This window comes from Bombina bombina, chromosome 5 (assembly GCF_027579735.1).
Source record: "Bombina bombina isolate aBomBom1 chromosome 5, aBomBom1.pri, whole genome shotgun sequence".
Lineage (NCBI taxonomy): Eukaryota > Metazoa > Chordata > Amphibia > Anura > Bombinatoridae > Bombina > Bombina bombina.
The window spans coordinates 318,589,252-318,877,609 of record NC_069503.1 but is presented as its reverse complement, the minus strand read 5'-3'; the positions used below and the strand labels follow the sequence as shown (position 1 = coordinate 318,877,609).

The 288,358-nt window shown below is 39.4% G+C and overlaps 1 protein-coding gene across 2 annotated transcripts; it reads right to left on the bottom strand.

Annotated features, from left to right (window-relative positions):
• Positions 1 to 127,161: 127,161 nt before the first annotated feature.
• Positions 127,162 to 254,929, bottom strand: TMEM106B (transmembrane protein 106B). Of its 2 annotated transcripts, XM_053714102.1 has the most exons (9): positions 254,856 to 254,929; positions 226,820 to 227,041; positions 189,418 to 189,481; positions 187,585 to 187,744; positions 170,810 to 170,950; positions 170,674 to 170,723; positions 165,983 to 166,036; positions 136,787 to 136,846; positions 127,162 to 131,487 (listed from the first exon to the last, which is right to left on the bottom strand). In XM_053714102.1, the coding sequence occupies exons 2-9, from the start codon at positions 227,031 to 227,033 to the stop codon at positions 131,277 to 131,279; spliced, it is 954 nt and encodes a 317-aa protein (XP_053570077.1). In that variant the 5' UTR covers positions 227,034 to 227,041; positions 254,856 to 254,929; the 3' UTR covers positions 127,162 to 131,276. The 2 variants fall into 2 exon arrangements, with proteins under 2 accessions (XP_053570077.1, XP_053570078.1); XM_053714103.1 differs by lacking the exon at positions 127,162 to 131,487 and having other exon boundaries at positions 136,380 to 136,846.
• Positions 254,930 to 288,358: the final 33,429 nt, after the last annotated feature.

The following is a 288,358-nucleotide window of genomic DNA, read 5'->3' as shown; positions in this document are numbered from 1 at the left end:
AGTGTGTAAGGAGGACCATGTAGCCGCCTTACAAATCTAATCCATAGAGGCTTCATTCTTAAAAGCCCAGGAGAAAGCCACTGCTCTAGTGGAATGAATGGAAGATAAACAAGGGGCGCCAACATAGTGTGAATCGTTCAAACAACAAGTATAAAAGTGATGTGCAAAAAACTACTCACAAGGAAAGTGGCACCTTAAATGAATAAGGTGCGATAAAGCAGACTGACATTCAAATTCCAGCAGTCAGTACGCTGGAGGTCTCACCCAGAGGACCTGTGGAATCCAGATAGGCGTCTAGAAAGTAGCACCCACGTTTTTTAGGGCCAATGGCCGGACCAGGTGAGCTGCAAGCTGATAGGTGTTCTCCTGCTGCACTCACGCCACCGAGACTTTTCTCCAAAAACGACAGTGTCAGTGTATGAAAGGTTCCGTGGTAAAAGTCCTGTTTCAAAAACAAGTGGATCGTGGAAAGAAGCAAAAATACCGGGTCGTGGTATAAAACAAACAGTATTTATTTTGCAACGCGTTTCTCAGTCTATTCCAGACCGTTTCATCAGGCATAATCATAGTTAACAATAGAGATCTATTTAAACCCACAGTGACCCGGAATTGAAACAAAAGGTCAACTCTATTAACAATGTTGCAATTGCAAAAACATTTAACTTTTGATACATTGTATAAATTGGTTTGAACAATTTTGACCACACAGATAACACTTAAATAAAAAGTATATAAAAAACCCTATTCGCAATTACCAAATATATCTGGAAAAAAATAAAATATCTCATAGTAAACTGGACATATATTAACATGTGTGTATATGTATATCTCATCTCCTGGTTGGATTCGAACCCAGGACCTAATGTGTGCTAGGCAATGGAAAAATCAAAAGGCTACCTTTATGTCTTGTTTGAATTTCTTGCAAAAAGGATTAGTATTGATACAAAATATATAAATTGATCTACATGTCTCACAATGTCTAGAAGATAATCTTATTTGGTCTTTTTAATAAATGACTCTAATTTTTAAAACCAAACTAAAAGGAATTTTCTTATAAATATAAAACTAAAAAAGAAATGTTCGTGACAAATGCTTACTATAAATAAGTGACATATAAAAATTGTAAAAAATATATATGTATATATATATTTTATTTTATGGCTCCACTGGACTTGAACTTGGGACCTTCTGTATGTTAAGCGAGCATGAAATTGATAAGGCTATCTTGAAGGGCTATTTTTATGTTATATATTGGAGCAGAAATATGTTAGGAATTATGTGATTAATAATATGTATATATATATTTGGGACTCCACTGGACTCGAACTTGGGACCTTTTGTATGTTAGGCGAACAAGAAATTGGTAAAGCTATCTTGAAAGTTTATGTTATATATTGGGGCGGAAATATATTTGGGAATTATGTTATTAATTGTTTCCAATCATATACAACAACCAAATAGACTAAAAAGTGTATCCAGAATGTATATAAACAATTGTAGGTGTATGTATTGATGAATAATCAAACATTCAAAAAGATGAAATGTGCAAAATAGTGTATCGTAGAAAATAATATAAATCAGGTATGTAAAATATAATATAATATGAAACTATATAGGTGCTTGGACTATTAGGTTTAGAACCGGATAGACAAGTGCATACATATACACAACTATGTGGACATGCTCATCATGGGCATATACACATAAATATAAGTGTATGGAAACATAACATATTCTATATGTGTCTAAATTGCATTAATGCAATATATTATTGAAGACTGACAAAGAAGAGAAAAAGAAATAAGAGAGATATAATGTAGTGGTATCAACATATTGTAGTGTTTGTTAATGTATATCAAAAAATATAAGAAAATATGATGTACTAGACCCTAAAAGCTAAATCTCATATTAGATATAAATGTAACCTGTATAAAAGTGATAATTTATGTGAAGGCTGCCAAATCTACATTGGCGTTTAAGCCTAATGGATACAAGGTTTTGAGTTTGTGTATCCAATATGTTTCTAATTGCCTGAGTTTAATCAGACGATCATAATCTGTGGAAGGTGGTACATGATCAATAGGGATAATTTTATAGATATCTGAACTCCCGTCATGTATCGTTTCACAATGGTTGGGGACACTATGGTTGGTTTTAGTTTTTTTACAATTTTTACAATTTCGATGATGTTCACCCCAACGGGTACGGAGATTTCTAATAGTGCGCCCTACATACTGGACGCCACAAATACAATTAAGGAGATACACTATATATTTAGATTCGCAATTGAGACGATGTGTGATTTGATAAGTTAAACCAGTAATATTGGATTTAAAAGATTTTTGTGAAATTGTAAATTTGCACATGTTGCAACCTCTTTTGCCACATTTAAATGATCCATGGGAAGCTAAAAAGTTTAAAGTTTTGGTTTGTTTATTGGACCGAAATTGGCAATGTTTTACTCTTTTACTGGGGGCTAATTGATTCCTTAAAGTGGGAGCTCGTCTATATACAATTTTGGGTTTTTCACCGACTATATCTTTAAGGAAAGGATCCTTTTGGATAATGTTCCAATGTTTATGTAGTATGTTTCGAATTTTGTAGTGGTTGTTATTGTATTGTGTAATGAAAAGTGGTTCACAAACAACGTTGTTTGTGGATTTCTTTTTGGTTTGATTGTTGGTGCTATTTTGGACTTTTTCAAAGATTAATTCTCTATCTAGATTGCGTGCTTTTTTAAGACATTGATTTAGTAGATCTATAGGATAACCTTTGTCTACAAAGCGTTGGTAAAGAACCTTGCTTTGAATGTCAAAAGATTCTAAATTGGAGCAATTCCTGCGTATTCTCTTAAATTGGCTGTATGGGATGTTTCTTTTCCACCCTATATGGTGGTTACTAGAGAAGTCTAGATAGCTGTTGCTATCGACTTTTTTGAAAAAAGTTTGAGAAATGATGTTACCTTGATTATCCCAACTTAGTAATAGATCCAAGAATTCTATTGAAGATTTTTGTATATTAGCTGTGAAGGTTAAACCCATCTGATTCTGATTTAAATGTTCTATTAGTGTGTTAGCTAGCTCGTGGCTCCCTCTTAAAATAAAAATCAGGTCATCTATATAGCGGCCATAGTATACCAGGTTCGCCCAAAAGCTTGAGGAATAAATATATCGGTCTTCAAAGATTCCCATAAACAAATTTGCAAAGCTCGGGGCGAACCTGGTACCCATGGCCGTCCCCTTGACCTGTAGAAAAAATCTATCTTGAAAAATAAAATAATTGTGCTTGAGGATGTATTCTATTCCTTCCAATATAAATTCTTTTTGGATGTCTGGCATATATAGGTCCTTTTCCAAAAAGATGGAAACTGCATTAATACCCATGTTATGGCAAATGTTAGAATAAAGGGAGCCAACATCACAAGTGATCCAAATTAGATCATCGTTAGTAGAAATGTTTTTAAGTTGATATAGTAAATGTGTGCTATCTCTGATATAGGAGGGTAAAGTAACAACATATTTTTGTAAAAATTGATCTAAATAAAAAGATAAATTGTATGTGAGGTTACCAATGCCTGCTATAATGGGGCGTCCAGGTGGATTAACTTGATCTTTGTGGATTTTGGGCAGGTGGTAATAGTGTGCCACACTAGGATTTGTGACTTTGAGAAATTCTTTCTCTTCTTTATTTAGAATACCTGTGGATATGCCCTTTTGTATTAGTGTACTGTACCCTTTTAGGAAAATACTTGTTGGATTGAAAGAAATTTCCCTATAATATTCAGTGTCTGTTAAAATTCTATTGGCCTCTTTGAGATAATCTCCTAGATCTTGTAGGACAATACCACCGCCCTTATCTGCATCCTTGATTATCAGATTTTTATTGTTGGCTAGCATACGTAAAGCTGTTTGTTCGCTTTTGTGTAAATGGTACTGTTTTTTGTGATCTTTTGAAAGTTTTTCAAGATCCTCAATGACTGATCTTTGATATAATTCTATATAGTGGTTTGTTGAAAAAGATGGTGTAAATTGGGATTTTACCTTAATATCTGTATGAATATAATCATCAAATAAATGGGTAGTTAAGCTTTCTGTTTCTGCAAATATGACCTTCATATTCTTATTAGGGGTCATATTATTGACTAGTATAGTCTGTGTATTTTCAGGTTGTATATATTTTTGTTGTTTTAGTTTCTTTTGTGCAAAGAATTTCTGCAAGGATAGTTTCCTTGTAAATTTATTAACATCCACAAATAGATGATATAAGTTGTGAGGATTGGGTGGGCAGTATGAAAGGCCTTTGTGGAGTACTCTTTTCTCATTAGTTGTTAGAATGTGCGATGATAAATTGAATATACCTTGTTCTAATTTGGATAATTTTTCTTTTTTGGCTGATAAACCCCTTCCTCTAGACCCTCTTGGTCTGAAGTGTACGGTCTTTTTCGTTGTTTTTCTACACTTAGGTTGCTGTTTGGAAAGGGATGTCTGTTGTGATTTTGGCCATTCTCTAAAAAAGAAGAGGAATGTTCATATGAGGTGCCTGGTGTGTTTTCTTCATCTGGCAAAGATGCTAAAATATTGAATCTATTTGTGTGTTCTAATGGATTGTTTGGTTTGAGTATATGCCCATGGGGTCTCTCCAAAAGTGTTCTATTAGGTTGTTGTGTATGATAATTTGTTGTAACCTGATTGTGAGAAGTAGGATGATTGGAATGAGGCCTGAAGCTATGCTGGGGTGAAAAATGTTGTTGATATGTGTTAGAATGGTTATCATGAAATTGACTCTGATATGTCCCTTGTGGATATTGTTGGGAATGTCTATTTGTGTTGGAGTAATAAGTTCTAGGTCCATAGTTATTACGGGGGTTTGGGGAATTGAATCTGTAATTCTCATTGTAGTGCGGTCTATAATTAGTATTGTAATTGTTATGTGTATTCCTGTAGGTTCTGTTTTGTTCTCTTCTATAGTTTCTATTGTGAACAGTCGTCCAATTTTCACCCTCTGTTTTGTGTGATGTATAAGAGTTTTTTTGTCCCTTGTTTTCTTCATTTGGATTATTAGAAAGTGTGAGTTTTTCTTTTTCAACTCTATTGAAAGTGTAAACTTGGTTATTATTATAATCTATTTGGTCCCTCTGTAATTTTTTGCTTTTACTCTGGACGATGTCATCTTGATATTTATCAGTGCGGTCAGTAATTTCTTTAAGAATTTTTTGATATTCAGGGTTATTAACATGTGATAATAGATCTTTTTGTATCTTTTCAATATTCTGACTGCATTCGTCAGTTAATTTTTGTCTATGTTCGATCAAAATTTTGATTAAACTAAAAGAACAATCATCCAAGGCTTTATACCAACTGTCTAATAAATCTTTGTCTTCCTTAAAAGAACAATGTTTCAAAATTCGTAAACCCCTAGGGATTTGTTTGATTTCTATATATTTTTCTAGAGTTTTTAAATCCCACCAATGGCGGTGTTCTTTCATAAGTTCCTCTTCTAACAGATGGAACAAATCTTTCATAGATTTCAAAATACTGGGGTCAGAGTAAGTTTCTAGAGTGACAGTGTTACCTTGCAAAATATAATTAGACCGTTTTTTGTTTCTGTCATCCCTAGATTGCATATTGGGATTGAAAGGTAATTGCTAGGTGTGTTAAATCAATGGGTTAATAAAAAATTATGAGTGGATGAAGAAAATTAAATTGCTAAATCCTAAAAATAGATGCTATATAGGTACTCACAATATATAGAAACTGAAATGGATATCAATAAAATATATGCACCTAGTAAAAAAGTTATTAAAATATTAAAATAAGCAAGCAATCCTCTGATATCACCAAAATCTAAATAATATAAAAAGAAATTCCTGAGGAGGAAAAAACTTAAGAGGATGCGCTTGGAACACAGGTTATCAAAGTGGGACCTACCACTTTATGATTGGGTTTGTACCCGTATGCATAAATAAAAAAAAATATTTTTATAAACAGCACAGTGTTTGGTATGTGTAAAAAATTTATAATAATGACGAAAATAAATTGTGTGTAAAACAAGTGCTCAGGACAATTTGTGTATAATATTAGTGATACATTGAAATAATCAGATATCACAGATAAACAATGATATTTGTGGCGATTAGTAAAATATAAAAAAAAAAAAAAAAAAAAAAAAAAAAGTACTTATCAATGTCCCAAAAATTGCTGTGATGTAAAAAATAAGTGTCCAATCCTAATATGTGAACGGTGATGTGTTCAGGTGTTTGGCGTGCTCCTCTTGTGTCCCGCGGTGCGATGGGTCAGGGTGTCTAGAATGGAAGATAAACAAGGGGCGCCAACATAGTGTGAATCGTTCAAACAACAAGTATAAAAGTGATGTGCAAAAAACTACTCACAAGGAAAGTGGCACCTTAAATGAATAAGGTGCGATAAAGCAGACTGACATTCAAATTCCAGCAGTCAGTACGCTGGAGGTCTCACCCAGAGGACCTGTGGAATCCAGATAGGCATCTAGAAAGTAGCACCCACGTTTTTTAGGGCCAATGGCCGGACCAGGTGAGCTGCAAGCTGATAGGTGTTCTCCTGCTGCACTCACGCCACCGAGACTTTTCTCCAAAAACGACAGTGTCAGTGTATGAAAGGTTCCGTGGTAAAAGTCCTGTTTCAAAAACAAGTGGATCGTGGAAAGAAGCAAAAATACCGGGTCGTGGTATAAAACAAACAGTATTTATTTTGCAACGCGTTTCTCAGTCTATTCCAGACCGTTTCATCAGGCATAATCATAGTTAACAATAGAGATCTATTTAAACCCACAGTGACCCGGAATTGAAACAAAAGGTCAACTCTACTACACTATTTTGCACATTTCATCTTTTTGAATGTTTGATTATTCATCAATACATACACCTACAATTGTTTATATACATTCTGGATACACTTTTTAGTCTATTTGGTTGTTGTATATGATTGGAAACAATTAATAACATAATTCCCAAATATATTTCCGCCCCAATATATAACATAAACTTTCAAGATAGCTTTACCAATTTCTTGTTCGCCTAACATACAAAAGGTCCCAAGTTCGAGTCCAGTGGAGTCCCAAATATATATATACATATTATTAATCACATAATTCCTAACATATTTCTGCTCCAATATATAACATAAAAATAGCCCTTCAAGATAGCCTTATCAATTTCATGCTCGCTTAACATACAGAAGGTCCCAAGTTCAAGTCCAGTGGAGCCATAAAATAAAATATATATATACATATATATTTTTTACAATTTTTATATGTCACTTATTTATAGTAAGCATTTGTCACGAACATTTCTTTTTTAGTTTTATATTTATAAGAAAATTCCTTTTAGTTTGGTTTTAAAAATTAGAGTCATTTATTAAAAAGACCAAATAAGATTATCTTCTAGACATTGTGAGACATGTAGATCAATTTATATATTTTGTATCAATACTAATCCTTTTTGCAAGAAATTCAAACAAGACATAAAGGTAGCCTTTTGATTTTTCCATTGCCTAGCACACATTAGGTCCTGGGTTCGAATCCAACCAGGAGATGAGATATACATATACACACATGTTAATATATGTCCAGTTTACTATGAGATATTTTATTTTTTTCCAGATATATTTGGTAATTGCGAATAGGGTTTTTTATATACTTTTTATTTAAGTGTTATCTGTGTGGTCAAAATTGTTCAAACCAATTTATACAATGTATCAAAAGTTAAATGTTTTTGCAATTGCAACATTGTTAATAGAGTTGACCTTTTGTTTCAATTCCGGGTCACTGTGGGTTTAAATAGATCTCTATTGTTAACTATGATTATGCCTGATGAAACGGTCTGGAATAGACTGAGAAACGCGTTGCAAAATAAATACTGTTTGTTTTATACCACGACCCGGTATTTTTGCTTCTTTCCACGATCCACTTGTTTTTGAAACAGGACTTTTACCACGGAACCTTTCATACACTGACACTGTCGTTTTTGGAGAAAAGTCTCGGTGGCGTGAGTGCAGCAGGAGAACACCTATCAGCTTGCAGCTCACCTGGTCCGGCCATTGGCCCTAAAAAACGTGGGTGCTACTTTCTAGACGCCTATCTGGATTCCACAGGTCCTCTGGGTGAGACCTCCAGCGTACTGACTGCTGGAATTTGAATGTCAGTCTGCTTTATCGCACCTTATTCATTTAAGGTGCCACTTTCCTTGTGAGTAGTTTTTTGCACATCACTTTTATACTTGTTGTTTGAACGATTCACACTATGTTGGCGCCCCTTGTTTATCTTCCATTCTAGACACCCTGACCCATCGCACCGCGGGACACAAGAGGAGCACGCCAAACACCTGAACACATCACCGTTCACATATTAGGATTGGACACTTATTTTTTACATCACAGCAATTTTTGGGACATTGATAAGTACTTTTTTTTTATTTTTTTTTTTTTTTTTTTTTTTATATTTTTTTATATTTTACTAATCGCCACAAATATCATTGTTTATCTGTGATATCTGATTATTTCAATGTATCACTAATATTATACACAAATTGTCCTGAGCACTTGTTTTACACACAATTTATTTTCGTCATTATTATAAATTTTTTACACATACCAAACACTGTGCTGTTTATAAAAATATTTTTTTTTATTTATGCATACGGGTACAAACCCAATCATAAAGTGGTAGGTCCCACTTTGATAACCTGTGTTCCAAGCGCATCCTCTTAAGTTTTTTCCTCCTCAGGAATTTCTTTTTATATTATCTAGTGGAATGAGCAGTTATCCTCTCAGAAGGCTGTCGCCCTGCTGTCTCATAAGCTAAGCGGATGACACTCCTCAACCAGAAATATAGGGAAGTCATAGTAGTCTTCTGCCCCTTATGCTTCCCCATATAGATGACAAATAAAGAGAAAGATTGTCTGAATTCCTTAGTAACCTAAAGATAGAGCTTCAAGGCACGAACTACATGTAGATTGAGAAGTAAGCGTTCCTTCGCTGAAGAAGGATTAGGACACAAGGAAGGAACAACAATTTCTTGATTAATGTTAAGATCCAAAACCACCTTAGGGAGGAACCCTAATTTAGTACGTAAAACCACCTTATCAGCAGGGAAAACAAAATAAGGGGAGTCATATTGCAAAGCAGAAATCTCAGAAACTCTGCGTGCAGAGGCAATAGCCAGCAAAAAAAGAACCTTCCAAGATAACAATTTAATGTCAACAGTATGCATAGGCTCAAACGGAGCCTACTGCCAAACATTAAGAACAAGATTTAGGCTCCAAGGCTAAGCCCCAGATCTGTAAAAACAGGTCTGATCCTAGTCAGAGCCTTAACAAAGAACTGCACATGCGAAAGCTCAACCAATCTCTTGTGCAGTAACACTGACAGGGCCGATATCTGTCCCTTTATGGAACTAGCAGATAGATGCTTCTCCAGTCCAACCAGGAAAAAAGATACAATTCTGGCAACCTTAAACTTATGCCAGGAAAATCAATGCTCTTCACACCAGTACAAGTAGGTCCTCCACACTTTATGGTAGATACAGCGAGTAACTGGATTGCGAGCTTGAACCAGAGAGTGTTGATAACACTCTCAGAGAACCCTCTCTTGGCTAAGACTAAGTATTCAATCTCCATGCAGTCAGCCTCACAGAATCTAGATTTTGATGAATGAAGCAGATCTCTGTGACAACGTAACCTCCACTGAGGATATGAGGACATCCCCACCAGATCCGCAAACCACGTCCTTTGCGGCCATGATAGAGCAATCAGAATCACTGATGCTTGCTCCTGATTGATGCGAGCCACCACATGAGGGAGAAGCGGTAATGGAGGAAAAAGATATAAGAGTCTGAACCTCCATGGTACTAATAGGGCATCTATCAATTCCGCCTGGGATCCCTCAACCTCGACCCGTAGCTGGGTAGCTTGGTATTGAGGCAGGATGCCATTAGATATATCTCTGTTGTCCCCCACTCGCTGCATATCTCTGCAAACATGCAAAGGTTTGGAGGCACTGGTTCACAGAGAAGGGCTCATACTCAGGCTCAACTGATTGTTATACGTTGAAAGATTCACTGTCATGCAGTATCCACCCACATGTGTGGAATAAGTGATATATACTCACAAGACTGAGTTGGGTGTTCAGCTCCTGATTAAAAACCAAGCATTTCACTTGTAAGATAAAAAAGGTTTCTTTATTGCTGAATGTGTTTCAACGGCAACAGTCCGTCTTTTTCAAGAGCGATTAAAATCAATAAAAAGTATGCTAACAAAGTGCATATACATTTCCGCTAACACGGGCGGTTTAAATAACATTAATTTTCGTGCTATCCATGACGTCACAAGAAAGGCGTCCCTGTATTTACACCCGTATCTCTATTGCTAAACTTTCTAGTAGAAAACACGGTAAAGGTATTTACAATATAAGCAATATGTGACATATAAGAAAAGCATATAACAATTGTGTTCATACAAAAGATCAGTTGATAAACCGCATTCAATATAGATAAAGTAGCAAATCATATAATAACATTTGGACCAATCAGATCAAGGAGACGTGTTAATCTTACGTCGACCATGCTTTCAATCGAGTAGTTAAACTGAATTGAGTTCCCAAACAGGTCTGTTATGTTGAAGTTATGTCACATGTTTGTAATTGTCCAATAAGAAATGTTATCAAATTATTAATGTATTCAATCGCTAAGTATATAAGAGAAAAATGTGGATAACATAATCAACCGTTACAAAGTTTACAAAATATGTACAATTCAAAGTGATCATATGTTAACTATATAAACGCGGCAATTCTAATGTCCTTATTTAACCCAGTGGGCATATGTTTTTAAGGTATGTATCCACCAAAATTCTCTCTGATCTAGCCTTTTATTAATCCCCCCCCCTCAAGTGAATAGACACACTTTCTATTCCTAAACCAAAGGAATGTTTCTGTCCTATATTTTTTTATAGCTTCTGCAATGCAAGGGTACGCCATGGTCATTGTGTTCTTTTTTAATTTTATTTACATATTCCAACATTCTCGTCTTCAGAAATCTGCTAGCTTGTCCTAAATATTGGCTTTTACAGCCTTATTGTAATAGATAGATTACATTTTGTGTTTTGCATGTTATGAAACTTTTCATTTCAAATTCTTTCCCTGTAACTGAAGCGGAAAAGGTTTTATGTACTCTTTTAGTATAATTACAACCCTAACATCTTCCACGAGTAAAAAAGCCATTTAGGGTGGGAGTGTCCGGGCTGGATCCCAAGATGGCCAATAAACTGAAAGCTCTGTAAAGCAGATTCACAATCCGCCTGTAATTTGGATATTGTGCAGTCATCCAGGCTAATATTGTGTCTTCCATTGTAGCAGTGGATGTGCTGATTTAGAACGAATAATTATTTTTTGAAGATCCCAGGAGTTCCTAGTCCGGACCGCTGGTACCTTTTGGCGGCCTCCCGGGAGTGTGATCTCTGCACCCCCCCCCCCCATTACATTGGAGGAGAATCTAAAAGTGCTAGCCCTATTTGATTAATTTGAGCAACAGATATACATAAGATTTGATCGGCTCATGGTAATTGCAGGAGCTCAGAGTACAGAGGAAGAGACTACTATGTCCACTATGGTCACTCAGCTAAAAGAGCGTTGTGTTATCACTGAGGATAATCATTCACTGAGTCCGCGACAATGGAGACAAGTACGGAGAAACAAAAGAGCATTGCGCATAACCTGGAGTATGTGGCTCTCTGCACTAAGGATGGCACGCTACTATCAACAGAAGGTACCTCACTAATATCCAGGAGAGGAGTAAAAGTGTCAATGCCTGCTTGTGTGAGGATAACCAGGAGACCGCTGAAATCTTGTTTATTGGGATCGCATCAGGGAGAGCAACCGGCTCCCTTGTGTACAGCCCTACATTATTTCGGATTCCGGGGAAGAATTATCAGATCCAGTTTATCTACCACCACTGTCTGTAAAAACCTGGTGAGCAGGAGTGGGTTAGTCTGAGAACTTTACACTGGGACCTAAGATACTTATTAACCCGGTCCTTTTAGCCATACATATTTTGGCTTAATTATGGACACCTTTGTGAAAAATGCTTATTGACTTATGCAGAACTATTTTACATTTCTTATGATGTGTGTCCAAACTAATAGTCAATGAAATCTGCTATTCTTCACTGCGCACAATAGCGACTTATCTACTGTTATATATATTATGTTTGTTCCCTTTATTTATACCGTGTTTAAGGACTATGCAACCATACATACAGTGGGGCAAAAAAGTATTTAGTCATCCACCAATTGTGCAAGTTCTCCCACTTAAGAAGATGAGAGAGGCCTGTAATTTTCATCATAGGTATACCTCAACTATGAGAGACAAAATGTGGAAACAAATCCAGACAATCACATTGTCTGATTTGGAAATAACTTATTTGCATATTATGGTGGAAAATAAGTATTTGGTCACCTACAAACAAGCAAGATTTCTGGCCCTCACAGACCTGTATCTTCTTCTTTAAGAGGCTCCTCTGTCCTCTACTCATTACCTGTATTAATGGCACCTGTTTGAACTTGTTATCAGTATAAAAGACACCTGTCCACAACCTCAAACAGTCACACTCCAAACTCCACTATGGTGAAGAACAAAGAGCTGTTGAAGGACACCAGAAACAAAATTGTAGACCTGCGCCAGGCTGGGAAGAAGGAATCTGAAATAGGCAAGCAGCTTGGTGTGAAGAAAGCAACTGTGGGAGCAATAATTAGAAAATGGAAGACATACAAGACCACTAATAATCTCCCTCGATCTGGGGCTCCACGCAAGATTTCACCCCGTGGGGCCAAAATGATCACAAGAATGGTGAGCAAACATCCCAGAACCACATGGGGGGACCTAGTGAATGACCTGCAGAGATCTGGAACCAACATAACAAAGGCTACCATCAGTAACACACTATGCTGCCAGGGACTCAGATCCTGCAGTGCCAGACGTGTCCCCCTGCTTAAGCCAGTACATGTCCAGGCCCGTCGGAAGTATGCTAGAGAGCATTTGGATGATCCAGAAGCAGATTTGGAGAATGTCATATGGTTAGATGAAACCAAAGTAGAACTGTTTGGAAGAAACACAACTCGTTGTGTTTGGAGGAGAGAGAATGCTGAGTTGCAACCAAAGAACACCATACCTACTGTGAAGCATGGGGGTGGCAACATCATGCTTTGGGGCTGTTTCTCTGCAAAGGGAACAGGATGACTGATCTGTGTAAATGAAATAATGAATGGGGCCATGTATCTTGAGATTTTGAGTGCAAACCTCCTTCCATCAGCAAGGGCATTGAAGGTGAAACGTGGTTGGGTCTTTCAGCATGACAATGATCCCAAACACACCACCCGAGAAACGAAGGAGTGGCTTCATAAGAAGCATTTCAAGGTCCTGGAGTGGCCTAGCCAGTCTCCAGATCTCAAACCCATAGAAAACCTTTGGAGGGAGTTAAAAGTCCATGTTGCCCAGCGACAGCCCCAAAACATCACTGCTTTAGAGGAGATCTGCATGCAGGAATGGGTCAACATACCAGCAACTGTGTGTGACAACCTTGTGAAGACTTACAGAAAACGTTTGACCTCTGTCATTGCCAACAAAGGATATATAACAAAGTATTGAGATGAACTTTTGATATTGACCAAATACTTATTTTCCACCATAATTTGCAAATAAATTCTTTCCAAATAAAACAATGTGATTGTCTGGATTTGTTTCCACATTTTGTCTCTCATAGCTGAGGTATACCTATGATGAAAATTACAGGCCTCTCTCATCTTCTTAAGTGGGAGAACTTGCATAATTGGTGGCTGACTAAATACTTTTTTGCCCCACTGTATATTATAGCCATGCCTCTTTGAGAGTTAATGTGTGCTACAGCCCACCCATTTTATTCTGAAGTTAATGCTGTTGGTTCCCATAAGAATGATTTTGGCTTTTCATAGGCCTAGATTTGGAGTTTGGCGTTAGCCGTTTTAGGCTACCTCCGGTATTTGGAGTCACTCAAAAAAGGGTCTAACGCTCACTTTTCAGCCGTGACGTTTCCATACCGCAGATCCCCTTACGTCAATTGCGTATCCTATCTTTTCAATGGGATTTTTCTAACTCCGGTATTTAGAGTCGTGTCTGAAGTGAGCGTTAGAACTCTAACGACAAAACTCCAGCCGCAGGAAAAAAGTCAGTAGTTAAGAGCTTTCTGGGCTAACGCCGGTTTATAAAGCTCTTAACTACTGTACTCTAAAGTACACTAACACCCATAAACTACTTATGTACCCCTAAACCGAGGTCCCCCCACATCGCCGCAACTCGATTAAATTTTTTTAACCCCTAATCTGCCGACCGCCAACTACGTTATCCTTATGTACCCCTAATCTGCTGCCCCTAACACCGCCGACCCCTATATTATATTTATTAACCCCTAATCTGCCCCCACAACATCGCCGCCAGCTACCTACACTTATTAACCCCTAATCTGCCGACCGCAAAGCGCCGCCACCTACGTTATCCTTATGTACCCCTAATCTGCTGCCCCTAACACCGCCGACCTCTATATTATATTTATTAACCCCTAATCTGCCCCCCACAACGTCGCCTCCACCTGCCTACACTTATTAACCCCTAATCTGCCGAGCGGACCGCACCGCTACTATAATAAAGTTATTAACCCCTAATCCGCCTCACTAACCCTATAATAAATAGTATTAACCCCTAATCTGCCCTCCCTAACATCGCCGACACCTAACTTCAATTATTAACCCCTAATCTGCCGACCGGAGCTCACCGCTATTCTAATAAATGTATTAACCCCTAAAGCTAAGTCTAACCCTAACACTAACACCCCCCTAAATTAAGTATAATTTTAATCTAACAAAAATTAATTAACTCTTATTAAATAAATTTAAAGCTAAATACTTACCTGTAAAATAAATCCTAATATAGCTACAATATAAATTATAATTACATTGTAGCTATTTTAGGATTAATATTTATTTTACAGGCAACTTTGTAATTATTTTAACCATGTACAATAGCTATTAAATAGTTAAGAACTATTTAATAGTTACCTAGTTAAAATAATTACAAAATTACCTGTAAAATAAATCCTAACCTAAGTTACAATTAAACCTAACACTATACTATCATTAAATTAATTAAATAAAATACCTACAATTACCTACAATTAAACCTAACACTACACTATCAATACATTAATTAAATACAATATCTACAAATAACTACAATGAAATAAACTAACTAAAGTACAAAAAATAAAAAAGAACTAAGTTACAAAAAATAAAAAAATATCTACAAACATAAGAAAAATATTACAACAATTTTAAACTAATTACACCTACTCTAAGCCCCCTAATAAAACAACAAAGCCCCCCAAAATAAAAAATGCCCTACCCTATTCTAAATAACTAAAGTTCAAAGCTCTTTTACCTTACCAGCCCTGAACAGGGCCCTTTGCGGGGCATGCCCCAAGAAGTTCAGCTCTTTTGCCTGTAAAAAAAACATACAATACCCCCCCCCAACATTACAACCCACCACCCACATACCCCTAATCAAACCCAAACCCCCCTTAAATAAACCTAACACTAAGCCCCTGAAGATCTTCCTACCTTATCTTCACCATACCAGGTTCACCGATCCGTCCTGAAGAGCTCCTCCGATGTCCTGATCCAAGCCCAAGCGGGGGGCTGAAGATGTCCATGATCCGGTAGAAGTCTTCATCCAAGCGGGGCAGAAGAGGTCTTCCATCCGATTGAAGTCTTCATCCAAGCGGGGCAGAAGAGGTCTTCCATCTGATTGAAGTCTTCATCCAGGCGGCATCTTCTATCGACATCCATCTGGAGCGGAGCGGCAGCATCCTGAAGACCTCCGACGCGGAACATCCATCCTGGCCGACGACTGAACGACGAATGACGGTTCCTTTAAATGACGTCATCCAAGATGGCGTCCCTCGAATTCCGATTGGCTGATAGGATTCTATCAGCCAATCGGAATTAAGGTAGGAAAAATCTGATTGGCTGATTGAATCAGCCAATCAGATTTAGCTTGCATTCTATTGGCTGATCGGAACAGCCAATAGAATGCGAGCTCAATCTGATTGGCTGATTGGATCAGCCAATCGGATTGAACTTGATTCTGATTAGCTGATTCCAATCAGAATATTCCTACCTTAATTCCGATTGGCTGATAGAATCCTATCAGCCAATCGGAATTCGAGGGACGCCATCTTGGATGACGTCATTTAAAGGAACCGTCATTCGTCGTTCAGTCGTCGGCCAGGATGGATGTTCCGCGTCGGAGGTCTTCAGGATGCTGCCGCTCCGCTCCAGATGGATGTCGATAGAAGATGCCGCCTGGATGAAGACTTCAATCGGATGGAAGACCTCTTCTGCCCCGCTTGGATGAAGACTTCTACCGGATCATGGACATCTTCAGCCCCCCGCTTGGGCTTGGATCAGGACATCGGAGGAGCTCTTCAGGACGGATCAGTGAACCTGGTATGGTGAAGATAAGGTAGGAAGATCTTCAGGGGCTTAGTGTTAGGTTTATTTAAGGGGGGTTTGGGTTAGATTAGGGGTATGTGGGTGGTGGGTTGTAATGTTGGGGGGGGGGTATTGTATGTTTTTTTTACAGGCAAAAGAGCTGAACTTCTTGGGGCATGCCCCGCAAAGGGCCCTGTTCAGGGCTGGTAAGGTAAAAGAGCTTTTAACTTTAGTAATTTAGAATAGGGTAGGGCATTTTTTATTTTGGGGGGCTTTGTTGTTTTATTAGGGGGCTTAGAGTAGGTGTAATTAGTTTAAAATTGTTGTAATATTTTTCTTATGTTTGTAGATATTTTTTTATTTTTTGTAACTTAGTTCTTTTTTATTTTTTGTACTTTAGTTAGTTTATTTCATTGTAGTTATTTGTAGATATTGTATTTAATTAATGTATTAATAGTGTAGTGTTAGGTTTAATTGTAGGTAATTGTAGGTATTTTATTTAATTAATTTAATGATAGTATAGTGTTAGGTTTAATTGTAACTTAGGTTAGGATTTATTTTACAGGTAATTTTGTAATTATTTTAACTAGGTAACTATTAAATAGTTCTTAACTATTTAATAGCTATTGTACATGGTTAAAATAATTACAAAGTTGCCTGTAAAATAAATATTAATCCTAAAATAGCTACAATGTAATTATAATTTATATTGTAGCTATATTAGGATTTATTTTACAGGTAAGTATTTAGCTTTAAATAGGAATAATTTATTTAATAAGAGTTAATTAATTTCGTTAGATTAAAATTATATTTAATTTAGGGGGGTGTTAGGGTTAGACTTAGCTTTAGGGGTTAATACATTTATTAGAATAGCGGTGAGCTCCGGTCGGCAGATTAGGGGTTAATAATTGAAGTTAGGTGTCGGCGATGTTAGGGAGGGCAGATTAGGGGTTAATACTATTTATTGTAGGGTTAGTGAGGCGGATTAGGGGTTAATAACTTTATTATAGTAGCGGTGCGGTCCGCTCGGCAGATTAGGGGTTAATAAGTGTAGGCAGGTGGAGGCGACGTTGTGGGGGGCAGATTAGGGGTTAATAAATATAATATAGGGGTCGGCGATGTTAGGGCAGCAGATTAGGGGTACATAGGGATAATGTAAGTAGCGGCGATTTACGGAGCGGCAGATTAGGGGTTAATAATAATATGCAGGGGTCAGCGATAGCGGGGGCAGCAGATTAGGGGTTAATAAGTGTAAGGTTAGGGGTGTTTAGACTCGGGGTACATATTAGAGTGTTAGGTGCAGACGTAGGAAGTGTTTCCACATAGCAAACAATGGGGCTGCGTTAGGAGCTGAACGCTGCTTTTTTGCAGGTGTTAGGGGTTTTTTCAGCTCAAACAGCCCCATTGTTTTCTATGGGGGAATCGTGCACGCACACGTTTTTGAGGCTAGCCGCTTGCGTAAGCAACTCTGGTATCGAGAGTTGAAGCTGCGTTAAAAATGCTCTACGCTCCTTTTTTGGAGCCTAATGCAGCCTTTATGTGGACTCTCAATACCAGAGTTATTTTTATGGTGCGGCCAGAAAAAAGCCGGTGTTAGTTACGCCGGTCCTTACCGACAAAACTCTAAATCTAGCCAATAGTGTTCACAAGACAGCCGTTTCTTAACATACCTGTATTCATAAATTACAACAATTTTGGGGGAGAGAGAGAGGAAGAGAGAGGAAGAGAGAGGAAGAGAGAGGAAGAGAGAGGAAGAGAGAGAGAGAGAGAGAGAGAGAGAGAGAGAGAGAGAGAGAGAGTGTGTTATGTGCTGCAGGGGCAAAAGAGGCTAATTTGGATGGCTCAAAACTGACATGCCCAGAAGTTCTGGAAATATATAATTATTTCCTTACTTTGTGACTACTGAGGTATATCTTTAAGAGACTATAGTTTGTGACATAGGTTCTCACTAATTTACTCCTATAAAGAAAGAGTCACCCCCTTTGTCCTTACTGAGCCTGTATAATAGATTAGCACGCCATATTTGAAGAAGGTCCCAGCATTATTGCTTTATCTCCCTCACTCAAAATCTTTCAGAGATAGGGAATATAAGCATCCATAGTCATCTTAAGGTAAGGGTTAAGTAAATTACCCCCTCCGTTATCTCTCCATCTTTATTTTTTCTTTTTGCAGGGTTACGTAACCTCTGCCCAGCCCAAAGTCCACTCTCTGGGTCCTAGCACGGAAAATATTGCTGTGTTCACATATATATTGCTACATACAGTTTGTTAGTGATCATATTCTTAATTTGTCTAATTCATGATCTGAAGATTGTTTACAATGTGAATGTTTACCAGTTTTCTTCATGTGACTTTAAATGAAACTAATTGATATTGTCTCATGTGCCCTCATTTGCCAATGAAGTGTATGGACCCACCAGCAGTCCGAAAAGGCATCGATGGCACAATAAATATTTTTGTATTAAAAACAAAACAAGGTACTGAAAAATTGCTGCTCTTTAAGAATGTCTTGTTTCTCGCCATTCCAATCTGGTACTAACTTGTGTTAACATTCTTCGAGAAACCCTCTATACTCTTGTTTATAATGTATGTATTGAACTGTTACGGATACCTCAATAAAAATAAAAAGCGATTTAGGTTGCTAATCTGTATTGGTTTGGGGGGGGGGCATTCCCTTAATCGTGGATGGTGCTATTTTTGGTTTAAAATGTTAGCCTTTTCTGAAAACAATCAATGGATTATCTTGGGGATTATGGGGTTAAGGAATTCGTCCTCTTTCAATATATGCCTGTGATTTTGTATAATTTTTTTTATTATTTTATGTTCACTATTGAAGGTGGTAACACATTTGGGGAATTGAGACTGGTCTTTTTGTTGTATTGTTGTTATCAGAAGATCTTCCCTGTTTTTAGTTGGAAGTAAGGGAATCAATGCCACTTATAAATGCTACTTATAATAGGCCTATTATAAGTGGCATTAATTTCCTTACCTTCAACTTGTCCACTTTCATTGACTACTTACTTCAATCGTATGCGCAAACATCTAGATCATATTTGAGGGATACTAAACATGTTCTTTAAACTCTGAAAGAGTTTAAATGGCAAAATCAATATATGTGGGTAACCATGGATGTTACCTTCTTTATATTCCATCATAGATCACAAAAAGGCATTAGAAGGCATTAATTGGAGGTTGTCGAAAGATCCAAATCTGGAACCAAAGTTTATGGATTTTATTTTGAGATTTATTTTAAATCACAATTTCTTCTGGTATAATGACACTTATTATTTACAGGTATGTGGTACTGCCATGGGCACCAGGTTTGCACCGAGTTACGCCAACATTTATATGGATTATTTTAAAAACTGTTATGTGTGGAATTGCGATGCATATGGTGCAGGCCTGGTGTCCTGGCGTAGATACATTGACTATGTACTCTGTATATGAAGTGGAGACATTGTCTCATTCAAATCTTTTTTGCGGCATATTAATTGAAATATCATGTCAGTTCTCCTTACCCCCAGTGTCATATTACAACTATTGATTTTTTGGATTTTACCTCATTTGTAGAAAACAATGAGATACATAGTAAAACCTATTTTAAATCCTGTGATACAAATACATATATTAGGAATGACAGCTGTCACCATCCAAGTTGGTTGAAAGCAGTCCCTAAGGGACAATTCACCAGAATGAGAAGAAATTGCGATCAATTGATAGACTATGATAAACAGTCTTTATTATTACAAGACAGATTTATCCAAAAGGGATATAATCGTGAATCCTTAGAACAAGTAAGGGATGAAGTAAAAAATAAAAACTGGGAAGATCTTCTGATAACAACAATACAACAAAAAGACCAGCCTCAATTTCCCAAATTCATCACCACCTTCTATAGTGAACATAAAATAATCAAAAAAATTATACAAAAGCACTGGCATATATTGAAAGAGGACGAATTTCTTAACCCCATAATCCCCAAGAATCCATCGATTGTTTTCAGAAATGGCCAAAATATTAAACAGAAACTAGCACCATCTATGATTAAGGGAATGCCCACCCCAGAACCAATACAGATTAGCAACCTAAATGGCAAATTGTACTTGTAGAAGATGTAAGGGTTGTTATTATACCAAAAGAGTACATAAAACGTTTTCCTCTTCAGTTAAAGGGAAATAATTTGAAATTAAAAGTTTCATAACTTGCAAAACACAAAATGTAATCTATCTATCTATTACAATGTGGCTGTAAAAGCCAATATTTAGGACAAACTAGCGGATTTCTGAAGACGAGAATCTTGGAACATTTAAATAAAATTTAAAAAGAACACGATGACCATGGGATACCCTTGCATTGCAGCAGCTGCAAAAAATATAGGACAGAAATGTTCCTTTGGTTAGGTAAAGAAAGAGTGTCTACTCACTGGAGGGGGTGGGGGGAGATTAATAAAAGTCAAGATCAGAGAGAACTTTGATGGATACATACCTTAAAAACATATGCCCAATGGGGTTTAAATAAGGACATTAGAATTGCTGCATTTATATAGTTAACATATGGTCACTGTGAATTGTACATATTTTGTAAACTTTGTAATGGTTGATTATGTTATCCACATTTTTCTCTTTTTATATACTTAGTGATTGAATACATTAACAATTTGATAAAAGTTCTTATTGGACAACTAAAAACATGTGACATAACTTCAACATAACAGACCTGTTTGGGAACTCAATTCAGTTTAACTACTCGATTGAAAGCATGGTCGACGTAAGATTAACACATCTCCTTGATCTGATTGATCCAAATGTTATTATATGATTTGCTACTTTATCTATATTGAATGCGGTTTATCAACTGATCTTTTGTATGAACACAATTGTTATATGCTTTTCTTATATGTCATATATTGCTTATATTGTAAATACATTTACAGTGTTTTCTACTAGAAAGTTTAGCAATAGAGATACGGGGGTAAATACAGGGGCGCCTTTCTTGTGATGTCATGGATAGCACGAAAATTAATGTTATTTAAACTGCCCGTGTTAGCGAAAATGTATATGCACTTTGTTAGCATACTTTTTATTGATTTTAATCGCTCTTGAAAAAGACGGACTGTTGCAGTTGAAACACGTTGAGCAATAAAGAAACCTTTTTTATCTTACAAGTAAAAAGCTTGGTTTTTAATCAGGAGCTGAACACTCAACTCTATCTTGTGAGTATATATCACTCATTCCACACATGTGGGTGGATACTGCATGACAGTGAATCTTTCCACGCATAACAACCAGTTGAGCCTGAGTATGAGCCCTTCTCTGTGAACCAGTGCCTCCAAACCTTTGCATGTTTGCAGAGATATGCAGCGAATGCGGGGCAACAGAGATAGATCTAATGGCATCCTGCCTCAATACCAAGCTACCCAGGTATGGGTCGAGGTCGAGGGATCCTCAGGCGGAATTGATAGATGCCCTATCAGTACCATGGAGGTTCTGCATGACAGTGAATCTTTCCACGCAGAACAACCGGTTGAGTCTGAATATGAGCCCTTCTCTGTGAACCAGCTCCTCCAAACCTTTGCACATTTCAAATCATTCCAGGAGAAAACTGAGGGACGGCTGCGGACACAACTTTGGAGGAGAGTATTCATTTATTTATTTATTATTTTTTTCCATTTGTGTTACTACTGTATTTTCTTATATCTCTGCAAACACCTCGGGGGGGAGAGACCATTCTCCTGGGGGAAAGGATTGCCTGCTGAAGAAGTCCACTTCCTGTCATGCTGCGCCGCTCTAGCCATTGCTAGGGGCGCGGCGTATACTTACCTGCTCATTGCCAGGGGTTGTGTCAGGTCCGGATGCGTGCGGTGCTGATGTAATCGCCGCACAATTCTCTCTCCCTGATGCCGGTCTGGACTCCTGTGGTGCAAATCCTGCGCCTATGTAAGTCCTGTTCCAATGATCTATCACTGCCCAAGTATAGGTGTTACTTTGTGTGCTCCTGGGTGTGATAGATTGTTGCTTCAATTAGCCTATTTGTGTATGATCCCTGCCTGTCTGACTACTCTGCCTGTTTAACCCCTAAATTGCTGGATTGATATACTGCTGCTGAACTCTGCTTGTCTGACTAATCTGCCTGTTTAACCCCTAAACTGCTGGATTGATATACTGCTGCTGAACTCTGCTTGTCTGACTACTCTGCCTGCTTTACCCCTTAACTGCTGGATTGGTTTACTGTTGCTGAACTCTTCTTGTCTGACTACTCTGCTTATTAACCCCATTGTTCTGGATTGCCACTTTGTTGCCGAATCCTGTCTGCTTGACCATTCTAGTGGTGTGCCCTTGGACTGCTTTACCTTTGCCAAACTCTGCCTGCCTGACCATTCTAGTCGTTTGCCATTGGACTGCTTTACTGTTGCCAAACCCTGCCTGATCATTCTAGTGATTTGCCTTGGACTGCTTTGCCGTTGCTGCTGGGGATTGTCCTGCCTGTGGTGAGTGCCACCTTCCTCATCTTACTAACTTTCTCTGCTCTAGGATATTCCCTATCATTCCGGCTTGACGCCGGGATAAAAAGACTACTGGACGAATTTGGTCTGATAGAGGAGTATCCCACGAGCATTACACTTCCCATCTGTCCCCATCCCGGAATGTGGATCTGTGAGTCTCCGCCCACTCTAGTATCTGAGATACTTCTCTCATCACCAAGAAACTTCTCGTTCCCCCCGATGGTTGATGTAGGCAACTGAGGTTATATTGTCTGATTGGAATCTGATAAACTGGGATGAATCCAGAAGGCGCCAAGACTTCAAGGCATTGAAGATTGCCTGGAGTTCCAATATATTGATTGGAAGGGAGGAGGACTCCTGAGTCCACGGTCTTTGTGCATTCTTGGCACCCCAAACGGCTACCCAGCCAGAAAGGCTTGGTACCGTAGTCACAATCTCCCAGGACGGTCTCAAGAAACACGTGCCTTGGGACACAATCTGTTGAGACAGAGCTGAATGCTCACCATTTACTTTTCTCAGTATACACAGTTGTAAGGGTCTGAGATGGAATCTGGCATAAGGAATGATGTCAATACAGGATACCATGAGTCCGATTAACTCCATACACTGAGCCACAGAGGTTCTCAAGGAGGCCTGGAGGGCAAGACATGCAGTAGTTAGCTTGCAACATCTCGTCTCATATGTGAGGAATATTCTCATGGATATGGAGTCTATTATTGTCCCCAGGGATTTCACCCTTGTACTTGGAGTAAGAGAACTCTTTTCCAAGTTTATCTTCCATTCATGTGATCGAAGAAGACTGAGAAGGGACTCCGAATGTTCTTCCGCTAGACGAAAAGATGGTGCCTGCACCAAGATATCGTCCAGGTAAGGCGCTACTGCAATACCTTGTGTTCTGGCAATAGCTAGAAGAGCCCCCCAGAACCTTTGAAAATATCCTTGGAGCAGTAGCTAGGCCAAACGGAAGAGCTATGAACTGGAAGTGCTGGTCCAGAAAGGCATTCCTCAGGAACTGAAAATGTTCCCTGTGTATCGGAACATGAAGGTATGCATCCTTCAGGTCTATGGTGGTCATAAACTTTCCTTCCTGAACCAGAGGAAGGATTGACCTTATTGTCTCCATCTTGAAAGAGGGAACACTCAGAAACTTGTTTAGGAACTTTAAGTCCAGAATTGGACAAAAAGTTCCCTCCTTCTTTGGAACCACGAAAAGATTTGAATTAATAAAACCCCAAACCTCTTTCTGCTGTAGGTACTGGGACAATTACTTCTAGAGAGGAGAGATCCCATATGCAACCTAAGAGGGCAGCCCTCTTTTCTGGTCTTGTAGACAGACTGGAGAGTAGGAATCTGCCCCTGAGCGGATGACACTTGAATCCTATTCTGTATCCTTGAGATACAGCCTCCAGGATCCAAGGATCCTGTACATCCTGGAACCAAGCGTCTGAAAAAAGAGACAGTCTTGCCCCCTACTTGATCCAATCCCAGATGGGGGGCCGCTCCTTCATGCCAATTTGTTATCGGCGGGCTTCTTAGTCTGTTTGAACTTATTCCAGGACTGAGCCAAGTACTCTTGGGCTGCTTGGACTTGGATGAGGATTGCTGTCGTTGTGATTTGTCAGAATGAAAAGGAACGAAAATTAGACAATTACCGTCCCTTAGGGCTATTTTAATTATCCTGCGGTAGGAAGGCACTTTTCCTTCTGGTAACCATAGAAATAATGGAGTCTAGCCCTGGACCGAATAAAATCTTCCCCTTTAATAGAAGAGAAAGGAGTCTGGATTTAGAAGTCATATCTGCGGACCAATACTTCAACCAGAGAGTTTTTGAGATGTGGGGGCTGTCGGTTTAAGGGTTAATAGGTTTATTTAGTGGCGGTGATGTGGGAGGCTAGAGGTTTAGGAGTCAATAACTTTATTTAGTGGCAGCGATGTTGGGGAGTGGTGGAATAGGGGTTAATATCTTTATTTTACTGTGGGCGATGTTGGGGTGCGGCGGAATAGGGATAATAACTTAATTATAGTGGCAGCAATGTCAGGGAGTGGAAGATTAGGGGTTAATAACTTTATGTAGGTGTCAGCGATGTTGGGGGCAGCAGATTAGGGGTGTTTAGATATGAGATTTATGTTAGGGTGTTAGATGTAACTTTTTATCCCCATAGACATCAATGGGGTTGCGTTACGGCGATCGCCATTCCGCTCTTCAGGTGTTAGTTTTTTTCTAACACGCTCTCCCCATTGATGTCTATGGGGAAAGCGTGCACGAGCACGTATTCTCAGCCCTTGGATTTTGTGCAGTATGGAGCTCATCGCAACCATATCGCATGCACAAGGGGGCTTTTTAAAGATTTGTAATGGCAGCTCTATGGAGGGTGAAATAACCCTCTATAGCGCAAAACTTGTAATCTAGGTGACAGTTAGCTAAGGAATCTTGGGACGATTTCTAATATATTCTGGCACCAGAGTAAAAAATAAATGAGAACTTTAAAGAGCCTCTAGATTGTTTCAAGAGTTTATACAGATGATTACATAAGTAAAAACAAAATGTAAAGCATACAGTTTAGGCACACATCATGGTCTACAAAGCAACCAACAGAATCATCTTAAAAAACAATTATCTAAAGCACAAGTGTTGCAAAGTTTCAAAAGGATAATACCTTTCCTGAACCTGAAAATGTAAAAACAATCACATTTGAAAGCAGTCTATAATTGAAAAATAAAATTCAGTAATCTGAATTTGACTTCACTTGGCCAGAACTCACTAAGTTCTCAAAGAGTAGGCACAGAACCTGTGCATTCAAAACACATTCCACAAGTGTACAGCTGGCCAGATAAAACACTGAGACTTGCAGGTGTAAAATGCTTAGAAAATATGTGAGGGCTATATGAGAACTTCAGCTACACCCAAGGAATGCCCTTGTCCAGTCCAAGGATTTTGCTATATTGCAAAGTGCCTGTATCTCTTTCACATCCAGAAATGCATGAAATGCTCTGTAGATAGTGATAATAAACTTTACATTTATTTGTTTCTTGACATATGCACAGTTATTGTTCTTATACTACATTTCATTTCCTGTATCTATGTCTCAAGTTTGCAACAGGATATTTGCCTCTAATCAGCCTCAACAATCAGTTTTTAAAATATCATACAAAATTATCATTTGTATGCATTGGGAATGAAATACAGCCAAAGTTTACTTCATCAAGGTAGTCTGTTTTATTTTGCATTAATTTCACATTTATTTCCCTATTTAACCTTATAAATTATCCTTTAACAAATAAATTACAATGTATTTGAAAAAATATATATATTATACCTTTGGATACTAAACCAGGAAAAACGCTGATATTTATTATTGTTTGTGTGATGATTTCCATGGAAGCCATTTTAATGATTGTGGAACATCCTGGAGTTATTCCCCCGGTACATGCCTTGATGGCCTAATAATGCAATGTCACACTTCAGATACAAAAAACCTGTAGATTATTTTAGTTTTAAGTAATTTTTCATTTGATTTGATTAACTATCTATGAATATCAATCATGTTACAGATTTTATGTCATCTGCTAAAGGCGTATAGATTTACACTATTCTTAAATCAATTTCTTAAAGTCCTGGGAACCATTGCATAATCTGTTATTCTCTGGTAAAAAGCTTAATTCCTACTTGCAGGATGTATGAGCAGAGACTCACATAATTGGAAAAAGAAGGATTTCTCCAATTGCTATTGCTCATTCTCTTTATTATTCAACTTTAAACCATGACACATGCTTATCTCTTACATTTGATTTGTTTAAATTGAATAATAAAGGTATTTAGCAAATAAGTCATTCATTTTCAACAGAGTGAGTCTCCCCACATACATTCTGTACAGAGGTATTTGGGGGTGGGGGGATAGGACTTCTGTCTGGATAAACACCTGAAACCAGAAGAGTTAGCACCTGATCAATGGAGGATAATGTGAGAGCTGAGTTGAAGTGTTCCAAAACTGGAAAAGAGATTAGTGTCTGCTCCACTATACATACAAGTAAGGTATGAAATATGTTTAATTATGCTCCATGTGTTTATTCCTACTTGCAAAAGGTCTTCAAGCTTATCACCTTCTATACAATGCCCTAATCTTCCCCCATACCATATAACAATGTTGTATATATTGGGGAACAGTGAAAATTAAATGGACCAGAGCAAAAGTACCATAAATGGCCTACATGCTATATCTGCAAATTCAGTAACTGAATTAACAAAAGTTTAAATTATGCTTTGTCTTAAATTCTAACAAGATAGTGTGTAATTTATTACTCATGAATATCTGGGGTACAACAGTGCTAGTTTCTAATTAAGGCTTTTCTTCCAAATTCTGCTTCAATGGGAAAAAATACATTAAACTAGTATCATTTTCTATTTTAATGCAAACAAAATGTGATTGACTTGTCTAATTGTTCTGTAGTATTGTGTCTTTTCAAATTCCTGGGTAAATATCATAATTTACTTGAATGAGTAACAACCATAAAATATGAAGGCCCATGTTTTAGCTTGTATGCCCTAAGAATGTCAGAATGAAAAGTAACAGGAGAACATCTGGAAACCTCCAGGCCTCTTCAAACCCTAGCAACCCTAATTTCCTTACGCCTAGATTTAGAGTTCTGCGGCCAAAGGGGTGCGTTAGCTACGCTGGCTTTTTTCTGGCCACACCTTTTAAATACCGCTGGTATTTAGAGTTCACAGAATGGCTGCGTTAGGCTCCAAAAAAGGAGCATATAGCATATTTACCGCAACTTCAACTCTTGATACCAGCGGTGCTTACGGACGCGGCCAGCTTAAAAAATGTGCTCGTGCACGATTCCCCCATAGAAAACAATGGGGCTGTTTGAGCTGAAAAAAACCTAACACCTACAAAAAAGCTATGGGGAAACACTTCCTACGTCTGCACCTAACACTCTAACATGAACCCTGAGTCTAAACACCCCTAACCTTACACTTATTAACCCCTATTCTGCCGCTCCCGCTATCGCTGACCCCTGCATATTATTATTAACCCCTAATCTGCCGCTCCGTACACCACGGCAAGCTACATTATAGCTATGTACCCCTAATCTGCTGCCCCTAACACCGCCGACCCCTATATTATATTTATTAACCCCTAATCTGCCCCCCACAACGTCGCCTCCACCTGCCTACACTTATTAACCCCTAATCTGCCGAGCGGACCACACCGCTATTATAATAAAGTTATTAACCCCTAATCCGCCTCACTCCCTCCTCAATAACCCTATAATAAATAGTATTAACCCCTAATCTGCCCTCCCTAACATCGCCGACACCTAACTTCAAACATTAACCCCTAATCTGCCGACTGGAGCTCACCGCTATTCTAATAAATGTATTAACCCCTAAAGCTAAGTCTAACCCTAACACTAACACCCCCCTAAGTTAAATATAATTTAAATCTAACGAAATAAATTAACTCTTATTAAATAAATTATTCCTATTTAAAGCTAAATACTTACTTGTAAAATAAATCCTAATATAGCTACAATATAAATTATAATTATATTATAGCTATTTTAGGATTTATATTTATTTTACAGGTAACTTTGTATTTATTTTAACCAGGTACAATAGTTATTAAATAGTTAAGAACTATTTAATAGCTAAAATAGTTAAAATAATTACAAATTTACCTGTAAAATAAATCCTAACCTAAGTTACAATTAAACACTACACTATCAATAAATAAATTAAATAAAATACCTACAATTACCTACAATTAAACCTAGCACTACAATATCAATAAATGAATTAAATACAATACCTACTAATAACTACAATTAAATAAACTAACTAAAGTACAAAAAATAAAAAAGAACTAAGTTACAAAAAATAAAAAAATATTTACAAACATTAGAAAAATATTACAACAATTTTAAACTAATTACACCTACTCTAAGCCCCCTAATAAAATAACAAAAGCCCCCCAAAATAAAAAAATGCCCTACCCTATTCTAAATTACAAAAGTTCAAAGCTCTTTTACCTTACCAGCCCTGAACAGGGCCCTTTGCGGGGCATGCCCCAAAGAATTCAGCTCTTTTGCCTGTAAAAAAACACATACAATACCCCCCCAACATTACAACCCACCACCCACATACCCCTAATCTAACCCAAACCCCCCTTAAATAAACCTGGTGTAATTAGTTTAAAATTGTTGTAATATTTTTCTAATGTTTGTAAATATTTTTTTATTTTTTGTAACTTAGTTCTTTTTTATTTTTCGTACTTTAGTTAGTATATTTCATTGTATTTTTTTGTAGATATTTTATTTAAATAATTTTTCTTTCATGTAATTAGCAAGAGTCCATGAGCTAGTGACGTATGGGATATACATTCCTACCAGGAGGGGCAAAGTTTCCCAAACCTTAAAATGCCTATAAATACACCCCTCACCACACCCACAATTCAGTTTTACAAACTTTGCCTCCGATGGAGGTGGTGAAGTAAGTTTGTGCTAGATTCTACGTTGATATGCGCTCCGCAGCAAGTTGGAGCCCGGTTTTCCTCTCAGCGTGCAGTGAATGTCAGAGGGATGTGAGGAGAGTATTGCCTATTTGAATGCAGTGATCTCCTTCTAAGGGGTCTATTTCATAGGTTCTCTGTTATCGGTCGTAGAGATTCATCTCTTACCTCCCTTTTCAGATCGACGATATACTCTTATATATACCATTACCTCTGCTGATTCTCGTTTCAGTACTGGTTTGGCTATCTGCTATATGTAGATGAGTGTCCTGGGGTAAGTAAGTCTTATTTTCTGTGACACTCCTAGCTATGGTTGGGCACTTTGTTTATAAAGTTCTAAATATATGTATTCAAACATTTATTTGCCTTGACTCAGAATGTTCAACTTTCCTTATTTTTCAGACAGTCAGTTTCATATTTGGGATAATGCATTTTAATTTAACATTTTTTACCTTAAAATTTGACTTTTTCCCTGTGGGCTGTTAGGCTCGCGGGGGCTGAAAATGCTTCATTTTATTGCGTCATTCTTGGCGCGGACTTTTTTGGCGCAAAAATTCTATTTCCGTTTCCGGCGTCATACGTGTCGCCGGAAGTTGCGTCATTCTTTGACGTTATTTTGCGCCAAAAATGTCGGCGTTCCGGATGTGGCGTCATTTTTGGCGCCAAAAAGCATTTAGGCGCCAAATAATGTGGGCGTCTTATTTGGCGCGAAAAAATATGGGCGTCACTTTTGTCTCCACATTATTTAAGTCTCATTTTTTATTGCTTCTGGTTGCTAGAAGCTTGTTCTTTGGCATTTTTTCCCATTCCTGAAACTGTCATTTAAGGAATTTGATCAATTTTGCTTTATATGTTGTTTATTTCTTTTACATATTGCAAGATGTTCCACGTTGCAACTGAGTCAGAAGATACTTCAGGAAAATCACTGCACAATGCTGGAGCTACCAAGCTAAGTGTATCTGCTATAAACTTTTGGTATCTGTTTCTCCAGCTGTTATTTGTATTGCATGTCATGTCAAACTTATTAATGCAGATAAAATTTCCTTTAGTACTGTTACATTACCTGTTGCTGTTCCGTCAACATCTAATTTTCAGAGTGTTCCTGATAACATAAGAGATTTTATTTTTTAAATCCATTAAGAAGGCTATGTCTGTTATTTTTCCTTCTAGTATACATAAAAGTCTTTTAAAACTTCTCTTTTTTTCAGATGAATTTTTAAATGAACATCATCATTCTGATACTGATAATGGTTCTTCTGGTTCTGAGGTTTCTGTCTCAGAGGTTGATGCTGATAAATCTTTGTATTTGTTCAAGATGGAATTTATTCGTTCTTTACTTAAAGAAGTGTTATTTGCATTAGAAATAGAGGATTCTGGTCCTCTTGATACTAAATGTAAACGTTTAAATAAGGTTTTTAAATCTCCTGTAGTTATTCCAGAAGTGTTTTATCTCCCTGATGCTATTTCTGAAGTAATTTCCAGGGAATGGAATAATTTGGGTAATTTATTTACTCCTTCTAGACGTTTAAGCAAATTATATCCTGTGCCATCTGACAGATTAGAGTTTTTGGGGACAAAAATCCCTAAGGTTATGGGGCTGTCTCTACTCCTGCTAATGTACTACTATTCCTACGGCAGATAGTACTTCATTTAAGGATCCTTTAGATAGGAAAATTGATTCCTTTCTAAGAAAAGCTTACTTATGTTCAGGTAATCTTCTTAGACCTGCTATATTTTTAGCGGATGTTGCTGCAGCTTCAACTTTTTGGTTAGAAGCTTTAGCGCAACAAGTAACAGATCATAATTTTATAGCATTATTTTTATTCTATAACATGCTAATAATTTTATTGGTGATACCATCTTTTGATATCATTAGAGTTGATGTCAGGTATATGTCTCTAGCTATTTTAGCTAGAATAGCTTTATGGATTAAACTTGGAATGCTGACATGTCTTCTAAGTCAACTTTGCTTTCCCTTTCTTTCCAGGGTAAATAATCATTTTCGTTCCTTTCCTCACAAGGAACAAAAGCCTGATCCTTCATCCTCAGGAGCGGTATCAGTTTGGAAACTATTTCCAGTTTGGAATATATCCAAGCCTTATAGAAACCTATAGCCAGCTCCTAAGTACCTATGAAGGTGCGGCCCTTATTCCAGCTCAGCTGGTATGGGGCAGATTACGTTTTCTTCAAAGAAATTTGGATCAATTCCGTTCTTAATCTCTGGTTTCAGAAACATTGTTTCAGAAAGGTACAGAATTGGCTTCAAGTTAAGGCCTCCTGCTAAGAGATTCTTTTCTTTCCCGTGTCCCAGTTAACACAGCAAAGGCTCAGCATTTCTGAAATGTGTTTCAGATCTAGAGTTGGCTGGAGTATTTATGCCAGTTCCAGTTCTGGAACAGGGGCTGGGGTCTTATTTTATCTCTTCATTGTACCAAAGAAGGTCAATTCCTTCAGACCAGTTCCGGATCTATCATTATTGAATCATTATGTTAGGATACCAACATTCAAGATGGTTACTGTAGGACTATCCTGCCTTTTGTTTAGCAAGGGCATTATATGTCTACAATAGATTTACAGGATGTGTATCTGCATATTCCGATTCATCCAGATCACTTTTAGTGTCTGAGATTCTCTTTTTAGACAAGCATTACCAGTTTTGTGGCTCTACCGTTTGGCTTAGCCTCAGTTCCAAGAATTTTTTTCAAAGGTTCTCGGTGCCCTTCTTTCTGTAATCAGAGAATAGGGTTTTGGTATTTCCTTATTTGGACGATATCTTGGTATTTGCTCAGTCTTCTCATTTTCGAAGAATCTCATACGAATCGACTTGTGTTGTTTCTTCAAGTTCATGGTTGGAGGATCAATTTACCAATCAGTTCATTGATTCCTCAGACAAGGGTAACCTTTTTAGGTTTCTAGATAAATTCAGTGTCTATGACTCTGTCCTTGTCAGACAAGAGAAGTTTAACATTGATATCAGCTTGTCAAAACCTTCAGTCACAATCATTCCCTTTGGTAGCCTTATGCATGGAAATGTTGGGTCTTAGGACTGCCGCATCAGATGCGATCTCCTTTGCTCGTTTTCACATGCGACCTCTTCAGCTCTGTATGCTGAACCAATGGTGCAGGGATTACTCAAAGATATCTCAATTAATATCTTTAAACCGATTTTACAACACTCTCTGACATGGTGGACAGATCACCATCGTTTAGTTCAGGGGGCTTCTTTGTTCTTCCGACCTGGACTATAATCTCAACAGATGCAAGTCTTACAGGTTGGGGAGCTGTGTGGGGGTATCTGACGGCACAAGGGGTTTGGGAATCTCAGGAGGTGAGATTTCCGATCAATATTTTGGAACTCCGTGCAATTTTCAGAGCTCTTCAGTCTTGGCCTCTTCTGAAGAGAGAGTTGTTCATTTGTTTTCAGATAGACAATGTCACAACTGTGGCATACATCAATCATCAAGGAGGGACTCACAGTCCTCTGGCTATGAAAGAAGTATCTCGAATTTTGGTTTGGGCGGAATCCAGCTCCTGTCTAATCTCTGCGGTTCATATCCCAGGTATGGACAATTGGAAAGCGGATTATCTCAGTCGTCAAACGTTGCATCCGGGCGAATGGTCTCTTCACCCAGAGGTATTTCTTCAGATTGTTCAAATGTAGGAACTTCCAGAAATAGATCTGATGGCTTCTCATCTAAACAAGAAACTTCCCAGGTATCTGTCCAGATCCCGGGATCCTCAGGCGGAGGCAGTGGATGCATTATCACTTCCTTGGAAGTATCATCCTCCCTATATCTTTCCGCCTCTAGTTCTTCTTCCAAGAGTAACCTCCAAGATTCTGAAGGAATGCTCGTTTGTTCTGCTGGTAGCTCCGGCATGGCCTTACAGGTTTTGGTATGCGGATCTTGTCCGGATGGCCTCTTGCCAACCGTGGACTCTTCCGTTAAGACCAGACCTTTTGTCTCAAGGTCCTTTTTTTCCATCAGGATCTGAAATCCTTAAATTTAAAGGTATGGCGATTGAACGCTTGATTCTTGGTCAAAGAGGTTTCTCTGACTCTGTGATTAATACTATGTTACAGGCTCGTACATCTGTATCCAGAGAGATATATTATAGAGTCTGGAAGACTTATATTTCTTGGTGTCTTTCTCATCATTTTTCTTGGCATTCTTTTAGAATACCGAGACTATTACAGTATTCTTCAGGATGGTTTAGATAAGGGTTTGTCCGCAAGTTCCTTGAAAGGTCAAATCTCTGCTCTTTCTGTTCTTTTTCACAGAAAGATTGCTATTCTTCCTGATGTTCATTGTTTTGTACAAGCTTTGGTTCGTATAAAGCCTGTCATTAAGTCAATTTCTCCTCCTTGGAGTTTGAATTTGGTTCTGGGGGCTCTTCAAGCTCCTCCATTTGAACCTATGCATTCATTGGATATTAAATTACTTTCTTGGAAAGTTTTTTGTTCCTTTTGGCCATCTCTTCTGCCAGAAGAGTTTCTGAATTATCTGCTCTTTCTTGTGAGTCTCCTTTTCTGATTTTTCATCAGGATAAGGCGGTGTTGCGAACTTCTTTTGAATTTTTACCTAAAGTTGTGAATTCCAACAACATTAGTAGAGAAATTGTGGTTCCTTCATTATGTCCTAATCCTAAGAATTCTAAGGAGAAATCGTTTCATTCTTTGGATGTTGTTAGAGCTTTGAAATATTATGTTGAAGCTACGAAATCTTTTCGTAAGACTTCTAGTCTATTTGTTATTTTTTCCGGTTCTAGAAAAGGCCAGAAAGCTTCTGCCATTTCTTTGGCATCTTGGTTGAAATCTTTAATTCATCTTGCCTATGTTGAGTCGGGTAAAACTCCGCCTCAGAGAATTACAGCTCATTCTACTAGGTCAGTTTCTACTTCCTGGGCGTTTAGGAATGAAGCTTCGGTTGACCAGATCTGCAAAGCAGCGACTTGGTCCTCTTTGCATACTTTTACTAAATTCTACCATTTTGATGTATTTTCTTCTTCTGAAGCAGTTTTTGGTAGAAAAGTACTTCAGGCAGCGGTTTCAGTTTGAATCTTCTGCTTATGTTTTTCATTAAACTTTATTTTGGGTGTGGATTATTTTCAGCAGGAATTGGCTGTCTTTATTTTATCCCTCCCTCTCTAGTGACTCTTGTGTGGAAAGATCCACTTCTTGGGTAGTCATTATCCCATACGTCACTAGCTCATGGACTCTTGCTAATTACATGAAAGAAAACATAATTTATGTAAGAACTTACCTGATAAATTCATTTCTTTCATATTAGCAAGAGTCCATGAGGCCCGCCCTTTTTTTGTGGTGGTTATGATTTTGTATAAAGCACAATTATTCCAATTCCTTATTTTATATGCTTTCGCACTTTTTTCTTATCACCCCACTTCTTGGCTATTCGTTAAACTGAATTGTGGGTGTGGTGAGGGGTGTATTTATAGGCATTTTAAGGTTTGGGAAACTTTGCCCCTCCTGGTAGGAATGTATATCCCATACGTCACTAGCTCATGGACTCTTGCTAATATGAAAGAAATGAATTTATCAGGTAAGTTCTTACATAAATTATGTTTTTGATAGTGTAGTGTTAGGTTTAATTGTAGATAATTGTAGATATTGTATTTAATTAATTGATTGATAGTGTAGTGTTAGGTTTAATTGTAGATAATTGTAGGTATTGTATTTAATTAATTTATTGATAGTGTAGTGTTAGGTTTAATTGTAACTTAGGTTAGGATTTATTTTACAGGTAATTTTGAAATTATTTTAACTATTTTAGCTATTAAATAGTTCTTAACTATTTAATAGCTATTGTACCTGGTTAAAATAAATACAAAGTTGCCTGTAAAATAAATATTAATCCTAAAATAGCTATAATATAATTATAATTTATATTGTAGCTATATTAGGATTTATTTTACAGATAAGTATTTAGATTTAAATAGGAATAATTTATTTAATAAGAGTTAATTTATTTCGTTAGAATAAAATTATATTTAACTTAGGGGGGTGTTAGGGTTAGGGTTAAAATTAGCTTTAGGGGTTAAAAAATTTATTAGAGTAGCGGTGATCTCCGATCGGCAGATTAGGGGTTAATACTTGAAGTTAGGTGTCGGCGATGTTAGGGAGGGCAGATTAGGGGTTAATACTATTTATTATAGGGTTATTGAGGCGGGAGTGAGGCGGATTAGGGGTTAATAACTTTATTATAATAGCGGTGTGGTCCGCTCGGCAGATTAGGGGTTAATAAGTGTAGGCAGGTGGAGGCGACGTTGTGGGGGGCAGATTAGGGGTTAATAAATATAATATAGGGGTCGGCGGTGTTAGGGGCAGCAGATTAGGGGTACATAGCTATAATGTAGCTGGCGGCGGCGGCGTGCGGACGGCAGATTAGGGGTTAATAAGTGTAGGCAGGTGGAGGCGACGTTGTGGGGGGCAGATTAGGGGTTAATAAATATAATATAGGGGTCGGCGGTGTTAGGGGCAGCAGATTAGGGGTACATAGGGATAACGTAGTTGGCGGCAGTGTACGGAGTTGAAGATTAGGGGTTAAAAAATTTTTATAGAGGGGCGGCGATGTGGGGGGGCCTCGGTTTAGGGGTACATAGGTAGTTTATGGGTGTTAGTGTACTTTAGAGCACAGTAGTTAAGAGCTTTATAAACCGGCGTTAGCCCAGAAAGCTCTTAACTACTGACTTTTTTCTGCGGCTGGAGTTTTGTCGTTAGATTTCTAAAGCTCACTTCAGCCACGACTCTAAATACTGGCGTTAGAAAGATCCCATTGAAAAGATAGGATACGCAATTGACGTAAGGGGATCTGCGGTATGGAAAAGTCGCGGCTGCAAAGTGAGCGATAGACCCTTTCCTGACTGACTCCAAATACCGGCGGTAGCCCAAAACCAGCGTTAGGAGCCTCTAACTCTGGTTTTCACGGCTACCGCCCAACTCTAAATCTAGGCCTTAGTGACTTACAAAAACACTTGAATGCCTTTATTTTCTCCAGTGTGTGTAGAAGAAACTTTCATGAATAAATGTGACCAGCAATAGTCTTGAGAGTTAATAACTACAGATAAATGAAATGCCAAGATAAGTTCAAATGGATGATGCTACAAAATATGCAAAGCAAAAATAATGGATAAATAAGATACAAAACATCTTGGCAATAAGCCACCTTCCAGTGGAAAAACACTAAAAAAAAAAGAAAGCAGAAACTTGAACCTTCATGCCATTCTGGAGGAAAAGAAGTATCTTTTAGACAGAAAAGTAAGCAAAAACATCATTTATGTAAGAACTTACCTGATAAATCCATTTCTTTCATATTGGCAAGAGTCCATGAGCTAGTGACGTATGGGATATACAATCCTACCAGGAGGGGCAAAGTTTCCCAAACCTCAAAATGCCTATAAATACACCCCTCACCACACCCACAACTCAGTTTAACTAATAGCAAAGTAGTGGGGTGATAAAGAAAGGAGTAAAAAAAACATACAAAAAAGGAATTTGGAAATAATTGTGCTTTATACAAAAAATCATAACCACCATAAAAAGGGTGGGTCTCATGGACTCTTGCCAATATGAAAGAAATTACTTTATCAGGTAAGTTCTTACATAAATAATGTTTTCTTTCATGTAATTGGCAAGAGTCCATGAGCTAGTGACGTATGGAATAATAATACCCAAGATGTGGAACTCCACATAACAGTCACTAGAGAGGGAGGGATAAAAATAATAACAGCCATTTTCCGCTGAAAAAAATGAATCCACAACCCATAAATGAAAAGAAAAAACTTAAACATAAGCAGAGGAATCAAACTGAAACAGCTGCCTGAAGAACTTTTCTACCAAAAACTGCTTCTGAGGGAAGCAAATACATCAAAATGGTAGAATTTAGTAAATGTATGCAAAGAAGACCAAGTTGCTGCTTTGTAAATCTTTGCAAAGCTCTTACAACATCCAAAGAATGTAAGGATCTCTCTAAAGAATTCTTAGGATTAGGACACAAAGAAGGAACAACAATTTCTCTATTAATATTGTTAGAACTCACAACCTTAGGTAGAAATTTAAATGAAGTCCGCAAAACTGCCTTATCCTGATGGTAAATCCAAAAAGGAGATTCACAAGAAAGAGCAGATAATTCGGAAACTCTTCTAGCAGAAGAGATTGCCAAAAGGAACAACACTTTTCAAGAAAGTAGTTTAATGTCCAAAGAATACATAGGCTCAAAAGGAGGCGCCTGTAAAGCCTTTAAAACCAAATTAAGACTCCAAGGAGGAGAGATTGATTTAATGAAAGTCTTGATACGGACCAAAGTCTATACAAAACAGTGAATATCAGGAAGCTTAGCAATCTTTCTGTGAAATAAAACAGAAAGAGCAGAGATTTGTCCCTTCAGGGGACTTGCAGACAAACCTTAATCCAAACCATCCAGAAGAAACTGTAAAATTATAGGAATTCTAAAAGAATGCCAGGAGAATTTATGAGAACACCATGAAATATAAGACTTCTAAACTCAATAATAAATCTTCCTAGAAAGAGATTTACGAGCCTGCAACATAGTATTAATCACTGAGTCAGAGAAACCTCTACGACTAAGCACTAGGCGTTCAATTTCCATACCTTCAAATTTAATGATTTCAGATTCTGATGGAAAAACTGACCTTGAGACAGAAGGTCTGGTCTTAAAGGAAGTGGCCAAGGTTGGCAACTGGACATCCGAACAAGATCCGCATACCAAAACCTGTGAGGCCATGCTGGAGCTACCAGCTACACAAACGATTGTTCCATTATGATCTTGGAAATCACTCTTGGAAGAAGAACTAGAGGCGGGAAGATATAAGCAGGTTGGTAACACCAAGGAAATGCTAACACATCCACCGTTTCCGCCTGAGGATCCCTGGACCTGTGTATATACAGAAAAAGATGAAGCAGCACCAGTTTCATGCACTTAAATCTGCTTTATTGACAGCTTTTACAAACTTCCAACTGTAAGCAGGCAGTAATGTTGTGACAAACTGTGCCTAGACAAACACACGTAGATGAGAAACTGCTAACATGTTTCGGCCCTTCTGGCCGTAATCTTAGCTACATTGTTTCTCCCCAATTCACCTTTTATACTTCTGTGCTCATTGAGATTGGTTAAAATTTGATCCAGTGTGTCAGCCTAATTGTGCACAAATGATTACCATTCTAGTTTAAACAAACATGTCAGCTATTACGTTAACACCACCAATGAATGAACTTAGATAAAACATTGTTAAATCTCTATCATTGCTAACATTTTCCATATCCTCCCTGTGAAATTACATGGAATAACTGAAAGGAATTGAAATACAAAATATTATGAAATGTTACAATATACTGATAGAACAATTATTACCATAACTTTAAATTAAAAGTGCCTCCAATATTCATAGTTTGTTGTTACAATCATCAACACATAATAATCAATTTTGGTGAATGATGTTGTGAGAACTTAATCATAAAATAACTTATTTTTAATTTATTTTTAACAAATCTATACAAACATAGGAAGCTAAAGATGTGACACTGAAAGATTGAGGAAGGTTAAAGAGGGAGGCGCACTGGACCCACAGGAACCAATACTTTTGTTTCATTCCCAAAAATTGATTAAATCAAATTCTGAATTTAATCCTGTGGGAATTCTTGTTTTTAACCTGTGTATCCAGTACACCTCCCTCTTTGCTAGTAAAGTCTCTCTGTCCCCCCCTCTCTTTTTACATTTCACTTGCTCAATAATAGTCCAACTAAGTGAACTTATGTTTTTATTGTGTTTAATTTTGAAATGTTGTACGAGAGGGGTCGTGAGCTTACCAGCTTTTATGTTAGTGATGTGTTCACGGATCCTTTCCCTTGCCTCCCTAGTAGAGACCTGTATATTGTACTCCACAAGTTTCACAGGTTAACAAGTAGACCACATAAGTGGATCTGCAATTCAAACATGAAAAATGTCTGAAATGTTCTCCCGTGGCTGTACTGACAAAACACTCACTCAACTGTAAACAACCACATGCTATACATGGACCATAATTACATTTATAGACTCCATTGAATCTGAGCCATGATGAGTTAAAAATGTGTGTTGCTCTCAATTGTGTGGGGGCTACTATGTTGCCAATTGTCATTCCTTTTTGTATGCAAATCTACACCCTTTAGACACTATATTGGTAAGGCCCTCATCCGCTGTTAACATACGAAAATGTTTTCCTATGATATTGCATACTTGATGGTATTGTGCACTGTACTTTGTCACAAAGGTTGTTTTTCCAAAACTTCTGTTCTTATTTTGTGAATTTTTAAGAGTGAGAAATTCATTTCTCTCTCTTTTTGAAATGGCTTCTCTGACCCTGGTAACCTCCTTTCTGTCATAGCCCCTATTACAGAGACGATTCTCTAAATCTAGTGATTGCTGTTCAAATTCTGACTGTGTTGAACAGTTTCTTTTTAGACGTATAAACTGCCCTTTCATTACAGAAAAGAATACCCTTTTGGGATGGCTACTCTTCGCGTGCAGGAGAGTATTCCCAGATATTGGTTTTCTGTACACTTTGGTTTGCATCCTTCCATGTTCACCCATTAATGTTACATCTAAAAAATTTATTTGGGTTTTACCAAAATCATGGGTTAGTTTTATGCCTGCTGTGTTTCTATTTAATTCCTCGAGAAACTCCACCAACTCAGCTTCTTCCCCCTCCCAGATGATCAGAAGATCATCTATATATCTTCTGTAATATTTTATTCTGGTTTTCCAGGGGCCATCGCCTCCATAGATGTGGGACAGCTCCCACCAACCCATAAATAGGTTGGCGTATGAGGGCGCATATTTGGCCCCCATGGCTGTCCCACACCTCTGGAGGTAATGGACCCCTTCAAACTCAAAAAAATTATGAGTTAGAAGAAACTTTGTAACTCTAAGAATAAATTTACAGAATGAGGGATCATAGTTGGTGGATCTTTTCAAGAAAAATGAAATTGCTTCCAAGCCTGCACTGTGTGGAATGCTAGAGTACAAAGAGGTAACATCTAGAGATGCCCAACTATAGCTATCATTCCAACTGAGAGAATCCAATTCAATCAAAAGTTGTTTCGTGTCTCTCAGGTAGCTTGACAGGTTCTGTACCAGAGGCTGCAATATAGCATCCAGCCATTGTGACAATGGTTCCAAAATTGAACCAATGCCACTAATGATCGGGCGACCTTTTACCTCTGAGATGGATTTATGCACCTTGGGTAGGAAGTTAAAAATAGGCTTAATCGGACACTCCACTTTTAGGAAGTCACCGGTCTTTTCATCTAAAAAGCCTTCCTCTTTTCCGTCATCTATGAGATGTTATAATTCAAGTTTGAATCTGTCTGTTGAATCTTTTGTTAAACTCAAATATTGGGAACAGTCTGTTAGTTGTCGTGTGGCTTCTTTTAAAAAGAAGGCTCTATCCATGACAACCACGGACCCTCCCTTGTCAGAAGCTCTTATGACCAAATTAGGGTTCTCTTTAAGACCCCTGAGTGCCAACATTTCTTCCCTGTTTAAATTTTTCTGTTTATCAAGATTTACCGTGTATGCTAGTTGTGTGAGATCTTTCTCAACTCTATATTGGAATTTTTCCAAAATGTCCCCTCTTGTGTGTATAGGATAAAATCTTGAAGCTCCAGAAAGAGAGGGGCCTCTACTGATATACTGATCAGTCATTACATCTTGTGAGAATTCATTCTCACAGGCCAGTCTCTCCAGAGCTTCAAGATCACACACTTCTTGAAAGGTCAGAGATGTTGTTTTTCCTGGTTCAATTCTACTGGGGGGTAAACATTCTTCGTTAGTCACATTCTCATTGCTTTGTGAAAAATATTTCTTAATTGTTAAATTTCTGATCAGCCTGTTTACATCCACTAGTGTCTGGAATAAATTAAAACTGTCCGTTGGTACAAAACTGAGACCATAGTTTAGGACCTTAACTTCTAATTCACTTAGTTGGTATGCTGACAGGTTGATCACAGAATTTAAATGTATTTTGTCCCTGATCTCCCCCATCTGGGCGGCCGGGGGGGTTGTGGGGGCACTGCGGGCGGACCCTTCAAAATGCCCTTTCCTTTTGTATCTCCTCCCCCCCCTACCTGGACAGGTACCTGGGAAGTTTCTTGTTTATTTCTGGAAGACCCCACATCTGAACAATCTGAAAAAACACATCTGAATGAAGCGACCACTCTCCCGTATGATAAGTCTGACGGCTGAGATAATACACTTCCCAATTGTCTACACCTGGGATATAAACCACAGAAATTAGACAGGAGCTGGATTCCGCCCAAGAAAGTATCCGAGATACTTCTTTCATAGCTTGGAGACTGTGAGTCCCATCCTGATGACTGACATATGCCACAGTTGTTATATTATCTGTCTGAAAACAAATGAATGGTTCTCTCTTCAACAGAGGCCAAACCTGAAGAGCCCTGAAAATAGCACGAAGTTCTAAAATATTGATTGGTAACCTCGCCTCTTGAGATTTCCAAACCCATTGTGCTGGCAGAGATCCCCAGACAGCTCCCCAAACTGAAAGACTTGCATCTGTTGTGATCACAGTCCAGCTTGAATAAACAAAAGATGCCCCTTGAACTATACAATGGTGATCTAACCACCAAGTCAGAGAGAGTCGAACATTAAGATTTAAGGATATTAATTGTGATATCTTTGTATAATCCCTGCACCATTGATTCAGCATACAAAGCTGGAGAGGTCTCATATGAAAATAAGCAAAGGTGATCGCATTCGATGCTGCAGTCATGAGACCTAAAACTTCCATGCACATAGCTACTGAAGGGAATGATTCAGACTGAAGGTTCCGACAAGTTGAAACCAATTTTTATCGTCTCTTTTCTGTTAGAGACAGAGTCATGGACACTGAATCTACCTGGAAACCTAAAAAGGTGACCCTTGTCTGAGGAATCAATTAACTTTTTGGTAAATTGATCCTCCAACCATGTCTTTGAAGAAACAACACTAATTGATTCATGTGAGATTCTGCAGAATGTAAAGACTGAGCTAGTACCAAGGTATCGTCCAAATAAGGAAACACCACAATACCCCGTTCCCTGATTACAGAGAGTAGGGCACCAAGAACCTTTGAAAAGATTCTTGGAGTTGTCGCTAGGCCAAATGGAAGAGCGAAAAATTGGTAATGCTTGTCTAGAAAAAAGAAACTCAGAAACTGATAGTAGTTTGGATTAATTGGAATATGAAGGCAGAATAGTCCTTATAGTCACCATTTTGAAAGTTGGCACTCTTACAAAACTATTCAAAATTTTTAGATCCAGAACTGGCCTGAATGAATTTTCTTTCTTTGGGACAATGAATAGATTTGAATAAAACCCCAGACCCTGTTCCTGAAACGGAACTGGTATGATTACCCCTGAAAGCTCCAGGTCTGAAACACATGTAAGAAAAGCCTGAGCCTTTACTGGATTTGCTGGGATCTGTGAGATAAAAAATCTTCTCACAGGAGGTCTTACTCTGAATCCTATTCGGTACCCTTGAGAGACAATACTCTGAATCAATTGATTTTGGACACAATCTGCTCAAATACTTTTAAATGGCTTGAATTTATTCGAACTTGAAGAAGGTTTCCAATTGGAACCAGATTCTTTGGGGGAAGGATTGGGTTTCTGTAACTTATTTTGTCGAAAGGAACAAAAACGGTTAGAAATTTTAGATTTACCCTTAGGTCTTTTATCCTGAGGCAAAAAAACTCCCTTCCCCCCAGTGACAGTTGAAATAATGGAATCCAACTGAGAACCAAATAAATTATTACCTTGGAAAGAAAGAGATAGTAATCTAGATTTAGATACCATGTCAGCATTTCAATATCTGAGCCACAAAGCTCTTCTAGCTAACATAGCTAAAGACATAGATTTAACATCAATTTTGATTATATCAAAAATGGCATCACAGATAAAATGATTAGCATGTGGAAGCAAGCGAACAATGCTAGACAAATCAGGATCTGTTTCCTGTTGCTCTAAACTTTCCAACCAAAACGTTGATGCAGCTGCAACATCAGCCAAAGAAATGGCAGGCCTAAGAAGATAGCCAGAATATAAATAAGCTTTTCTTAGATAAGATTCAAGTTTCCTATAAAGGAAGTACTAAAGGAAGTACTAACTTCCATAGGAATAGTAGTATGTTTGGCAAGAGTAGAAATAGCCCCATCCACTCTGGGGATCTTTTCCCAAAACTCCAAACTAACTGCTGGCAAAGGATACAATTTTTTTTTAAACTTTGAAGAAGGGATAAAAGAAGTACCAGGCCTTTTCCATCCCTTAGAAATCATATCAGAAATAGCATCAGGAACTGGAAAAACCTCTGGAGTAACCACAGGAGGTTTATAAACAGAGTTTAAACGTTTACTAGTTTTAATATCAAGATGACTAGTTTCCTCAATATCCAACGTAATCAACACCTCTTTTAGGTGAATATACTCCATTTTAAATATATAAGTAGATTTGCCAGTGTCAATATCTGAGGAAGTATCTTCTGAATCAGATAGATCCTCACCAGAGGAGGATAATTCAGTATGTTGTTGGTCATTTGAAATTTCATCAACTTTATGAGAAGTTTTAAAAGACCTTTTACGTTTATTAGAAGGCGGGATAGCAGACAAAGCCTTCTGAATCGCATCAGCAATAAAATCTTTTATATTCATAGGGCTATCATGTACATTAGATGTTGAAAGAACAACAGGCATTGTACTATTACTGATGGATACATTCTCTGCATGTAAAAGCTTATCATGACAACTATTACATACCACAGATATAATCTCCACAAATTTACAACAGATACACTTAGCTTTGGTAGAACTGTTGTCAGGCAGCAGGGTTCCAACAGTGGTTTTTGAGACAGGATCAGATTGAGACATCTTGCAAATGTAAGAGAAAAAAAACAACATATAAAGCAAAATTATCATTCTCCTTATATGGCAGTTTCAGGAATAGGAAAAAAATGCAAACAGCATAGCCCTCTGAGAGAAAAAGGCAAGAGGCACATAGGAATGGGGTTTTAAATAACAAAATTATTTGGCACCAAGTATGACGCACAACGCAAAATGAATTTTTTTGGCTCTAACAACATCCGGAAATGACACACTCGCGTCATTGCAGATGCAACCTTGTGCAAGGAACTCAGCGTCAACTAAGACGCCGGAAATGACAAACTTGAGTCACCAGACGTACCTTCACGCCAAACAATTCTCGCGGCAAGAATGACGCAATAAACATCAGCCTCACGAGCCTAATTTTGCCCGTGAAAATTTAATGAAAAAGCAGTCAATTTGAAAAAAAAAAAAAGACTAAACCCCAGATAAGAAAAATATTTTCCTAAATATGTTTTTTCCCAAATATGAAACTGAATAGTCTGCAAAATGAAATATACATAAACCTTACACATGGCAAATATAAGTACAATACATATATTTAAAACTTTATATTAATACATAAAGTGCCAAACCATAGCTGAGAGTGTCTTAAGTAATGAAAACATACTTACCGAAAGACACCCATTCTCATATAGCAGATAGCCAAACCAGTACTGAAACAGTTATCAGTAGAGGTAATGGAATATGAGAGTACATCGTCGATCTGAAAAAGGGAGGTAAGGAGATGAATCTCTATGACCGGTAACAGAGAACCTATGAAATAGATTTCCCGCTAGGAAAACCATTGCATTCAATAGGTGATACTCCCTTTACATCCCTCTGACATTCACTGTACTCTGAGAGGAATCGGGCTTCAAAAAGCTGAGAAGCGCATATCAATGTAGAAATCTTAGCACAAACTTACTTCACCACCTCCATAGGAGGCAAAGTTTGTAAAACTGAATTGTGGGTGTGGTGAGGGGTGTATTTATAGGCATTTTAAGCTTCGGGAAACTTTGCCCCTCCTGGTAGGATTGTATATCCCATATGTCACTAGCTCATGGACTCTTGCCAATTACATGAAAGAAACAAAGGTTTCTTTTTCAGGGCACATAGAAATGGAAAAATGTACTAGGCTATCAGGTCTATAGCAATATGCAGACATGTTTTTCAGAATTGAAGATACAGTAACCAAGACATCAGTGCATACACTTTTTAATGCTTAATACTAAGATTAGTTTTGAAACTGTAAAAATTAACAGTAGTTATAGAAACCCTAATGTTGAATACCAGGCTAAATTCTAGGCTCTAACCAAACTATTGTTGTGCTTTCACAGTTTCATTTTTCAATCACATGACAAAACATGTCATCTGGAGGTTGTAAATGTTAGACTAAATTACAAAATTATCTCAATTGCACATATTGAAAATGCTCAAGGATCCTTATTTCTGAATAATCTTTTTTTTTTTTCTTCAGGATACCTGACATCTAAATTTACTATCAAGTTTGTTTGTTGGTTACTGCCCTATGAGGAGGATTTGACAGCTCTGGATATCAGTCAAATCAACAGACCTAGAATGTGAAAGACATAAATCTCCCTTAGGCTTTTCTTTATGTATTTCCTTATTCATTGGTGTAATATAGAGAGCATCTAATAAATTGTTGCTATACAGACTGAAGCACATTGATTGATGTTGTAAGTGTTAATATAGTAAATAGCTGTGGGAAAATAATCTTTATCAAATACATCTAATTTATTGGACTATTCTGTATTGACAGAAATATATCATGGTTGAGTCCACGATTATAGCTTACAATTGGCCTGGTTTCGACTGTCTTTATCTGCTATCAATAGTAACATCTGACTATCTGAACATCAAGCAAAAAGTGGTATACTTCCCATCCTTATCTTTATAATACTATAGTCAACATCTTTTTATATATATTTTTATTTAATTTTCCGTGTATATGATGTACAGTAATCAAGATAAGCAAAAAGGAGGACAATGTCCTCTAGAATAATCAGTACAAAATGCAAAAACTAAACGGAAGGAAAAAACATTATAAAATACAAGACATCTAACATTCATTATGGAGAGTCAGTAAAAGGCTGCATACAATACGTCATATCATCTTATTCCATATATGTACATATATCCTATCACAGGGTTTCCAGTCTGCTTAACATTATAAGATAACATTCAAAGAGTAGTTTAAACATATTATCTTATCCATAATATGTCTATATATTAATACATTATAATCTCCAAACATTTCTAAATACATCTTTAATTAATGCATTATATTCATAAAAAAAGAGAAAAGAGAAAAAAAAAAGAAAAAAGAAAAATAACTGTAGGTAAATAACCTGTTAGATAGGAAAACACATATGTAGCTTCTCATGGTGCATACATAGTAGGTAGAATTATCAATTTCTTATGCTGTAATCAGTTATAAAAACAGACGAGATCGGGGATCAAGGGGAGAAAACGGAGGACCAGAAAAACATAATTTATGTAAGAACTTACCTGATAAATTAATTTCTTTCATATTGGCAAGAGTCCATGAGCTAGTGACGTATGGGATATACATTCCTACCAGGAGGGGCAAAGTTTCCCAAACCTCAAAATGCCTATAAATACACCCCTCACCACACCCACAATTCAGTTTAACGAATAGCCAAGAAGTGGGGTGATAAGAAAGGAGCGAAAGCATCAAACAAGGAATTGGAATAATTGTGCTTTATACAAAAAAATCATAACCACCACAAAAAAGGGTGGGTCTCGTGGACTCTTGCCAATATGAAAGAAATTAATTTATCAGGTAAGTTCTTACATAAATTATGTTTTCTTTCATGTAATTGGCAAGAGTCCATGAGCTAGTGATGTATGGGATAGCAGATACCCAAGATGTGGAACTTCCACGCAAGAGTCACTAGAGGGGGAGGGATAAAAACATAATTTATGTAAGAACTTACCTGATAAATTCATTTCTTTCATATTAGCAAGAGTCCATGAGCTAGTGACGTATGTAATATACATTCCTACCAGGATGGGCAAAGTTTCCCAAACCTCAAAATGCCTATAAATACACCCCTAACCACACCCACAATTCAGTTTAACGAATAGCCAAGAAGTGGGGTGATAAGAAAAAAGTGCGAAAGCATCAAACAAGGAATTGAAATAATTGTGCTTTATACAAAAAAATCATAACCACCACAAAAAAAGCGTGGGCCTCATGGACTATTGCTAATATGAAAGAAATGAATTTATCAGGTAAGTTCTTACATAAATTATGTTTTCTTTCATGTAATTAGCAAGAGTCCATGAGCTAGTGACGTATGGGATAGCAGATACCCAAGATGTGGAACTTCCACGCAAGAGTCACTAGAGAGGGAGGGATAAAATAAAGACAGCCAATTCCGCTGAAAAAATAATCCACAACCCAAATCAAAAAAATGAAATAATAATAAGCAGCAGAATCAAACTGAAACAGCTGCCTGAAGTACTTTTCTACCAAAAACTGCTTCTGAAGAAGAGAAAACATCAAAATGGTAGAATTTAGTAATTTATCAGGTAAGTTCTTACATAAATTATGTTTTCTTTCATGTAATTAGCAAGAGTCCATGAGCTAGTTACGTATGGGATAGCAGATACCCAAGATGTGGAACTTCCACGCAAGAGTCACTAGAGAGGGAGGGATAAAATAAAGACAGCCAATTCCGCTGAAAAAATAATCCACAACCCAAATCAAAAAAATGAAATAATAATAAGCAGCAGAATCAAACTGAAACAGCTGCCTGAAGTACTTTTCTACCAAAAACTGCTTCTGAAGAAGAGAAAACATCAAAATGGTAGAATTTAGTAAAAGTATGCAAAGAAGACCAAGTTGCTGTTTTGCAAATTTGATCAACAGAAGCTTCATTCCTAAAAGCCCAGGAAGTAGAAACTGACCTAGTAGAATGAGCTGTAATCCTTTGAGACGGGGACTTACCCGACTCTACATAAGCATGATGAATCAAAGACTTTAACCAAGATGCCAAAGAAATGGCAGAAGCCTTCTGACCTTTTCTGGAACCAGAAAAGATGACAGACTAGAAGTCTTTCTAAAACCTTTAGTAGCTTCAACATAATATTTCAAAGCTCTAACTACATCCAAAGAATGTAAAGAATTCTTAGGATTAGGACACAATGAAGGGACAACAATCTCTCTACTAATGTTGTTAGAATTCACAACCTTAGCTAAAAATTTAAATGAAGTCCGCAACACTGCCTTATCCTGATGAAATATCAGGAAAGGAGATTCACAAGAAAGAGCAGATAACTCAGAAACTCTTCTAGCAGAAGAGATGGCTAAAAGGAACAACACTTTCCAAGAAAGTAATTTAATATCCAGAGAATACATAGGTTCAAAGGGAGGAGCCTGTAAAGCCCTCAGAACCAAATTAAGACTCCAAGGAGGAGAGATTGACTTAAAGACAGGCTCGATACGAACCAAAGCCTGTACAAAACAATGAATATCAGGATGATTAGCAATCTTTCTGTGAAAAAGAACAGAAAGAGCAGAGATTTGACCTTTAAAAGAGCTTGCAGACAAACCCTTATCCAATCCATCCTGAAACTGTAAAATTCTTGGAATTCTGAAAGAATGCCAAGAGAATTTATGAGAAGAACACCAAGAAATGTAAGTCTTCCAGACTCGATAATAAATCTTTCTAGACACAGATTTACGAGCCTGTATCATAGTATTAATCACTGAGTCAGAGAAACCTCTATGACTAAGAATCAAGTGTTCAATCTCCATACCTTCAAATTTAATGATTTGAGATCCTGATGGAAAAAAGGGCCTTGAGATAGAAGGTCTGGCCTTAACGGAAGTGTCCAAGGTTGGCAACTTGCCATCCGAACAAGATCCGCATACCAAAACCTGTGAGGCCATGCTGGAGCCACCAGCAATACAAACGAAGGTTCCATTAGAATTTTGGAAATCACTTTTGGAAGAAGAACTAGAGGCGGAAAGATATAAGCAGGTTGATAATTCCAAGGAAGCGACAGCGCGTCCACTGCTTCCACCTGAGGATCCCTGGATCTGGACAGATACCTGGGAAGTTTCTTGTTTAGATGAGAGGCCATCAGATCTATTTCTGGAAGTCCCCAGATTTGAACAATCTGAAGAAATATCTCTGGGTGAAGAGACAATTCGCCCGGATGTAACGTCTGGCGACTGAGATAATCTGCTTCCCAATTGTCTACACCTGGGATATGAACCGCAGAGATTAGACAGGAGCTGGATTCCGCCCATACAAGTATTCGAGATACTTCTTTCATAGCCTGAGGACTATGAGTCCCACCTTGATGATTGACATACGCCATGGTTGTGACATTGTCTGTCTGAAAACAAATAAACGATTCTCTCTTCAGAAGAGGCCAGAACTGAAGAGCTCTGAAAATCGCACGGAGTTCCAAAATGTTGATTGGTAATTTCACCTCCTGAAATTCCCAAACCCCCTGCGCTGTCAGAGATCCCCATACAGCTCTCCAACCTGAAAGACTTGCATCTGTTGATATTAGAGTCCAGGTTGGACGAACAAAAGAGGCTCCTTGAATTAGACTATGGTGATTCAACCACCAAGTCAGAGAAGATAGAACATTGGGATTTAAGGATATTAATTGTGATATCTTTGTATAATCCCTGCACCACTGGTTCAGCATACAAAGCTGAAGAGGTCTCATGTGAAAGCGAGCAAAGGGGATCGCGTCCGATGCAGCAGTCATGAGACCTAGAATTTCCATGCACAAAGCTACCGAAGGGAATGATTGAGACTGAAGGTTTCGACAAGCTGAAACCAACTTCAGACGTCTCTTTTCTGTTAGAGACAGAGTCATGGACACTGAATCTATTTGAAAACCCAAAAAGGTTACCTTTGTCTGAGGAATCAATGAACTCTTTGGTAAATTGATCCTCCAACGATGTCTTTGAAGAAACAACACAAGTTGATTCGTATGAGATTCTGCAGAATGTAAAGACTGAGCAAGTACCAAGATATCGTCCAAATAAGGAAATACCGCAATACCCTGTTCTCTGATCACAGAGAGAAGGGCACCGAGAACTCATTGGAGCTGTTGCTAGGCCAAACGGAAGGGCAACAAACTGATAATGCTTGTCTAGAAAAGAGAATCTCAGGAACTGAAAGTGATCTGGATGAATTGGAATATGAAGATATGCATCCTGTAAGTCTATTGTAGACATATAATGCCCTTGCTGAACAAAAGGCAGAATAGTCCTTATAGTCACCATTTTGAATGTTGGTATCCTTACATAACGATTCAATATTTTTAGATCCAGAACTGGTCTGAAGGAATTCTCCTTCTTTGGTACAATGAATAGATTTGAATAAAACCCCAGACCCTGTTCCAGAACTGGAACTGGCACAATTACCCTAGCCAACTCTAGGTCTGAAACACATTTCAGAAATGCCTGAGCCTTCACTGGATTTACTGGAATGTGAGAGAGAAAAAATCTTCTCACAGGTGGTCTTACCTTGAAACCTATTCTGTACCCTTGTGAAACAATGTTCTGAATCCAAAGACTGTGAATCGAATTGATCCAAATATCTTTGAAAAATCGTAACCTGCCCCCTACCAGCTGTGCTGGAATGAGGGCTGCACATTCACGTGGACTTGGGAGCTGGTTTTGACTTTCTAAAAGGCTTGGATTTATTCCAGACTGGAGATGGTTTCCAAATGGAAACCGTTCCTTTAGGGGAAGGGTCAGGCTTCTGTTCCTTATTCTGACGAAAGGAACAAAAACGATTATCAGCCCTGTATTTACCTTTAGATTTTTTGTCCTGAGGCAAAAAGGTTTCTTCCCCCCAGTAACAGTTGAAATAATTGAATCCAACTGTGAACCAAATAATTTATTACCTTGGAAAGAAAGAGAAAGTAAAGTTGACTTAGAAGTCATATCTGCATTCCAAGGTTTAAGCCATAAAGCTCTTCTAGCTAAAGACATATACCTGACATCAATTCTAATGATATCAAAAATGGCATCACAAATAAAGTTATTAGCATGTTGAAGAAGTTTAACAATGCTATAAGCATTATGGTCTGACACTTGTTGCGCTAAAGCCTCCAACCAAAAAGTGGAGGCTGCAGCAACATCAGCCAAAGAAATAGCAGGTCTAAGAAGATTACCTGAACATAAATAAGCTCTCCTTAGAAAGGATTCAAGCTTCCTATCTAAAGGATCATTAAAGGAAGTACTATCCGCCGTAGGAATAGTAGTACGTTTAGCAAGAGTAGAGATAGCCCCATCAACTTTAGGGATTTTGTCCCAAAACTCTAATCTATCAGATGGCACAGGGTACAATTTCTTAAACCCTGGAGAGGGAGTAAATGAGGTACCCAGACTATTCCATTCCCTAGAAATTACTTCTGAAATAGCATCAGGAACTGGAAAAACTTCTGGAATAACTACATGAGTTTTAAAAAATGAATTTAAACGCTTAGTAGATTTAGTATCAAAAGGACTAGACTCCTCCATATCTAATGCAATCAATACTTCTTTAAAGGGACACTGTACCCAAAAAAAATCTTTTGTAATTCAGAAAGAGCATGCAATTTTAAGCAACTTTCTAATTTACTCCTATTGTCAATTTTTCTTCATTCTCTTGCTATCATTATATGAAAAAGAAGGCATCTAAGCTTTTTTTTGGTTTCAGAACTCTGGACAGCACTTTATATTGGTGGATGAATTTATCCACCAATCAGCAAGGACAATCCAGGATGTTCACCAAAAATGGGCCCGCATCTAAACTTACATTCTTGCATTTCAAATAAAGATACCAAGAGAATGAAGAAAATTTGATAATAGGAGTACATTAGAAAGTTGCTTAAAATTTCATGCTCAATCTGAATCACGAAAGAAATATTTTGGGTACAGTGTCCCTTTAAGTAAAGAACGAATAAATTCCATTTTAAATAAATATGAAGATTTATCAGTGTCAATATCTGAGGTAGAATCTTCTGAACCAGATAGATCCTCATCAGAAACAGATAAGTCAGAATGATGGCGGTCACTTAAAAATTCATCTGAAATATGAGAAGTTTTAAAAGACCTTTTTTGTTTGCTGGAAGGAGGAATAACAGACAGAGCCTTCCTAATAGAATTAGAAACAAATTCTTTCACATTAACAGGGACATCCTGAGCATTAGATGTTGAAGGAAAAACAACGGGTAAAGGATTATTACTAATGGAAACACTATCTGCATTAGAAAGTTTATCATGACAGCTAACACAAACTACATCCGGAGGAACAGATACCAAAAGTTTACAACAAATGCACTTAACTTTGGTAGAACCAGCATCAGGCAGCGTCTTTCCAGAAGTAGATTCTGATCCAGGGTCAGGTTGAGACATCTTGCAATATGTAATAGAAAAAAACAACATATAAAGCAAAATTATCAAATTCCTTAAATGACAGTTTCAGGAATGGGAAAAAATGCCAAATGAACAAGCCTCTAGCAACCAGAAGCAATGAAAAAGTGAACAACTAAGTCAGAGAAGATCGAACATTGGGATTTAAGGATATCAATTGTGATATCTTTGTATAATCCCTGCACCATTGGTTCATCATACAAAGCTGGAGAGGTCTCATGTGAAAACGAGCAAAAGGGATCGCGTCCGATGCAGCAGTCATGAGACCTAGAATTTCCATGCACAATGCTACCGAAGGGAATGATTGAATCTGAAGGTTTCGACGAGCTGAAACCAATTTCAGATGTCTCTTTTCTGTTAGAGACAAAGTCATGGACACTGAATCTATTTGGAAACCCAAAAAGGTTACCCTTGTCTGAGGAATCAAGGAACTTTTTGGTAAATTGATCCTCCAACCATGTCTTTGAAGAAACAACACAAGTTGATTCATGTGAGATTCTGCAGAATGTAAAAACTGAGCAAGTACCAAGATATAGTCCAAATAAGGAAATACTGCAATAACCTGCTCCCTGATTACAGAGAGAAGGGCACCAAGAACCTTTGAAAAGATCCTTGGAGCTGTTGCTAGACCAAAAGGAAGAGCAACAAACTGGTAATGCTTGTCTAGAAAAGAGAATCTCAGGAACTGATAGTGGTCCGGATGAATTGGAATATGAAGATATGCATCCTAAAAGGCTTGGATTTATTCCAGACTCGAGAAGGTTTCCAAACGGAAGCTGTTCCTTTAGGGGAAGGGTCAGGCTTTTGTTCCTTATTCTGACGAAAGGAACGAAAACGATTAGCAGCCCTATATTTACCTTTAGATTTTTTGTCCTGAGGCAAAAAGGCTCCCTTCCCCCCAGTAACAGTTTAAATTATTGAATCTAACTGAGAACCAAATAATTTATTACCTTGGAAAGAAAGAGAAAGCAACGTTGACTTAGAAGTCATATCTGCATTCCAAGACATAAGCCATAAAGCTCTTCTGGCTAAAATAGCTAAAGACATATACCTGACATCAATTCTAATGATTTCAAAAATGGCATCACAAACAAAGTTATTAGCATGTTGAAGAAGTTTAACAATGCTATAAGCATTATGGTCTGACACTTGTTGCGCTAAAGCCTCCAACCAGAAAGTGGAAGCTGCAGCAACATCAGCCAAAGAAATAGCAGGTCTAAGAAGATTACCTGAACATAAATAAGCCTTCCTTAGAAAGGATTCAAGCTTCCTATCTAAAGGATCTTTAAAATAAGTACTATCTGCCGTAGGAATAGTAGTACGTTTAGCAGGAGTAGAGATAGCCCCATCAACTTTGGGGATTTTTTCCCAAAACTCTAATCTATCAGATGGCAAAGGGTACAATTTCTTAAACCTTGGAGAAGAAGTAAATGAAGTACCCAAACTATTCCATTCCCTAGAAGTTACTTCTGAAATAGCGTCAGGAACTGGAAAAACTTCTCGAATAACTACATGAGGTTTAAAAACTGAATTTAAATGCTTATTAGTTTTAATATCAAGAGGACTAGACTCCTCCATATCTAATGCAATCAACACTTCTTTAAGTAAAGAACGAATAAACTCTATTTTCAATAAATATGAAGATTTATCAGTGTCAATATCTGAGGCAGAATCTTCTGAACCAGATAGATCCTCATCAGAAATAGATAAGTCAGAATGATGGCGGTCATTTAAAAATTCATCTGAAATATGAGAAGTTTTAAAAGACCTCTTACGTTTACTAGAAGGAGGAATAACAGACAGAGCCTTCCGAATAGAATTAGAAACAAATTCTTTTACATTAACAGGAACATCCTGAACATTATATGTTGAAGGAATAACAACAGGTAATGGATTATTACTAATGGAAATATTATCAGCGTTTGATAGTTTATCATGACAACTAACACAAACTACAGCCGGAGGCACAGTTACCAAAAGTTTACAACAAATGCACTTAGCTTTGGTAGAACCAAAATCAGGCTGCGTCTTTCCAGAAGTAGATTCTGATCCAGGGTCAGGTAGTGACATCTTGCAATATGTAATAGAAAAAACAACATATAAAGCAAAATTATCAAATTCCTTAAATGGCAGTTTCAGGAATGGGAAAAAATGCAGAACAAAACAAGCCTCTAGAAACCATAAACAACTAAAAAGTGAGACTGAAATAATGTGAAAAAAACTGGCGCCAAGTATAACGCCCACATATTTTGGCGCCAAGAATGACGCCCATATTTTTGGCGCCAAAAAAACGTCCGCAACACACATACGTCAAAAATGACGCAATCACATGAAAACTTCCGGCGCCAACTATGACGCCGGAAATGACGAAATTTTTGCAACAAAAAAGTCTTGCGCCAAAAATGACGCAATAAATTGAAGCATTTTCTGCACCCACGAGCCTAACAGCCCGCAATTTTGAAAAAAAGTCAATTGAAAATTGAAATTTTAAAAGGTAAGAAAAAATATAATTCATATGCATTTTCCCAAAAAAATGACACTGACAGTCTGAAAGAAGGAATACTGATTATCCTGAATCATGGCAAATATAAGTTTTAACACATATATTTAGAACTTTACATATAAAGTGCCCAACCATAGCTTTGAGTGTCATAAACAGAAATAAGACTTACTTACCCTAAGACACTCATCTACATATAGTAGATAGCCAAACCAGTACTGAAACGAGAATCAGTAGAGGTAATGGTATATAAGAGTATATCGTCGATCTGAAAAGTGAGGTAGGAGAAGAAATCTCTACGACCGATAACAGAGAACCTATGAAATAGATCCCCTAGAGGAAGACCATGGTATTCAAATAGGCAATACTCTCTTCACATCCCTCTGACATTCACTGCACTCTGAGAGGAAAACCGGGCTTCAGCCTGCTGTGAAGCGCATATCAACATAGAAATCTAGCACAAACTTACTTCACCACCTCCATGGGAGGCAAAGTTTGTAAAACTGAATTGTGGGTGTGGTGAAGGGTGTATTTATAGGCATTTTGAGGTTTGGGAACTTTGCCCCTCCTGGTAGGAATGTATATCCCATACGTCACTAGCTCATGGACTCTTGCCAATTACATGAAAGAAATATATAAATACACTGCTCAAAAAATACTGGGATGAATATAAAATAGCCAGACAGGATAGGGATCTCTTTTTGAATTCCAAAATGACCAGTGAAGAGATTAGGATGAATGCTCTATATGCTGGTCGTTATGGTAAATCCACCAAATATTTAGCCAGGCTTGACAAGGTTAGGAAAAAAAATAACACGATTGAACACATTGTTACAGACGGTAAGAATTATACAGAACTTACTGATATAAAAAATAATTTTCCTTAATTACTATCAAAACATATATGCACCCAAAATAATTGATCCAGAGAGCAATACGGTGTTCTGGAATAAGGTCAGCTGCCCCATAATTGCACCGGAGCAGGTCACGCTAATAAACATACCTATAAAATCAGATAAAGTTGTGAAGGCCATAGAGGAAGTTAAACTTGGTAAGGCCCCAGGTCCGGACCAACTCCCTACTGAGTTCTATAGACTACTTAAGTCAGAAATTGTTAATACGCTTACTAATCTATTCAACAAGTATTATATTAAAAAAAACTCCAATGCTCTGCGTCAATTATTACCCTTATTCTTAAAAAAGACAAAAATCCACTGGACCCTGGGTCATACAGACCAATCTCCCTATTAAATACCGATTATAAATTACTCACGTCCATCATAGCCAACAGATTAAGAAATCCACTACAGGAAGTTATACACCCAGAGCAGTCAGGCTTCATGACGGGAAGATCTCCTACAAAGAATATACGTGACATATATGATTCTTGAGAATCTTTGGAATAAGCTGCACAAGAATAAAGTACCATTTAAACAGGATTTCGCTATGGTATTAATTGATGCCGAGAAAGTTTTCGATTCTATAAGTTGGGAACATCTTTACAATGCCCTGTCTAATTTCGGCTTCTCTAGAAATCTGATAAATTTTATTAAAACCATATATAATTTTCCTATCTCTACCATTCTAATCAATGGCAGCCAAACATCTTCTTTTAAGCTAAACAAAGGAACTCGACAAGGCTGCCCCCTCTCTCCCCTTCTCTTTAACATTGTCATTGAGCCTTTAGCAGTATATCTTTGGCAAGAACTGCAGGGAATAAGTCTGGGGTCCCAAGTATGTGTCCTGTCCTGTCACTATATGCAGATGATCTATTACTTTATTTAAAAAAAAAACAAAAAAAAAATATTCCAGTAGCTCTAAAGATCTTCGGTCTTTTTAGTGCAATATCTGGATACAATGTGAATGCACAACACATTTACACAACAGAACTTTAGAGAAGTAGATAGCTTTAGATATCTTGGAATTCATTTACATAAAGATCCTAATATGTGGTAGAAATTAATTATACACCTTTCTTCTCATATATAATACCGAAATTGAATCGCTGGAGTCTTTTCCCCCTATCATTGACTGCTAAGATAATGTTGATTAAATCTATGCTCTTTCCTCAATTACTATATATATAATGAATAATCTTCCATTGTTTATTCAGGATAAAGATATTAAGCTTTTCAATCGGGTGTGTGCCGATCTTTTTTGGAAAACGAATAGACATATGCTTTCTATAGCAAAGCTTACTAAGCTTAAAGGGACACTGAACCGACATTTTGCTGTCTTATTTTTGGACAGTACCAGAAGCAATGGAGTAGATCCGCTGCAGGGGAATGACATTTATAGCAAAGTCTTGTTGTTTTTGTGACCATCGAGCTAATCTTTTCGGGTGAGATATACGTATTGGTAAGAATATATATAAAATGTCGGAGTTGGAGGTAAGCATAAAAACATTTACTGGACAAATTATACTCCGTGGCAATGCTCTCAAAAGTTTGCATGTTAAGCCCTTCATCAAGGAATTGCACTACCAGAGTTAAGCCTTTATTGGCCCACATATTAAATATCTCATAATGGAGTCCAGGTTGGATTTCCGGGTAGCCTCTAACTGGTAAAAAAGCAGATATATACGGAAATTAATCTTTAATCGGGAGCAAAGTTGTTGCCATGCTTTAACCACATTGTAAATACTAATCATTGCTTTAATGCTTCCAGGTAGCTGTGTAAACGGGCAGTGTAGGATCGCTTTAAGAGAGAAAGGTTGTATAAGATTTCCTCCATTTTTATACTGGTTAAGTGATTGGATGGAGAAGCCAGTCCACTCCATGTCGTGCAAGTATGGCAATATTATAGGCTCTAATATCTGGAAATGCTAGGCCTCCAAATTCCTTAAAGGGACACTGAACCCAAATTTTTTCTTTTGTGATTCAGATAGAGCATGCCATTTTAAGCAACTTTCTAATTTACTCCTATTAGAAATTTTTCTTCGTTCTCTTGCTATCTATATTTGAAAAAGAAGGCATCTAAGCTTTTTTTGTGTTCAGAACCTGGATAGCACTTTTTTATTGGTGGATGAATTTATCCACTAATCAGCAAGGACAACCCAGGTTGTTCATCAAAAATGGGCCGGCATCTAAACTTACATTCTTGCATTCTTGCATTTCAAATAAAGATACCAAGAGAATGAAGAAAATTTGATAATAGGAGTAAATTAGAAAGTTGCTTAAAATTTCATGCTCTATCTGAATCACACAAAAAAAATTTGGGTTCAGTGTCCCTTTAAGCTTAGTAAGCTTTGCTATAGAAAGCATATGTCTATTCGTTTTCCAAAAAAGATCGGCACACACCCGATTGAAAAGCTTAATATCTTTATCCTGAATAAACAATGGAAGATTATTCATTATATATAGTAATTGAGGAAAGAGCATAGATTTAATCAACATTATCTTAGCAGTCAATGATAGGGGGAAAAGACTCCAGCGATTCAATTTCGGTATTATATATGAGAAGAAAGGTGTATAATTAATTTCTACCACATATTAGGATCTTTATGTAAATGAATTCCAAGATATCTAAAGCTATCTACTTCTCTAAAGTTCTGTTGTGTAAATGTGTTGTGCATTCACATTGTATCCAGATATTGCACTAAAAAGACCGAAGATCTTTAGAGCTACTGGAATATTTTTTTTTTGTTTTTTTTTAAATAAAGTAATAGATCATCTGCATATAGTGACAGGACAGGACACATACTTGGGACCCCAGACTTATTCCCTGCAGTTCTTGCCAAAGATATACTGCTAAAGGCTCAATGGCAATGTTAAAGAGAAGGGGAGAGAGGGGGCAGCCTTGTCGAGTTCCTTTGTTTAGCTTAAAAGAAGATGTTTGGCTGCCATTGATTAGAATGGTAGAGATAGGAAAATTATATATGGTTTTAATAAAATTTATCAGATTTCTAGAGAAGCCGAAATTAGACAGGGCATTGTAAAGATGTTCCCAACTTATAGAATCGAAAACTTTCTCGGCATCAATTAATACCATAGCGAAATCCTGTTTAAATGGTACTTTATTCTTGTGCAGCTTATTCCAAAGATTCTCAAGAATCATATATGTCACGTATATTCTTTGTAGGAGATCTTCCCGTCATGAAGCCTGACTGCTCTGGGTGTATAACTTCCTGTAGTGGATTTCTTAATCTGTTGGCTATGATGGACGTGAGTAATTTATAATCGGTATTTAATAGGGAGATTGGTCTGTATGACCCAGGGTCCAGTGGATTTTTGTCTTTTTTAAGAATAAGGGTAATAATTGACGCAGAGCATTGGAGTTTTTTTTTAATATAATACTTGTTGAATAGATTAGTAAGCGTATTAACAATTTCTGACTTAAGTAGTCTATAGAACTCAGTAGGGAGTTGGTCCGGACCTGGGGCCTTACCAAGTTTAGCTTCCTCTATGGCCTTCACAACTTTATCTGATTTTATAGGTATGTTTATTAGCGTGACCTGCTCCGGTGCAATTATGGGGCAGCTGACCTTATTCCAGAACGCCGTATTGCTCTCTGGATCAATTATTTTGGGTGCATATATGTTTTGATAGTAATTAAGGAAAATTATTTTTTATATCAGTAAGTTCTGTATAATTCTTACCGTCTGTAACAATGTGTTCAATCGTGTTATTTTTTTTCCTAACCTTGTCAAGCCTGGCTAAATATTTGGTGGATTTACCATAACGACCAGCATATAGAGCATTCATCCTAATCTCTTCACTGGTCATTTTGGAATTCAAAAAGAGATCCCTATCCTGTCTGGCTATTTTATATTCATCCCAGTATTTTTTGAGCAGTGTATTTATATATTTCTTTCATGTAATTGGCAAGAGTCCATGAGCTAGTGACGTATGGGATATACATTCCTACCAGGAGGGGCAAAGTTCCCAAACCTCAAAATGCCTATAAATACACCCTTCACCACACCCACAATTCAGTTTTACAAACATTGCCTCCCATGGAGGTGGTGAAGTAAGTTTGTGCTAGATTTCTATGTTGATATGCGCTTCACAGCAGGCTGAAGCCCGGTTTTCCTCTCAGAGTGCAGTGAATGTCAGAGGGATGTGAAGAGAGTATTGCCTATTTGAATACCATGGTCTTCCTCTAGGGGATCTATTTCATAGGTTCTCTGTTATCGGTCGTAGAGATTTCTTCTCCTACCTCACTTTTCAGATCGACGATATACTCTTATATACCATTACCTCTACTGATTCTCGTTTCAGTACTGGTTTGGCTATCTACTATATGTAGATGAGTGTCTTAGGGTAAGTAAGTCTTATTTCTGTTTATGACACTCAAAGCTATGGTTGGGCACTTTATATGTAAAGTTCTAAATATATGTGTTAAAACTTATATTTGCCATGATTCAGGATAATCAGTTTTCCTTCTTTCAGACTGTCAGTGTCATTTTTTTGAGAAAATGCATATGAATTATATTTTTTCTTACCTTTTAAAATTTCAATTTTCAATTGACTTTTTTTCAAAATTGCGGGCTGTTAGGCTCGTGGGTGCAGAAAATGCTTCAATTTATTGCGTCATTTTTGGCGCAAGACTTTTTTGTTGCAAAAATTTCGTCATTTCCGGCGTCATAGTTGGCGCCGGAAGTTTTCATGTGATTGCGTCATTTTTGACGTATGTGTGTTGCGGACGTTTTTTTGGCGCCAAAAATATGGGCGTCATTCTTGGCGCCAAAATATGTGGGCGTTATACTTGGCGCCAGTTTTTTTCACATTATTTCAGTCTCACTTTTTAGTTGTTTATGGTTTCTAGAGGCTTGTTTTGTTCTGCATTTTTTCCCATTCCTGAAACTGCCATTTAAGGAATTTGATAATTTTGCTTTATATGTTGTTTTTTCTATTACATATTGCAAGATGTCACTACCTGACCCTGGATCAGAATCTACTTCTGGAAAGACGCTGCCTGATGTTGGTTCTACCAAAGCTAAGTGCATTTGTTGTAAACTTTTGGTAACTGTGCCTCCGGCTGTAGTTTGTGTTAGTTGTCATGATAAACTATCAAACGCTGATAATATTTCCATTAGTAATAATCCATTACCTGTTGTTATTCCTTCAACATATAATGTTCAGGATGTTCCTGTTAATGTAAAAGAATTTGTTTCTAATTCTATTCGGAAGGCTCTGTCTGTTATTCCTCCTTCTAGTAAACGTAAGAGGTCTTTTAAAACTTCTCATATTTCAGATGAATTTTTAAATGACCGCCATCATTCTGACTTATCTATTTCTGATGAGGATCTATCTGGTTCAGAAGATTCTGCCTCAGATATTGACACTGATAAATCTTCATATTTATTGAAAAACATAATTTATGTAAGAACTTACCTGATAAATTCATTTCTTTCATATTAACAAGAGTCCATGAGCTAGTGACGTATGGGATATACATTCCTACCAGGAGGGGCAAAGTTTCCCAAACCTTAAAATGCCTATAAATACACCCCTCACCACACCCACAAATCAGTTTAACGAATAGCCAAGAAGTGGGGTGATAAGAAAAAAAGTGCGAAGCATATAAAATAAGGAATTGGAATAATTGTGCTTTATACAAAAAAATCATAACCACCACAAAAAAGGGTGGGCCTCATGGACTCTTGTTAATATGAAAGAAATGAATTTATCAGGTAAGTTCTTACATAAATTATGTTTTCTTTCATGTAATTAACAAGAGTCCATGAGCTAGTGACGTATGGGATAATGACTACCCAAGATGTGGATCTTTCCACACAAGAGTCACTAGAGAGGGAGGGATAAAATAAAGACAGCCAATTCCTGCTGAAAATAATCCACACCCAAAATAAAGTTTAACAAAAAACATAAGCAGAAGATTCAAACTGAAACTGCTGCCTGAAGAACTTTTCTACCAAAAACTGCTTCAGAAGAAGAAAATACATCAAAATGGTAGAATTTAGTAAAAGTATGCAAAGAGGACCAAGTTGCTGCTTTGCAGATCTGGTCAACCGAAGCTTCATTCCTAAACGCCCAGGAAGTAGAAACTGACCTAGTAGAATGAGCTGTAATTCTTTGAGGCGGAATTTTACCCGACTCAACATAGGCAAGATGAATTAAAGATTTCAACCAAGATGCCAAAGAAATGGCAGAAGCTTTCTGGCCTTTCCTAGAACCGGAAAAGATAACAAATAGACTAGAAGTCTTACGGAAAGATTTCGTAGCTTCAACATAATATTTCAAAGCTCTAACAACATCCAAAGAATGCAATGATTTCTCCTTAGAATTCTTAGGATTAGGACATAATGAAGGAACCACAATTTCTCTACTAATGTTGTTGGAATTCACAACTTTAGGTAAAAATTCAAAAGAAGTTCGCAACACCGCCTTATCCTGATGAAAAATCAGAAAAGGAGACTCACACGAAAGAGCAGATAATTCAGAAACTCTTCTAGCAGAAGAGATGGCCAAAAGGAACAAAACTTTCCAAGAAAGTAATTTAATGTCCAATGAATGCATAGGTTCAAACGGAGGAGCTTGAAGAGCTCCCAAAACCAAATTCAAACTCCATGGAGGAGAAATTGACTTAATGACAGGTTTTATACGAACCAAAGCTTGTACAAAACAATGAATATCAGGAAGAATAGCAATCTTTCTGTGAAAAAGAACAGAAAGAGCGGAGATTTGTCCTTTCAAAGAACTCGCGGACAAACCCTTATCTAAACCATCCTGAAGAAACTGTAAAATTCTCGGTATTCTAAAAGAATGCCAAGAAAAATGATGAGAAAGACACCAAGAAATATAAGTCTTCCAGACTCTATAATATATCTCTCGAGATACAGATTTACGAGCCTGTAACATAGTATTAATCACGGAGTCAGAGAAACCTCTATGACCAAGAATCAAGCGTTCAATCTCCATACCTTTAAATTTAAGGATTTCAGATCCGGATGGAAAAAAGGACCTTGAGACAGAAGGTCTGGTCTTAACGGAAGAGTCCATGGTTGGCAAGATGCCATCCGGACAAGATCCGCATACCAAAACCTGTGAGGCCATGCCGGAGCTATTAGCAGAACAAACGAGCATTCCCTCAGAATCTTGGAGATTACTCTTGGAAGAAGAACTAGAGGCGGAAAGATATAGGCAGGATGATACTTCCAAGGAAGTGATAATGCATCCACTGCCTCCGCCTGAGGATCCCGGGATCTGGACAGATACCTGGGAAGTTTCTTGTTTAGATGAGAGGCCATCAGATCTATCTCTGGGAGCCCCCACATTTGAACAATCTGAAGAAATACCTCTGGGTGAAGAGACCATTCGCCCGGATGCAACGTTTGGCGACTGAGATAATCCGCTTCCCAATTGTCTACACCTGGGATATGAACCGCAGAGATTAGACAGGAGCTGGATTCCGCCCAAACCAAAATTCGAGATACTTCTTTCATAGCCAGAGGACTGTGAGTCCCTCCTTGATGATTGATGTATGCCACAGTTGTGACATTGTCTGTCTGAAAACAAATGAACGATTCTCTCTTCAGAAGAGGCCAAAACTGAAGAGCTCTGAAAACTGCACGGAGTTCCAAGATATTGATCGGTAATCTCACCTCCTGAGATTCCCAAACTCCTTGTGCCGTCAGAGATCCCCACACAGCTCCCCAACCTGTGAGACTTGCATCTGTTGAAATTACAGTCCAGGTCGGAAGAACAAAAGAAGCCCCCTGAATTAAACGATGGTGATCTGTCCACCACGTCAGAGAGTGCCGAACAATCGGTTTTAAAGATATTAATTGATATATCTTCGTGTAATCCCTGCACCATTGGTTCAGCATACAGAGCTGAAGAGGTCGCATGTGAAAACGAGCAAAGGGGATCGCGTCCGATGCAGCAGTCATAAGACCTAGAATTTCCATGCATAAGGCTACCGAAGGGAATGATTGAGACTGAAGGTTTCGACAGGCTGTAATCAATTTTAGACGTCTCTTGTCTGTTAAAGACAAAGTCATGGACACTGAATCTATCTGGAAACCCAGAAAGGTTACCCTTGTTTGAGGAATCAAAGAACTTTTTGGTAAATTGATCCTCCAACCATGATCTTGAAGAAACAACACAAGTCGATTCGTATGAGACTCTGCTAAATGTAAAGACGGAGCAAGTACCAAGATAACGTCCAAATAAGGAAATACCACAATACCCTGTTCTCTGATTACAGACAGAAGGGCACCGAGAATCTTTGTGAAAATTCTTGGAGCTGTAGCAAGGCCAAACGGTAGAGCCACAAATTGGTAATGCTTGTCTAGAAAAGAGAATCTCAGGAACTGATAATGATCTGGATGAATCGGAATATGCAGATATGCATCCTGTAAATCTATTGTGGACATATAATTCCCTTGCTGAACAAAAGGCAATATAGTCCTTACAGTTACCATCTTGAACGTTGGTATCCTTACATAACGATTCAATAATTTTAGATCCAGAACTGGTCTGAAGGAATTCTCCTTCTTTGGTACAATGAAGAGATTTGAATAAAACCCCATCCCCTGTTCCGGAACTGGAACTGGCATAATTACTCCAGCCAACTCTAGATCTGAAACACAATTCAGAAATGCTTGAGCTTTCACTGGATTTACTGGGACATGGGAAAGAAAAAATCTCTTTGCAGGAGGTCTCATCTTGAAACCAATTCTGTACCCTTCTGAAACAATGTTCTGAATCCAAAGATTGTGAACAGAACTGATCCAAATTTCTTTGAAAAAACGTAACCTGCCCCCTACCAGCTGAACTGGAATGAGGGCCGTACCTTCATGTGAACTTAGAAGCAGGCTTTGCCTTTCTAGCAGGCTTGGATTTATTCCAGACTGGGGATGGTTTCCAAACTGAAACTGCTCCTGAGGACGAAGGATCAGGCTTTTGTTCTTTGTTGAAACGAAAGGAACGAAAACGATTGTTAGCCCTGTTTTTACCTTTAGACTTTTTATCCTGTGGTAAAAAAGTTCCTTTCCCACCAGTAACAGTTGAAATAATAGAATCCAACTGAGAACCAAATAATTTGTTTCCCTGGAAAGAAATGGAAAGTAGAGTTGATTTAGAAGCCATATCAGCATTCCAAGTCTTAAGCCATAAAGCTCTTCTGGCTAAGATAGCCAGAGACATAAATCTAACATCAACTCTAATAATATCAAAAATGGCATCACAGATGAAATTATTAGCATGCTGGAGAAGAATAATAATATCATGAGAATCACGATTTGTTACTTGTTGCGCTAGAGTTTCCAACCAAAAAGTTGAAGCTGCAGCAACATCAGCCAATGATATAGCAGGTCTAAGAAGATTACCTGAACATAGATAAGCTTTTCTTAGAAAAGATTCAATTTTTCTATCTAAAGGATCCTTAAACGAGGTACCATCTGATGTAGGAATGGTAGTACGTTTAGCAAGGGTAGAAATAGCCCCATCAACTTTAGGGATTTTGTCCCAAAATTCTAATCTGTCAGGCGGAACAGGATATAATTGCTTAAAACGTTTAGAAGGAGTAAATGAATTACCCAATCTATCCCATTCCTTAGCAATTACTGCAGAAATAGCATTAGGAACAGGAAAGACTTCTGGAATAACCGCAGGAGCTTTAAAAACCTTATCCAAACGTATAGAATTAGTATCAAGAGGACTAGAATCCTCTATTTCTAAAGCAATTAGTACTTCTTTAAGTAAAGAGCGAATAAATTCCATCTTAAATAAATATGAAGATTTATCAGCATCAATCTCTGAGACAGAATCCTCTGAACCAGAAGAGTCCAAAGAATCAGAATGATGGTGTTCATTTAAAAATTCATCTGTAGAGAGAGAAGATTTAAAAGACTTTTTACGTTTACTAGAAGGAGAAATAACAGACAAAGCCTTCTTTATGGATTCAGAAACAAAATCTCTTATGTTATCAGGAACATTCTGCACCTTAGATGTTGAGGGAACTGCAACAGGCAATGGTACATCACTAAAGGAAATATTATCTGCATTAACAAGTTTGTCATGACATTTAATACAAACAACAGCTGGAGGAATAGCTACCAAAAGTTTACAGCAGATACACTTAGCTTTGGTAGATCCAGCAGGCAGAGGTTTTCCTGTAGTATCTTCTGGCTCAGATGCAACGTGAGACATCTTGCAATATGTAAGAGAAAAAACAACATATAAAGCAAAATAGATCAAATTCCTTATAAGACAGTTTCAGGAATGGGAAAAAAATGCCAAACATCAAGCTTCTAGCAACCAGAAGCAAATGAAAAATGAGACTGAAATAATGTGGAGACAAAAGCGACGCCACATCCGGAACGCCGACATTTTTGGCGCAAAATAACGTCAAAAAAATGACGCAACTTCCGGCGACACGTATGACGCCGGAAACGGAAATGAATTTTTGCGCCAAAAAAGTCCGCGCCAAGAATGACGCAATAAAATGAAGCATTTTCAGCCCCCGCGAGCCTAACAGCCCACAGGGAAAAAAGTCAAATTTTTGAGGTAAGAAAAATATGATAATTAAAGCATAATCCCAAATATGAAACTGACTGTCTGGAAATAAGGAAAGTTGAACATTCTGAGTCAAGGCAAATAAATGTTTGAATACATATATTTAGAACTTTATAAATAAAGTGCCCAACCATAGCTTAGAGTGTCACAGAAAATAAGACTTACTTACCCCAGGACACTCATCTACATGTTTGTAGAAAGCCAAACCAGTACTGAAACGAGAATCAGTAGAGGAAATGGTAAATATAAGAGTATATCGTCGATCTGAAAAGGGAGGTAAGAGATGAATCTCTACGACCGATAACAGAGAACCTTATGAAATAGACCCCGTAGAAGGAGATCACTGCATTCAATAGGCAATACTCTCCTCACATCCCTCTGACATTCACTGCACGCTGAGAGGAAAACCGGGCTCCAACTTGCTGCGGAGCGCATATCAACGTAGAATCTAGCACAAACTTACTTCACCACCTCCCTTGGAGGCAAAGTTTGTAAAACTGATTTGTGGGTGTGGTGAGGGGTGTATTTATAGGCATTTTAAGGTTTGGGAAACTTTGCCCCTCCTGGTAGGAATGTATATCCCATACGTCACTAGCTCATGGACTCTTGTTAATTACATGAAAGAAATAGAGTTTATTCGTTCTTTACTTAAAGAAGTGTTGATTGCATTAGATATGGAGGAGTCTAGTCCTCTTGATATTAAAACTAATAAGCGTTTAAATTCAGTTTTTAAACCTCATGTAGTTATTCGAGAAGTTTTTCCAGTTCCTGACGCTATTTCAGAAGTAACTTCTAGGGAATGGAATAGTTTGGGTACTTCATTTACTTCTTCTCCAAGGTTTAAGAAATTGTACCCTTTGCCATCTGATAGATTAGAGTTTTGGGAAAAAATCCCCAAAGTTGATGGGGCTATCTCTACTCCTGCTAAACGTACTACTATTCCTACGGCAGATAGTACTTATTTTAAAGATCCTTTAGATAGGAAGCTTGAATCCTTTCTAAGGAAGGCTTATTTATGTTCAGGTAATCTTCTTAGACCTGCTATTTCTTTGGCTGATGTTGCTGCAGCTTCCACTTTCTGGTTGGAGGCTTTAGCGCAACAAGTGTCAGACCATAATGCTTATAGCATTGTTAAACTTCTTCAACATGCTAATAACTTTGTTTGTGATGCCATTTTTGAAATCATTAGAATTGATGTCAGGTATATGTCTTTAGCTATTTTAGCCAGAAGAGCTTTATGGCTTATGTCTTGGAATGCAGATATGACTTCTAAGTCAACGTTGCTTTCTCTTTCTTTCCAAGGTAATAAATTATTTGGTTCTCAGTTAGATTCAATAATTTAAACTGTTACTGGGGGGAAGGGAGCCTTTTTGCCTCAGGACAAAAAATCTAAAGGTAAATATAGGGCTGCTAATCGTTTTCGTTCCTTTCGTCAGAATAAGGAACAAAAGCCTGACCCTTCCCCTAAAGGAACAGCTTCCGTTTGGAAACCTTCTCGAGTCTGGAATAAATCCAAGCCTTTTAGAAAGTCAAAACCAGCTCCCAAATCCGCATGATGGTGCGGCCCTCATTCCAGCACAGCGGGTAGGGGGCAGGTTACAATTTTTCAAAGATGTTTGGATCAATTCGATTCAAAGTCTTTGGATTCAGAACATTGTTTCACAAGGGTACAGAATAGGGTTCAAGGTAAGACCGCCTGTGAGAAGATTCTTTCTCTCACGCATTCCAGTAAACCCAGTAAAGGCTCAAGCGTTTCTGAAATGTGTTTCACACCTGGAGTCAGCTGGGGTAATTGTGCCAGTTCCAGTTCTGGAACGGGGCCTGGGGTTTTATTCAAATCTGTTCATTGTACCAAAGAGAATTCTTTCAGACCAGTTCTGGATCTAAAAATATTGAATCGTTATGTAAGGATACCAACATTCAAAATGGTGACTATAAGGACTATTCTGCCTTTTGTTCAACAAGGGCATTATATGTCCACAATAGACTTACAGGATGCATATCTTCATATTCCAATTCATCCGGACCACTATCAGTTCCTGAGATTCTCTTTTCTAGACAAGCATTACCAGTTTGTTGCTCTTCCTTTTGGTCTAGCAACAGCTCCAAGGATCTTTTCAAAGGTTCTTGGTGCCCTTCTCTCTGTAATCAGGGAGCAGGTTATTGCAGTATTTCCTTATTTGGACTATATCTTGGTACTTGCTCAGTTTTTACATTCTGCAGAATCTCACATGAATCAACTTGTGTTGTTTCTTCAAAGACATGGTTGGAGGATCAATTTACCAAAAAGTTCCTTGATTCCTCAGACAAGGGTAACCTTTTTGGGTTTCCAAATAGATTCAGTGTCCATGACTTTGTCTCTAACAGAAAAGAGACATCTGAAATTGGTTTCAGCTCGTCGAAACCTTCAGATTCAACCATTCCCTTCGGTAGCATTGTGCATGGAAATTCTAGGTCTCATGACTGCTGCATCGGACGCGATCCCTTTTGCTCGTTTTCACATGAGACCTCTCCAGCTTTGTATGATGAACCAATGGTGCAGGGATTATACAAAGATATCACAATTGATATCCTTAAATCCCAATGTTCGATCTTCTCTGACTTAGTGGTTCACTTTTTCATTGCTTCTGGTTGCTAGAGGCTTGTTCATTTGGCATTTTTTCCCATTCCTGAAACTGTCATTTAAGGAATTTGATAATTTTGCTTTATATGTTGTTTTTTCTATTACATATTGCAAGATGTCTCAACCTGACCCTGGATCAGAATCTACTTCTGGAAAGACGCTGCCTGATGCTGGTTCTACCAAAGTTAAGTGCATTTGTTGTAAACTTTTGGTATCTGTTCCTCCGGATGTAGTTTGTGTTAGCTGTCATGATAAACTTTCTAATGCAGATAGTGTTTCCATTAGTAATAATCCTTTACCCGTTGTTTTTCCTTCAACATCTAATGCTCAGGATGTCCCTGTTAATGTGAAAGAATTTGTTTCTAATTCTATTAGGAAGGCTCTGTCTGTTATTCCTCCTTCCAGCAAACAAAAAAGGTCTTTTAAAACTTCTCATATTTCAGATGAATTTTTAAGTGACCGCCATCATTCTGACTTATCTGTTTCTGATGAGGATCTATCTGGTTCAGAAGATTCTACCTCAGATATTGACACTGATAAATCTTCATATTTATTTAAAATGGAATTTATTCGTTCTTTACTTAAAGGGACACTGTACCCAAAATATTTCTTTCGTGATTCAGATTGAGCATGAAATTTTAAGCAACTTTCTAATGTACTCCTATTATCAAATTTTCTTCATTCTCTTGGTATCTTTATTTGAAATGCAAGAATGTAAGTTTAGATGCGGGCCCATTTTTGGTGAACATCCTGGATTGTCCTTGCTGATTGGTGGATAAATTCATCCACCAATAAAAAAGTGCTGTCCAGAGTACTGAAACCAAAAAAAAGCTTAGATGCCTTCTTTTTCATATAATGATAGCAAGAGAATGAAGAAAAATTGACAATAGGAGTAAATTAGAAAGTTGCTTAAAATTGCATGCTCTTTCTGAATTACAAAAGAAAGTTTTTGGGTACAGTGTCCCTTTAAAGAAGTATTGATTGCATTAGATATGGAGGAGTCTAGTCCTTTTGATACTAAATCTACTAAGCGTTTAAATTCATTTTTTAAAACTCATGTAGTTATTCCAGAAGTAATTTCTAGGGAATGGAATAGTCTGGGTACCTCATTTACTCCTTCTCCAAGGTTTAAGAAATTGTACCCTGTGCCATCTGATAGATTAGAGTTTTGGGACAAAATCCCTAAAGTTGATGGGGCTATCTCTACTCTTGCTAAACGTACTACTATTCCTACAGCGGATAGTACTTCCTTTAAGGATCCTTTAGATAGGAAGCTTGAATCCTTTCTAAGGAGAGCTTATTTATGTTCAGGTAATCTTCTTAGACCTGCTATTTCTTTGGCTGATGTTGCTGCAGCCTCCACTTTTTGGTTGGAGGCTTTAGCGCAACAAGTGTCAGACCATAATGCTTATAGCATTGTTAAACTTCTTCAACATGCTAATAACTTTATTTGTGATGCCATTTTTGATATCATTAGAATTGATGTCAGGTATATGTCTTTAGCTAGAAGAGCTTTATGGCTTAAATCTTGGAATGCAGATATGACTTCTAAGTCAACTTTACTTTCTCTTTCTTTCCAAGGTAATAAATTATTTGGTTCACAGTTGGATTCAATTATTTCAACTGTTACTGGGGGGAAGAAACCTTTTTGCCTCAGGACAAAAAATCTAAAGGTAAATACAGGGCTGATAATCGTTTTTGTTCCTTTCGTCAGAATAAGGAACAGAAGCCTGACCCTTCCCCTAAAATAAGACAGCTATGGCAAAAAGTAAATTTTTGGTTAAATAAAAACATAACGGATCACTTCACTTTGGAACTAAGATCCATTATCTTCTTGATCTCTGATCTGCAATGTTGTAACTTGATTAATACTGTTATCTTAATTGTTCGAAACTTGATTTTTAAAAACTGGAAAAAAGAAAGCCCCCCCTTTAGAGTATTTATTGAGGCAATTAAAACACAGATTATGTTTAAACAGCATAACATATCTAATATACACAATAAACAAATACAATCCTTCAATAAATGGTTGAAAATTATACAGAACTTCCCCATGTCAACATAATAGATACTCACAAAATTACTTCATAGGTCTGCGTATTTTGAAAGTTTAATTTTATGTGAAGTATTTCCAGTATCTTGGTATTAAAATTCCAAGAAGGAACACTTGGGATGGAGAGGGGGCGGGGGAGTTGGAGAGGTATAGTCAACATCTTAATAAACACCAAAGGAAAGGCTGCCAACTGAAAAACATGATGCTCCGTAAATCAGAAGAACTTTATATATTCATAGACATTAAAGATTTGAACCATTTAAACCTACAGTCACAATAAATAAGCTTGATTGACAATCTTCATTCTCTAGAGACTATCCACACTTCTGTCTACTTAAAGAAGCTTCTAGAATACAGTACAACAATCATTCATTCATATATATGTTTCCATATACTTCAAACCATTAATTTTCATCTCAGCATGGCTCCCACCCACTTTCATTGCCTTGTCAAACTTATGACTTTTGCCATGCTATAGCCATCCAGAGTAATGCTCTGTTGTGCTCTGTTTTTGTATAAAAGAGAGAAGCGTTCAACCTGGGAACAAACAATAGCATAATAGCTTGTTCTATGGCTAGTTACCACCCTAGGAACAGCCTCTTTTTGCTCAATATGTGCCTTTCACAGACAAGAACTTTCCTGTAGTATATCAGTCCAGTCCCGAAATACCAGGCAATTCCTCTCTCAACGAGAGAAACGGCAAAACCCAAGACATACGTTTCGGCCTAGTGTGGCCCTCGTCAGTTAGGTGCAACCATATCCCTCTAGGCACACTGAGCAATGGGTCCACATCTGGTTTCCAGAGTCAAAGCAAAACAATGCAAAGATAACGTTATGACTGCAATGCACAACTATTCCAATACAATTTTGGTATATTTGGGCATAATGCTTGGTATATTCCAGGCAGTATTAAACTATATTGCATCCATTCAAAAGAATTAATATTTTTTAACTAGGAATGAAGACAAAATTATGTTAAAAAAAGGAAAGAAATATGCTTACCTGATAAATTTCTTTCTTTCCGGATATGGAGAGTCCACAACCTCATTAAATTACTAGTGGGAATATTACTCCTGGCCAGCATGAGAAGGCAAAGAGCACCACAGCAAAGCTGTTAAGTATCATTCCCCTACCCATAATCCCCAGTAATTTGACCGAAGGGAAATGGAAAAAAGGAATAACACAAAGCTGTAGAGGTGCCAGAGGCTTAGTAAAAAATAACTGTCCTAATTAAAGGGTGGGGTCGTGGACTCTCCATATCCGGAAAGAAAGAAATTTATCAGGTAAGCATACAATTTGTTTTCTTTTTTAAGATATGGAGAGTCCACAACGTCATTCATTTACTAGTGGGAACCAATATCCAAGCTAGAGGACACAGAATGAATAGGGAGTGAGAACAAGACAGGCAGACCTAAACAGAAGGCACCACCCCTTGAAGAACCTTTCTCCCAAAAGAGGCCTCAGCCAAGGCAAAAGTATCAAATTTATAAAATTTGGAAAAAGTGTGCAGAGAGGACCAAGTTGCAGCTTTGCAAATCTGTTCCACAGAAGCTTCATTTTTGAAAGCCCAAGAAAAGGAAATGAGCCGTAATTCTCTCAGGAGGCTGCTGACCAGCAGTCTCATAAGCAAAACGAATCATACTTCTCAACCAGAAAGAAAGAGAAGTTGCAGTAGCCTTCTTACCTTTACGCTTTCCAGAGAAACAAATAAAAAGGGCAGAAGACTGGTGAAAATCCTTAGTCGCCTGTAAATAGAATTTTAGAGCATGCACAACATCCAAGTTGTAAAACAGACGCTCCTTATGAGAACAAGGATAGGGAAAGAGAGAAGGAACAACAATTTCTCGATTAATATTTCTAATCAAAACCACTTTCGGGGAGAAATCCCAACCTAGTACGAAGAACCACCTTATCCGCATGAAAGATAAGATAAGGCGAATCACACTGCAAAGTTCCGAAACTCTCCAAGCAGAAGAGATAGCAACAAGAAACAAAACCTTCCAAGAAAACAACTTAATATCTATGGAATAGATTGGCTCAAATGGAGCCTGCTGCAAAACTTTAAGAACAAGGTTAAGACTCCAAGGAGGAGTAACAGATTTAAACACAGGCCTGATTCTGACCAAGGCCTGACAAAAGGATTTAACATCTGGTACAACCGCCAGATGATTATGTAACAGAATAGATAAAGCAGAAATCTGGCCTTTCAGAGAACTGACTGTCACGCTTCAACCGCTCATCCGTTGCTATGGCCATTGCCATGGACGCAGCGGTGGTGAGCATGCGGTGATTACGCCATTGCCACTCGCTCTTTCTTCCTAGATGCTGCCTGGATTGCACCTGTGGTTTCTCCTTGGCACCAATCTGCACCTATGTAGGCTTTTCTTCACTACGCTGCCCAAGTATAGGTGTCTTATTGTGCTCCTGGGTGTTGTGTTATTTATCTACTGCTGACTTACCGTTATCGAACTCTGCCTGTTTGACTACTATGTTTGCCTTAACGCTAAACTGCTGGATTGTTTTACTGTTGATGAACTCTGCTTGTCTGACAACTCTGCCTGCTTAACCCCTGAACTGCTGGATTACTTTACTGTTGATGAACTCTGCTTGCTTAACCCTTGAAATGCTGGATTTCTTTACTGTTGATGAACTCTGCTTGTCTGACCACTCTGCCTGCTTAACCCCTGAACTGCTGGATTGCTATACTGTTGCTGAACTCTGCATGTCTGACCATTCTATTGGTTTACCCCTAAACTGTTATACTACTGTATTTCCTTTTGTTGCTGACTCCTGCCTGTTCCTGGTCCTTCTATTGGTTTACCCCTAAATTGCTATACTGCTTGATTGTCTTCCTGTTGCCACCAAGGACTACCCTGTCTATTGTGAGTACTGCTTACCTCTTTTTACAAACTCTCTCTGCTCTGGGATATTTCCTATCATTCCACTTGACACTGGGATGAGAAGACTACTGGCCAAATATGGTGTGATAGAGGAATATCCCATGTGCATTACACTGACAACCCTTTCTCCAAACCTTCCTGGGGAAAAGACACAATTCTAGAAATCCTGGCCCTACTCCAAGAGTAGCCCTTAGATTCACACCAATAAAGGTATATACGCCATACCTTATTTTAATTTTTTGAGTAACAGGCTTGTGAGCCTGGATCATGGTCTCAATGACTGACTCAGAAAAAACACGCTTAGACAGAACTAAACGTTCAATCTCCAAACAGTCAGCTTCAGAGAAACAAGATTTGGATGGGGGAATGGACCATGAGTTAGAAAGTCCTTCCTCAGAGGAAACATCCAAGGTGGCAGAGATGACATCATCACTAGGTCTGCATACCAGATCCTGCAAGGCCAAGCAGGAGCTATTAGAATAACTAATGCTCTCTCCTGTTTGATACAAGCAATGAGTCATGGAAGCAGAGCAAAGGGAGGAAACAGATAAGCTAGACGGAACACCCAAGGAACTGCCAGAGCATCTATCAAAGCTGCCTGTGCATCTCTTGATCTTGAACTGTACCTTGGAAGCTTGGTGTTCTGCCCAGAGATGCCATCAGATCCAACTCCGGTACCTCCAATTTGAGGGTTAACCTGGAGAACACCTCCAGGGATACAGTCCACTCCCCAGGAGGAAATGACTGTCTGCTCAGGAAATCCGCTTCCCAGATGTCTACTCCAGGAATATGGATGGCAGATAGACAATATTTTTGAGCTTCTGCCCACTGAATAATCCGAGCCACCTCCTTCATGGCTAAGGAATTCCGAGTTCCTCCCTGGTGGTTGATGTAAGCCAATGAGGTAATGTTGCCTGACTGGAATCTGATAAACCGGGCTAAAGACAACTGAGGCCAAGACATCAGAGCATTGTAAATCGCTCTCAACTCCAAGATGTTTATGGGGAGAGCAGACTCCTCCCCAGTCTAAAGTCCCTGCGCCTTTAACAAGTCCATGGTCACAATCACCCAGAAAGGTCTCCGGAAACATGTGCCCTGAAACAGATGCTCCTGAGAAAACCACAACGGAAGAGAGTCTCTTTTTGACAGATATAGATGTATCCTCTGAGACAAAACCGAATGGTCTCCGTTCCATTGCCTGAGCATGCATAACTGCAGAACTCTCAAATGGAATCGAGCAAAGGAATGATTTCCATGGAAGTGACCATCAGACCAATTACCTCCATACATTGAGCTACTGATGGCCGAACAGTAGACTGTAGAGAGAGACAAGAGGATAGACTTTTGGATTTTCTGACCTCCGTCAGAAAAATTTTCATAGATAGGAAATCTATTATGGTAAGGCACACGATGAAGCAGTCACTACACAGTTAGGAATAGATTAAAACTTCCGTTTATTAGTACAAATTAAAAAGTGGAGTGTTCCCAGACAGAAGACAAACACATATGATTAAGCGCCACAAGGGGGTGCGAAACGCGTAAGACTAGCCTTGTGTTTTTGTCCTCTGCCTGGGACACTCCATTTTTTTTATTTGTACTAATAAACGGACGTTTTAATCTATTCCCAACCGTGTAGTGCCTGCTCCTTCATGTGCTTCTTCTTGGATCTCCTTGGCCTGATCCGCCACTGCTATGGCACTCCAGGTTTGTTTGGGAAGCAGTCTTCATTGTTTTGTTTTTTCTGCACTGACCTGTAGTCTGACCGTGTTCCGGATAACTCCCCTAATCTAATGGTCCCTAAGAAAACTACCCTTGTAGCTGGAACAAGGGAACTCTTTCCCAGATTCACTTTCCATCTGTAGGAACGTAGAAGAGACAACAAGATCTCTGTAAGAGAGCTTGCTTGTTGAAAAGATGGCGCCTGAACCAATATGTCATCAAGGAAGGGCGCCACTGCAATTCCTCAAGACCTGATCACTGCCAAAAGAGCCCCCAGAACCTTTGAGAAAATTCTGGGAGCTGTAGCAAGGCCAAACAGAAGATCCACAAACTGAAAGTGATTGTCTAGAAAGGTGAATCTCAGGAATTTGTGATGATCCTTTTGGATAGAAACATGAAGATAGGCATCCTTCAGATCTATGGTTGTCATGAACTGACCCTCTTGGACCAAGGGAAGAATGGAACAAATGGTTTCCATTTTGAAGGATGGTGCCCTGAAAAATTTGTTGAGGCACTTTAGGTCTAAAATGGGTTGAAAAGCTCCCTCTATTTTGGGAACCACAAACAGATTTGAATAGAATCCTAGACCCTGTTTCTTTATTGGACCTGGAACAATCACTCCCAAAAAAAAAAAGATCCTGAACGCAGTTCAAGAATACCTCTCTTTTTATCTGATCTGAAGATAATCTTGAGAGGTGAAATCTGCCCCTGGGAGGATGAGATTTGAATTCTATCTTGTAACCCTGAGATACTTTGCCCACAGCCCAAGGGTCTGGGACATCTCATAACCACACCTGGCAAAACAGGGAAAGTCTGCCCCCCACTAGATCTCAACCTGGACCGGAGGCCAACCCTTCATGCTGACTTAAAGTCAGCTGTGGGTTTCTTAGATTGCCTCCCTTTGTTCCAAGACTGACTGGGTCTCCAAAAAGACTTGGATTGCTCCTGCTTGGAAGCAGAAGAGGAAGACTTCTGACCTTTGAAGTTACGAAAGAAACAAAAATTACTTTGATGTCCTTTAAGTCTGTTCTTCTTGTTTTGCAGAAGAAAAGACCACCCGTAACATCAGAAATAATCTCAGCCAGGCCAGGTCCAAACAAGGTCTTACCCTTGTAAGGAAGTGCCAGAAGCTTGGACTTGGAGGTAACCCTCAGCAGACCAAGATTTTAACCACAAAGCCCTGTGGGTTAAGATAGAAAAAACAGACATCTTGGCCCCCAGTCTAATAACTTGCATGTTAGCATCAGAAATAAAGGAATTGGCTACCTTAAGAGCCTTAATCCTATCTTGGATTTCCTCCAACAGAGTCTCTTTTAAAATAGAATCAGACAAGGCATTGCACCAATAAGATGCTGCACTTGCTACAGTGGCAATACAAACTGCAGGTTGCCATTGAAGACCCTGGTGAACATACAACTTTTTCAAATAAGCTTCCAGCTTCTTATCCATGGGATCCTTAAAAGAACAGCTATCCTCTATAGGGATTGTAGTTCTCTTAGCCAAAGTAGAAATAGCCCCTTCTACTTTAGGCACCGTGCGCCATGAATCTTTAATAGAATCAGCAACAGGAAACATCTTTTTAAAGACTGAAGATGGGTAAAAAGGTATCTCTGGCTTCTCACATTCCTGTGCAATAATATCAGTCACACGGTCTGGAACAGGAAACACTTCCACAGAGGAAGGAACATCATAGTATTTATTAAGCTTACTAGATTTTTTAAGGTTAACTATAACAGGAGAGTCGGAGTCGTCCAGAGTAGCCAAAACCTCTTTTAACAAAACACGAAGGTGTTCAAGCTTAAACCTGAAGTTAACTTCTTCAACTTTAGACAAAGGATTTACACTGTCAGATTCTGAGATTTCACCCTCAGAAGCTACAGAGGTAACGTCCTTCCCAGGGTTATGCGGGAGATCAACCTGCATAGCAGCAGCTGAAACAGACACCTTACTATCTGATACATGTTTAGTTTTCCTCTTGCACTTTCCCAATACAGGGAAATCAGATAATGCCACAGATACCACAGAAGAAACATAAAAGGAAAAAATCAGGAGCGCTATAGCTAAAGGTGATGATGCAGAAAATGACAATAGACTTATTTAACCCCTTAAGGACCAGCGACGTACCCTGTATGTCGCTGGCCTTTTTTTTGGGACTTGATTGTTTTATAGTGCGGTCTTGCCACCAGCGTTAAGACTGCTCTATTCCACAAAGCCTTCTGGAGGGAGGGCATTAATAGCGTGTTCTTGCTAGACTTGTGCTATTATGTCCTGAAAAAAACATTAACGACCAGTGACATACAGGGTACATTGTGGTCATTAAGGGGTTAAAATTAAAATTAAAATCAAACCGGATAAGTATCTAAAATAAACATTAATTTATTCACAATGAGTAATATTTATAAAACGGACGTCTCCGTAGATAAAAAGCAAAAAATACAAATTAGGTTGCCACCATATGATAACAGACTAAGAACTTAAATAGCTACAGCTATATATAGAAACTTGTCTTTAACAGTTGCAGCACATCAACGCGTTTCTCCCTCTGCAGGGCGTTTCTCAAGATGAGTCATCTTGAAAAAGTCCTGCAGAGGGAGAAACGTGTTGATGTGCTGCAACTGTTAAAGACAAGTTTCTATATATAGCTGTAGCTATTTAAGTTCTTATGAGAAGTGTGCAATATCGCTAACATAGTTAGCCACTTTTAACATTTGCAACTACTTCTTTGGACCTGTAACTGGTTAATACCGGACATTTCTTCTATCCACAAACTTCAGTCCTGTATCCTGCGTGCTGTCTGGCACTAAGTGCAGGTAATATCCTTTGGATGATCACTACACCACAGCTGAGAAAGCTAATAAATACCGCTACTTACTGGTCCCGTGTTTACACCAATCAGAAAGTGTGTTTGGGACAGCGCCTTCACAAGTGACGTCACTACGGCCGTAAATCAGTCACGGAGGAGATCGAATGTACACAGCTCTGGGTAAGCCCTCGTTTGCTAGCAAACCAACTTCCGATTGAAGATTCAGTGTGAAATTGGACTGTTTATACTGACACTACGAACTTTGCTTTTCAAGCTTAGTCTGTTATCATATGGTGGCAACCTAATTTGTATTTTTTGCTTTTTATCTACGGAGACGTCCGTTTTATAAATATTACTCATTGTGAATAAATTCATGTTTATTTTAGATACTTATCCGGTTTGATTTTAATTTTAATTTTAAATAAGTCTATTGTCATTTTCTGCATCATCACCTTTAGCTATAGCGCTCCTGATTTTTTCCTTTTATGTTATTCATTTTATACCTAGTTAGGGACTCATAGGTATTTTTAGGAGTTAGGTGTATCATCCTGCGCTCATTAGTATAACTTCCCTACCGCAGAAGAAACCTGTGCAGCAAAATCTGCAGGCAAATAAACTCCACCAGGAGGTTGAGAGGAACCTCAGGTCACTGCATGTGACGCCATAGAGGCTTGGGACGTATGAGGAGAAATCTGTGGTATTGCCTGAACAGCATCATCCTGAGAGACATTATTGTACTCAGAGGGCAAAAGTTTATCTTTACACTTTAATGTTATTGCTAAACATGTAGAACATAATTGCACAGGTAATTCAATCTGGGCCTCAAGACATATTAAACATTTGTCAAATGAATCAATTTTTTGTTTCATATCCATAGCAAAAAATAAAAAATCCCCAAAGAAAATCAAAATGCTTGAAAATAACACTATAATAATTAACAGCGATATACGCTAAGAAAAATAACTACACACTCAGATATACTGAGGCATCCTACCTTCCTCCAAAATGAGAGAGAGAGACACAGCAGGCAGCCCACAAACCATTCCACTAACAAACCGGACTGAAGAGAAAACGCTACTTCACTGCGTGTCGGAAGAGTGATTGGTCACATGACCGGCCGACCGGAACTACGCAGCTAAGTAAATGCGCGCGTCCCCGGCAAAACACCTAACTACCTGAAAAAATTAAGTGGAATAAAATAAAAATAAAAGTGCCAACAAGGAATCTTTTCCCATACTAGGAAAAATTAACCCCTTAGTCTCTTAATGCCACATACTTAGTGCTTGCATGCTGCCACATTAAATACTATAAAAAAAGGATTAAAAATGTCCCCAAATTGCTGCATAGTAAAATAAATCACTGAAGTGCCAGTCTTCATACCTAGAAGACAAAAAAAAAAAGCACTTACCTGCAATCTTAGATGTCTGGCAGGAAGACAGCTCACAAAGCGTGAAAGGACACCTACTCCTTACAGAGGCCTGTAGAAAAAAGAAAGAACAGGGTAACCAACTCTGGCTTTCTATATGTAGGGCAGCAATATGTTAGGAATCAAAGTAAGCACAACCCCACAACTTCCTAACTGCTTAAAAGCCACCACTACTCTACTGCAATCCTTGCTTGCAGGGAAAGGTACCCAAAAAAGGATTACATTCTTCAGACACCAAAACTACACCTCCTCCATCCATTGACAGAGGCAAAGAGAATCACTGGGGATTATGGGTAGGGGAGTGATACTTACCAGCTTTGCTGTGGTGCTTTTTGCCTCCTCCTGCTGGCCAGGAGTGATATTCCCACTAGTAATTGAATGAAGTTGTGGACTCTCCATATCTTAGGAAAGAAATGTTATGTTCTGAGAACAATAAACAGCCACCAAAATGAAGGGATGGCTTTACTCCTTTCTGTCTAAAATCCATATTTAGTAGGAGACAAAAAGCCTAAAAACACTTTCTTGTTTCACTCCATGCTCCCCCCAGTGAAAAGTCTGTACCAGTTTACAAGCTTATAATAGGGTGCAGGTCACCATTTATATAAATCTCTTATTTCAATAATCAAAGATTTAGTATTCAAACAAATATTGCTTTAAAATATTAATAATTCAATTTGCAAGAGACCAAGGACTGGGAAGCTCTATCGCAGGAAATCAACTCTTTTGTGATACAAAATTCCCATAATCAAAAAGCCGCTTGACAGGGTAAATGATCTCTCTTACTAAATTTACAGACCAGGAATATGAACTGCAAATTTGCCTCTATGTTTTACTTACTGCCAAATGCTTTCATTTCAGACATGAAAATGATTATAAGCCCTTTAACTAACCATCTTAGAGGACTTCCAAATTCCTGGGAATTTGAAAGGACTACTAATGAATATTCCTTTCTTAACAACAAGCAAGAGTATGCCAGACCTTATGATAAATATGACTGGATAAGAAGCTCCTTTCACTTGGATCAAGCTCTTAATAACCTTGTCAATCAAACCTCTATATAACCTAATTATGCTTTCAACCACCAGACTGTCAAAGCTAATGTCTGTACTCTGTAGAGCTTGATAAAGGAATGGACCAAGAATAAGAAAGGTTTCTCCTGAGGGGGTCAACACAATAGTGGGCAAGAAGACATCTGTACTAGGTCTGCATGCCAAGTACTGCAAGGCCAAGTAAGAGCAAGCAGAGAGCACTGATGTCTGTTACTGCTGGATTCTGGCTAGCACAAATGGAGGAAAATGTGTATCAGCTTGGATAACTAAGTCACCACTAGGGCATCCACCAGAATTGTTTGAGAATCCTGGGAGCTGTCACAATAAAAGGGAGGTTTGTCCTGCTTGGCTGAGTGGTGTTAGGTATGTGGAGCTCTGGTACTGAGGTGTCAGGCTTAAGTGTTTCCAGTGGGTTAAAAGGGGCCAATAAAATACTGCTGAATATACTTCATTAAGTGAGAATAAAAAGTTACACAGGCAGATCTGTAAGGATACTCTGAACTTAACATAGGACTTAAGAGTATGTGACAGGGCACAAGACTTGGAGTCTGCAACAGGACACAGAGGAGTCACAATAATTGACAGAGTAACTTTGGAGCAGGTAATTCTGGCAGGTTCTTTAGACTTATTAGCAAGCAGGTATGTAACAGGTACCTCTGACAGGTCTGTGACATATCTCTGGTAGGCTGATCTGTGACTGGTTCCTCTGATAGGCTGGTCTGTGACAGGTTCTCTAAGGTAGGGAGAGTCCATGTTAAGGACGGGTGGGACAAAGAAAGGGCAGTTCCTATTTGCCTGAACACTGTGACCTGAAGGACTTTCCTGCCAAAATACAGCTGCTGAAGAAGCATAAACATTAAAATGGAAAAATATAGAAAAGGAATGAAGACCAGGTTGCCACCTTGCATATCTGTTCAAATGAGGCCTTATTCTTGAAGGCCCAAGAGATAGATACAGATCTGGTAGAATGTGCAGTAACTCTTTTTGTAGGCAGTTTTCCCACAGTCACAGCCAAAAAAGCTTAACTTAAAGGGACAGTAAAGTCCAAATTAATCTTTCATGATTCAGATAGAGCATGTAATTTTAAACAACTTTCCAATTTACTTTTATCATAAAATGTGTTATGTTCTGTTGGTATTCTTAGTTAAAAGCTAAACCTAGGTAGGGTCATATGCTAATTTCTACGCTCTTGAAGGAGGCCTCTTATCTGAATGCATTTGACAGTTTTTCACAGCTAGAGTGCGTTAATTCATGTATGCCATATAGATAACATTGTGCTCACACCGTGAAGTTATTTAAGAGTAAGCACTAATCGTTTGAAATGCAAGTATGTCAAAAGATCTATGACAAGGAGGCTGTCTGCATAAGTTTAGATACAATGTAATCACAGAAGTAAAAAGTATATTAATATAACAGTGTTGGTTATGCAAAAGTGGGGAATGGTAAATAAAGGGATTATCTATCTTTTTAAACAATAACATTTTTGGTGTTTACTGTCCCTTTAATGTCTGCTTCAGCCATGATGCTAAAGTCACCTCCGTAGCCTTTTGACCCTTCCTGTTACATGAAAGTGGACAAACAAGCTTGAGGTCTTTCTAAAAGCTGTAGTAGTCTAAAGATACGTTTAAGGCTCTAACAACATCCATTGTGTAGTAAGCATTCTTTAGAATTAGCAGGATTTGGACCCAATGAGGAACAACAATTTCCTGGTTAAAGTTCTCAGAAGATACCACCTTCAGAAGAAAAACATTTAGTTCTAAGAACCCACTTTATCTTGATGAAAACCCCAAAAAGGGAGGATCAGAAGAAAAGGCTGATACTTTAGAAACTCGTCTTGCCGAAGAAATGGTTAAAAGAAAAAGAACCTACAAAGACAACAAATTAAGGTCGAAATTATGCATAGGTTCAAAGGTAGGACCTTGCAAAAACGGATAGAACCAGATTCAAATTCATAGGCCTAATAACAGGGCAAATATTCTCCAAGGCTTGTACAAAAGTGTGAACATCAGGCAACTTAACCTACTTCTTATGAAACCAAATGGACAAGGATGATATCTGACCCTTTAAAGAACTAGCGAAAGTGAAAAATTCTGGGAATTGTAAAATATTTCCAAGAAAAAAATCTCTAGAAGAACATCAAGGAGTATACATTTTCCAAACTTTATGGTGAATTTTCTGTGTGATCGGTTACCTTGCTTGTAGAAGTGTGGAGATCACACAATCTGAGAACCCTACTCTTGAGGATTAGTGATTCAACCTCCACGCTATTATTCAGAGAGACTGATGATAAAACGGACCTTGAGACAGCAGATCTTCCCTGAGAGGAAGAGTCCAAGGAGTGCTGGATGACATCTGGGTGAAACCTGCATACAAAGTTCTGAGGGCCATGCCGAAGCTATGTGGAACAACTAAGCCAAATCCTGTTTTATTCTTACAATCCCTCTTGAAAGAAAAACAAATAGGGAAAATAGAAAGGACAGAAGAACATTTCAAGGACAGACTAGGTCCTGGATATCAATACATCCTGATGAAGGGACCATTCTCCAGGATGTACCAACTAATATCTTAGGTAATTTGCTTCCTAGTTGCTCACACCAGTAATGTGAATAGCCAAAAGAGTGCAATGGATTTTCTCTGCCCATGACAGAAACTGAGAAACTTCTTGCATGCAAGTGGACTCCGAGTCCCTACCTGATAACTGATGCATGCTACAGTCGTGATGTTATCTGACTGAAAACAAATACATTTTTTCTGTTTGAGAAGGGGCCAAGAATGAAGAGCCTGAAGGGGCGCATAAAGTTATAGAAAGGTGATAGGTAACCCCACCTCCTGAGGAGAAAACATTCCCTGCACCCTTTGGAACTCCCAAATAGCACCCCAACCCATTAGATTTGAGTCTGTAGTGACCACGGTCAAGGTAGGTCAAAGAAATGAGGCTCTAAGGGTCCAGATGAAAGCAATCCTTTGACCACTGATAAAGAGTGGATAACTGAAGGGGACAAAGATAAAACAAGCAAAATGTACTGCATCTGATGCCACTACAATAAGACCCACTACTTCCCTGCATGGGGTTATGGATAGGGAATGATCTGTAGAGAACAACAGGCCTTCTTTAGTTTGACTTTGTGAGTCTCCGTGAGAAACAAGCACATTTGAACAGAATCTATTATCACTAATGGAAAGATTACCCTTGTAACTGGGGATAAAGAACTCTTGGGAACATTGATGTTCCATCCATGATCCTAAAGGAAGGAAATTACTTTCTGTGTATGAGAGGATGATAGAGAAAAGGACAGGGCTTGGATCAAGATGTCATCCAAATAAAGAGCAATGGAGATTCCCTGTGTACTGAGCACCGCTAACAGAGCTCCTAAAATGTTCTAGAAAATGTGAGGGTAGTGGCTAAATCTTGTTGAGAAAACCAAATCTTAGAAAATGAAAATAGTCTTTGTGAATTGGGATGTGTAGATAAGCATCCTTCAAATATATGGTTGTCATAAATTGACCCTCTTGAACCAGGGACAAAATGGTGCAAACCGTTTCCATCTTGAATGAAGGAACTTGGACAAATTTGTTAATGGTCTTTAGAACCAGAATGGAACAAAAGGAATCCTCCTCCTTTGCGACAATAAAGAGGTTGACATAAAATCTTTTCCCTGTTGAGAGGCGGGGACAAGCTGCATTACTCCCAAATTCTCTGAATCCTGAACATATTGAATAAAGGCAGCTGCCTTTAGAGGATCCTTTGGAACATGAGACAGATTAAATCATTCCCAAGGAGTCATTGTTGAAAATCTTATGTTTTATGCGATAAACCTGGCATAAAATGTTGAGAACTCAGGGATCCTGAATGGATCTTCGCCAGGCCTTCTGAAAGTGAATCGGTCTGCCTCATACCAGAGAATCCTCTAGACAGGGGGCAGTCCCTTCATGCCAATTTCTGACTGGAGTTGGGCTTCTTAATCTGTTTATTCTTAAACCAGGAAGGATTAGAAGAGTCATACTTCTGATTGGAAGGGGACTTCTGGACTCTAGCAAAGCGAAATGAATGAAAACAATTAGTTTGCCTATATTTTCCTTCAGACTTCAGACTACTTTACCTCTAGTAACCGTTTTAATGATATAGTCTAACTCTGATCCAAAAAGCAATTTACCCTCAAATGGAATTGACAAGAGTTTATTCTTAGAGCCCATATCAGCTGACCAGGATTTAAGCCATAAAACTCTCCTTAGACAAACTGCAATGGACATATTTTAAACATTAATTTAATGATGTCAAAAATTGAGAAAATAATTTCCTTAGCAAAGACTCCAATTTGCGATCCATTGGTTCCATAAACAAGTGTCTATCCTCCATGGGGATAATCTTGCATTTTGCAAGAGTGGAAATAGCTCTATCCACCTTAGGAACCACCTCCCAGGCTGCCATATTCTTTTCTGAAAGAGGATACATCTACTTGAACCTGTTAGATTGAGAAAAAGAAAGCCTGTTTTCTTCCATTATTTAGCAATATAGTCTGTAACCAAGTGAGGAACTTTTGAGTGAGCTTTAAAAAAAAAAAAAACCTGATTCAACTTATTTACAGGTTTTGGAATTTCGGTATTTTGTTCTGAGATTTCTAAGGTGTTCAGAACGTCCTGTAGAAGGAAACTAATGTAATCTACTATAAAACTGAAAGTGGAATCAGGCTCTGTTTTTGTAAACTATGTGGCAGCAGAACTAAAAGATCAGTCCGCTTGTGAGTGATAAGGAGGATGAGATAAATTTCCAGATTTCTGTTTGCACTTCCTTGCCGCTAACAGCTCTGTCATGGTTTCTTGCAAGGTATTTTTAAACTCAGGTAAAAAATCAGTGTTATCCCCTTGAGTCATATAGACAAAAATGGGGATTGGATGTCTGGAAATTTGGAACACATAGCACACAGATGGTTAATTTGGTCCACTGGAACGGTTTTGCAAAACAAACAGAAAACAGCATTTGTTTCCTGATTTGCATCCCTGGTGGTTCCCTCTAATGGGTCAGACATATTAAGTGGGGGTATAGACATGACTAACAAAAATTATGCAAAACTGAGAATTTATGGAAATATAGTATTAATCCACATTGTAGAGAAACAAATGTATTAATAAAATAATTTAAGGAACAGCCCTTAATTACACCTATAAATCCTAAAAAAAGCAGAAATGAAGGGTCCTCAAAATATTCACATAAATTAAACTCTCCCACCCACTTAGCAGCTCTTATAAGGGTACTCACAACCTCCTGGACAAGGAAAGGTTAAATTGTAAATCAGTACTGTAGAAAAATACCTGCAGGATGCCTCAGAGAAGGAATCAATAGTTTGCAGACCGGTAGGGAAGAGGAGAAATGGTGCCAAGGGAAGCGGACGGGGCTAATTGCCTTAACTATGCACAGGCAATAGCCTGAAGTAAAAAAAACACAAACACCCCAACCAATATCAAAATGAAGAAAACTGCTAACTGCATAGTGACATTACCGGTTCACTTAAAGAGACAGTCACCCATTTTGAAGAAGAAAAAACACTGAAATTATTATTATTATTTTTTTAGGTAAAACATGTAAGATAGCTGCTAAGGGGAACCTCGAGAATAATGTGTGAGAATTTGGAAACCAAATTCCTACATTTTTAAGTGTTAAGCACATAAGTAAAGTGATATGTAAAAGGGCTGGACGCCCCCAAACTATGTAGTACCTATGTCAGAGTACTTGCTATAGTTCCTGGGCTATGAGTGGTGTCTCAGTCACTTACCTTGACTGCAGAAGCCCTCCACTGATCTTACCAGCTTGCTAAGGGTTTTCTCCCACACAGGATGCTGATTCAATAGAAAGCCTATCCAGTGCAAGTAAGGATACGGCAGAGGATACATGCAGATATACCAGTAACCCTTTAGGTGGAGGCTTAAGGACTGCCAGGAGAGGTATTCCTTTACCCCTGTTACACTCCTACATTCTGAATCTTCTTTGAGTAAAACTGGAAGAGGGGTATAGGGTATTGTCCTGAGCTCCCAATATAAATGAGAAAATAACAAAATCTTGATTGCAGAGCACCTCACTCAACCTCTCAACTCAGAGGCCAAGAACTAACTGGAGAGGGAGTGGAGGTGGGAGTAATTAAAAGTTCTTGTGAGGGTTTTTGACCTCCACCAAGTGGCAGGAAGTATATCCCACATGTTATGGACATTGGACACCTATGGACTCTCCTCATCTTACAAAAGAAATAAGGTTTTCAAGATGGATCCTGTGTGGTATCTCTCTTTTTTTTTGTTTAATACCCATACACTCCATACTATTTTTTATCACTTTTTTCACACTCCATCTATATAAATATATATATACACATACACACACACAGTTACCTCGTGCAGCTATTAACATACCACATTGACATATTTAGACCACATTCACATTCATTCTAGCATATATAGTTTTCTGATCTTTTACACTTCAGAACAGTCAGTTTCCAGCACAGGCATCAAACCAATACAATTTTTTTTCCAGTCAACACAATAGCACAAACTCTTTTTCTTCACATCACACAGATTACATCACTTCACATAGGTATTCTCATTCATGAAAAAATACATACACTGTCAGCTTTATCAGGGGTGATATTCAACACACATTTTGCTCCTCATACCACATTCACACACAGTTAACACTCAAAATCTTCATTCTATTACAGTCTTTCATCATTCACACTCCCCAACAGTCAGTAACCAGCACACTATTTTCGTTCCCCATGCAGGTTAGTTTATGACTTGTACATTTTTTATGTAACATAGTCTAAATGTGACAAGCCACAAATGACATGTACATTGGACATCATATGTTTTTAATCTTGAAGTTTTGTATATTTTTTTAACATTCCTCCATATTTTATATAAAAACTGAAAAGTAAAAGGCTGTCTGATAACTTCATATGATTGCTGATGCAGTGTTTTTACACTTGAAAATGGAATAAAAGTTAAGTTTTATTATATCCCTACTTTCCTGGACTTTCTTCACACTAAGATTGTAAACGGAGCAGTAGCAGAGAAAAACTTCAAAGCCAGAGCACTGGAGTATTGGCTGAGCTACCTTATATAGTGCACTAACTGCAAATTCCTCACACCTGGGAGCTATGAGACAGCAGACCTACTGAAACGCATAGTCCAAGGAAAAGAACTAGAAAAAGGCAGCGCAGACCTTCTAGAGGCTCACAGCTAGGACACAGGGGTAGATGTTCACGGAATAGCCAGTGGGCTCTGAAATTTCTACTAACCTGCAGCTGCTTCCTATACCTTGATCATTACCCCTACCCCGCATGCCCAATGTCTTGGGGTCACACTTGACTCAGATCTTTCTTTCATTACTCACATTCAGTTATTGGCTAAATCCTGCCGCTTCCACCTTAAAAACATCTCTAAAATTAGACATTTCCTTACACGAGACACAACTAAGATTTTAATCCACTCTCTAATTCTTTCCCACCTCGATTACTGCAACTCTGTCCTCTCTGGTCTCCCCAGCTACCGCCTATCTCATTTACAATCCATAATGAATGCCTCTGCCAGGCTCATCTTCCTTACACGTCGCTCTTCATCTGCTGCACCTCTCTACCAATCCCTTCACTGGCTTCCTCTTGCCTCTAGGATCAAACACAACATTCTCACTCTGACATACAAAGCCCTCAATTGCACTGCTCCCCCTTATATTACAAACCTTGTCTCCAGATACTCTCTCTCCCATTCCCTTGGCTCTGCTCATGACCTCCTCCTCTCTTGTTACCTCCTCACACTCCCGCTTACAGGACTTCTCTAGCCTGGTTCCTATCTTGTGGAACTTTCTGCCTCGCTCCACAAGACTCTTCCCTAGTTTTGCAACAGTGCAACTCTTGGCAGAGCCCTCTACCCGTCTGATCTCTATAAATGTTTCATTGTATTCCGCCTATGTTTATAGCGCTGCGGAATCTGTTGGCCCTCTACAAATAACATAATAATAATAACACAGCCATAAATGTCTAAACCATTGGCAACAGAAGTGAGTACACCCCTAAGTGGAAATCTCCAAATTGGGCCCAAAGTGTCAATATTTTGTGGGGCCACCATTATTTTCCAAGAAAGGAGTTGGGGACAGAAGCGCTCCACAAAAAGAGAGCTTGCCATATAAAAAATATGTATCAACAAAGTGAATAAAGTGCATGTGCTGCGTCAAATATTATATAGTAAAGCTGTTACTAGAGGAATCTCCTATATTTTAAGGTGATAATATATATATTTGGTAGGTGATGCCAAATGTATTAGAATGATGTGACAGAAACGTGTTTAAATAAATATTGACAAATGTATTAAAATCCTCTAAAATACTAAAAATACTAGAATTGGTTAGTATTAGCACACTTCAAATGCTACTAGATGCCGGCATCTGTTACAATCTCCACAAATAATATCGTGCACACTAGCGCTATATTATTATCAGTCCAAAAGAGTTAAATGTGAAATGGTAAGGAACTTAACAGTTCGTTGGTGTATACTGATTTTATCGTTGCTTTCTATTGCTCTTACACCCGTTTCAGGGATATATTCTTCGGCTGTGCACAGCTTTAAAGATAGTATGTAACTTACAGTTTTCCGCTATGTGAACACGTATTAGCAGTCCGTTGGGAGTCCGGTGGGATGATGACGTCGGACCTCTTCCAGTCCAATCAGTGGTTGCTGTGGGTTTCTCGCTGAAATTTTGAAAAGTCCTTTTATCGGACACAGAGGGAATCCTTGATTCAGTTGAAATTCCAAAGATTTTTTATTCCGTTAAGAACCCTTCAGCAGCAATTTTATGGAGATCAGTAGCAGTCTCTTGTTTAAGATAACTTTGATCCAGATTTCTCAGAGTAAAAACAAACCAAGTTTTAAAGAAAGTATGTAACTTACAGTTTTCCGCTATGTGAACACGTATTAGCAGTCCGTTGGGAGCTCCGGTGGGATGACGACGTCGGACCTCTACCTTGATAAAGGTAGCTGTGACTACCGAAACGCGTAGAATTTGTTTTACTGTCGGTATTGATATATTAACTGGTAACAAGCAGGTTCATCCCCAAACTCTGATAATATTGGGCATATGAATAATTCCTGTATTACTTGGTTTGTTTTTACTCTTTGTATTCCTAACACCTTGCAGGTACATTGTTTGTATTATACTTGGTAAATACAAATTATATGTGTAATTCCTGCTTCCAGTGTTATGTTATGGTTTCACATTACCTACTTGGTTTAGGTAACAGGTTTCATGTGAATTGAGAAATCTGGATCAAAGTTATCTTAAACAAGAGACTGCTACTGATCTCCATAAAATTGCTGCTGCTGAAGGGTTCTTAACGGAATAAAACATCTTTGGAATTTCAACTGAATCAAGGATTCCCTCTGTGTCTAATAAAAGGACTTTTCAAAATTTGAGCGAGAAACCCACAGCAACCAGTGATTGGACCGGAAGAGGTCCGACGTCATCATCCCACCGGAGCGCCCAACGGACTGCTAATACGTGTTCACATGGCGGAAAACTGTAAGTTACATACTATTTTTAAAGCTGTGCACAGTCGAAGAATATATCCCTGAAACGGGTGTACGAGCAATAGAAAGCAACGATAAAATCAGTATACACCAACGAACTCTTAAGTTCCTTACCATTTCACATTTAACTCTTTTGGACTGATAATTAGTGATGTCCAGTTCATGAACGAATCGTTCATTTGAACTGGATCTTTTCAGTGAACTGTATGAATCAGTTCACCAGACTGAACTGATTCGTTTCAAATAGTTCACTTCCTGAGTCTGCAGCAACACTGGTAATACGATCCTAGAGTGAGTTCTGCCTCTGCTAACTCCTCCTTTACAATGAATCAGACAGCCTCACTCTAGGATCATATTACCAGTACTGTTACTGATTCAAGAAGTGAACTGTTTGCAAACGAATCAGTGTACTGTTAACTCCTTTGCAATGAATCATTCAGTTAACAGTACACTGATTCAAAGATACCCCTAACTGCACCTAAATTAACCCTTACAAAAGTAGCAGGTCTCAACCTTATATTTATAAACCAAAACTCTGTATGGCTTATAAATAAATATAAGGTTGAGACCTGCTGCTTCTGTAAGGGTTAATTTAAGGTGCAGTTAGAGGTATATTTGAAAAAGTGTACTGTTAACTGAACGATTCATTGCAAAGGAGTCAGTTAACAGTACACTGATTCAAATATACCCCAAACTGCACCTTAAATTAACCCTTAGAGAAGCAGCAGGTCTCACCCTTATATTTATTTATAAGCTATACAGAGAACTAGTAGATATGCATATCTTAGGAAAATACATACAACACAGTACATATAACAGAGTATACAGCATGCTCTGTTCTATGTACTGTGTTGTATGTATCTGTGAAGGAGACAACGCTGCCTGGCTGTGAGGACTCAGGAGGAGCTGAACTGTTAGACACTGAATCATGAGTCATGAACAACTCACACAGTCAGTGACTCATGATTCAGGAATGAATCTGTGGCTCTACAGTTCACCTACTGAACATGAGGTAGAGCCTCTATCTCATGTTCAGTAGGTGAACTGGTGAATCGGTTCATGAACCGGTTCAGTTAATCGAACTGTCCGAAATGAACCGATTCACCCAGAAGAACCGAACTTCACATCACTACTGATAATAATATAGCGCTAGTGTGCACGATATTATTTGTAGAGATTGTAACAGATGCCGGCATCTAGTAGCATTTGAAGTGTGCTAATACTAACCAATTCTAGTATTTTTAGTATTTGAGGATTTTAATAAATGTGTCAATATTTATTTAAACACGTTTCTGTCACATCATTCTAATACATTTGGCATCACCTACCAAATATATATATTATCACCTTAAAATATAGGAGATTCCTCTAGTAACACTTACCTTTACTATAGGATATTTGACACAGCACATGCACTTTATTCACTTTGTTGATACATATTTTTTATATGGTAAACTCTCTTTTTTGTGGAGCGCTTCTGTCCCCCAACTCCTTTCTTGTTCACATTTTTTTGGATAATTTTTTAGGAATCTTTGATCACTTATAGGAACAGATAGCTATATACCATAAAGCTAGCACTCACACCAATTTCTTCCTTTTTCACCATTATTTTCCAGCACTGCCTTAACCCTCTTGGGCATGGAGTTCACCAGAGCTTCACAGGTTGCCACTGGAGTCCTCTTCCACTCCTCCATGACGACATCATGGATCTGGTGGATGTTAGAGCCCTTGTGCTCCCCACCGTTTGAGGATGCCCCACAGATGCTCAATAGGGTTTAAGTCTGGAGACATGCTTTGGCCAGTCCATCATCTTTACCCTCAGCTTCTTGAGAAAGGCAGTGGTCGTCTTGGAGGTGTGTTTGGAGTCGTTATGCTGGAATACTGCCCTGCGGCCCAGTCTCCGAAGGAAGGGGATCATGCTCTGCTTCAGTATGTCACAGTATATGTTAGCATTCATTGTTTTCCTCAATTTACTGTAGCTCCCCAGTGTCGGCAGCACTCATGCAGACCCAGACCATGACACTCCCACCACCATGCTTGACGGTAGGCTAGACACACTTGTCTTTGTACTCCCCACCTGGTTGACGCCACACACGCTTGACACCATCTGAACCAAATAAATGTATCTTGGTCTTATCGGACCACAGGACATGGTTCCAGTATTCCATGTCCTTAGTCTGCTTGTCTTCAGCAAACTGTTTGCAGGCTTTCTTGTCCATCATCTTTAGAAGAGGGTTCTTTCTGGGACGACAGCCATGCAGCAGACCAATTTTATGCAGTGTGCAGCGTATGGTCTGAGCATTGATAGGCTAACCCCCCACCCCTTCACCCTCGGCAGCAATCATTTGTCTATTTCCCAAAGACAAGCTCTGGATATGAAGCTGAGCACGTGCACTCAACTTCTTTGGTCGACCACGGTGAGGCCTGTTCATGCGGCAGCTCCGTTTTAGGGTCTTGACAATCTTCTTATAGCCTAGGCCATCTTCAGATCCTCAGAGAGTTCTTTGCCATGAGGTGCCATGTTGAACTTCCAGTGACCAGTATAAGAGAGACCGCGATAACACCAAATGTAACACATCTGCTACCCATTTGCACCTGAGACCCGGTAACACTATCAAGTCAAATGTCACTGGAGAGGGAAAATGGCTAATTGGGCCCAATTTGGACATTTCCACTTAGGCGTGTACTCACTTTTTAGCCAACGGTTTAGACATTAATGGCTGTGTGTTGAGTTATTTTGAGGGGACAGCAAATTTATACTGTTATACAGGCTGTACACTCACTACTTTGCATTGTAGCAAAGTGTCATTTCTTCAGTGTTGTCACATGAAAAGATATAAAATATTTACAAAAATGTGAGGGGTGTACTCACTTTTGTGGGATACTGTATCTCCACAATGGAAAATTTCTCACTTCACAGCTGAACTCCTTTGTCAAACCCTCAGTACAGGAGGAACTATTGAAGGGAAAATATGCCTCAAATTGTTGAGAACGCCAACCAATTGAAGTGAAGACTGAGCACAGAGTTTCTCTCTGGTAGAGGAAAAATATAACTGGGGAATGCTTGTGAAGGGAGTGGAGTAAAGCTCTTCAATGAAGGGATGTTGTGCCTTCTCCTGGTGGACAGGAAATATATCCTAAGAGATGATTTTTTGATTTTCACCAACATTTGATTGAAAGCTATAGCTTCTTTAAAAAAAAAAATTGAACCCATCCATTTAATAATGGGAGGTATATAGACGAGGAAGGAGAGGAAATCGTGGAAACACATAAGCCAGGTTGAACAAACAAGGTACTGTTAGAGCATCTATCAGTACTGCTTGAGGATCCCTTGATCTGGAGCCGTAACAAGGAAGTTTGGCATTCCGACGAGATACCATCAGATCCAATTCTGGTGTGCCCCATTGATGAATCAATTGTGCAAACACCTCCGGATGGAGTTCCCACTCCCCCGGATGAAAAGTCTGACGACTTAGAAAATCCGCTTCCCAGTTCTCCACTCCTGGGATATAGATTGCTGATAGATGGTAAGAGTGAGTCTCTGCCCATCGAATTATTTTGGAAACCTTTATGATCGCTAGAGAACTCTTTGTTCCCCCCTGATGATTGATATATGCTACAGTCTTGATATTGTCTGACTGGAATCTTATTAATCTGGCCGAAGCCAGCTGAGGCCACGCCTGAAGCGCGTTTAATATCGCTCTCTGTTCTAGAATATTTATCGGGAGGAGAGCCTCCTCCTGAGTCCCCACACCCTGTGCTTTCAGGGAATTCCACACTGCACCCCAGCCCAATAGACTGGCGTCCGTCGTCACTATGACCCATGCTGGCCTGCGGAAACACATTCCCTGGGACAGATGATCATGTGACAACCACCAAAGAAGAGAGTCTCTGGTCTCTTGATCCAGATTTATCTGAGGGGTTAAATTTGCATAATCCCCATTCCACTGTTTGAGCATGCATAGTTGCAGTGGTCTGAGATGCAAGCGAGCAAACGGAACTATGTCCATTGCCGCTACCATTAGTCCGATTACCTCCATACACTGAGCCACTGCCGGCCGAGGAATGGAATGAAGAGCTCGGCAGGTGGTTAAAATCTTTTATTTCCTGACCTCGGTCAGAAAATTTTTCATGTCTACCGAATCTATCAGAGTTCCCAGGAATGGAACTCTTGTGAGGGGGATAAGTGAACTCTTTTTTACGTTCACCTACCACCCATGAGATCTTAGAAAAGCCAACACGATGTCCGTGTGAGATTTGGCTAGTTGGTAAGTTGACGCCTGAATTAAGATATCGTCCAGATAAGGTGCCACTGCTAAGAATTAGACGCACTAGAAGTACTTGGCGTCGCTTGTGCGGGCGTTAATGGTTGTGACACTTGGGGAGAATTAGATGGCATAACCTGATTCTCTTCTGACTGAGAATCATCCTGTGACATACTTTTATCAGCTAAAATATGTTCTTTGCAATTTATTGCCCTTTCAGTGCATGAGGGACACATTTTAAGTGGGGGTTCCACAATGACTTCCAAACACATTAAACATTGGCTTTCCTCAATGTCAGACATGTTAAAAAGGCTAGTAATGACCACAAACAGGCTTGAAAACACTTTAGTGAAAAAATAATCTTAAAAAACGGTACTGCGCCTATAAGAGAAAAAAAGCATACACGTTTTGCAAAACTGCTTTAAAATAATTAAATTGTTTCAATTTTTTTATATAAGTATTCAAATTATTCAGCTAAGTTTGCCCCACAAGGAAAGGAACATTTAACCCTTACTGTAAAAAACGGATAATTAATAAACGTTTAAATCCGGAAAAAACACCCCCTGCACCTCGCCACAGCCCTGCTGTGGCGTCTACCTGCCCTCGGGGATCTGGAAAACAGGGTTAAAGCTTCGATTTGGCCCAATACTCTCACAAGGGCCCACCGGAGTTGGAGCTTGCTGCTTGCCTGTCAAATACAGCTGCGCAACTGAGGCGTGAAAATAGGTCCCGCCCATCTAACTCGATGTCTCTCAGCCCAAATGAACCGCACCAGAGCGGTCTCAAACTAGCCATGTGGGTTCTTAAACCCAAAAAGAAGCCAAGTGTTGCCCACAAACATTCAAACTCAGTGTCAACCATTTTTTCTTAGCCCCTATATGCAAGCTTAGTAATACCCCTCTTCTTTTAGTATTACAGTACAACTCCAAAAATCCGGACTGCTTGGGGATTTGCCTGGTCCGTATTTTTGGATTTTCCGTATTCTCGGACATTGCTGATAAAATACCTGTAAATAAAAAAGAAGACGTGCTAATGTTTTTTATTATAAATAAATACTGTACAGATTACCTTGTTTATTAAAATAGAGTACTGCACCTGCATATGTACATTCCTTTCCGTTACAGGTATTTCTTTGGCACATGCTGAACTGCTTGTTCACGGAGCGCTAGCATCTGCTGCGCCCGGTGAACCGCTTGTGGATGGTGCTTCTGCTTTGCCCAGTGATTTCAGAGTGTTTCTCCTCTGCTTCTGTTTAGAACCCTTATCCACTTTAGGAAACATTGGTACAGTACACTACTGTACAATATAGTACAGTATATAAAGGTATAACAGTACTGTGCAGTGTAAAGATGGTAAATACCTGCACAGGTACCGGTCATGTATGGCAAACTGTAGTGCACAGTTGTGGAGCTCAGATTTCTCACTGCCTTTGTGTGCCGTCGCTTGTTGCAGCTCTGAATGCCAATTTGCACATGCACAGTGACAAACCAACACCCGGAAGTTGTAATCACTCCAGAGTCCGGATTCTCAGGTTGTCCGGATTTCTGGAGTCCGGATTTTTGGAGTTGTACTGTACTGCTTATCCTTACCCTCATGTTGATACTGTCAGCCAATTCTGAAATACCACAGTCTCTCCAGAAAAAAATGACTGAACATACCTCACTGCTTATAGCATGAAAAACGTTCCTCACACTGAAGTTTCTTAAGTACTCCTCAGCCATTCTGTGGGAACTGCTCTGGATCTTAGTGACAAATGCTAAGATCATCAGCCTCCAGGCAGAAGTCTTTATCCATCTGCTGCCTGAGAGAAAAACTAAATTTATGCTTACCTGATAAATTTATTTCTCTTGTGGTGTATCCAGTCCACGGATCATCCATTACTTGTGGGATATTCTCCTTCCCAACAGGAAGCTGCAAGATGATCACCCACAGCAGAGCTGTCTATATAGCTCCTCCTCTAACTGCCACTACCAGTCATTCGACTGAAGACAAGCAAGAGAAAGGAGAAACCATAGGGTGCAGTGGTGACTGTAGTTTAAAAATAAAACACACCTGCCTTAAAATGACAGGGCGGGCCGTGGACTGGATACACCACAAGAGAAATAAATTTATCAGGTAAGCATAAATTTTGTTTTCTCTTGTAAGATGTATCCAGTCCACGGATCATCCATTACTTGTGGGATACCAATACCAAAGCTATAGGACACGGATGACGGGAGGGACAAGGCAGGTGCTTAAATGGAAGGCACCACTGCCTGCAAAACCTTTCTCCCAAAAATAGCCTCAGAAGAAGCAAAAGTATCAAATTTACAGAATTTTGAAAAAATATGAAGCGAAGACCAAGTCGCCGCCTTACAAATCTGTTCAACAGAAGCCTCATTCTTAAAAGCCCATGTGGAAGCTACCGCTCTAGTAAAATGAGCTGTAATCCTTTCAGGAGGCTGTTGGCCAGCAGTCTCATAAGCTAAGCGTATTATACTCCTTAGCCAAAAAGAAAGAGAAGTTGCCGAAGCCTTTTGGCCTCTCCTCTGTCCAGAGTAAACAAACAAACAATGCAGATGTTTGACGAAAATCTTTAGTAGCTTGTAAATAAAACTTTAAAGCACGAACCACGTCAAGATTGTGTAAAAGATGTTCCTTCTTTGAAGAAGGATTAGGACACAGTGACGGTACAACAATCTCCTGATTGATATTTTTATTAGATACCACCTTAGGTAGAAAACCAGGTTTGGTACGTAACACTACCTTATTAGAATGAAAAATGAGATAAGGAGAATCACATTGTAAAGCAGATAACTCTTCGAGCTGAAGAGATAGCTACTAAAAACAAAACTTTCCAAGATAAGAGCTTAATATCTATGGAATGCAAAGTTTCAAATGGAACCCCTTGAAGAACCTTAAGAACTACATTTAAACTCCAAGGCGGAGAAACAGGTTTAAAAACAGGCTTAATTCTGACTAAAGCCTGACAAAACGCCTGCACACGTCTGGAACCTCAGCCAGACGTTTGTGCAAAAGAATAGACAGAGCAGAAATCTGTCCCTTTAAGGAACTTGCTGACAAACCCTTCTCAAATCCATCTTGGAGAAAAGATAATATCCTAGGAATCCTGACCTTACTCCATGAGTAACTCTTGGATTCACACCAATGAAGATATTTACACCATATCTTATGATAGATTTTCCTGGTGAAAGGCTTTCGCGCCTGTATTAAGGTATCAATGACCGACTCGGAGAAACCACGCTTTGATAAAATCAAGCGTTCAATCTCCAAGCAGTCAGCCGCAGAAAAAACATAATTTATGCTTACCTGATAAATGTATTTCTCTTGTAGTGTATCCAGTCCACGGATCATCCATTACTTGTGGGATATTCTCCTTCCCAACAGGAAGTTGCAAGAGGATCACCCACAGCAGAGCTGCTATATAGCTGCCATATCCAGTCATTCGACCGAAACAAGGCGAGAAAGGAGAAACCATAGGGTGCAGTGGTGACTGTAGTTTAATTAAAATTTAGACCTGCCTGAAAAGGACAGGGCGGGCCGTGGACTGGATACACTACAAGAGAAATAAATTTATCAGGTAAGCATAAATTATGTTTTCTCTTGTTAAGTGTATCCAGTCCACGGATCATCCATTACTTGTGGGATACCAATACCAAAGCTAAAGTACACGGATGATGGGAGGGACAAGGCAGAAACTTAAACGGAAGGAACCACTGCCTGTAGAACCTTTCTCCCAAAAACAGCCTCCGAAGAAGCAAAAGTATCAAATTTGGAAAATTTGGAAAAAGTATGAAGCGAAGACCAAGTTGCAGCCTTGCAAATCTGTTTAACAGAGGCCTCATTGTTAAAGGCCCAGGTGGAAGCCACAGCTCTAGTAGAATGAGCTGTAATCCTTTCAGGAGGCTGCTGTCCAGCAGTCTCATAGGCTAAACGGATTATACTCCGAAGCCAAAAAGAAAGAGGTTGCCGAGGCCTTCTGACCTCTCCTCTGTCCAGAGTAAACAACAAACAGATTAGATGTTTGGCGAAAATCTTTAGTAGCCTGTAAGTAAAACTTCAAGGCACGGACTACGTCTAGATTATGCAAAAGACGTTCCTTCTTTGAAGAAGGATTAGGACATAATGATGGAACAACAATCTCTTGATTGATATTCTTGTTAGAAACCACCTTAGGTAAAAACCCAGGTTTTGTACACAGAACAACTTTATCTGAATGAAAGATCAGATAAGGAGAATCACAATGTAAGGCAGATAACTCTGAGACTCTTCGAGCCGAGGAAATAGCCATCAGAAAAAGAACTTTCCATGAAAGAAGTTTAATATCAATAGAATGAAGGGGTTCAAACGGAACCCCTTGAAGAACTTTAAGAACCAAGTTTAAGCTCCATGGAGGAGCAACAGGTTTAAACACAGGCTTAATTCTAACTAAAGCCTGACAAAATGCCTGAATGTCTGGAACTTCTGCCAGACGCTTGTGTAAAAGAATAGACGGAACAGAAATCTGTCCCTTTAAAGAACTAGCTGATAATCCTTTGTCCAAACCCTCTTGGAGGAAGGACAATATCCTAGGAATCCTAACCCTACTCCATGAGTAATTCTTGGATTCACACCAATGAAGATATTTACGCCATATCTTGTGGTAAATTTTCCTGGTGACAGGCTTTCGTGCCTGTATTAAGGTATCAATTACTGACTCGGAGAAGCCACGCTTTGATAGGATCAAGCGTTCAATCTCCATGCAGTCAGTCTCAGAGAAAGTAGATTCGGATGATTGAAAGGACCTTGTATTAGAAGGTCTTGTCTCAGAGGCAGATTCCATGGTGGAAAGGATGACATGTCCACTAGGTCTGCATACCAGGTCCTGCGTGGCCACGCAGGCGCTATCAATATCACTGATGCTCTTTCCTGTTTGATTTTGGCAATCAGACAAGGGAGCAGAGGAAACGGTGGAAACACATAAGCCAGGTTGAAGAACCAAGGCGCTGCTAGAGCATCTATCAGTGCCGCTTCTGGGTCCCTGGACCTGGATCCATAACAAGGAAGCTTGGCGTTCTGGCGAGACGCCATGAGATCCAATTCTGGTTTGCCCCAACGGAGAACCAATTGAGCAAACACCTCCGGATGGAGTTCCCATTCCCCCAGATGAAAAGTCTGACGACTTAGAAAATCCGCCTCCCAGTTCTCTACACCTGGGATATGGATCGCTGACAGGTGGCAAGAGTGAGTCTCTGCCCAGCGAATTATCTTGGAGACTTCTGACATCGCTAGGGAACTCCTGGTTCCCCCTTGATGGTTGATGTAAGCCACAGTCGTAATGTTGTCCGACTGAAATCTGATGAACCTCAGTGTTGCTAGCTGAGGCCAAGCCAGAAGAGCATTGAATATTGCTCTTAACTCCAGAATATTTATTGGGAGGAGTTTCTCCTCCTGACTCCATGAACCCTGAGCCTTCAGGGAGTTCCAGACTGCACCCCAACCTAGAAGGCTGGCATCTGTTGTTACAATTGTCCAATCTGGTCTGCGAAAGGTCATACCCTTGGACAGATGGGCCCGAGATAACCACCAGAGAAGAGAATCTCTGGTTTCCTGATCCAGATTTAGTAGAGGGGACAAATCTGTGTAATCCCGATTCCACTGACTGAGCATGCATAATTGCAGCGGTCTGGGATGCAGGCGCGCGATTGGCACTATGTCCATCGCCGCTACCATTAAGCCGATTACTTCCATGCACTGAGCCACCGTGGGGCGCGGAATGGAGTGAAGAACACGGTAAGCATTTAGAAGTTTTGATAACCTGGACTCCGTCAGGTAAATTTTCATTTCTACAGAATCTATTAGAGTCCCTAGGAAGGAAACCCTTGTGAGAGGAGATAGAGAACTCTTTTCTTCGTTCACTTTCCACCCATGCGACCTCAGGAATGCCAGAACTATCTCTGTATGAGATTTGGCAATTTGAAAGCTTGACGCCTGTATCAGGATGTCGTCCAGGTAAGGAGCCACCGCTATGCCTCGCGGTCTTAGGACCGCCAGAAGTGAGCCCAGAACCTTTGTAAAAATTCTTGGGGCTGTAGCCAACCCAAATGGAAGAGCTACAAATTGGTAATGCCTGTCTAGAAAGGCAAACCTCAGGAACTGATGATGATTCTTGTGAATCGGAATGTGAAGGTAGGCATCCTTTAAGTCCACTGTGGTCATGTACTGACCCTCTTGGATCATGGGTAAAATGGTTCGAATAGTTTCCATCTTGAATGACGGAACTCTGAGGAATTTGTTTAGGATCTTTAAATCCAAAATTGGTCTGAAGGTTCCCTCTTTTTTGGGAACCACAAACAGATTTGAATAAAACCCCTGTCCTTGTTCCATCCGCGGAACTGGATGGATCACTCCCATTACAAGGAGATCTTGTACGCAGCTTAGGAATGCCTCTTTCTTTATCTGGTTTGCAGATAATCTTGAAAGGTGAAATCTCCCTTGTGGAGGAGAAGCTTTGAAGTCCAGAAGATATCCCTGAGATATGATCTCCAACGCCCAGGGATCCTGAACATCTCTTGCCCACGCCTGGGCGAAGAGAGAGAGTCTGCCCCCTACTAGATCCGTTGTCGGATAGGGGGCCGCTCCTTCATGCTGTCTTAGAGGCAGCAGCAGGCTTTCTGGCCTGCTTGCCCTTGTTCCAGGACTGGTTAGGTTTCCAGGCCTGCTTGGATTGAGCAAAAGTTCCTTCTTGCTTTGAAGCAGAGGATGTTGATGCTGCACCTGCCTTGAAATTTCAAAAGGCACGAAAATTAGACTGTTTGGCCTTTGATTTGGCCCTGTCCTGAGGAAGGGTATGACCCTTACCTCCAGTAATGTCAGCAATAATTTCTTTCAAACCAGGCCCGAATAAGGTCTGCCCCTTGAAAGGAATGTTGGGTAATTAAGACTTTGAAGTCACATCAGCTGACCAGGATTTGAGCCATAGTGCCCTACACGCCTGGATGGCGAATCCGGAATTCTTAGCCGTTAGTTTAGTCAAATGAACAATGGCATCAGAAACAAATGAGTTAGCTAGCTTAAGAGTTCTAAGCTTGTCAACAATTTCAGTCAATGGAGCTGTATGGATGGCCTCTTCCAGGGCCTCAAACCAGAATGCCGCCGCAGCAGTGACAGGCGCAATGCATGCAAGGGGCTGTAAAATAAAACCTTCTTGAATAAACATTTTCTTAAGGTAACCCTCTAATTTTTTATCCATTGGATCTGAAAAAGCACAACTGTCCTCAACCGGGATAGTGGTACGCTTTGCTAAAGTAGAAACTGCTCCCTCCACCTTAGGGACAGTCTGCCATAAGTCCCGTGTAGTGGCATCTATTGGAAACATTTTTCTAAATATAGGAGGTGGGGAAAAGGGCACACCGGGCCTATCCCACTCCTTACTAATAATTTCTGTAAGCCTTTTAGGTATTGGAAAAACATCAGTACTCACCGGCACTGCATAGTATTTATCCAGCCTACACAATTTCTCAAGCACTGCAATTGTGTCACAGTCATTCCGAGCAGCTAATACCTCCCCAAGCAATACACGGAGGTTCTCAAGCTTAAATTTAAAATTAGAAATCTCTGAATCAGGTCTCCCCGATTCAGAGACGTCACCCACAGACTGAAGCTCTCCGTCCTCAGGTTCTGCATATTGTGACGCAGTATCAGACATGGCTCTTACAGCATCTACGCGCTCTGTATCTCGTTTAACCCCAGAGCTATCGCGCTTGCCTCTCAATTCAGGCAATCTGGATAATACCTCTGACAGGGTATTATTCATGATTGCAGCCATGTCCTGCAAAGTAATCGCTATGGGTGTCCCTGATGTACTTGGCGCCATATTAGCGTGTGTCCCTTGAGCGGGAGGCGAAGGGTCCGACACGTGGGGAGAGTTAGTCGGCATAACTTCCCCCTCGACAGACCCCTCTGGTGACAATTCTTTTATAGATAAAGACTGATCTTTACTGTTTAAGGTGAAATCAATACATTTAGTACACATTCTCCTATGGGGCTCCACCATGGCTTTTAAACATAATGAACAAGTATCCTCTGTTTCAGACATGTTTGTACAGACTAGCAATGAGACTAGCAAGCTTGGAAAACACTTTAAAGCAAGTTAACAAGCAATATAAAAAACGTTACTGTGCCTTTAAGAGAAACAAATTTTGACAAAATTTGAAATAACAGTGAAAAAAGGCAGTTACACTAACAAAATTTTTACAGTGTATGTAACAAGTCAGCAGAGCATTGCACCCACTTGCAAATGGATGATTAACCCCTTAATAAGAAAAACGGAATAATAAATGACAAAAACGTTTTTTAAACACAGTCACAACAACTGCCACAGTCAACTGTGGTTGTTACCCTCCTCAAACACGACTTTGAAGCCTTTTGAGCCCTTCAGAGATGTCCTGTATCATGCAGAGTAGACAAAAGTGACGCAGCACCACCAAAATATTTCTTCAAGATGCTTTATTCAGCTTGAGGAGTAGCCAGACCAAAAAATGTTTAATAAAGCATCTTGAAGAAATATTTTGGTGGTGCTGCTTCACTTTTGTCTATGCTATATTGTTGGGTTCTGGCAGGAACCTGGACGCTGGCACACCTGACACATTCCCTGTGCTGGACATATATGATTGTTTCACTGTATCATGCAGAGGGAAGCTGAATGTCTCTGTCAGTATTTTTAGCTGCACAGAAAAGCACTAAAATAGGCCCTTCCCACTCATATTACAACAGTGGAAAGCCCCAGGAAACAGTTTCTAGGCAAAAATCAAGCCAGCCATGTGGAAAAAAACTAGGCCCCAATATGTTTTATCACCAAGCATATATAAAAACGATTAAACATGCCAGCAAACGTTTTATATTGCACTTTTATAAGAGTATGTATCTCTGTTAATAAGCCTGATACCAGTCGCTATTACTGCATTTAAGGCTCAACTTACATTAATCCGGTATCAGCAGCATTTTTCTAGCAAATTCCATCCCTAGAAATATGTTAACTGCACATACCTTATTGCAGGAAAACCTGCACGCCATTCCCCCTCTGAAGTTACCTCACTCCTCAGAATATGTGAGAACGGCAGTGGATCTTAGTTACTTCTGCTAAGATCATAGAAATCACAGGCAGATTCTTCTTCTAATGCTGCCTGAGATGAAACAGTACACTCCGGTACCATTTAAAAATAACAAACTTTTGATTGAAGTTAAAAAACTAACTATAATACATCACTCTCCTCTTACTACGTCCATCTTTGTTGAGAGTTGCAAGAGAATGACTGGGTATGGCAGTGAGGGGAGGAGCTATATAGCAGCTCTGCTGTGGGTGATCCTCTTGCAACTTCCTGTTGGGAAGGAGAATATCCCACAAGTAATGGATGATCCGTGGAATGGATACACTTTGCAAGAGAAATTAGATTTGGATGGTTGAAAGGACCCTGAAGTAGAAGGTCCTGTCTCAGAGGCAGAGTTCATGGTGGAAAGGATGACATGTCCACCAGATCTGCATACCAAGTCCTGCGTGGCCACGCAGGTGCTATAAAAATCACTGATGCTCTCTCCTGCTTGACCTTGGCAATCAGTTGAGGGAGCAGAGGAAACGGTGGAAACACATAAGCCAGGTTGAAGCACCAAGGCGCTGCTAGAGCATCTATCAGCGCTGCCTTGGGATCCCTGGACCTGGATCCGTAACAAGGAAGCTTGGCGTTCTGGCGAGATGCCATGAGATCCAGTTCTGGTTTGCCCCAACGTTGAATCAACTGTGCAAACACCTCCGGATGGAGCTCCCACTCCCGCGGATGAAAAGTCTGTCCCGCGGATGAAAATCCGCCTCCCAGTTCTCTACTCCTGGGATATGGATAGCTGATAGGTGGCAAGAGTCTCTGCCCAACGAATTATCTTTGAAACCTCCAACATCGCTAGGGAACTCCTTGTTCCCCCTTGATGGTTGATGTAAGCTATAGTCGTGATGTTGTCCGACTGAAATCTGATGAACCTCACTGCCGCTAGCTGAGGCCAAGCCTGAAGAGCATTGAATATCGCCCTTAGTTCCAGAATGTTTATCGGAAGGAGAGCCTCCTCCTGAGTCCATGACCCCTGAGCCTTCAGAGAGTTCCAGACTGCCCCTCAGCCCAGAAGGCTGGCATCTGTTGTTACTATTGTCCAATCTGGCCTGCGGAAGGTCATACCTTTGGACAGATGGACTCGAGATAGCCACCAGAGAAGAGAATCCCTGGTCTCTTGATCCAGATTTAGTAGAGGGGAAAAATCTGTGTAATCCCCATTCCACTGACTGAGCATGCAGAGTTGCAGCGGTCTGAGATGTTGGTGGGCAAACGGCACTATGTCCATTGCCGCTACCATTAAGCCGATTACTTCCATACACTGAGCCACCGAAGGGCGAGAATTAGAATAAAGAACACGGCAGGAATTTAGAAGTTTTGACAACCTGATCTTTGTCAGGTAAATCCTCATTTCTACAGAATCTATCAGAGTTCCCAGGAAGGAAACTCTTGTGAGAGGGGATAGAGAACTCTTCTTTTCGTTCACTTTCCACCCATGAGACCTCAGGAATGCCAGAACAATGTCCGTATGGGACTTGGCAATTTGGAAATTCGACGCCTGTATCAGAATGTCGTCTAAGTAAGGGGCTACTTCTATGCCCAGTGGCCTTAGGACCGCCAGAAGTGACCCCAGAACCTTCGTAAAGATTCTTGGTGCCGTAGCTAACCCAAAGGGAAGAGCCACAAACTGGTAATGCCTGTCTAGGAAGGCAAACCTGAGAAACCGATGATGATCTTGGTGTATCGGAATGTGAAGATAAGCATCCTTTAAGTCCACGGTAGTCATGTATTGACCCTCCTGGATCATAGGTAGGATGGCTCGAATAGTCTCCATCTTGAAAGATGGGACCCTGAGAAATTTGTTTAGGATCTTGAGATCTAAGATTGGTCTGAAGGTTCCCTCTTTCTTGGGAACCACAAATAGATTTGAATAGAATCCTTGCCCCTGTTCCTCCTTTGGAATTGGGTGGATCACTCCCATAACTAGGAGGTCTTGAACACAATGTAAGAATGCCTCTCTCTTTATCTGGTCTGCAGATAATTGTGAAAGGTGAAATCTTCCTTTTGGGGAAGAAGCTTTGAAGTCCAGAAGATATCCCTGGGACACAATTTCCAACGCCCAGGGATCCTGGACATCCCTTGGCCAAGCCTGGGCGAAGAGAGAAAGTCTGCCCCCTACTTAACGGATCGGGGGCCAATCTTTCATGCTGTCTTAGAGGCAGCAGCAGGCTTCTTGGCCTGTTTACCTTTGTTCCAAGCCTCGTTAGGTCTCCAGACCGGCTTGGACTGGGCAAACTTTCCCTCTTGTTTTGTATTAGAGGAAGATGATGCTGCGCTCGTCTTAAAGTTTCAAAAGGCACGAAAATTAGTTTGTTTGGTCCTTAATTTGTTAGACCTATCCTGAGGAAGGGCATGACCTTTTCCTCCAGTAATATCAGAAATGATCTCCTTCAGTCCAGGCCCGAATAGGGTCTGCCCCTTGAAGGGAATATTGAGAAGCTTAGACTTTGATGTAACGTCAGCTGACCAGGATTTAAGCCATAGCGCCCTACGCGCCTGAATAGCAAAACCTGAGTTCTTAGCCGTTAGTTTAGTTAAATGAACAACGGCGTCAGAAACAAATGAATTGGCTAGCTTAAGCGCTTTAAGTACATCATCCAATGGAGTTTCTACCTGTAAGGCCTCTTCCAGGGACTCAAACCAGAAGGCCGCAACAGCAGTGACCGGGGCAATGCATGCAAGAGGCTGGAGAATAAAATCTTGTTGAATAAACATTTTCTTAAGGTAACCCTCTAACTTTTTATCCATTGGATCTAGGAAAGCACAACTGTCTTCGACGGGGTTAGTTGTACGCTTAGCTAGGGTAGAAACTGCTCCGGCATGTATTGGAAACATTTTCTTAAAAATAGGAGGGGGAGAGAACGGTACGCCTGGTCTATCCCATTCCTTAGTAATAATTTCTGAAAACCTTTTAGGTATTGGAAAAACATCAGTGTAAACAGGTACTGCATAGTATTTATCCAATCTACACAATTTCTCTGGCACTATAATGGTGTCACAGTCATCCAGAGTAGCTAAAACCTCCCTGAGCAACACGCGGAGGTGTTCAAGCTTAAATTTAAATGTTGACATATCAGAATCAGGTTGAAGGATCTTCCCTGAGTCAGAAAAATCACCCACAGAAAGAAGCTCTCCTGCCTCAGCTTCTGCATATTGTGAGGGGATATCAGACATAGCTACTAAAGCGTCAGAGTGCTCTGTATTTTTTCTAGCCCCAGAGCTGTCTCGCTATCCTTGTAACCCTGGTAGTTTGGACAATACCACTGTAAGGGTATGATCCATAACTGCCACCATGTCTTGTAAAGTAAATGCCATGGGCACGCTAGATGTACTTGGCGCCTCTTGAGCGGGAGTCCCTTGAGCGGGAGTCAAAGGTTCTGACACGTGAGGCGAGTTAGTCGGCATAACTTCCCCCTTGTCAGTTTCCTCTGGTGATAAATTTTTTAAAGACAGAATGGCTTCTAAACATAATGAACAAGGAGTTTCCTCTATGTCAGACATGTTTAAACAGACTAGCAATGAGACCAGCAAGCTTGGAAAACACTTTGATAAATGTTTCAAAACCGGATAAAAAAACCGATAAACGTTTTTTAACAGTCACAACAAACTGCCACAGCTCTTTGAAAGGCGACTTTGAAAGGCACAAAAACCCTTTAGAGAGGTCCTAAGTGTTCAGGGGACTCCGTCAGGGAAACTGGATGTCTCAAGCTGCAAAATCTAATGCGCATTTAGGCGCAAAAATAGGCCCCTCCCAACCTGTATTCACAGTGATAGGGCCTAACAAAACTATCTCTAGGCAAAATCTAGCCAGCCATGTGGAAAAATCTGGGCCCCAATAAAGTTTTATCACCAATATGTATAAAAAAACGTTTAAACACTTCCAGCAAACGTTTTATGTTTCAGTAATGTGAGAAAGTAATAAGAATATTACCTTTTACAGCAAGCATGATACTAGTCGTTATTAAATCACTGTAATCAGGCTTACCTTAAATAAATCCGGTATTAACAGCATTTTCTAGCATATTCATTTCTCTAGAAAAATTTAAACTGCACATACCTCATAGCAGGAGACCCTGCAAGCCATTCCCCCAGCTGAAGTTACCTCTCTCTTCAGTTATGTGTGAGAACAGCAATGGATCTTAGTTACAACCTGCTAAGATCATCAAAGACCACAGGCAGACTCTTTTTCTACTTTCTGCCTGAGGCTAAAATAGTACAACTCCGGTACCATTTGAAAATAACAAACTTTTGATTGAAGATAAACTAAATAAAAACACCACATCTCTAGCTACTTCCTATCTTGTCGAGAGCTGCAAGAAAATGACTGGTAGTGGCAGTTAGAGGAGGAGCTATATAGACAGCTCTGCTGTGGGTGATCCTCTTGCAGCTTCCTGTTGGGAAGGAGAATATCCCACAAGTAATGGATGATCTGTGGACTGGATACACCTTACAAGTACCATTTAAAATAAAAAAACTCTTGCTTGAAGAAAATAAAAACTAACATTTTATCACCTCTTTCACTTTACCCTTCCTAGTACTTAGAGTAGGCAAAGAGAATGACTGGGGGTGGAGTTAAGGGAGGAGTTTTATAGACAGCTCTGCTGTGGTGCTCTTTGCCACTTCCTGTTAGCAGGAGGATAATATCCCACAAGGATGAATCCGTGGACTCGTCGTATCTTATAGAAGAAATATTCAGTTCTCGTATAACGTTTTGCATAATATATGTTAAAATACAGCTTTTATATAGCCCCACATAATTTTTTGTAAATTATAACTTTTTTTTTTCTATTTATTGTATTCTATTTATTGATAGAAAAAAAAATAAAACGTTCAAATTTATTACCATTAATTTGTTCTGAGACATAAGCTCCTATTGAGCATGTTTACGTATATAAATCTGTAATTGGCTGATGGTTGTCACATGATATAGTGGGTGGGAAAATGGAAGCTTTGAAATTTTTCTCTGAAAAAATTCTACCGAAATGTAATGGTCCTTTGACAAGATATTCATGACAGCTTATACCAGTGATTTTGAACCTTGGCACTCCAGATGTTTCATAACTACATTTCCCATGATGCTTAGGCTCTCTGAAGTCCAGTAAAGCATCATGGGAAATGTAGTTCTGAAATCACTGGCCTATACCAACCAGATGTTGGTATACAATACCTGGCAGAAAAAACATAATTTATGTAAGAACTTACCTGATAAAACAGAATTTATGTTTACCTGATAAATTACTTTCTCCAACGGTGTGTCCGGTCCACGGCGTCATCCTTACTTGTGGGATATTCTCTTCCCCAACAGGAAATGGCAAAGAGCCCAGCAAAGCTGGTCACATGATCCCTCCTAGGCTCCGCCTTCCCCAGTCATTCGACCGACGTAAAGGAGGAATATTTGCATAGGAGAAACCATATGATACCGTGGTGACTGTAGTTAAAGAAAATAAATTATCAGACCTGATTAAAAAAACCAGGGCGGGCCGTGGACCGGACACACCGTTGGAGAAAGTAATTTATCAGGTAAACATAAATTCTGTTTTCTCCAACATAGGTGTGTCCGGTCCACGGCGTCATCCTTACTTGTGGGAACCAATACCAAAGCTTTAGGACACGGATGAAGGGAGGGAGCAAATCAGGTCACCTAGATGGAAGGCACCACGGCTTGCAAAACCTTTCTCCCAAAAATAGCCTCAGAAGAAGCAAAAGTATCAAACTTGTAAAATTTAGTAAAAGTGTGCAGTGAAGACCAAGTCGCTGCCTTACATATCTGATCAACAGAAGCCTCGTTCTTGAAGGCCCATGTGGAAGCCACAGCCCTAGTGGAATGAGCTGTGATTCTTTCAGGAGGCTGCTGTCCGGCAGTCTCATAAGCCAATCTGATGATGCTTTTAATCCAAAAAGAGAGAGAGGTAGAAGTTGCTTTTTGACCTCTCCTTTTACCAGAATAAACAACAAACAAGGAAGATGTTTGTCTAAAATCCTTTGTAGCATCTAAATAGAATTTTAGAGCACGAACAACATCCAAATTGTGCAACAAACGTTCCTTCTTTGAAACTGGATTCGGACACAAAGAAGGCACGACTATCTCCTGGTTAATGTTTTTGTTAGAAACAACTTTCGGAAGAAAACCAGGTTTAGTACGTAAAACCACCTTATCTGCATGGAACACCAGATAAGGAGGAGAACACTGCAGAGCAGATAATTCTGAAACTCTTCTAGCAGAAGAAATTGCAACCAAAAACAAAACTTTCCAAGATAATAACTTAATATCAACGGAATGTAAGGGTTCAAACGGAACCCCCTGAAGAACTGAAAGAACTAAATTGAGACTCCAAGGAGGAGTCAAAGGTTTGTAAACAGGCTTGATTCTAACCAGAGCCTGAACAAAGGCTTGAACATCTGGCACAGCTGCCAGCTTTTTGTGAAGTAACACAGACAAGGCAGAAATCTGTCCCTTCAAGGAACTTGCAGATAGTCCTTTCTCCAAACCTTCTTGAAGAAAGGATAGAATCTTAGGAATTTTTACCTTGTCCCAAGGGAATCCTTTAGATTCACACCAACAGATATATTTTTTCCATATGTTGTGGTAAATTTTTCTAGTTACAGGCTTTCTGGCCTGAACAAGAGTATCAATGACAGAATCTGAGAACCCTCGCTTTGATAAGATCAAGCGTTCAATCTCCAAGCAGTCAGTTGGAGTGAGACCAGATTCGGATGTTCGAACGGACCTTGAACAAGAAGGTCTCGTCTCAAAGGTAGCTTCCATGGTGGAGCCGATGACATATTCACCAGGTCTGCATACCAAGTCCTGCGTGGCCACGCAGGAGCTATCAAGATCACCGATGCCCTCTCCTGATTGATCCTGGCTACCAGCCTGGGGATGAGAGGAAACGGCGGGAATACATAAGCTAGTTTGAAGGTCCAAGGTGCTACTAGTGCATCTACTAGAGTCGCCTTGGGATCCCTGGATCTGGACCCGTAGCAAGGAACCTTGAAGTTCTGACGAGAGGCCATCAGATCCATGTCTGGAATGCCCCACAATTGAGTAATTTGGGCAAAGATTTCCGGATGGAGTTCCCACTCCCCCGGATGAAATGTCTGACGACTCAGAAAATCCGCTTCCCAATTTTCCACTCCTGGGATGTGGATTGCAGACAAGTGGCAGGAGTGAGTCTCCGCCCATTGAATGATTTTGGTCACTTCGTCCATCGCCAGGGAACTCCTTGTTCCCCCCTGATGGTTGATGTACGCAACAGTCGTCATGTTGTCTGATTGAAACCGTATGAACTTGGCCTTTGCTAGCTGAGGCCAAGCCTTGAGAGCATTGAATATCGCTCTCAGTTCCAGAATATTTATCGGGAGAAGAGATTCTTCCCGAGACCAAAGACCCTGAGCTTTCAGGGGTCCCCAGACCGCGCCCCAGCCCACCAGACTGGCGTCGGTCGTGACAATGACCCACTCTGGTCTGCGGAAGCTCATCCCCTGTGACAGGTTGTCCAGGGACAGCCACCAACGGAGTGAATCTCTGGTCCTCTGATCTACTTGTATCGTCTGAGACAAGTCTGTATAGTCCCCATTCCACTGACTGAGCATGCACAGTTGTAATGGTCTTAGATGAATTCGCGCAAAAGGAACTATGTCCATTGCCGCTACCATCAAACCTATTACTTCCATGCACTGCGCTATGGAAGGAAGAGGAACAGAATGAAGTATTTGACAAGAGTTTAGAAGTTTTGATTTTCTGGCCTCTGTCAGAAAAATCCTCATTTCTAAGGAGTCTATTATTGTTCCCAAGAAGGGAACCCTTGTTGACGGAGATAGAGAACTTTTTTCTACGTTCACTTTCCACCCGTGAGATCTGAGAAAGGCCAGGACAATGTCCGTGTGAGCCTTTGCTAGAGGAAGGGACGACGCTTGAATCAGAATGTCGTCCAAGTAAGGTACTACTGCAATGCCCCTTGGTCTTAGCACCGCTAGAAGGGACCCTAGTACCTTTGTGAAAATCCTTGGAGCAGTGGCTAATCCGAACGGAAGTGCCACAAACTGGTAATGCTTGTCCAGGAATGCGAACCTTAGGAACCGATGATGTTCCTCGTGGATAGGAATATGTAGATACGCATCCTTTAAATCCACCGTGGTCATGAATTGACCTTCCTGGATGGAAGGAAGAATTGTTCGAATGGTTTCCATTTTGAACGATGGAACCTTGAGAAACTTGTTTAGGATCTTGAGATCTAAGATTGGTCTGAATGTTCCCTCTTTTTTGGGAACTACGAACAGATTGGAGTAGAACCCCATCCCTTGTTCTCCTAAAGGAACAGGATGAATCACTCCCATTTTTAACAGGTCTTCTACACAATGTAAGAATGCCTGTCTTTTTATGTGGTCTGAAGACAATTGAGACCTGTGGAACCTCCCCCTTGGGGGAAGCCCCTTGAATTCCAGAAGATAACCTTGGGAGACTATTTCTAGTGCCCAAGGATCCAGAACATCTCTTGCCCAAGCCTGAGCGAAGAGAGAGAGTCTGCCCCCCACCAGATCCGGTCCCGGATCGGGGGCCAACATCTCATGCTGTCTTGGTAGCAGTGGCAGGTTTCTTGGCCTGCTTTCCTTTGTTCCAGCCTTGCATTGGTCTCCAGGCTGGCTTGGCTTGAGAAGTATTACCCTCTTGCTTAGAGGACGTAGCACTTGGGGCTGGTCCGTTTCTGCGAAAGGGACGAAAATTAGGTTTATTTTTGGCCTTGAAAGACCTATCCTGAGGAAGGGCGTGGCCCTTGCCCCCAGTGATATCAGAGATAATCTCTTTCAAGTCAGGGCCAAACAGCGTTTTCCCCTTGAAAGGAATGTTAAGCAATTTGTTCTTGGAAGACGCATCCGCTGACCAAGATTTTAACCAAAGCGCTCTGCGCGCCACAATAGCAAAACCAGAATTTTTCGCCGCTAACCTAGCCAATTGCAAAGTGGCGTCTAGGGTGAAAGAATTAGCCAATTTGAGAGCATGAATTCTGTCCATAATCTCCTCATAAGAAGAAGAATTATTATTGAGCGCCTTTTCTAGCTCATCGAACCAGAAACACGCTGCTGTAGTGACAGGAACAATGAATGAAATTGGTTGTAGAAGGTAACCTTGCTGAACAAACATCTTTTTAAGCAAACCTTCTAATTTTTTATCCATAGGATCTTTGAAAGCACAACTATCTTCTATGGGTATAGTGGTGCGTTTGTTTAGAGTAGAAACCGCCCCCTCGACCTTGGGGACTGTCTGCCATAAGTCCTTTCTGGGGTCGACCATAGGAAACAATTTTTTAAATATGGGGGGAGGGACGAAAGGTATACCGGGCCTTTCCCATTCTTTATTTACAATGTCCGCCACCCGCTTGGGTATAGGAAAAGCTTCGGGGGGCCCCGGGACCTCTAGGAACTTGTCCATTTTACATAGTTTCTCTGGAATGACCAAATTCTCACAATCATCCAGAGTGGATAACACCTCCTTAAGCAGAGCGCGGAGATGTTCCAATTTAAATTTAAATGTAATCACATCAGGTTCAGCTTGTTGAGAAATTTTCCCTGAATCTGAAATTTCTCCCTCAGACAAAACCTCCCTGGCCCCCTCAGACTGGGGTAGGGGCCCTTCAGAACCAATATCATCAGCGTCCTCATGCTCTTCAGTATTTTCTAAAACAGAGCAGTCGCGCTTTCGCTGATAAGTGGGCATTTTGGCTAAAATGTTTTTGATAGAATTATCCATTACAGCCGTTAATTGTTGCATAGTAAGGAGTATTGGCGCGCTAGATGTACTAGGGGCCTCCTGTGTGGGCAAGACTGGTGTAGACGAAGGAGGGGATGATGCAGTACCATGCTTACTCCCCTCACTTGAGGAATCATCTTGGGCATCATTTTCTCTAAATTTTGTGTCACATAAATCACATCTATTTAAATGAGAAGGAACCTTGGCTTCCCCACATTCAGAACACAGTCTATCTGGTAGTTCAGACATGTTAAACAGGCAAAAACTTGATAACAAAGTACAAAAAACGTTTTAAAATAAACCGTTACTGTCACTTTAAATTTTAAACTGAACACACTTTATTACTGCAATTGCGAAAAAGTATGAAGGAATTGTTCAAAATTTCACCACAGTGTCTTAAAGCCTTAAAAGTATTGCACACCAAATTTGGAAGCTTTAACCCTTAAAATAACGGAACCGGAGCCGTTTTTATATTTAACCCCTTTACAGTCCCTGGTATCTGCTTTGCTGAGACCCAACCAAGCCCAAAGGGGAATACGATACCAAATGACGCCTTCAGAAAGTCTTTTCTATGTATCAGAGCTCCTCACACATGCATCTGCATGTCATGCTTCTCAAAAACAAGTGCGCAATAGAGGCGCGAAAATGAGACTCTGACTATGATTAGGGAAAGCCCCTAGAGAATAAGGTGTCCAATACAGTGCCTGCCGGTTATTTTACATAATTCCCAAGATTAAAATAATTCCTCAAGGCTATGGAGTATAAAGCTGTCATTTTCCCTATGGGATCCGGTAAGCCATTTTTATTACAGAAAGAAAAAAAGGGCTTCACAAGGGCTTTTTAAGACTGTAGACATTTTCTGGGCTAAATCGATTTATATATAAACATATTTCCAGCATTACATCGTCTTGTTAGACTGTGTCATACCTCAAGCAGCAAAAGTCTGCTCACTGTTCCCCCAACTGAAGTTAATTCCTCTCAACAGTCCTGTGTGGAAACAGCCATCGATTTTAGTAACGGTTGCTAAAATCATTTTCCTCTTACAAACAGAAATCTTCATCTCTTTTCTGTTTCAGAGTAAATAGTACATACCAGCACTATTTTAAAATAAACTCTTGATTGAATAATAAAAACTACAGTTAAACACTAAAAAACTCTAAGCCATCTCCGTGGAGATGTTGCCTGTACAACGGCAAAGAGAATGACTGGGGAAGGCGGAGCCTAGGAGGGATCATGTGACCAGCTTTGCTGGGCTCTTTGCCATTTCCTGTTGGGGAAGAGAATATCCCACAAGTAAGGATGACGCCGTGGACCGGACACACCTATGTTGGAGAAATTCATTTCTTTCATATTAGCAAGAGTCCATGAGCTAGTGACGTATGGGATATACATTCCTACCAGGAGGGGCAAAGTTTCCCAAACCTTAAAATGCCTATAAATACACCCCTCACCACACCCACAATTCAGTTTAACGAATAGCCAAGAAGTGGGGTGATAAGAAAAAAGTGCGAAAGCATATAAAATAAGGAATTGGAATAATTGTGCTTTATACAAAAAAATCATAACCACCACAAAAAAGGGCGGGCCTCATGGACTCTTGCTAATATGAAAGAAATGAATTTATCAGGTAAGTTCTTACATAAATTATGTTTTCTTTCATGTAATTAGCAAGAGTCCATGAGCTAGTGACGTATGGGATAATGACTACCCAAGATGTGGATCTTTATACACAAGAGTCACTAGAGAGGGAGGGATAAAATAAAGACAGCCAATTCCTGCTGAAAATAATCCACACCCAAAATAAAGTTTAATGAAAAACATAAGCAGAAGATTCAAACTGAAACCACTGCCAGAAGTACGTTTCTACCAAAAACTGCTTCAGAAGAAGAAAATACATCAAAATGGTAGAATTTTGTAAAAGTATGCAAAGAGGACCAAGTTGCTGCTTTGCAAATCTGATCAATCGAAGCTTCATTCCTTAACACCCAGGAAGTAGAAACTGAACTAGTAGAATGAACTGTAATCCTTCAAGGCGGAGTTTTACCCGACTCGACATAAGCATGATGAAATAAAGATTTCAACCAAGATGCCAAAGAAATGGCAGAAGCTTTCTGGCCTTTTCTAGAACCGGAAAAGATAACAAATAAACTAGAAGTCTTACGAAAAGATTTAGTAGCTTCAACATAATATTTCAAAGCTCTAACAACATCCAAAGAATGCAACTATTTCTCCTTAGAATTCTTAGGATTAGGACATAATGAAGGAACCACAATTTCTCTACTAATGTTGTTGGAATTCACAACTTTAGGTAAAAAATCAAAAGAAGTTCGCAACACCGCCTTATCCTGATGAAAAATCAGAAAAAGGAGACTCACAAGAAAGAGCAGATAATTCAGAAACTCTTCTGGCAGAAGAGATTGCCAAAAGGAACAAAATTTTCCAAGAAAGTAATTTAATGTCCAATGAATGCATAGGTTCAAACGGAGGAGCTTGAAGAGCCCCCAGAACCAAATTCAAACTCCAAAGAGGAGAAATTGACTTAATGACAGGTTTTATACGAACCAAAGCTTGTACAAAACAATGAATATCAGGAAGAATAGCAATCTTTCTATGAAAAAGAACAGAAAGAGCAGAGATTTGACCTTTCAAGGAACTTGCGGACAAACCCTTATCTAAACCATCCTGAAGAAACTGTAAAATTCTCGGTATTCTAAAAGAATGCCAAAAAATGATGAGAAAGACACCAAGAAATATAAGTCTTCCAGACTCTGTAATATATCTCTCTAGATACAGATTTACGCGCCTGTAACATAGTATTAATCACAGAGTCAGAGAAACCTCTTTGACCAAGAATCAAGCGTTCAATCTCCATACCTTTAAATTTAAGGATTTCAGATCCTAATGGAAAAAAAGGACCTTGCGACAGAAGGTCTGGTCTTAACGGAAGAGTCCACGGTTGGCAAGAGGCCATCCGGACCAGATCCGCATACCAAAACCTGTGAGGCCATGCCGGAGCTACCAGCAGAACAAACGAGCATTCCTTCAGAATCTTGGAGATTACTCTTGGAAGAAAAACTAGAGGCGGAAAGATATAGGCAGGATGATACTTCCAAGGAAGTGATAATGCATCCACTGCCTCCGCCCGAGGATCCCGGGATCCGGACAGATACCTGGGAAGTTTCTTGTTTAGATGAGAAGCCATCAGATCTATTTCTGGGAGTTCCCACATTTGAACAATCTGAGGAAATACCTCTGGGTGAAGAGACCATTCGCCCAGGTGCAACGTTTGGCAACTGAGATAATCCGCTTTCCAATTGTCCATACCTGGGATATGAACCGCAGAGATTAGACAGGAGCTGGATTCCGCCCAAACCAAAATTCGAGATACTTCTTTCATAGCCAGAGGACTGTGAGTCCCTCCTTGATGATTGATGTATGCCACAGTTGTGACATTGTCTATCTGAAAACAAATGAACAACTCTCTCTTTAGAAGAGGCCAAGACTGAAGAGCTCTGAAAATTGCACGGAGTTCCAAAATATTGATCGGAAATCTCACCTCCTGAGATTCCCAAACCCCTTGTGCCGTCAGATACCCCCACACAGCTCCCCAACCTGTAAGACTTGCATCTGTTGAGATTATAGTCCAGGTCGGAAGAACAAAGAAGCCCCCTGAACTAAACGATGGTGATCTGTCCACCATGTCAGAGAGTGTCGTAAAATCGGTTTAAAGATATTAATTGAGATATCTTTGAGTAATCCCTGCACCATTGGTTCAGCATACAGAGCTGAAGAGGTCGCATGTGAAAACGAGCAAAGGAGATCGCATCTGATGCGGCAGTCCTAACATTTCCATGCATAAGGCTACCAAAGGGAATGATTGTGACTGAAGGTTTTGACAAGCTGATATCAATGTTAAAACTTCTCTTGTCTGACAAGGACAGAGTCATAGACACTGAATCTATCTAGAAACCTAAAAAGGTTACCCTTGTCTGAGGAATCAATGAACTGAATGGTAAATTGATCCTCCAACCATGAACTTGAAGAAACAACACAAGTCGATTCGTATGAGATTCTTCGAAAATGAGAAGACTGAGCAAGTACCAAGATATCGTCCAAATAAGGAAATACCAAAACCCTGTTCTCTGATTACAGAAAGAAGGGCACCGAGAACCTTTGAAAAAAATTCTTGGAACTGAGGCTAGGCCAAACGGTAGAGCCACGAAACTGGTAATGCTTGTCTAAAAAGAGAATCTCAGACACTAAAAGTGAATCTGGATGAATCGGAATATGCAGATACACATCCTGTAAATCTATTGTAGACATATAATGCCCTTGCTAAACAAAAGGCAGGATAGTCCTACAGTAACCATCTTGAATGTTGGTATCCTAACATAACGATTCAATAATGATAGATCCGGAACTGGTCTGAAGGAATTGACCTTCTTTGGTACAATGAAGAGATAAAATAAAACCCCAGCCCCTGTTCCAGAACTGGAACTGGCATAATCACTCCAGCCAACTCTAGATCTGAAACACATTTCAGAAATGCTGAGCCTTTGCTGTGTTACCTGGGACACGGGAAAGAAAAAAAAAAAAATCTCTTAGCAGGAGGCCTTAACTTGAAGCCAATTCTGTACCTTTCTGAAACAATGTTCTGAAACCAGAAATTGAGAACGGAATTGATCCAAATTTCTTTGAAGAAAACGTAATCTGCCCCATACCAGCTGAGCTGGAATAAAGGCCGCACCTTCATAGGTACTTAGGAGCTGGCTATAGGTTTCTATAAGGCTTGGATATATTCCAAACTGGAAATAGTTTCCAAACTGATACCGCTCCTGAGGATGAAGGATCAGGCTTTTGTTCCTTGTTGCGAGGAAAGGAACGAAAATGATTATTTACCCTGGAAAGAAAGGGAAAGCAAAGTTAACTTAGAAGACATATCAGCATTCCAAGTTTAATCCATAAAGCTTTTCTAGCTAAAATAGCTAGAGACATATACCTGATATCAACTCTAATGATATCAAAAGATGGTATCACCAATAAAATTATTAGCATGTTATAGAATAATAATAATGCTATAAAATTATGATCTGTTACTTGTTGCGCTAAAGCTTCTAACCAAAAAGTTGAAGCTGCAGCAACATCCGCTAAAAATATAGCAGGTCTAAGAAGATTACCTGAACATAAGTAAGCTTTTCTTAGAAAAGATTCAATTTTCCTATCTAAAGGATCCTTAAATGAAGTACTATCTGCCGTAGGAATAGTAGTACATTAGCAGGAGTAGAGACAACCCCATAACCTTAGGGATTTTTGTCCCAAAAAACTCTAATCTGTCAGATGGCACAGGATATAATTGCTTAAACGTCTAGAAGGAGTAAATAAATTACCCAAATTATTCCATTCCCTGGAAATTACTTCAGAAATAGCATCAGGGAGATTAAACACTTCTGGAATAACTACAGGAGATTTAAAACCTTATTTAAACGTTTACATTTAGTATCAAGAGGACCAGAATCCTCTTTCTTCTGTTATGTGTGATCAGTCCACGGGTCATCATTACTTCTGGGATATAACTCCTCCCCAACAGGAAATGCAAGAGGATTCACCCATCAGAGCTGCATATAGCTCCTCCCCTCTACGTCAGTCCCAGTCATTCTCTTGCACCCAACGACTAGATAGGATGTGTGAGAGGACTATGGTGATTATACTTAGTTTTTATGACTTCAATCAAAAGTTTGTTATTTTACAATAGCACCGGAGCGTGTTATTACTTCTCTGGCAGAGTTTGAGGAAGAATCTGCCAGAGTTTTTTACTATGATTTTAACCGGAGTAGTTAAGATCATATTGCTGTTCTCGGCCATCTGAGGGAGGTAAAAGCTTCAGATCAGGGGACAGCGGGCAGATGAATCTGCATTGAGGTATGTAGCAGTTTTTATTTTCTGAATGGAATTGATGAGAAAATCCTGCCATACCGTTATAATGACATGTATGTATACACTTCAGTATTCTGGGGATGGTATTTCACCGGAACTACTCTGTTAAAAGTCACTAATCCTTTTAATAAGTATTTATCATGTTAAACGTTTTTGCTGGAATGTAGAATCGTTTACATTGCTGAGGTACTGAGTGAATAAATATTTGGGCATTATTTTCCACTTGGCAGTTGTTTGCTTTTAATTGTGACAGTTTCGTTTCTCTTCACTGCTGTGTGTGTGAGGGAGGGGCCGTTTTTTGGCGCTCTTTGCTACGCATCAAAAAATTCCAGTCAGTTACTCTTATATTTCTTGCATGATCCGGTTCATCTCTGACAGATCTCAGGGGTCTTCAAACTTCTTTGGAGGGAGGTAGATTCTCTCAGCAGAGCTGTGAGAATTATATATTGACTGTGAATAAAAACGTTGCTCTGTAATTATTTTTATTTTACTAATGGGAACAAACCTTTGCTAAAAGTTGTGTTGTTTTAAAGTTTGATGCTATAACTGTTTTTCAGTTCACTATTTCAACTGTCATTTAATCGTTTAGTACCTCTTTGAGGCACAGTACATTTTTGCTAAAAAAAGATTATAACCAAGTTGCAAGTTTATTGCTAGTGTGTTAAACATGTCTGACTCAGAGGAAGATATCTGTGTCATTTGTTCCAATGCCAAGGTGGAGCCCAATAGAAATTTATGTACTAACTGTATTGATGCTACTTTAAATAAAAGTCAATCTGTACAATGTGAACAAATTTCACCAAACAGCGAGGGGAGAGTTATGCCGACTAACTCGCCTCACGCGGCAGTACCTGCATCTCCCGCCCGGGAGGTGCGTGATATTATGGCGCCTAGTACATCTGGGCGGCCATTACAGATAACATTACAAGATATGGCTACTGTTATGACTGAAGTTTTGTCTAAATTACCAGAACTAAGAGGCAAGCGTGATCACTCTGGGGTGAGAACAGAGTGCGCTGATAATACTAGGGCCATGTCTGATACTGCGTCACAGCTTGCAGAGCATGAGGACGGAGAGCTTCATTCTGTGGGTGACGGTTCTGATCCAAACAGATTGGATTCAGATATTTCAAATTTTAAATTTAAATTGGAGAACCTCCGTGTATTACTAGGGGAGGTCTTAGCAGCTCTCAATGATTGTAACACCGTTGCAATACCAGAGAAACTGTGTAGGTTGGATAAATACTTTGCGGTACCGGCGAGTACTGACGTTTTTCCTATACCTAAGAGACTAACTGAAATTGTTACTAAGGAGTGGGATAGACCCGGTGTGCCGTTCTCACCCCCTCCGATATTTAGAAAAATGTTTCCAATAGACGCCACCACACGGGACTTATGGCAAACGGTCCCTAAGGTGGAGGGAGCAGTTTCTACTTTAGCTAAGCGTACCACTATCCCGGTGGAGGATAGCTGTGCTTTTTCAGATCCAATGGATAAAAAATTAGAGGGTTACCTTAAGAAAATGTTTGTTCAACAAGGTTTTATATTGCAACCCCTTGCATGTATCGCGCCGATTACGGCTGCGGCAGCATTTTGGATTGAGTCTCTGGAAGAGAACCTTAGTTCATCTACGCTAGACGACATTACGGACAGGCTTAGAGTCCTTAAACTAGCTAATTCATTCATTTCGGAGGCCGTAGTACATTTAACCAAACTTACGGCTAAGAACTCAGGATTCGCCATACAGGCACGTAGGGCGCTGTGGCTAAAATCCTGGTCAGCTGATGTTACTTCTAAGTCCAAATTACTTAATATACCTTTCAAGGGGCAGTCTTTATTTGGGCCCGGTTTGAAAGAAATTATCGCTGACATTACAGGAGGTAAGGGCCACGCCCTACCTCAAGACAAAGCCAAAGCTAAGGCTAGACAGTCTAATTTTCGTCCCTTTCGGAATTTCAAAACAGGAGCAGCATCAACCTCCACTGCACCAAAACAGGAAGGAGCTGTTGCTCGTTACAGGCAAGGCTGGAAGCCTAACCAGTCCTGGAACAAGAGCAAGCAGGCCAGGAAACCTGCTGCTGCCCCAAAGACAGCATGAACCGAGAGCCCCCGATCCGGGACCGGATCTAGTGGGGGGCAGACTTTCTCTCTTCGCCCAGGCCTGGGCAAGAGATGTGCAGGATCCCTGGGCACTAGAGATCATATCTCAGGGATACCTTCTAGACTTCAAATTATCTCCCCCAAGAGGGAGATTTCATCTGTCAAGGTTGTCAACAAACCAGATAAAGAAAGAAGCGTTTCTACGCTGTGTACAAGATCTGTTATTAATGGGAGTGATCCATCCGGTTCCGCGGTCGGAACATGGACAAGGGTTCTACTCAAACCTGTTTGTGGTTCCCAAAAAAGAGGGAACTTTCAGGCCAATCTTAGATTTAAAGATTCTAAACAAATTCCTAAGAGTTCCATCGTTCAAAATGGAAACTATTCGGACAATCTTACCCATGATCCAAAAGGGTCAGTACATGACCACAGTGGATTTAAAAGATGCTTACCTTCACATACCGATCCACAAAGATCATCACCGGTATCTAAGGTTTGCCTTCTTAGACAGGCACTACCAGTTTGTAGCTCTTCCATTCGGATTGGCTACGGCTCCAAGAATCTTCACAAAGGTTCTGGGGGCCCTTCTGGCGGTACTAAGACCGCGAGGGATTTCGGTAGCTCCGTACCTAGACGACATTCTAATACAAGCTTCAAGCTTTCAAACTGCCAAGTCTCATACAGAGTTAGTTCTGGCATTTCTAAGGTCGCATGGATGGAAAGTGAACGAAAAGAAGAGTTCTCTTTTTCCTCTCACAAGAGTTCCATTCTTGGGGACTCTTATAGATTCTGTAGAAATGAAGATTTACCTGACAGAAGACAGGTTAACAAAGCTTCTAAATGCATGCCGTGTCCTTCATTCCATTCAACACCCGTCAGTAGCTCAATGCATGGAGGTGATCGGCTTAATGGTAGCGGCAATGGACATAGTACCTTTTGCACGCCTACACCTCAGACCGCTGCAATTGTGCATGCTAAGTCAGTGGAATGGGGATTACTCAGATTTGTCCCCTACTCTGAATCTGAATCAAGAGACCAGAAATTCTCTTCTATGGTGGCTTTATCGGCCACACCTGTCCAGGGGGATGCCATTCAGCAGGCCAGACTGGACAATTGTAACAACAGACGCCAGCCTACTAGGTTGGGGCGCTGTCTGGAATTCTCTGAAGGCTCAGGGACTATGGAATCAGGAGGAGAGTCTCCTTCCAATAAACATTCTGGAATTGAGAGCAGTTCTCAATGCCCTTCTGGCTTGGCCCCAATTAACAACTCGGGGGTTCATCAGGTTTCAGTCGGACAACATCACGACTGTAGCTTACATCAACCATCAGGGAGGGACAAGAAGCTCCCTAGCAATGATGGAAGTATCAAAGATAATTCGCTGGGCAGAGTCTCACTCTTGCCACCTGTCAGCAATCCACATCCCGGGAGTGGAGAACTGGGAGGCGGATTTTTTGAGTCGACAGACTTTTCATCCGGGGGAGTGGGAACTTCATCCGGAGGTCTTTGCCCAAATACTTCGACGTTGGGGCAAACCAGAGATAGATCTCATGGCGTCTCGCCAGAACGCCAAACTTCCTCACTACGGGTCCAGATCCAGGGATCCGGGAGCGGTTCTGATAGATGCTTTGACAGCACCTTGGAACTTCGGGATGGCTTATGTGTTTCCACCCTTCCCCCTGCTTCCTCGATTGATTGCCAAAATCAAACAGGAGAGAGCATCAGTGATTCTAATAGCGCCTGCATGGCCACGCAGGACTTGGTATGCAGATCTAGTGGACATGTCATCCTGTCCGCCTTGGTCTCTGCCTCTAAGACAGGACCTTCTGATACAGGGTCCATTCAAACATCAAAATCTAACTTCTCTGAAGCTGACTGCTTGGAAATTGAACGCTTGATTTTATCAAAACGTGGTTTTTCTGAGTCGGTTATTGATACCCTGATACAGGCTAGGAAGCCTGTTACCAGAAAGATTTACCATAAAATATGGCGTAAATACCTATACTGGTGCGAATCCAAACGTTACTCCTGGAGTAAGGTTAGGATCCCTAGGATATTGTCCTTTCTACAAGAAGGTTTAGAAAAGGGTTTATCAGCTAGTTCATTAAAGGGACAGATTTCAGCTCTGTCAATCTTGTTACACAGGCGTCTGTCAGAAAATCCAAACGTCCAGGTTTTTTGTCAGGCTTTAGCTAGGATCAAGCCTGTGTTTAAAGCTGTTGCTCCGCCATGGAGTTTAAACTTAGTTCTTAACGTTTTACAGGGTGTTCCGTTTGAACCCCTTCATTCCATTGATATAAAATTGTTATCTTGGAAAGTTCTGTTTTTAATGGCTATTTCCTCGGCTCGAAGAGTCTCTGAGTTATCAGCTTTACATTGTGATTCTCCTTATCTGATTTTTCACTCAGACAAGGTAGTTCTGCGTACTAAACCTGGGTTCTTACCTAAGGTAGTCACTAACAGGAATATCAATCAAGAGATTGTTGTTCCATCCTTGTGTCCAAATCCTTCTTCAAAGAAGGAACGTCTTCTACACAATCTGGATGTAGTTCGTGCCCTCAAGTTCTACTTGCAGGCAACTAAAGATTTTCGCCAAACTTCTTCCCTGTTTGTCGTTTATTCTGGACAGAGGAGAGGTCAAAAAGCTTCTGCTACCTCTCTTTCTTTTTGGCTTCGTAGCATAATACGTTTAGCCTATGAGACTGCTGGACAGCAGCCTCCTGAAAGAATTACAGCTCACTCCACTAGAGCTGTGGCTTCCACTTGGGCTTTTAAGAATGAGGCCTCTGTTGAACAGATTTGCAAGGCTGCAACTTGGTCTTCGCTTCATACTTTTTCCAAATTTTACAAATTTGACACTTTTGCTTCTTCGGAGGCTATTTTTGGGAGAAAGGTTCTTCAGGCAGTGGTTCCTTCTGTATAATGAGCCTGCCTATCCCTCCCGTCATCCGTGTACTTTTGCTTTGGTATGGGTATCCCAGAAGTAATGATGACCCGTGGACTGATCACACATAACAGAAGAAAACATAATTTATGCTTACCTGATAAATTCCTTTTTTCTGTTGTGTGATCAGTCCACGGCCCGCCCTGTTTTAAGGCAGGTAAATATCTTTTAAATTATACTCCAGTCACCACTTCACCCTTGGTTACTCCTTTCTCGTTGATTCTTGGTCGAATGACTGGGACTGACGTAGAGGGGAGGAGCTATATGCAGCTCTGATGGGTGAATCCTCTTGCATTTCCTGTTGGGGAGGAGTTATATCCCAGAAGTAATGATGACCCGTGGACTGATCACACAACAGAAGAAAGGAATTTATCAGGTAAGCATAAATTATGTTATTTCTAATGCAAATAATACTTCTTTAAGTAAAGAACGAATAAATTCCATCTTGAACAAATACAAAGATTTATCAGCATCAACCTCTGAGACAGAAACCTCTGAACCAGAAGAACCATTATCAGTATCAGAATGATGATGTTCATTTAAAAATTCATCTGAAAAAAGAGAAGTTTTAAAAGACTTTTATGTATACTAGAAGGAGAAATAACAGACATAGCCTTCTTAATGGATTTAAAAAAATAAAATCTCTTATGTTATCAGGAACACTCTGAAAATTAGATGTTGACGGAACAGCAACAGGTAATGTAACAGTACTAAAGGAAATTTTATCTGCATTAATAAGTTTGACATGACATGCAATACAAACAACAGCTGGAGAAACAGATACCAAAAGTTTATAGCAGATACACTTAGCTTGGTAGCTCCAGCACTGGGCAGTGATTTTCCTAAAGTATCTTCTGACTCAGTTGCAACGTGGAACATCTTGCAATATGTAAAAGAAAAAAACAACATATAAAGCAAAATTGATCAAATTCCTTAAATGACAGTTTCAGGAATGGGAAAAAAATGCCAGTGAACAAGCTTCTAGCAACCAGAAGCAATAAATAATGAGACTTAAATAATGTGGAGACAAAAATGACGCCCATATTTTTTAGCGCCAAAAAAGACGCCCACATTATTTGGCGCCTAAATGCTTATGGCGCCAAAAATGACGCCACATCCGGAACGCCGACATCTTTGACGCCAAAAAACGTCAAAAAATGACGCAACTTCCGGCGACACGTATGACGCCGGAAACAGAAAAAAAATTTTGCGCCAAAAAAGTCCGCGCCAAGAATGACGCAATAAAATGAAGCATTTTCTGCCCCCGCGAGCCTAACAGCCCACAGGGAAAAAGTCAAATTTTTTAAGGTAAGAAAAAATGATTGAAACAAATGCATTTATCCCAAATATGAAACTGACTGTCTGAAAAATAAGGAATGTTGAACATTCTGAGTCAAGGCAAATAAATGTTTGAATACATATATTTAGAACTTTATAAACAAAGTGCCCAACCATAGCTTAGAGTGTCACAGAAAATAAGATTTACTTACCCCAGGACACTCATCTACATGTTTGTAGAAAGCCAAACCAGTACTGAAACGAGAATCAGCAGAGGTAATGGTATATATAAGAGTATATCGTCGATCTGAAAAGGGAGGTAAGAGATGAATCTCTACGACCGATAACAGAGAACCTATGAAATAGACCCCGTAGAAGATCACTGCATTCAAATAGGCAATACTCTCCTCACATCCCTCTGACATTCACTGCACGCTGAGAGGAAAACCGGGCTCCAACTTGCTGCGGAGCGCATATCAACGTAGAATCTAGCACAAACTTACTTCACCACCTCCATCGGAGGCAAAGTTTGTAAAAACTGAATTGTGGGTGTGGTGAGGGGTGTATTTATAGGCATTTTAAGGTTTGGGAAACTTTGCCCCTCCTGGTAGGAATGTATATTCCATACGTCACTAGCTCATGGGCTGCTTATGTTCTATTGGGACCAACAAGAGATAAGGAAAGAAAAACTAGCAGATAATAAAATCACACAAAATATTGCATTAAAACAAACTTTAATGTTTTTAAAGTGTGACCATTTACAAGAGATAATACACACAGAGTAGACACATTTTGTAAAGTTAACATACACAGGATATGCCCCAGCAATTACAAATAAGTGATTTCTACATAACATTCTTTAGCAACGGTTTATGCTACAATAGAGGAAGGTACACTATTCATTAAGTGAGTCAAGTTAAATCATTTTTATGCATCATAAAAAAATAATTAGCACGTTTTAAAATATTTATACATTTACAGGCCATTACCTAAATATTCTATACAGTGTGCAAGGTCAGTAATAGCAGCTACGTTTCCTATCAATCTACTTTTCAACTTAAGTATAAATTAAGTGGTCTTATTTTAAAGTAAAATAGTTGAAATATTTAGTGCCACAAAGATATGGCGCTAGTTTCCAAAACTACAGAAAAGTAACATTTATAAATATATCTAACACTATAGTTAATAAAAGACAATTACGCTTATTTATGAAATACATGTAACAAAGTCACTATTTTTTTTAACCCCTTAACAACTGACATACCAATGTCTGCCTGTAATAGTGCAAGACCGCGCTATTAAACTCTCCCTCCTGTACTCTTCCCAAAATATCACGATCTCGTCGCTGGCTATTAAAAAACACACCCCTATAAAAAGACCAACGATGTACAGAGTGTGTCGATGGTCATTAAGAGGTTAAACTAAAGGGCCATTATAACCATAAATGCTCTAATTTGTTGGAACAGTGATGGGAAACTTCCTACCACACAGGAGTCACAGACCAATATTTTAGAATCCTCAAAGGAACATGTAACCAAATATTTTCTCCCATTATTCAGACAAAGCTTACAATTTTCAACAGCTTTCCAATTTTCTTCTATCAACTTTGCTTTATTTTCTTTGTATCCTTTATTGAAGGTACAGCAATGCACTACTGGGAGCTAGCTGAATACATCACATAAGCCAATGACAAAAGGTATATATGTGCAGCCACTTCCCAGCTTTGGGCCTACCTAGGTATGCTTTTCAACAAGGCATACCAAAAGAACAAAGCAAAGTTGATAATAGAATTAAATTCAATAGTAGTTTAAAATGGAAATTTCTATCTGAATCCTAATCAACATTGGGGTTTCATGTCCCTTTAAACGTTGCATATAAATGTATGGCTAAGAAAGACAAATAAAAAGATATTTCCTAAACATGTCCCATGGCAAAGGGCCAGGTTTAGGTAAGGCTGCTGTGTACCCTCTATGTTCTGTTCTCCCCTTTAGATAGCTCTTTTGAGTTGTGGTCACCTTGTTCAGCCTTCTGTCACAAGCGCACATTTTTAGTTCTACTTTATTTCCTGGGACCACAAAAACTATAGCACGTATTCTTAGCCCTTCTTTTTCCCCAGGGGCCGCAAAAACTGATGCTTAGAGACCCATGTAGCCCACAGGCCTCAAGCTAGAGACGCTGGAAAGCTAAATGTTTATCCTCTGTAAAGGGGCTAAAATATATACATAAAGTGCTGCTCAAAACCCACAGAGCACTGCTGCTATCAAGCAGTACTTTAATAATGTGTTTAACCCCTTTGTGGGAGTTTAACAAATAGTTTTGAAGTGTCACTAGTGATAAAATGACATACAAATTAGTACGTTGTCACTAGAACAGAAAAATGAACAAAAATAAAGTAGCAGATTTAAACAACATGGTATACCAACATGAAAGCTGTAAAAATAAACCCTAAAAGCTAATGTAGAATTCCTGTGCATCTCTGAAGATACAGGAATCTAGGAAAGCAGATGAGCTTATCAGAAGGTTAGTGACTGCATTTTGTGTTTCTAATTCTATAGATCCACATTATAACACAATAGATCCTATAACTGTACAATTTGTGGTATTATTTCAGACACTTATTATCAATTCAGGCTCATTTATTAACAATTTCTATGTACTGTCAATTAAACACCAAATTAGATAGAATAACTACCACTTTATCTACAGTAGCCCAGTAAATATTACTCAAACTTGTGGCATTTATAGAGCAAGCAGTACAAAGCCTGGCATACGAGCTGGAGGACTGGTGCGTTGCATTTACAATAATTAAAGGGACATAACTTGTATTAGGATTACACAGCATTTGATGGCTGACACTCTGAGCATACTCTGGAGACTAATGCAAATGCAGATGACCTACCACTGTATCAGCAGCAGGTTGGTACCCTGGCAGTGATAACTTCTGAAGAAAGCATTCTGCAGTCACGTTATGCTTTTAACCATATGTGTTATGTTAATATAAAACACATTTTTAAATGTCCCATTTAAAAACAAAAACGTTAAATTAATAGCAACAGATTATTCACTATCACCAAACAATTTTAAAATATTTTTAGTCTAAATATAAACTTATTAAACCTGAAGGGAGGGTTTTCTTTTTTCTTTCATTCTTTTACTAGAGTCATTTCATTCTGAAGGCTGCTTCCAGCCAACATTGGCAGAACATAAACTAAGAAAATTGCTGATACATGGGATGGATACTTCTATAAAATTTGAATTCATTTATGACTACAGATGCATAAGGAATAAGACATTTAAGCTAATTTCTATCATCTTAGATTGGATTTTTTAAAGGACTGAAGAATCCATACAAACCAGGATTACTGGAGGAGTGCTTTTAAGGGGACACTGAACACAATTTTTTTTCTTTCATTATTCAGATAGAGCATACAATTTTAAGCAACTTTCTAATTTACTCCTATTATCAAATTTTCGTCATTCTCTAGGTAACTTTATTTGAAAAAGAAGAATGTAAGTTTAGAAGCCGGTCCATTTTTGGTTTACAACCTGGGCTGTTCTTGCCGATTGGTGGATAAATTCACCCACCAATAAACTAGTGCTGTCCGGGGTCTGAACCAATTGGCTGGCTCTTTAGCTTAGATGCCTTCTTTTTCAAATAAAGATAGAAAGAGAATGAAGAAAAAATGATAATAGGAGTAAATTAGAAAGTTGCTTAAGGCTAAAGGAAAAAAATGTGAAAATGATGTTGCCCTAATAACATTAGACGCGGAAAAAGCTTTTGATTTAATTAATTGGGACCACCTGTTTACTACTCTATCACAATTTGGCTTAACAGGGAATTTTTATAATTTTGTGAAACTGATTTACAATACTCCATACTCCTGCCTTCAAATAAATGGTCAACTGTCGCCAAAAATAAGGTTAACAAAAGGAACAAGACAAGGGTGTCCGTTATCACCCTTATTATTTAATTTGTCACTAGAACCATTTGCCACAAGACTGAGACAAAGCTTACCCGGGGTAAAAGTAGGAGACGGCAGGGTGTCTCTGGCATTATATGCGGACGACATAATACTTTTCTTGCCTAGAACATCTCAAACTATACCAGTATTACTAGAACTAATAGAGGAATTCAGTGCGTTTTCTGGCTATAAGGTCAACCAGGGTAAATCAGAAATACTATGGGTTAGAAAACCCTGTGGGCAGCAGGGTAAGCATCCCTTTCAAGAAGTAGAACAAATTAAATACCTGGGTATCAATGTAAGCAGTAATCCAGGATTATGGTATAGCTTAAATTTTTCAAAGTTCTTTCAAGAAAGTAAGAGGCTTCTAGATGGATGGAGACCACTTCCCATAGCTTTATCAGCCAAAATCACGATATTGAAGACTTTTTTATTTCCTCGCCTATTGTACTTATTGCAAAATCTACCTATGTCTCTCAAAAATACTGATTTAAAGTACTATGAAAAAGAATGCAACTCCTTTCTATGGGGAAAGGGAAGGGTCAGATTAGCTAAAAGATTGTTGTATCTTGACAAAGAGGCTGGGGGATATGGCCTGCCTAATATTAAATTATATAACCAGGTTACTATGGTAAAACTAGCTGTTGACTGGATCACACAAACAAGTCAATTTTCCGATCAGCCAATAGAATGCGAGCTCAATCTGATTGGCTGATTGGATCAGCCAATAGGATTGAACTTGATTCTGATTGGCTGATTCCATCAGCCAATCAGAATATTCCTACCTTAATTCCGATTGGCTGATAGAATCCTATCAGCCAATCGGAATTCGAGGGACGCCATCTTGGATGACGTCCCTTAAAGGAACCGTCATTCGTCGGGAGACAACTGAAGAAGAGGATGGATCCGCGTCGGCTGCTTCAAGATGGACCCGCTCCGCACCGGATGGAAGAAGATCGAAGATGCCGCTTGGAGAAGATGTTTGCCGGTCCGGATGTCCTCTTCTTGCCGGATAGGAGGAAGACTTTGGAGCCTCTTCTGGACTTCTTCAGCACCGGATGCCAGGACGGATCGGTGATACCTGGATGGTGAAGACAAGGTAGGAAGATCTTCAGGGGCTTAGTGTTAGGTTTATTTAAGGGGGGTTTGGGTTAGATTAGGGGTATGTGGGTGGTGGGTTGTAATGTTGGAGGGGGGTATTGTATGTTTTTTTTTACAGGCAAAAGAGCTGATTTTCTTGGGGCATGCCCCGCAAAGGGCCCTGTTCAGGGCTGGTAAGGTAAAAGAGCTTTTACATTTATTAATTTAGAATAGGGTAGGGAATTTTTTATTTTGGGGGTCTTTGTTATTTTATTAGGGGGCTTAGAGTAGGTGTAATTAGTTTAAAATTGTTGTAATATTTTTTTATTTTTTGTAACTTAGTTCTTTTTTATTTTTTGTACTTTAGTTAGTTTATGTAATTGTAGTTATTTGTAGCAATTGTATTTAATTTATTTATTGATAGTGTAGTGTTAGGTTAATTGTAGGTAATTGTAGGTATTTTATTTAATTAATTTAATGATAGTCTAGTGTTAGGTTTATTTGTAACTTAGGTTAGGATTTATTTTACAGGTAATTTTGTTATTATTTTAACTAGGTAACTATTAAATAGTTCTTAACTATTTAATAGCTATTGTACCTGGTTAAAATAATTACCAAGTTGCCTGTAAAATAAATATTAATCCTAAAATAGCTACAATGTAATTATAATTTATATTGTAGCTATATTATGATTTATTTTACAGGTAAGTATTTAGCTTTAAATAGGAATAATTTATTTAATAAGAGTTAATTAATTTCGTTAGATGTAAATTATATTTAATTTAGGGGGGTGTTAGTGTTAGGGTTAGACTTAGCTTTAGGGGTTAATCCATTTATTATAGTAGCGATGAGCTCCGGTCGTCAGATTAGGGGTTAATAATTGAAGTTAGGTGTCGGCGATGTTAGGGAGGGCAGATTAGGGGTTAATACTATTTATGATAGGGTTAGTGAGGCGGATTAGGGGTTAATAACTTTATTATAGTAGCGCTCAGGTCCGCTCGGCAGATTAGGGGTTAATTATTGTAAGTAGCTGGCGGCGACGTTGTGGGGGGCAGATTAGGGGTTAATAAATATAATATAGGGGTCGGCGGTGTTAGGGGCAGTAGATTAGGGGTACATAGGGATAACGTAGGTTGCGGCGGTGTACGGAGCGGAAGATTAGGGGTTAATAATAATATGCAGGGGTCAGCGATAGCGGGGGCGGCAGATTAGGGGTTAATAAGTGTAAGGTTAGGGGTGTTTAGACTCGGGGTACATGTTAGAGTGTTAGGTGCAGACGTAGGAAGTGTTTCCCCATAGGAAACAATGGGGCTGCGTTAGGAGCTGAACGCTGCTTTTTTGCAGGTGTTAGGTTTTTTTTCAGCTCAAACAGCCCCATTGTTTCCTATGGGGGAATCGTGCACGAGCACGTTTTTGAGGCTGGCCGCGTCCGTAAGCAACTCTGGTATCGAGAGTTGCATTTGCGGTAAAAATGCTCTACGCTCCTTTTTTGGAGCCTAACGCAGCATTTGTTTGAACTCTCGATACCAGAGTTAATTTTATGCTGCGGCCAGAAAAAAGCCCGCGGAGCGTTAACAGCCCATCTACCGCCAAACTCCAAATCTAGGCCATAGTGTTTGATAAAATCACAAATTAGTTTCATAAGTTATAACTTAGGTAACATCCCTAAATAAGGACAGGTTGTTAATGCATATCTAGATCTGGACAAATCTTTACCCAGGCACAAATATCGAAAAGTCCTTGCCCGTCAATGGGCTTGAGAGTAAGGTAGGGAAATACTGGTTTGAGACACAAACATTTTGCATTTGACATCCCCATTGCATTAATACCCAATTCAATCTATATGATTCTTACAATCATTAACAGAGTTTCCATACTAATTTGTCAATCATCATATAGCTTAAATTATATTAGAAATTTCAATATGTATATTCACAAATATGATGTGTAAGTTATTTTATAAATAATATCAATTAAAATCAGTTGCTAAATTCAAATGAGTTACTAGTACAAAAAACATTTAAGACCATATAAAATATTTTAACTGGAAGTTTAAAGTGAATGTCAAGTTAAACAGATTACATAAAGTGAAATAGTAGCAGTTAAAAAATGAATGAGAGTTTCATTCATGAAATCGTTAGGATATACTTATCTTCAGAGCTATTTCACTATAAACGCTACACGAATAATAGCTGAAGCTCCAGTCGCCATTTTTAGCATTTGATTGACAAATGACTCATCTGCAATCAACTAATCGTTGTTTCCCCCTGGGCAGTGACGTTTGTGCAAAGGGGCTGAAACAACGATTAGTTGATCAATCAAATGCTAAAAATGGCGACCAGAGCTTCAGCTATTATCTGTGTAGCGTATATAGTTAAATAGCTCTGAAGATAAGAATATCCTAACTATTTCATGAATAAAACTCTCATTAATTTTTTAACTGCTACTATTTCACTTTATGTAATCTGTTTAACTTGACATTCACTTTAAAGGTATGTAGTAGCGAGCATCCTAATATTTTAATGATTCTAGGCCTGTTTTACTTAAAGGGATACAAAACCCAATTTTTTTCGTTCATGATTCAGATAGAGCATGCAATTTTAAGCAACTTTCTAATTTCTCCTATTATTAATCTTTCTTCGTTCTCTTGTTATCTTTTTAAAAAAGCATGAATGTAAATCTTCGGAGCCGGGCCATTTTTCGTTCAACACCCTGGATAGCTCTTGCTTATTGGTGGCTACATTTAACCACCAATCAGATAGCCCTTCCCAGGTGCTGAACAAAAATGGTCCGGCTCTGAACATTCCTGCTTTTCAAATAAAGATAGCAAGAGAACAAAGAAATATTGACAACCAGAGTAAATTAGAAAGTTGCTTAAAATTACATGCTCTGTCTGAATCATGAACAAAAAGAATTGGGTTTTGTATCCCTTTAAGTGAAACAGGTCTAGAGCTTAAAATTGCATGCTTTACCTGAATCCTGAAAGAAAAAAAAATTGTGTTTAGTATACCTTTAACCCTTTGAGTGCTAACGACTAATCAGAGCCATCGCTAGCACTCTCCCACCTTGAGGGAGGTCTGGGGGCTCCTACACGGCGATCGAGCATGCATAGTGACAGGCATCGCCGGGGCTTCACGTTTTGCATGGTGACGTCACATGCAATGACGTGATGACGTCACCGTGCAACTTTATTAAAAAATTACAATACAAAGTATAGAGAAAGGTGGCATGCTGCTTAGACGCCTGTATCTCACTTATCTAAGCAAAAAAAAAATTACAAAAGTTAAAAAATAAAAATTTCAAAAAATAAAAATGTCAAAAAAACCTTAAATCACCTTAGCACCCAGGTGGGAAAGTGCTTAGCACTTACAGGGTTAAAGATTGTTGTGTTGCAGTTGAGAACTGCTTCTCTAGGCTGCAAAGTGGGACTAGCAAGAGCTTATTTCTCTATCTTTTAGATGCTTGATTTTATGACTATTTAAACTAATAGTTAAGAAGTCCCATAACAATCATAAAATATTAAACTAGCAACAGCACAAAATAAAAATGTAAAAACAAAATAATGCTACTTTAGTCACAAACTGTTAGCCACAGTTTTTAGCAGCTGTACATTTAAGGACACACAGAATTAACACCGTTAAGGTACTTCTTGTTCAATAAGATGCTGGATACGGATTACATGATTGTAATTGATGAAGACAAACCTTGCTCGCTGAGTTGAACAACTTTCAAAATGGTTTTCTATAATGTAGTTCAATCAGATCTGACAGAAAGATCAACCTCACAGGTTCCAACCAGCATTGTATGGTGCATCTCATGCATTCAGACAAAGCAAGAGATCTTAGAAAATGTGAGATGCTAAGCAAACGACAAAAAATAACTTCATAATGACACTAAGCGTGTTTGATGCAGAACACATCAAATTAAAAATTACCCTCAAACCTATCAGCATAGTGACAGGCTTTATTAGTCACTGAATATGAACTAACCTAAATAACGATCATGTTACAACACTAACTTATCTGCACTTTTTTAATCTTGAGTAGCTGATAAAACTGTGAAATTCTAAAATTAAAAAGTATCACTAAACAGTGACCATATAAAAATGGCCAATTTTTAAAAAAAATCAAATATTTGAACAGGCAGCAAAATTAAATAAAAAATTATCCTCAAACCTAATTGTATAGTGATTGGTTTTGTTAGTCACTGGAATAAGGTGCAATAACAATTATGTTACAATATTAACGCATCTGCACTTTTTTTTTTATCTTGTGTACCTACAAGCACTGGAAAATTCTACAACTGAAAAATATCACTGGACACTAATGGTTGTGAAAGCAATAATTTATATATTTGCTCTAGATTGTAAACTCAAAGCCAGAGCTTAGATTTGTGTAAAATAAACCTTAACAATTTACACAAGAGGATTGCCCTTAAAGTGATCAAATGATAATGCTATCGTGTCTATCCACAATAAATCAAACCCAGCAGAGAAGTGACAAGACCCTTAACAAGAGGAAGTGTATTGGGTATAGTTATTGGGCAGGAAGCTCTGTTCTCCAGACAAATAAAAAGGAGAAGCTGCCATGCTTAAAACATTACATAATACTGTGTCGTTTAACAAGCGCGAGCCTTGTAACTCCTCCACTGTTGACATAATTGATTAGCACCACTGCTTTTGAAGATCTTAACTGTTGAAACTACAAAACAAAAATGTGTTCAGGTTCCTATATCACAAAAACACTTTTTTTTTTTGTACTTAATATTTTTGACAGGCATATTAAAAGTGCCGGTGTAAATCAAATGAAAACTCTTAAAAGATCATGCACAACAACTAAAGTATATATATGACAATTAAAAAGGGGAATGGTGAAACAACACAAAAACAAAATATTTAAAAAGTACAATATTCTTTATGAAGTATTTAAAGTCACAGAAAATTAAAATAAATCGCACACAAACACACATCACTTCACATGTAAAGGCATATTTACATAAACTAAAATTAATGGGGGAGGGGAAATACACACAATTTGTGTGCGACATGAATCTTTCAATCTTTAGATTAAATCATAACCTTTTATGATGATAATCAAATGTCTCAAATCATTTTCTATGTATTCCCAAAGCACATCAAGCTCTCATCAGTAACACTATAAATCTGACTGGTCTCTGTTTGCCAGTAACCATTCAATGGTTTTTATAACAGCAACAAACGAATCTACTGTGGTGGTTTGTAAATGGTTAGATGATCTGATTGGCCAAGATGATAAGTGGCATTGCCCCCACAGTCGACATACTGGTAAACTTCTTGCGATAGCTGCTCCGGGTGGCATAAATAGGAAATAGTCACCGTGACCCTAAAAATGAGAAGAAGTTACATTAAACAAATGACAAGGAAACAACTACTAAACAAGCAAAAAGACTGGCAATTTACTGCAAAAGAAATGCAATGGTTAAATGAGAAGATAAACAAAAATATTACTCACCATACAATCAAATGATTTTGCAATACATTTTATCAGTGTTGTGTAGTTACCCATTCCAGTTTTAACTCATACTTACTTTTAAGATACACAATAACTTAGGAAGTGCCCATATATATATTTTTTTTCATTCTCATGGCCAACAAGCTAATTTCATAAATACAAATATAAGGAGGCATCTTAAAGGGACATTAAACAGTTTGATATCATAATGTAAAATGTTTAATTATATGTAGTACAATAGAACATACAACACAAATTCCTGTTTTGTTGTGATTTATTGTGATAGAGCATACAATTTAAAACAACTTTTCATTTTACTTCCATTATCAAAGTTTCTTCATTTTTTTGGTATCCTTTGCTGAAAAGTAGGAAGGTAAATTCAAGAGCGTGCACGGGTCTGGAGCGCTACAACCATTTGCTAATTACACTTGGCATCCCACACATGGCTGGTTCACAGGTGATATTACTTCTTTGTACTGAGATGGGGATTAAAGCCATCTTATTTTTTATATCTAGATGGTACCTTGTCTGAAACTAAGAAACCATATGTATTGAGATGAACCCTATTTCTCTTGCAACATAATTATTTTCTTTTTGAGGGAGTTGGCAGACAGAGACGTGTTGCAAACAAACGGGTAGATTACGAGTTTTGTTGGTAAAGCTGTGCGATGCTAACGAGCAGTTTATGCTCACCTACAGACAACGCTGGTATTACAGGTTTTTATAAACCCAGCGTTAGCCGCAGAAAAGTGAGCGGAGAGCAAAATTTAGCTCCACATCTCACTGTAAATACCAGCGCTGCTTACGGTAGCGGTGAGCTGGCTAAACGTGCTCGTGCACGATTTCCCCATAGGAATCAATGGGGGAGAACCGGCTGGAAAAAAACCTAACACCTGCAAAAAAGCAGCGTTCAGCTCCTAAGGCAGCCCCATTGATTCCTATGGGGAAATACATTTTATGTCTACACCTAACACCCTAACATAAACCCAGTCTAAACACCCCTAATCTTACACTTATTAAGCCCTAATCTGCCGCCGCCGACACCTGCACTATATTATTAACCCCTAATCTGCCGCCCCGGACACCGCAGCCACCTACATTATACTTATGAACCCCTAATCTGCTGCTCCCAACATCGCCGACACCTACATTATATTAATTAACCCCTAATCTCCTGCCCCCAATGTCGCCGCAACCCAACTACATTTATTAACCCCTAATCTGCCGCCCCCAATGTCGCTGCCACTATAATAAAGTTATTAACCCCTAAACCTAAGTCTAACCCTAACCCCCCCCACAACTTAAATATAATTTAAATAAATCTAAATAAAATTACTATCATTAACTAAATAATTCCTATTGAAAACTAAATACTTACCTATAAAATAAACCCTAAACTTGCTACAATATAACTAATAGTTACATTGTAGCTATCTTAGGGTTTATTTTTATTTTACAGGCAACTTTGTATTTACTTTAACTAGGTACAATACTTATTAAATAGATATTAACTATTTAATAACTACCTAGCTAAAATAAAGACAAATTTACCTGTAAAATAAAACCTAACCTAAGTTACAATTACACCTAACACTACACTACAATTAAATTAATTCCCTACATTAACTACAATTAATTACAATAAAATAAAATAAACTAAAGTACGAAAAACAGAATTTATGCTTACCTGATAAATTACTTTCTCCAACGGTGTGTCCGGTCCACGGCGTCATCCTTGCTTGTGGGAATGTCTCTTCCCCAACAGGAAATGGCAAAGAGTCCCAGCAAAGCTGGCCATATAGTCCCTCCTAGGCTCCGCCCACCCCAGTCATTCGACCGACAGACAGGAGGAAAAAAAAAACAGGAGAAACTATAGGGTGCCTTGGTGACTGTAGTTAGAGAAAATAATTCATCAAACCTGATTAAAAAACCAGGGCGGGCCGTGGACCGGACACAACGTTGGAGAAAGTAATTTATCAGGTAAGCATAAATTCTGTTTTCTCCAACATTGGTGTGTCCGGTCCACGGCGTCATCCTTACTTGTGGGAACCAATACCAAAGCTTTAGGACACGGATGAAGGGAGGGAGCAAATCAGGTTAGCTAAACAGAAGGCACCAAGGCTTGCAAAACCTTTCTCCCAAAAATAGCCTCTGAAGAAGCAAAAGTATCAAATTTGTAAAATTTGGCAAAAGTGTGCAGTGAAGACCAAGTCGCTGCCTTACATATCTGATCAACAGAAGCCTCGTTCTTGAAGGCCCATGTGGAAGCCACAGCCCTAGTGGAGTGAGCTGTGATTCTTTCTGGAGGTTGCCGTCCGGCAGTCTCGTAAGCCAATCGGATGATGCATTTAAGCCAAAAAGAAAGAGAGGTAGAAGTCGCTTTTTGACCTCTCCTTTTACCAGAATAGACGACAAACAGAGAAGAAGTTTGTCTGAACTCTTTTGTAGCTTCTAAATAGAATTTTAGAGCACGGACTACGTCTAAATTGTGTAACAAACGTTCCTTCTTTGAAACTGGATTCGGACACAAAGAAGGAACAACTATCTCCTGGTTAATATTTTTGTTAGAAACAACCTTTGGAAGAAAACCAGGCTTAGTACGCAAAACAACCTTATCTGCATGGAACACCAGATAGGGTGGAGAACACTGCAGAGCAGATAACTCAGAAACTCTTCTAGCAGAAGAAATAGCAACCAAAAACAAAACTTTCCAAGATAACAACTTAATATCTATGGAATGTAGAGGTTCAAACGGAACCCCTTGAAGAACTGAAAGAACTAGATTTAAACTCCAGGGAGGAGTCAAAGGTCTGTAAACAGGCTTGATCCTAACCAGAGCCTGAACAAATGCTTGAACATCTGGCACAGCTGCCAGTCGTTTGTGTAATAAGACAGATAAAGCAGAAATCTGTCCCTTTAGAGAACTTGCTGATAATCCTTTATCCAAACCCTCTTGTAGAAAGGAAAGGATCTTAGGGATTTTGATCTTATTCCATAAGAATCCCTTGGATTCACACCAGCAGATATATCTTTTCCATATTTTATGGTAAATTTTTCTAGTTACCGGTTTTCTGGCTTGAACTAGAGTATCTATCACAGAATCTGAAAACCCACGCTTTGATAGAATCAAGCGTTCAATTTCCAAGCCGTCAGCTGGAGGGAGACCAGATTTGGATGTTCGAATGGACCCTGTACAAGAAGATCCTGTCTCAAAGGTAGCTTCCATGGTGGCACCGATGACATATTCACCAGGTCTGCATACCAAGTCCTGCGTGGCCACGCAGGAGCTATCAAGATCACTGAGGCCCTCTCCTGCTTGATCCTGGCTACCAGCCTGGGAATGAGAGGAAACGGTATAAACACATAGGCTAGGTTGAAGGTCCAAGGCGCTACTAGTGCATCCACTAGAGTCGCCTTGGGATCCCTGGATCTGGACCCGTAGCAAGGAACCTTGAAGTTCTGACGAGACGCCATCAGATCCATATCTGGAATGCCCCATAATTGAGTCAACTGGGCAAAGATCTCCGGGTGGAGTTCCCACTCCCCCGGATGGAATGTCTGACGACTCAGATAATCCGCCTCCCAGTTTTCCACACCTGGGATGTGGATCGCAGATAGGTGGCAGGAGTGATCCTCTGCCCATTTTAATATTTTGGTCACTTCTTTCATCGCCAGGGAACTCCTTGTTCCCCCCTGATGATTGATATAAGCAACCGTCGTCATGTTGTCTGATTGGAATCTTATGAATCTGGCCTTTGCTAGTTGAGGCCAAGCCCTGAGAGCATTGAATATCGCTCTCAGTTCCAGAATGTTTATCGGGAGAAGAGACTCTTCCTGAGACCATAGTCCCTGAGCTTTCAGGGATTTCCAGACCGCGCCCCAGCCCACTAGACTGGCGTCGGTCGTGACAATGACCCACTCTGGTCTGCGGAAGCTCATTCCCTGGGACAGGTGGTCCAGGGTTAGCCACCAACGGAGTGAGTCTCTGGTCTTCTGATCTACTTGAATCACTGGAGACAAGTCTGTATAGTCCCCATTCCACTGTTTCAGCATGCACAGTTGTAATGGTCTTAGATGAATTCGTGCCAAAGGAACTATGTCCATTGCTGCAACCATCAATCCTACTACTTCCATGCACTGAGCTACGGAAGGACGAGAAATAGAATGAAGAACTTGACAAGCATTTAGAAGTTTTGACTTTCTGACTTCTGTCAGGAAAATCCTCATTTCTAAGGAATCTATTATTGTTCCCAAGAAGGGAACTCTTGTCGACGGAGACAGGGAACTTTTTTCTATGTTCACCTTCCATCCGTGAGATCTGAGAAAGGCCAGAACGATGTCTGTGTGAGCCTTTGCCTTTGAAAGAGACGACGCTTGTATTAGAATGTCGTCCAAGTACGGTACTACTGCAATGCCCCTTGGTCTTAGAACCGCTAGAAGGGATCCGAGTACCTTTGTGAAAATCCTTGGAGCAGTGGCTAACCCGAATGGGAGGGCCACAAACTGGAAATGTTTGTCCAGAAAGGCGAACCTTAGGAACTGATGATGTTCTTTGTGGATAGGAATATGTAGATACGCATCCTTTAGATCCACGGTAGTCATAAATTGACCTTCCTGGATTGTGGGTAGAATCGTTTGAATGGTTTCCATCTTGAACGATGGTACTCTGAGAAATTTGTTTAGGATCTTTAAATCCAGAATTGGTCTGAAAGTTCCCTCTTTTTTGGGAACTACAAACAGATTTGAGTAAAATCCCATTCCTTGTTCCGCCGTTGGAACTGGGTGTATCACTCCCATCTTTAACAGGTCTTCTACACAATGAAGAATGCCTGTCTCTTTATTTGGTTTGAGGATAAGTGAGACATGTGGAACCTTCCCTTTGGGGGTAGTTCCTTGAATTCCAGAAGATAACCCTGAGAAACTATTTCTAGTGTCCAGGGATCCTGAACATCTCTTGCCCAAGCCTGAGCAAAGAGAGAGAGTCTGCCCCCTACTAGATCCGGTCCCGGATCAGGGGCTACTCCTTCATGCTGTTTTGTTAGCAGCAGCAGGCTTCTTGGCCTGCTTACCCTTGTTCCAGCCTTGCGCCGGTTTCCAGGCTGGTTTGGTTTGAGAGGTATTACCCTCTTGTTTAGAGGATGCAGAGTTGGAGGCCGGTCCGTTCCTGAAATTGCGAAAGGAACGAAAATTAGACTTATTCTTTGCTTTGAAAGGCCTATCTTGTGGGAGGGCATGGCCCTTTCCCCCAGTGATGTCTGAAATAATCTCTTTCAATTCTGGCCCAGAGAGTCTTACCCTTGAAGGGGATATTAAGCAATTTTGTCTTGGAAGATACATCCGCTGACCAAGACTTTAGCCAAAGCGCTCTGCGCGCCACAATTGCAAACCCTGAATTTTTCGCCGCTAATCTAGCTAGTTGCAAAGTGGCATCTAAAATAAAAGAATTAGCCAACTTGAGTGCGTGAACTCTGTCCATAACCTCCTCATACGGAGTCTCTCTACTGAGCGACTTTTCTAGTTCCTCGAACCAGAACCACGCTGCTGTAGTGACAGGAACAATGCACGAAATGGGTTGCAGGAGGTAACCTTGTTGTACAAAAACTTTTTAAGCAAACCCTCCAATTTTTTCTCCATAGGATCTTTGAAAGCACAATTATCCTCGATAGGAATAGTAGTGCGCTTGTTTAAAGTAGAAACTGCCCCCTCGACCTTAGGGACTGTCTGCCATAAGTCCTTTCTGGGGTCGACCATAGGAAATAATTTCATAAATATAGGAGGGGGGACAAAAGGTATGCCGGGCTTCTCCCACTCCTTATTCACTATATCCGCCACCCGCTTGGGTATAGGAAAAGCGTCAGGGTGCACCGGAACCTCTAGGAACTTGTCCATCTTGCATAATTTTTCTGGAATGACCAGGTTGTCACAATCATCCTGAGTAGATAACACCTCCTTAAGCAGTGCGCGGAGATGCTCTAATTTAAATTTAAATGTCACAACATCAGGTTCTGCTTGTTGAGAAATTTTACCTGAATCTGAAATTTCCCCATCCGACAAAACCACCCTCATGACCCCTTCAGATTGGTGTGAGGGTATGACAGAGCAATTATCATCAGCGCCCTCCTGCTCTACAGTGTTTAAAACAGAGCAATCACGCTTTCTCTGATATGCAGGCATTTTGGATAAAATATTTGCTATGGAGTTATCCATTACTGCCGTTAATTGTTGCATAGTAATAAGCATTGGCGCGCTAGAGGTACTAGGGGCCTCCTGCGTGGGCAAAACTGGCGTAGACACAGAAGGAGATGATGTAGAACTATGTCTACTTCCTTCATCTGATGAATCATCTTGGGCAACTTTACTATCTGTGGCAATACTGTCCTTACTTTGTTTGGACGCTATGGCACAATTATCACACAATTTTGAAGGGACACGCACATTGATCTTCAAACATATAGAACATAGCTTATCTGAAGGTGCAGACATGTTAAACAGGCTTAAACTTTTCAAAAAAGTACAAAAACCGTTTTAAAACAAAACCGTTACCGTTTCTTTAAATTTTAAACAGTGCACACTTTATTACTGAATATGTGAAAAAGTATGAAGCAATTGTTCAAAATTTACCAAATTTTCACCACAGTGTCTTAAAGCATTCAAAGTATTGCACAATTTTCAGAGCTTTAACCCTTAAAATAAAGAAACCGGAGCCGGTTACAGTTTTAACCCCTCTACAGTCCCAGCTACAGCCTTTGCTGCGACTTTACCAAACCCAGGGGGGAATACGATACCAGATGAAGCCTTCTAGGAACTTTTCCAACTACTTTCAGATCCTCACACATGCATCTGCATGTCTTGCTCTCAAAAGTAACTGCGCATTAATGGCGCGAAAATGAGGCTCAGCCTACAACTGGGAAGGCCCTTCCTGACTGGAAAGGTGTCTAACACAGTGCCTGACGTTAAAAAACGTTCCCCAAGCTTATAAGTGTGAATTACAAGCATAAACATGTATAAAATGCCAAAATAAAGCAATCGATTTTGCCCATAAAAGTGTCTACCAGTTTTATAGCCCATATTAAGCCCTTTATTCTGTTTGAGACTAAGAAAATGGCTTACCGGTCCCCATGAGGGGAAATGACAGCCTTCCAGCATTACACAGTCTTGTTAGAAATATGGCTAGTCATACCTTAAGCAGAAAAGTCTGCTAACTGCTTCCCCCAACTGAAGTTACTTCATCTCAACAGTCCTATGTGGAAACAGCAAACGATTTTAGTTACTGTCTGCTAAAATCATCTTCCTCTCACAAACAGAACTCTTCATCTTTTTCTGTTTCAGAGTAAATAGTACATACCAGCACTATTTTAAAATAACAAACTCTTGATAGTAGAATTAAAAAACTACAACTAAACACCACATACTCTTAACCATCTCCGTGGAGATGTTGCCTGTGCAACGGCAAAGAGAATGACTGGGGTGGGCGGAGCCTAGGAGGGACTATATGGACAGCTTTGCTGGGACTCTTTGCCATTTCCTGTTGGGGAAGAGATATTCCCACAAGTAAGGATGACGCCGTGGACCGGACACACCAATGTTGGAGAAAAAAACCCACTAAATTACAGAAAAAAATAAAATTACAATTTTTTTAAACTAATTACACCTAATCTAATCCCCCTAATAAAATAAAAAAGCCCCCCCCCCAAAAAAAAAGCCCTACCCTATACTAAATTACAAATAGCCCTTAAAAGGGCTTTTTGCGGGGCATTGTCCCAAAGTAATCAGCTCTTTTACCTGTACAATACCCCCCCAAAGTACAATACCCCCCCAACATTAAAACCCACCACCCACACACCCAACCCTACTCTAAAACCCACCCCATACCCCCTTAATAAAACCTAACACTAGCCCCTTGAAGATCACCCTACCTTGAGAAGTCTTCACCCAACCGGGCCAAAGTGGTCCTCCAGGCGGGCAGAAGTCTTAATCAAAGCCGGGCAGAAGTGGTCCTCCACGCGGACAGAAGAGGTCCTCCAGACGGGCAGAAGTCTTCATCCAGACGGCATCTTCTTTCTTCATCCATCCGGAGCGAGTCCATCTTCAAGACATCCGACGCGGAGCATCCTCTTCAAACCACGTCCAACTGAAGAATGAAGGTTCCTTTAAATGACGTCATCCAAGATGGCGTCCAATTCCGATTGGCTGATATAATTCTATCAGCCAATAGGAATTAAGGTACAAAAAATCCTATTGGCTGATCCAATCAGCCAATAGGATTGAAGTTCAATCCTATTGGCTGATCCAATCAGCCAATAGGATTGAGCTGGCATTCTATTGGCTGATTGGATCAGCCAATAGAATGCGAGCTTAATCCTATTGGTATTGTACTTTTAATACTGTGGGGTATTGTACTTTTTTTTTTTTACAGGTAAAAGAGCTGATTACTTTGGGGCAATGCCCTGCAAAAAGCCCTTTTAAGGGCTATTTGCAATTTAGTATAGTGTAGGGCTTTTTTTATTTTGTTAGGGGATTAGATTAGGTGTAATTAGTTTAAAAAATAATTATTTTATTAATTTCTGTAATTCAGTGTTTTTTTTGTACTTTATTTTATTTAATTCTAATTAATTTAATTTAGATAATTAATTTATTTATAGTGTAGTGTTAGGTGTAATTGTAACTTAGGTTAGGTTTTATTTTACAGGCACTTTTGTATTTATTTTATCTAGGTAGTTTATTAAATAGTTAACTATTTAGTAACTATTCTACCTAGTTAAAATAAATACAAAGTTGCCTGTAAAATAAAAATAAACCCTAAGGTAGCTCCAATGTAATTATTAGTTAATATTGTAGCTATCTTAGGGTTTATTTTATAGGCAAGTATTTAGTTTTAAATAGGAATAATTTATTTAATTGTAGTAATTTTATTTAGATTTATTGTATTATATTTAAGTTAGGGGGGGTTAGGCTTAGATTTAGGGGTTAATAAATTTAATATAGTGGCGGTGACGTTGGGGGCAGCAGATTAGGGGTTAATAAATGCAGGTAGGTGTCGGCAATGTTAGGGACGGCAGATTAGGGGTTAATAATATTTAACTAGTGTTTGCGAGGCGGGAGTGCGGCGATTTAGGGGTTAATACATTTATTAAAGTAGCAACGATGTCCGGTTCGGCAGATTAGGGGTTAAAATTTTTATTTTAGTGTTTGCGATGTGGGGGCCCTTGGTTTAGGGGTTAATAGGTAGTTTATGGGTGTTAGAGTACTTTTTAGCACTTTAGTTAAGAGTTTTATGCTACAGCTTTGTAGCGTAAAACTCTTAACTACTGATTTTCAAATGCGGCAGGAGTCTTGACAGGAGAGGGTGTACCGCTCACTTTTAGGAAGACTCGTAATACCGGCGTTAGGAAAATCCCATTGAAAATATAGGATACGCAATTGACGTAAGTGGATTTGCAGTATTTTCGAGTCAAAAAAAAAAAAGTGAGCGGTACACCTGTACCTGTCAGACTCGTAATACCAGCGGGCGTTAAAAAGCAGCGTTGGGACCTCTCAACGCTGCTTTTTAAGGCTAACGCCAAACTCGTAATCTACCCGAAATATTCTTTTACAGAATAGATAGCTCCAGTATTTATTTGTGCAGTTGTGGTCCAATATGCACTTTCATTGCATGGTTTGAGGATATCACTTATAGATACCCCTGCTTTATTACCAGTTAGACGTTTGCCAAAGAGAACAGCATACAGAAAACAGTCTGTTGCAGTACACTTTATACAGGGAGCAGTTCACCGGAGTGCTAGCCAACTGGAGACATTGTATCAGCCTGCGCTCATTGCACCATTGTTTTTGGTGCCATCATAAAGTGTGAGTCCTTTTCTTCTCTGAATTTGACATATTTGAATTTTACAAAATTACACTATGCGTTGCGCGTTTTTTCCTTGTGTCTTCTAAAATATATACTATTGTTGCCTATACAATTGGAAGTGGAGCAGCCTGAGTGTGGAATCTTATTATTGGATATTCTTATATTATCAAAGATACTATTTATTTGAGTTGTTTTTATCCTTTGGATTTTTTTTTGCATTATTGTTATTATTTTTGTTTGGTGCCCCCTATAATCTACTCATTAGTGGGTAGTTTTATTTAATTATTACTTTTCTCCTTCCAATAAAGTACAGCTGAAAAGTTGATCAAATATAAATGATTAACCGATTAAACTGGAGATAGTCCGCCTCACAATAATTTAATTAATTTCAATGATCTATATATGCATCTAATGATATATAAACCATATATAACCAAATCATTAATGGTCTGACATAACTGGAAAAATAATCTGAAATTTTACTATTCTAAAAATGAAAATCATGATTTAAATCGATTTAAAAATTGGTCTTACTGACTAGTGATTTAAATTGTGATTTAAAGGGACAGTCTACACTAGAATTTTTATTGTTTTAAAAGATAGATAATCCCTTTATTACCCATTTCCCAGTTTTGCATAACCAACACAGTTATAATATACTTTTAACCTCTGTGATTATCTTGTATCTAAGCCTCTGCAAACTGCCCCTTTTTTCAGTTCTTTTGACAGACTTGAAGTCTAGCCAATCAGTGCCTGCTCCCAGATTACTTCACGTGCACAAGCACAGTGTTATCTATATGAAATATGTGAACACCCTCTAGTGGTGAAAAACTGTTAAAATGCAATCTGAAAGAGGTGGGCTTCAAGGTCTAAGAAATTAGCATATGAACCCTCTAGTGGTGAAAAACTGTTAAAATGCAATCTGAAAGAGGTGGGCTTCAAGGTCTAAGAAATTAGCATATGAACCTCCTAGGTTAAGCTTTCAACTAAGAATACCAAGAGAACAAAGCAAAATTGGTGATAAAAGTAAATTGGAAAATTGTTTAAAATTATATGCTCTATCTGAATCATGAAAGTTTATTGTGGCCTAGACTGTCCCTTTAAAGCAAATCCACCCAAACTAGAGAGGTTAGGTCCTGGATTAATTAATATTTTGACAATATACATAGACAAGAGATATGCTCTGCCATTTCTAGACATTTCATCAATGTACACTATCAAAATGTGGATACTTTTAAATGGAGGGCAATTGAAAAACATAATTTATGTAAGAACTTACCTGATAAATTCATTTCTTTCATATTAACAAGAGTCCATGAGCTAGTGACGTATGGGATATACATTCCTACCAGGAGGGGCAAAGTTTCCCAAACCTTAAAATGCCTATAAATACACCCCTCACCACACCCACAAATCAGTTTAACGAATAGCCAAGAAGTGGGGTGATAAGAAAAAAAGTGCGAAGCATATAAAATAAGGAATTGGAATAATTGTGCTTTATACAAAAAAATCATAACCACCACAAAAAAGGGTGGGCCTCATGGACTCTTGTTAATATGAAAGAAATGAATTTATCAGGTAAGTTCTTACATAAATTATGTTTTCTTTCATGTAATTAACAAGAGTCCATGAGCTAGTGACGTATGGGATAATGACTACCCAAGATGTGGATCTTTCCACACAAGAGTCACTAGAGAGGGAGGGATAAAATAAAGACAGCCAATTCCTGCTGAAAATAATCCACACCCAAAATAAAGTTTAACAAAAAACATAAGCAGAAGATTCAAACTGAAACCGCTGCCTGAAGAACTTTTCTACCAAAAACTGCTTCAGAAGAAGAAAATACATCAAAATGGTAGAATTTAGTAAAAGTATGCAAAGAGGACCAAGTTGCTGCTTTGCAGATCTGGTCAACCGAAGCTTCATTCCTAAACGCCCAGGAAGTAGATACTGACCTAGTAGAATGAGCTGTAATTCTCTGAGGCGGAATTTTACCCGACTCAACATAGGCAAGATGAATTAAAGATTTCAACCAAGATGCCAAAGAAATGGCAGAAGCTTTCTGGCCTTTCCTAGAACCGGAAAAGATAACAAATAGACTAGAAGTCTTACAGAAAGATTTCGTAGCTTCAACATAATATTTCAAAGCTCTAACAACATCCAAAGAATGCAACGATTTCTCCTTAGAATTCTTAGGATTAGGACATAATGAAGGAACCACAATTTCTCTACTAATGTTGTTGGAATTCACAACTTTAGGTAAAAATTCAAAAGAAGTTCGCAACACCGCCTTATCCTGATGAAGAATCAGAAAAGGAGACTCACAAGAAAGAGCAGATAATTCAGAAACTCTTCTGGCAGAAGAGATGGCCAAAAGGAACAAAACTTTCCAAGAAAGTAATTTAATATCCAATGAATGCATAGGTTCAAATGGAGGAGCTTGAAGAGCCCCCAGAACCAAATTCAAACTCCAAGGAGGAGAAATTGACTTAATGACAGGCTTTATACGAACCAAAGCTTGTACAAAACAATGAATATCAGGAAGAATAGCAATCTTTCTGTGAAAAAGAACAGAAAGAGCAGAGATTTGACCTTTCAAGGAACTTGCGGACAAACCCTTATCTAAACCATCCTGAAGAAATTGTAATATTCTCGGTATTCTAAAAGAATGCCAAGAAAAATGATGAGAAAGACACCAAGAAATATAAGTCTTCCAGACTCTATAATATATCTCTCTGGATACAGATTTACGAGCCTGTAACATAGTATTAAACTGATTTGTGGGTGTGGTGAGGGGTGTATTTATAGGCATTTTAAGGTTTGGGAAACTTTGCCCCTCCTGGTAGGAATGTATATCCCATACGTCACTAGCTCATGGACTCTTGTTAATTACATGAAAGAAATGTTAATTATTCAAAATGGGGAAGCGATAGACAGGCATTTTGATGAATTAGTGCCCGGTTTTTAATAAAACTATTAAAAACAAGGGCACTTTAATTCATCAAAATTGACATTTCACTGTTTTCTTCAAAAACTTACCTTTTAATCCTGAATGCCGCTCCAGCAATTCCCCCAGCCGTCGGAAGCCTCTGCAGACGTCAGAAATGACGAATCAGGCTTCCTCCAATCACAGCTTCCCCCCCCGGGTGAATCTTGGCTTGATGCAAAGTCAATTTTGATGAATTAAAGTGCCCTTGTTTTTAATAGGTTTATTAAAAACCGGCACTAATTCATCAAAATGGACCTTCACTTTAACCAATCAGTTTAAGGTGAGCACTGTATAGGTGTTTGACAGGATCTAAGATTACGGTGGTTCGCTGACTTTCTTTCATGGTAAAATTCTGCACATTTTAGTATATGGGACACTTCCTTCATTGCCAAGAAACTTAAATTCCTCCTTGGTGATTTACATAAGCCACTGTAGTAATGTTAACTGACTGGAATCATAGGGAAGATTCCTGCCTGGGGTTGGACCATATCTGAACATCCCCGAAGATCTGCGGAGTTGCACGTTATTTATTGGTAACCTCTACTGAGTAGACCAAAATCTGTGTGCTCTCTGGGACCGACAAACTGCACCTTAGGCTGGCATATGTGGTGATCACTGTTGAAACTGGCCAAAGGAAGGAGGACCTGAGAACAAGTGATAAAGGGATAGGGGAGTATGGAACAATGTTAAAGACAATATTGAAATATAATATGATCCTCTGAGACAGGTCCCTGTAGTCTCCGTTCCGCTGTCAAAGTATTGCCAGCTAAAGAGGCCGAATATGAAACGTGGCAAATGGAACTAAAGCTACCATGAAGCCCACAACTTTCATGCACTGAGCAATAGAAGATGCACACGCCTGTTTGACCCTATGTTGCTCTGTTAGTGAAAGGCACAGGTTGATGATCGACCCTAGAAAGGATACAAGAGTCTGAGGAATTAAGAAACTCTTTAGTAAATTGATTCTCAAACTGTGACTGCAAAGTAGTTGAAGAACAGCTTGAGTGTGTGTCATGACCAATCAAAGTGAGGATGCCTACATCAAAATATACCCTAGATTAGGAACTACAGAGATTCCTTGAGCTTGTTAACAAGGATCCTAGGACCTTGGTAAACATGTCTGTTTAGGAAGGAAAATCCAAGGCACTTGAGATGATCCTTGTGAATGGGAATATGTAAACAGGCTTGTTTTAAATTTATGGTAACTATAAACTGACTCTCCTTCACTAAAGTTAGTATAGTGTAAATGTCTCCATCCTAAAAGTAGGTACTTTCAGAAATTTGCTGAAGGTCTTCAGATAAAGTACAGCCTGAAAAGACTCTTCTTTCTTTTGGACTAAGAAAAGATTGGCGTAAAAATCCCTGGTTCAGTTGGTTCTGAGGCTGGAACTGGAACAATTAATCCAATTGATTATAGATCTTTTACACAAGAAGACTTTGGACTTTTTGGGACCCCAAGGAACTCTGGTCAAGAGGAATCATTCCCCAAAAGGGTTTGATCAAAATGATTTGGAATGGGGGCCGCACCTTTATATTACAGTGGACTTCTTGGTCTGCTTAATTTTAGACCAGGAATGGATGGGCTTCCAAGAAGTTTTGGGAGAACCTGATCAATGGAAGAGAAAGAGGAAGCTTTTTGGTACTTGGACTGCCAAAAGGAAACAAAAAATGTCCTGAGGACCTATGTTTAACCTTAGATTTTTTTATTTTGTGTGAAGAAAGCTAACTTGCCTCCAATGTCTGTGACACTATTTGCATCCAGTCCTGGGCTAAAAAGGATTTTACCCTGAAAGGGAAGAGATAAAAGTCTGCTCTTAAAGACAATGTCAGACGACTGTAACCCAAAATGGTTTAAGATTTGTCTTTTCAAAACAGCCACAGCAGCACTTTTTGCATTAATGTGTATGGTCTCACATGCTGCATCACATATAAAGCTGTATGTGGTACTTAGGAGAATTAAGTGATCATGGATCTCATCGAGAGAAGCTTCAGCAGAAATGATCTCTGAAAGTTTGCCACACTAGACAGCAATAGCTGCAGCTATACAATATATGCTGACAGCTGGTTTAAACATAAAACCAGATAATTGAAAGGATTGTCTGTGAAAGCCTTCAAGCTTTCTGTCCCATGTGATTCCTTAAGGAGGTACTATCCTCTAAATAAATGGGAATCGTCAAGCAATTGTAGAAGTTGCTCAGCTTCCCACATCTCCAATTTTGCATAGGGGAGGGGAAATATAGCTTAAACTTTGCAGATGAAAATAGCAGAAACACCTGGTTTATTCCATTCTCTAGAAACTATAAAAGAAACTGAGACAGGTACAGGAAAGGTAGAAGGCTGTTTGGGTGCCACCTTAAATAATTTATCAATTCTTAACAGGTTGTGTGCCCCGAAATGATAGAATGATCTACTTCCAAGCAATATTGCATGAATAGGTTTATGTTTGAAATTAAAGGATACATCCTCTGCCACTGCTTCAGGGAGAGGGTCCTGAGTTTCTTAAAATCCATCCTCAAAAGAGGAATCTGCAGATTGAAATGTACCTAATTGTTCTATAGGGAATTGAAAAGGGTTGGTCTTAAAGAGCTACTAAAGTCAAAATTAAAGTTCCATGCTTCAGAGCATGCAATTTAGAAAAAAAAACAAAAAACTTCCAACATACTTTCATAATCAAAATGTGTAGGGGGGGGATTGCCAGATCTGAAACATCATACAAGGAGCAACAAACTGTATATACCAGGGGATTGGTAGATAAATCCACAATTCACCTGGAAGGGCCTGTGACATATCCACATTGGGAGATTTTCACTGCCTAGCTAAAAAACATAATTTATGCTTACCTGATCAATTCCTTTCTCCTGTAGTGTGATCAGTCCACGGGTCATCATTACTTCTGGGATATTGCTCCTCCCCAACAGGAAGTGCAAGAGGATTCACCCAGCAGAGCTGCCATATAGCTCCTCCCCTCTACGTCACCTCCAGTCATTCGACCAAGGACCAACGAGAAAGGAGAAGCCAAAGGGTGTAGTGGTGACTGGAGTATAATTTAAAAAATATTTACCTGCCGTAAAAAACAGGGCGGGCCGTGGACTGATCACACTACAGGAGAAAGGAATTTATCAGGTAAGCATAAATTATGTTTTCTCCTGTTAAGTGTGATCAGTCCACGGGTCATCATTACTTCTGGGATACCAATACCAAAGCAAAAGTACACGGATGACGGGAGGGACAGGCAGGCTCTTTATACAGAAGGAACCACTGCCTGAAGAACCTTTCTCCCAAAAATAGCCTCCGAAGAAGCAAAAGTGTCAAATTTGTAAAATTTGGAAAAAGTATGAAGCGAAGACCAAGTTGCAGCCTTGCAAATCTGTTCAACAGAGGCCTCATTCTTAAAGGCCCAAGTGGAAGCCACAGCTCTAGTGGAATGAGCTGTAATTCTTTCAGGAGGCTGCTGTCCAGCAGTCTCATAAGCTAAACGTATTAGGCTACGAAGCCAAAAAGAGAGAGAGGTAGCAGAAGCTTTTTGACCTCTCCTCTGACCAGAGTAAACGACAAACAGGGAAGACGTTTGTCGAAAATCTTTAGTTGCCTGTAAATAAAATTTTAGGGCACGAACTACATCCAGATTGTGCAGAAGTCGTTCCTTCCTTGAAGAAGGATTTGGACACAAGGATGGAACAACAATCTCTTGATTGATATTCCTGTTAGTGACTACCTTAGGTAAGAACCCAGGTTTAGTACGCAGAACTAACTTATCCGAGTGAAAAATCAAATAAGGAGAATCACAATGTAAGGCTGATAACTCAGAGACTCTTCGAGCCGAGGAAATAGCCATTAAAAATAGAACTTTCCAAGATAACAACTTTATATCAATGGAATGAAGGGGTTCAAACGGAACGCCCTATAAAACGTTAAGAACAAGGTTTAAACTCCATGGCGGAGCAACAGTTTTAAACACAGGCTTAATCCTGGCCAAAGCCTGACAAAAAGCCTGAACGTCTGGAACTTCTGACAGACGTTTGTGTAAAAGAATGGACAGAGCTGAGATCTGTCCCTTTAAGGAACTAGCGGATAAACCCTTTTCTAAACCTTCTTGTAGAAAAGACAATATCCTAGGAATCCTAACCTTACTCCAAGAGTAACCTTTGGATTCGCACCAATATAGGTATTTACGCCATATTTTATGGTAAATCTTTCTGGTAACAGGCTTCCTAGCCTGTATTAAGGTATCAATAACGGACTCAGAAAAACCACGTTTTGATAAAATCAAGCGTTCAATTTCCAAGCAGTCAGCTTCAGAGAAGTTAGATTTTGATGTTTGAAAGGACCCTGTATCAGAAGGTCCTGTTTCAGAGGTAGAGACCAAGGTGGACAGGATGACATGTCCACCAGATCTGCATACCAAGTCCTGCGTGGCCATGCAGGCGCTATTAGAATCACTGATGCTCTCTCCTGTTTGATTCTGGCAATCAATCGAGGAAGCATCGGGAAGGGTGGAAACACATAAGCCATCCTGAAGGTCCAAGGTGCTGTCAAGGCATCTATCAGGACCGCTCCCGGATCCCTGGATCTGGACCCGTAACGAGGAAGCTTGGCGTTCTGTCGAGACGCCATGAGATCTATCTCTGGTTTGCCCCAATGACGAAGTATTTGGGCAAAGACCTCCGGATGAAGTTCCCACTCCCCCGGATGAAAAGTCTGACGACTTAAAAAATCCGCCTCCCAGTTCTCCACTCCCGGGATGTGGATTGCTGACAGGTGGCAAGAGTGAGACTCTGCCCAGCGAATTATCTTTGATACTTCCATCATTGCTAGGGAGCTTCTTGTCCCTCCCTGATGGTTGATGTAGGCTACAGTCGTGATGTTGTCCGACTGAAACCTGATGAACCCCTGAGTTGTCAACTGGGGCCAAGCCAGAAGGGCATTGAGAACTGCTCTCAATTCCAGAATGTTTATTGGTAGGAGACTCTCCTCCTGATTCCATTGTCCCTGAGCCTTCAGAGAATTCCAGACGGCGCCCCAACCTAGTAGGCTGGCGTCTGTTGTTACAATTGTCCAGTCTGGCCTGCTAAATGGCATCCCCCTGGACAGATGTGGCCGAGAAAGCCACCATAGAAGAGAATTTCTGGTCTCTTGATCCAGATTCAGAGAAGGGGACAAGTCTGAGTAATCCCCATTCCACTGACTTAGCATGCACAATTGCAGCGGTCTGAGGTGTAGGCGTGCAAAGGGTACTATGTCCATTGCCGCTACCATTAAGCCGATTACCTCCATGCATTGAGCCACTGACGGGTGTTGAATGGAATGAAGGACACGGCATGCACTTTGAAGTTTTGTTAACCTGTCTTCTGTCAGGTAAATTTTCATTTCTACAGAATCTATAAGAGTCCCCAGGAAGGGAACTCTTGTGAGTGGAAAGAGAGAACTCTTCTTTTCGTTCACCTTCCATCCATGCGACCTTAGAAATGCCAGTACTAACTCTGTATGAGACTTGGCAGTTTGAAAGCTTGAAGCTTGTATCAGAATGTCGTCTAGGTACGGAGCTACCGAAATTCCTCGCGGTCTTAGTACCGCCAGAAGAGCACCCAGAACCTTTGTGAAGATTCTTGGAGCTGTAGCCAATCCGAATGGAAGAGCTACAAACTGGTAATGCCTGTCTAGAAAGGCAAACCTTAGATACCGGTAATGATCTTTGTGGATCGGTATGTGAAGGTAAGCATCTTTTAAATCCACTGTGGTCATGTACTGACCCTTTTGGATCATGGGTAAAATTGTCCGAATAGTCTCCATTTTGAACGATGGAACTCTTAGGAATTTGTTTAGGATCTTTAAATCCAGGATTGGCCTGAAAGTTCCCTCTTTTTTGGTTACCACAAACAGATTTGAGTAAAACCCTTGTCCCTGTTCCGACCGTGGAACTGGATGGATTACTCCCATTAATAAAAGCTCTTGTACGCAGTGTAGAAACGCCTCTTTCTTTATTTGGTTTGTTGACAACCTTGACAGATGAAATCTCTCTCTTGGGGGAGAGTATTTGAAGTCCAGAAGGTATCCCTGAGATATTATCTCTAGCGCCCAGGGATCCTGGACATCTCTTGCCCAAGCCTGGGCGAAGAGAGAAAGTCTGCCCCCCACTAGATCCGTTCCCGGATCGGGGGCCCTCAATTCATGCTGTTTTAGGGGCAGCAGCAGGTTTCCTGGCCTGCTTGCCCTTGTTCCAGGACTGGTTAGGTCTCCAGCCTTGTCTGTAGCGAGCAACAGATCCTTCTTGTTTTGGAGCAGAGGAAGTTGATGCTGCTCCTGCTTTGAAATTCCGAAAGGAACGAAAATTAGATTGTCTAGCCTTAGGTTTGGCTCTGTCTTGAGGCAGGGCATGGCCTTTACCTCCTGTAATGTCAGCAATAATTTCTTTCAATCCGGGCCCGAATAAGGTCTGCCCTTTGAAAGGTATATTAAGTAATTTAGACTTAGAAGTAACGTCAGCTGACCAGGATTTTAGCCACAGTGCTCTGCGCGCCTGAATGGCGAATCCGGAGTTCTTAGCCGTAAGCTTAGTTAAATGTACTACGGCATCTGAGTTAGCTAACTTAAGAGCTTTAAGCTTGTGTGTAATCTCATCTAATGGAGCTGATTCAAGTGTCTCTTCCAGAGACTCAAACCAAAATGCTGCTGCAGCCGTGACAGGCGCAATGCATGCAAGGGGTTGCAATATAAAACCTTGTTGAACAAACATTTTCTTAAGGTAACCCTCTAACTTTTTATCCATTGGATCTGAAAAGGCACAGCTATCCTCCACCGGGATAGTGGTACGCTTAGCTAAAGTAGAAACTGCTCCCTCCACCTTAGGGACCGTTTGCCATAAGTCCCGTGTGGTGGTGTCTATTGGAAACATCTTTCTAAATATCGGAGGGGGTGAGAACGGCACACCGGGTCTATCCCACTCCTTAGTAACAATTTCAGTAAGTCTCTTAGGTATAGGAAAAACGTCAGTACTCGACGGTACCGCAAAATATTTATCCAACCTACACATTTTCTCTGGTATTGCAACCGTGTTACAATCATTCAGAGCCGCTAACACCTCCCCTAGTAATACACGGAGGTTTTCCAGCTTAAATTTAAAATTTGAAATATCTGAATCCAATCTGTTTGGATCAGAACCGTCAGCCGCAGAATGAAGCTCTCCGTCCTCATGTTCTGCAAGTTGTGACGCAGTATCTGACATGGCCCTAACATTATCAGCGCACTCTGTTCTCATCCCAGAGTGATCACGCTTACCTCTTAGTTCTGGTAATTTAGCCAAAACTTCAGTCATAACAGTAGCCATATCCTGTAATGTGATTTGTAATGGCCGCCCAGATGTACTCGGCGCCCCAATATCACGCACCTCCCGAGCGGGAGATGCAGGTACTGACACGTGAGGCGAGTTAGTCGGCATAACTCTCCCCTCGTTGTTTGGTGAAATGTGTTCAATTTGTACAGATTGACTCTTATTTAAAGTAGCATCAATGCAGTTAGTACATAAATTTCTATTGGGCTCCACTTTGGCATTAGCACATATAGCACAGATGTCTTCCTCTGAATCAGACATGTTTAACACACTAGCAAATAAACTAGCAACTTGGAAATACTTTTCAAGTAATTTATTATAATAAGAAAACGTACTGTGCCTATAAGAAGCACAGAAAGAGTTATGACAGTTGAAAGTTAATAAACTGAAAGGTTATAGCATCAAATCTTTGTAAAAAACACAATTTTAGCAAAGGCTTGTTCCCATTAGCAAAGGATAACTAACCCTGATAGCAGAAAAAAAAGTTACAGAAATAAACGTTTTTTATCACAGTCAACTACAATCTCACAGCTCTGCTGTGAGTGATTACCTCCCTCAAAACTAGTTTTGAAGACCCCTGAGTTCTGTAGAGATGAACCGGATCATGCAGGAAGTACAGTGAGCTTCTGACTGAATTTTTTGATGCGTAGCAAAAGCGCCAAAAACGGCCCCTCCCCCTCACACACAACAGTGAGAGAGATCAGTAAACTGTCATAAATTAAATAAAACAACTGCCAAGTGGAAAAAAATAGTGCCCAAAATATTTTATTCACCCAGTACCTCAGAAATGAAACGATTTTACATGCCAGCAAAAAACGTTTAACATAAATTAAGTGTTATTAAAAAACCTGTTGCTAGTCCCTGCAAATTAGGCTAAAGTCTTATGCACACCGTATAATTCCAGTGAAGTGCCATTCCCCAGAATACTGAAGTGTAAAATATACATACATGACAGCCTGATACCAGTTGCTGCTACTGCATTTAAGGCTGAGTTTACATTATATCGGTATGGCAGAATTTTCTCATCAATTCCATTGTCAGAAAATAATAAGCTGCTACATACCTCTTTGCAGATTAATCTGCCCGCTGTCCCCTGATCTGAAGTTTACCTCTCCTCAGATGGCCGAGAAACAGCAATATGATCTTAACTACGCCGGCTAAAATCATAGTAAAAACTCAGGTAGATTCTTCTTCAAATTCTACCAGAGAAGGAATAACACACTCCGGTGCTATTATAAAATAACAAACTTTTGATTGAAGGTATAAAACTAAGTATAATCACCATAGTCCTCTCACACATCCTATCTAGTCGTTGGGTGCAAGAGAATGACTGGAGGTGACGTAGAGGGGAGGAGCTATATGGCAGCTCTGCTGGGTGAATCCTCTTGCACTTCCTGTTGGGGAGGAGCAATATCCCAGAAGTAATGATGACCCGTGGACTGATCACACTTAACAGGAGAAACTCCCGTCTTCCCCGCTGTACTCTTTGCAAGCACTCTGAGGGGGAAACTGGGTCTCGGGTAAGTTAGAGAACCGCTATCAACGACATGTATACCAGCACTTCAGAATTTACCTTATTCGATCCTGGAGGCTAAAATCTGACTAAAGGATTCTGGGAAAGTAGCAAGGAATACAGCTCTAGTATGTAGAGGGCTTTTACCATCTACCAGGAAAATAAACTGAATAAAAAGTAGTGTACAGGATTCAACCCTCACAGAAGAATATGGCTTCATTAGCCATGACTTGGCAGTATACATATGTCTGCATTTAAATTACAGTTTTCATATTCCTTTAATAAAACATATTACTTGTCCACTTATTAATCCAAGTCTGATGGACAGTTTGGAACCTGTTTATAGTGATTTGTTAAAGTACAACCCTTCTGTATTCACTACCCTGAAGTGGTCATAGATAAACATAGGGGACAAGAAGTCAATTTTTACAACCAGAAATATACAAACCTAATTGCAAACCAATACAAAAACAACCAATGAAACACCTAAATAATCCTAGAGTAAATGTATAGTTATAGGTGTACTTTTTACGTTAACTTTAAATACAATTAATCTAAATAAAATAAAATTAATACAATTGTATGATACACAGTTTAAGCCATGATATACTTCGTTTATTTAATTTACTCTATACAATTTAACAGAAGAAATCATTAACATTAAAGGGACAGTCTAGTCAAAATTAAACTTTCATGATTATGATAGAACATGCAATTTTAAGCAACTTTCTAATTTACTCCTATATTCAATTTTGCTTCGTTCTCTTGGTATCTTTTTTGAAAAAGAATGTAAGTTTAGAAGACGGCCTATGTTTGGTTCAGAACCTGGGTAGTGCTTGCTGATTGGTGGCTACATTTAGACACCAATCAGCAAGCGCTACCCAGTGTGCTGAACCAAAAATGGGCTGGCTTCTAAGCTTGCATTCTTGCTTTTTCAAATAAAGATACCAAGAGAACAAAGAAGTTAAAATTGAAAATAGGAGTAAATTAGAAAGTTGCTTAAAATTGCATGATCTATCCTAATTATGAACGTTTAATTTTGACTAGACTATCACTTTAACTATTATATTTGGTGGGATATTGAACATCCTTAAAACTAAGCAATGCATGAAGTTAGCCAAACTGCTATACTACCATCCATTGATCAGGGTTTAAAGACATTGCTATATTCCACAATGCCATTCTTTACTAACTTTATCTGCCCCTCATTGTCCTCAGCAGAGAAGGGAAACCTATGTTTCTCTTGTTAAGTGTATCCAGTCCACGGATCATCCATTACTTATGGAATATATTCTCCTTCCCAACAGGAAGCTGCAAGAGTCCACCCACAGCAAAGCTGCTATATAGCTCCTCCCCTAACTGCCATATTCAGTCATTCTCTTGCAAGCCTCAACATAGATAGGAGGTCGTGAGAGTCTGTGGTGCTTTCTACTTAGTTTATTCTTCAATCAAAAGTTTGTTATTTTTAAATGGCACCGGAGTGTTCTGTTTATCTCAGGCAGTATTTGGAAGAAGAATCTGCCTGCGTTTTTCTATGATCTTAGCAGACGTAACTAAGATCCATTTGCTGTTCTCACACATTCTGAGGAGTGAGGTACTTCAGAGGGGGAATGGCGTGCAGGTTTTCCTGCAGATAAGGTATGTGCAGTAAAATATTTTTCTAGGAATGGAATTGACTAAGAAAATACTGCTGATACCGAAGTAATGTAAGTAAAGCCTTAAATGCAGCGATAGCGACTGGTATCAGGCTTATTAATAGAGATACATACTCTTGTAAAAATGTGTTTTAAAACGTTTGCTGGCATGTTTAATCGTTTTTTAACATATGTTTGGTGATAAAACTTATTGGGGCCTAAGTTTTTTCCACATGGCTGGCTTAAATTTTGCATAGAAACAGTTAACTGAAGCTTCCCGCTGTTGGCTGTGGCAGTTTATTGTGTCTGTTTTTAAAAACGTCTGTCATTTTTTTTTATTTTTTTTTTATCTGTTTTTTGCATTAAGGGGTTAATCATCCATTTGCAAGTGGGTGCAATGCTCTGTTACCTTATTACATGTACTGTAAAAATTTCGTTTGTTTTACTGCCTTTTTTTCACTGTTTTTCAAATTTTGACAAAATTTGTTTCTCTTAAAGGCACAGTAACGTTTTATATATTTGCTTGTTAACTTGATTTAAAGTGTTTTCCAAGCTTACTAGTCTCATTATTAGTCTGTTCTAACATGTCTGACATAGAGGAAGCTCTGTGTTCATTATGTTTTAAAGCCATGGTGGAACCCCATCTTAGAATGTGTACCAGATGTACTGATTTCATGTTAAACAATAAAGATCATTTTTTGTCTTTAAAAACATTATCACCAGAGGATTCTGTCGTGGGGGTAGTTATGCCGACTAACTCTCCCCACGTGTCAGACCTTTTGACTCCCGCTTTAGGGACTCACGCTCAAATGGCGCCAAGTACATCAAGGGCACCCATAGCGTTTCTTTTACCAGGGGATTCTGTTGAGGGGAAAGTTATGCCGACTAACTCTCCCCACGTGTCAGACCCTTCGACTCCCGCTTCAGGGACTCACGCTCAAATGGCGCCAAGTACATCAAGGGCGCCCATAGCGTTTATTTTACAAGACATGGCTAAGGTGGTGAATAATATTCTGGCAGCAGTATTAGTCAGACTACATGAAATTAAAGGAAAGCAGTTAGCTCTGGGGGTAGATACAGAGCATACAGACGCTTTAAGAACCATGTATGATACTACCTCACAATATGCTTAGTCTGTGGGTGATTTTTTTTGACTCAGGGAAGATGATTTAACCTGATTCTGATATTTCTACATTTAAAATTTATGCTTGAGAACCTCCACTTGTTGCTCAGGGAGGCTTTGGCTGCTCTGAATGAATGTGTACAATCGCAGGGCCAGAGAAATTGTGTAGACTGGATAAATAATATGCAGTGCCGGTGTGTACTGATGTTTTTCCAATACCTAAAGAGGTTTACTAAAAAATTTTTTAATAAGGAATGGGATAGACCAGGTGTGCCGTTCTCTTCCCCTCCTATTTTTTAGAAGAATGTTTTCTAATAGTTACCACCACACGGGACTTCTGGCAGACAGTTCCTAAGGTGGAGAGAAGAGTTTCTACTCTAGCTAAGCGTACCACTACCTCTGACGAGGACAGTTGTGCTTTTTAGATCCAATGGATAAAAAATGTTTATTCAACAGGGTTTTATCCTGCAGCCCCTTGCATACATTGCTTCTGTCACTGCTGCTGCGGCGTTCTGGGTTGAGTCTCTTGATGAGGCTTTACAGTTAAGCGACTCCATTGGATGAATATATTTGACAAGCTTATGCTAGCCAATTCCTTTGTTTTCTGATGCCTTGTTCATTTGACTAGACTAACGGCTAAGAATTCTGTTTTTTACTATACTGGCGCGCAGAGCGCTATGGCTTATATCATGGTCAGCTGTCGTGACTTTAATAAATAAGCTACTTAACTTCCCTTCAAGGGGCAGACCCTATTCGGGCCTGGTTTGAAGGAGATTATTGCTTATATCACTGGAGGAAAAGGTCATGCCCTTCCTCAGGATAGGTCTAAATCAAGGGCAAAAAAAAAAAAAAAAAAAAGTCTAATTTTCGTACCTTTTAAAAACTTCAGGGCAGGTGTGGCATCCTCTTCCTCTAAGGCAAAACAAGAGGGAATTTTTGCTCAGTCCAAGGCGGTCTGGAGACAATCGGACCTGGAACAAAGATAAGCAGGCCAAGGAGCCTGCTGCTGCCTCTAAGGCAGCATGAAGGAACGGACCCCTATCCGGTAACGGATCCTATAGGGGGCAGACTTTCATTCTTTGCCCAGGCGTGGGCAAGAGATGCCCAGGATCCCTAGGCATTGGAATTTATATCCCAGAGATATCTTCTGGATTTCAAAGATTCCCCCCCAAAAAAAGGGGAGATTTCGCCTTTCACAATTATCTGCAAACCAGATAAAGAAGGAGGCATTCTTACATTGTGTACGAGATCCATCCAGTTCCAAGAGAGGAACAGGGACAGAGTTTTTACTCAAATCTGTTTGTGGTTCCCAAGGAGAGGGAACCTTCAGACCTATTTTGGATCTAAAGATCTTAAACAAATTCCTCAGAATTCCGTCATTTAAGATGGAAACTATTCGTACCATCTTAACTATGATCCAGGAGAGTCAATAGAGGACTACAATGGATTTGAAGGATGCTTATCCTCACATTGTGATGCATAAAGATCACCATCGTTTTTCAGGTTTGCCTTTCTAGACAGGCATTACCAGTTTGTAGCTCTTTCCTTTGAGATATCTACAGCCCCAAGAACCTTTATGGAGGTTCTGGGGTCGCTTTGGCGGTCCTTAGACCGCGGGGCATAGAAGTGGCCCCTTATTTAGACGACATCCTGATACAGGCGTCAAACATCCAAATTGCCCAGTCTCATACGGACGTAGTACTGGCATTTCTGAGATCACATGGGTGGAAAGTGAACAAGGAAAGAGTTCTCTATCCCCAATCTCAAGGGTTTCCCTCCTAGGGACTCTGATAGATTCTGTAGAAATGAAAATTTACCTGACGGAGTCCAGGTTGTCAAAGTTTCTAAATTTCTGCCGTGTTTTTTTCATCCCATCCGCGCCCTTCGGTGGCTCAGTACATGAATGAAATCGGCTTAATGGTAGCGGCAAGGGACATAGTACCGTTTGCACGTCTACATTTCAGACCGCTGCAACTATGCATGCTCAGTCAGAGGAACGGGGATTACACAGATTTGTCCCCCTGTTAAACCTGGACCAAGAGACCAGAGATTCTCTTCTCTGGTGACTATGTCGGGTCCATCTGTCCAAGGGTATGACCTTCCGCAGGTCAGATGGGACAATTGTTACAATAGATGCCAGCCTTTTAGGTTGGGATGCAGTCTGGAACTCCCTGAAGGCTCAGGGATAGTGGACTTAGGAGGAGACCCTCCTTCTAATAAATATTCTGGATCTGGGAGTGATATTCCATGCTCTTCAGACTTGGCCTCAGTTAGCAACTCTGAGGTACATCATACTCAGTCGGACAATATACACGACTGTGGCTTACATCAGCCATCAAGGGGGAACAGAAGTTCCCTAGCGATGTTAGAAGTCTTACAATAATTCACTGGACAGAGACTCACTCTTGTCTATCAGCTATCCATATCCCAGGTGTTGAGAACTGGGAGGTGGATTTTCTAAGTCGTCAGACTTTTCTTCCGGGGGAGTGGGATTTCCTCCGGAGGTCAAGACCAAGCAGGAGAGGGCTTTGGTGTTTTTGACAGCGCCTGCGTAGCCACGCAGGACCTGGTATGCAGATCTGGTGGACATGTCATCCTTTCCATCACGGTCTCTGCTTCTGAGACAGGTCCCTCTACCTCAGGGTCCTTTCAACCATCTAAATAGAATCAATCTGAGATGGACTGCCTGGAGACTGAACGCTTGATGTTATCAAAGCATGGCTTCTCCGAGTCAGTCATTGATACCTTAATACAGACATGAAAGCCTGTCTCTAGGAAAATTGAACATAGATATGGTGTAAATATCTGATTGTTATGAATCCAAGGGTTACTCATGGAGTAAAGTCTGGATTCCCAGGATATTATCTTTTCTCCAAGATGTTTTTGAGAAAAGGGTTGTCAGCTAATTCCTTAAAAGGGGACAGATTTTTACTCTGTCTATTTTTTTTTTTTTTTTTTTTTTTGCACAAGCGTCTGGCAGGTATTCTAGACGTTCAGGCATTTGGTCAGGCTTTGGTTAGATCCAAGCCTGTGTTTAAAACTGTTGCTCCGCCATGGAGCTTAAACCTGATTCTTAAGGTTCTTCAAGAAGTTCCGTTTGAACCTTTTTTGTTCCATAGATATCAATCTTTATCTTGGAAAGTTCCTTTTGGGTAGCTAATTCATCGACTCGTAGAGTCTCCAAGTTATCTGTGTTACAATGTGATTCTCCTTATCTGGTCCTTCGTACGGATAAGGTAGTCCTGCGTACCAACCTGGGTTTTTTCCTAAGGTGGTATCTAACAAGTACATCACTCAAGAGATAGTTGTTCCATGCTTGTATCCTAATCCTTCCTCAAAGAAGGAACGTCTATTACACAATATTGGACGTGGTTTGTGCTTTAAAGTTTTACTTACAAGCTACTACAGTTTTCATCAAACGTTCACCTTGTTTGTTGTCTATTCTGGACAGAGGAGAGGTCAAAAGACTTCAGCAGCCTCTCTGTCTTTTTGGTTAAAAAGCATAATTCATTTAGCTTATGAGACTGCTGGACAGCAGCCTCCTGAAGGGATTACAGCTCATTCTACTAGAGCTGTGGTTTTCACTTGGGCCTTTTTTAAATGTGGCTTCTGTTGAACAGATTTACAAGACGGAGTCTTGGTCTGCGCTTCATACTTTTCAAATTTAACAAATTTGATACCTTGCTTCTTCGGAGGCTATTTTTGGGAGAAAGGGTTTTTTACAGGCAGTGGTAACTTCCGTTTAAGTACCTGCCTTGTCCCTCCCATCATCCGTGTACTTTAGCTTTGGTATTGGTATTCCATAAGTAATGGATGATCCGTGGACTGGATACACTTAACAAGAGAAAACATAATTTATGCTTACCTGATAAATTTATTTCTCTTGTAGTGTATCCAGTCCACGGCCCGCCCTGTCACTTTAAGGCAGGTAATTTTTTCATTTGAACTACAGTCACCACTGCACCCTATGGTTTTTCCTTTCTCTGCATGTTTTCGGTCGAATGACTGAATATGGCAGTTAGGGGAGGAGCTATATAGCAGCTTTGCTGTGGGTGGACTCTTGCAGCTTCCTGTTGGGAAGGAGAATATATTCCATAAGTAATGGATGATCCGTGGACTGGATACACTACAAGAGAAATAAATTTATCAGGTAAGCATAAATTATGTTTTTGACATGAGGAGCTTATTACTTTATAGTAACTAAGGGGAATTTCTTCACAATGTTTCTAGATAAATTACAGGGAAAGGGGACAAACTAAATAATAAAACTATATTGCAGTTTGTTTTTTACTATAAATAATTAAACATTCTATATTTTAAACATCATTTTCAGCGTTTTTCATATTTAATCTCCCTTTAAATATAACTTGATACAAATAGAGCTGTATCAGTTTTTCTTGCAAAGGCTCATTATCTGTTAGATACCAATGATCATAGTCAGCCACAGGTAGCAGGAAATAGTTATCAGTCAACGAGACTTGACAGGAAGTACACATCTGATACCGTTTTATCAAAGTCATGTTAATTTATTATTTCCAATATAAAAAAAAGTTACACATAAAAAGAATACTTACTGCATCATCACCACTATGTTGTGGACCTTTATAGATGGAAGTGTACAATAAGAGCTGTAAAGGGAAAAAATACAAAAATGAATTTAAAAACAACCATAATTAAAATTATCTACCTTAAAGGGACATGAAACCCAAACATTTTCTTTTATGATTTAGATAGAGAATACAATTTTAAACAACTTTCCAATTTACTTTTATTATTTCATTTGCTTTCTTCTCTTGTTATAATTTGCTGAAATGTTTATCTAGGCAAGCTCAGGAGCAGCAGAGAACCTAGAAGTTCTAGCTGTTAATTGGTGGCTGCATATATATATATTGATTGTGATTGGCTCACCCATGTGTTCAGTTAGAAACCAGTAGTGCACTGCTGCTCCTTCAACACATGATACCAAGAGAATGAAACAGATTAGATAATAGAAGTAAAATAGAAAGTTGTTTAAAATTGTATTCTCTATCTGAATCATGAAAGAAAACATTTTGGGTTTCATGTACCTTTAAATGTAACCATAACAGCTATGGAATTATCATTAGAAAATTACCACTGATAAAAGGCTCAGTGTTTTCCCCAAAGTCAAATCCCTGGGTGCACCACCCAGCTAATTTTGCCGACTGCATGGTTAGTGGACATCAGTTGTATTTTACTAAAGCTACGTGTATGTCACTTAACAAGGGGTGCGAGTGGAGATGTTCACGACACCCAGGTACAGCAAGTGACCCATGGCAACACCATGTATTGGGACTGGCAATTTGGTAACTCCAGCAAAAAAAGGTATTGTCTGTCGCTGCTCCAGGGAACGTTGCAGAGAGGAGAACTTATCAGAGGACTAAGGTGTCTTTGCAGAAGTGTATGGTGTTATATGTGATGACAGATCTTGTGCTTTCATTACACTGTCACTCTGAGTACTCTACCAGGAATGGGACAATATAAGCAATCTTATAATTTAGGTGCTCAAGATAGCCAAGGTTAGTCTCCCCACTTAACCTCCCTTATACCACTTTACTCCATTACCTCTGTAGAAGTCTTAATAGCAAAGAGCATGCAGACATATAATCAAGGTCAGAAACAGAATGGTTAAAGTGCGGTTTGCAGCACAATAATTTAAGGAGAGAATGAGATTTCTTACCCCAGGTAAATTTTCCCCTTCTTCGTATAACAACACAATTACCAGGTAAATAATTAGTATCATTAAGCTTTCAACAGAAGCGAAAATAGTTGTCCCTTAAAGTGATGGTAAATTCGAAACTCTAGGATTTTCCATCACTAAAAATAAACAAGATGTTCAGTCATAACTTTGTAAAAAAAAGTGTGTTAAACTTAGCCTTTCTATGCCGTGGCCTCCTCGCTAAACTCAGGGCTCTGGCTGCCCATGGCAAAGAGCTTTTTTCTCAATGAACTGACGTTTCCACCTCTAAACCAATAGCCATGATAGAATACAGAATAGGGTCATAAGACTAGCACGACAGAGGCAGGGAGCACACCGCTTCACTCTTTGGCTCCAATCCAAAAAAACTAATGGATTTAATCTCATCATGGACTGAGTAGTTCTTTTTTACTTTTTATATTAGCACTGATATTGGTTTAGAGGTGGACTCAATATAAAAAAAAAAAAAAGAAAAAAAAAAAGTGCTTTGCCATAGTTAGCCAGAACCGCTGAGTTTAGCGAGGAGGATGCAGCATACTAAGGGTACATTTTGCACCCTTTTTTACAAAGTGATGACTGAAAATCATGTTTAAAGGGACATGAAACCCACATTTTTTTATTTCATGATTCAGTTAGAGAATACAATTTTAAACAACTTTCTGATTTACTTCTATTATCTAATTTGTTTAATTCTATTGGTATCATTTGTTGAAGGAGAAACAACGCACTAATGATTTCTAACTTAACACATTGACTAGCCAATCACAATCAATATATATATGCAGCCACCAATCAACAGCAGCTGGAACCTAGGTTCTCTGCTGCTTCTGAGCTTGCCTAGATAAGTCTTTCAGCAAAAGATAATGAGAGAAGGAAACAAATTAAATGATCATCTTTTTGAAATGCTCTGATTTACCATCACTTTAATTTTGTTCATATATTTTATTAAGACAGTGATCGCTTTTTATACACACACACTTTAGAAACTTATTTTAGAATTAGTGTGGCCCACATAGTGTAATATATAACTACTCATGGGCCTATGGGTCCGTGCTTGATTTTCTATTCCTATAATATAATGGGATCAACTGATAGAGAATCCAGAGTTATAGTTAAAGGGACAGTAAAATCAAACACTACATTACCAAAATTATGTCGACACCTAACTATAACATAAATTAAAAGAGAGAACCGCTCAACCTGGGAATGAACAATAGCATAATAGCTTGTTCTATGGCTAGTTACCACCCCAAAAGCAGCATCTTTTTGCTCAACATGTGCCTTTCACAGAGAAGTACATTTACTCTGATCCAGACTTAACAGTACAGTCCAGCCCCAAAATAACAAGCAATCCCTCTCTGAACAAGGGAAACAGCAAAACCCCAGATGTCGGCCTAGTGTGGACCTCATCAGTGATGTGCAGTCATATCCATCTAGGCACACTGAGCAATGGGTCCACGTCTAGATTCCTGCATCACACTTAGTGAGACTTCCCTAAGAGTAATAATTTGCATAAATTAAAAAAGAGAAGTGCTCAACCTGGGAACGAACAATAGCATAATAGCTTGTGCTATGGCTAGTTACCACCCAAGAAGCAGCCTATTTTTGCTCAACATGTGCCTTTCACAGAGAAGTACTTTCCTGTAGCATATCAGTCTGATCTTGACTTAACAGTACAGTCCAGCCCCTAAATACCAGGTAATCCCTCTCTGAACAAGAGAAACGACAAAACCCCAGATCTACGTTTAGGCCTAGTGTGGGCATCGTCAGTGAGGTACAGCCATATCCATCTAGGCACACTGAGCAACGGGACCATGTCTTCTCTGTGAAAGGCACATGCTGAGCAAAAAGAGGCTGCTTCTTGGGTGGTAACTAGCCATAGAACAAGCTATTATGCTAGTGTTCGTTCCCAGGTTGAGCACTTCTCTCTTTTTATTAATGCAAATTATGACTCTTCGGGAAGTCTCCCTAAGCGTGATGCGGGAATCCAGACGTGAACCCATTGCTCAGTGTGCCTAGAGGGAAATGGCTGCACCTCACTGATGAGGCCCACACTAGGCCGAAACGTACGTCTGGGGTTTTGTCGTTTCTCTCATTCAGAGAGGGATTGCCTGGTATTTTGGGGCTGGACTGTACTGTTAAGTCAGAATCAGACTGATATGCTACAGGAAAGTTCTTCTCTGTGAAAGCCACAAAAAGAGTCTGCTTCTTGGGCGGTAACTAGACATAGAACAAGCTATTATACTATTGTTCGTTCCCAGGTTGATTGCTTTTCTCTTTTTATGTATGCAAAACCTGACTATAACAATTATATAAGCTTGATGGACATCACATTCCAAAACCATGGACATTAATAGTGTGTTTGCCCCCCCTCCCTTACAGCTATAACAGCCACAACTCTTCTTGAAAGGCTTTCCACAAGATTTTGGAGTTTGTCTGTGGGAATTTGTGCCTATTCAACCAAAAGAGCATTTGTGAGATCAGGAACTGATGTTCGATGAGAAGGTCTGGCTCACAATTTTAGTTAAAATTCATCCCAGAGGTGTTTAGTGGGGTAGAGGTTAGGGCTCTGTGCAAGTCACTCAAGTTCCTCTACACCAAACTTTTCAAACCATGTCTTTATGGACCTTGCTTTGTGCACAGGTGCACAGTCATGCCGGGACAGGAGAGGGCCTTCCCAAAACTGTTGCCACCTAGATGGAAGCACCAAAGAGTCTTACATGTCTCTGTATCCTGTAGCATTAAGATGACCTTTCCATGAAATTAAGGTGTTTAGCCCAAACTCTTAAAAACAGCACTAGACTATTATCCATTATGCCACCAAATGTGACCGTAGGCACTATGCATTGAGGAAGGCAGCGTTCTCCTGGCATTCAGCACACCCAAATTCTTCCATCAGACTTAAAGATAGTGTAGCATGATTCATCATTTCAGAGTCCAGTGGTGGCGTGATTAACACCAGTCCAGCAGATGCTTGGCATTGTGTATGCAGATGAGATCTTGTCTACAGCTGCTCAGTCATGGAAGTACCAAACACACTGTTCTTGTACTGATTTTACTTCAAGAGGCACGTGGAACTCTGTAGTGAGTAATGCAGCAGATCATTTTTTACATACTATATGCTTCACTGAGTTTAAGTCTATCACTTCGTAGTTGGGCTGTTACTCCTAGATGCTACCAGTTCACAATAATGTCACATTTGACTGGGGCAGATCAAGGAGGACACAAATTCCACAAACTGACTTGCAGCAAAGGTGGCATCCTATGACAATGCCACATTTAAAGTCACTGAGCTCTTCAGTACATCATACCCCTTGTACTGCCAAATGTTCATCTATGGACATTTCATGACTATGTGCTGGATTGTATTCACCTATTAGCAATGGGTGTAGCCGAAACATCTGAATTGACAACATAGCGAGCGGGTGTCATTTAATTAATATATATATAAAAAAAATCTTGGGAGAACACTGGCAGTTATGGAAATATGAATAGGAAATGCCCACAGATAACATACATTCACAGATATTTTAAAAGATAAATACTTACTACATGTAGTCAAACTCATTCCCTATTTTAGTTGGCACTGAATAGTCAATCTGCAAAAAAATTAAAAAATTAAAATAAAACTTAGAATTTGTAAATATTAGTTTGAATAATCGAATAAAAAAAGATAGGTGTTTACTTGTTTCGTGTCAAGTGGTCCAATCCTGGTAACGTTGTTCAGTTTTACCTTCCCAATAACCGTTTTTGAAAACTGAACCTGTCCTGTAATGTTCTCCACTTCAATAGAATAAAAGTTGTTGTTTGTTATATTTACGGTGTTCTGTGGGGAAGAAAGCAATATAAATGAGAAGTTTAAAGGGACAGTCTCTTAAAGTCTTACTTTAGATGAAGCTGCAAATATCCTCCTGCACCGTTTCTATATCATGCAGTAGTAACGGTAAAAAAAGTTATTTTAAAATGACTTTAGTTTCTGGTCACTATGAAATGGCTGCCAAGCTCTGCCCATTGATGACATCACATTCTGGGATGCATCTATACTCTCTGCTAAATAGCATTGCCAGTCTGTTGAATCCAATTAAGAGCTTTGCAGCCATATTCTAAGACTTTAAGATGACTAAGGTGTAGACTGTCCCTTTAATGAGGCACTCATGAGCATGCAACTTGCACAAATGTCAAACAAATTGATGGCAGCATATTAACCCTAAATACAAATTTGGTTTGCAAGGGTCAGAAGCTTTTCACAATTTTGGCATTTCTCTAAATAGAATAAAAGATAAATAATCAAATTTAGCTGCTTTCACTATGCTAGAAGCAAAGATAATTACTGCCTATGGCACTTGAGGAATGTCTATGCATTTCAATAGGTTAAAATAAAAAATGAGGCTAAGATTTCCCTGTATCCTGCTGAAATAAAAAGGAGCTGTGTACTCATATCTGCTTATTTAGAATAAAAAAAATAAAATTATATACTAGGGTTCATCAACTAGACTCAGAAAAACATAATTTATGCTTACCTGATAAATTTATTTCTCTTGTAGTGTAGTCAGTCCACGGGTCATCCATTACTTATGGAATATATCTCTTCCTAACAGGAAGCTGCAAGAGGATCACCCAAGCAGAGCTGCTATATAGCTCCTCCCCTCACATGTCATATTCAGTCATTCGACCAAAACCAGACGAGAAAGGAGAAACCATAGGGTGCAGTGGTGACTGGAGTTTAATTAAAATTTAGATCTGCCTTAAAGACAGGGCGGGCCGTGGACTGACTACACTACAAGAGAAATAAATTTATCAGGTAAGCATAAATTATGTTTTCTCTTGTTAAGTGTAGTCAGTCCACGGGTCATCCATTACTTATGGGATACCAATACCAAAGCTAAAGTACACGGATGAAGGGAGGGACAAGGCAGGAACATTAAACAGAAGGAACCACTGCCTGAAGTACCTTTCTCCCAAAAATAGCCTCCGAAGAAGCAAAAGTGTCAAATTTGTAAAATTTTGAAAAAGTGTGAAGTGAAGACCAAGTTGCAGCCTGGCAAATCTGTTCAACAGAGGCCTCATTTTTAAAGGCCCAGGTGGAAGCCACAGCTCTAGTAGAATGAGCTGTAATCCTTTCAGGAGGCTGCTGTCCAGCAGTCTCATAGGCTAAACGTATTATGCTACGAATCCAAAAAGAGAGAGAGAGGTAGCCGAAGCCTTTTGACCTCTTCTCTGTCCAGAGTAAACGACAAACAGGGAAGAAGTTTGACGAAAATCTTTAGTTGCCTGCAAATAGAACTTCAGGGCACGGACTACGTCCAGATTATGCAAAAGTCGTTCCTTCTTTGAAGAAGGGTTAGGACACAGTGATGGAACAACAATCTCTTGATTGATATTCCTGTTAGTAACTACCTTAGGTAAGAACCCAGGTTTAGTACGCAGAACTACCTTGTCTGAATGAAAAATCAGATAAGGAGAATCACAATGTAAGGCAGATAACTCAGAGACTATTCGAGCCGAGGAAATAGCCATCAAAAACAGAACCTTCCAGGATAACAGCTTGATATCAATGGAATGAAGGGGTTCAAATGGAACGCCTTGAAGAACGTTAAGAACTAAGTTTAAGCTCCACGGCGGAGCAACAGTCTTAAACACAGGCTTAATCCTAGCTAAAGCCTGACAAAAAGCCTGAACATCTGGAACTTCAGCCAGACGTTTGTGTAGAAGAATAGACAGAGCAGAAATCTGTCCCTTTAACGAACTAGCAGATAAGCCCTTTTCTAAACCCTCTTGTAGAAAGGACAATATCCTAGGAATCCTAACCTTACTCCATGAGTAACACTTGGATTCGCACCAATATAAATATTTACGCCATATCTTATGGTAAATTTTTCTGGTAACAGGCTTCCTAGCCTGTATTAAGGTATCAATAACCGACTCCGAGAAGCCACGCTTTGATAGAATCAAGCGTTCAATCTCCATGCAGTCAGCCTCAGAGAAATTAGATTTGGATGGTTGAAAGGACCCTGAATTAGAAGGTCCTGTCTCAGAGGCAGAGACCACGGTGGACAGGACGACATATCCACTAGGTCTGCATACCAGGTCCTGCGTGGCCACGCAGGCGCTATCAGAATCACCGAAGCTCTCTCCTGTTTGATCTTGGCAATCAAACGAGGAAGCATCGGAAATGGTGGAAACACATAAGCCATGTTGAAGACCCAAGGGGCTGTCAGAGCATCTATCAGCACCGCTCCCGGGTCCCTGGACCTGGATCCGTAACAAGGAAGCTTGGCGTTCTGGCGAGACGCCATGAGATCCAGATCTGGTTTGCCCCAACGATGAATCAGTTGAGCAAAGACCTCCGGATGAAGTTCCCACTCCCCCGGATGAAAAGTCTGGCGACTTAGAAAATCCGCCTCCCAGTTCTCCACGCCTGGGATGTAAATCGCTGACAGGTGGCAAGAGTGAGACTCTGCCCAGCGAATTATCTTTGAGACTTCCAACATCGCTAGGGAACTTCTGGTTCCCCCTTGATGGTTGATGTAAGCCACAGTCGTGATGTTGTCCGACTGAAATCTGATGAACCTCAGAGTTGCTAACTGAGGCCAAGTTAGGAGAGCATTGAATATTGCTCTTAATTCCAGAATATTTATTGGGAGGAGTTTCTCCTCCTGAGTCCATAATCCCTGAGCCTTCAGGGAGTTCCAGACTGCGCCCCAGCCTAGAAGGCTGGCGTCTGTTATTACAATCGTCCAATCTGGCCTGCGAAAGGTCATCCCCTTGGACAGATGTGGCCGAGAAAGCCACCATAGAAGAGAATCTCTGGTCTCTTGATCCAGATTTAGTAGGGGGGACAAATCTGAGTAATCCCCGTTCCACTGACTTAGCATGCACAATTGCAGCGGTCTGAGATGCAGGCGCGCAAATGGTACTATGTCCATTGCCGCTACCATTAAGCCGATTACTTCCATGCACTGAGCTACTGACGGGTGTGGAATGGAATGAAGGACACGGCAAGCATTTAGAAGTTTTGATAACCTGGCCTCTGTCAGGTAAATTTTCATCTCTACAGAATCTATAAGAGTCCCTAGAAAGGGAACCCTTGTAAGTGGTAATAGAGAACTCTTTTCCACGTTCACCTTCCACCTATGCGACCTCAGAAATGCCAGAACTATCTCTGTATGAGACTTGGCAGTTTGAAAACTTGACGCTTGTATTAGAATGTCGTCTAGGTACGGAGTCACCGCTATGCCTCGCGGTCTTAGTACCGCCAGAAGTGAGCCCAGAACTTTTGTAAAGATTCTTGGAGCCGTAGCTAATCCGAAGGGAAGAGCTACAAACTGATAATGCCTGTCTAGGAAAGCAAATCTTAGGTACCGATAATGATCCTTGTGAATCGGTATGTGAAGGTAGGCATCCTTTAAGTCCACTGTGGTCATGTACTGACCCTCTTGGATCATGGGAAGGATGGTTCGAATAGTTTCCATTTTGAATGATGGAACTCTTAGGAATTTGTTTAGGATTTTTAAGTCCAAGATTGGTCTGAAGGTTCCCTCTTTCTTGGGAACCACAAATAGATTTGAATAGAATCCTTGCCCGTGTTCCGTCCGCGGAACTGGGTGGATCACCCCCATTAGTAAGAGGTCTTGTAAACAGCGTAGAAACGCCTCTTTCTTTATTTGGTTTGCTGATAACCTTGAAAGATGAAATCTCCCTCGTGGAGGAGAAGTTTTGAAGTCCAGGAGATATCCCTGAGATATGATCTCCAACGCCCAGGGATCCTGGACATCTCTTGCCCAAGCCTGGGCGAAGAGAGAAAGTCTGCCCCCCACTAGAGGGGGCCCTCTCTTCATGCTGTCTTAGGGGCAGCAGCAGCAGGTTTCTTGGCCTGCTTGCCCTTGTTCCACGACTGGTTAACTTTCCAGCCCTGCCTGTAACGAGCAACAGCTCCTTCCTGTTTTGGAGCGGAGGAAGTTGATGCTGCTCCTGCCTTGAAGTTACGAAAGGCACGAAAATTAGACTGTTTGGCCTTTGATTTGGCCCTGTCCTGAGGTAGAGCATGGCCCTTACCTCCCGTAATGTCAGCTATAATTTCTTTCAAGCCGGGCCCGAATAAGGTCTGCCCTTTGAAAGGAATATTAAGCAATTTAGATTTAGAAGTCACGTCAGCTGACCAGGATTTAAGCCATAGCGCTCTGCGCGCTTGGATGGCGAATCCGGAGTTCTTAGCCGTAAGTTTGGTTAAATGTACGACGGCATCAGAAACAAATGCGTTAGCTAGCTTAAGTGCTTTAAGCTTGTTTATAATTTCATCCAATGGAGCTGTGCGAATGGCCTCTTCCAGAGACTCAAACCAGAATGCAGCCGCAGCAGTGACAGGCGCAATGCATGCAAGGGGCTGTAAGATAAAACCTTTTTGAACAAACATTTTCTTAAGGTAACCCTCTAATTTCTTATCCATTGGATCTGAAAAGGCAAAACTATCCTCCACCGGGATAGTGGTACGCTTAGCTAAAGTAGAAAAACTGCTCCCTCCACCTTAGGGACCGTCTGCCATAAGTCTTGTGTGGTGGCGTCTATAGGAAACATTTTCCTAAATATGGGAGGAGGGGAAAAAGGCACACCAGGTCTATCCCAGTCCTTGCTAATAATCTCTGTAAGCCTTTTAGGTATAGGAAACACGTCAGTACACACCGGTACCGCATAGTATCTATCCAACCTACATAATTTTTCTGGAATTGCAACCGTGTTACAATCATTCAGAGCCGCTAATACCTCCCCTAGCAATATGCGGAGGTTCTCAAGCTTAAATTTAAAATTAGAAATCTCTGAATCCAGTCTCCCTGGATCAGATCCGTCACCCACAGAATGAAGCTCTCCGTCGTTCATGTTCTGCAAACTGTGACGCAGTATCTGACATGGCTCTCACCTCATCCGCGCGCTCTGTCCTTAACCCAGAGCTATCGCGCTTGCCTCTTAATTCTGGCAATTTAGATAATACTTCTGTCATAACAGTAGCCATGTCTTGCAAAGTGATTTGTAAGGGCCTCCCTGATGTACTTGGCGCCACAAAATCACGCACCTCCTGAGCGGGAGGCGAAGGTACTGACACGTGAGGAGAGTTAGTCGGCATAACTTCCCCCTCGTTGTCTGGTGATAATTTCTTTACATGTAAAGATTGACTTTTATTTAAAGTAACATCAATGCAATTAGTACACAAATTTCTATTGGGCTCCACATTGGCCTTTAAACATAGTGAACAAAGAGATTCATCTGTGTCAGACATGTTTAAACAGACTAGCAATGAGACTAGCAAGCTTGGAAATACTTTTCTAAATAAATTTACAAGCAATATAAAAAACGCTACTGTGCCTTTAAGAAGCACAAAAAGCTGTCACAGTTGAAATAACAATGAACCAAAATAGTTATAGCAACCAATTTTTCACAGTAAATGTATTAAGTTAGCAAAGGATTGCACCCACCAGCAAATGGATGATTAACCCCTTAATACCCAAAAACGGATAACAATTTAATAATTAACGTTTTTATCACAGTCAAAACACACTGTCACAGGTCTGCTGTGACTGATTACCTCCCTCAAAATGAATTTTGAAGACCCCTGAGCTCTCTAGAGACGATCTGGATCATGGAGGATGAAGTAGACAGATTGTGACTGAATTTTTACTGCGCAAAAAAGTGCTACAATAGGCCCCTCCCACTCATATTACAACAGTGGGGAAGCTCAGATAACTGTTTCTATGCAGAAAACAAAGATGGCCATGTGGTAAAAATCATGCCCCAATAAGTTTTATCACCAAGTACCTCACAAAAAACGATTAACATGCCAGTAAACGTTTTAAACATACATTTGAAAAGTTATGAAGTGTTATTAATAAGCCTGCTACCAGTCGCTTTTACTGCAGTTAAGGCTCATACATTATTTCAGTATTAACAGTATTTTCAGAGTTAATTCCATTCCTTAGAAAAATACATTCAGTGTACACACACTCATCAGCCTAATACCAGTCGTTATCACTGCATTTAAGGCTGAACTTACGTTACATTGGTATCAGCAGTATTTTCTCAGTCAATTCCATTCCTCAGAAAAATAATTTACTGCACATACCTCATTTGCAGGGGGGCCCTGCATGCTATTCCCCTTTTCTGAAGTTACCTCACTCCTCAGATGAGAACAGCCAGTGGATCTTAGTTACGTCTGCTAAGATCATAGAAAACGCAGGCAGATTCTTCTTCTAATGCTGCCTGAGAACAAACAGCACACTCCGGTGCCATTTAAAATAACAAACTTTTGATTGAAGAAATAAACTAAGTTAAAAAACACCACAGACCTCTCACAGCGACCTATCTTTAGTTAGGCTGCAAGAGAATGACTGAATATGACATGTGAGGGGAGGAGCTATATAGCAGCTCTGCTTGGGTGATCCTCTTGCAGCTTCCTGTTAGGAAGAGATATATTCCATAAGTAATGGATGACCCGTGGACTGACTACACTTAACAAGAGAAAGTAAATAATAAAAAAAAATTGTATCTGATAGTGACTATCACAAACACTTTACACTTTTAACCCCAAATAAGCAGATGCTCAGAACAAATACAATTTGGATAGACATGTAGTTTTTCTTTCAATTTAATTTTATGGTCCTAGAGGGCCAAGTAGATAGGAAGGTAAATCTACATTCCTAGCAGCTGCACTTGGCACCCTGGACAGGTGATAAAACAGTCACTGCTACAAAGTTTTAACTGTGTTCCCGCACTAAGCAGTAGGTCCTACTTAATCAAATTAATTGTAATAAGTATTGTTCATCATTTAAAATGGATTTTACCTTTTACCTATTTTTAACCTTAAGGGGACAGTGTACACCAAAATAAATATGGGCTATTTAAATAAAGCTTTAGGTGTAGGTAAATTTCACTTTACCTATTTTGCAGCTAAATCTCCTAAAAATATGATTCCATATGTATACGTACGTAATCTAATCACTGAGCTAGAGTTTTCCTCTCACTCCCTAACTAGCGTGCCTAGAATTTAGTTTAATGTGTGCAATTTAAACACACAATGCAGAATAGCTGTCTGATTTTAGGCAGATTAGCCTCTACAGACACAAAGCTACATTTCTCACACACTTCTCTATGAAATATGATCCTGGCTACAAGAAGATTGTTTACTTAGAGAAGTGTGCGAAAGTTTAGTCCGATGAGGGGAGGGAGTAAGAAGCCACACTGTTACCGGAGGAGGTGAAAGTCAAACATAGATGGCTGATTTTAGGTTGCATATCTTTTACTGTTCTTCTAATTTTTATATTTAAAGTGAAGACAGCAGACATAAAGGGCTAGACTACGAGTCGAGCGCTATTTAATCACTCCCACTTGTTCATTAACTGAGCTAGAAGTTAGCTTTTGGCGCGCGTCGGGTAGCGACCTTATTACAAGTTGAAAGTAAAAAGTTTTGGCACAAGCGCTAACCTGACACGCAAAAAGCCTACAATGGAATATCGTGACCGTGTTAACGTAATCCCCCATCGAAGTCAATGAACCAAGAAAAGTGGAGAAAACCCTAACACCCTACTCGAATGTAAACCCACATACAAATATTAATATTTCACATTCCAATGTTCTTCACATAGCAGAATATGTTCTAAATATTTAGAAATACATATTTCTTTATATATATATATCGGACAGTTTTCTGGTACAATATATATCTATACCTATAGATAAATATATATATATAAATATATATATCTCAATATCTATTTAAAAATACATAGAACATATTTTGCTATGTGCAGAACATTGGAATGTGAAATATTTACAGTAAATACACAGTATAATACTTAAATATGAATATTGCATAAATATGACTTTTCATGATTTCATCTAGGTGACTGCAAAGGGCTCAAATGTACATTCATATATAATGTGTGTGTACATATGTATTTACATGTGTACATTTATATGTGTATTTAGACATATACACAAATACATATGTGTATATATATATATATATATATATATATATATATATATAAACACACACATATGTATTTAAATGTGTATATATATATATATATATATATATGTCTAAATACGTATGTATTATATATATATATATATATATATATATATATATATATATATATATATATAAATATATATATATATATATATATATATATATATATATATATATATTTAGATTCACTATAACAATAGAAAGAAACACGAAGAGGACACAGTAGTGCCCTCTCCATGAAAGACAGGGATTTCAGCACTCCAAAAAACAGAATTTATGTTTACCTGATAAATTACTTTCTCCAACGGTGTGTCCGGTCCACGGCGTCATCCTTACTTGTGGGATATTCTCTTCCCCAACAGGAAATGGCAAAGAGCCCAGCAAAGCTGGTCACATGATCCCTCCTAGGCTCCGCCTACCCCAGTCATTCGACCGACGTTAAGGAGGAATATTTGCATAGGAGAAACCATATGTTACCGTGGTGACTGTAGTTAAAGAAAATAAATTATCAGACCTGATTAAAAAAACCAGGGCGGGCCGTGGACCGGACACACCGTTGGAGAAAGTAATTTATCAGGTAAACATAAATTCTGTTTTCTCCAACATAGGTGTGTCCGGTCCACGGCGTCATCCTTACTTGTGGGAACCAATACCAAAGCTTTAGGACACGGATGAAGGGAGGGAGCAAATCAGGTCACCTAAATGGAAGGCACCACGGCTTGCAAAACCTTTCTCCCAAAAATAGCCTCAGAAGAAGCAAAAGTATCAAATTTGTAAAATTTAGAAAAAGTGTGCAGTGAAGACCAAGTCGCTGCCTTACATATCTGATCAACAGAAGCCTCGTTCTTGAAGGCCCATGTGGAAGCCACAGCCCTAGTGGAGTGAGCTGTGATTCTTTCAGGAGGCTGCCGTCCGGCAGTCTCATAAGCCAATCGGATAATGCTTTTAATCCAGAAGGAGAGAGAGGTAGAAGTTGCTTTTTGACCTCTCCGTTTACCAGAATAAACAACAAACAAAGACAAAGTTTGTCTGAAGTCCTTAGTAGCTGCTAAGTAAAATTTGAGAGCACGAACTACATCCAAGTTGTGCAACAAACGTTCCTTCTTTGAAACTGGATTAGGACACAAAGAAGGCACAACTATCTCCTGGTTAATGTTTTTGTTAGAAACAACTTTTGGAAGAAAACCAGGTTTAGTACGCAAAACCACCTTATCTGCATGGAACATCAGATAAGGAGAAGAACACTGCAGAGCAGATAATTCTGAAACTCTTCTAGCAGAAGAAATTGCAACCAAAAACAAAACTTTCCAAGATAATAACTTAATATCAACGGAATGTAAGGGTTCAAACGGAACCCCCTGAAGAACTGAAAGAACTAGGTTGAGACTCCAAGGAGGAGTCAAAATTTTGTAAACAGGCTTGATTCTAACCAGAGCCTGAACAAAGGCTAGAACATCTGGCACAGCTGCCAGCTTTTTGTGAAGTAACACAGACAAGGCAGAAATCTGTCCCATCAAGGAACTTGCAGATAATCCTTTTTCCAATCCTTCTCGAAGGAAGGATAGACTCTTAGGAATCTTAACCTTGTCCCAAGGGAATCCTGCAGATTCACACCAACAGATATACCAAATTATGTGGTAATTTTTCTGGTTACAGGCTTTCAGGCCTGAACAAGAGTATTAATAACAGAATCTGAGAACCCTCGCTTTGATAAGATCAAGCGTTCAATCTCCAAGCAGTCAGCTGGAGTGGGTCGAACGGACCTAGAACAAGAAGGTCTCGTCTCCAAGGTAGCTTCCATGGTGGAGCCGATGACATATTCACCAGATCTGCATACCAAGTCCTGCGTGGCCACGCGGGAGCTATCAAAATCACCGACGCCCTCTCCTGATTGATCCTGGCTACCAGCCTGGGGATGAGAGGAAACGGCGGGAACACATAAGCTAGTTTGAAGGTCCAAGGTGCTACTAGTGCATCCACTAGAGCCGCCTTGGGATCCCTGGATCTGTACCCGTAGTAAGGAACTCTGAAGTTCTGACGAGAGGCCATCAGATCCATGTCTGGAATGCCCCACGGTTGAGAGACTTGGGCAAAGATTTCCGGATGGAGTTCCCACTCCCCCGGATGCAATGTCTGACGACTCAGAAAATCCGCTTCCCAATTTTCCACTCCTGGGATGTGGATAGCAGACAGGTGGCAGGAGTGAGACTCCGCCCATAGAATGATTTTGGTCACTTCTTCCATCGCTAGGGAACTCCTTGTTCCCCCCTGATGGTTGATGTATGAACTTGGCCCTCGCTAGCTGAGGCCAAGCTTTGAGAGCATTGAATATCGCTCTCAGTTCCAGAATATTTATCGGTAGAAGAGATTCTACCCGAGACCAAAGACCCTGAGCTTTCAGGGATCCCCAGACCGCGCCCCAGCCCATCAGACTGGCGTCGGTCGTGACAATGACCCACTCTGGTCTGCGGAAGGTCATCCCTTGTGACAGGTTGTCCAGGGACAGCCACCAACGGAATGAGTCTCTGGTCCTCTGATTTACTTGTATCTTCGGAGACAAGTCTGAATAGTCCCCATTCCACTGACTGAGCATGAACAGTTGTAATGGTCTTAGATGAATGCGCACAAAAGGAACTATGTCCATTGCCGCTACCATCAAACCTATCACTTCCATGCACTGCGCTATGGAAGGAAGAGGAACGGAATGCAGTATCCGACAAGAGTCTAGAAGTTTTGTTTTTCTGGCTTCTGTCAGAAAAATCCTCATTTCTAAGGAGTCTATTATAGTTCCCAAGAAGGGAACCCTCGTTGACGGAGATAGAGAACTCTTTTCCACGTTCACTTTCCATCCGTGAGATCTGAGAAAGGCCAGGACAATGTCCGTGTGAGCCTTTACTTGAGGAAGGGACGACGCTCGAATCAGAATGTCGTCCCAGTAAGGTACTACAGCAATGCCCCTTGGTCTTAGCACCGCCAGAAGGGACCCTAGTACCTATGAGAAAAACCTAGGAGCAGTGGCTAATCCGAAAGAAAAAGCCACGAACTGGAAATGCTTGTCCAGGAATTCAAACCTTAGGAACCGATGATGTTCCTTGTGGATAGGAATATGTAGATACGCATCCTTGAAATCCACCTTGGTCATGAATTGACCTTCCTGGATGGAAGGAAGAAGTGTTCGAATGGTTTCCATCTTGAACGATGGAACCTTGAGAAACTTGTTCAAGATCTTGAGATCTAAGATTGGTCTGAACGTTCCCTCTTTTTTTGGGAACTATGAACAGATTGGAGTAGAACCCCATCCCTTGTTCTCCTAATGGAACAGGATGAATCACTCCCATTTTTAGCAGGTCTTCTACCCAATGTAAGAATACCTGTCTTCTTAAGTGGTCTGAAGACAACTGAGACCTGTGGAACCTCCCCCTTGGAGGAAGCCCCTTGAACTCCAGAGAATAACCTTGGGAGACTATTTCTAGCGCCCAAGGATCCAGAACATCTCTTGCCCCAGCCTGAGCGAAGAGAGAGAGTCTGCCCCCCACCAGATCCGGTCCCGGATCGGGGGCCCGCATTTCATGCTGTCTTGGTAGCAGTGGCAGGATTCCTGGCCTGCTTTCCTTTGTTCCAGCCTTGCATAGGTCCCCAGGCTGGATTGGCTTGAGAAGTATTACCTTCCTGCTTAGAGGACGTAGCCCTTGGGGCTGATCCGTTTCTGCGAAAGGGACGAAACTTAGGTTTATTTTTGGTCTTGAAAAGACCTATCCTGAGGAAGGGCGTGGCCCTTGCCCCCAGTGATATCAGAGATAATCTCTTTCAAGTCAGGGCCAAAGAGTGTTTTCCCCTTGAAAGGAATGTCAAGCAATTTATTCTTGGAAGACGCATCCGCTGCCCAAGATTTTAACCAAAGCGCTCTGCGCCACAATAGCAAACCCAGAATTTTTTCGCCGCTAACCTAGCCAATTTCAAGGTGGCGTCTAGGGTGAAAGAATTAGCCAATTTAAGAGCACGAATTCTGTCCATAATCTCCTCATAAGAAGAAGAATTACTAATAATCGCCTTTCCTAGCTCATCAAACTAGAAACACGCGGCTGTAGTGACAGGGACAATGCATGCAATTGGTTGTAGAAGGGAACCTTGCTGAACAAACATCTTTAGCAGACCTTCTAATTTTTTATCCATAGGATCTTGGAAAGCACAACTATCTTCTATGGGTATAGTGGCGCGCTTGTGTAGAGTAGAAACCGCCCCCTCGACCTTGGGGACTGTCTGCCATCAGTCCTTTCTGGGGTCGACTATAGGAAAACAATTTTATAAATATGGGGGGAGGTACTAAAGGTATACCGGGCCTGTCCCATTCTTTACTAACAATGTACGCCACCCGCTTGGATATAGGAAAAGCTTCGGGGGGCCCCGGGGCCTCTAAGAACTTTTCCGTTTTACATAGTGGTTCTGGATGACCAGATAATCACAATCATCCAAATTGGATAACACCTCCTTAAGCAGAGCGCGGAGATGTTCCAACTTAAATTTAAAAGTAATCACATCAGGTTCAGCTTGTTGAGAAATGTTTCCTGAATCTGAAATTTCTCCCTCAGACAAAACCTCCCTGGCCCCCTCAGACTGGTGTAGGGGCCCTTCAGAAACCATATCATTAGCGTTCTCATGCTCTACAGAATTTTCTAAAACAGAGCAGTCGCGCTTTCACTGATAAGTGGGCATATTGGCTAAAATGTTTTTGATAGAATTATCCATTACAGCCGTTAAATGTTGCATAGTAAGGAGTATTGGCGCACTAGATGTACTAGGGGCCTCCTGTATGGGCAAGACTGGTGTAGACGAAGGAGGGGATGATGCAGTACCATGCTTACTCCCCTCACTTGAGGAATCATCTTGGGCATCATTTTTACTAAATTTTTTATGACATAAAATAAATATAGTTAAATGAGAAGGAACCTTGGTTTCCCCACAGTCAGAACACAATCTATCTGGTAGTTCAGACATGTTAAACAGGCATAAACTTGATAACAAAGCACAAAAAACGTTTTAAAATAAAACCGTTACTGTCACTTTAAATTTTAAACTAAACACACTTTATTACTGCAATTGCGAAAAAGTATGAAGGAATTGTTCAAAATTCACCAAAATTTCACCACAGTGTCTTAAAGCCTTAAAAGTATTGCACACCAAATTTGGAGGCTTTAACCCTTAAAATAACGGAACCGGAGCCGTTTTTATATTTAACTCCTTTACAGTCCCTGGAATCTGCTTTGCTGAGACCCAACCAAGCCCAAAGGGGAATACGATACCAAATGATGCCTTCAGAAAGACCTTTCTATGTATCAGAGCTCCACACACATGCAGCTGCATGCCATGCTGTCCTCAAAAACAAGTGCGCCATACCGGCGCGAAAATGAGGCTCTGACTATGATTAGGGAAAGCCCCTAAAGAATAAGGTGTCAAAAACAGTGCCTGCCGATATAATCATATTAAAATACCCAGAATAAATGATTCCTCAAGGCTAAATATGTGTTAATAATGAATCGATTTAGCCCAGAAAAAGTCTACAGTCTTAATAAGCCCTTGTGAAGCCCTTATTTACTATCTTAATAAACATGGCTTACCGGATCCCATAGGGAAAATGACAGCTTCCAGCATTACATCGTCTTGTTAGAATGTGTCATACCTCAAGCAGTAAGAGACTGCACACTGTTCCCCCAACTGAAGTTAATTGCTCTCAACAGTCCTGTGTGGAACAGCCATGGATTTTAGTTACGGTGCTAAAATCATTTTCCTCATACAAACAGAAATCTTCATCTCCTTTCTGTTTCTGAGTAAATAGTACATACCAGCACTATTTTAAAATAACAAACTCTTGATTGAATAATAAAAACTACAGTTAAACACTAAAAAACTCTAAGCCATCTCCGTGGAGATGTTGCCTGTACAACGGCAAAGAGAATGACTGGGGTAGGCGGAGCCTAGGAGGGATCATGTGACCAGCTTTGCTGGGCTCTTTGCCATTTCCTGTTGGGGAAGAGAATATCCCACAAGTAAGGATGACGCCGTGGACCGGACACACCTATGTTGGAGAAATTACTATTTATAAGAAATTCTAAATAGATTTCTGAGTCTGTATATTTAATATTTTAGAAATAGGTGCTCTCCACTGCAGCGTGAACTAGTCAACGGCCGGGTCCCCTAAATCAAACCACACCCGTAGAGATAATAAATTTTATTATAAGTGCAAATAAATTTAAATTTAAAGTGTTTCAAATGTTAAAATAAACACATAGAAAAAGCTGGCCAGCTCACAACAGTTACTCACAATGCAGGTTATTAACCTTAGATAGAGGCAATAAAAGTTAATAAACAACACCCCAACCAGTGGGTAGCCCTGTGATTACACAGGAATCTGCTACCATGGATAGAAATGGGGATCCATGTAAAATAACTAATGAACATCAGAAAAGTATTGGCAACACCTCTCTCAGAGGATAACCCAAACTAATTTGGAAATTTTTTATCGTGAGAAAAAAACCTGAGGATCTATGCCTAATACTTAAAATTATGTAAAGATAGTACATGTGAAAAATCAATTACATGTTAAACCTTTTACACTTTCGTATTAATAAACACCCCTACCAGAGGGTAGCACCAATATTATAAAAAGGTACCAGCTACCATGGTAAAACATTGGGGATCTATGTTTATAGAATACTAATTGTGTAATCACAGCAAATATGAACCATTTATATCATATATATCAGGCAGGCAAAGATAGACATTTGAACTCTTATTAATGAGAGTTACTCATTTCCCATTGCAACATATATTGAAACTGTTGCAAATAGAGTTCATTCTATTTCTTTATTTCCCAGAAGATGCATTCCATTTGAAAAATACTTAGACTCAATAGTCCAGAGATACATTAAACGTAACTTTTGGGAGACGGAATTCTTCTCCGTTATGTCCTCTTTAAAGTGACTTAGTCCGGGTATAGAGCCTGCTTCTTATTGCGATTCCAAAGCTGTGTTTGCAAGGACCTGGTTCCCAGCTGTGCAAAATGACGTCACACGTGTGACGTCATTTTGCACAGCTGGGAACCAGGTCCTTATTTTTTTGCTCGATGCACGTTGCAAACACATGTTGCAAAATGTAGCGAAAATAACACATTGTGTAAACCATTTACAAATCTAGACAAATCAGAAGACTTGCTTTTCACACAGTAACTCTCTGATTACACTGTTTCCAATGCAGCAAAGGATTCTGGGTGAGATATGCAAATGAGGTTCACGACTCACTTTTTTACTTCTAGCCTGCTTTTTAACGCAGACTTCCCTTTGCGCCATAGCATCGCTGCATTACACAGCTTCTAAGCTTAGCTAGGGGTAGTACAGTGATTCAGACCAATCCCAGGACAGCTGTTTCGTGGTTATTGACACTCATCAGCTGGGAGTAGGTTGAATCACTGCTTGGTAAAGTTGTTTTCTGGGGGAAATACAACAGCAATTTAAAATATGGGGAGGCGAAAAGTGAGTTTAAAATTTCCAAAGAAAACAACTTTACCAAGCAGTGATTCAACCTACTCTCAGCTGATGAGTGGCAATAATCACAAAACAGCTGTCCTGGGATTGGTCTGAATCACTGTACTATACCTAGCTAAGCTTAGAAGCTGTGTAATGCAGCAATGCTATGGCGCAAAGGGAAGTCAGCCTTAAAAAGCAGGCTAGAAGTAAAAAAGTGAGTCATTGTGAACCTCATTTGCATATCTCACCCAGAATCCTTTGCTGCATTGGAAACAGTGTAATCAGAGAGTTTCTGTGTGAAAAGCAAGTCTTCTGATTTGTCTAGATTTGTAAATGGTTTACACAATGAGTTATTCTCTCTCTCTCTCTCAATACACACACACATTTTTTACCCCAAACCCTTGAGACCTCATATCTTTGAGCCATTATAACTTTTTTTATTCAATTTTTTAAAATAATTTTTATTAGATAGTGTTTTTAGCGTTACTGTACTTTTAAATGTAATTTTTATGTGTTTTGTGACACTTTTTTGACTGGCGTAACAGTTAACTAGAGCTCTGAAGTTGCGATAATCATTTTAGCGTAAATGGCGAATGCGCTCACTCGTTTGCATTTACTTTTAACTTGTAATACACGCGCTCCTTCCAATGCGCACAAACAGCTGCGATAATCCCGATATCGCTTGTGCAAAACAGTTAATATGCCAATTGTAACATATTTAAAAGTTAGTGTATTTTAATGCATAAATGTAATACATGCCTTTAAGAAACAACACAAGAAATATAAAAAGCCAAACAAAGAAACACAAATTATGCAGTTACAGAATGAACCAGTATACCTAAAATGTATTTATAGCAATTTAACATATTGTTTTTGTGATAGTGAATACATATATGAGTTTTATATCAATTGCAGACTTACTGTGATATTCAAATAAACTGAATGGCTACTTTCATCATAACTAACAAAGACCGACTTCACTCCAACATACTGCACATCAATGGACCGTGGGAAGAGAAAAAAAACAGCAAGACCAGAAAGAAGTAGGCAAACAATAACCGCAACTGTGACGTACAGTTTGCTGTAAAAATAAAATAAAAAGTTGTGTTAAACTATTAATGATCAACAGCCAATGATGTCAATAATCTGGATACAATATAATATAATCTGGATAGTATACACTGTATACTAAATATGACAACTGCACTTGTTAGAGAAACCCACATCAGATATTGCCCTAAAATCCCTAAGTATGTATAGCAGCTAATAGACAAATCTCTACATATCCTGTTAAAGTGTGGAGTGGATTTCTGAATGTATTATATTTTACTGAATCAATTCCATAGGATAGCATAAGAACTGGAGTCTATTGTCTCAAGGGAGTATTTAAAAAAAAGTAGCATTTCTCCACAAGCAAGTCATTTTTATTCACCAAGCATAATTGCATCTTAGACCCCAGAGGCAGAACTTTTCTTCATTTTCTGCAAAGAGATTTTTTTTTGTGGAAATTTTTCTGCAGGTCATTTTGAAATAAAAATCAAAATTTTAAATTAGGCAGTTACACTAAAGCATCAGCTAAAATTGCAATGTGTTAATTAACTGTAGAGTAAAGCAAATTTTCAAGTTTTTATAATAAAGTGCAGCAATTGAAAATTGCATAGCAAATTAGCTGCAGTCAAAAAAAATAAAACATTTAGTTTTTCCAAATGTCAAATACATTTGTTTCCTTTTCTCTAGGTCTAACATCACAAGGTAGAAATGTAGTAATACAAATGTGCACTACTCAAGAACATCTTACATTCAAAAGTCATAACTTTGCAGACTGGGAAAGGCTAGAGGGTGGGGTTGAAAAAATCCCTGAGAGTCAGTCACTGCTGCTTTGCTCTGGATCCACTGCGTTAAGGAAAACTTACATAGTGCAGCCAGAGCACAGCACTGTTTGAAGAGAACTGTCTAATGTGGAGCTGTGCTACAAAGTGAAAGTGTTAAGAGTTCCTGCATGTGTCCTACTCTTTCTGCAGACATGCTGCATTTTCTGCGATGACATCACAGATCACAGCATGTTCTGCCTTGGGGTCTTAGACATTCAGTTAGTTGTAGGTTCCCCCATCTCTGATATACAATTCAAAGTAAAGGAAAATAGCAATATGTAAAACAGTTAATCCTATTTTTCAAGACTAATTTTCAGAGCTGGAGTTTTTACATATGACAAAATCCTAAAAAAGTTATTCTTTCCAGTACCCTTGTGGTCCTTTAAAGGGACATGAAAACAGATTTTTTTTTTTTTTTCCTTTTGCGATGCAGACAGCACATACAATTTTAAATAATTTACCAGTTTACTTCCTTTTTTATCAAACTTGTTTATTTGCTTGGCATCATTTGTTGAAAGAGCAGCAATACACTACTTGGAACTAGCTGAACAAATCGGGTAAGCCACCAATCGTCAGCTAGCTCCCAGCTCCTACTTAGGTATGCTTTACTACAAAGGATACTAAAACAAATTTGTTAACAGAAGTAAACTGGAAAGTTGTTTAAACCTAGATGCTCTAATACACAAAAGTTTAATTTTGACTTTATTGTTCCTTTAAGTATTGTTTGAAGGGCATTAAACTATGGACAACAAATACTACAGATTAGACAAGCAGTGTCCGCTGTCTGCCTTTATTACACACCTGCAGTCATGCAACCAATCATACAAAAGCAGGGTCTATTACTGACCCAGTAGAATAAGAACTTGCAGTCTGTAGTACTTACGTTCGTCTTGGACGCAGTCTTTGATCACTATATGGAATCAATGCTACAAGCTGATTTTCACGACCTAAAAACAAATAAATAACCAGTCAGGGGAGAAAAGTTACTAATCTAGGTATTGTTAAGGGACATGAAAAACCAAAAACATTTCTTACATGATTCAGATAGAGAAAACAATTTAAAAAAAGTTTCTAATTTACTTCTATTATCAAATTTGCTTATTCTTTGTTGAAGAGATACCTAGGTATGTAGCGTGCACATGCCTGAAGCACTACATGACAGGAAATAGTGATACTAACATCTAGTGATCTTGCTAGTGTATAACATTGTTGCAAAGCTGCTACCATATTGTACTGCAGACACGTGCACACTCCTGAGCTTACCTTCCTGGTTTTCAACTAAGAATATCAAGAAAACAAAGAAAATTTGATAATTTGTAAATTGGATAGTTGTTTAGTTGTTTACTATCTACTTCATGAAATATTTTTTTTGGTTTTTATGTCCCTTTAAGGAAACGAAAAAAAAATATTTATTTTTTTTTAAGTCGTTTGGGACTAGCACACTAGTGGAAATACCTGATAATAATAATGAAAATAATAAAAAAAAAAAAGTATATATTTTTGTCTTGCCAATAATTTACATGTGTTTAATTGCCCAAAAAATAAAAACTCCTTTGTGATCTGATACAAAACAGCTTTAGTAAAAGATAAAAAGGAATTGTCCTATTATGTGCTTACTATTATTACGTCACATTCATTAATCTGTAAAGAACATCTTCATTCCTTAGCTTAAAAGACTATAAAAACCCGTTTCTGTTAACTTGGAGATATGATATAAGAGCTAATAAACAGATAATATGAGCAAACATACTTCCAGAACAGGATGGTGCACTATGTACATGTGATTTGGTTTATAAATTATAGGGTAAACATATCACAGTATAACACGAGGCCGTAGAACAGGCTAAGCCGCATCAATATTTGTATTTCCTCTTCTCCAAAACAAGCATCAATAGCACCATGTACATTAAAGGGACATAATGTGCAAGCACAAAACGCGTGTGTTATAGGATTCGTAACTAATTTTTACTCCTGCAAAGGGGTTAAACACAGTTGGGCCAGATGTATCAAGCTCAAGGAGAATTCTCCATATCATTTCCTATGGGTTCTCCTTTAGAGAAGTGCATCTATTCTCTCAAATTTTTTTATTTTTTTTTCAGCGGAAATTGGCTGTCTTTATTTATTTTTTTTAATTTTTTTGTCAAAAGCTTTATTGAATAACATATAATCACTGCATACAATGCAAAAACATAATTTATGCTTACCTGATAAATTCCTTTCTTCTGTAGTGTGATCAGTCCACGGGTCATCATTACTTGTGGGATATTAACTGCTCCCCTACAGGAAGTGCAAGAGGATTCACCCAGCAGAGTTGCTACATAGCTCCTCCCCTCTACGTCACCTCCAGTCATTCGACCAAGGACCAACGAGAAAGGAGAAGCCAAGGGTGTAGTGGTGACTGGAGTATAATTTAAAAAATATTTACCTGCTTTAAAAAACAGGGCGGGCCGTGGACTGATCACACTACAGAAGAAAGGAATTTATCAGGTAAGCATAAATTATGTTTTCTTCTGTTAAGTGTGATCAGTCCACGGGTCATCATTACTTGTGGGATACCAATACCAAAGCAAAAGTACACGGATGACGGGAGGGATAGGCAGGCTCTTTATACAGAAGGAACCACTGCCTGAAGAACCTTTCTCCCAAAAATAGCCTCCGAGGAAGCAAAAGTGTCAAATTTGTAAAATTTGGAAAAAGTATGAAGCGAAGACCAAGTTGCAGCCTTGCAAATCTGTTCAACAGAGGCCTCATTCTTAAAGGCCCAAGTGGAAGCCACAGCTCTAGTGGAATGAGCTGTAATTCTTTCAGGAGGCTGCTGTCCAGCAGTCTCATAAGCTAAACGAATTATGCTACGTAGCCAAAAAGAGAGAGAGGTAGCAGAAGCTTTTTGACCTCTCCTCTGACCAGAGTAAACGACAAACAGGGAAGACGTTTGTCGAAAATCTTTAGTTGCCTGTAAATAAAATTTAAGGGCACGAACTACATCCAGATTGTGCAAAAGACGTTCCTTCCTCGAAGAAGGATTTGGGCACAAGGATGGAACAACAATCTCCTGATTGATATTCCTGTTAGTGACTACCTTAGGTAAGAACCCAGGCTTAGTACGCAGAACTACCTTATCCGAGTGAAAAATCAAATAAGGAGAATCACAATGTAAGGCTGATAACTCAGAGACTCTTCGAGCCGAGGAAATAGCCATTAAAAATAGAACTTTCCAAGATAACAACTTTATATCAATGGAATGAAGGGGTTCAAACGGAACACCCTGTAAAACGTTAAGAACAAGGTTTAAACTCCATGGTGGAGCCACAGCTTTAAACACAGGTTTAATCCTGGCCAAAGCCTGACAAAAAGCCTGAACGTCTGGAACTTCTGACAGACGCTTGTGTAACAGAATGGACAGAGCTGAGATCTGTCCCTTTAAGGAACTAGCGGATAACCCCTTTTCTAAACCTTCTTGTAGAAAAGACAATATCCTAGGAATCCTAACCTTACTCCAAGAGTAACCTTTGGATTCGCACCAATATAGGTATTTACGCCATATTTTATGGTAAATCTTTCTGGTAACAGGCTTCCTAGCCTGTATTAAGGTATCAATAACTGACTCAGAAAAACCACGCTTTGATAAGATCAAGCGTTCAATTTCCAAGCAGTCAGCTTCAGAGAAGTTAGATTTTGATGTTTGAAAGGACCCTGAATCAGAAGGTCCTGTTTCAGAGGTAACGACCAAGGTGGACAGAATGACATGTCCACCAGATCTGTATACCAAGTCCTGCGTGGCCATGCAGGCGCTATTAGAATCACTGATGCTTTCTCCTGTTTGATTCTGGCAATCAATCGAGGAAGCATCGGGAAAGGTGGAAACACATAAGCCATCCTGAAGGTCCATGGTGCTGTCAAGGCATCTATCAGGACCGCTCCCGGATCCCTGGATCTGGACCCGTAGCGCGGAAGCTTGGCGTTCTGTCGAGACGCCATGAGATCTATCTCTGGTTTGCCCCAACGTCGAAGTATTTGGGCAAAGACCTCTGGATGAAATTCCCACTCCCCCGGATGAAAAGTCTGACGACTTAAGAAATCCGCCTCCCAGTTCTCCACTCCCGGGATGTGGATTGCAGACAGGTGGCAAGAGTGAGACTCTGCCCAGCGAATTATCTTCGATACTTCCATCATTGCTAGGGAGCTTTTTGTCCCTCCCTGATGGTTGATATAAGCTACAGTCGTGATGTTGTCCGACTGGAACCTGATGAACCCCCGAGTTGCTAACTGGGGCCAAGCCAGAAGAGCATTGAGGACTGCTCTCAATTCCAGAATGTTTATTGGAAGAAGACTCTCCTCCTGATTCCATAGTCCCTGAGCCTTCAGAGAATTCCAGACAGCGCCCCAACCTTGTAGGCTGGCGTCTGTTGTTACAATTGACCAGTCTGGCCTGCTGAATGGCATTCCCCTGGACAGATGTGGCCGATAAAGCCACCATAGAAGAGAATTTCTGGTCTCTTGAATGGAATGAAGGACACGGCATGCATTTTGAAGTTTTGTTAACCTGTCCTCTGTCAGGTAAATCTTCATTTCTACAGAATCTATCAGAGTCCCCAGGAAGGGAACTCTTGTGAGTGGAAAGAGAGAACTTTTCTCTTCGTTCACTTTCCATCCATGCGACCTTAGAAATGCCAGTACTATCTCTGTATGAGATTTGGCAGTTTGAAAGCTTGAAGCTTGTATCAGTATGTCGTCTAAGTACGGAGCTACTGAAATTCCTCGCGGTCTTAGTACCGCCAGAAGAGTGCCCAGAACCTTTGTGAAGATTCTTGGAGCCGTAGCCAGTCCGAATGGAAGAGCTACAAACTGGTAATGCCTGTCTAAAAAGGCAAACCTTAGATACCGGTAATGACTTCTGTGAATCGGTATGTGAAGGTAAGCATCCTTTAAATCCACTGTGGTCAAGTACTGACCCTCTTGGATCATGGGCAAAATTGTTCGAATAGTTTCCATCTTGAACGATGGAACTCTTAGGAATTTGTTTAGGATCTTTAAATCCAAGATTGGCCTGAAGGTTCCCTCTTTTTTGGGAACTACAAACAGATTTGAGTAAAACCCTTGTCCTTGTTCCAACCGCGGAACTGGATGGATCACTCCCATTAATAAAAGATCTTGTACGCAGCGTAGAAACGCTTCCTTCTTTGTTAGGTTTGTTGACAACCTTGACAGATGAAATCTCTCTCTTGGGGGAGAGGATTTGAAGTCCAGAAGGTATCCCTGAGATATGATCTCTAACGCCCAGGGATCCTGAACATCTCTTGCCCAAGCCTGGGCGAAGAGGGAAAGTCTGCCCCCCACTAGATCCGGTCCCGGATCGGGGGCCCTCAATTCATGCTGTCTTAGGGGCAGCAGCAGGTTTTCTGGCCTGTTTGCCCCTGTTCCAGGACTGGTTAGGTTTCCAGCCTTGTCTGTAGCGAGCAACAGCTCCTTCCTGTTTTGGTGCAGAGGAAGTTGATGCTGCTCCTGCTTTGAAATTACGAAAGGAACGAAAATTGGACTGTCTAGCCTTGGCTTTGGCCTTGTAATGAGGCAGGGCATGACCTTTACCTCCTGTAATGTCATCAATAATCTCTTTCAAGCCGGGCCCGAATAAGGTCTGCCCTTTGAAAGGAATATTAAGCAATTTAGATTTAGACGTAACATCAGCTGACCAGGATTTTAGCCACAGAGCTCTGCGTGCCTGAATGGCGAATCCTGAATTTTTAGCCGCAAGTTTAGTTAAATGTACTACGGCATCTGAAATAAATGAATTAGCTAACTTAAGGAATTTAAGTTTGTGTGTGATGTCATCTAGTGTGGATGATTGAAGTGTCTCTTCCAGAGACTCAAACCAAAATGCTGCTGCAGCCGTGACAGGCGCAATACATGCAAGAGGTTGCAATATAAACCCTTGTTGAACAAACATTTTCTTAAGGTAACCCTCTAATTTTTTATCCATTGGATCTGAAAAAGCACAGCTATCCTCCACTGGGATAGTGGTACGCTTAGCTAAAGTAGAAACTGCTCCCTCCACCTTAGGGACCATTTGCCATAAGTCCCGTGTGGCGGCGTCTATTGGAAACATTTTTCTGAATATAGGAGGGGGTGAGAAAGGCACACCGGGTCTATCCCACTCCTTAGTAACAATGTCAGTAAGTCTCTTAGGTATAGGAAAAACGTCAGTACTCGTCGGTACCGCAAAATATTTATCCAACCTACACATTTTTTCTGGGATTGCAACTGTGTTACAATCATTCAGAGCCGCTAATACCTCCCCTAGTAACACACGGAGGTTCTCAAGCTTAAATTTAAAATTTGAAATGTCTGAGTCCAGTTTATTTGGATCAGAACCGTCACCCACAGAATGAAGCTCTCCGTCTTCACGTTCTGCAAACTGTGACGCAGTATCAGACATGGCCCTTGCATTATCAGCGCACTCTGTTCTCATCCCAGAGTGATCACGTTTACCTCTTAGTTCTGGTAGTTTAGCCAAAACTTCAGTCATAACAGTAGCCATATCTTGTAATGTGATTTGTAATGGCCGCCCAGATGCACTCGGCGCTACAATATCACGCACCTCCTGAGCGGAAGATGCAGGTACTGACACGTGAGGCGAGTTAGTCGGCATAACTCTCCCCTCGTTGTTTGGTGAAATATGTTCAATTTGTACAGATTGACTATTTTTTAAAGTAGCATCAATACATTTAGTACATAAATTTCTATTGGGCTCCACTTTGGCATTAACACATATAGCACAGAGATATTCCTCTGAATCAGACATGTTTAACACACTAGCAAATAAACAGCAACTTGGAAATACTTTTCAAAGTAATTTACAAATAATATGAAAACGAACTGTGCCTTTAAGAAGCACAGAAAATATTATAACAGATAAAATAATTAAGTTATAGCATCAATCTTTGTCAGAATATACAGTTTTAGCAAAGGATTGTTCCCCTCAGCAAATGATAACTAACCCAGGCAGCAGAAAAAAATACACAAATAAACGTTTTTTATATCACAGTCAATACAATCAGCACAGCTCTGCTGTAAAGATTACTTCCCTCAAAAAAGACTCTTGAGATCCCTGAACTCTGTAGAGATGAACCGGATCATGCAGGAAGAAAATGAACCTCTGACTGAGTTTTTCTGATGCATAGTAAAAGTGCCAAAAATGGCCCCTCCCCCACACACATAACAGTGAGAGGGATCAGTGAACTGCTCTAATTTAAATCAAAACTATTGCCAAGTGGAAAAAAAGTGCCCAAAACATTTTTTCACTCAGTACCTCAGAGAAAAAAACGTTTTTACATGCCAGCAAAAAAACGTTTTACCTCAATAATTAATTGTCATTTAAAACCTATTGCAAGTCCCTGCAAAATAGGTTAAGTCTATGTATACAGTTTAAAAGCCAGAGAAGTACCATTTCCCAGAAAACTGAAGTGTAAAATATACATACATGACAGCCTGATATCAGCTACATCTACTGCATTCAAGGCTGAGTTTACATTATAACGGTATGGCAGGATTTTCTCATCAATTCCATGTCAGAAAATAATAAACTGCTACATACCTCTTTGCAGATTAATCTGCCTGCTGTCCCCTGATCTGAAGTTTACCTCTCCTCAGATGGCCGAGAAACAGCAATATGATCTTAACTACTCCGGCTAAAATCATAGAAAAACTCAGGTAGATTCTTCTTCAAATTCTACCAGAGAAGGAATAACACACTCCGGTGCTATTATAAAATAACAAACTTTTGATTGAAGATATAAAAACTAAATATATCACCATAGTCCTCTCACACATCCTATCTAGTCGTTGGGTGCAAGAGAATGACTGGAGGTGACGTAGAGGGGAGGAGCTATGTAGCAACTCTGCTGGGTGAATCCTCTTGCACTTCCTGTAGGGGAGCAGTTAATATCCCACAAGTAATGATGACCCGTGGACTGATCACACTTAACAGAAGAAATAGAAACAGTTACATATGCAACGTTGTGATAATAATGTTTCCATATACTTGGATTATGATACAAAATTTTTTTTTGTTTTGTAAACAAAAGTAAGTTGTGGATATATTTATCATTAAATAAACAAGTTTAAGTTGCACAAGTAAGTTATTTGAACTAGATGAGGGAGAAATAAAACCCATAAATAAATGAACAGTTACAGTAAACAATACAAATGTAAATGATAATATAAATATACGGCTCCTGCAGAGAAGAAACTATTATGTCATTGATTGTCAGACTATTGGAATGACCTTCTGTCCAGATTAGGATGGTAGTTCGTCGTTCAGGGGTGGTTAATAATTTTAAGTTTGAGGGGGGGATATAAGGGCAGTGGTCTCGAATGTGGGGGGTTTCTGATTAAGGTATTCCTCCCACAAAAAGCATATTGAGTGGTAGTCGGCTATCTGTTTGTTACGGGAATAGCAATATTTTTCTAGTTGGAGGGATTGGGTGGTTGTTTCTCTCCAGACATGGATAGATGGGAGTGTACTACCTTTCCAGTTTTTGGGAATTAGTCGTTTTGCAGAGTTTGTCATGATAGTCAGCAGGGCTAGTCGTAGTTTGCATGTTATTTTGGGAAATTTATTAAAGATGAAAAGCCAAATATCAAGCTTGAAGCTTAGAGATAAGACCTTTTCGAATTCAATTCTGATGGCTTCCCAATATACTTGAGCTATTGGGCATGTCCACCATATGTGTGTAGGGGTGCCAATATTTTGGCAGCCTCTCCAGCATTCCAGTGAGTGTGTGGGGAAAATAGTGTGTAGTCGATGGGAGTGTAATACCATCTGTATAGTAGCTTAACGTTCATTTCCAGAACGTAAATGGACGAAGAGGATTTTGTCATGTAGGAGAAGATGTTTTGCCATTCCTTTAGGGATTGAGCAGTGCCAATCTCTGCTTCCCATTTTTGCGTGTATGAGGGGAGGGACATGTTGTTTGGTTGTATAAGCAATTGATATGCAAAAGATAGAAAGCCCCTTTGAAGGGTGTCATGGACGCAGCTGCCCTCGAAGCTAGTCTGGGAGCGAAAAAGTTGCGGCTTATGTGGGTGTTTGGTGAGAAAGTCCGTTAGTTGATGGTATCTAAACCATTCTATGCGTATTTTATCCAGGATGGGGGTTAGTTCAGTTAGGGGTTTTATTTTTCCATTTTGAATGATTGTAAGGCAGGGTAGTGAGTTTGCAATGTTGGGTGTTTGAGTTATTTGGGTGGGGAATGGTATTGGGGAATCTGGATTTTCGCAAAGAGGTGTTAGCGGGGAGGGTATAGTTGAGATATGGTTATTTTGTTTAATGGATACATCCCACAGTTTTAGAGTTTCTCTAGTAATTGTTGGTAGGCATGCAGGTAAGTTTCGTTTGGATGGGGGTAACCAGCACTTGCTGCTAAGATGTGAAGTATGAGATAATGAATGTTCTAAAAGTACCCATTCTTTGTGTACTGAGTGTCTGCACCAATGTATTATTCTGGTATAGAAGCTGGCAAGTCTGTATTGAGTGAGGTTTGGGATCCCGAGGCCACCCAATTCTTTAGGACGATATAGGGTGGCGGTAGCTATCCGTGGTCTTTTATGTTGCCATATATAGGAGATGAAGGATTTTTGGAGATTTTGTATAACAGACTTGGGGATTGGGATCGGTAGGGTTTGAAAGAGATATAATATCTTGGGGAGGAGCATCATTTTGACCGAATTAATTCTGCCTAACCATGAGATTGGTTTATTGCTCCAGGTTCGTAACATGTTTTGTATTGTATCGGTTATGACTTTATAATTGGTGTCAAGTGTTACTTGTATATGGGGGGAAATATGAACTCCGAGGTATTTTATAGAGCGCAGTTGTATGCGAAAGTGTATGAGTGTTTGTATCACAGTGATTTCCTCTGCTTGTAGCCCAAGTGGGAGTAGTTCTGACTTGGTAATATTTATTTTGAAATTTGAAAAGGTGCCGTAGGTATGTAGTGTTTGAACAAGGGGGGGGAGTGAGTCGTGGGGTCTTGTTAATGTGAGAAAAAGATCATCAGCGTACAGGGTAGCTTTATACTCCTGGTGAGCAATTGTGAACCCCTGTATATCTGTGTTATGTCTGATATGTGAGGCTAAAACCTCCATAGCGAGGATAAATAATATAGGGGAGAGGGGACATCCCTGTCTCGTACCGTTTGTGATCGAAAATGGTTGGGACAAGGTGTCGTTCAATTTTATTTTGGCTTGGGGGTTATTGTAAAGGGAGAATATTTTTCCTGTGAAAGCTGGGTCAAAGCCAAAGTGCGTGAGTGCCTCTTTCAGAAATTGCCAGTTGAGCCTATCAAAGGCTTTTTCCGCATCCATGGAGATAAACACGGAGGGGATGTGGTTGTTAACTGCATATTCCATTAATAATAGGATCTTGGTCGTATTATCTTTAGCTTCCCTAAGAGGAGTGAAACCGGCCTGATTAATATGTATGATTGACGGGAGTATTGAGTTAATACGGGTGGTCAATATCTTAGCATAAAGTTTGATATCTATGTTGAGGAGGGAGATTGGGCGGAAGTTAGCGGGGGTTGTAGGAGCTTTACCTGGTTTCGGGATCACTACTACTTGCGCCTCTAGCATGGATTGTGGGAATGGGTTAGTGTCTATAACTTCGTTGAATAGTTGAGTAAGGTAAGGGGAGAGTTGAGAGGAGAAGGTGTGATAATACTTTCCAGTGAAACCGTCTGGTCCTGGGCTTTTCCCATTATTAAGTGATTTTATGGCTGTGAGGAGTTCAGTTTGGGTAATGGGGTTGTTGAGGGTTTTAAGTTGATCCGGTGTTATATTAGGTAGTTGCGCACTGGATATATAAGAAATCAGGTCTGGGGAAGGGTCTTGAGAGGGTACTTCTTCTTGAATATTATATAAGGTGGAATAATAGTCGTGAAAGGATTGTAAAATATCTTTAGTGGTTTTTAGAGTATGGGGGCGATTAAGTGTTTGTAATTCGTTAATATATGATTTTAATCTCTATTTTTTCAGGGCTCTTGCTAATAACTTGCCTGACCTGTTACTTTCATAAAAGAACATGCTGTTGGTTTTTGCGCGAAGCGTCTGGTATTCTATTTGCAGAAAGCCGTCTAATGCTCGTCTGGCATTTTGTAGGTCGTTCAGTATATTTGGGTCTGTAGGAGATATTTTATGGGCCAGGTCTAGGCGAGCAAAGGTGTCTGATAGTTCATTATATTGCTGTCGGTGTAGTTTTTGGAAATGAGCCTTTAGTTTAATTAATTCACCTCTGAGCACGCATTTATGCACCTCCCAGATTGTATATTTATTAGTTGTCGAGGGTATGTTAAGTTGAAAATACTCTTCAATGGTGTTAGTGAGTTTCATAATTGTGTCTGGATTGTTAAAAAGGGAGTTATCTAATTTCCACGTGTATGATGTTAGAGGGGTGTTTGTCCATGATATGTTTAATTTTACAGCAGAATGGTCTGACCACGATGTGGGGGAAATAACGCATCTGTTGATTAAGGCTAGAGCTGGTTGGTTGGTGAAAATGTAGTCTATGCGACTGTGCGTTTTGTTAGGGTGGGAGAAGAAAGTATAATCTCGGGTGTCTTGGTGGATGAAACGCCAGTTATCATGGAGGTTAAGATTTCTCAAGCCTGTCCATAATACATTAGTAACTTTTTTTGATATAGCTATTGTGGGGTTGGAGCTGTCCTTGGTGGGTTGAATGGGGACATTAAAGTCTCCCGCGACAAAGACTGGTCCTTTTGCTATGTCTACAATTCGATTAAATATTTGTTTAAAAAAAGGGGCTTGCTTTGCATTTGGGGCATAGATGTTTATCAATGTGATAGGTCTACCATAAAGCAGGCCCACCAGCCCGAGGAATCGACCTTCAGAGTCTTTAGAGGTTTGAATATGTGTGAAGGGAAGTGACTTGTGCAATAAGATACTAACTCCACTTCTTTTTGAGGTATTGGAGCTATGATAGTGGGTGGTGAACATTTTCCCCAAAGTATTTGGGTTCCTTGTTTCTTTTAAAATGAGTCTCTTGCAGGAACAAGATATCTACCTGTCTTTTTGAGAGGTCTAAGAGGGCTTTAGATCTTTTGTGGGGTGAGCTGAGTCCCTTAGCGTTTTGAGTAAGAAGGTTCAGTTTCCGGATTTCATCATCCTTAATTTTAAACGACATGGTATTTTTGCTGAGGTGTGCTGTCCGGTTGTGTGGATAAGGTCATATAAAGCTTGTGGTATGAGTGTATTTTATAGCATTTTTCTGCAGGAGGAAAACATTCATTTAACAAGTGATAACTTAAACAGTGTCTCGCAATAAACATTATAACATTGTAAATTATGGAAAACAGTAACATTATAACAAAAAACAAAAAGTCTCTCTTCCTATTATAGGTCATAACTGAGAGTAGGTTGGGGGCATTACCATAAAACGCCCTTTAAGTTCTAGATATTCTTAGTAAAATTGGTTAGGAATCCTGATGGGAGAAAAGGTGAGGGAGGTGGGTCAGAGGGATGGGAAGGGGGAGAAAGGGATAGGTAGGGAGGGGGGGAAAGAGTAAATATGGGAGAGGGGTTGTTAAGTCTGCTCTTACTCATACTCTATGAGTGGCAAGAGATTATGGCTTACGGAGTTGAAAAACAAATAAATGATGACAAATACTTGCTTGTCCCAGGAAGGCGACATAGTCCAAACTATAAGTCTCTTTATTCAGTGTCCCAAAACTAGGGGTAAAGAGTTCATGAAGGTGAATTGTCAGAAGAGGCTGAGCTGGTGGTGGTTAGTCTTCTGGCAGTGGTGTCTTTTGACTTGGTTCTCTTGGGAAGAGCTGTGTGCCAGGATTCACCTGGGTTGCTTCGTTCTTTGGAAATTTGTGAGCTCCGTGGCTCAGTAGGAGTTTCTGTAGGGGATTCAAGTCCAAGCGCTGTGCAAAAGGTTTGAGTGTCCTCTGGGGTCTTGCAGACCACCCTGGTGCTGTTGCTTATAGTCCAAAGGTGTGTTGGAAAGCCCCATCTGTAAGGGATTCTTTTATTTCTTAGCAGGGCAGTAAGGGGGGAAAATTCCTTCCTGCGTTGTAAGGTGCGGGTTGATAAGTCCTGAAAGAATTGTAGGACATTGCCCCTGAATCTTACGGGCTGATTTTTGCGGGATTGCCGTAAGAGCATTTCTTTTTCTTGAAAATTCTTTAGGCGGATCACAATATCCCTTGGTGGGGCTGAATCAGGCGGTTTTGGCCTCAGAGTTCTATGGGCTCTGACCCATGTATATCCTCAGTGTAGGAAGGTTCTTTCAAGTGTCGAAATAGGTCCTGTAAGTAAACCGGGAAATCTCTGGGCAAGATCGATTCTGGCACTCCTCTGATGCGTATATTTTTGCGCCTACTTCGGTTCTCGAGATCATCAAGTTTGTCTTGAAGTGAGGTTATGGTCTCCTGCTGCGAGGTTACTTGATCTGTTAATTGTTGTACATCTCCTTTAATGAGGTCTTGGTTGCTTTCAAGGGTTTCGACCTGAAAGCCTAAGGTGTGAATGTCCTGTTTTAATTCCGCCAGTTCTTCTCTGATACAGGAACGGACTATGTCCGCAATATCCTTTTTCGAAGGTAAATTTTGTAAAAAAGAAGGAGAGAGCTGGCAGTCTGTTGGTAAAGTTCTGTTTGGTTGAGATTCCTGTGACTGAGTCTGAGGAGTTTTGTCCCCAGTTTTGAGGGAAGCAGGAGAGGTATGCGTTGTATCTGCACTATGTAAGGAAGACATTAAGTTTGATTTCCCTGCCGTAGATTTTGGCATTTTATCATGTTTGATATTTCGGTTAGTCGCCATATTGAACAAAAAGGTGCACGTGGCGTGGTTCTTTGGCCTTATGTAATAAGTCTTGCAAGTTGTGTGCTATTTAATGAATTTAGCACCAAAACAGACAAAGGGATTTTGTGCTCACTGATAATAAATGAAAGGTGCTTGTCAGCAATATATTGCAGACTGAGGGGATGAAAGTCAGTGTTGTAATCACAGTGGCAAATTTATAGGAAAGAGTTTTAGTTTTAGGTCCCCAAGCTGAATTCAAAGGCCAAGCAAAGAATATATCTATAGGTTTGTGTTTCAAAAAAGCTGCAGCATTGGTGGTTCAAGGCAGCTCAGTTGCTATTTATTTTCTTCTCTCCCCTCCTTTTTTTCTTTTTTTTTTTTCTCTGTTTTTGTGCAGGCTGGTGTGAGATGGTGGAGCTGTAGTTCCTGTTGTATTGATCAGGGATATAGAATAGGTTGAGCTATGCAGCTGGTCTGTAACCAGAGCTAGGTCTGTAGTAGGCCCAATCCCTGGGATCGATTTTTAGTAGGGGCCTGTAAGGGCCATGCAGTGCCTGATTGCTGATTGTGGCTGGATTACAGGTAGGGAGTGGGCCTGTTACTATATGAATGAGCTGGTGTGGTAGGGTATATGAAAAATTCTTACCCTGGACGAAGTGGAGTTCCGGTGTAGGCCCGATCCCCGGGCTAGATTTTTTTTTTCCGGTCCGACTCGAAAATCGGGTGCCGTTTTTTACTGTAAAGGCCCTTCGTTTTCAGGTGCAAGCCTTCCTGGGGGCTTGGTTGTAGTCCCTGGTTACCTGTAAGGGGGTTTACTTGTGGCCTGATGGTGGATGCGGCCTGTATTCGGTCCGGTATGCTGTGCCTCCCTGGTTCAGGGAATGTGAAGCAAAATGTCCCTCTAAGTTGTTGCCATGGGCTTTAGGGGTACAGGGGAGTATTGGAGGGGATTATAGGAGCAAGGATGGTCAGGAGCCCTGATGTTATAAGGGCTTTTACAGCGGAGCTCCGGAGTTATGCTGCCATCTCTGCAGCTGCCGGCTCCGCCCCTCCTATTCTCTCAAATTTATCAAAAAATTGTTTTGTTTTTTCGCTTCCCCATAGGAGAGGTAAGGAGACGTAATTATACATTTCTCCAGTGGGATTAGTATCTGCACCTTATTTATCATTAAAAATAAGCAACTATTCTCCATGTAAGCACATAAACCAATAGAAATACTTATACAGCCCCACTAGTAGCTTTTTTAACGCCCCTCTTCAACAAACTGTCATGGAAGAAAATAGAATCTATTTTAGCTCTTCCTTTATATATTATTTTTGTGCCCCAAAAGATATTATTTTTTCACTCTATTAGATATTAATTTTTCACTGTCAGATATTTTTACGCTCCAATATACATTATTATTGCGTTCTGTTATATAGATTTCAAATGCTGTTCTCCACAGTAGTCATGGAGAACTTTAATGCAGGAACTTGCAGGAGAACTTTCCGTCCTCAGATAGAGCATGCAATTTTAAACAGCTTTCCAATTTACTTCCATTAACTAAATGTGCTGTCTTTTTATATTTAAAAACTTTTTAAGTCACCAGCTCCTACTGAGCATGTGCAAGAATAAGTGTGTATGCAATTGTAAATGGCAGATGGCTGTCACATGGTACGTGTATGCATTTGTTATTGGCTGATGGCTGTCACATGGTACAGGAGGAGTGTAAAAAGACATAACTTTTAAAACTGTCAGAAAAAAAATCTACTACTCATTTGAAGTTCAGACTAAGTGATATTGCATTGTCTTGTTATCTTGCATTTATTGATTATGCAAATCTACTATGTTGACTGGTCCTTTTATGTCAGCTTCAAAGCAGTACTGTACTACGGAAAGCAAGTTGGTAATCGGTGGCTATGCACCTTCCCCCTTTTGTTACTGGCCCAACAGTGTTTTTCAGCTAGGTCCAAGTAGTGTTTTGCAGTTCTGGAACTAACTTTACTTGTGTTGAAAACTATTATAAATAGGGAGAAAATAAGGAGAAGTAGTCCTTATAAAAAGATAGGGAATTCAGCACTCTCATATACACATTTAAAGAGACAGAGATATAAATATCTCAAAGTATCAACCTAAGTATTAAGATAAATAGAGCTAAGTGTGGAGCCAGGTGGAAACCCAGAATAAAGACTTGACAACTAGCATGCTTGCAAGGCACTCATAATTTTATTATTTACAAAAAGCAACAAAATTCTTAGTAAAGGTCATGTGACCATAAAGGTCATTTGAAATAAAATTTAATTAAAAAAAATGAGCTAAAAAGCTAAGTGAGACGTCTCATAGGAAAATAAAGTGGCTAAATATAATAGTGACAATGCAACACCTCTATTAGAGGACAACCCCAAAAGAAAGAGTAATATGGGGGTAATGTCATAATAATATAATGAGGATCTATGCAGTTCACTTAAACATTGAGCCAGAATAATACAATCACAAGAATACTTTACAATGCATATTTTTCAATTTGGAGCGAAATATAAACACAGGAAAAAGCTTTGCACAATCATATGCAGCATGCAACTATACCAAATCTTAAAACACAACACCAACATCAGAGGACAGTCCCAAAATTAAGGGTCAATACTGTCATGATATAAATATAGGATCTATGTGTTTTAAATATGGGTATTGTATAGTAAATGTTGCATAACTTCTGACAAACAGGATATTAGTAAAGCAGCAGCATTTAGCATGAACACATCACAATTTAAAGGAAGTCCTTCCAAATCTGTTGAAAGCAGGCATCCACTTGTATTGCGGGAGGAAAAAATGAAGTAAGTTTCCACTGCCTGTAAAGGACAACAGTCATAGCATGCACTCACAGCCTTTGCAATGTAAATCAAGAACAGAATCCTTGGTAAGAAGCTGCAAATCCGGTGAATGTTCCTGTGTTGCACAAGATGCAAAACAAAGTAATAAATCACTCCAGCAAGCTGCAATTCTTTGAGGTGTAGTAGGAATTTCCAAAAGACAGGTGTCTCATCAAAGCAATCAGCTGTTACAACTGCCTACACGTATTTCATCCCAATGAGTAGCAGGGACTCCTCAGGGCTCAATTTTTTTTGGGACTGTCCTCTGATGTTGGTGTTGTGTTTTAAGACTTGGTATAGTTGCATGCTGCATATGATTGTGCAAAGCTTTTTCCTGTGTTTATATTTCACTCCAAATTGAAAAATATGCATTCTAAAGTCTTCTTGTGATTGCATTATTCTGGCTCAATGTTTAAGTGAACTGCATAGATCCTCATTATATTATTATGACAACATTACCCTCATATTACTCTTTCTTTTGGGGTTGTCCTCTAATAGAGGTGTTGCATTGTCACTATTATATTTAGCCACTTTATTTTCCTATGAGACGTCTCACTTAGCTTTTTAGCTCTATTTTATTGATTAAATTTTGTTTCAAATTACCTTTATGGTCACATGACCTTTACTAAGAATGTTGTTGCTTTTTGTAAATAATAAAATTATGAGTGCCTTGCAAGCATGCTAGTTGTCAAGTCTTTATTCTGGGTTTCCACCTGGCTCCACACTTAGCTCTATTTATCTTAATACTTAGGTTGATACCTTGAGATATTTATATCTCTGCCTCTTTAAATGTGTATATGAGAGTGCTGAATTCCCTATCTTTTTATAAGGACTACTTCTCCTTATTTTCTCCCTATTTATAATAGTTTGCAATACTTATATAGGGTCTGCACCTCTAGTTTGATATTACTACACAGAGCTAAAATATTGGTAAATGGCTCCCTTATCTCCATTTTTTATTTTAACTTTACTTGTGTGTTTAACTTGGTTGTAACTTGTAAGTAATAGTGCAATATTAAAATACGCTAATAAACTAGAGCATTTTCTTTGCACATTTATGTTATTTTAAACTTATCAAACTTGAGCACATGTACAGCAAAATCCTAGTACAATATTTGCACAATTTTACCACTGTGACCCCTAGTCATTGATCTAATAGATAGCTAGAGACACCTTAGGGCTCGATTTATCAAGTGTCAGCGGACAGGGGCGTACATATGCGCCCCTGTCTAGCGAGCCCACAGCTCGCCTATGGCGAGCAGAATTCTGTTGCCAATCACGCGCAGGCTGGAGCTGTCAATCTCTTCTGTTGGACAAAACCAGTGTGATAGAAATTCTCTACCTAAGAGATGGAGAAGAAGATAGAGAGCAGCAGTCTCTTGTGAGAGCCTGCAGTCATAATGCACCAAACCCAGAGGCAGAACTTTTTTGCACTTTATGCAATGAGATTTATTTGTGAAAAATTGTCTGCAGCTCATTTTTAAATAAAATAAAATGTTAAATTAGGCAGTTACACTTAAGCACATGTTTAATTGCAATGTGTTGATTAACTGGAGAATAAAGCAATTTTAAAAGTTTTATAATATAGTGCAGTAGTTGAAAATTCGATTGCAAATTAGATGCAGCCAAAAAAAATAAAATTGTCTCTTGAATAAAAAAAACAGAATTTATGCTTACCTGATAAATTACTTTCTCCAACGGTGTGTCCGGTCCACGGCGTCATCCTTACTTGTGGGATATTCTCTTCCCCAACAGGAAATGGCAAAGAGTCCCAGCAAAGCTGGTCACATGATCCCTCCTAGGCTCCACCCCAGTCATTCGACCGACGGACAGGAGGAAATATATATAGGAGAAACCATATGATACCGTGGTGACTGTAGTTAGAGAAAATAATTCATCAGACCTGATTAAAAAACCAGGGCGGGCCATGGACCGGACACACCGTTGGAGAAAGTAATTTATCAGGTAAGCATAAATTCTGTTTTCTCCAACATAGGTGTGTCCGGTCCACGGCGTCATCCTTACTTGTGGGAACCAATACCAAAGCTTTAGGACACGGATGAAGGGAGGGAGCAAATCAGGTCACCTAAATGGAAGGCACCACGGCTTGCAAAACCTTTCTCCCAAAAATAGCCTCCGAAGAAGCAAAAGTATCAAATTTGTAAAATTTGGCAAAAGTGTGCAGTGAAGACCAAGTCGCTGCCTTACATATCTGGTCAATAGAAGCCTCGTTCTTGAAGGCCCATGTGGAAGCCACAGCCCTAGTGGAGTGAGCTGTGATTCTTTCAGGAGGCTGCCGTCCGGCAGTCTCATAAGCCAATCGGATAATGCTTTTAAGCCAAAAGGAAAGAGAGGTAGAAGTCGCTTTTTGACCTCTCCTTTTACCAGAATAAACAACAAACAAGGAAGATGTTTGTCTGAAATCTTTGGTAGCCTCTAAATAGAATTTTAGAGCACGGACTACGTCCAAATTGTGTAACAAACGTTCCTTCTTTGAAACTGGATTCGGACACAAAGAAGGTACAACTATCTCCTGGTTAATATTTTTGTTGGAAACAACTTTCGGAAGAAAACCAGGCTTAGTACGCAAAACCACCTTATCTGCATGGAACACCAGATAAGGCGGAGAACACTGCAGAGCAGATAACTCTGAAACTCTTCTAGCAGAAGAAATTGCAACCAAAAACAAAACTTTCCAAGATAATAACTTAAAATCTACGGATTGTAAGGGTTCAAACGGAACCCCTTGAAGAACTGAAAGAACTAGATTTAAACTCCAGGGAGGAGTCAAAGGTCTATAGACAGGCTTGATCCTAACCAGAGCCTGAACAAATGCTTGAACATCTGGCATAGCTGCCAGTCGTTTGTGTAGTAAGACAGATAAAGCAGAAATCTGTCCCTTAAGAGAACTTGCAGATAATCCTTTCTCCAAACCTTCTTGTAGAAAGGATAGAATCTTAGGAATCTTTATCTTGTTCCATGGCAATCCTTTGGATTCACACCAACAGATATTTTTTCCATATTTTATGGTGAATTTTTCTAGTTACAGGCTTTCTAGCCTGAATCAGAGTATCTATTACAGAATCTGAAAACCCACGCTTTGATAAAATCAAGCGTTCAATCTCCAAGCCGTCAGCTGGAGGGAAAGCAGATTCGGATGTTCGAATAGACCTTGAACAAGAAGGTCCTGTCTCAAAGGTAGCTTCCATGGTGGAGCCGATGACATATTCACCAGGTCTGCATACCAAGTCCTGCGTGGCCACGCAGGAGCTATCAAGATCACCGAAGCCCTCTCCTGATTGATCCTGGCTACCAGCTTGGGAATGAGAGGAAACGGTGGGAATACATAAGCTAGGTTGAAGGTCCAAGGTGCTACTAGTGCATCTACTAGAGTCGCCTTGGGATCCCTGGATCTGGACCCGTAGCAAGGAACCTTGAAGTTCTGACGAGACGCCATCAGATCCATGTCTGGAATGCCCCATAATTGAGTTATTTGGGCAAAGATTTCCGGATGGAGTTCCCACTCCCCCGGATGGAATGTCTGACGACTCAGAAAATCCGCTTCCCAATTTTCCACTCCTGGGATGTGGATTGCAGACAAGTGGCAGGAGTGATCCTCCGCCCATTGAATTATTTTGGTCACTTCTTCCATCGCCAGGGAACTCCTTGTTCCCCCCTGATGATTGATATATGCAACAGTCGTCATGTTGTCTGATTGAAACCTTATGAATTTGGCCTTTGCTAGTTGAGGCCAAGCTTTGAGAGCATTGAATATCGCTCTCAGTTCCAGAATGTTTATCGGGAGAAGAGATTCTTCCTGAGACCATAGACCCTGAGCTTTCAGGGGTTCCCAGACCGCGCCCCAGCCCACCAGGCTGGCGTCGGTCGTGACAATGACCCACTCTGGTCTGCGGAAGCTCATTCCCTGTGACATATTGTCCAGGGTCAGCCACCAACGGAGTGAATCTCTGGTCTTTTGATCTACTTGAATCGTCGGAGACAAGTCTGTATAATCCCCATTCCACTGTCTGAGCATGCACAGTTGTAATGGTCTTAGATGAATTTGTGCAAAAGGAACTATGTCCATTGCTGCAACCATCAATCCTATTACTTCCATGCACTGCGCTATGGAAGGACGAAGAACAGAATGAAGTACTTGACAAGAGCTTAGAATTTTTGATTTTCTGACCTCTGTCAGAAAAATCCTCATTTCTAAGGAATCTATTATTGTTCCCAAGAAGGGAACTCTTGTTGACGGGGACAGAGAACTTTTTTCTTTGTTCACCTTCCATCCGTGAGATCTGAGAAAGGCTAGGACGATGTCCGTATGAGCCTTTGCTTTTGACAGAGACGACGCTTGAATCAGGATGTCGTCCAAGTAAGGTACTACTGCAATGCCCCTTGGTCTTAGAACCGCTAGAAGGGACCCTAGTACCTTTGTGAAAATCCTTGGAGCAGTGGCTAATCCGAATGGAAGTGCCACAAACTGGTAATGCTTGTCCAGAAAAGCGAACCTTAGGAACTGATGATGTTCCTTGTGGATAGGAATATGTAGGTACGCATCCTTTAAATCCACGGTAGTCATAAATTGATTTTCCTGGATAGTAGGTAGGATCGTTCGAATAGTTTCCATTTTGAACGATGGAACCTTGAGAAATTTGTTTAGGATCTTGAGATCCAAAATTGGTCTGAATGTTCCCTCTTTTTTGGGAACTATGAACAGGTTGGAATAAAAACCCATCCCTTGTTCTCTTATTGGAACTGGATGAATCACTCCCATCTTTAACAGGTCTTCTACACAATGTAAGAATGCCTGTCTTTTTATTTGGTTTGAAGATAATTGAGACCTGTGGAACCTTCCCCTTGGGGGTAGTTCCTTGAATTCCAGGAGATAACCTTGAGAAACTATTTCTAGCGCCCAAGGATCCTGAACATCTCTTGCCCAAGCCTGAGCAAAGAGAGAAAGTCTGCCCCCCACCAGATCCGGTCCCGGATCGGGGGCCATCCCTTCATGCTGTTTTGGTAGCAGTGGCAGGCTTCTTGGCCTGCTTACCCTTGTTCCAGCCTTGCATTGGTCTCCAGGCTGGTTTGGGTTGTGAAGTATTACCCTCTTGCTTAGAGGATGTAGAATTAGAGGCTGGTCCGTTTCTGCGAAAGGGACGAAAATTAGGCTTATTTTTAGCCTTAAAAGACCTATCCTGTGGGAGGGCGTGGCCCTTTCCCCCAGTGATGTCTGAAATAATCTCTTTCAAATCAGGTCCAAATAATGTTTTACCCTTGAAAGGAATGTTAAGCAATTTTGTTTTGGAAGACACATCCGCTGACCAAGACTTTAGCCAAAGCGCTCTGCGCGCCACGATAGCAAACCCTGAATTTTTCGCCGCTAATCTAGCTAATTGCAAAGCGGCATCTAAAATAAAAGAGTTAGCCAATTTAAGTGCTTGAACTCTGTCCATAACCTCCTCATACGAAGATTCTTTATTGAGCGACTTTTCTAGTTCCTCGAACCAGAAACACGCTGCCGTAGTGACAGGAACAATGCATGAAATTGGTTGTAGAAGGTAACCTTGCTGAACAAAAATCTTTTTAAGCAAACCCTTTAATTTTTTATCCATAGGATCTTTGAAAGCACAACTATCTTCGATAGGAATAGTAGTGCGTTTGTTTAGAGTAGAAACCGCCCCCTCGACCTTGGGGACTGTCTGCCATAAGTCCTTTCTGGGGTCGACTATAGGAAATAATTTCTTAAATATAGGGGGGGGGAGACAAAAGGTATGCCGGGCCTTTCCCACTCCTTATTTACTATGTCCGCCACCCGCTTGGGTATAGGAAAAGCGTCGGGGGGCACCGGAACCTCTAGGAACTTGTCCATCTTACATAACTTTTCTGGAATGACCAAATTGTCACAATCATCCAGAGTAGATAATACCTCCTTAAGCAGTGCGCGGAGATGTTCTAATTTAAATTTAAATGTCACAACATCAGGTTCAGCTTGATGAGAAATCTTTCCTGAATCTGAAATTTCTCCCTCAGACAAAACCTCCCTCATGGCCCCTTCAGATTGGTGTGAGGGTATGACAGAACAATTATCATCAGCGTCCTCTTGCTCTTCAGTGTTTAAAACAGAGCAATCGCGCTTTCTCTGATAAGTAGGCATTTTGGATAAAATATTTGCTATAGAGTTATCCATTACAGCCGTTAATTGTTGCATGGTAATAAGTATTGGCGCACTAGATGTACTAGGGGCCTCCTGTGTGGGCAAAACTGGTGTAGACACAGAAGGGGATGATGTAGTATCATGTTTACTCCCCTCATTTGAGGAATCATCTTGGGCAATATCATTATCTGTGGCATTACTGTCCTTACTTTGTTTGGACACTATGGCACAATTATCACATAAATTTAAATGGGGAGACACATTTGCATTCATACATATAGAACATAGCTTATCTGATGGTACAGACATGTTAAACAGGCTTAAACTTGTCAACAAAGCACAAAAAAACGTTTTAAAATAAAACCGTTACTGTCACTTTAAATTTCAAACTGAAAACACTTTATTACTGAATATGTGAAAAAGTATGAAGGAATTGTTCAAAATTCACCAAAATTTCACCACAGTGTCTTAAAGCATTAAAAGTATTGCACACCAAATTTCGGAGCTTTAACCCTTAAATTAACGGAACCGGAGCCGTTTTTACATTTAACCCCTATACAGTCCCAGCTATATGCTTTGCTGAGACCCAACCAAGCCCAGAGGGGAATACGATACCAAATGATGCCTTCTATAAGCTTTTTCAGTGATTATTAGCTCCTCACACATGCATCTGCATGCCTTGCTCTCCAAAAACAACTGCGCATTAGTGGCGCGAAAATGAGGCTCTGTCTATAACTAGAAAAGGCCCCCATCTGAAAAAGGTGTCCAACACAGTGCCTGCCGTTTTTCTAAACAATCCCCAAGATTATAATAACCATTAATAGTTAGAATCTGCATAATATGCCTAGTAAAGCAATCGTTTTAGCCCAGAAAAATGTCTACCAGTTTTTTAAGCCCTTTTGAAGCCCTTTATTCTTTTATTTAACTAAGAAAATGGCTTACCGGTCCCCATGAGGGGAAATGACAGCCTTCCAGCATTACATGGTCTTGTTAGAAATATGGCTAGTCATACCTTAAGCAGAAAAGTCTGCTAACTGTTTCCCCCAACTGAAGTTACTTCATCTCAACAGTCCTGTGTGGAAACAGCAATCGATTTTAGTAACTTCTGCTAAAATCATCTTCCTCTTACAAACAGAAATCTTCATCTTTTTTCTGTTTCAGAGTAAATAGTACATACCAGCACTATTTTAAAATAACAAACACTTGATAGAAGAATAAAAACTACATTTAAACACCAAAAAACTCTTAACCATCTCCGTGGAGATGTTGCCTGTGCAACGGCAAAGAGAATGACTGGGGTGGGCGGAGCCTAGGAGGGATCATGTGACCAGCTTTGCTGGGACTCTTTGCCATTTCCTGTTGGGGAAGAGAATATCCCACAAGTAAGGATGACGCCGTGGACCGGACACACCTATGTTGGAGAAATGTTCCTATTCTCGTGGTCTAATATAGAAATCTACTGCATATTCAAACAAAACTTTGCTCTGAATGCACTGTGATAGGGAAAACTTACACTGTGCAGCCAGAGCACAGCGCTGTTTGAAGAGAACAGACTGATGTGGAGCAGTGCTGCAAAGTTAAATCTCTAACAGTTCTTGCATGTGTCCTGCTCTTTCTGCAGACATGCTGCATTTTCTGCGATGACATCTCAGATCACTGTATGTTCTGCCTTGGTAAATCGAGCCCTTAGAACTTATTTCAGTTTTTCTCTTCTATAGGTCACAGTCATAAATGTTGTGCCAATTTATAGAAAACAAGAAACAGGCACAATAAATGACAAAGCATGAAGGGCCCCCAGACCAGTATATGTATATAACAATACTGCAAATATTGCGGCAATGTGCTGCTCAAGACTTGTGCATGCTCAGTATGAACTCTTGGAAAGGACTGAAAGGAACATGAAACAATATTTTTATTTCATGAATAAAAGTATACACTTTTAAACAACGTTCCAAATTATATCTATTATTATATTTGCTTCATTCTCTTGGTTTTCTTTGTTGAATGAGCAGCAATACACTACTGGGAGCTAGTTAAACGCAATGGGTGAGCCAATGACAAGTGGCGCGCATATATATATATATATATATATATATATATATGAATTTTTCTCCAATAAAGTTGATATATGTCAGCATCTAGCTCACAGTAGTGGATTGTTGCTCCTGTCTCTAACTAGATATGCTTTTCAACAAAGGATACCAAAAGAATAAAGCAACAGAAGTAAAATGGAAAGTTGTTTAATTCAGAATTGTGAAAGTTTTGTTTTGACTTTACTGTCCCTTTAAGTTTTAACAAGATACTAAGAGGGAAAAAAAAAAGGTAAAATGTAATAATAGAATAATTATTTTTTTTTAAACTCCCAGTTATCTGTATTAAGTGAATCGTGAAAATTTAAGTTTGACTTCCATGTCCCTTAAAGTAAATGATGAAATGATTTGCAGTGTTAAGTCAAAAAATGACATGCTGTCATTTGTTAGATCATCTCAACCCTACACTACTGTGAGTTTAACCCTTTAAGGACACAGCTTTCAGTTTGCTCAATTGTTTTATGACGGAAAAATTCCGTCATATGTCCTTAAGAGGTTAACCTCCACGAGGGGTTAAACACAAAATAAAAGTACCGCTTGGGACCCGCACAGTTCTGCTAGTCCTGAGTGGAAACCGTCGCCAATCCAATCTGCAGCACTAGTTACACATGTTATGACTAGCACTGCTGAGCGGGTCACAAGTGGCACTTCTACTGTGTGTTTAATCCCTTTGCGGAGGTTAAGCACACAGTACTGTAAGGTAGATAGTCTTAAAATGACATGCTCTAACAAATTAGATTATGGGGCTAAGCATCATATTTACTTTTAAAATCCAATTTTAACAGTGTAATCAGTCATGTTGATGACATGATTTAGCAACAAATAATATCTAATGAGTAAACAGACGAATCATTTTACTTTCAGTAAAAAAAAATATAATTCACAGCATGTTAGTTTCAATGATGTTACACTAGCTGATTTGATAACATTGTAGACAGATCAATAGCAGTGAAAGTACAGCTATATTTATTGCATTTATGATACCCAAAATATAGCTTGAAGCTGTACAGTCATGTAACCTATATATGCAGTTTTACACAAAACAAAATGTTGCTTTAGATATGTGTATGCGTGTTAGTATTTTAGGCCTAAAAATATGTGGAAGAGCAAAAAGGGAGAATATGAATTTTTATTGCAGTCCTTGTATCAGCACAATTTGGAAAACTTCTACTGTACTGGGCACACTACAATCTCTTGCTCACTCACAGAAAACCTGTTTTAAAGGGACACTAAACCCAAACATTTCTTTCATGATTCAGGTAGAGAATACTATTTTAAACAATATTCCAATTTACTTCTATTATCTAATTTGCTTCATTCTTTAGATACACTTTGTTGAAGAAATAGCAATGCACATGGGTGAGTCAATCACACGAGGCATCTTTGTGCAGCCACCAAACAGCAGCTAATGAGCCTATCTAAATATGCTTTTCAGCAAAGGATATCAAGACGATGAAGCAAATTGAATAGAAGTAAATTAGAAAGTTGTTTAAAATTACATGCTCTTTCTAAATCATGACCCTTTAATAATGTGCCACTTATATATTAAATCCATTCGCTTCCTAATCTTGGCTATACTGAAACAAATCTGGATATAAACCGATTCTGTTGCACCAATACCTCTTGAGAATCATGCATTTTTTTCTGTATTAAGACTGACAGAAAGAATTTGGTGAGAAACACCCTTTACATGCATGACATGATTAGGTACATTTTATGTCTTCATTCTTATGATTAATTGTATTATTCCGCTTTTAAAATAAACAAATACTTTTATGGGAGCTGTCTTTACCAGCTAATAAGCATTTTATATCTAGTATTCATGTGCGCAAACATTTCTTTTTTTGCAAATGAAAGCAGCTTTTACTTAAAGGGACATAATACTCATATGCTAAATCACTTGAAACTGATGCAGTATACCTGTAAAAAGCGGACAGGAAAATATCACCTAAGTATCTCTATGTAAAAAACATAATTTATGCTTACCTGATAAATTCCTTTCTCCTGTAGTGTGGTCAGTCCACGGGTCATCATTACTTCTGGGATATTAACTCCTCCCCAACAGGAAGTGCAAGAGGATCACCCAGCAGAGCTGCTATATAGCTCCTCCCCTCTACGTCACACCCAGTCATTCGACCGAGAACCAACGAGAAAGGAGAAGCTAAAGGGTGCAGTGGTGACTGGAGTATAATTTAAAAATTTAGACCTGCCATAAAAAACAGGGCGGGCCGTGGACTGACCACACTACAGGAGAAAGGAATTTATCAGGTAAGCATAAATTATGTTTTCTCCTGTTAAGTGTGGTCAGTCCACGGGTCATCATTACTTCTGGGATACCAATACCAAAGCTAAAGTACACGGATGACGGGAGGGACAGGCAGGATCTTTATACGGAAGGAACCACTGCCTGAAGAACCTTTCTCCCAAAAACAGCCTCCGAAGAAGCAAAAGTGTCAAATTTGTAAAATTTGGAAAAAGTATGAAGAGAAGACCAAATTGCAGCCTTGCAAATCTGTTCAACAGAGGCCTCATTCTTAAAGGCCCAAGTGGAAGCCACAGCTCTAGTAGAATGAGCTGTAATTCTTTCAGGAGGCTGCTGTCCAGCAGTCTCATAAGCTAAACGTATTATGCTACGAAGCCAAAAAGAGAGAGAGGTAGCAGAAGCTTTTTGACCTCTCCTCTGACCAGAATAAACGACAAACAGGGAAGACGTTTGTCGAAAATCTTTAGTTTCCTGTAAATAAAATTTCAGGGCACGGACTACATCTAGATTGTGTAGAAGACGTTCCTTCTTTGAAGAAGGATTAGGACACAAAGATGGAACAACAATCTCTTGATTGATATTCCTGTTAGTGACCACCTTAGGTAAGAACCCAGGTTTAGTACGCAGAACTACCTTGTCTGAATGAAAAATCAGATAAGGAGAATCACAATGTAAGGCAGATAACTCAGAGACTCTTCGAGCCGAGGAAATAGCCATTAAAAACAGAACTTTCCAAGATAACAATTTGATATCAATGGAATGAAGGGGTTCAAACGGAACACCCTGTAAAACGTTAAGAACTAAGTTTAAACTCCATGGTGGAGCAACAGTTTTAAACACAGGCTTAATCCTGGCCAAAGCCTGACAAAAAGCCTGAACGTCTGGAACTTCTGACAGACGTTTGTGTAAAAGAATGGACAGAGCTGAGATCTGTCCCTTTAAGGAACTAGCGGATAAACCCTTTTCTAAACCTTCTTGTAGAAAAGACAATATCCTAGGAATCCTAACCTTACTCCATGAGTAACTTTTGGATTCGCACCAATAAGTATTTACGCCATATTTTATGGTAAATCTTTCTGGTAACAGGCTTCCTAGCCTGTATTAAGGTGTCAATTACTGACTCAGAAAATCCACGTTTTGATAAAATCAAGCGTTCAATTTCCAAGCAGTCAGCTTCAGAGAAATTAGATTTTGATGTTTGAAGGGACCCTGGATCAGAAGGTCCTGTCTCAGAGGCAGAGACCAAGGTGGACAGGATGACATGTCCACTAGATCTGTATACCAAGTCCTGCGTGGCCACGCGGGCGCTATTAGAATCACCGATGCTCTCTCCTGTTTGATTCTGGCAATCAATAGAGGGAGCATCGGGAAGGGTGGAAACACATAAGCCATCCCGAAGGTCCAAGGTGCTGTCAAAGCATCTACCAGGACCGCTCCCGGATCCCTGGATCTGGACCCGTAACAAGGAAGCTTGGCGTTCTGTCGAGACGCCATGAGATCTATCTCTGGTTTGCCCCAACGTCGAAGTATTTGGGCAAGGACCTCCGGATGAAGTTCCCACTCCCCCGGATGAAAAGTCTGACGACTTAGGAAATCCGCCTCCCAGTTCTCCACTCCCGGGATGTGGATTGCTGACAGGTGGCAAGAGTGAGACTCTGCCCAGCGAATTATCTTTGATACTTCCATCATCGCTAGGGAGCTTCTTGTCCCTCCTTGATGGTTGATGTAAGCTACAGTCGTGATGTTGTCCGACTGAAACCTGATGAACCCCCGAGTTGTTAACTGGGGCCAAGCCAGAAGGGCATTGAGAACTGCTCTCAATTCCAGAATGTTTATTGGCAGGAGACTCTCCTCCTGAGATCCATGATCCCTGAGCCTTCAGAGAATTCCAGACAGCGCCCCAACCTAATAGGCTGGCTGGCGTCTGTTGTTACAATTGTCCAATCTGGCCTGCTGAATGGCATCCCCCTGGACAGATGTGGCCGAGAAAGCCACCATAGAAGAGAATTTCTGGTCTCTTGATCCAGATTCAGAGTAGGGGACAAATCTGAGTAATCCCCATTCCACTGACTTAGCATGCACAATTGCAGCGGTCTGAGATGTAGGCGTGCAAAGGGTACTATGTCCATTGCCGCTACCATTAAGCCGATCACCTCCATGCATTGAGCCACTGACGGGTGTTGAATGGAATGAAGGACACGGCATGCATTTTGAAGCTTTGTTAACCTGTCTTCTGTCAGGTAGATCTTCATTTCTACAGAATCTATAAGAGTCCCCAAGAAGGGAACTCTTGTGAGTGGAAAGAGAGAACTCTTCTTTTCGTTCACCTTCCATCCATGCGACCTTAGAAATGCCAGTACTAACTCTGTATGAGACTTGGCAGTTTGAAAGCTTGAAGCTTGTATCAGAATGTCGTCTAGGTACGGAGCTACCGAAATTCCTCGCGGTCTTAGTACCGCCAGAAGAGCACCCAGAACCTTTGTGAAGATTCTTGGAGCCGTAGCCAATCCGAATGGAAGAGCTACAAACTGGTAATGCCTGTCTAGGAAGGCAAACCTTAGATACCGGAAATGATCTTTGTGAATCGGTATGTGAAGGTAAGCATCCTTTAAATCCACTGTGGTCATGTACTGACCCTTTTGGATCATGGGTAGGATTGTCCGAATAGTTTCCATTTTGAACGATGGAACTCTTAGGAATTTGTTTAGGATCTTTAAATCCAAGATTGGTCTGAAGGTTCCCTCTTTCTTGGGAACCACAAACAGATTTGAGTAAAACCCCTGTCCGTGTTCCGACCGCGGAACCGGATGGATCACTCCCATTAGTAAAAGATCTTGTACACAGCGTAGAAACGCCTCTTTCTTTATTTGGTTTGTGGACAACCTTGACAGATGAAATCTCCCTTTTGGGGGAGAGGATTTGAAGTCCAGAAGATATCCCTGAGATATGATCTCTTACGCCCAGGGATCCTGGACATCTCTTGCCCAAGCCTGGGCGAAGAGAGAAAGTCTGCCCCCCACTAGATCCGTTCCCGGATCGGGGGCCCTCAATTCATGCTGTCTTAGGGGCAGCAGCAGGTTTTCTGGCCTGCTTGCCCTTGTTCCAGGACTGGTTAGGTCTCCAGCCTTTCTGTAGCGAGCAACAGCTCCTTCCTGTTTTGGTGCAGAGGAAGTTGATGCTGCTCCTGTCTTGAAATTACGAAAGGAATGAAAATTAGACTGTCTAGCCCTAGGTTTGGCTCTGTCTTGAGGCAGGGCATGGCCTTTACCTCCTGTAATGTCAGCGATAATTTCTTTCAAACCGGGCCCGAATAAAGTCTGCCCTTTGAAAGGTATGTTAAGTAATTTAGATTTAGAAGTAACATCAGCTGACCAGGATTTTAGCCACAGTGCTCTGCGTGCCTGAATGGCGAATCCGGAATTCTTAGCCGTAAGTTTAGTTAAATGTACTACGGCATCTGAAACAAATGAATTAGCTAGCTTAAGTGTTTTAAGCTTGTTTGAAATCTCATCTATAGTTATTGAGTCAAGAGTCTCTTCCAGGGACTCGGACCAAAAAGCAGCCGCGGCCGTGACAGACGCAATACATGCAAGGGGTTGCAATATAAAACCTTGTTGAACAAACATTTTCTTAAGGTAACCCTCTAATTTTTTATACATTGGATCTGAAAAGGCACAGCTATCCTCCACCGGGATAGTGGTACGCTTAGCCAGAGTAGAAACCGCTCCCTCCACCTTAGGGACCGTCTGCCATAAGTCCCGTGTGGTGGCGTCTATTGGGAACATTTTTCTAAATACAGGAGGGGGGGAAAAGGGTACACCGGGCCTATCCCACTCCTTAGTAATTATCTCTGTAAGCCTCTTAGGTATAGGAAATACGTCAGTACTCGTCGGTACCGCATAGTATCTATCCAGCCTACATAATTTCTCTGGGATTGCAACGGTGTTACAATCATTCAGAGCCGCTAATACCTCCCCTAGCAGTACACGGAGGTTTTCAAGCTTAAACTTAAAGTTAGAAATGTCTGAATCCACTCTATTGGGATCAGAACCGTCACCTGCAGATTGAAGCTCTCCGTCCTCATGTTCTGCATATTGTGACGCAGTATCTGACATGGCCCTATTATTATCAGCGCACTCTGTTCTCACCCCAGAGTGATCACGCTTACCTCTAAGTTCTGGTAATTTAGACAAAACTTCAGTCATAACATTAGCCATGTCCTGTAATGTGATTTGTAATGGCCGCCCTGAAGTACTCGGCGTTACAATATCACGCACCTCCCGAGCGGGAGATGCAGGTACTGACACGTGAGGCAAGTTAGTCGGCATAACTTTCCCCTCGTTGTTTGGTGAATGATGTTCAATTTGTACAGATTGACTTTTATTTAAAGTAGCATCAATGCAATTAGTACATAAATTTCTATTGGGCTCCACTTTGGCTTTAGCACATATAGCACAGAGATATTCCTCTGAGTCAGACATGTTTAACACACTAGCAATTAAACTAGCAAACTTGGAAATACTTTTCAACTCAATTTACAAGTAATATGAAAAAACGTACTGTGCCTTTAAGAAGCACAGAAAAAAGTTATGACAGTTAAGTAACAATGAACCGGAGAAACTATAAAATCAAATTCTTTCCGGTAAAAACACAATTAGCAAAGGATTGCCCCCATTAGCAATGGATAACTAACCCTTAAACAGCAGAAAAAAAATGTACAGAATATAAACGTTTTTTATCACAGTCAAAGCACAATCTCACAGGTCTGCTGTGAGTGATTACCTCCCTCAAAATAATTTTTGAAGACCCTTGAGCTCTGTAGAGACGATCCGGATCACAGGGAAGAAAACAGACTTGTGACTGAATTTCTGATGCGTAGCAAAAGCGCCAAAATAGGCCCCTCCCCCTCACACACAACAGTGAGGGAGATCAGTAACTGTCTTAAATTAAATAAAACGACCGCCAAGTGGAAAAAAAAACAGTGCCCAAAACAATTTTTCACCCAGTACCTCAGATAATTAAACGATTTAACATGCCAGCAAAACGTTTAACATCAAATAAATGAAGTGTCCTTAGAAAGCCTGCTGCTAGTCGTTCCCACTGCAAGTTAGGCTAAAAGTTTTATGCATACAGTATTATCCCAGTGAAGTGCCATTCCCCAGAATACTGAAGTGTAAATATACATACATGACAGCCTGATACCAGTTGCTACTACTGCATTTAAGGCTGAACTTACATTATATCGGTATTGGCAGTATTTTCTCAGTCAATTCCATTCCTCAGAAAATAATATACTGCAACATACCTCTTTGCAGGTGAACCTGCCCGCTGTCCCCTGATCTGAAGTTTACCTCACTCCTCAGATGGCCGAGAACAGCAACATGATCTTAACTACGCCGGCTAAAATCATACAAAAACTCAGGTAGATTCTTCTTCAAATTCTACCTGAGAAGGAACAACACACTCCGGTGCTGTTTTAAAATAACAAACTTTTGATTGAAGATATAAAAACTAAGTATAATCACCACAGTCCTCTCACACATCCTATCTATTAGTTGGGTGCAAGAGAATGACTGGGTGTGACGTAGAGGGGAGGAGCTATATAGCAGCTCTGCTGGGTGATCCTCTTGCACTTCCTGTTGGGGAGGAGTTAATATCCCAGAAGTAATGATGACCCGTGGACTGACCACACTTAACAGGAGAAAAGGAAGATATTTTACCTCACAATCTCCTCAGCTCAGCAGAGTAAGTTCTGTGCAGCTGCAGGTATAAAAACAAATAATGAAGAAATGAACAGCAGCAAATCAGCATCAGCAGTGCTGAGGTCATGAACTCTTTTACTGTGATCTCATGAGATTTCACTTAACTCTCATGAGATTTCATTGTAAACTTCCTTTAAACTGAATAGGGAAATAACATGAGAGTGCACTAGGCTCATCTCTTCCGCTGTCCCGGGACAGACATACGGATATGCTGCTTAGAAGTCCTTTACAATGGGATGTGGCTTCTGAGAAACGTTTGAGGTAAAATATCTTTCTTTTTTACATAGAGATGTTCAGGTGATATTTTCTAGTCAGCTTTTTACAGCTATACTGAATCACTTTCAAGTGTTTCAACATTTGGGTATTATGGCCCTTTAACCCCTTAATGACCGGACCATTTTTCAATTTTCTTACCCTTAATGACAATGGCTATTTTTACATTTCTGCGGTGTTTGTGTTTAGCTGTAATTTCCCTCTTACTCATTTACTGTACCCACACATATTATATACCGTTTTTCTCGCCATTAAATGTACTTTCTAAGGATACCATTATTTTCATCATATCTTATAATTTCCTATAAAAAAAATATAAAATATGAGGAAAAAATTGAAAAAAACACACTTTTTCTAACTTTGACCCCCAAAATCTGTTACACATCTACAATCACCAAAAAACACCTATGCTAAATAGTTTCTAAATTTTGTCCTGAGTTTAGAAATACCCAATGTTTACATGTTCTTTACTTTTTTTGCAAGTTATAGGGCCATAAATACAAGTAGCACTTTGCTATTTCCAAACAACTTTTTTTCAAAATTAGCGCTAGTTACATTGGAACCCTGATATCTGTCAGGAATACCTGAATATCCCTTGACATGTATATATTTTTTTTTAGAAGACAACCCAAAGTATTGATCTAGGCCCATTTTGGTATATTTCATGCCACCATTTCACCGCCAAATGTCATCAAATAAAAAAAAAAGTTCACTTTTTCACAAATTTTGTCACAAACTTTAGGTTTCCCACTGAAATTATTTACAAACAGCTTCTGCAATTAAGGCACAAATGGTTGTAAATGCTTCTTTGGGATCCCCTTTGTTCAGAAATAGCAGACTTATATGGCTTTGGCATTGCTTTTTGGTAATTAGAAGGCCACTAAATGCTGCTGCGCACCACACGTAAATTATGCCCAGCAGTGAAGGGGTTAATTAGGTAGGTTGTAGGGAGCTTGCAGGGTTAATTTTAGCTTTAGGGTAGAGATCAGCCTCCCACCTGACACATCCCACCCCCTGATCCCTCCCAAACAGTTCTCTTCCCTCCCCCACCCCACAATTGTCCCCGCCATCTTAAGTACTGGCAGAAAGTCTGCCAGTACTAAATAAAAGGAGTTTTTCTTTTTTTTAATAAAAAAAAATAAAATGTTTTAGCTGTGATGGACCCCTGCCTTAGCCCCAACCTCCATGATCCCCCCCCCCCCAGCTCTCTAACCCTCTCCCCTACCTAATTGCCGCCATCTTGGGTACTGGCAGCTGTCTGCCAGTACCCAATTTGCCCCAAAATCAAGTGTTTTTTTTGCAATTTTTTATGTTTTCTGTAGTGTAGCAGCCCCCCACAATACCCCAACCCCCTCCCCCTCCCAGATCCTTATATATTTATTAATTTTTAATACATTTTTCCCCCCTCTACTTTCTCATTGGTGTCAGTGGCCAGCTAATCGCGCGCGCACGCGCGCCCCTGCGCGCCCCCGCACGCTCCCGGCACCCGGCGTGCACATAGCACTTACAGGAACCGGATGCCGGGTAGCGATGGGCCGCCCACCCGCCTCCCTGATATGCTACCACCCACCAACGAACCGGCACCATCGCTACCGGTGCAGAGAGGGCCACAGAGTGGCTCTCTCTGCATCGGAGTCTTCTGAAAAGGTATTGCAGGATGCCTCCATATGGAGGCATCACTGCAATACCCTGAGAGCTGCTGGAAGCGATTGCGATCGCTTCCAGCACTCTCTTAGACAACTGACGTACCAGGTACGTCTATTGTCATTAACTGTTAGTTAATGCATGACGTACCTGGTACGTCAGTTGTCATTAAGGGGTTAAAGGAACATTGCAGTGCAAACACATCAAACACATCAAATACACTGATTCATTGGAACATTTTGTCTTTAAATAAATTCACCAAAATAGTTGCTCTTAGACCTGTTTAGTAAAAAAGGCTTGTCTTTTAACCAGTACTTTCTCATGCCTGCTGGTGTCCTTTACAGCAGGGGTCAGCAACCTTAGAACCCCAGATGTTTTGGAACTACATTTCCCATGATGCTCAGACAGCCTAAAGAGTGTCTCAGCATCAGTTCCAAAACATGGGCCGCCCACCCGCCTCCCTGATATGCTACCACCCACCAACGAACCGGCACCATCGCTACCGGTGCAGAGAGGGCCACAGAGTGGCTCTCTCTGCATCGGAGTCTTCTGAAAAGGTATTGCAGGATGCCTCCATATGGAGGCATCACTGCAATACCCTGAGAGCTGCTGGAAGCGATTGCGATCGCTTCCAGCACTCTCTTAGACAACTGACGTACCAGGTACGTCTATTGTCATTAACTGTTAGTTAATGCATGACGTACCTGGTACGTCAGTTGTCATTAAGGGGTTAAAGGAACATTGCAGTGCAAACACATCAAACACATCAAATACACTGATTCATTGGAACATTTTGTCTTTAAATAAATTCACCAAAATAGTTGCTCTTAGACCTGTTTAGTAAAAAAGGCTTGTCTTTTAACCAGTACTTTCTCATGCCTGCTGGTGTCCTTTACAGCAGGGGTCAGCAACCTTAGAACCCCAGATGTTTTGGAACTACATTTCCCATGATGCTCAGACAGCCTAAAGAGTGTCTCAGCATCAGTTCCAAAACATGGGCCGCCCACCCGCCTCCCTGATATGCTACCACCCACCAACGAACCGGCACCATCGCTACCGGTGCAGAGAGGGCCACAGAGTGGCTCTCTCTGCATCGGAGTCTTCTGAAAAGGTATTGCAGGATGCCTCCATATGGAGGCATCACTGCAATACCCTGAGAGCTGCTGGAAGCGATTGCGATCGCTTCCAGCACTCTCTTAGACAACTGACGTACCAGGTACGTCTATTGTCATTAACTGTTAGTTAATGCATGACGTACCTGGTACGTCAGTTGTCATTAAGGGGTTAAAGGAACATTGCAGTGCAAACACATCAAACACATCAAATACACTGATTCATTGGAACATTTTGTCTTTAAATAAATTCACCAAAATAGTTGCTCTTAGACCTGTTTAGTAAAAAAGGCTTGTCTTTTAACCAGTACTTTCTCATGCCTGCTGGTGTCCTTTACAGCAGGGGTCAGCAACCTTAGAACCCCAGATGTTTTGGAACTACATTTCCCATGATGCTCAGACAGCCTAAAGAGTGTCTCAGCATCAGTTCCAAAACATCTGGGGTGCTGAACCCTGATTTAAAGAACACAGTAGTTTACTTAGAGTGAATTGGTTTTTGTGGGATTATTATCCTGCAAACAATACAGTAACCTTTTTTTTAATCACTGGGCATACTCATAAAATCTGTTCCCTGGCTCACATTTGCTGCACACACACTGAACTAGTTAGTTTCTTATTTCCATACGCCAACCACTAGCCTCTGCTTTGCCTTTACAGTGTGTCTTTGTTTACCCTATCACTGCACAATGCCATAGATCAGTTTCTTGCTGTGCATATACTTTATAATAGCTGTAAAGTTGTTTTGCCGCTGCTTTTTGGGCGCGTACTGCTTACTAAAGTATAGTGGGATAAACCTATAACTATTCTTTTAGATTAAGTCTGGAGCCCAAGAGGAGGGATCAGGACTGAAAAGAGTGCACTTAGACAGCACTCCTGTCCCTGGATAAAGAATATAATAATAGGCTCACATTCAGAACCAAAAAGTTTCCATTCAAATGAATTCACTTAAAACATAACTTTTATTTAACAATAGTTATAAAATCAATATGTGTGTGTGTGTACTTTAAAAACACATAGGAGCTGGATTGTAAATATTTCTCAATTGTCAGTTGGGTAACCTTGTTGTACAAATGTTGAGGGCACCTTCAAAGGGTCCCACTCTTGTATAGGAAATTGTTTGTGTTTTACGTCTTATACTTGAGGTAGATTGTAGTGTTTCACCTTGGGTTTATATATTAATGTTATATAGAGCACTTTCTGAATTTGCAGTAAGGCTAGTCCAGTATCTGATTAGTAGTTCTGCAAATGTGGCATCTGGTGTGCTTGTTAACTGGTTAACTTTTTCATACCCTATACTTGGGCCTCTATTTTGACCAACAACTCAGAGTACTATTAGCATTATATGCCTTTACAAGATGTAATATAGATCTGAGTGCAATCCATGAGAATAATATTTTTAATATTTTTATACTCGACACAAAGTGCAAAGGTAGTTAATGTGAAATCTGAATACAGATAAAAGGTTAACAATCAATATATAACCTATCCTAGTATTGGACAACTTGAAGTCCAATATATATAAAAAATCAAAACCAGGCCCAAGTATAGGGTATGAAAAAGTTAACCAGTTAACAAGCACACCAGATGCCACATTTGCAGAACTACTAATCAGATACTGGACTAGCCTTACTGCAAATTCAGAAAGTGCTCTATATAACATTAATATATAAACCCAAGGTGAAACACTACAATCTACCTCAAGTATAAGACGCAAAACGTAAAACACAAACAATTTCCTATACAAGAGTGGGACCCTTTGAAGGTGCCCTCAACATTTGTACAACAAGGTTACCCAACTGACAATTGAGAACTATTTACAATCCAGCTCCTATGTGTTTTTAAAGTACACACACACACATATTGATTTTATAACTATTGTTAAATAAAAGTTATGTTTTAAGTGAATTCATTTGAATGGAAACTTTTTGGTTCTGAATGTGAGCCTATTATTATATTCTTTATCCAGGGACGGGAGTGCTGTCTAAGTGCACTCTTTTCAGTCCTGATCCCTCCTCTTGGGCTCCAGACTTAATCTAAAAGTTGTTTCTGTGCACAAGCACCCCAGCTCATTAAAAGATACATTTACAGATTGGTATACATACGTATATGCATGTTTAGATGTATGTATGTGTGTGTATATATATATATATATATATATATATATATATATATATATATATATATATATATATATATATATATATATATATATATATATATATATATATATATATATATATATATAGCAACCATGTAACAATAGTATTGTAGTGCTAGTGCCATTCCTTTTTTCTCTCACTATAACTATTCTTACCTCTTGGAATACGACCTGTTCCTTGACAAGTAGCACATGTGACACTATCTCGTCCAGTAAATTCCACGTATGGGAAATGAGAGACATCGCCATTCCTGTTTTCTTCATTGGATTCTGAATTAGCCAGCCCATTCCCTTCCTCGGGTAGTGAAGATGGAGAAATATTCTCATTCTTTGTCGCTTCTGAAGGCATACGAGAATACGATTTCCCCATGGTTGAGGCTGAAGAAGAGAGGGAAAATACAGAAAGTGAAATATATTACACAATAAGCAATAAAACAGTTATATAGAACTACAAATAAAGAAAGGTTATCCAAGGAGGATAACACGATTCTGCAATAAATGTTTCCTAAGGGAATATGTTGATTGTCCTTTTAGGAGTAACTAAACTGCAAATGCTTACAAAAGTAGCACACAGTTAGGGGAAAAACAGAGCTAATCTCAAGTGAGCAACAGACACAATTATTTACACCCACAGAAAAACAATTATATGACCAACAGAGCTATTGTGTAGCAAAAATGTTAATAATTACCAAAATTCCTTTTGAAAATGTGGTTGTTAAAAAAAAAAAGTTAGCCTAATTTGTAAAGCTTGCTCAGCATATAACACAGACTAGAATCTCCTGAACACATTAAGACACATTTGCCCTTTGTCTCACTGGGTAAGCTCTACTAAAGCATAAACAACCATGTGATTTACTAGCTACAATGCAGCTAATGAACACAGTTCTAATGTGTGAGTCACATATGCGCATGTTTAAATTCCAAGGACTGATAAGTGAAAAGTAGTGTTACCAAACCTTTTTTTTTTTACTTCCTAGGGAAGTTTATTTTTATTTATGACTTGTTCAATTTATTATGTTTCCCTATTGCATTAACAATTTGTTTCTGCTTTAAATGATGTTTTCAGAGCTAAAAGGGATATGAAACCCAAAATTTTTCTTTCCCGATTCAATTTTCTTACGGTTAGGGACAGGGGCTATTTTAAATATCTGCGGTGTTTAGCTATAATTTTCCTCTTACTCATTTACTGTACCCACACATATTATATACCCCTTTTCCTGCCATTAAATGGACTTTCTAAAAGATACCATTATTTTTATTATCCTATATAATAAACGGCCAAGTATGTTTGTCATATGCAGTCATGGGCAGTAGAGACTGCACAAGGACAAACATACCTGGCCGTTTGGATCCTGACAGCAGAGAGAACAGAGCAAGGCTAAAGCAGCGTGTTAGGGGGCGTGGCCGGTGGGAGCATCGCAATGGGGGCGTGACCAGACGGGCCGTGAGAGAGCAAAGGGCTTGAAAGAGCGAGCCAGAGAGGGAAAGAGAGCGCAAAAGAAAGGAGGGGAGAGAGAGCGAGAAAGCGCAAGAGAGACGAGGGGGAGAAAGCGCAAGAGAGACGAGGGGGAGAAAGCGCAAGAGAGACGAGGGGGAGAAAGCGCAAGAGAGACGAGGGGGAGAAAGCGCAAGAGAGACGAGGGGGAGAAAGCGCAAAAGAGAGGAGGGGGAGAAAGCGCAAAAGAGAGGAGGGGGAGAAAGCGCAAAAGAGAGGAGGGGGAGAAAGCGCAAAAGAGAGGAGGGGGAGAAAAAGCAAAAAAGGAGGGGGAGGGAGCAAAAGAGAGGGGAGAGAGATAGAGAGCATTTATAAATTTAAAGTTATATAAAACAAACATACCTGGCCGTTTGGATCCTGACAGCAGAGAGAACAGAGCAAGGCTAAAGCAGCGTGTTAGGGGGTGTGGCCGGTGGGAGCATCGCAATAGGGGCGTGACCAGAGGGGCCGTGAGAGAGAGAGCAAAGGGCTTGAAAGAGCGAGCCAGAGAGGGAAAGAGAGCGCAAAAGAAAGGAGGGGAGAGAGAGCGCGAGAAAGCGCAAGAGAGACGAGGGGGAGAAAGCGCAAGAGAGACGAGGGGGAGAAAGCGCAAGAGAGACGAGGGGGAGAAAGCGCAAGAGAGACAAGGGGGAGAAAGCGCAAGAGAGACGAGGGGGAGAAAGCGCAAGAGAGACGAGGGGGAGAAAGCGCAAAAGAGAGGAGGGTAGAAAGCGCAAAAGAGACGAGGGGGAGAAAGCGCAAAAGAGACGAGGGGGAGAAAGCGCAAAAGAGAGGAGGGGGAGAAAAAGCAAAAAAGGAGGGGGGAGGGAGCAAGAGAGAGGGGAGAGAGAGAGCAAAATAGAGGGGGGAGAGATAGAGAGCAAAATAGAGGGGTGAGAGATAGAGAGCATTTATAAATTTAAAGTTATATAAAACAAACAAGAGCTGTTTAAGAACCTGTTTTTAAAATAAATAAATAAAATTGTAACCATTCCCCAGTCACATACATGGACATTGTGTGTGACATGCCATAGCGCCATCTATTGGTTGAAAGTTCCTTGACATGTGCAACACAGCTCCATCTATTGGTAGAAGATTCATCACCAAAATGTGTACTGGGGAAATAGGCTAATTTGCATATATTTTGCATAGAGTTACAATTTAATAATTGGTTGTGAGTTTTATTGTTTATCCCTCCCCTTAATCCCCTTTCCTTTTGTTAGAGTTAGATTTTATTATTATGTTCTTTTCTATATGTTTTTTATATATATTTATGCTTTATGTGGCGTGTGTCACCCTAAGTTTTTGAGTTTAGTACAGCGTTAAATAAAGTGTTTGGAACTAGTTGTTTTGCCTGGTTCTCTTAGGAATTCCAGTAGCAGTCTTAGGACTTGCTATTTGATTGCACTTTCCAAATTCATCAAACGGCAGTGTGACTATTGTAATACTGCCTGAACAAGACTATAGTAGGTGAATGCATATTTCAATGTTATATGATAAGCTTGATGGAACAGCATAAAATATGCAGTGCTGAGTACAAATTTGCCATCATGAGGTAAAAAGGGTACAATCTGCAAGGGTACCAATATGTACCCATGTTAAAGGGTACAGCAGGCGTACCTTTGAGGGTACTGCCCCAGTGACAAGCTTTTTTCTGACAGTGTAGGGTTTTAAAAACACTATAATTTACCATGACTTTAATAATAGAAGTAAATTAGAAAGTTGATTACAATTGCATGCTCTATCTAAATCATGAAAGAAAAAAATTGTGTTTCATCCTTTTAACTGCTGGACACAAAATCAACAGAATTGTTACTACTCCCCATGTTATTGTTTTTTCTCTTTAAAGCCTTTCTAACAGGTTCTGGTTGGTCAAGCTCCAAAACTTCATACTCCATCTTAGAGTTTATGTATTTGTGGTATCCTTTTGTAGTGTATGTACATTCTTGTAATAACAACAATAAATGAACATACATGGTGAGTGTGCTTTAATGCATTAAACACCTTGCTTGCTGCAACTGTTTTTTCAATAAACATTTTGATAGCAAAAGTACCATTGTTTTGCAGCTCCTGTCTGTTAATCAATTACCGACATATATATAAGCAGGGTAAGGCTTTATTAGACGCTTCTTCACAGTTAAAGGGACAGTTCACCCAAAAAATTTCTCACCTTTAAATTGTTCCCAATGATTAATTTAACCCGCTGGAGTGTTTTAAATTGTTTACAAGTAGCTCCTTTACCCCTATTTTGACATTTTAAATAGCTGGTTTAGCCTGTGGTATCCCAACCTATACTGAAAGTTTCTATACTGGAGTATATTCTATTGAATAGCCTAAGTAAAGACAGCGAGCAGAAGAGATTACACTCTCAGTGGGGGGCATGAAATAAATAAATAAAATTATAATTTTCCATTGTTCTCTCTAAGTATTGAGCTTTGGTTTTCTAGACAAATGTAAGATAAGGAAGCAAATCTGTGTACATAAAAGTGATAACATAATAAGATCTGTTATTACCTGAAGCTCAACCCTTTGCAATAGGCTGTGGTTTCAAAGCACAAAACCAGCTACTTCATATACACAAATAAACCCGAAAATGCAATTTCTCATAAGTTTTATACTCTGCAGCTGGTATAACAAGTCATTGAAAATACATTCATATAAAAACTATTTTACAGTGTACTGTCCCTTTAAATTACATGAAAATATGAAAAAAATATATTTATTAGGTAGTTTACTACACATAATTAACCACTTTGATGCGCATGACTAGGTATCCTCGTAATGGACATCACTCCTGCAGTGCGAATGACTAATACAGATTCATCATCCTGGGGGACCCCCCACACTGCAGATGGGGAAAGGAGACTGTAACTCCTTTCTCCATCGCTATCTCTTCCCTGGTAGCCTTGTAATGTTACAAAAGGTGTCTGTGATGATGTCACAAGGGAGCGGGGCCGACTGTCTAAGCTGGCAGTGAGAGACAGCTAGCCTGGGTGCTGGTTAAGAGGGCTTTGGAAGCCCATATCTCAGCCTTCACGCCACTTACAAGGACAATGTACCCCTCATTTGAAAGGGTGAGGTGTGTCCATTCAATCTAAGTTGTAAGTGATCCCGTAAAAAGGGGATTACCTGCAGCAGCATTGAAAATGCTGTTTAAGCTGAGGGGGAGGAGGGCTTTAACTGAGCCAATATCTTCTCCTCTGTTTGGGCTAGAGGGGAAAGTGACCCCTAATTTAAAAGAGGGGACCCTGTCCTTTCAAATGAGGGGTCTCTCCCCTCCCCTTAGGATGATGGTGATCACCATTATAAATAGTGCTCACATGCCCCACTAGAAGCAAAGTGATTTCTAGTGGTGGGGAGGTGGGCTACTAAAGAGCACCCTATCTCCCCCTGTATGTTTGAACTAGATAGGTATGAGACCCCTCAAGCGAAAGATGGCACCCCAAAATATGCCCTACCACAATGCAAGTGCCTTTCCTTTCAAAGAAGGGAGGCCGCTCTTTTAAAGGAGCGGTCAACTGACCACTGTGTTAATAATGATCACCTGTCAAAACCATAAGCATATGTAACAATATCAGTGGGGTGGGGTTTCCTCTATTTTACTACCCACAATATATATATAAAACTTTGAGACTCCTTATTTGGAAGCAGCAATCCTGGTCTTTCAAAGAAGTAGTCCGTGTGTCCACCCGCTGCCAGCTGATTGTCACAATAACAAAAATACCTCATCTTCTGTTATATTTTTAGGGCTCTGATGCTTTTTAAGAGGCCTTTATTACCTCCTCAACATAGTAACATATATTCCACCCACCCCATTTCAAAGAGTGAGGTTTCACGCTTTAAAAAAGGAGTTTTATGTCGTTATAGCTATGAAGTGATTATTATAGTAAAATTAGTAACCTGGCAGTAACCACTTGCCTCATTTATTTGTACTGTACTGATGTTAGGGCTCAAAGAACAATGTTTGTCTGAACTAAAAAAAAATAAAAAAAATGCAAGAATAAAAATATATGGGAGAACTTAGAGAATGTAAAAATGTGTGATATTTTGTGAAATTCTATATAGGATGACTTTTGGTACAACTATTTTCTGCATAAATCCTTTTTTTGTGGTTCTCCGTAGGGAGATATTACAGTCTCCTATACATTAGGGCTCTTTTTTGTTTCGTGTTACACTATATAATGGGGATAATTACCTTATTTGAACCTTTTTGGTATTAGGCCTTGTTTTTGTATGTATAGGTGTTCTCTGCGTGAATTAACCCCTTAATGACCACAGCACTTTTCCATTTACTGTCCGTTTGGGACCAAGGCTATTTTTACATTTTTGCGGTGTTTGTATTTAGCTGTAATTTTCCTCTTACTCATTTACTGTACCCACACATTATATACCGTTCTTCTCGCCATTAAATGGACTTTCTAAAGATACCATTATTTTCATCATATCTTATAATTTACTATAACAAAATTTATAAAATAGGAGGAAAAAACACACACTTTTTCTAACTTTGACCCCCCAAATCTGTTACACATCTACAACCACCAAAAAACACCCATGCTAAATAGTTTCTAAATTTTGTCCTGAGTTTAGAAATACCCAATGTTTACATCTTCTTTGCTTTTTTTGTAAGTTATAGGGCCATAAATACAAGTAGCACTTTGCTATTTCCAAGCCATTATTTTTCAAAATTAGCGAGTTACATTAGAACACTAATATCTTTCAGGAATCTCTGAATATCCATTGACATGTATATATTTTTTTAGTAGACATCCCAAAGTATTCATCTATATTTCATGCCACCATTTCACTAATTTTTTCACAAACTTTTGGTTCCTCACTGAAATTATTTACAAACAGCTTGTGCAATTATGGCTTAAATGGTTGTAAATTCTTCTCTGGGATCCCCTTTGTTCAGAAATAGCAGACATATATGGCTTTGGCGTTGCTTTTTGGTAATTAGAAGGCCGCTAAATGCCACTGCGCACCACACGTGTATTATGCCCAGCAGTGAAGGGGTTAATTATGTAGCTTGTAGGGAGCTTGTAGGGTTAATTTTAGCTTTAGTGTATTAGACAACCCAAAGTATTGATCTAGGCCCATTTTGGTATATTTCATGCCACCATTTCACCGCCAAATGCGATCAAATAAAAAACGTTCCCTATTACAAACTTTTTCACAAACTTTAGGTTTCTCACTGAAATTATTTACAAACAGCTTGTGCAATTATGGCACACATGGTTGTAAATGCTTCTCTAGGATCCCCTTTGTTCAGAAATAGCAGACATATATGGCTTTGCTTTTTGCTAATTAGAAGGCCGCCAAATGCCGCTGCGCATCACACTTGTATTATGGCTAGCAGTGAAGGGGTTAATTATGTAGCTTGTAGGGAGCTTGCAGGGTTAATTTTAGCTTTAGTATAGAGCTCAGCCTCCCACCTGAAACATCAGACCCCCTGATCCCTCCCAAACAGCTCTCGTCCCTCCCCCACAATTGTTGTTTTTATTTAATTGCCCTTTTCTGTAGTGTAGCTTCCACCCCACCCCCCCCCCCCAAGACCAACCCCCCACCCCTTCCAGATCCCTTAGATGCTTAGATGCAATTTGTAAATACATTTTTTTTTTACTTTTATCAACTTTGTTTTACTGCAGTGTAGCGGTTCCCTTCCGCTCCCGCCATGTGCACGCACCCGCCCCCGTCTGTCCCGCCCCCCTCCACTCGGCCCATCGATGGCCGCCCACCCGCCTCCCAGACTGGCTCCCACCCACCAACGATACTGGCCACCAATGTCCGGTGCAGAGAGGGCCACAGAGTGGCTCTCTCTGCATCGGATGGCCAAGGGGGGTTATTGCAGGATGGCTCGATATCGAGGCATCACTGTAATAACCGGAAAGCAGCTGGAAGTGAGCAGGATCGCTTCCAGCTGCTTTCCAGACCAAGAACGTACGCCACACGTCCTCGGTCATTAACTGTACTTTTTTTGAGGACGTATGGCGTATGTCCTTGGTCGTAAAGGGGTTAATACAACACTGTGAACTGGACCTTTCATGTCCCTGTATGTTATTTCTTTTTTTAAGTGTTTTTAATGTGGTTTTACATTTCTCTTTTTATTTTGTTGATCTAATAAATGTTAAGTTTTATTGTTTTCCTTTTTTCCCTCATATTGTTGTGAGGATTGAGACCCCCTTCTTTTCATTTGCATGTCCTTTCTTTTGGACCTATCCTATTTGACCCTCTAGAGATGCTACTTTCTTCTTTCTTTTTGTATCAGCGTTGCATGATATCTTAAAGGGCCATAATACCCAAATGTTTAAACACTTGAAAGTGATGCAGTATAGCTGTAAAAAGCGGACTAGAAAATATCTCCTGAACATCTCTATGTAAAAAAGAAAGATATTTTACCTCAAAAGTTTCTCAGTAGCAACCTCCAATTGTAAAGGATTTCTAAGCAGCATTTTAGTGTGTCTGTCCTGGGACAGCTTAGGGGATGAGCATCGTGCACTCTCATATTATTTCCCTATTCAGCTTACTATGAAATCTCATGAGAGTTAAGTCAAATCTCATGAGATCACAGTAAAAGAGTTCATGACCTCAGCACTGCTGATGCTGATTGGCTGCTGTTCATTTCTTCATTTTTTTTTTTTACCTGCAGCTGGGAGCAGCTGAGTATAACTTTTTACACAGAACTTACTCTGCTGAGCTGAGGAGATTGTGAGGTAAAATATCTTCCTTTTTACATAGAGATGCTCAGGTGATATTTTCCTGTCAGCTTTTTACAGTTATACTGCATCAGTTTCAAGTGATTTAGCATATGAGTATTATGTCCCTTTAACTATAGCACAGGTGAAATAATCAGCTGATCAGTAACCATGGTTACTAACCAGCTCTCATCCATAAACTGATTATTTTGCCTGTGCTTGAGGACTGGAGTTGAGAAACACTGCTGTATGGAACTCCTTGTTCTGTTAGTAAGACTTGCCTATAGCTTTCAAGTTTCAAGAGTTCTTTCCTTAAAAACATACCTGTTCAGGAATGCATACAATGTATATTAAGATGTTTCTCTTTCCCTACCCCTCAACTTTACCATGTACTCCATTAGAATGTAAGCGCATGAGCACATTTTATTGATCATCTTATGTAAAAGTGATTCACAGCTAACAGTAACTCATAGGCAGGGACCTTTACCCTTTATGATTCAAGCAAATATATTTTCATTATTATATTAGGCAATGGTATACTTAATACATGATGATGATGATAATTCTATATACTGTATACACATTTCTTCCTAAAGAAAATATGTTCCTGTCCCAGTCATAACAGCAAAGAAAATTATTGTTGTCATTCCTCAATTTAAACCAAGATACAATTTTAGGTACCCATTTACTAAGGATGACCGATTAAAATGCTAGCAAGTCATTTGTAGTGCTATTTATAGAATATTCAAATCTCCCAAAAATACTGTATGCTTCTCCATATTATTACAAATCTTTTTTTTCTGTTCTTTCCCATTCCCTTTTCATGAGGATCCTTTTTAAGTGCGTAAAAAAAAAAAAAGTCTCTTCACTTTGGATTGGGGATTCCGTACCTTAAGGCCATTCAATGAGGAAACGGTAACATTTTCAACAGATTTTTCCTTTGTCATCTCTCTGGGATTCAGGATCAGCACTTGACATTTCTCACAAGTATTCATGCTCTTCTTGCTCCACCTGTAGATCGGTCTCTTGCTCCTTTGAAACCGGAAACCACATATGTCTTTCCCACAGACATTGTGTAACATGCAGCACTTTCTTTTCTCCATGCCCATCATAAAGGGTCTGCTCTCCCTTAATCTGATGTACTATCTCCAGTTCCTTTACATCCTCACAAGCAATTATTGAGCCTGATTGCAGCTACACTAAATCCCCTCTCAGTGGAGGCTTTATCCTCCCCATTACATTTTAACATAATACCTTCTCATAGTGTCTCTCCTTATTGCCTCCTCTTTGACAGTGTAAAAGGGACAGTATACTGTAAAATAGTTTTCCCTTAATGTGTTTACAATTGCTTTTTTTTACCAACTGCAGAGTAAAAATGTATGAAAATTAGCCTTTTAAGGTTTATTTGTGTATATTAAAGCTCTGATTTTGTGTTTTGAAGCCACAACCTAATAAAATGGGTTGAGCTTGTAGGTATAATCAGATCTCATTACTTTATCACATTGTGTACATATACCTGCTTCTTTATCTTATATCTGTCTATAAACCAATCACCAATACTTGGAGAGAACAATGGAAAAACATAATTTATGCTTACCTGATAAATTCCTTTCTTCTGTTGTGTGATCAGTCCACGGGTCATCATTACTTCTGGGATATTATCTGCTCCCCTACAGGAAGTGCAAGAGGATTCACCCAGCAGAGTTGCTATATAGCTCCTCCCCTCTACGTCACCTCCAGTCATTCGACCAAAGACCAACGAGAAAGGAGAAGCCAAGGGTGTAGTGGTGACTGGAATATAATTTAAAAAATATTTACCTGCCTTAAAAAATAGGGCGGGCCGTGGACTGATCACACAACAGAAGAAAGGAATTTATCAGGTAAGCATAAATTATGTTTTCTTCTGTTATGTGTGATCAGTCCACGGGTCATCATTACTTCTGGGATACCAATACCAAAGCAAAAGTACACGGATGACGGGAGGGATAGGCAGGCTCATTATACAGAAGGAACCACTGCCTGAAGAACCTTTCTCCCAAAAATAGCCTCCGAAGAAGCAAAAGTGTCAAATTTGTAAAATTTGGAAAAAGTATGAAGCGAAGACCAAGTTGCAGCCTTGCAAATCTGTTCAACAGAGGCCTCATTCTTAAAGGCCCAAGTGGAAGCCACAGCTCTAGTAGAATGAGCTGTAATTCTTTCAGGAGGCTGCTGTCCAGCAGTCTCATAGGCTAAACGAATTATGCTACGAAGCCAGAAGGAGAGAGAGGTAGCCGAAGCCTTATGACCTCTCCTCTGACCAGAGTACACGACAAACAGGGAAGACGTTTGTCGAAAATCCTTAGTTGCCTGCAAGTAGAACTTGAGGGCACGAACTACATCCAGATTGTGTAGAAGACGTTCCTTCTTTGAAGAAGGATTTGGACACAAGGATGGAACAACAATCTCTTGATTGATATTCCTGTTAGTGACTACCTTAGGTAAGAACCCAGGTTTAGTACGCAGAACTACCTTGTCTGAGTGAAAGATCAGATAAGGAGAATCACAATGTAAGGCTGATAACTCAGAGACTCTTCGAGCCGAGGAAATAGCCATTAAAAACAGAACTTTCCAAGATAACAATTTTATATCAATGGAATGAAGGGGTTCAAACGGAACACCCTGTAAAACGTTAAGAACTAAGTTTAAACTCCATGGCGGAGCAACAGTTTTAAACACAGGCTTGATCCTAGCTAAAGCCTGACAAAAGGCCTGGACGTCTGGATTTTCTGACAGACGCCTGTGTAACAAGATGGACAGAGCTGAGATCTGTCCCTTTAATGAACTAGCCGATAAACCCTTTTCTAAACCTTCTTGTAGAAAGGACAATATCCTAGGAATCCTAACCTTACTCCAGGAGTAATCTTTGGATTCACACCAGTATAGGTATTTACGCCATATCTTATGGTAAATCTTTCTGGTAACAGGCTTCCTAGCCTGTATCAGGGTATCAATAACCGACTCAGAAAAACCACGTTTTGATAAAATCAAGCGTTCAATTTCCAAGCAGTCAGCTTCAGAGAAGTTAGATTTTGGTGTTTGAATGGACCCTGTATCAGAAGGTCCTGTCTTAGAGGTAGAGACCAAGGCGGACAGGATGACATGTCCACTAGATCTGCATACCAAGTCCTGCGTGGCCATGCAGGTGCTATTAGAATCACTGATGCTCTCTCCTGTTTGATTTTGGCAATCAATCGAGGAAGCAGCGGGAAGGGTGGAAACACATAAGCCATCCCGAAGTTCCAAGGTGCTGTCAAAGCATCTATTAGAACCGCTCCCGGATCCCTGGATCTGGATCCGTAGCGAGGAAGTTTGGCGTTCTGGCGAGACGCCATGAGATCTATCTCTGGTTTGCCCCAACGTCGAAGTATTTGGGCAAAGACCTCCGGATGAAGTTCCCACTCCCCCGGATGAAAAGTCTGGCGACTCAAGAAATCCGCCTCCCAGTTCTCCACTCCCGGGATGTGGATTGCTGACAGGTGGCAAGAGTGAGACTCTGCCCAGCGAATTATCTTTGATACTTCCATCATTGCTAGGGAGCTTCTTGTCCCTCCTTGATGGTTGATGTACGCTACAGTCGTGATGTTGTCCGACTGAAACCTGATGAATCCCCGCGTTTTTAACTGGGGCCAAGTCAGAAGGGCATTGAGAACTGCTCTCAATTCCAGAATGTTTATTGGTAGGAGACTTTCCTCCTGATTCCATTGTCCCTGAGCCTTCAGAGAATTCCAGACAGCGCCCCAACCTAGTAGGCTGGCGTCTGTTGTTACAATTGTCCAGTCCGGCCTGCTGAATGGCATCCCCCTGGACAGATGTGGCCGAGAAAGCCACCATAGAAGAGAGTTTCTGGTCTCTTGATCCAGATTCAGAGTAGGGGACAAGTCTGAGTAATCCCCATTCCACTGACTTAGCATGCACAATTGCAGCGGTCTGAGATGTAGACGTGCAAAGGGAACTATGTCCATTGCTGCTACCATTAAGCCGATCACCTCCATGCATTGAGCTACTGACGGGAGTTGAATGGAATGAAGGACACGGCATGCATTTAGAAGCTTTGTTAATCTGTCTTCTGTCAGATAAATCTTCATTTCCACAGAATCTATAAGAGTCCCTAAGAATGGAACTCTTGTGAGAGGAAAAAGAGAACTCTTCTTTTCGTTCACTTTCCATCCATGCGACCTTAGAAATGCCAGAACTAACTCTGTATGAGACTTGGCAGTTTGAAAGCTTGAAGCTTGTATCAGAATGTCGTCTAGGTACGGAGCTACCGAAATTCCTCGCGGTCTTAGTACCGCCAGAAGGGCACCCAGAACCTTTGTGAAGATTCTTGGAGCCGTAGCCAATCCGAATGGAAGAGCTACAAACTGGTAATGCCTGTCTAAGAAGGCAAACCTTAGATACCGGTAATGATCTTTGTGAATCGGTATGTGAAGGTAAGCATCCTTTAAATCCACTGTGGTCATGTACTGACCCCTTTGGATCATGGGTAAGATTGTCCGAATAGTTTCCATTTTGAACGATGGAACTCTTAGGAATTTGTTTAGGATCTTTAAATCCAAGATTGGCCTGAAAGTTCCCTCTTTTTTGGGAACCACAAACAGGTTTGAGTAAAACCCTTGTCCTTGTTCCGACCGCGGAACCGGATGGATCACTCCCATTAATAACAGATCTTGTACACAGCGTAGAAACGCTTCTTTCTTTATCTGGTTTGTTGACAACCTTGACAGATGAAATCTCCCTCTTGGGGGAGAGAATTTGAAGTCTAGAAGGTATCCCTGAGATATGATCTCTAGCGCCCAGGGATCCTGAACATCTCTTGCCCAAGCCTGGGCGAAGAAAGAGAGTCTGCCCCCCACTAGATCCGGTCCCGGATCGGGGGCCCTCGGTTCATGCTGTCTTTGGGGCAGCAGCAGGTTTCCTGGCCTGCTTGCCCTTGTTCCAGGACTGGTTAGGTTTCCAGCCTTGTCTGTAACGAGCAACAGTTCCTTCCTGTTTTGGTGCAGTGGAAGTTGGTGCTGCTCCTGCTTTGAAATTCCGAAAGGGACGAAAATTAGACTGTCTAGCCTTAGCTTTGGCTTTGTCTTGAGGCAGGGCGTGACCCTTACCTCCTGTAATGTCAGCGATAATTTCTTTCAAACCGGGCCCAAATAAAGTTTGCCCCTTGAAAGGTATATTAAGTAATTTGGACTTAGAAGTTACATCAGCTGACCAGGATTTTAGCCACAGCGCCCTTCGTGCCTGAATGGCGAATCCTGAGTTCTTAGCCGTAAGTTTGGTTAAATGTACTACGGCCTCCGAAATGAATGAATTAGCTAGTTTAAGGACTCTAAGCCTGTCCGAAATGTCGTCCAGCGTAGCTGAACTAAGGTTCTCTTCCAGAGACTCAATCCAAAATGCTGCCGCAGCCGTAATCGGCGCGATGCATGCAAGGGGTTGTAATATAAAACCTTGTTGAACAAACATTTTCTTAAGGTAACCCTCTAATTTCTTATCCATAGGATCTGAAAAAGCACAGCTATCCTCCACCGGGATAGTGGTGCGCTTAGCTAAAGTAGAAACTGCTCCCTCCACCCTAGGGACCGTTTGCCATAAGTCCCGTGTGGTGGCGTCTATTGGAAACATCTTTCTAAATATTGGAGGGGGTGAGAACGGCACACCGGGTCTATCCCACTCCTTAGTAACAATTTCAGTTAATCTCTTAGGTATAGGAAAAACGTCAGTACTCGCCGGTACCGCAAAGTATTTATCCAACCTACACAATTTCTCTGGTATTGCAACAGTGTTACAATCATTAAGAGCCGCTAAGACCTCCCCTAGTAATACACGGAGGTTTTCCAATTTAAATTTAAAATTTGAAATATCTGAATCCAATCTGCTTGGATCAGAACCGTCACCCACAGAATGAAGCTCTCCGTCCTCATGCTCTGCAAGCTGTGACGCAGTATCAGACATGGCCCTAGAATTATCAGCGCACTCTGTTCTCACCCCAGAGTGATCACGCTTGCCTCTTAGTTCTGGTAATTTAGCCAAAACTTCAGTCATAACAGTAGCCATATCTTGTAATGTTATCTGTAATGGTTGCCCAGATGTACTAGGCGCCATAATATCACGCACCTCCCGGGCGGGAGATGCAGGTACTGACACGTGAGGCGAGTTAGTCGGCATAACTCTCCCCTCGCTGTTAGGTGAAATTTGTTCAATTTGTACAGATTGGCTTTTATTTAAAGTAGCATCAATACAGTTAGTACATAAATTTCTATTGGGCTCCACCTTGGCATTGGAACAAATGACACAGGTATCTTCCTCTGAATCAGACATGTTTAACCCACTAGCAATAAACATGCAACTTGGTTACAATCTTATTTAACAAAAACGTATTGTGCCTCAAAGAAGCACTAAACGATTAAATGACAGTTGAAATAATGAACTGAAAAACAGTTAAAGCATCATCTTTAAAAACAACACAACTTTTAGCAAAGGTTTGTTCCCATTAGCAAAGTAACACTAATTAAATTTGCAACCTAAAAATTACAGAGCAACGTTTTAAATCACAGTCACTATATAAGTCTCACAGCTCTGCTGAGAGAATCTACCTCCCTTCAAAGAAGTTTGAAGACCCTTGAGTTCTGTTAGAGATGAACCGGATCATGCAGAAAATACAAGAGTAACTGACTGGAAATTTTTGATGCGTAGCAAAGAGCGCCAAAAACGGCCCCTCCCCCTCATACACAGCAGTGAGAGAGAAGCAAAACTGTCATAATTAAAACAAGCAACCGCCAAGTGGAAAAATAATGCCCAAATATTTATTCACTCAGTACCTCAGAAATGCAAACGATTCTACATTCCAGCAAAAACGTTTAACATGAAAAATACCAATTAAAAGGTTTAATGTACTTTTACAGAGTAATTCCGGTGAAATACCATCCCCAGAATACTGAAGTGTAGAGTATACATACATGTCATTATAACGGTATGGCAGGTTTTTCTCATCAATTCCATTCAGAAAATAAAAACTGCTACATACCTCAATGCAGATTCAACTGCCCGCTGTCCCCTGATCTGAAGCTTTTACCTCCCTCAGATGGCCGAGAAACAGCAATATGATCTTAACTACTCCGGCTAAAATCATAATAAAAACTCTGGTAGATTCTTCTTCAAACTCTGCCAGAGAGGTAATAACACGCTCCGGTGCTATTGTAAAATAACAAACTTTTGATTGAAGTTATAAAAAACTAAGTATAATCACCATAGTCCTCTCACACCTCCTATCTAGTCTTTGGGTGCAAGAGAATGACTGGAGGTGACGTAGAGGGGAGGAGCTATATAGCAACTCTGCTGGGTGAATCCTCTTGCACTTCCTGTAGGGGAGCAGATAATATCCCAGAAGTAATGATGACCCGTGGACTGATCACACATAACAGAAGAAATCAACATTTTATTACCTTATCTCTGCTTTATCACACTGGGAGTGTCATCTCTTCTGCTGACTGTGTTTACAAAGCTTATCTCTAGCTTGGACCTGCGGCCGCAAACTTTCAGAATAGGTGGGGATACCACATGCTAAATCAACTATTTCAAATGTCAATATAAGGGTAAAGTAGCTACTTGTAAACAATTTAATACACTCCAGCAGGTAAAGTGGATCATTGGGAACAAATTAAAGGGGAGACAATTTTTCAGTAAACTATCCCTTTAAGCACTGCAGTCTATGCTAATATGTATTTTCCTTAAGGCTGTATGCTTCCTTCTGTGCTTTTCTCTTAGGGCAGGCAAACATGCAAGATAAGTCACAAGTTATGGGACTTGAAAGGAAGGGGAGGCAAAATAGATCAGCTATTGTAGCTATATTTATGGAACAGGCTACTAAAGCAATTTGCCATACATCAAGCCCCAAAATTTTCATTATCAGTTTTACTATGACATCACATACCTATTCTAGTGCAATGCCTCTCTAAATATAACTGGTAATTTAAAAGAATATATATATATATATATATATATATATATATGAGAGATAAGGAAGGCACTCACTGGTCTTTTAATCAAATAGTAATTTTAATCCAGCGTGACGTTTCGGGGACACACTCCCCTTCCTCAGACCTGAGGAAGGGGAGTGTGTCCCCGAAACGTCACGCTGGATTAAAATTACTATTTGATTAAAAGACCAGTGAGTGCCTTCCTTATCTCCTATACTTATCCGCTGGCACCCTGGCATATATGGATTTTGAAAGTGGGAGTGCTCTCTATCGTATTATATAGAGAGCCAAAACGATTCCAAAGCAATAAAACAAATGGATGTGATCAATATTTCTTCGTATATTTTGAGTGAATTGGAAATAAGGGTGCTTAAATTTGATTTAAATTTTTAAATTTTGATCTCTTCCAGACCATCCTTGATGAAAATAAGTTTGTAAGACAGCTTACACTTAAAAAACACTATTCAGAATCAGTTGATTCTGTTGCAGACGTGGGAATCAGGGATGGTCTGGAGGAGATACATCTCCTAAATTTTGAGGACACGCGTAGTATGTTAACGCTAAGGACACTAGACAGTACTGATACAGTTGATACTCCATATGAACGTGCCAAAGGACAGCTTACTAACATTAAATCCAACTTTTACCCCATTCAATCAAGGGGTAAACAGCTGGAATTGTTCCATAAGCGTGTATTGGAGGACCTTACTGCACTCTCAGAGAATAGTACCCACATTGGATCTAATCTCAAGTATAAAGAAAGGGAAGCTCTAAGGTCATTGCAGTCAAACAGCTCGCTGGTCATTAAAAATTCTGACAAAGGTGGCAGCGTCGTTGTTATGGACAGAAGTTCATATGTATTGGAAGCACAACGACAACTGGGTGACTGCAATGTCTATGTGGAACTTCCCTTCAATCCCACTGCTAGGTTCCAGAGGGAGCTTATGTTATTGGTGGATGATGGTGTGGAAATAGGCATTTTAGACAGAAAAAACAGCTACCATACTTAATGTAAAAGATCCTGTTTTGCCTATTTTCCACCATCTTCCAAAAATACATAAAGGTCTGGAAAATGTCAAAGGTCGCCCGATTGTGGCAGGGATAGGCTCTTTATTAGAGCCTATGTCAGAGTGGCTTGACTCTTATTTACAGCCCCTTGTTAGGAAGCTACCTAGTTACATCAGAGACACAACACATGTATTGAGGCTTATGGAAACGGTAGACCATTTTCCCAACCAAAAATGGTTGACTATAGATGTGGTCTCTCTGTATTTAGCAATTCCTCATAACAAGGGGCTGGAAGCTATTAAATTTTTCCTGGATACTGAAACAGATTTGAGTGAGGTTTATAAGGGCTTTATTCTGAGAGTGACAGAATTCCTATTAAGCCACAATTACTTCATGTTTGAGGGGGTTTTCTTTCTGCAAAGGCGTGGGGGCCAAGTTTGCGCCCTCATATGCCAACCTATTTATGGGTTGGTGGGAGCTGTTCCACGTCTTTGCGGATGATAACCCTTTCATAGGTAACATCTTTTTTTATAGGAGGTTCATAGACTATCTCTTGTTCATCTGGCAAGGAGATGAAAACTCTATAAAAAAATGTGTACAAACCCTCAATACAAATGCTATGGGCATTGAATTTACCCATAACTGGCATGCATCCGAGATCGTCTTTTTGGACCTCCTGTTAAGATTTGATGGCTTAACGGGAAGGGTCAATACCACATTACATCGCAAACCAATTGCAGGTAACTGCCTCCTTCATGCACATAGTAATCACCCCCCACATGTGTACAAAGGTATAGTCAAGGGGCAGTTCCTGAGGGCACGAAGAAATTGTAGTCTAGATCAAGATTTTGAAAGAGAATCTAAAGATTTAGTGTCACGCTTTGTGGAGAGAGGATATAATAGGAATATGGTTGATAAGGTGTCCAAGGAGGTTGCTACTCTGGACAGGGGGCAAATACTTGGTAGGGCTAAGTGGAGACCCGAACGAAAGGGTCTAAAATTTATCACCAAATACTCGAATCAATTTTCTGAAGTTTGTAACATTGTTAAAAAATATATGCCCATTTTATATGGGGATGACACCTTGAAGCATATTGTTGATAAAGGTTGTGAATTCATATATTCTAAAAACTTGACAATTGGCAACATGCTTTCACCTAGCATGCTCCCAGACCAAGGTCCACGGAGTTCGTGGTTAAATACTATGGGGACTTACAAATGTGGCATGTCCCTTTGTAAACCATGTAAATACTTAAAGCAAGGGAATGGCTTTGAATCATATGTAACAAATGAATCATTTACCACTAGGGGATGTGTAAAATGTTCTTCAACATTTGTAATCTATTTGGTTGAATGTACTCAACATAGATTACAGTATGTTGGGTTAACTACCCGGGACATACGCACTAGGATTAAGGAGCATCTGGGATACATCTCAAATGATATCCATTGTTCGGCACTCTCCAGACACTTTATTGAAATACACGGGAAAAATGTTGATATGTTTAAATGGAACTCAATTGAAGCGATTTGCAAGCCACGAAGAGGTGGCAGCAAACAAAAAATACTTGAAAGACAAGAAATTTATTGGATCCACAAACTAAAAACATTGGTCCCGTGTGGATTTAATTCACAATTTGATGTAATTAATTATTGGGAATGATCCACCTATAATTATAAGCCTTAGTAGGGACCCAGTTTGATACTATATGTTCATATCCTTTATTTAAGACAGTGTAAAGTAAATTTCAACAAAAGGATTTTAAATTGATTAAATGCATAAACACATGTCTTTATATCTAGATATCTATGACAGAAGAAAGATTGGATTATGTACATTGTGCCAGTTTTTGAATTAAGTATCATAGCTACTGTGTGATTTATAGCAATGACATTGGGTGATGTTTTTATATAACTATGAATAGCATCATGTTTTTATATTGATGGCATACTCTTTCATTATGTAAACAACTATAAGTATTCACTTTAGCACCATATATTGTAATTAACTTAAGCACATAGTATGTATAGCAGGGAGGTGTCTGCTAAAGTATTAGCAGCACCTTTATGTTTTACCATTTCTCTCGTATCAACTAGGAGCCTGCTTTTGGTCAATGAATTATTTTGTCTATCAAACTTGTGAATCACAGATGAAGGAATGTTTGTTTATGTCATGTTCATTTCCATTAATATAGAGAATAGGTTCACTTGAGCTGTACCATACATAAAAAGATAGTGATAGGCATTGCAACTATTAATTGAATTCAATTACAGTGTTTTTTTAATTGCTTAAGGGGCGGAGTATTACCCCTTAAATAGCACACCCTCTGAGAAGGGGGATATGTCTATGATTACGGCCAGGCTGGCCGAAACATGTTAGGCTGTGCTTGCTGTATTGTTTTTACCAGAGGCTCTGCTGCACAGGGTCTTTTAACTCTGATGATGATCTGTTGAAAATAAAGTTTTGGATTTTTCCTTTACAAGGACGCCTGGATTATTTTTTCATCTTTATTATATATATATATATATATATATATATATATATATATATATAAATAAATATATATATATAAATATATATAAATATATATATATATTTTATTTTTATTTTTTTTGTATCAAAATAAACATAGAATATCAAACAACAACAAGTTATACATTATGTATATCGTCTTAGAACCATTTGTCTCAAGTAGATGTTTCAACGTCCCGGTTTAGGATGTGGTAGGTTTTCAATTAAGAGAAATTAAAAAGGAGCCAAAAAAATAAAAAAGAACATACAAATACCGAAGAGTCCTTAGGAAAAGTTTGTTAAGTGAGTCAATATTGACCTTAAAGTAAGGTGTTATTTCTTCCTCAGTTTCGTAGGACCTACTGGTTCCGGGTTTGGATTGTTGTTGTAATAAAAATGTAACTTTTTAACAATCTGGTAAAGTACATGGTGAAAGATAAACTATAAATAAAACATAAATAATAAACTTGATAACACATATATAATTCAAGTCTTAGTGTAAATCTCTATTGTAACCTTAGAGATGTGTATATTTATTATGAATCGGGGAGAGTTCATAACGAACTGGCTGCAATTAACTAGCTTCTGGGGGTATAAATGGTCAGGTGGGGACTAACTTTTCCTTCTGTTGGAAGCTCTGGCCTAGTTATTATTATTATTCCTTATTTATAAAGCGCCAACAGATTCCGCAGCGCTGTCCATGGGTACAAAGATAAAAGTACAGTACAATACAATATAAAGGACACCAACGTTTAACAAAACAAATACAGGGGGAATTGAGGGCCCTGTTCCCGTGGGAACTTACAATCTAGATGGTAGGAGGGTGAGAAACAGGAGGTGGGGACTGCAAAGGTGAGAATGATGTTAGTGTGGAGTTAGATGGGGCAGCAGTTTGGCAGGTAGAATTTATTTTTTACTGATTTAGAGATAGGCTTCCATGAACAGAAAGGTCTTTAGGGAGCATTTAAAAGGAGGAAAGGTTAGGGGAAAGTCTAACAGCTCTAGGAAGTGCATTCCAGATGGTTGGTGCCGCACGAGACAAGTCCTGTAGCCTGGCATGGGAGGAGGTGATGGTAGAAGATGCAAGGAGCAGGTCATTGTTGGATCTTAGGGGGCGGGCTGGAGTATATTTCTTGATGAGTGAGGACAGGTAGGGGGGGCTACGTTGGTAAGGGCTTTGTAGGTCAGGATGAGAATTTTGAATTTAATTCTGCTGTGGATGGGTAGCCAGTGAAGGGACTCGCAGAGAGGTGCAGCAGATACAGAGCGTCGGGAGAGGTGGATTAGCCTAGCAGAGGCATTTAGTATGGATTGAAGAGGGGAGAGGTGGGAGAGAGGGAGGCCAGTTAGTAGGTTATTACAGTAGTCAAGTCGGGAGATTACCAGGGAGTGGATTAGCTGTTTAGTAGTTTCAGGACTCAGAAATGGACGGATAGTTAGGAATACTTTTCTTACATTTTATCTATTTCCCTTTCTTTCAGGATCCAATAGAACCATGTATTGAGAAATTGAGCATTGGTGCCTTGAGTCCAAGAAACTTGTTCTAGATAGAACAGAATTGTGCTTATCAGGATGGAGAGTCTGGTCCAGATATATTGTATTTTGGGGCATTCCCACCACATATGGGCATAAGTACCTAGTGTTGTACAACCTCTATAACAATTTCTGCCGTTTTGAGTGGAGATGTGTGCAGTTTTTAAGGGGGTGAGATACCATCTGAATGTGTTTTTTTATACAGTTTTCTCTCAAATCTGCGCCAATTAGTCCTTTACTGGACAATAGAAAAATGTTATCCCACTCGTCTTTCATGTATACCTTTCCAAAGTCTTGTTCCCATTTTTCCAAAAAGAGTGATTTCGAGTCATATTTAATCTTTTGTATAGCTAGGTAAATCTTAGAGATCATCTTTTTACTCCTGTCTTCAGAGCCGCATATGGTTTCTTATGTGGTAAGTTGTTTGGCATTGGGGTGGGGGTAGTGATTGGAAATTACTGAGGCAATTTGGAGTTACTGAAACCACTGTAAATTGATGGGAGAGGTTATATCTTGGATCTTTGTGAATGTATAGATTTTTCCTCTGTCTAGAACATCGGCTACTCTGTATAACCCTTTGTTTTCCCATTTGCCTAATTGTGTATGAAATTCTGATGGGAGAAGGGTTTTAATTGGTCTAATTCTGGAGTGGGGGGGGGAGTAATTTTAAAGGACCAGTCAACACATTAGATTTGCATAATCAACAAATGCAAGATAACAAGACAATGCAATAACACTTAGTCTGAATTTCAAATGAGTAGTAGATTTTTTTATATCAAATTTCAAAGTTATGTATATTTCCACTCCCCTTGTATCATGTGATAGTAATCAGCCAATCACAAATGCATATACGTATAGTCTGTGAATTCTTGCACATGCTCAGTAGGATCTGGTGACTCAAAAAATGTAAATATAAAAGACTGTGCACATTTTTTTTAATGGAAGTAAATTGGAAAATTGTTTAAAATTGCATGCTGTATCTCACTCATGAAAATGTAATTTAACCTGAGTGTTCCTTTAAGGATTTGGTCAGAGTAAACCAGATTTGAATAGTACCTAGTATTATGGGGGATTTACGGGTTTTAGTGTGTGTCGTTAATGATGCATGCCAGAGTATATCTGCTTGGACTATCATAACCGCCAATGTCAGCTCCTATTTTAGTCCAAGTAATGTCTTAAGGAATTTTGCTTAAGAGGGCGCATTGTGCCAATCTAGCTGCTTGGTAGTATTCTCTGAGGTTTGGCAATCCGACACCACCTAGTTGTCTGTGTATTTGTAGTAATTGAGAAGGTTTTCTAGCTTGTTTATTTCCTCTCAGATAGCTGGTTAAATCTTTCTGTAATTTATTGAGATCTGAGAGAGGTATTTTAATGGGTAAAACTCTAAAGAGATAGTAGTAGTCTAGGAAGAATATTCATCTTAATGGTAGATAGGCGACCATACCAAGAGAAATTAAAGCCCCTCCACTTGCCTAGGTCTCTTCTAATTGTTTTATATAGGGAAGTATAGTTTAGTTTGTATAGATCAGTGTATTTATGTGACAGTTTAACTATGAGGTATTTGACTGAGTCTTTTGCCCAAACAAAATCAAAGTTAGTTTCTATCAATTTTTTAGTGTGTTGCGTTAGGGCTAAGGGTAGGGTCTCACACTTGTAAGGGTTGATTTTATAACCTGATACATCTGAAAATTCTTTTAAGGCCTGATATAGGTTGGGTAGGGAGATTAACGGTTTGGTCAGTGTTAGTAAGAGATTGTCCACTAAGACAGTTAGTTTGTATGTCTTATGATTTAACTGTACTCCATGTATGTCTGGGGGTTTATAATGAAAGCAGCTAGGGGTTCAATACAAAGGGCAAATAAAAGAGACAGGGGGCACCCCTGCCGAGTTCCATTAAGGAGGGTAATAGGTCTCAATTGATATCCTGTTGCTCAAATAATGGCTGTCAGACATGTAAGACTGTGTAAGAATCTCTAACATATAACCCCAGTCTACTGTGTCGAACGCCTTCTCCGCATCCAAAGATAGGAAGAGAAGGTGTTCATATGGACCCCAAATGATCTATCAGGGAGATTGTTTGCCTTACATTGTTAGGGGCTAACATTGACTTTTAAAGGGACAGTCTACTCCAGAGTTTTTATTATTTAAAAAGATAGATAATCCCTTTATTACCCATTCCCCAATTTTGCATAACCAACATGGTTATAGTACTATATTTTTTACCTCTGTGATTAATTTGTATCTAAGCCTCTGCAGACTGTCCCTTATTTCAGTTCTTTTGACACTTGATTTTAGCCAATCAGTGCCCTCTCATAAGTAACTCCATGAGCAAAATGTTACCTATATGGCAAACTTGAACTTACGCCCTCTAGCAGTGAAAAACTGTCAAATGCATTCAGAAAAGAGGAAGCCTTCACTGGATTAGAAATTAGCATATAAACCAACCTAGGTTTAGCTACTAATAATACCAAGAGAACAAAGCAAATTTGATGAAAAAATGAAAATTTGGAAAGTTGTTTAAAATTACATGCTCTATCTGAATCATGAAAGTTTAAATTTTGACTAGACTTTCCTTTTAACTGAGCTTGTAACTTTTGACTAGTAAACAGTTAACTACAGTATACACACACAATACCTAACACTAAGAAACTTTACAAGATTTATGGATTATGTTTAAAGAAAAGTACCACAAAAATATATTTTTTTTTTCTTAATCCTGATTCTCAGTTGAGGGCTGGAACATTCAAAGATATATGCAGTTTTCAGAAGCAAACCATAAAAGGGATAGATTTCTAATTTGCTCCTATTAACAAATTTTCTTTGTTCTCTTGGTATCTATTTGAAAAAGCAAGAATGTAAGCTTACGAGCAGGCCCATTTTTGGTTTAGCACCTTGGTAGCGCTTGCTGATTGGTGGCTACATTTATAGGATATTATACTCAAAAGATGTCTACCATCCATGAAAGTTCGGCATTTACACAGTTTAACATTTTTGTTTTGAACAATGAAGTAAAAAGTTATTAAAATTAAAACTAATACAAGGGTATCAGTTGTGTACTTCCACCTACTGCATATTAGATGATGGGCAAAAATGCTCTTTGTATCAACTGGACAATGTGCATTAGCAGACAGCAAAAAATGAGCTTTAGTCAAAAAAAAAACTACCAGTCAATAAGCATTAGCAGGAAGTATACAATTGATATTGCTCTAGTAATTTCAGCAAGAAAAAAAATGCTGAACATTCATATGGATGATAAAAGGAGTAAAAAGAACTGTAGCAGGGAAGAAAGGAATAGAAAAATAAATTATTATTCCTACAAGATAATTTGGCAATTGTTGCAATATAAAAACACATAGGCCATAAACTTTTTTTTTTTTAAAAAAACAAACGCAAAAAAAACCCACAACTTAAAGGGACACTGAACCCAAAAATTTTGTTTTGTAATTCAGAAAGAGCATGCACTTTTAAGCAACTTTCTAATTTACTCCTATTATCAATTTTTCTTTGTTCTCTTGCTATCTTTATTTGAAAAAGAAGGCATCTATGCTTTTTTCGGGTTCAGTACTCTGGACAGCATTTTTTTTATTGGTGGATGGATTTATCCACCAATCAGAAAGGACAACCCAGGTTGTTCACCAAAAATGGGCCGGCATCTAAACTTACATTCTTGCATTTTAAATAAAGATACCAAGAGAATGAAGAAAATTTGATAATAGGAGTAAATTAGAAAGTTGCTTAAAATTTCATGCTCAATCTGAATCATGAAAGAAAAATTTTGGGTACAGTGTCCCTTTAATCAAACACAATGCTATAGATAAGTGACTGTCAACACTACAGTTGCTCAACAGATAGAATAAAAAGATGGATAACTAAAATAGGGTTTAGTGTTACATTTAAGGGACAGTATACACTAATTTTCTTAAAACTGCATGTAACACACAATAAAGAATAATAAGCACAGATACTGATATAAAAATCCAGTATAAAACCCATTTAAAAACTTACTTAGAAGCTCACAGATTAGCTGTTGAAAAGGTTAGCTGGAGCACTCACAGAAAGTAGCTGTTTTGCAAAAAAAAAAGGCACTCCCCTCCCCCCTTCATTTGCATATGAAAAGACCCTTTACACAAACAGGAGCAAGCTGGAGTAGGTATAAATCCGTATACATCTAAAACTTTTGGGCTTGGTTAGGAGTCTGAAAATCAGCAAAGCTATACATAAGAAAAAAAAACTGTATGGGCTATATAAATGGATCTACAAAAAGAAAAATCTAGTGTATAATGTCTAAGTACTATATTATTTTTTCCATGGCATAATACTGACACCTAGTTTCCAGAACTATTTGTGTTATTCATTCATGTAAGCATGATTCCCACACAAAGTTTCAGTATTTCCTCTTGAAAATGCACATATTAAGGAAAATTTTAATAAAATTGTAAATAAATAAATAATAATAATAATCACATAAAGATGAAAATCAACATAGTCCACACAATAAGGGGGGGGGGGGGCTTGACAAAAAGCAGGCAAGTCACCAAGTTATCTACAAATTGGGACATAACATCTGGTTAAATAACCTGTGAGTCAGGCTTCAAGTTTCCCTCTAAACCACTGGTTTTCAAACCTGTCTTCATACCTCCCTAACAGGCTAGATTTTAAGGATAACCTTGGGTGAGAGAAGTAAAATAACCAGGCTTACTAATCAGCCGATTATTTCACCTGTGCTATAGTTCAAATATCTTCAAAATCTGGCCAGTTGGGGAGGCCTGAGGAGAAGTTTGAAAACCAGTGCTCTAGACTAGCTTCTATGTTATGCAGCAACAAGGTACACAACTCTCTCCTTCCCAATACAGTATGATATGGTACCTATCTGATCTATAAAAATAAAAGCTGGTCAAACACACTATCCTAACTCATGTCTATGATAGCAGCAACATACCAGCATTATGGAATTTCACAGCAAATAAATAGGTTAGCGTTTCCATGCAGGAAACAATACAGACTAGCAATTTTTACCTCTATGATTACCTTGTATCTAAGCCTCTGCAGACTTCAACCTTTTTTCTGTTCTTTTGACAGACTTGCATTAGCCAATCAGTTCTGACTCATAAATAACTCCACGGAAGTGAGCACAATGTTATCTATACGGCACACATTAAATAGCACCGTCTACCTGCGAAGAACTGCCAAAATGCACTGAGATAAGAGGTGGCCTTCAGGGGCTTAGAATTTAGCATTTCAGACTACCTAAGTTTTAGTTTTCATGAAACAAAGCAAATTTGATGATAAAAGTAAAAGAGAAAGTTGTTTAAAATTGCATGCCCTATCTGAATCATGAAAGTTTAATTTTGACTAGACTGTCTCTTCAAACGTGTTCCAAAATACCCTTAACAACCTGCAACGTTGTACATTGTAGTCGTTAAAGGGACAGTCTAGTCCAAAATAAACTTTCATGAGTTCAGATAGGGCATGTAATTTTAAACAATTTTCCAATTCACTTTTATCACCAATTTTGCTTTGTACTCTTGGTATTCTTAATAGAAAGCTTAACCTAGGGAGGGGGTTCATATGCTAATTTCTTAGACCTTGAAGGCCGCCTCTTTTCAGAATGCATTTTAACAGTTTTTCACCACTATGGGTGTTAGTTCATGTGTTTCATATAGATAACACTGTGCTCATTTACGTGAAGTTACCTGGGAGCCAGCACTGATTGGCTAAACTGCAAGTCTGTCAAAAGAACTGAAATAAAGGGGCAGTTTGCAGAGGCTTAGATACAAGATAATCACAGAGGTAAAAAGTATATACATATAACTGTGTTGGTTATGCAACACTAGGGAATGGGAAATAAAGGGATTATCTCTCTCTTAAAACAATACAAATTCTGGTGTAGACTGTCCCTTTAAGGGCCTAAAGGGACATGAAACCCAAAACAATTATTTAAATGATTCAAATAGAAAATACAACTTTTCAATTAGCTTCTATTATCTAAATTGTTTGGGAGCTAGCCCGAATGCATCGGGTAAGCCAATAGCATGAAGCATATATGTGCAGCCACCAATCGGCTCCTGAGTCTACCTAGGTATCATTTTCAACAAAGAATATCAAACGAACAAAACAAATTACATAATAGAAGTAAACTAAAATGTACTGTGGTTTCTGGTGGAAGTTTGTTTCACAAATAAAATTTTGCGATTTCTATTAAAATATTTTATGTGTATTTACATTTTATGATCTATCACTTTAAATTTAAAAAAAAAAAACACTCTGATACGACTTTTACACCTTATAGGCACTTTGTAAACATATACATTTGCTTTTGTTTTAAAATATCACCAAGATTTTTGTAACTTGCTACTTTTTCTTTAATTAATAGTCTTACATTCCCCATCTTTTACACTTCATATTTTGCTTACGCATGACATCTGACACATACAACTTTGTTGTAAACATATTTAGCATATTAAATATATATTTAGTCAAGTACAAATAAAAATAGGTAAAGTATATATACACCAATATAGCTAAACACAATATAACCATAGAAAACCCCAACATAAACATTTCAAACAATATTTAATACAAAAAAATAATCTTTGTAGATCAATTCATATATACAATAAACAGGAATAACAGATTAGGTGAATGGGCAAAGCTTCTAGCGATTTTTTTAACCCTTCAATATAGACATAAACATCTGCCTAAATATATTACGTCTTTAGTAGGGGACACCGTATATATGTTACATAACGCACTACTTGCCAGTTGCCAGGCCAATTTATCAGCAGGACTTTAACCTGCGTATAATACAGGAAAAGCAGTCACTAATGTTTATACACCGAGCCCGTTGCTCTCCTTTTATACCATGTTCACAAGCACACAGTCACAACCTGAAATGCCCCACTGAACTATAACAAGTAATCGGTGCGACTTCGCTACATACATAAATATACACACTCACGATTGTCGTGCACTTGTACACACTCCTCTACTGTTCAGTAGTGCACAGCTACATTCAGCTTCAACCAATCTCGGAGAAGAGAGTAGGGCACATGATAATGTGACGTCACGAAGTTACAGCAAGGTAGCAGGGACAAACTTGCTTCATTACGGTTTCTAGTCTGTCTGATTACAGCCAGCTCATTATTACAGGGCACATGATTACTGACTGTAAGTTCACTGAATACCGCCCAGATACTTACATACTTACTTACATCATGTCTTCAAGCAGTTTAGAAAGACGTGACTTAGATTGTAGTAGACACATCAAAATAAAGTAACAAAACAAATGCACATCCCTATAAATGTACTTGTGAATACACTGTGTTATGTATATGTACTACAATACTATAATATTATTTTTATTATTTAAATAAACCTGGTTTTTTTTTTCTTTTTAGGAAGATTCTGTGTACAGAATATTAAAATCCCATAGAAGTTCACACTGTATTGAATGTGTTGAAAACACACCAAAAGTTAAAAACATGTTTATGTAAATAACTGAAAGACTTAAATGGACACTGAACCCAAATTTGTTCTTTCATGATTCAGATAGAGCATGACATTTTAAGCAACTTTCTAATTTACTCCTATTATCAATCTTTCTTTGTTCTCTTGCTATCTTTATTTTAAAAGCAGAAATGTAAATCTTAGCAGCCAGCCCATTTTAGGTTCAACACCATGAATAGCGCTTGCTTATTGGAGGCTTACATTTACCCACCAATAAGCAAGCATAACCCAGGTTCTCAACCAAAAATGGACCGGCTCCTATCCATCACATTCCTGCTTTTTAAATAAAGATAGCAAGAGAACAAAGAAAAATTGATAATAGGAGTAAATTAGAAAGTTGCTGCTGGTCTATCTGAATCATGAAAGAAAAACATTTGGGTTTAGTGTCCCTTTAAAGGGATACTGAACCCAAATTTTATTTCTTCATGATTCAGATAGAGCATGCAATTTTAAGCAACTTCCTAATTTACTCCTATTATCAATTTTTCTTAGTTCTATTGGTATCTTTATTTGAAAAAGCAGGAGTGTAAGCTTACGAGCCTGCCCATCTTTGGTTCAGCACCTGGGTAGGGCTTGCTGATTGGTGGCTAAACAAAGAGAAATTGATAATAGGAGTATATTAGAAAGTTGCTTAACCCCTTAACGACCAGTGCCGTACCCTGTACGTTACGCCTCCTGGGCCTTTCTCCTGCCACGTTCTTGCTAAAAGTTGCGAGATCGTGCTATTTCTGCATATCCCACGAGTGGGGCAGTGCAGAAATAGATGGGCAGAGGTATCTCTCTGCATCGGGCAGCGGTGGTGCCGATCTTCGGTGGTGTGGGAGGGTTAGGAGGGAGGCGGGTGGGCGGCCCATCGCTGGAGGGGGGCAAAACAGAATTATTTTTTTTAGAGCGGCACTGAGTGGGAAGGAGAGACAGGGGCTCTTATACTGGAGGGGGATTAGAGGGCGGGAAAGCGATCTGGGAGGGGGTAGGGTAATGAGGGGGGCAGCTACACTAAAGAAAACAAGTTTTATTAATATTACCAAATAAAAAAACAAAAAATTAATGGATAACTGGGTACTGGCAGACAGCTGCCAGTACCTAAGAAGGCGGGCATTAGTTAGAAGGGGGAGGGTTAAATAGCTTTTTGGGAGGCATCAGGGAGGTGGGAAGGTAAGGGGGTAATCTTACACTAAGGAAAAACATAATTTATGTAAGAACTTACCTGATAAATTCATTTCTTTCATATTAGCAAGAGTCCATGAGCTAGTGACGCATGGGATATACATTCCTACCAGGAGGGGCAAAGTTTCACAAACCTTAAAATGCCTATAAATACACCCCTCACCACACCCACAATTCAGTTTAACGAATAGCCAAGAAGTGGGGTGATAAGAAAGGAGCGAAAGCATCAAAAATAAGGAATTGGAATAATTGTGCTTTATAAAAAAAAATCATAACCACCACAAAAAGGGTGGGCCTCATGGACTCTTGCTAATATGAAAGAAATTAATTTATCAGGTAAGTTCTTACATAAATTATGTTTTCTTTCATGTAATTAGCAAGAGTCCATGAGCTAGTGACGTATGGGATAGCAGATACCCAAGATGTGGAACTTCCACGCAAGAGTCACTAGAGAGGGAGGGATAAAATAAAGTCAGCCAATTCCGCTGAAAAATTAATCCACAACCCAAATCAAAAGTTTCAATTTTTATAATGAAAAAAACTGAAATTATAAGCAGAAGAATCAAACTGAAACAGCTGCCTGAAGTACTATTCTACCAAAAACTGCTTTTGAAGAAGAGAAAACACCAAAATGGTAGAATTTAGTAAAAGTATGCAAAGAAGACCAAGTCGTTGCTTTGCAAATCTGATCAACAGAAGCTTCATTCTTAAAAGCCCAGGAAGTAGAAACTGACCTAGTAGAATGAGCCGTAATCTTCTGAGGCAGGGATTAACCCGACTCCAAATAAGCATGATGAATCAAAAGCTTTAACCAAGATGCCAAAGAAATGGCAGAAGCCTTCTGACCTTTCCTAAAACCAGAAAACATAACAAATAGACTAGAAGTCTTTCTGAAATCTGAGTAGCTTCAACATAATATTTCAAAACTCTTACCACATTCAAAGAATGTAAGAATCTTTCCAAAGAATTCTTAGGATTAGGACACAAGAAAGGGACAATAATTCCTCTACTAATGTTGTTAGAATTCACAACTAAGGTAAAAATCAAAATGAAGAAAGCAAAACCACCTTATCCTGATGAAAAATCAGAAAAAGGAGACTCACAAGAAAGAGCAGATAATTCAAAAACTGTTCTAGCTGAAGAGATGTCTAAAAGGAACAATACTTTCCATGAATTTTAATGTCCAAAGACAGCATATGCTCAAACGGAAGAGCCTGTAAAGCCCTAAGAACCAAATTAAGACTCCAAGGAGGAGAATTGGCTTAATGACAGGCTTGATACGAACCAAAGCCTGAACAAAACAATGAATAACAGAAAGATTAGCAAATTTTTCTGTGAAAACAGCACAGAAAAAGCAGAGATTTGTCCTTTCAAAGAACTTGCAGACAAAAAACCCTTATCCAAACCATCCTGAAGAAACTATAAAATCTTAGTAATTCTAAAAGAATGCCAAGAGAATTTATGAGAAGAGCATCATGAGATGTTAATCTTCCAAACTCGATAATAAATCTTACTAGACACAGATTAACGAGCCTGCAACATAGTATTAATCACTGAGTCAGAGAAACTTCTATGACTAAGTACTAAGCGTTAAATTTCCATACCATCAAATTAATAATTTGGGTTCCTGATGGAAAAACAAATCTTAAGATATAAGGTCTGGCCTTAATGGAAGTGACCAAGATTGGCAACTGGACATCCGAACAAGAACCATATACCAAAACCTGTGTGGCCATGCTGGAGCCACCAGCAACACAAAAGATTGCTCCCTGATGATTTTAAAAATTACTCTAAAAAGAAGAACCAGAGGCGAAAAAATATAGGCAGATTGAAAACTCCAAGGAAGTGTCAATGCATACATTGCTTCCGTCTGAGGATCCCTGGACCTGAATAGGCCCCTGGGAAGTTCCTTGTTTAGATGAGATGCCATCAGATCTATTTCTGGAAGCCCTCACATCTGAACAATTTGAAAAAAACACATCTGGGTAAAGAGACCATTCTCCCGGATGTAAAGCTTGATAAACAGAGATAATCCGCTTCCCAATTGTCTATACCTGGGAAATGAACTGCAGAAATTAGACAAGAGCGGGATTTAGCCCAAGAAAGTATCCGAGATTCTTCTTTCACAGCCTAAGGACTGAGAGTCCCACCCTGATGATTGAAATACGCCACAGTTGTGACATTGTCTGTATGAAAAACAATAAACGTCTCTTTCTTCAAAAAGAAGCCAAAACTGAAAAGTTCCAAAATATCGAATGGTAATCTCGCCTCCTGAGATTTCCAAACCCCTTGTGCTGACAGAGATCCCCAGACAGCCTCCCAACCTAAAAGACTCGCGTCTGTAGTGATCATGGTCCAGGTTGAATGAACCGAAGAGACCCGTAGAACTATATGATGGTGATCTAACCACCAAGTCAAAGATAGTTGAACATTGGGATTCAAAGATATAAAAAGAGATATCCTAGAATCCCTGCACCATTGATTCAGCATAAAAAACTGGAAAGGTTTCCTATGAAAATGAGCAAAGGGAATCGAATCCAATGCTGCAGCCATGACACTTAAAACTTCCATGCATATAGCAACTGAAGGAAATAATAGAGACAAACCCAATAAAATTGTCACTTGTCTGTTAGAGACAAAGACATTGACACAATCTATCTGGAAACCTAAAAAAAGGAGACCCTTGTCTGAGAAATCAAAGAGCTTTTTATAAAAAGATCCTCTAACCATGTCTTGAAGAAACAACAAAAGTTGAATCGTATGAGATTCCGCAGAACGAAAAGACTGAGCCAGTACCAAGAGACCGTCCAAATAAGGAAACACTGAGAACCTTGAAAAGATTCTTAGAGCTGTCGCTAGACCAGAAGGAAAAGCAACAAATTGGTAATGCTTGTCAAAAAAAGAGAATCTCAGAAAATGAAAATAATCTGAATGAAAACAGAAAATGAAGATATGCATCTATTGTATCTATTGTAAGCAAATAATGCCCTCACTGACCAAAAGGCAGAATAAACCATATAGACACCATTCTAAAAGATGGTACACTTATGACAATTCAAAAAGATTTTCTATCTTTGGGACAATGAATAGTTTTGAATAAAACCCCCAAACCCTGTTCCTAAAATGGAACTGGTATAAATACCCCAGAAAACTCCAGTTCTGAGCAGCGCCTTGAGCCCCCACGGGTGACCAGCCGCGCTTCACAAGTACCCAAGACATACAGGTCTGAAACACACTTCAGGAAAGTGTGAGCCTTACTGGAAAATCTGGAATATGTTAGAGAAAAAAAGACTTCTCACAGGCGGTTTTACTCTGAATCCTATTCTGTACCCAAATCTAAGAAGTTTGGACCGAATTGATCCAAACAATCTTTAAAAAGTCTTAACCTGCCCCTTACCAGCTAAGCTGGAATAAGAACCGCACCTACATGCAAATTTGGGGAGCTGACTTTAATATTTAAAATGGCTTAAATTGAATGAAGAAAACTTCCAATTATAAACATGTTACTTGGGGAAGAAATAGGATTCCGTTCCTAGTAAGAACAAAAACTAATATAAGCTTAAGATTTAGTCTTAGAGCTCAATCTTGAAGCCCAGAGTAACAGTAGAAGAATTGAATCCAATTGTGAACCAAATAATTGATTACCTTGGAAAAAAAGAAATATGGCATTTAGAAATCAAATTAGCATTCCAAGATTGAAGTCACAAAGTTCTTCTAGCTAAAATAGCTAAAGACATAGATTAAACCTAATTTGCAAAAATATCAAAAAAATGACGACACAAATGAAATTACAGGTGGCCCTCGGTTTACGACAGTTCAATTTGTGCCGTTTCAGAATAACGCCCTTTTTTTTGCTATTGAAAAGCATTGACTGCTATTGAAAGCATTAGCACATGTATACATTAAAATAGCCAGTAGGTGGAGCTGTCCGCTTGTGTTTCAGCAAACACATGCAAAGAAAAGCAAGCCAGACATGATCAATGGATCAGCTTTCAAAGGAACAAGATCTAGCAGCCACTTCCCTTAGCTGCAGACTCAATGCAGAGAACTGTTTGCAGAAAAAGGCAAGTAAAAAATGTTTTTGTTAATTAAACTTAGTTTGATGATGATACAGTCTGTTGTGTGATTAAACAATTTTCCAATTTACTTTTATGACCAATTTTGCTTTGTTCTCTTGGTATTCTTAGTTGAAAGCTTAACCTAGGAGGTTCATATGCTAATTTCTTAGACCTTGAAGCCCACCTCTTTCAGATTGCATTTTAACAGTTTTTCACCACTAGAGGGTGTTAGTTCACGTATTTCATATAGATAACACTGTGCTCGTGCACGAGAAGTTATCTGGGAGCAGGCACTGATTGGCTAGACTGCAAGTCTGTCAAAAGAACTGAAAAAAGGGGCAGTTTGCAGAGGCTTAGATACAAGATAATCACAGAGGTTAAAAGTATATTATTATAACTGTGTTAGTTATGCAAAACTGGGAAATGGGTAATAAAGGGATTATCTATCTTTTAAAACAATAAAAATTCTGGTGTAGACTGTCCCTTTAATCAGTGTATAACCAGACCTGAGCAATGGAGCTGTTTTTTAAAGGAACAAGATCTCGCAGCCACTTCCCTTAGCTGCAGAAAAATGCAAGTAAAAAAATGTTTTTCTTCATTAAACTTAGTTTGATAATGATACAGTCTGTTGTGTGATTATTTTGTTCATTAAACTTAGATTGATGATGATACAGTCTGTGTTTGTGTGTTATTTTATTAGATGCGGTTTAGCAAATGTTTTTGTTTATTAAACTTAGTTTTATGATGCTACAATCTATTTTATTAGGTTTATAATGTTGTTTAGCATTTAAAGTTTTCATTTCAAAGCTTTAAAAATAATGTATTAGGTGTTAATTATGTCCAGATTAAACAAATGAAAAGTCAGTGTCTGAATTCTGCTCCACTTAGCCCTTATATGAGGCCGGGTAGATCCAAGGACTGATTCACACCTGAGGATACTGTGTAAAATAGAATCTACAGTTAGTAGTAATAGCGAAATTCACAGCACCATAAGCAATTGATCCACAGCAAGTGCGGCAGTACTTATCAATAGTAGCGGTCTCACATCATCAACTGATACATCAGAGTTTGTGAGCATAAACACTGTCACACTTCCGCACCCTAGGAGGAAAGAATACCCCTCAACGGGTGCAGTGTAGTAGCCTTGCTATTAAATAGAGAGGGATATCTCACCATAAAACATCTCAGTCTGTGCACCGCTCCTACTTTGCAGACTGCAAATCCAGCTATCTGTGATATGGGACACTGCGGCAGCAGGAGAGGCGGGTATGATGAATACTCCTCCTGACCGGGCGTTGTATCGATATTCGTTTCCCTCGTCCGGGCTTTAACAGGGTAGCAAGTAAAGGCAGCCAACAGAACGCCCTCGTATATCGTCAAGGGGGAGCACTCCTGAACACTTGCGCTATCCTGGATGTCAGCTGCAATCCAGCCGATGCAAACACTTAGCACTTTGAAAATTTCAGCTCCGTTAAGTTGCGGTTCTGGCAAATGAGCCTGTAGAATAGCCCCCGTAGACTTCCACCTGCCCAGGCAGAGTAACTTAGCCCAGCTCCCCAGGGTGACAGAACACCAGCAGCGGGAGAAACGGCAGGGGGTTTTAGGCAGAACAGGTAGCTGCTACTCCATACTCCACGCCATTCTCAGCGTGCTCTGGTTTCCACAGCTCCACCCTTCCGGAAGTCGACCCAGAAAAAACAGGTGTTACTTATGTCAATTTGAGAGGGGCCTGGAACCTAACTCCCTCACTCCCCATTGACTTACATTATAAACTGGGTTTCAATTTACAACGGTTTCGATTTACAACCATTCCTTCTGGAACCTAATCCCGGCGTAAACTGAGGGCTACCTGAATTAGCATGTTGATCAACTTAACAATGCTAAACAAATCATAATCCGGTACTTGTTGCACTAAAGTATCCAACCAGAAAGTTGAAGCAGTTGCAACATCAGCCAAATAAATTACAGGTCTGAAAAAAGTACCTAAAAATAAATAATTTTCCCATCTGAAGGAAAAAAATAAATACTATTTGCTATAGGAATAGTAGTATGTTAAGCAAGAGTAGAGATAGCCCCATTAACTTGGGGAATCTTTCCTTAAAACTTAAAACTAACTGCCAGCAAAGGATACAATTTAAAAACCTTAAAGAAGGAATAAAAGAAATTCCCGGCCTATTCCTTTCCCTAGTATCAGGAACTAGAGAAAACCTCTGAAGAAACCACAGAAGGTTAATAAGCAGAATTTAAATGTTAACTAGTCTTAATCAAAAGAACTAGTTACTTTAATATCCAAAATAATCAACACCTTTTCAACAAAGAACAAATGTCCTCTATTTAAAAATAAAAAAGTAGATTTGTTAGTGTCAATATCTGATGAAGAATATTCTGAATGAGAAAAAACACCATCAGAGAAGGATAATTCAGTATGTTGTTGGTTATTTGAAACTTCATCAACTAAATGAGAAGTTTAAAAAAGACCTAAAAATTTTATTAGAAGGCGGGATGGCAGACAAAGCCTTTAGAATAGAATCAGAAAAATATTCTTATAAATTCCTAAATATATCTTGTACATTTGATGTAAAAATAAATAGCAATAGATAATGCATAAATACTAATGGACTCTGCATGTAAATGTTTATCATAATAACTTATTACAAACCATAGCTAAAGATAAACATTCATAACATTAAAATAAATTAACTTAGCTTTGGTAGGACTGATATCAGTCATCAGGAATCCCTCAGTATTTTCTGATACAGGAACAGTTTTTGGAATATCTTGCAATATGCAATAGATAAAACAACATATAAAGCAAAATTATCAAATTCCTTAAATGACAGTTTCAGGAATTGGAAAAAATGAAAATGAAACAAGCTTCTAGAAAACCAGAAGCAACTGAAAAGTGAGACTGAAATAATGTGAAAAAAACTGGCGCCAAGTATGACGCCCACATTTTTGGCGCCAAGTATGACGCCCATATTTTTTGGCACCACGTATGACGCCCACATTTTTGGTGCCAAAAATGACGCCCACATTTTTTGGCGCAAAAAACGTCTGTAACACACACGCGTCAAAAAATGACGCAACCACGTGAAATGATGAAATTTTGCGCCAAAAAAGGTTGCGCCAAAAATGGCGCAATAAATTGAAGCATTTTCTGCACCCGCGAGCCTAACAGCCCGCAAAGAAAAAAAAAAGTCAAATTGAAATTTTTCAGGTAAGAAAAAATATTTATTCATATGCATTTTCCCAAAAAAATGAAACTGACAGTCTGAAAGAAGGAATACAGATTATCCTGAATCATGGCAAATATAAGTTTAACCCCTTAACGACCAAGGACGTACGCCACACGTCCTCAAAAAAAATACACTTAATGACCGAGGACGTGTGGCGTACGTCCTTGGTCTGGAAAGCAGCTGGAAGCGATCCTGCTCGCTTCCAGCTGCTTTCCGGTTATTGCAGTGATGCCTCGATATGGAGGCATCCTGCAATAACCCCCCTTGGCCATCCGATGCAGAGAGAGCCACTCTGTGGCCCTCTCTGCACCGGACATCGATGGCCGGTATCGTTGGTGGGTGGGAGCTTACGTGGGAGGTGGGTGGGCGGCCATCGATGTTGTGTATGGAGTGGAGGGGGGCGGGATCGGGGGCGGGACCCACGGGGGTGCGCACGGGGGCGCGCACGTGCATGGGGGTTGGAGGGCGGGCGCGTGCACGGGGCGGGAGCGGGTGGGAACCGCTACACTACAGAAAAACATAAAGTAAAAAGTAAACAAAAAAAATAAAGTTTAAACTTTAAAAATATAATCTAAGGGATCTCGAAGGGGTGGGGGGTTGGTCTTGGTGGGGGGGAAAGCTACACTACAGAAATTACTTTTTTTTTAATAAAATGGCAAATTTTTTGCAAAACTGGGTACTGGCAGACAGCTGCCAGTACCAAAGATGGCGCCCATTAAGGCAGAGGGGAAGGGTTAGAGAGCTGTTAGGTGGGGGATCAGTGAGGTTGGGGTCTAAGGGGGATCATACACATCAGCATATGTAAATATGCTTTTTTTTTTTTTTTAAATGGCCAAATACCTTTTATTTTAGTACTGGCAGAGTTTCTGCCAGTACTTAAGATGGCGGGGACAATTGTGGGGTGGGGGAGGGAAGAGAGCTGTTTGGGAGGGATCAGGGGGTCTGATGTTTCAGGTGGGAGGCTGAGCTCTACACTAAAGATAAAATTAACCCTGCAAGCTCCCTACAAGCTACATAATTAACCCCTTCACTGCTAGCCATAATACACGTGTGATGCGCAGCGGCATTTAGAGGCCTTCTAATTACCAAAAAGCAATGCCAAAGCCATATATGTCTGCTATTTCTGAACAAAGGGGATCCCAGAGAAGCATTTACAACCATTTGTGCCATAATTGCACAAGCTGTTTGTAAATAATTTCAGTGAGAAACCTAAAATTGAGAAAAATTTAACTTTTTTTTTAATTTGATCGCATTTGGCGGTGAAATGGTGGCATAAAATATACCAAAATTGGCCTAGATCAATACTTGGGGTTGTCTACTACACTACACTAAAGCTAAAACTATCCCAAAAAGCTCCCTACATGCTCCTTAATTAACCCCTTCACTGCTGGGCATAATACACGTGTGGTGCGCAGTGGCATTTAGCGGCCTTCTAATTACCAAAAAGCAACGCCAAAGTCATATATGTCTGCTATTTCTGAACAAAGGGGATCCCAGATAAGAATTTACAACAATTTATGCCATAATTGCACAAGCTGTTTGTAAATAATTTAAGTTAGAAACCAAAAGTTTGTGAAAAAATTTGTGAAAAGTGAACGATTTTTTGTATTTGATTGCATTTGGCGGTGAAATGGTGGCATGAAATATACCAAAATGGGCCTAGATCAATACTTTGGGTTGTCTACTAAAAAAAAATATATACATGTCAATGGATATTCAGAGATTCCTGAAAGATATCAGTGTTCTAATGTAACTAGCGCTAATTTTGAAAAGAAATGGTTTGGAAATAGCAAAGTGCTACTTGTATTTATGGCCCTATAGTTTACAAAAAAAGCAAAGAACATGTAAACATTGGGTATTTCTAAATTCAGGACAAAATTTAGAAACTATTTAGCATGGGTGTTTTTTTGTGGTTGTAGATGTGTAACAGATTTTGGGGGTCAAAGTTAGAAAAAGTGTGTTTTTTTCCATTTTTTCCTCATATTTTATAATTTTTTTATAGTAAATTATAAGATATGATGAAAATAATGGTATCTTTAGAAAGTCCATTTAATGGCGAGAAAAACGGTATATAATATGTGTGGGTACAGTAAATGAGTAAGAGGAAAATTACAGCTAAACACAAACACCTCAAAAATGTAAAAATAGCCTTGGTCCCAAACGGACAGAAAATGGAAAAGTGCTGTGGTCATTAAGGGGTTAAAACATATATTTAGAACTTTACATATAAAGTGCCCAACCATAGCTTAGAGTGTCATAAATAAAATAAGACTTACTCATCTACATATAGTAGATAGCCAAACCAGTACTGAAACGAGAATCAGTAGAGGTAATGGTATATAAGAGTATATTGTTGATCTGAAAAGGGAGGTAGGAGAAGAAATCTCTATGACCGATAACAGAGAACCTATGAAATAGATCCCCTAGAGGAAGACCATGGTATTCAAATAGGCAATACTCTCTTCACATCCCTCTGACATTCACTGCACTCTGAGAGGAAAACCGGGCTTCAGCCTGCTGCGAAGCGCATATCAACGTAGAAATCTAGCACAAACTTACTTCACCACCTCCATGGGAGGCAAAGTTTGTAAAACTGAATTGTGGGTGTGGTGAGGGGTGTATTTATAGGCATTTTAAGGTTTGGGAAACTTTGCTCCTCCTGGTAGGAATGTATATCCCATACCTCACTAGCTCATGGACTCTTGCTAATTACATGAAAGAAATAATAATAGTTAAATAAAAAAGGTGTAAAACTGCATACTGGCAGACTGTCTGCCAGTACTTAAAAGAACACTTAAGTCAAAATTAAATTTTCATGATTCAGATAGAGTATGCAATATTAAACAACTTTTCAATTTACTTCCATTAACAAAATGAGCACAGTCTTTTTATATTTGCACTTTTTGAGTCACCAGCTCCTACCATATATGTCTGCTATTTCTGAACAAAGGGGATCCCAGAGAAGCTTTTACTATCATTTGTGCCATGATTGCACAAGCAGTAAGTAAATAATTTTAGTGAGAAACCCAAAGTTTGTTAAAAAGTTTTTTTTTTTTTTTTTTATTTGATCGCATTTGGCGGTGAAATGGTGGCATCAAATATACCAAAATGGGCCTAGATCAATACTTTGGGTTATCTACTAAAAAATATATATATATAGTTTTGATAGGTAAATAAAAAAAACAAGGCTTGCTCTAGTTGACGGACTTTCGGTGGGAGGTATCACTGTGTTGGGAGCCTGTGACGCTGAATGCAAGAAAAACGGAGCGTGCTCAAACCCACCACCTGTGCTGGTCCCTAGGCATCGGCCTTTGCTACTGCTGGGACAAGGAACCTACGCCTTAGGTCTATTGCCGTGCTGAAGTCCCCCAGCTGCAAACACCGCCATCCCAGACAGGTACGTGGTACTCACCACTGTCGTTCGGAACTAAGGCCAAACTAATGGGTGGTAGGCAGATGACATTGCTGTGAGGATGGGAGGGTAGCGAAGGAGCAAAGAAGTAATGGTACCTCCACAGCCAGCAGACACCGCGGTTCCTGTAGAGACGGTGATCAGTGGTTTTGGTGAGATATCCGGAGCCCACAACTTTTCTAGGATAGTAGCAGCAAGGCCTACACTATTGTGAATGAAGAGTGCCGTAAAGTAAGGTACCAGAACCCTCTGTGAAGGTAGGACTACTGTTACATAATTCTTGTCTTACAAGGTTACACCACCCCTCAGGTGGAATGTCACTCAGCACTGGGCATTAGTGCTATTTATCTATTGCTTCCTATCCTCATTTGTTTTAGCCACATTGCTGACTCTTAATAAACAATTTCATTGCGAATCATATGAACTTATGCTTATTCCCAAAGTTCTGGAGAGACTCTGATTTCCTGTAGTAACTGTGTTTATTCTATTTTTTGGGCCACTACGCAAAGTTGTTTATCTCTTTGTGGACATTTAATCGATGTACAGCTGAAATACTGGCTTGAAGTTTACTGCTCAAGGACTGGAATTTTCTTTAAAGTGTTAAAATTAGTGGGCCACACTGTTTTATGTGGTCATCACTTCTTATGATGTCTATCTAATGTACTAGATGTGTTTAACCTAAATTTCAAAGTTTTGGAGAGACTGATCTTCTGAATTAGCTGTGTTTTATACTACTTGTGTGGCAAATTGGGATATCTCTCTATGGATATGTAATTGTTATACAGCTGAAGTATGGGCCTGAAGTTTATTGATCTCTAATATGTTTTGTTTATAGTGATGTCGGTATATACAAGGTTACAAAATTATTATTTATTATTATCTTGGCAATAACCTCCAAGAAAATGTTGGTGTACTTATTTCAGCAAGTGCCAACCAATAAAATGTACATACGTAACAATTAAAAAAAATAGTTTAGTTAAATTTATAAACTCCTTGAATTATATTTATGTAGAAACTAGATTATAAATCACGTCTAAATTAAAAGGAGGAAAGAAGCGCAGGACACGATTCAAGTGTATATTTAAACTTTAATGCAGACAACACGCACAATATTGTACTCACAAGATAGACATCAAATAAAAGCACATCTGGTGTAAAAAATGTTTCCCGTAATCTTGCAGATGTAACCTTGCTTGTACAGTCTTTAAACAATGGTTTCTGGCATGAAGCGTTGTTAACACTGTTTAATACAAACACAGATTGCCGCCTGCATACAAGCCTCTGATGTTCAGCTGCTACGTCAGGAGGACACATACCCTACCCTCTAACCCAATAGGATTACCTCAATAACAGTGCTCCCGGCACGAGAGGACCTAAGGTGGCTTCACAGGGTAGAAAATAATCGAGCACCACAGCTACGTTCACAGATAGCGTTTTATATATATATTATATTATTCACTATTAATTATTGTTATTAATACAAGATATTAGGTGTAATTTTGCACTACTTTATTACTTTTGATAGTAATTTGTGTGGTTTTGTAGATTATAAATCAGTTACACACACTTATTCCATTACAATATTCTATACAACAGATAATAAAAAAATATATCTTTAAAATTAACCTTATTTACAATGAATCGCATTAAAATACCACAATAAATTACCAGAATATGGACCGCTAACTTAACAGTGCTTAATTAATAACTACCAGAAGTTTAACCACAATAACTAATTTATGTACAGTTCTGAAAGAGTTCACAATGATGTGTATATATAGCCTTACAGCAAAGTAAGGGGGCGCTAGTGATAATATAGATAGTGGTATTAATCTATATACTCTTTAAAAAATGCAAATTGGTAATTGTGTATACAATACAGATAATAAAACAAAATAAAAGAAAAATGAAATAAAATCCTCTCAAATGAGGGAAGTGCAAATATAATTACAAAATCAAGACAAAAATGAGTCCTTTTCAAAGCCAAGTGGAAAAGCCCTGTGGTGGCTGCCTCCTCCTCGCCGACTGGTCCGGGTATAACTATGAGGAATAGAAGAAAATAGAGGGGCACCTCATGTGTAGGATCAACAGATATAAAAATCAGTACAGGGAGTGCAGAATTATTAGGCAAATGAGTATTTTGACCACATCATCCTCTTTATGCATGTTGTCTTACTCCAAGCTGTATAGGCTCGAAAGCCTACTACCAATTAAGCATATTAGGTAATGTGCATCTCTGTAATGAGAAGGGGTGTGGTCTAATGACATCAACACCCTATATCAGGTGTGCATAATTATTAGGCAACTTCCTTTCCTTTGGCAAAATGGGTCAAAAGAAGGACTTGACAGGCTCAGAAAAGTCAAAAATAGTGAGATATCTTGCAGAGGGATGCAGCACTCTTAAAATTGCAAAGCTTCTGAAGCGTGATCATCGAACAATCAAGCGTTTCATTCAAAATAGTCAACAGGGTCGCAAGAAGCGTGTGGAAAAACCAAGGCGCAAAATAACTGCCCATGAACTGAGAAAAGTCAAGCATGCAGCTGCCCAGATGCCACTTGCCACCAGTTTGGCCATATTTCAGAGCTGCAACATCACTGGAGTGCCCAAAAGCACAAGGTGTGCAATACTCAGAGACATGGCCAAGGTAAGAAAGGCTGAAAGACGACCACCACTGAACAAGACACACAAGCTGAAACGTCAAGACTGGGCCAAGAAATATCTCAAGACTGATTTTTCTAAGGTTTTATGGACTGATGAAATGAGAGTGAGTCTTGATGGGCCAGATGGATGGGCCCGTGGCTGGATTGGTAAAGGGCAGAGAGCTCCAGTCCGACTCAGACGCCAGCAAGGTGGAGGTGGAGTACTGGTTTGGGCTGGTATCATCAAAGATGAGCTTGTGGGGCCTTTTCGGGTTGAGGATGGAGTCAAGCTCAACTCCCAGTCCTACTGCCAGTTTCTGGAAGACACCTTCTTCAAGCAGTGGTACAGGAAGAAGTCTGCATCCTTCAAGAAAAACATGATTTTCATGCAGGACAATACTCCATCACACGCGTCCAAGTACTCCACAGCGTGGCTGGCAAGAAAGGGTATAAAAGAAGAAAATCTAATGACATGGCCTCCTTGTTCACCTGATCTGAACCCCATTGAGAACCTGTGGTCCATCATCAAATGTGAGATTTACAAGGAGGGAAAACAGTACACCTCTCTGAACAGTGTCTGGGAGGCTGTGGTTGCTGCTGCACGCAATGTTGATGGTGAACAGATCAAAACACTGACAGAATCCATGGATGGCAGGCTTTTGAGTGTCCTTGCAAAGAAAGGTGGCTATATTGGTCACTGATTTGTTTTTGTTTTGTTTTTGAATGTTAGAAATGTATATTTGTGAATGTTGAGATGTTATATTGGTTTCACTGGTAAAAATAAATAATTGAAATGGGTATATATTTGTTTTTTGTTAAGTTGCCTAATAATTGTTAAGTTGCCTAATAATTATGCACAGTAATAGTCACCTGCACACACAGATATCCCCCTAAAATAGCTATAACTAAAAACAAACTAAAAACTACTTCCAAAACTATTCAGCTTTGATATTAATGAGTTTTTTGGGTTCATTGAGAACATGGTTGTTGTTCAATAATAAAATTAATCCTCAAAAATACAACTTGCCTAATAATTCTGCACTCCCTGTAATAACAGTAGTAGAGCCAAATGGGTACTCACACACTTCACAAGCACACCAATGTGCTGGTAGTAGCAGATTCAAATAGGTGTGGCAGCTCACCTCTCAGGTAGTACTGTGATGCTTGAGATGGAAAAGGAGACACAGCAAAAAAGCACTACATGTGCAGACTGTTAAAAATATAACAAACAATATTTTCAGTGGTACAGATGGTTACTCACATACTCCATGAGCACACTTATGTGCTGGTAGAAACAAGCTGCAAATTTTAGGCAGGTGTAGCAGCTCACCCCAGATCAGATTTCTTAATGCTGTAATCAAATGGCTCCAATAGGTAACACAAAGTCCCAAAAAGGTAGAGAGACTCTTATGTATCAGCAGGGCAGTAGGTAGGTAAAGATATCCACTCAAAGGCGTATTTCCAGTAAAATACAAATATTTATTAAAAACAAAAGTTAAAAAACACAACAGAACAATTGCTGTGTTAGGTGGATAAAAAAGAGGTTAACAGTGACCCCAATACTGCAACGCGTTTCTCGGTTTTGCACCGTTTCATCAGGCATAAAATTGTTCTTATTCCTACCTCTCCTGCCTCTGCTTTATATAGCCAGCTAACAAACATTATCCTCCTTTCAGAGGGGTGTGTTTAATCACTGACACCTGTCTAAGGTGACTAGTCTCCTAATTACAAAATGTTAAGGAAATCCAATGTACTTATATATGCAAGAAAACTGTCTATTTGTTGTTTATAATATACGTGTATATGTACAAAAGACTAGCTTTCTATCTGATATACGTATGTGTATAAGTGTAAGGGGGATTTTCTTTCTATTCCATCTATTCTATAGATCTCCCAACAGTGATAGTCTATTCCTATACTATATATGTTATATGGCTCATCCATCAGTAATATTTCCCTATATTAATTCCCTATATTAATTGGCCAGGGTGCATATGAATTTTAACCTCTCTGGGGTTTTTTCCCCTATGTCTAGAAATATTCATAGCCGTAAATTTTTTACAAAATAATCTGTCCTCTTAATAATATGTTCTAACGTTGTACTTTATAGGTATTAATGGGGGTTTCTATACTACGGTAATTTTACCAATGCTGCACTCCACAAGCAGCATATATGAAATTTACAGCGAAACATTAACCCAATATTGACTTGGCTCAACTAAATGGTATGCACTATATTATAAATAGTGCCCTAGTGTTCCTATTTCTATAGATAAATTTGTAATTTTTATAATTACATAGTATATTCGATCCCAAAATGTGATAAAAATCACACATAATAAATATCAAAATAAACCACGATTGTGGAGCAAAACAGTCTAAAATCTAGTATTTAAATACAAAAAAAATCAAATTTATGTTGATAAATCTTGGAGTAATGCATAAAGTAGCATATGGTGAATATTAATATGGTGTATAATATAACATAATATGTCTCAAAATGTGATGTTGCAACTAAATGTGACAGTAATATAAAGGTGATTAGACCATCTAATGTGATAAAAATGTGTCAAGATAATCTATTTATAAATTCAAAGAAAATACTTATTCACTAAAGATTAAAACTGTAACTAAAAAATATTAATGCTAAAGTGATTCCTAACTCTAAGTGTCCTCTATATGTGAAAAAAAGCAGCATATATGAAATTTACAGCGAAACATTAACCCAATATTGACTTGGCTCAACTAAATGGTATGCACTGTATTATAAATAGTGCCCTAGTGTTCCGATTTCTTTAGATAAATTTGTAATTTTTATAATTACATAGTATATTCGATCCCAAAATGTGATAAAAATCACACATAATAAATATCAAAATAAACCACGATTGTGGAGCAAAACAGTCTAAAATCTAGTATTTAAATACAAAAAATCAAATTTATGTTGATAAATCTTGGAGTAATGCATAAAGTAGCATGTGGTGAATATTAATATGGTGTATAATATAACATAATATGTCTCAAAATGTGACGTTGCAACAAAATGTGACAGTAATATAAAGGTGATTAGACCATCTAATGTGATAAAAATGTGTCAAGATAATCTATTTATAAATTCAAAGAGAATACTTATTCACTAAAGATTAAAACTGTAACTAAAAAATATTAATACTAAAGTGATTCCTAACTCTAAGTGTCCTCTATATGTGAAAAAAAGCAGCATATATGAAATTTACAGCGAAACATGAACCCAATATTGACTTGGCTCAACTAAATGGTATGCACTTTATTATACATAGTGCCCTAGTGTTCCGATTTCTTTAGATAAATTTGTCATTTTTATAATTACATAGTATATTCGATCCCAAAATGTGATAAAAATCACACATAATAAATATCAAAATAAACCACGATTGTGGAGCAAAACAGTCTAAAATCTAGTATATAAATACGAAAAAATCAAATTTATGTTGATAAATCTTGGAGTAATGCATGAAGTAGCATATGGTGAATATTAATATGGTGTATAATATAACATAATATGTCTCAAAGTGTGGTGTTGCAACTAAATGTGACAGTAATATAAAGGTGATTAGACCATCTAATGTGATAAAAATGTGTCAAGATAATACTTATTCACTAAAGATTAAAACTGTAACTAAAAAATACTAATACTAAAGTGATTCCTAACTCTAAGTGTCCTCTATATGTGAAAAAAAAAAAAAATAATAATAAATAAAAAAAAAAAAAATAATACTGAGTGTTGTGTAAATATATATTAATAATAATGAAACAACCACACCTGTAATTCGGGTGTGGAAAAAATTAAAACTAGTTAAGGAAACTATTGTTTAAAAGGCCGCCAGATCTAATACCTCGTTCAGGCCAGAGGGAAACAAAGACTGGAATTTGAATATCCAGTATGTTTCCCTCTGGCGCAGGCGAGTGTATCTATTGAACCCTATTTAATTGGGAATATGTTCAAGGGGAGTGATGACAAAGGTGTGGTGGTGTCCATGGTGTTGGATTGTGCTGTGTCGGGAAATACTATGTTTAAGTGATCTCTTTTTGATATTTCTCAAGTGTTCACTCCACCTTGTACGTATCTTCCTGCAGGTGCGGCCCAAGTATTGTAGGCCACATCTGCAGGTCAGAACGTAAATGATATAATCCATACTACAATCTATTCTTTTCTTGATGTGGAATATTTCTCCTGTGGTATGACTTTTTATACATGTACAACCATGTGTGATGTAACTACACATGAGACATCTTGATTTATTACATCTAAATGTGCCTAATTTTTCTCTTCTAGTTGTGGGAGATTTGGCAGTATGTAAACCTTTTCTTTTTGATAGTACTATTTTGCTTGGGGTCAATTTTTGCTTTAAAGTTGGCGCTCTCCGAAACACCGTCCCTGGGGTCTTGCCAATAATATTTTTAAGAATTGGATCTTTTAATATTATTGGCCAATGTCTCTTTAAGATTTTTTTAATATGGGAATGTTCAGAGTTATGTTCAGAGTTATACTGGGTTATGAAAAGAGGGTCTTTCAAATGGGCCATTCCTAATTCATTGGGACTATCTGAACGGGGAGCTATCTGAGTTCCCAATGATGACTGACATAAATCTGGAGTGCAAAATCCTGTCTAGCAAAAACATTTCCTTCCTCTTGCATGAGTTTATCAAGTGATAACCCCACATCTATTTTGTAATCATTGGTGAACGTTTTGGATATGTATTTACCGAAGCTTGTCCCTTTGATAGGCCATTAACGGAGCTTGTGCCTTATTGGCCTATTTGGAAATGTATTGGCTCTAACAGTCAATTCGTTTGGCTATCATACCAGTTTTAGTCCACTAGGGGGTAGCAGACAACTAGAAATGCATTCTCATTATAAATATTGCTAACAGTAAATACAGTTTACTATATATCTTCAAATGTATATTTAGTATACTCACTATTTTCTAATATTAATAAATTATATGTTCAGCATGTGTGTGACCATATAATACTATTTACCCTGAGTATTTTCATACTAAACATGAGTATATTACTTATGATTTTTAAATGCATTTTTAAAATAGTATATTTTCTATGAAATGATTTCAAAGGATTATAATACCTTCAGCATGGACTCAACTACTTTCTCAGTTATCATCTTAATATCACATACATACCTTGAGATTAGCATCAGATGTAATTTCATAAAGCTATATTTATATTGGATTATTATCCCATATTAATATAAATATTGCATATCTGTATATCTCTTGCTGAGTGTATAAAAACATTTGGTATACTTTACAGCACCAATTACATATGCACTTATTAGATGTCTGAAAAATATGAGAATAGGTTATTTATTTTTAAATAAATTGGACATTTTAAGTTGACTATACAGCTACTTATTAAATTCAACAAATACTTATCTAATATATTACTGTTAGGCATTTCTTCTTAGATCCTCAAATATACATTTATTTACACAGTCTGAGTCTAAATGAAATATTTGAGTTATACAGTTCATATAGATGAATTTCTAACTTCTCTTTACTATTTCATGGTGACGAACATCTGAATTCCATGGATTTAAACTCAGCATGGGACAATTTGCACCGAAGCGTGAATGGTCACTTTCCCCTGTAAAACCATTTTTTCTTTGCATATACTTAGGCTTCAAAGGTTGGATATTGTAGACTGACTACCTTATTGCAGGGGCTTCTCAACTTCACTAATTGAAACAAATGTTTCCCTTTTGCTCTCTCTTAGATGTCTTGAGCAGCGAGGGGGGTCAGTGTTACAAATAGCTTCACAAATAAATTTATAATTTGGTGTAGATATATATATACAGTATATATATATATATATATATATATATATATATATATAAATATAAATATATATATATATTATTTAATAACACTCTTAGATATCCTGACAGTGAGGTTCTATGCGGACACAACCTCTCTGATGTTTATTCAAAAATTGTTTAGCCCTTAAACATGCGGAATATATTTCTTCCTTTTTAGGTTGGAAACAATACCCTACAGAAATTACCCAGATTATTTTTACCTTTTAAAAGGCGCAAAATGTTATATGCCATCTAATATTTACCTTATTGTATTTTTTGTATATCAATATGTGTTGACCTATGTGCATAACAATCTTTGCTAATTTAGGTGTGATGGTATACTTAGATTAGGTGTCCATTTATTAAGATTAAGGTTCTGCTGTGGTGGACTCCTTAATCATTTAAGAGGTAACTACCCTAATTTATTATTTGGTTTGCTAAAATAGATTTTCAATTCCCATAGGCCTAGATTTAGAGTTCGGCGGTAGCCGTCAAAACCAGCGTTAGAGGCTCCTAACGCTGGTTTTGGCCGCCCGCTGGTATTTGGAGTCAGTGATTAAAGGGTCTAACGCTCACTTTGCAGCCGCGACTTTTCCATACCGCAGATCCCCCTACGCCATTTGCGTAGCCTATCTTTTCAATGGGATCTTTCTAACGCTGGTATTTAGAGTCGTTTCTGCAGTGAGCGTTAGAGCTCTAACGACAAGATTCCAGCCGCCTGAAAAAAGCAGGAGTTAAGAGCTTTCTGGCTAACGCCGGTTTATAAAGCTCTTAACTACTGTACCCTAAAGTACACTAACACCCATAAACTACCTATGTACCCCTAAACCGAGGTCCCCCCACATCGCCGCCACTCGATTAAAATTTTTAACCCCTAATCTGCCGACCGCCACCTACGTTATACTTATGTACCCCTAATCTGCTGCCCCTAACCCCGCCGACCCCTATATTATATTTATTAACCCCTAACTTGCCCCCCACAACGTCGCCGCAAGCTACTTAAAATAATTAACCCCTAATCTTCCGACCGCAAATCGCCGCCACCTACGTTATCCCTATGTACCCCTAATCTGCTGCCCCTAACATCGCCGACCCCTATGTTATATTTATTAACCCCTAATCTGCCCCCCACAACGTCGCCGACACCTACCTACACTTATTAACCCCTAATCTGCCGAGCGGACCTGAGCGCTACTATAATAAAGTTATTAACCCCTAATCCGCCTCACTAACCCTATCATAAATAGTATTAACCCCTAATCTGCCCTCCCTAACATCGCCGACACCTACCTTCAATTATTAACCCCTAATCTGCCGACCGGAGCTCACCGCTATTCTAATAAATGTATTAACCCCTAAAGCTAAGTCTAACCCTAACACTAACACCCCCCTAAGTTAAATATAATTTTTATCTAACGAAATAAATTAACTCTTATTAAATAAATGATTCCTATTTAAAGCTAAATACTTACCTGTAAAATAAATCCTAATATAGCTACAATATAAATTACATTTATATTATAGCTATTTTAGGATTAAAATTTATTTTACAGGCAACTTTGTAATTATTTTAACCAGGTACAATAGCTATTAAATAGTTAAGAACTATTTAATAGTTACCTAGTTAAAATAATTACAAATTTACCTGTAAAATAAATCCTAACCTAAGATATAATTAAACCTAACACTACCCTATCAATAAATTAATTAAACACAATTGCTACAAATAAATACAATTAAATAAACTATCTAAAGTACAAAAAATAAAAAAGAACTAAGTTACAGAAAATAAAAAAATATTTACAAACATAAGAAAAATATTACAACAATTTTAAACTAATTACACCTACTCTAAGCCCCCTAATAAAATAACAAAGACCCCCAAAATAAAAAATTCCCTACCCTATTCTAAAATACAAAAATTACAAGCTCTTTTACCTTACCAGCCCTGAACAGGGCCCTTTGCGGGGCATGCCCCAAGAATTGCAGCTCTTTTGCCTGTAAAAAAAAACATACAATACCCCCCCCCCAACATTACAACCCACCACCCACATACCCCTAATCTAACCCAAACCCCCTTAAATAAACCTAACACTAATCCCCTGAAGATCTTCCTACCTTGTCTTCACCATCCAGGTATCACCGATCCGTCCTGGCTCCAAGATCTTCATCCAACCCAAGCGGGGGTTGGCGATCCATAATCCGGTGCTCCAAAGTCTTCCTCCTATCCGGCAAGAAGAGGACATCCGGACCGGCAAACATCTTCTCCAAGCGGCATCTTCTATGTTCTTCCATCCGATGACGACCGGCTCCATCTTGAAGACCTCCAGCGCGGATCCATCCTCTTCTTCCGACGACTAGACGACGAATGACGGTTCCTTTAAGGGATGTCATCCAAGATGGCGTCCCTCGAATTCCGATTGGCTGATAGGATTCTATCAGCCAATCGGAATTAAGGTAGGAATATTCTGATTGGCTGATGGAATCAGCCAATCAGAATCAAGTTCAATCCGATTGGCTGATCCAATCAGCCAATCAGATTGAGCTCGCATTCTATTGGCTGATCGGAACAGCCAATAGAATGCGAGCTCAATCTGATTGGCTGATTGGATCAGCCAATCGGATTGAACTTGATTCTGATTGGCTGATTCCATCAGCCAATCAGAAAATTCCTACCTTAATTCCGATTGGCTGATAGAATCCTATCAGCCAATCGGAATTCGAGGGACGCCATCTTGGATGACGTCCCTTAAAGGAACCGTCATTCGTCGTCTAGTCGTCGGAAGAAGAGGATGGATCCGCGCTGGAGGTCTTCAAGATGGAGCCGGTCGTCATCGGATGGAAGAACATAGAAGATGCCGCTTGGAGAAGATGTTTGCCGGTCCGGATGTCCTCTTCTTGCCGGATAGGAGGAAGACTTTGGAGCACCGGATTATGGATCGCCAACCCCCGCTTGGGTTGGATGAAGATCTTGGAGCCAGGACGGATCGGTGATACCTGGATGGTGAAGACAAGGTAGGAAGATCTTCAGGGGATTAGTGTTAGGTTTATTTAAGGGGGTTTGGGTTAGATTAGGGGTATGTGGGTGGTGGGTTGTAATGTTGGGGGGGGGGGTATTGTATGTTTTTTTTTACAGGCAAAAGAGCTGCAATTCTTGGGGCATGCCCCGCAAAGGGCCCTGTTCAGGGCTGGTAAGGTAAAAGAGCTTGTAATTTTTGTATTTTAGAATAGGGTAGGGAATTTTTTATTTTGGGGGTCTTTGTTATTTTATTAGGGGGCTTAGAGTAGGTGTAATTAGTTTAAAATTGTTGTAATATTTTTCTTATGTTTGTAAATATTTTTTTATTTTCTGTAACTTAGTTTTTTTTTATTTTTTGTACTTTAGATAGTTTATTTAATTGTATTTATTTGTAGCAATTGTGTTTAATTAATTTATTGATAGTGTAGTGTTAGGTTAATTGTAGGTAATTGTAGGTAGTTTATTTAATTATTTTATTGATAGGGTAGTGTTAGGTTTAATTATATCTTAGGTTAGGATTTATTTTACAGGTAAATTTGTAATTATTTTAACTAGGTAACTATTAAATAGTTCTTAACTATTTAATAGCTATTGTACCTGGTTAAAATAATTACAAAGTTGCCTGTAAAATAAATATTAATCCTAAAATAGCTATAATATAAATGTAATTTATATTGTAGCTATATTAGGATTTATTTTACAGGTAAGTATTTAGCTTTAAATAGGAATCATTTATTTAATAAGAGTTAATTAATTTCGTTAGATAAAAATTATATTTAACTTAGGGGGGTGTTAGTGTTAGGGTTAGACTTAGCTTTAGGGGTTAATACATTTATTAGAATAGCGTTGAGCTCCGGTCGGCAGATTAGGGGTTAATAATTGAAGGTAGGTGTCGGCGATGTTAGGGAGGGCAGATTAGGGGTTAATACTATTTATGATAGGGTTAGTGAGGCGGATTAGGGGTTAATAACTTTATTATAGTAGCGCTCAGGTCCGCTCGGCAGATTAGGGGTTAATAAGTGTAGGTAGGTGTCGGCGACGTTGTGGGGGGCAGATTAGGGGTTAATAAATATAACATAGGGGTCGGCGATGTTAGGGCAGCAGATTAGGGGTACATAGGGATAACGTAGGTGGCGGCGGTTTACGGAGCGGCAGATTAGGGGTTAAAAGTGTAATGCAGGGGTCAGCGATAGCGGGAGTGGCAGATTAGGGGTTAATAAGTGTAAGGTTAGGGGTGTTTAGACTCGGGGTACATGTTAGGGTGTTAGGTGCAGACGTAGGAAGTGTTTCCCCATAGGAAACAATGGGGCTGCGTTAGGAGCTGAACGCTGCTTTTTTGCAGGTGTTAGGTTTTTTTTCAGCTCAAACAGCCCCACTGTTTCCTATGGGAGAATCGTGCACGAGCACGTTTTTGAGGCCGGCCGCGTCCGTAAGCAACTCTGGTATCGAGAGTTGCATTTGCGGTAAATATGCTCTACGCTCCTTTTTTGGAGCCTAACGCAGCATTTGTTTGAACTCTCGATACCAGAGTTAAATTTATGGTGCGGCCAGAAAAAAACCCGCGGAGCGTTAACAGCCCTTTTACCGCCGAACTCTAAATCTAGGCCTTAGAATATTGGGATATTCGTCTCTGACGAAGTGTGTTTGCATACACAAAACGCGTAAGAGGAATCTTAATGCACATGTTTGTGGTTATTCTACATTTTTGTACGTACCTGAAAAGTTTTACTAGCACCATTAAATGCAACCATCACTGCCTAACCTTGTTGGCTGTCTTATTTTTGATGAATATCGGGATAGGAGAGAAAATATTATAGCAACTTAATAAGCCCCAAGTACAGAACCCTCTCTTTGAGACTTTACTGGGAGTCTCCTTCATAGCCTGAATTCCTATTTGAACTACTGTATATTCACTCTCATTTATGAGTGAATTTATAGTAGATGTGGATACCCTCTCACATATTTATAATGCTTTATAGTGTCAGTGCAATTGGATTGCCCTTCTTTACGGGGACTCTTCCCCTCTGACACTAATTTCCCTTAATCACACCTCACTTATACACTCACAGATTACTTACACACACTTTTCTTTTTTGCACTGGATATTGTCCCCCCCCAACCCTCTCTATTCTTTCACATCACACACCCTCACAGCCTTCCATTATTGCTAGATGTTTAATTTAATCATATTTATGGAAAGCTATCTGCCACTAAAAGCACCAGTAATGCCAGGTAAAAATAAAGAAAGGAAAACTAGGAACAGTTTTGAATCCAGTTCTGAAGCTAAAATGGATGTAAATAACGTTAACATCAGTAACTCTTATATATCTGAAGTCTCAAACCAGGTGTCTAACTCTCTCCTCCTTCAATTTGATCAATTAAACTGAATTGTCTACAATATCTTCTGAAATGAAAAACGTTACCTATAGATTAGCCGAAGTAGAACACAGAATTCCAATCACTGAAGACTCCTCTCTAAAACAAGATCAACTTTTGCAGGACCAAACTAATAAAATATTTGAATTGAGCAATAAATTAGAAGATCTAGAGGACATGTCACACAGAAACAACCTTAAGGTGGTTGGTCTACCAGAGAACCCCGCTTACCAAGACCTAAAATACTTTGCATCTATTTATCTACCACAATTGCTTGGTATACATCTTAAAGAACATACAGTTAGTGTGGAAAGGGCACATAGAATGGGTGTGGCAAAAAACACTTATGAGAATAGCTATACTAAGAGACCTATTATGATCAAATACCTGAATTTTCAGGACAAAATTTATATTTTAAGAGCATACAGAAAAAACAAAATCTGTAGATACACACCAAAATAATATTCTTATTCCAAGATTTCTCTGCGCAGACAGCTGCTAAATGCAAAGAAATGGTGCCACACTGTACCAATTTAATTAACTTGGGTCTTTCTGCTAGACTGAGCTACCCTGCTAAAATTAAAGTTTACATAGGAAATGAAATCACTACTCTAGGAACCCCCCAAGACACAATCACCTAGATTACAAGTTGTGTGTTCTTGTTTTAACGCTGAAAAAATTGTAATTTCAGCGTTAAAACAGCACCGCAGTCATTACAAGTCTTGTTGGGCTAGCTGTACCGCACGCCTTTTAGCCCGTAACGCAACTTCAGTCCAACACACGTCAAAATTATGTTTTTTCATGGGACTTCCATAGCGCAGTCATTACGAGTTTTGCGGTGAGACTACAAAACATTCCAGCCTATACTGACAAGATCCGTTCCGCAATCTGAGAGTAGTAGTTATGAGTTTTACGCAACAAAACTGTAACGTAAAACTCATAACTAAACTGTCAGAAAGTATACTAACACCCATAAACTACCTATTAACCATAAACCGAGGCCTTCCCGCATCACAAATACTATATTAAACTCATTAACCCCTAATCTGCTTCTCCTTACATCGCCGCCACTAATAAAATGTATTAACCACTATTCCGCCTCTCCCCGGCATCGCCACCACTATACTAAAGTTATTAACCCCTAAACAGCCACCCTCCCGCATCGCAAACACTATTGAAATAATATTAACCCCTAATCTGCTGTCCGCCCACATCGCCCCCACTATACTTACGTTATTAACCTCTAATTCCGCCGCCACTATATTAAACCTATTAACCACTAAACTGAAAGTCCCCCACAACAAAATATAATAAATTAAACTATTAACCCCTAAACCAAAAGCCCCCACATGGCAATAAACGAATTTAAACTAGTAACCCCTAAACCTAACGCCCCCTAACTTTATATTAAAATTACAATTTCCCTATATTAAATAAAATTAAATCTTATCTGTCATATTAAAAAAACTAAGTTTAAACAATTAAACTAATATAGCTATTAAACTAAAATTAAACTTACTACCAATTAAATAAAACTAAAATTCACATTAAAAAAATCCTAACACTACTCTAAAAATTACAAAGTATCTAATTACAAAATATAAAAAATACTAAATTACAAAAAATAACAAACACTAAATTACGAAAAATAACAAACTAAATTATCAAAAATAAACAATTACACCTAATCTAATAGCCCTATAAAAATAAAAAAACCCACCCAAAGTAAAAAAAAACCCAAGCCTACAATAAACTACCAATAGCCCTTAAAAGGGCCTTTTGTAGGGCATTGCCCTAAGTTAAACAGCTCTTTTACCTGTAAAAAAAATACAAAGACCCCCCCCAACAGTAAAACCCACCACCCAACCAACCCCCCAAAATAAAAAAACCTAAGCTACCCATTGCCCTAAAAAGAGCATTTGTCTGGGCATTTAGCTCTTTTGCATTGCCCTGAAAAGGACATTTAGCTTGTTTACGAAAAGCCCAAACCCTAAACAAAAAAAAACACCCCAAAAACTTTAAAAAATCCTAACACTAACCCCCGAAGATCCACTTACAGTTGCTGAAGTCCCGCTTGAAGGATCTTCATCCCGGCGGCTCCATTTTCATCCAGGCGGCAGACAGCTCCATCTTCATGCAAGCGACTCCATCTTCATGCAGGCGGCTCCATCTTCATCCTGGCGGCATCTTCTCTCTTCATCCAGGCGGCGTCTTCTATCTTCATCCCGGCGGAGCGGGTCCATCCTGAAGACATCCGGTGTGGAGCATCCTCTTCATATGGTCGCCGCCGTATACTGAATCTCCAATGCAAGGTACGCAATTCAAAATTGCGTCCCTTGCATTCCTATTGACTGATTTGATTTTGGAAATTCAAATCAGCAAATAAGATAAGAGCTACTGAAATCCTATTGGCTGTTCAAATCAGCCAATAGGATGAGAGCTACTGAAATTCTATTGACTGATTTGAACAGCCAATAGGATTTAAGAAGCTCTCATCCTATTGGCTGATTTGAATTTCCAAAATCAAATCAGCCAATAGGAATGCAAGGGACACCATTTTTAATCGCGTACCTTGCATTGAAGATTCAATATACGGCAGCGACCGCATGAAGAGGATGCTCCGCAACGGATGTCTTCAGGATGGACCTGCTCTGCACCGTCGGGATGAAGATAGAAGACTCCGCCGGGATGAAGATAGAAGATGCCGCCTGGATGAATATGGAGCCGCCTGGATGAAGATGGATCCGCCGGGATGAATATCCTTCAAGCAGGACTTCAGCAACTGTAAGTAGATCTTAGGGGGTAAGTGTTAGGATTTTTTAAGGTTTTTTGGGTGGGGTTTTTTTTTTTAGTTTAGGGTTTGGGCTTTTTGGAAACGAGCTAAATGCCCTTTTAAGGGCAATGAAAAAGTGCTAAATGCCCTTTTATGGGCAATGCCCATACAACAGATATAGCTATGTTACAAGAGACCCATCTTTCAGAAGTAGAGAATAAAAAAACTTAAGATGAATTGGGTGGGTGGGGGGTGTTATTGCCAATTTATTCTTTGTAAAAGCGCAGAGTTGCCAATATTTTTAATCGTAGACTAGACTATAGAATTATCTATCATGAAATAGACCCTAAAGAAAGATTCATTATTTTGAAACTACTCATAGGAAAACGCCCTTTAATTCTATGTAAGGTTTATTGCCCAAACAACGCAAATGAGAAATTTTGGGTTCAATTAAAAATAAATGGTTTGAGCATGCAGACTCTAATTTAATTGTTGTGGGAGACTTCAACATGGTAATTAATAATATCAACAGATTTCTACCTTCAGACAGGCATAAGTTTAGGACAACAAAAACGGTTAAACCTCTGAAATTTTTTGCAGTGCCCTAAGGGTAAAAGATATATGGCTGATACATAATCCTTATAGTCGCGCCTTTACTTGCGAATCTAAACAACACAAATATTTTTTGCAAATCAACTTTTTTTTAATTGCAGATAAAGTTTTTGGGCTCAATCCAGTTGCCCAGATCGGGGACTTCACAATCTCAGATCACGCACCTATCTCTCTTAACCTATCTTGTGGCAATATAAAATAAGAACCCTCTAAAAGCTACATATTTCCTCGTTTCCTGTTTAATAATGTTAATTTTAAAAACTGTCTCACTTCTAAATGGCAGGAATGTGTTAAATGGAATCGATCATATAGTCATAAAAATGTGATCTTTTGGAAAACCGCAAAAGCGGTTCTCAGAGGGGATATTAAAATGTACTGCTTAAACCTGAAAGAAATACCATATCAAAGAATTAGAGCTTTCCAACCACCTTAAAAATAGGTATAATGTCTATTTAACCCCCCCCCCCCCAACCAAATAAATTGGAATGGCTATATTAATGCTAAAAAAGAGTGGGAGATTGTTAACCTACAGAAAAAATCCACAAACTTTACAGGTATGGTGATAAGATAGGGAAATACTTGGCCAGATGTGTAAAAAGTCAAGAAAAATATAGCAATATTAAGGTAATTAATAAAGATGGAATTAGAATAACTAATCCGGATGCAATTAGAATTGAATTTCTTATTTTTTTCCAAAAGATTATACTCTGCGATGGAGATACTCGATGTAAATAAATCCAAATGCTGGTAAAATATCTCACTTCCTGCTTTGACTGTTGACTGTTTAGAGGTCTTAAATGCACCATTTTAGAATAAGAAATCCTCCACGCAATAGATAGATTGAAATTATATAAAGCGGCAGGCCCAGATCTATTACCCGGAGAATTTAATAAAATGCTGAAAGACGAAATTACATCTACTCTTTTAAGACTATTTAATGACTATTTCACACATGGGAAAAGTTCCTCTACCTATTTCTTGGTCTCCATAATTACTTTGATACGGAAAAGGATAAAGACCCATAATCCCTGGACTCATACCGTCCAATATCCTTATTAAATATCGACTATAGGGAGAACTTCCGGGCGGCGGCCATGACAGGTCGCAAACTTTTTCAGCTCCTGTATCTCCTAGCCCAAATCTGTATATAATCCTTCTATTCATCATCTCATTGCATATATTTTTTGGATTGAGGATGTACAGCTAAACCAGCTCTTTCAAATTATTATCTCATCTCTGGGCTAGAAGTAATACCTTGCCTACCGGAACGATTCAGAGGTTGCAGCCTAACATCTCACTCACCCTCCGGCAGGGCACTAGTTTGCCTATGTCGTTAGGATGCAGTCTTACTCCGCAAGGTACTGCAAAAACCCTTGACAATCAGACACAGTCTACACCTGAAAAAATAGAGTATACTTTATTACTATCTAGTGGTAGCTAATAAATTCTTATTATGGAGATCCCTCTATGTTTTTGGGAGGGAGGACCTGTGCAGCCTGCTTGTTGCCCATCATGCCGCCTTAGAGGACAACCTATACATATCATTTGGGAACAACGGCAATTGATCTCCTTGCGAACGCAACCCAAACTGAGCATCTTAATGTGAAGGTTGGGTATATTGGCGCATTGGGGCCCCGGCATCAGCATTCTGCCCTTGGCATGTCAGCAGGAGTTAGAGAGCCTAGCGAGGAAAAATACAGGCTCAATGTGATCCAGAGGTTGAGGTGAACCGCTCTACTGATTTGCTTTTAGACCACCCTACAGTAGCGACAGGGCTCTGAGCAGAAGGACTGGTGAGCCGAGGAGGAAAACGGTGCAACTGTCCTGAGTCCTTAGTGCAGTGTTTAGACTGTTTAAATTTGGCAATGCTTGCAACTTACCCCTCCACGGCCACAACTAAATCGCATGGATTCATGTGTTGTTCGGCTTTGCCTATGTTGGCTTGGACGCGGCTACAGTTTCGCTTTCTCACTACCTGGGACCCAGGGGGGTGGCCTTCTTGATGACCGGGAGGTAATATGACTGCTGGCTCTCACTTCAACGATCTACTAATTGGTGCAGGAGATCTCAAATGTTGTGTACCGGTGCAGCCTGCTGTCTCTTGCTTCGGTACTGTAATAACTTTGAAGTCGGTTAGCACCTTCAGCTGGGTCATAATGCCATTCATACATGATTTGATATTTTTCCTCAAATAAGGTTCTAGGCCTATACCATATGTTAGAGACTCTTGCAATTGTATATATGCCTAAACTAAGCATTTATTACCCCTAAATCACTATATAGAGATCTTTGTCATTCTGTTTTTTATTGTACTAGTTCTCAATACTTTTGCTTTGCTTTTCTATTAGGCTCTGACTAGATATCGTGTTTAAGTAAGGGAAAGTGATTTATTGAATGCTTGCAGTGGGTTGGATTGAACTCTGATACATGCTATAGTGCTAATCCCCCATATGGAATAGATTATTTTTGCATGTTGGGCTCCATAAAATATAAAATTTATTGTATCACTCTATCTCCATATAGTATTTCAGATCCTAACATATAAAACAAATGAGTAGTTCTAGGAGCTTAACATAAGTAATTCCTGTCTCCACCCTCCCGCATTGAACCCCCAGTTCCTTGCTACAACTACTATAAACACTAACTGCATCTCTTTATTTTCAGATTATGCCCAGCTCAAAACTCAGTAAACTGTGGGAATTGCACACTTGGTGTTATAGGCTCTTTTAGGTTGCATAGCATACCCTCCTTTACATGGATTTTGCTTTGGGTGCGGGCTGGACCTGCTCAAGTGGCACTGTTCAGAATCATATAGCATTTGTGCTCCTTATGATATATAAGAAGGTACACTAGTTCCATGAGAAGGCCTGGATTGTGACTAGACTTTATATATTTATGGCCTTACCAAACTAAGAGAGAGGCTCAGAACTTCACTTTGCAATATACCTTGCTGGGCATGTACCTTGTAACCTACAATTAGTCCAATTGCATTATCTAGTAAGTCAAGCTAACCTACCTTGGGCCTAAATGTAGACATGCCACATTCCAGGAGGTATAACAGTAAAGTCAACTCAGCTACAGCTTACGCCTGAATAACATTATTAGGGACTTAAGTCTTTCTTTATTATCCTAGCCCTCCCCCTTTCCTTTATATTATATTAGGGATCTCCTGAGTATCAGCTAAGATCTTTGTTAACACACTTTTTCCTCCTACCAATTTATTGTTGAATAGCAAGTACTTATATCATGTTTCCTGTGTCTTCTGTATAATTATCAGTTATAGCTTTATAAAAAAAATTAAAACACTTGAGGTAATGTACTTGGACCCATGAGCGGTCTCCTTCCTTCTCAAATAGCCTTCTATCGCTGTTATTTTGCATACACCATGGGTTGGAGTCCAAGAGTGGCCTCCTAGCTTGATTGAGAAGGCTTTTGATTATCATTGGCATGTATATACTATCACTCAGCATAACATATTGTTTTTTTTCCAACTTTGCATGTTCTAGCTAGTAGATATTGTCTGCTACTCTTCTGCTTGTCTTATGTATTCTGTACAATGCAATTTGTAATAAGTATCCTGAGAAAGCGACTGTGTAAAAGCTTTATTGTACTGTCTGTTTGCCAAAGCAATACCTCAATAAAAAAATATAAAAAATAAAATGAAAAAAAAAATATTGACTATTAACAACTGACAAGTATCTTGGCACATAGACTCAAAGGGATTCTTGATCCGTTAATACATATGGACCAGGTCGGCTTCATGATGCATAGAAAGCCTTCCGACATTATTTGCAAAGTCCTTCTTATT

What these genes read in the sequence shown, in the direction of transcription:
- TMEM106B (XM_053714102.1), bottom strand. Translation starts at nt 227,033, where the DNA reads ATGGGGAAATCGTATTCTCGTATGCCTTCAGAAGCGACAAAGAATGAG. An exon ending in AACAGGTCGTATTCCAAGAG is followed by an intron (nt 189,482 to 226,819) that starts GTAAGAATAGTT and finishes ATTTGTTTTTAG; the next exon opens with GTCGTGAAAATCAGCTTGTA. An exon ending in AATGAGTTTGACTACATGTA is followed by an intron (nt 166,037 to 170,673) that starts GTAAGTATTTAT and finishes TTCCCTTTACAG; the next exon opens with CTCTTATTGTACACTTCCAT.